General features: G+C 39.5%; 6 protein-coding genes and 1 pseudogene across 6 annotated transcripts; 2 read left to right on the top strand and 5 right to left on the bottom strand.

The window, feature by feature from the left end:
* Window positions 1–57,780: 57,780 nt before the first annotated feature.
* On the bottom strand, window positions 57,781–65,748 carry LOC137262146 (metal cation symporter ZIP14-like). Its single transcript, XM_067799928.1, has 7 exons — window positions 65,389–65,748; window positions 61,100–61,283; window positions 60,514–60,683; window positions 60,251–60,379; window positions 59,667–60,069; window positions 58,950–59,137; window positions 57,781–58,793 (listed from the first exon to the last, which is right to left on the bottom strand). Exons 1-7 carry the CDS (start codon window positions 65,668–65,670, stop codon window positions 58,647–58,649), a joined length of 1,503 nt encoding a protein of 500 aa, XP_067656029.1. The 5' UTR covers window positions 65,671–65,748; the 3' UTR covers window positions 57,781–58,646.
* Window positions 65,749–76,822: 11,074 nt separating this feature from the next.
* Window positions 76,823–82,899, bottom strand: LOC137261224 (glutamine amidotransferase-like class 1 domain-containing protein 1). Its single transcript, XM_067798936.1, has 7 exons — window positions 82,820–82,899; window positions 81,920–81,996; window positions 81,325–81,430; window positions 80,838–80,945; window positions 80,445–80,542; window positions 79,894–79,987; window positions 76,823–77,087 (listed from the first exon to the last, which is right to left on the bottom strand). The coding sequence occupies exons 1-7, from the start codon at window positions 82,872–82,874 to the stop codon at window positions 76,972–76,974; spliced, it is 654 nt and encodes a 217-aa protein (XP_067655037.1). The 5' UTR covers window positions 82,875–82,899; the 3' UTR covers window positions 76,823–76,971.
* On the top strand, window positions 82,893–98,124 carry LOC137261223 (actin-like protein 6A). Its single transcript, XM_067798935.1, has 14 exons — window positions 82,893–83,032; window positions 84,080–84,156; window positions 86,356–86,527; window positions 87,247–87,347; window positions 87,775–87,872; window positions 89,720–89,814; window positions 93,521–93,627; window positions 94,725–94,811; window positions 95,405–95,466; window positions 95,580–95,694; window positions 96,436–96,516; window positions 96,990–97,085; window positions 97,559–97,645; window positions 97,936–98,124. Exons 1-14 carry the CDS (start codon window positions 83,008–83,010, stop codon window positions 98,014–98,016), a joined length of 1,284 nt encoding a protein of 427 aa, XP_067655036.1. The 5' UTR covers window positions 82,893–83,007; the 3' UTR covers window positions 98,017–98,124.
* Window positions 98,125–103,779: 5,655 nt separating this feature from the next.
* On the bottom strand, window positions 103,780–116,598 carry LOC137262212 (metal cation symporter ZIP14-like). Its single transcript, XM_067800008.1, has 7 exons — window positions 116,320–116,598; window positions 109,062–109,239; window positions 108,603–108,772; window positions 107,640–107,762; window positions 106,938–107,262; window positions 104,577–104,764; window positions 103,780–103,926 (listed from the first exon to the last, which is right to left on the bottom strand). The coding sequence occupies exons 1-7, from the start codon at window positions 116,596–116,598 to the stop codon at window positions 103,780–103,782; spliced, it is 1,410 nt and encodes a 469-aa protein (XP_067656109.1).
* LOC137261959 (uncharacterized) lies at window positions 111,462–116,003 on the bottom strand (annotated as a pseudogene).
* A 1,868-nt stretch (window positions 116,599–118,466) lies between the features above and the next one.
* LOC137261318 (syndetin-like) lies at window positions 118,467–176,163 on the bottom strand. The gene is made up of 27 exons (XM_067799051.1): window positions 176,047–176,163; window positions 158,017–158,094; window positions 153,992–154,096; window positions 153,731–153,802; window positions 153,487–153,611; window positions 152,917–153,034; window positions 152,675–152,710; window positions 152,356–152,438; window positions 149,966–150,107; window positions 149,400–149,540; window positions 149,036–149,168; window positions 146,468–146,651; window positions 144,378–144,476; window positions 144,119–144,209; window positions 143,816–144,022; window positions 142,648–142,754; window positions 138,071–138,159; window positions 137,865–137,956; window positions 137,582–137,608; window positions 132,021–132,143; window positions 131,577–131,674; window positions 129,512–129,608; window positions 129,146–129,304; window positions 128,478–128,599; window positions 127,605–127,703; window positions 122,320–122,410; window positions 118,467–121,935 (listed from the first exon to the last, which is right to left on the bottom strand). The coding sequence occupies exons 1-27, from the start codon at window positions 176,086–176,088 to the stop codon at window positions 121,822–121,824; spliced, it is 2,874 nt and encodes a 957-aa protein (XP_067655152.1). The 5' UTR covers window positions 176,089–176,163; the 3' UTR covers window positions 118,467–121,821.
* Window positions 176,164–176,327: 164 nt separating this feature from the next.
* LOC137261752 (chromodomain-helicase-DNA-binding protein 1-like) lies at window positions 176,328–220,070 on the top strand. The gene is made up of 25 exons (XM_067799537.1): window positions 176,328–176,499; window positions 183,807–183,919; window positions 184,508–184,617; window positions 185,717–185,849; window positions 188,271–188,384; window positions 189,219–189,375; window positions 189,536–189,694; window positions 189,919–190,017; window positions 191,901–192,071; window positions 198,695–198,808; window positions 198,924–199,038; window positions 201,124–201,280; window positions 201,973–202,128; window positions 202,336–202,444; window positions 202,644–202,792; window positions 203,039–203,118; window positions 209,238–209,434; window positions 210,303–210,401; window positions 211,196–211,254; window positions 212,681–212,795; window positions 213,626–213,734; window positions 214,994–215,130; window positions 215,518–215,653; window positions 216,273–216,348; window positions 217,325–220,070. Exons 1-25 carry the CDS (start codon window positions 176,433–176,435, stop codon window positions 217,445–217,447), a joined length of 3,054 nt encoding a protein of 1,017 aa, XP_067655638.1. The 5' UTR covers window positions 176,328–176,432; the 3' UTR covers window positions 217,448–220,070.
* The last annotated feature ends 24,537 nt before the right edge of the window (window positions 220,071–244,607 follow it).

Genomic DNA, 244,607 nt, shown 5'->3' with positions numbered 1-244,607 from the left:
AAATGTCTTCATCTTCAAATCAACATGTCTGCTGAGAGCGTCATTAGGCCATAACCTCACTGTGCGGACAATAAGAATGGAAATCTTTGTGACAATGTTGATAAAAAAATAAGTGTATATAGTTCCTCGCCAACTGTCTTTGGACATGTGAATCAATGCTACTGGCAGTGTGCTTGTAAAATGCAGTAGAACTGGTTTTCCCGTCAGTTAAGAGTCACTAAATTTCAGTTAGACTGATTGTCATGTAAGCTCCTTGTTCAATCAGGACTCTGTAAATCATTCTACCATCCTTGCGTTCTGGTGTAAATGTTATATATGTAAATATACATATGTAAATATACATATGCCGAGTAACAGAGTAAGTGAGGGAGTATGCTGAACAACTTCGTTAGATTTCGCAAAGTTTGGTTTTGGTTCTTGTTGTTGACCCGTGACGCACTGAACGTGTCGATTATTTTCATCAATGTTTGTCACCTGTTCCATAGAGTGCTGATCACAGAAAGTGACTGTATTGGAATCCACAAACTGACATCTGTCACTTGGAAACAGATGAAATCAAATACATCACAACTGTGTGATGTGACGAATGAGCACCATTTACGGAATTTGTGGGATTAATCGACCTTCCATTAACAGTTCAGTATCCCCTATAATTCATATATGTGTCATTACAACTATGCACATGTAAATGTTAGTTCAACTATGCACACGTATATGTTAGTTCAACTATGCACACGTATATGTTAGTTCAACTATGTACATGTATATGTTAGTTCAACTGTGTATATTTATTTGTCGGTTGAACTCTATGTATTTATGTGTCAGTTCAGCACTATACATCTGTGTGCTGATTCTCCCTCCCCCCCCTCTCTCTGTGTGCATAAACAAAGTTGGATCCTCCCATCTCTCTCTCTCTCTCTCTCTCTCTCTCTCTCTCTCTCTCACACACACGCACACACACACAACCAACAATGTGTTCATAGGGAGGGAGGTTTCCAACTTTGTGTTAGGGGTATGGGTGGATCCAACTTTGTGTTAGGGGTATATGTGGATCCAACTTTGTGTTAGGGGTATGGGTGGATCCAACTTTGTGTTAGGAGTATGGGTGGCGTAATTGTGTGCGATTTTGTGTGGTTACAACTGTATACTTGGATACGCTTTGAGAAGCCTCTTGTAGAGAAGACCATCCCGACATGACCTGTGTCTACTGCCATAGTTCAGCAACAGGGTGAAGTTGTTTTAAATCTATCAATGGTTGATATTTATGCATGCTTACTCCAAGCTTATGACATGTTTACAAGTAGTAGTTGACATCAATATGAGAATTCGAGCCCAGCGTCAGTTTAGAATCTCTCCAATAAACATATATCGACAATGGCCAATTTGAATTAGGATAATAAATTCCCCCATCTGTCACATTTGATCGAGTCTTTTCAACTGCTCAACTTGTGGATTCATGCACTTGGTGACAAAAGTAACAGTGCATCATATGGAATGGTGGAAATGTTATGCTGCTGAAACAGCATCACAGTGTTTGCTCACTCTCCTGATTAATGGTGTATCAAAACAATTTCATTGGCAAAACACAAACACGGTATCAAAAATGTGAATGAGTTAACGCCGCCTTTAGCAATATTCCAGTAATATCACGGCTGCGGACACCAGAAATAGGCTTCACACATTATACCCATGTGGGGAATCGAACCCGGCCTTCGGCGTGAGGAGCGAACGCTTTAATCACAAAGCTACCCCACGGTCTCTGTAATAGGATAAAGCGGCAGTCCCCGAAAGAGGGACACCACTGATGCTTTATTAAGACCCTGTCAGTGACAGTATACACCTTCATGTCATTTTTAAAACCCCGTCAGTGTGTTCCCTAATGCCAGTGTTAAGATCAAGTCAAGGACAGTATATACCTTCATGCCATTGTTAAAACCCCGTAAGTGTGTACCCTGATGCCAGTGTTAAGATCAAGTCAAGGACAGTATATACCTTCATGACATTGTTAAAACCCCGTCAGTGACATTATCTACTTTGATGCCATTGTTAAGACCCCGTCAGTGACAGTTTATACTTTGATGCCATTGTTAAGACCCCGTCAGTGACAGTTTATACCTTAATGCCATTGTTAACACCCCGTCAGTGACAGTTTATACTTTGATACCCCGTCAGTGACATTATCTACTTTGATGCCATTGTTAAAACCCCGTCAGTGACAGTTTATACTTTGATACCAGTGTTAAGCAGTGTTAATAAATATGCAAATTCTACTTATGAAGTTGAAAAACAACGCGATGAAAAAAAAATCCCGCGAAAACGGAGTTCAAACGATTCACTAAGTTCATCCCAGCTGGGGTAAAAAGTGGTTTCGACAGCTGTGCGGCTCTGCGCACATAGCGCATTAGCAGTGAATAGGCACGCGAGATGAACGGATTATAAGGTCGTATATCAGGCTGGACGCCATAAACAAAGAACCCCGAGAGTATCAGCAAATGAGCCAGCCAATGAAAGTCGTTACTCCTCGTTCATCCGCTCTGACTGGGTTTGGTATCCAGGCTAATCAGCAATGTATATTACATGCTATGAATCAATGATACTTGTCTTTCAATTACGTTTACTATTACTGTTGCATCTAAGCTTAAAGAAAACCAAGTACATACTAGATCCACAGCGAGTCTGTTGGGAAGTGGGCAATGGGGTGGCCAAGTGTTTAAAACGTTCGCTCGTCACGCCGAAGACCCGAGTGCGATACCCCGCATGGGTGCAATGTATGAAAACAATTTTGGTGTTCCCCGCCCTGATACTGCTTGAATATCGCTAAAAAATCGTAAAACCTAACTTACTCACTCACTGTTGGTAAATGTAAAGCTCTTGCTATGTACATACTGGTCTCTGCTGACTGCTTGTCTGTGACCACCTAACACACATTTACAAAGGGCACCTTGTTACATTTTTAAAGAACGCCTGCATTCGAATTTAATATCTCCTCTCACCGTCGACATATACTCTTGACATTAATAAGTGCTCTCAACAGTTTAAACGTTAATATTTTACCGATGTTTTGCCAAACATCACACTCAAAATACATGTTATGCACATATTAAATTTGCACACAACAATAAGTGGTTTACTGAACCAAATTCATTTCAACTACTTTGTGTCCCTTTAACCTCTGGAATAAGAGACACATACGTCTCAGCTTGTCATGCTGATATATCCATCCCGGACTGTTACAGTGTGTTAATGTCTGCTGTAACATTCTGCTTACAACCATCAAACTGTCAGGAAAAGTTGGATTTATATATGTCGCGACGTTATACCAACACTGTCGGCCTGGTGAAGATCTTTCACATAAATATACCCTGGTATACATCACATTAATATGTGTACATGTTGACACAATGGCCGGATTCACTAATTTGATATTAAGAATGATAGAAACTACTCAAAAAAGAAACGCATAGGTGATATAACTTTTCGAATTTGAATCACTGGCGTCTCTAATCAGCATATCTATGGTGAACGCTGTCTGCAAACATTTCCGAGTTTGAATCCATTGTCATTGAGGACAACTCGGCAAAACGCACCAAAATTTGTTTTCGTCAACCAATGCAATACATTGTGAACGGGAAGAAATTCATGCGTTTCCATTTGCACGCACACCCCATGCATCATTTCCCAAAAAAATGTCAGGGGGTTTTGATGTTCTTGCGACAGTTGACAACCTCAGTGCAACAATGCGATTGGTCATTTGGAGGCTGGGGAGTCTCAGTCTGCGATTGCAAGGCAACTGAATGTGTCACAGAGTACCATAGTAAGACTTTGGCATCGCTGCCAGCAGCAAGCGTCAAAACGTGATCGCCCCGGGTCAGGTCGACCCCGTGTGACCACGCCTGCTCAGGGCAGGTTTATTCGGCTTCGACATTCGCGGAACAGGTTCACCACAGCACCCTCCACATCATCGGTAGTGGCAGTACAATTTTTGAACAGACTGCGAGGAACCGCATACGTGAGGCTGGTATTCGTTCCAGAAGACCTTTTTCGAGGACATGTCCTTAAACGTCAACATCGGCAAGAACGCAGACAGTGGCATCGCCAACATCTATCTCCCATACCCATTGCAAAGATGGAGAACTGTTATCTTCAGTGATGAGTCACATCACAAGCTGCGACGTCCCGACGAAAGAGCACGTGTATATCGACGCCGTAACGAACGCTACTCTACTAATTGTGTACAGGAAGTGGACAGATTTGGTGGTGAAAGATTCGTGGTTTTGACTGGCATCTCACACAGTGGCAGGACAGATCTCATTCAGGTCCAAGACAATTTGACAGCTGTCTATCGAACATTTGTGGGACGAATTGGATCGTCGTGTACGGCAGCGTGACCCCACCTTACGTGCTCTGTTTGTGGTCTTGATTGAAGAGTACCAACTCATTCCCAGGCACTTCATCCGGAATCTGGTTCAGTCTATGGGACTCCGATGCCAAGCAACCCTTGATGCTAAGGGTGGCCACACAAGATCGTGACTGCTCTGCGACCTTGAGCTAAGAACATTTGTCATTTGTGACGTACAGTGTCTTGCAGCATTGGACCGTTAATGTTCATGCAGGTTTTCTTCATGACTGCTCGGTACTACTGAATCTTATGTGTATAAATTTTCAGCTATGCGTTCCTATTTTTGAGTAGTATATTCCAATACTGCTACTATTGATACCATGATGTCAAAAGAGGTCTGATATATTCAATACAAGAAAAGGTGTCAGAACTATCGATATTTTATATCTGTAATGAGATAAATAGTTTAAGAGCCTAACGTGTACATCCGACTGAAATTTGCATTACTTAGTAGTTGAACGTGAGATGGCAATAGATTGTGTAAGATGATTGGTCTAAGAGTTTTCCTTTTCCTTCCATCCTTAAAAGTCAAGCTGATTGATATTGTCCCACACTATTGTCAGGACAGTCCCGGACACACGAAATCGTCAAAATGTCAGCTTGGTTCAGTCCACTCCATGCTTCCTACAACGCCAAGTTCGAGTAGAATGGTCTGTGGTCGTTGACGGTGACAGTACCTTCGGTAGGACTCTAGACTAAGTGCTGACCATGGGAGAATGGTTACGTTCTCCCGCGTGCTCCTTCATTGTCATCCAGAAATCAAAACACTCGGCGTCCATGCCATCCCGTAAATGGCGCTACATGTACCTTGAGGATGTTGTCACGGTAGCAAGGTAACATGTAAAGATGTTTCGCAAGTTACACTGATTTTGCACCATTACTGTCATATCTCAGAAACGACCATTCTGTCCCTCACAATCTGTTTCACTGTCTAGGAAGCCCAAAGTAAACCTTCATTCAGCTGAAAACATAACGTTTGCCCATCGAAGATTGACACAACGCCACCGCTTCAGACACCTACAAGGTCATGCAGTAACGTGACGTGCATCAGTCGTAGATAGTAACGTGGACGTCGGGCATGACAGGTTCAGTCTATGTAACCAATCGTCTGCCCCTTGCTGTACCGTGTGTACATAGCGCAGTGAAGCCAATCTCAATGTGAGAAGCGCATAGACCACGGTCTCATAACACAGTCAATCTTCGTCGATGTCTTCAATAATGTTATTTTAAGTGTTGATATTGGAATGTGCAGATTACTGATAGTGAAACAGTTCGCTCCACAATTCTCTGTTTTGTTCCAACACGTCTGTTGCGCGTAACCGCTATTCACATGGCAGTCACAAAACGTTTGACTGAGATCAAAACGATATCAGTGAATGAGTGAGTTAGTTTTACGCCGCACTCAGCAATATTCCAGTGATATGGCGGCGGTCAAAATGATATCAGAACAGCTCTCAGTATGGTGTGGACACTGACGCGTTTCATGGTTTTTAATATCGCATTTGAGAGAGACCATAAGGAATAACGCTTGCACAAAAATTTGCGTCTTTATAAATTCTGAAAGACAGACAGATCTTATTGGAATATATGGCCCGGAGGCCAACAGCACAATGTAAATATATTGCTATGAACATAGTGACATCGCTACCATGCAATACGACGTAAATAGCATACCACAGACAGGAAATGTGAAGTGAAATATACATATTGTTGATTTAATCTTTTGCGATTTATATGGTATAGTGATAAGGCTAACCTGTACAGTTGCTGCACGTCATTCGCTGTTCAAACAGCAATAAATATTTCTCTAGATGTTGTCTACATAAATATAAAGGTAAGCATTAATATCTTAAACATGAATATTGATGACATTCTAAAAGTATATGGCATTCATAATCTGTGAGACTACAATGATCAGAAGCGGTAATTTCATCATACGGGTGTTTAGGAAACCCTGCAGCTTTTATCTTAAACTCATGTCAGTTACATCTGAACATAGCTACAATTCTGAGACGATGGGTATGTTAGAGATATAATTTAGGTGTGTTAACAGATTTAAACTCAGCATAATAACTAATACTACTTGAAGAGCGGACGTTATGGAACCAGTCCTGCTGGTATACAGCTTTACACGGTCGTTTGAACATTTTAAAAAAAGAAAACCTGTCGCTAACATCTTGTGCGATCCATACATGGCCAAATCCACATTGAAACAATATTCAAGTACATTTGAGACCCAATTTATATCTCCCGTACCATCTAATTTCTTCAGAAGTTATTAACTGTTTCTGGGTATTTTGTTAAGAGGCTGTCTGATCAGTCTTATCCAAAGCGATAGCACTCAGCAACGAGCGTTGATTACTAGAGGGAAGCGTCCACTAATTGGCTATCACCAATATGCCATTTGTCACAATTAGCATTGTTACCTCCGTTTTTGAATACTATTGGGAGACCCCACTTCAAATAGTATTCCTCTAAAACGTCAATCTTTCTCTGTAAGAGAATATTGACACAGCGCGGATTGTTTCATTAACGAATATGCCCTCATTATGTAATATTTCTTATATATCTGGCAAGAATAGTATTGGTGACAAGACGCAGCCTTGTCGATCAAATATATCTATCATGACACATTTAGTAGTTCTGACAGAAGCTTTTATATACATATCTCTTAATAAACGTTGAAGTTTCCCGTGTATACCAAATTCCATCATAACATAATTAATGTACGGTATGGGTTTAAGTGCTACTTAACTTCGAGGTAAGATGCTCCGGTAGTTGACATCCACCCTTGCTCTAGCTCCGGATATCGTCTGTTTGAGCGATTGTTTGAGTGGTGGAGGTGTTGGGGGTGAGGGATCGGGGATGGTGGTGGGGGCTGAAGGTGGGGATGGGAACTACTCGCCGCCGGGTAGCGTCATTTCCCAACTTTCCCATTATAGTGGAGCGGCTATGATAGTTTTCATAAGAATTGTGCATTTGGTGATTAAAGCATCAAAACTGGTCATCATACTTCGACGAATACAGGAATTCTGAAAAGGGTATGTTTGTTCTTAAAGCTGGAACCCCCTGAACCCCCTTTGGCTTTGACGAATACAGGAATTCTGAAAAGGGTATGTGTGTGTTCTTAAAGCTGGAACCCTCTGAACCCCCTTTGGCTTTGACAATGCAACCAGAAAAAGCTCGTGGTCACAGGTGATTGTCAAGGGGTATGGTGGTGTGGTGTGGTGTGGTGTGGTGTGTTTGTTTTGGTGTGTGTGTGTGTGTGTGTGTGTGTGTGTGTGTGTGTGTGTGTGTGTGTGTGTGTGTGTGTGTGTATGTGTGAGTGTTTTTGGTGTGTGTGTATGTGTGTGTGTGTGTGTGTGTGTGTATGTGTTTGGGGGGGGTGTGTGTGTGTGTGTGTGTGTGTGTGTGTGTGTGCGCGCGCGTGTGTGTGGATCCGCCCATACCATGTAAAAGGACATGTCTGATGTACTTTCATATAGGGAGGCACCTAAATTTTTTTATCTTGTGCGCATGCGCATTACATAAACTTTGACACACTATTTCCAGCGTTTTCCCTTCAATCTTAAAATTGCCATTCATTACAAACCTATTATTTTCATAAACAGTGATTCACAGGTCCATGAAAAGACAAGGAATAGATAACTTTGGAATAGTGCAAAAGATTATGAAACATTGAAAGCTCCTTTTGGACTATTGAAGGTTTGGAGAAGATGTGTGCATGCTTGGGATTTATCGTATTAAAACTGGCTGAAAATGAAAAAAATAAGTAGCAAAACAAACGCAACGCTAAAATAAATCATGAATATTTGATTATTCCCCAACTTTATGGCTCAAAGGCAAGCAAGGTGGGATACATCAGGGAGCAGTCATTTTACCCAATACAAATCATACTTAACTGGTTTTATTGCTTAATGGTAAATATCAATTAATTTAGCGACATGCAAATTATACCTCACCCTGACTCATACAAATTGTTTATCTCGTATCGTTTCTGAAAAGTCGTGGAAATCAAGTGCTTGTGTTCCCCTTCAATAAACAGAAAAAAAATAAAATAAAACATCATTCCAAGTTGGGCATGTGCGCCGGATGCACGTTGCCAAGCCTGTGTTACTATTCCCTCTCTCATATTAGTGCCAACAGGGTTAGACTCGTATCATTAAGGGCCTCAGTCAATCAATCTACTGCTAACTTGGATTGTAGAGAGAGTACACATAACCTGCCCATCCTCCTTCACCTTACCGCCAATTGGAGCAACTTGTCAAGTCATCAAGAACCAAGCTAGCACAATGCAGGGTCTTCCCGGCTTGTTCAGCTTGATACTAGTAACAGACGAATCTTCCTGGGCTTCACCATGTCCAGATCCACCACCATATCACACCTCAAAGATCCAACAAAGGATTATGAATGTCCATGGTCAACCAACAGAAGTACCAGCAGTCTATCTCCGACCAGATCTGCTCAGCACCATCACATCATCTTGCTACGTAGTCACACTGGGGCCTTCTGGAAGACTCATTCTTCACAAACATCTTAAGGAATAGATTTAGCATTCTGGCGAACACATCATCGCACCACTCTACATTCCGTAGATACATTAAGCAGAATCCCTACAATCCCTACAAGGTCACAAATGCGATAGAGTCACCTCTGTTCAAAGAAGCAATAGAAGTTACACATGAAGAGACTGTCGACCCGGCGTTCTGTTCCCACTTTTCTTGGCTCCCAAGAACAATGTATCAGAAAGGTTCAGACTAGTATGAAGAAGTTCAACACTGACTATTTATTGAAGACACAGAAATTTTGAATTCTCAACCTTCTACAGCTGAAGCAGATGATAAGACAGAACAACTGTTTGTCAAGCATAGATTTATGGGATCTGCCTGCATATGTCAATCCACCCCGGGTTCAGGAAGTATTCCTGTTCAACCAAACAAATCCCAGTGGAGGGTTCTACAGTTTGGCATTTTATGACCCGTGGTTTTTCACACTTGCAGCCAAGCCTAGGTAATTAGATACCCCTTCTACCTAGACAGTGATATTCAATCACTTCAACAAGCTGTCATACTAAAACATCAGTTGAATTTCACCCTACGATTGCAGGACTTCAGACCACAACTACCATATCACCAACAGCTTGTTCAGCTTGACCAAGTGACTACTAATTACATCTGGTAGAGTCTATTATTGTGAAGGAGTGCACTTTTGTCAGTTGATTATCAACACGTCCGAACAGACAAAACATGGACTCCGTTTGACATCTCTAGCTACAGGTGCTTTAATATTCCCCGCTTTAGTGTTTAATATTACCTGCTCCCCTATTTAATTAAGTTAACTCGATCGACCGTTTATATCATTTGACCTCCTGGATCATGCATATGTACAGTAGCCCAGGTCAAGCTGAACAAGCTGAACTACAGTATCACCAATGGTGGACGATTAAGTCAAAGGTCTATCGAGTCAACTCACCCACCTAGCAGGCAATCTAGTTCTAAAACTTCCAGACTGATGAAACCATAAAACTTGTCCTCTCATGACACAGAACCATCGAGTGTCTGCATGCATACAGCACATCAAGAAGAACCTGACCAGCTCTTCTATGACAGATCTACCAGGGGCCTCCGTGAAGATAAAGGAAAGAGTCTTGAAGAATTGGCGCAACATGAAAAATTTATTCCAGTAGATATGCAACCTCAAAACCTGAAAAAACCTCAAGACTGGGCTCATTCTTAGAACCCATCAGCTCTGTCATCAATGGTGATACTTCGGCGGATATTCAGGCTTGGAGCCTCCCATAGCTTGCAGATGACACGAAGTGAAAACACTATAACGCATTTGCTCCTTCCCTACCACCATGGAATGATGCTTTAGGAGTATTTTTCGTTTTTGGTTCAATCATTTTTATGTGATATCATTTGCGAAGAACAACTCAATTCATGCATCAATATATGCAGCTGTTGTTCAGTATGTCTGATGCATAGCTTAACGGGCCGGTCATATATGGGGTCAATCATTCTTCCACAGCATGAACTCCCATCTCCAAATGAGTGGGACCGGATACAGAAGGAAAGTGGACAGTATGTTCCCTACTGAACGACAGATCACCAAACATCAGACTCCTGTCAGGAGTTGATATCTTGTCAGTACAAAGGGATGCAACAAACGATGCAAAAGCAACCAGTCCCCATTTACATGCACTGGAGTGAAAGCCAGTGTTCATAACATTTACTCAGCAATGTTTTATAGCTATTTAACCAGTATTTTGTGTCAGAATTCTACAAACATTTTGTCCAAGTATTGATGGCAGGCCCTATGCAACAACTGTAATTAGAAGAGGCAAAATATTGTTTTTCTATTGCGCACGCGCAAAATTAAAATATTTTTAGTACTTCCATACCCTAAAATATTTGTTCAGTATGCACTAGTCTATAAATATGGAAAGCTTCATGCTTTTATCATTAGATGAACATTTTATCTGTTTAGCCGCTCCACTATTAGTTTATCCTTATCGCTTCACATCTCTAACAGCTTAGGTACACAATATTTGCGTGTTGAAACGAAATTCATAACACGATGTGAATGGAGTAATCACTTTCTAGCACTATGTACAATAGTATACAGTATATTTGACTCACAGCACAGATTGATCAGTCAAGAGAAAAGAAGAATATAACTGTCCTGGTTCCACAAATGTCAAGGTTATGATGAAAACTGTGGCATTTACGGTATATTTATCCCTGGTCAACCACCGCTCTCTTCAAGGCATATATGCAGGTAAGATGCTAGTGGTTGGTATAAATAATGATGCTTTGGTCTATAATGATGATTAATGCAAACAATATTGAATGTAATTTGGATTAAAATCAATGACATGGATTTCAAACGTAAGTCCAGCTATACGGCGAACATATATTTTGAACAGATATGTTTGATGATATGGGACGTAACTCTCTGATTCAGTATGTATTACACACTGCGCAGATACAACTATATTAAATAACCATGTATTACACACTGCACAGATACAACTATATTAAATAACCATGTATTACACACTGCACAGATACAACTATATTAAATAACCATGTATTACACACTGCACAGATACAACTATATTAAATAACCATGTATTACACACTGCACAGATACAACTATATTAAATAACCATGTATTACACACTGCACAGATACAACTATATTAAATAACCATGTATTACACACTGCACAGATACAACTATATTAAATAACCATGTATTACACACTGCACAGATACAACTATATTAAATAACCATGTATTACACACTGCACAGATACAACTATGTATTACACACTGCACAGATACAACTATATTAAATAACCATGTATTACACACTGCACAGATACAACTATATTAAATAACCATGTATTACACACTGCACAGATACAACTATATTAAATAACCATGTATTACACACTGCACAGATACAACTATATTAAATAACCATGTATTACACACTGCACAGATACAACTATGTATTACACACTGCACAGATACAACTATATTAAATAACTTTGTATTACACACTGCACAGATACAACTATATTAAATAACCATGTATTACACACTGCACAGATACAACTATATTAAATAACCATGTATTACACACTGCACAGATACAACTATATTAAATAACCATGTATTACACACTGCACAGATACAACTATGTATTACACACTGCACAGATACAACTATATTAAATAACTTTGTATTACACACTGCACAGATACAACTATATTAAATAACCATGTATTACACACTGCACAGATACAACTATGTATTACACACTGCACAGATACAACTATATTAAATAACCATGTATTACACACTGCACAGATACAACTATATTAAATAACCATGTATTACACACTGCACAGATACAACTATGTATTACACACTGCACAGATACAACTATATTAAATAACCATGTATTACACACTGCACAGATACAACTATATTAAATAACCATGTATTACACACTGCACAGATACAACTATATTAAATAACCATGTATTACACACTGCACAGATACAACTATATTAAATAACCATGTATTACACACTGCACAGATACAACTATGTATTACACACTGCACAGATACAACTATATTAAATAACCATGTATTACACACTGCACAGATACAACTATATTAAATAACCATGTATTACACACTGCACAGATACAACTATATTAAATAACCATGTATTACACACTGCACAGATACAACTATATTAAATAACCATGTATTACACACTGCACAGATACAACTATGTATTACACACTGCACAGATACAACTATATTAAATAACTTTGTATTACACACTGCACAGATACAACTATATTAAATAACCATGTATTACACACTGCACAGATACAACTATATTAAATAACCATGTATTACACACTGCACAGATACAACTATATTAAATAACCATGTATTACACACTGCACAGATACAACTATGTATTACACACTGCACAGATACAACTATATTAAATAACTTTGTATTACACACTGCACAGATACAACTATATTAAATAACCATGTATTACACACTGCACAGATACAACTATGTATTACACACTGCACAGATACAACTATATTAAATAACCATGTATTACACACTGCACAGATACAACTATATTAAATAACCATGTATTACACACTGCACAGATACAACTATGTATTACACACTGCACAGATACAACTATATTAAATAACCATGTATTACACACTGCACAGATACAACTATATTAAATAACCATGTATTACACACTGCACAGATACAACTATATTAAATAACCATGTATTACACACTGCACAGATACAACTATATTAAATAACCATGTATTACACACTGCACAGATACAACTATGTATTACACACTGCACAGATACAACTATATTAAATAACCATGTATTACACACTGCACAGATACAACTATATTAAATAACCATGTATTACACACTGCACAGATACAACTATATTAAATAACCATGTATTACACACTGCACAGATACAACTATATTAAATAACCATGTATTACACACTGCACAGATACAACTATGTATTACACACTGCACAGATACAACTATATTAAATAACTTTGTATTACACACTGCACAGATACAACTATATTAAATAACCATGTATTACACACTGCACAGATACAACTATATTAAATAACCATGTATTACACACTGCACAGATACAACTATATTAAATAACCATGTATTACACACTGCACAGATACAACTATGTATTACACACTGCACAGATACAACTATATTAAATAACTTTGTATTACACACTGCACAGATACAACTATATTAAATAACCATGTATTACACACTGCACAGATACAACTATGTATTACACACTGCACAGATACAACTATATTAAATAACCATGTATTACACACTGCACAGATACAACTATATTAAATAACCATGTATTACACACTGCACAGATACAACTATGTATTACACACTGCACAGATACAACTATATTAAATAACCATGTATTACACACTGCACAGATACAACTATATTAAATAACCATGTATTACACACTGCACAGATACAACTATATTAAATAACCATGTATTACACACTGCACAGATACAACTATATTAAATAACCATGTATTACACACTGCACAGATACAACTATGTATTACACACTGCACAGATACAACTATATTAAATAACCATGTATTACACACTGCACAGATACAACTATATTAAATAACCATGTATTACACACTGCACAGATACAACTATATTAAATAACCATGTATTACACACTGCACAGATACAACTATATTAAATAACCATGTATTACACACTGCACAGATACAACTATGTATTACACACTGCACAGATACAACTATATTAAATAACTTTGTATTACACACTGCACAGATACAACTATATTAAATAACCATGTATTACACACTGCACAGATACAACTATATTAAATAACCATGTATTACACACTGCACAGATACAACTATATTAAATAACCATGTATTACACACTGCACAGATACAACTATGTATTACACACTGCACAGATACAACTATATTAAATAACTTTGTATTACACACTGCACAGATACAACTATATTAAATAACCATGTATTACACACTGCACAGATACAACTATGTATTACACACTGCACAGATACAACTATATTAAATAACCATGTATTACACACTGCACAGATACAACTATATTAAATAACCATGTATTACACACTGCACAGATACAACTATGTATTACACACTGCACAGATACAACTATATTAAATAACCATGTATTACACACTGCACAGATACAACTATATTAAATAACCATGTATTACACACTGCACAGATACAACTATATTAAATAACCATGTATTACACACTGCACAGATACAACTATATTAAATAACCATGTATTACACACTGCACAGATACAACTATGTATTACACACTGCACAGATACAACTATATTAAATAACCATGTATTACACACTGCACAGATACAACTATATTAAATAACCATGTATTACACACTGCACAGATACAACTATATTAAATAACCATGTATTACACACTGCACAGATACAACTATATTAAATAACCATGTATTACACACTGCACAGATACAACTATGTATTACACACTGCACAGATACAACTATATTAAAAAACTTTGTATTACACACTGCACAGATACAACTATATTAAATAACCATGTATTACACACTGCACAGATACAACTATATTAAATAACCATGTATTACACACTGCACAGATACAACTATATTAAATAACCATGTATTACACACTGCACAGATACAACTATGTATTACACACTGCACAGATACAACTATATTAAATAACCATGTATTACACACTGCACAGATACAACTATATTAAATAACCATGTATTACACACTGCACAGATACAACTATGTATTACACACTGCACAGATACAACTATATTAAATAACCATGTATTACACACTGCACAGATACAACTATATTAAATAACCATGTATTACACACTGCACAGATACAACTATATTAAATAACCATGTATTACACACTGCACAGATACAACTATATTAAATAACCATGTATTACACACTGCACAGATACAACTATGTATTACACACTGCACAGATACAACTAGATTAAATAACTTTGTATTACACACTGCACAGATACAACTATATTAAATAACCATGTATTACACACTGCACAGATACAACTATATTAAATAACCATGTATTACACACTGCACAGATACAACTATATTAAATAACCATGTATTACACACTGCACAGATACAACTATGTATTACACACTGCACAGATACAACTATATTAAATAACTTTGTATTACACACTGCACAGATACAACTATATTAAATAACCATGTATTACACACTGCACAGATACAACTATATTAAATAACCATGTATTACACACTGCACAGATACAACTATATTAAATAACCATGTATTACACACTGCACAGATACAACTATATTAAATAACCATGTATTACACACTGCACAGATACAACTATGTATTACACACTGCACAGATACAACTATATTAAATAACTTTGTATTACACACTGCACAGATAGAACTATATTAAATAACCATGTATTACACACTGCACAGATACAACTATATTAAATAACCATGTATTACACACTGCACAGATACAACTATATTAAATAACCATGTATTACACACTGCACAGATACAACTATGTATTACACACTGCACAGATACAACTATATTAAATAACTTTGTATTACACACTGCACAGATACAACTATATTAAATAACCATGTATTACACACTGCACAGATACAACTATATTAAATAACCATGTATTACACACTGCACAGATACAACTATATTAAATAACCATGTATTACACACTGCACAGATACAACTATGTATTACACACTGCACAGATACAACTATATTAAATAACCATGTACTACACACTGCACAGACACAACTATATTAAATAACCATGTATTACACACTGCACAGATACAACTATATTAAATAACCATGTATTACACACTGCACAGATACAACTATATTAAATAACCATGTATTACACACTGCACAGATACAACTTTGTATTACACACTGCACAGATACAACTATATTAAATAACCATGTACTACACACTGCACAGACACAACTATATTAAATAACCATGTATTACACACTGCACAGATACAACTATATTAAATAACCATGTATTACACACTGCACAGATACAACTATAGTCTGGTTCATAATTATTGAGAATTTTTCTTCTTACTTTGAGCTATCCTAACACCTCAACTGATTCACTGATACTTAAAACTAAGTAATGGTATAAGGGAGGTAACTCATCTTGGCCTACTGAGTATAGTACAATTAGAGTTACCTCCCCTGAATTTGTAGCAGACGTCATTTTCCTCAGCACTGTCAACAATGTCTGCTGAAGATAAAACAAGGTTGATTTTTGAGTTGTGCAATCAAGGAATTGATGATGTAAATACATTGGCAGAGAGAACAGGAACTCCTCTTTCTACTGTGTATAGGATTAGGAAGAATTTTAAAGAGGGAAAGGATTTGGGGCACCAGAAAGTAGCAGGGAGACCCAGAAAATTGGACTTCTCAGATCGCGTCCGGCTGGGAATTTTAGCGTCTAAAAAGCAAAGGGCAAGCATCTCCAACATCAGGTATGAAATGATAGAAAGGGGATTAACAGTTGTATCAAAATCTACAGCTAGAAGAAACTTGATTGATCTTGGATGGGAGAAAAAGACTGGAATTCCTTCTCCTCTCATGAAACAAGAACATAAAGACAGGCGTGTTGAGTGGTGTTTGGCACATGAAAACTTTGACTGGGAAAATGTGATTTTTACTGATGAAAGCTCAATATGGGTATATCCCAATAATGTGAAAATATGGACAAAGTCTGCGTCAGCACCGTTGTATCGACGACCTAAATACAGCCCAAAGTTTCATGTATGGGGAGGGATATCCTTATTAGGAACGACCCCGCTGTGTGTGTTTGAGGGAAATCTGACAAGTCAACGCTACACTAACATATTAAATAATTTTCTCCTTCCAAGTGCACATGTGTTTTATGGAAATGACTGGATTTTGCAGCAAGATAATGATCTTAAACACACCGCAAAACATGCCAAGCAGTGGTTTCAGGAGAAAAATGTGACTGCATTACCATTTTCTGCATATAGTCCTGACTTAAATCCCATTGAGAATATTTGGGGGATGATGAAGGAATGTGTGAATCAATAGGGGTTGACAAAAATTGAAGACATGAAGAGAGAAGTGGTCCGATACTGGGACAGCATAACTCACGAGACACTAACCTCTCTGATAGGAAGTATGCCTACCCGTCTTAGACTGTGCCGTGAAGCTCAAGGAGACTTGATAAAATATTAAATTGTTACCTACACAACATGAAAAGGTCTGTTCACTTTCACAATACATTCAATTTTATCTGATTTGTTCTAGTTTAATAACATGAAATGCTTTAGCTATTCTCAATAATTTTGAACCATACTGTATATTAAATAACCATGTATTACACACTGCACAGATACAACTATATTAAATAACCATGTATTACACACTGCACAGATACAACTATGTATTACACACTGCACAGATACAACTATATTAAATAACCATGTACTACACACTGCACAGACACAACTATATTAAATAACCATGTATTACACACTGCACAGATACAACTATATTAAATAACCATGTATTACACACTGCATAGAAACAACTATATTAAATAACCATGTATTACACACTGCACAGATACAACTATATTAAATAACCATGTATTACACACTGCACAGATACAACTATGTATTACACACTGCACAGACACAACTATATTAAGTAACCATGTACTACACACTGCACAGATACAACTATATTAAATAACCATGTATTACACACTGCACAGATACAACTATATTAAATAACTATGTATTACACACTGCACAGATAGAACTATATTAGATAACCATGTACTACACACTGCACAGATACAACTATATTAAATAACTATGTATTACACACTGCACAGATACAACTATGTATTACACACTGCACAGATACAACTATGTATTACACACTGCACAGATACAACTATATTAAATAACCATGTACTACACACTGCACAGATACAACTATATTAAATAACTATGTATTACACACTGCACAGATACAACTATGTATTACACACTGCACAGACACAACTATATTAAATAACCATGTATTACACACTGCACAGATACAACTATATTAAATAACCATGTACTACACACTGCACAGACACAACTATATTAAATAACCATGTACTACACACTGCACAGATACAACTATATTAAATAACTATGTATTACACACTGCACAGATACAACTATGTATTACACACTGCACAGACACAACTATATTAAATAACCATGTATTACACACTGCACAGATACAACTATATTAAACAACCATGTACTACACACTGCACAGACACAACTATATTAAATAACCATGTATTACACACTGCACAGATACAACTATATTAAATAACCATGTATTACACACTGCACAGATACAACTATATTAAATAATCATGTATTACACACTGCACAGATACAACTATGTATTACACACTGCACAGATACAACTATATTAAATAACCATGTACTACACACTGCACAGACACAACTATATTAAATAACCATGTATTACACACTGCACAGATACAACTATATTAAATAACCATGTATTACACACTGCACAGATACAACTATATTAAATAACCATGTATTACACACTGCACAGATACAACTTTGTATTACACACTGCACAGATACAACTATATTAAATAACCATGTACTACACACTGCACAGACACAACTATATTAAATAACCATGTACTACACACTGCACAGATACAACTATATTAAATAACTATGTATTACACACTGCACAGATACAACTATGTATTACACACTGCACAGACACAACTATATTAAATAACCATGTATTACACACTGCACAGATACAACTATATTAAACAACCATGTACTACACACTGCACAGACACAACTATATTAAATAACCATGTATTACACACTGCACAGATACAACTATATTAAATAACCATGTATTACACACTGCACAGATACAACTATATTAAATAATCATGTATTACACACTGCACAGATACAACTATGTATTACACACTGCACAGATACAACTATATTAAATAACCATGTACTACACACTGCACAGACACAACTATATTAAATAACCATGTATTACACACTGCACAGATACAACTATATTAAATAACCATGTATTACACACTGCACAGATACAACTATATTAAATAACCATGTATTACACACTGCACAGATACAACTTTGTATTACACACTGCACAGATACAACTATATTAAATAACCATGTACTACACACTGCACAGACACAACTATATTAAATAACCATGTATTACACACTGCACAGATACAACTATATTAAATAACCATGTATTACACACTGCACAGATACAACTATATTAAATAACCATGTATTACACACTGCACAGATACAACTATATTAAATAACCATGTATTACACACTGCACAGATACAACTATGTATTACACACTGCACAGATACAACTATATTAAATAACCATGTACTACACACTGCACAGACACAACTATATTAAATAACCATGTATTACACACTGCACAGATACAACTATATTAAATAACCATGTATTACACACTGCATAGATACAACTATATTAAATAACCATGTATTACACACTGCACAGATACAACTATATTAAATAACCATGTATTACACACTGCACAGATACAACTATGTATTACACACTGCACAGACACAACTATATTAAATAACCATGTATTACACACTGCACAGATGCAACTATATTAAATAACCATGTATTACACACTGCACAGATACAACTATATTAAATAACTATGTATTACACACTGCACAGATACAACTATATTAAATAACCATGTACTACACACTGCACAGATACAACTATATTAAATAACTATGTATTACACACTGCACAGATACAACTATGTATTACACACTGCACAGATACAACTATGTATTACACACTGCACAGATACAACTATATTAAATAACCATGTACTACACACTGCACAGATACAACTATATTAAATAACTATGTATTACACACTGCACAGATACAACTATGTATTACACACTGCACAGACACAACTATATTAAATAACCATGTATTACACACTGCACAGATACAACTATATTAAATAACCATGTACTACACACTGCACAGACACAACTATATTAAATAACCATGTATTACACACTGCACAGATACAACTATATTAAATAACCATGTATTACACACTGCACAGATACAACTATATTAAATAACCATGTATTACACACTGCACAGATACAACTATATTAAATAACCATGTACTACACACTGCACAGATACAACTATATTAAATAACCATGTATTACACACTGCACAGATACAACTATATTAAATAACCATGTATTACACACTGCGCAGATACAACTATATTAAATAACCATGTATTACACACTGCACAGATACAACTATATTAAATAACCATGTACTACACACTGCACAGATACAACTATATTAAATAACCATGTATTACACACTGCACAGATACAACTATATTAAATAACCATGTATTACACACTGCACAGATACAACTATATTAAATAACCATGTATTACACACTGCACAGATACAACTATAATAAATAACCATGTATTACACACTGCACAGATACAACTATATTAAATAACCATGTATTACACACTGCACAGATACAACTATATTATATAACCATGTATTACACACTGCGCAGACGCAACTATATAAAATAACCATGTATTACACACTGCGCAGACGCAACTATATAAAATAACCATGTATTACACACTGCGCAGATACAACTATGTTATATAACCATGTATTACACACTGCACAGATACAACTATATTAGACAACCATGTATTACACACTGCACAGATACAACTATATTAAATAACCATGTATTACACACTGCACAGATACAACTATGTATTACACACTGCACAGATACAACTATATTAAATAACCATGTATTACACACTGCACAGATACAACTATATTAAATAACCATGTATTACACACTGCACAGATACAACTATGTATTACACACTGCACAGATACAACTATGTATTACACACTGCACAGATACAACTATGTATTACACACTGCACAGATACAACTATGTATTACACACTGCACAGACACAACTATGTATTACACACTGCACAGATACAACTATGTATTACACACTGCACAGATACAACTATATTAAATAACCATGTATTACACACTGCACAGATACAACTATATTAAATAACCATGTATTACACACTGCACAGATACAACTATATTAAATAACCATGTATTACACACTACACAGATACAACTATATTAAATAACCATGTATTACACACTGCACAGATACAACTATGTATTACACACTGCACAGATACAACTATGTATTACACACTGCACAGATACAACTATGTATTACACACTGCACAGATAGAACTATATTAAAAAACCATGTATTACACACTGCACAGATACAACTATATTAAATAACCATGTATTACACACTGCACAGATACAACTATATTAAATAACCATGTATTACACACTGCACAGATACAACTATATTAAATAACCATGTATTACACACTGCACAGATACAAATATGTATTACACACTGCACAGATACAACTATGTATTACACACTGCACAGATACAACTATGTATTACACACTGCACAGATACAACTATATTAAATAACCATGTATTACACACTGCACAGATACAACTATATTAAATAACCATGTATTACACACTGCACAGATACAACTATATTAAGTTTCCATGTACTACACACTGCACAGATACAACTATATTAAATAACCATGTATTACACACTGCACAGATACAACTATGTATTACACACTGCACAGATACAACTATGTATTACACACTGCACAGATACAACTATGTATTACACACTGCACAGATACAACTATATTAAATAACCATGTATTACACACTGCACAGATACAACTATATCAAATAACCATGTATTACACACTGCACAGATACAACTATATTAAATAACCATGTATTACACACTGCACAGATACAACTATGTATTACACACTGCACAGATACAACTATATTAAATAACCATGTATTACACACTGCACAGATACAACTATATTAAATAACCATGTATTACACACTGCACAGATACAACTATATTAAACAACCATGTATTACACACTGCACAGATACAACTATGTATTACACACTGCACAGATACAACTATATTAAATAACCATGTATTACACACTGCACAGATACAACTATGTATTACACACTGCACAGATACAACTATGTTAGATAACCATGTATTACACACTGCACAGATACAACTATATTAAATAACCATGCATTACACACTGCACAGATACAACTATATTAGATAACCATGTATTACACACTGCACAGATACAACTATGTATTACACACTGCACAGATACAACTATATTAAACAACCATGTATTACACACTGCACAGATACAACTATGTATTACACACTGCACAGATACAACTATATTAAATAACCATGTATTACACACTGCACAGATACAACTATATTAAATAACCATGCATTACACACTGCACAGATACAACTATATTAGATAACCATGTATTACACACTGCACAGATACAACTATGTATTACACACTGCGCAGATACAACTATATTAAATAAACATGTATTACACACTGCACAGATACAACCATGTATTACACACTGCGCAGATACAACTATATTAAATAACAATGTATTACACACTGCACAGATACAACTACATTATATAACCATGTATTACACACTGCACAGATACAACTATATTAAACAACCATGTATTACACACTGCACAGATATAACTATGTTAGATAACCATGTATTACACACTGCACAGATACAACTATATTAAACAACCATGTATTACACACTGCACAGATACAACTATGTATTACACACTGCGCAGATACAACTATATTATATAACCATGTATTACACACTGCACAGATACAACTATGTATTACACACTGCACAGATACAACTATATTAAATAACCATGTATTACACACTGCGCAGATACAACTATATTAGATAACCATGTATTACACACTGCACAGATACAACTATATTAAATAACCATGTATTACACACTGCACAGATACAACTATATTATATAACCATGTATTACACACTGCACAGATACAACTATATTAAACAACCATGTATTACACACTGCACAGATACAACTATATTAAATAACCATGTATTACACACTGCACAGATACAACTATATTAGATAACCATGTATTACACACTGCACAGATACAACTATATTAAATAACCATGTATTACACACTGCACAGATACAACTATGTATTACACACTGCGCAGATACAACTATATTATATAACCATGTATTACACACTGCACAGATACAACTGTGTATTACACAATGCACAGATACAACTATGTATTACACACTGCACAGATACAACTATGTAGTACACACTGCACAGATACAACTATGTATTACACACTGCACAGATACAACTATATTAGATAACCATGTATTACACACTGCACAGATACAACTATATTAAAGAACCATGTATTACACACTGCACAGATACAACTATATTAGATAACCATGTATTACACACTGCACAGATACAACTATATTAAATAACCATGTATTACACACTGCACAGATACAACTATATTAAATAACCATGTATTACACACTGCACAGATACAACTATGTATTACACACTGCACAGATACAACTATATTAGATAACCATGTATTATAACACTGCACAGATACAACTATGTATTACACACTGCACAGATACAACTATATTAGATAACCATGTATTGCACACTGCACAGATACAACTATATTAAACAACCATGTATTACACACTGCACAGATACAACTATATTAGATAACCATGTATTACACACTGCACAGATACAACTATATTAGATAACCATGTATTACACACTGCACAGATACAACTATATTAGATAACCATGTATTACACACTGCACAGATACAACTATGTATTACACACTGCACAGATACAACTATATTAGATAACCATGTATTACACACTGCACAGATACAACTATATTAGATAACCATGTATTACACACTGCACAGATACAACTATGTATTACACACTGCACAGATACAACTATATTAGATAACCGTGAATTACACACTGCACAGATACAACTATGTATTACACACTGCACAGATACAACTATATTAGACAACCATGTATTACACACTGCACAGATACAACTATATTAGATAACCATGTATTACACACTGCACAGATACAACTATATTAGATAACCATGTATTACACACTGCGCAGATACAACTATATTAGATAACCATGTATTACACACTGCACAGATACAACTATGTATTACACACTGCACAGATACAACTATATTAGATAACCATGTATTACACACTGCACAGATACAACTATGTTAGATAACCATGTATTACACACTGCACAGATACAACTATATTAGATAACCATGTATTACACACTGCACAGATACAACTATATTCAATAACCATGTATTACACACTGCACAGATACAACTATATTAAATAACCATGTATTACACACTGCACAGATACAACTATATTAGATAACCATGCATTACACACTGCACAGATACAACTATATTCAATAACCATGTATTACACACTGCACAGATACAACTATATTAGATAACCATGTATTACACACTGCACAGATACAACTATATTAGATAACCATGTATTACACACTGCACAGATACAACTATATTAAATAACCATGTATTACACACTGCACAGATACAACTATATTAGATAACCATGTATTACACACTGCACAGATACAACTATATTCAATAACCATGTATTACACACTGCACAGATAGAACTATATTAGATGAGCATGTATTACACACTGCACAGATACAACTATATTAGATAACCATGTATTACACACTGCACAGATACAACTATATTAAATAACCATGTATTACACACTGCACAGATACAACTATATTAGATAACCATGTATTACACACTGCACAGATACAACTATATTAAATAACCATGTATTACACACTGCACAGATACAACTATATTAAATAACCATGTATTACACACTGCACAGATACAACTATATTAAATAACCATGTATTACACACTGCACAGATACAACTATATTAAATAACCATGTATTACACACTGCACAGATACAACTATATTAAATAACCATGTGTTACACACTGCACAGATACAACTATATTAAATAACCATGTATTACACACTGCACAGATACAACTATATTAAATAACCATGTATTACACACTGCACAGATACAACTATTTTAAATAACCATGTATTACACACTGCACAGATACAACTATATTAAATAACCATGTATTACACACTGCACAGATACAACTATGTATTACACACTGCACAGATACAACTATATTAAATAACCATGTATTACACACTGCACAGATACAACTATATTAAATAACCATGCATTACACACTGCACAGATACAACTATATTAGATAACCATGTATTACACACTGCACAGATACAACTATGTATTACACACTGCGCAGATACAACTATATTAAATAACCATGTATTACACACTGCACAGATACAACCATGTATTACACACTGCGCAGATACAACTATATTAAATAACTATGTATTACACACTGCACAGATACAACTATATTATATAACCATGTATTACACACTGCACAGATACAACTATATTAAACAACCATGTATTACACACTGCACAGATACAACTATATTAGATAACCATGTATTACACACTGCACAGACACAACTATATTAAACAACCATGTATTACACACTGCACAGATACAACTATGTATTACACACTGCGCAGACACAACTATGTTATATAACCATGTATTACACACTGCACAGATACAACTATGTATTACACACTGCGCAGATACAACTATATTAAATAACCATGTATTACACACTGCGCAGATACAACTATATTAGATAACCATGTATTACACACTGCACAGATACAACTATATTAAATAACCATGTATTACACACTGCACAGATACAACTATATTATAGAACCATGTATTACACACTGCACAGATACAACTATATTAAACAACCATGTATTACACACTGCACAGATACAACTATATTATATAACCATGTATTACACACTGCACAGATACAACTATATTAAACAACCATGTATTACACACTGCACAGATACAACTATGTATTACACACTGCGCAGATACAACTATGTATTACACACTGCACAGATACAACTATGTATTACACACTGCACAGATACAACTATGTATTACACACTGCACAGATACAACTATATTAGATAACCATGTATTACACACTGCACAGATACAACTATATTAAATAACCATGTATTACACACTGCACAGATACAACTATATTAGATAACCATGTATTACACACTGCACAGATACAACTATATTAAATAACCATGTATTACACACTGCACAGATACAACTATATTAAATAACCATGTATTACACACTGCACAGATACAACTATATTAAATAACCATGTATTACACACTGTACAGATACAACTATGTATTACACACTGTACAGATACAACTATATTAAATAACCATGTATTACACACTGCACAGATACAACTATATTAAATAACCATGCATTACACACTGCACAGATACAACTATATTAGATAACCATGTATTACACACTGCACAGATACAACTATGTATTACACACTGCGCAGATACAACTATATTAAATAACCATGTATTACACACTGCAGAGACACAACCATGTATTACACACTGCGCAGATACAACTATATTAAATAACCATGTATTACACACTGCACATATACAACTATATTATATAACCATGTATTACACACTGCACAGATACAACTATATTAAACAACCATGTATTACACACTGTACAGATACAACTATATTAGATAACCATGTATTACACACTGCACAGACACAACTATATTAAACAACCATGTATTACACACTGCACAGATACAACTATGTATTACACACTGCGCAGATACAACTATGTTATATAACCATGTATTACACACTGCACAGATACAACTATGTATTACACACTGCGCAGATACAACTATATTAAATAACCATGTATTACACACTGCGCAGATACAACTATATTAGATAACCATGTATTACACACTGCACAGATACAACTATATTAAATAACCATGTATTACACACTGCACAGATACAACTATATTCAATAACCATGTATTACACACTGCACAGATACAACTATATTAAATAACCATGTATTACACACTGCACAGATACAACTATATTATATAACCATGTATTACACACTGCACAGATACAACTATATTAAACAACCATGTATTACACACTGCACAGATACAACTATATTAGATAACCATGTATTACACACTGCACAGATACAACTATATTAAACAACCATGTATTACACACTGCACAGATACAACTATGTATTACACACTGCGCAGATACAACTATGTATTACACACTGCACAGATACAACTATGTATTACACACTGCACAGATACAACTATGTATTACACACTGCACAGATACAACTATATTAGATAACCATGTATTACACACAGCACAGATACAACTATATTAAATAACCATGTATTACACACTGCACAGATACAACTATATTAGATAACCATGTATTACACACTGCACAGATACAACTATATTAAAAAACCATGTATTACACACTGCACAGATACAACTATATTAAATAACCATGTATTACACACTGCACAGATACAACTATGTATTACACACTGCACAGATACAACTATATTAGATAACCATGCATTACACACTGCACAGATACAACTATGAATTACACACTGCACAGATACAACTATATTAGATAACCATGTATTACACACTGCACAGATACAACTATATTAAATAACCATGTATTACACACTGCACAGATACAACTATATTAGATAACCATGTATTACACACTGCACAGATACAACTATATTAGATAACCATGTATTACACACTGCACAGATACAACTATGTATTACACACTGCACAGATACAACTATATTAGATAACCATGTATTACACACTGCACAGATACAACTATATTAGATAACCATGTATTACACACTGCACAGATACAACTATGTATTACACACTGCACAGATACAACTATATTAGATAACCATGTATTACACACTGCACAGATACAACTATGTATTACACACTGCACAGATACAACTATATTAGATAACCATGAATTACACACTGCACAGATACAACTATATTAAATAACCATGTATTACACACTGCACAGATACAACTATATTAAATAACCATGTATTACACACTGCACAGATACAACTATATTAAATAACCATGTATTACACACTGCACAGATACAACTATATTAAATAACCATGTATTACACACTGCACAGATACAACTATATTAAATAACCATGTATTACACACTGCACAGATACAACTATATTAAATAACCATGTATTACACACTGCACAGATACAACTATATTAAATAACCATGTATTACACACTGCACAGATACAACTATGTATTACACACTGCACAGATACAACTATATTAAATAACTATGTATTACACACTGCACAGATACAACTATATTAAATAACCATGCATTACACACTGCACAGATACAACTATATTAGACAACCATGTATTACACACTGCACAGATACAACTATGTATTACACACTGCGCAGATACAACTATATTAAATAACCATGTATTACACACTGCACAGATACAACCATGTATTACACACTGCGCAGATACAACTATATTAAATAACCATGTATTACACACTGCACAGATACAACTATATTATATAACCATGTATTACACACTGTACAGATACAACTATGTATTACACACTGTACAGATACAACTATATTAAATAACCATGTATTACACACTGCACAGATACAACTATATTAAATAACCATGCATTACACACTGCACAGATACAACTATATTAAATAACCATGTATTACACACTGCACAGATACAACTATATTATATAACCATGTATTACACACTGTACAGATACAACTATGTATTACACACTGTACAGATACAACTATATTAAATAACCATGTATTACACACTGCACAGATACAACTATATTAAATAACCATGCATTACACACTGCACAGATACAACTATATTAGATAACCATGTATTACACACTGCACAGATACAACTATGTATTACACACTGCGCAGATACAACTATATTAAATAACCATGTATTACACACTGCACAGATACAACCATGTATTACACACTGCGCAGATACAACTATATTAAATAACCATGTATTACACACTGCACAGATACAACTATATTATATAACCATGTATTACACACTGCACAGATACAACTATATTAAACAACCATGTATTACACACTGCACAGATACAACTATATTAGATAACCATGTATTACACACTGCACAGACACAACTATATTAAACAACCATGTATTACACACTGCACAGATACAACTATGTATTACACACTGCGCAGATACAACTATGTTATATAACCATGTATTACACACTGCACAGATACAACTATGTATTACACACTGCGCAGATACAACTATTTTAAATAACCATGTATTACACACTGCGCAGATACAACTATATTAGATAACCATGTATTACACACTGCACAGATACAACTATATTAAATAACCATGTATTACACACTGCGCAGATACAACTATATTAAATAACCATGTATTACACACTGCACAGATACAACTATATTAAATAACCATGTATTACACACTGCACAGATACAACTATATTATATAACCATGTATTACACACTGCACAGATACAACTATATTAAACAACCATGTATTACACACTGCACAGATACAACTATGTATTACACACTGCGCAGATACAACTATGTATTACACACTGCACAGATACAACTATGTATTACACACTGCACAGATACAACTATGTATTACACACTGCACAGATACAACTATATTATATAACCATGTATTACACACTGCACAGATACAACTATATTAAACAACCATGTATTACACACTGCACAGATACAACTATGTATTACACACTGCACAGATACAACTATGTATTACACACTGCACAGATACAACTATGTATTACACACTGCACAGATACAATTTTGTATTACACACTGCACAGATACAACTATATTAGATAACCATGTATTACACACTGCACAGATACAACTATATTAAATAACCATGTATTACACACTGCACAGATACAACTATATTAGATAACCATGTATTACACACTGCACAGATACAACTATATTAAATAACCATGTATTACACACTGCACAGATACAACTATATTAAATAACCATGTATTACACACTGCACAGATACAACTATGTATTACACACTGCACAGATACAACTATATTAGATAACTATGCATTACACACTGCACAGATACAACTATGAATTACACACTGCACAGATACAACTATATTAGATAACCATGTATTACATACTGCACAGATACAACTATATTAGATAACCATGTATTACACACTGCACAGATACAACTATATTAGATAACCATGTATTACACACTGCACAGATACAACTATATTAGATAACCATGTATTACACACTGCACAGATACAACTATGTATTACACACTGCACAGATACAACTATATTAGATAACCATGTATTACACACTGCACACATACAACTATATTAGATAACCATGTATTACACACTGCACAGATACAACTATGTATTACACACTGCACAGATACAACTATATTAGATAACCATGTATTACACACTGCACAGATACAACTATGTATTACACACTGCACAGATACAACTATATTAGATAACCATGTATTACACACTGCACAGATACAACTATATTAAATAACCATGTATTACACACTGCACAGATACAACTATATTAAATAACCATGTATTACACACTGCACAGATACAACTATATTAAATAACCATGTATTACACACTGCACAGATACAACTATATTAAATAACCATGTATTACACACTGCACAGATACAACTATATTAAATAACCATGTATTACACACTGCACAGATACAACTATATTAAATAACCATGTATTACACACTGCACAGATACAACTATATTAAATAACCATGTATTACACACTGCACAGATACAACTATGTATTACACACTGCACAGATACAACTATATTAAATAACCATGTATTACACACTGCACAGATACAACTATATTAAATAACCATGCATTACACACTGCACAGATACAACTATATTAGACAACCATGTATTACACACTGCACAGATACAACTATGTATTACACACTGCGCAGATACAACTATATTAAATAACCATGTATTACACACTGCACAGATACAACCATGTATTACACACTGCGCAGATACAACTATATTAAATAACCATGTATTACACACTGCACAGATACAACTATATTATATAACCATGTATTACACACTGCACAGATACAACTATATTAAACAACCATGTATTACACACTGCACAGATACAACTATATTAAATAACCATGTATTACACACTGCACAGATACAACTATATTAAATAACCATGTATTACACACTGCACAGATACAACTATATTAAATAACCATGTATTACACACTGCACAGATACAACTATATTAAATAACCATGTATTACACACTGCACAGATACAACTATATTAAATAACCATGTATTACACACTGCACAGATACAACCATGTATTACACACTGCACAGATACAACTATATTAAATAACCATGTATTACACACTGCACAGATACAACTATATTAAATAACCATGCATTACACACTGCACAGATACAACTATATTAGACAACCATGTATTACACACTGCACAGATACAACTATATTAGATAACCATGTATTACACACTGCACAGATACAACTATATTAGATAACCATGTATTACACACTGCACAGATACAACTATATTAAATAACCATGTATTACACACTGGACAGATACAACTATATTAAATAACCATGTATTACACACTGCACAGATACAACTATATTAGATAACCATGTATTACACACTGCACAGATACAACTATATTCAATAACCATGTATTACACACTGCACAGATACAACTATATTAAAAAAGCATGTATTACACACTGCACAGATACAACTATATTAGATAACCATGTATTACACACTGCACAGATACAACTATATTAAATAACCATGTATTACACACTGCACAGATACAACTATATTAGATAACCATGTATTACACACTGCACAGATACAACTATATTAAATAACCATGTATTACACACTGCACAGATACAACTATATTAAATAACCATGTATTACACACTGCACAGATACAACTATGTATTACACACTGCACAGATACAACTATATTAGATAACCATGCATTACACACTGCACAGATACAACTATGAATTACACACTGCACAGATACAACTGTATTAGATAACCATGTATTACACACTGCACAGATACAACTATATTAAATAACCATGTATTACACACTGCACAGATACAACTATATTAGATAACCATGTATTACACACTGCACAGATACAACTATATTAGATAACCATGTATTACACACTGCACAGATACAACTATGTATTACACACTGCACAGATACAACTATATTAAATAACCATGTATTACACACTGCACAGATACAACTATATTAAATAACCATGTATTACACACTGCACAGATACAACTATATTAAATAACCATGTATTACACACTGCACAGATACAACTATATTGAATAACCATGTATTACACACTGCACAGATACAACTATATTAAATAACCATGTATTACACACTGCACAGATACAACTATATTAAATAACCATGTATTACACACTGCACAGATACAACTATATTATATAACCATGTATTACACACTGCACAGATACAACTATATTAAACAACCATGTATTACACACTGCACAGATACAACTATATTAGATAACCATGTATTACACACTGCACAGATACAACTATATTAAACAACCATGTATTACACACTGCACAGATACAACTATGTATTACACACTGCGCAGATACAACTATGTATTACACACTGCACAGATACAACTATGTATTACACACTGCACAGATACAACTATGTATTACACACTGCACAGATACAACTATATTAGATAACCATGTATTACACACTGCACAGATACAACTATATTAAATAACCATGTATTACACACTGCACAGATACAACTATATTAGATAACCATGTATTACACACTGCACAGATACAACTATATTAAATAACCATGTATTACACACTGCACAGATACAACTATATTAAATAACCATGTATTACACACTGCACAGATACAACTATGTATTACACACTGCACAGATACAACTATATTAGATAACCATGCATTACACACTGCACAGATACAACTATGTATTACACACTGCACAGATACAACTATATTAAACAACCATGTATTACACACTGCACAGATACAACTATATTATATAACCATGTATTACACACTGCACAGATACAACTATATTAAACAACCATGTATTACACACTGCACAGATACAACTATGTATTACACACTGCGCAGATACAACTATGTATTACACACTGCACAGATACAACTATGTATTACACACTGCACAGATACAACTATGTATTACACACTGCACAGATACAACTATATTAGATAACCATGTATTACACACTGCACAGATACAACTATATTAAATAACCATGTATTACACACTGCACAGATACAACTATATTAGATAACCATGTATTACATACTGCACAGATACAACTATATTAAATAACCATGTATTACACACTGCACAGATACAACTATATTAAATAACCATGTATTACACACTGCACAGATACAACTATGTATTACACACTGCACAGATACAACTATATTAGATAACCATGCATTACACACTGCACAGATACAACTATGTATTACACACTGCACAGATACAACTATATTAGATAACCATGTATTACACACTGCACAGATACAACTATATTAAATAACCATGTATTACACACTGCACAGATACAACTATATTAGATAACCATGTATTACACACTGCACAGATACAACTATATTAGATAACCATGTATTACACACTGCACAGATACAACTATGTATTACACACTGCACAGATACAACTATATTAGATAACCATGTATTACACACTGCACAGATACAACTATATTAGATAACCATGTATTACACACTGCACAGATACAACTATGTATTACACACTGCACAGATACAACTATATTAGATAACCATGTATTACACACTGCACAGACACAACTATGTATTACACACTGCACAGATACAACTATATTAGATAACCATGTATTACACACTGCACAGATACAACTATATTAGATAACCATGTATTACACACTGCACAGATACAACTATATTAGATAACCATGTATTACACACTGCGCAGATACAACTATATTAGATAACCATGTATTACACACTGCACAGATACAACTATGTATTGCACACTGCACAGATACAACTATATTAGATAACCATGTATTACACACTGCACAGATACAACTATATTAGATAACCATGTATTACACACTGCACAGATACAACTATATTAGATAACCATGTATTACACACTGCACAGATACAACTATATTAAATAACCATGTATTACACACTGGACAGATACAACTATATTAAATAACCATGTATTACACACTGCACAGATACAACTATATTAGATAACCATGTATTACACACTGCACAGATACAACTATATTCAATAACCATGTATTACACACTGCACAGATACAACTATATTAAAAAACCATGTATTACACACTGCACAGATACAACTATATTAGATAACCATGTATTACACACTGCACAGATACAACTATATTAAATAACCATGTATTACACACTGCACAGATACAACTATATTAGATAACCATGTATTACACACTGCACAGATACAACTATATTCAATAACCATGTATTACACACTGCACAGATAGAACTATATTAAATAACCATGTATTACACACTGCACAGATACAACTATATTAGATAACCATGTATTACACACTGCACAGATACAACTATGTATTACACACTGCACAGATACAACTATATTAGATAACCATGCATTACACACTGCACAGATACAACTATGTATTACACACTGCACAGATACAACTATATTAGATAACCATGTATTACACACTGCACAGATACAACTATATTAAATAACCATGTATTACACACTGCACAGATACAACTATATTAGATAACCATGTATTACACACTGCACAGATACAACTATATTAGATAACCATGTATTACACACTGCACAGATACAACTATGTATTACACACTGCACAGATACAACTATATTAGATAACCATGTATTACACACTGCACAGATACAACTATATTAGATAACCATGTATTACACACTGCACAGATACAACTATGTATTACACACTGCACAGATACAACTATATTAGATAACCATGTATTACACACTGCACAGACACAACTATGTATTACACACTGCACAGATACAACTATATTAGATAACCATGTATTACACACTGCACAGATACAACTATATTAGATAACCATGTATTACACACTGCACAGATACAACTATATTAGATAACCATGTATTACACACTGCGCAGATACAACTATATTAGATAACCATGTATTACACACTGCACAGATACAACTATGTATTACACACTGCACAGATACAACTATATTAGATAACCATGTATTACACACTGCACAGATACAACTATATTAGATAACCATGTATTACACACTGCACAGATACAACTATATTAGATAACCATGTATTACACACTGCACAGATACAACTATATTAAATAACCATGTATTACACACTGGACAGATACAACTATATTAAATAACCATGTATTACACACTGCACAGATACAACTATATTAGATAACCATGTATTACACACTGCACAGATACAACTATATTCAATAACCATGTATTACACACTGCACAGATACAACTATATTAAAAAACCATGTATTACACACTGCACAGATACAACTATATTCAATAACCATGTATTACACACTGCACAGATAGAACTATATTAAATAACCATGTATTACACACTGCACAGATACAACTATATTAGATAACCATGTATTACACACTGCACAGATACAACTATATTAGATAACCATGTATTACACACTGCACAGATACAACTATATTAGATAACCATGTATTACACACTGCACAGATACAACTATATTCAATAACCATGTATTACACACTGCACAGATACAACTATATTAAATAACCACGTATTACACACTGCACAGATACAACTATATTAGATAACCATGTATTACACACTGCACAGATACAACTATATTAAATAACCATGTATTACACACTGCACAGATACAACTATATTAAATAACCATGTATTACACACTGCACAGATACAACTATATTAAATAACTATGTATTACACACTGCACAGATACAACTATATTAAATAACCATGTATTACACACTGCACAGATACAACTATATTAAATAACCATGTATTACACACTGCACAGATACAACTATATTAGATAACCATGCATTACACACTGCACAGATACAACTATATTAAATAACCATGTATTACACACTGCACAGATACAACTATATTAAATAACCATGTATTACACACTGCACAGATACAACTATGTATTACACACTGCACAGATACAACTATATTAGATAACCATGTATTACACACTGCACAGATACAACTATATTAGATAACCATGTATTACACACTGCACAGATACAACTATATTAGATAACCATGTATTACACACTGCACAGATACAACTATATTAAATAACCATGTATTACACACTGGACAGATACAACTATATTAAATAACCATGTATTACACACTGCACAGATACAACTATATTAGATAACCATGTATTACACACTGCACAGATACAACTATATTCAATAACCATGTATTACACACTGCACAGATACAACTATATTAAAAAACCATGTATTACACACTGCACAGATACAACTATATTCAATAACCATGTATTACACACTGCACAGATAGAACTATATTAAATAACCATGTATTACACACTGCACAGATACAACTATATTAGATAACCATGTATTACACACTGCACAGATACAACTATATTAGATAACCATGTATTACACACTGCACAGATACAACTATATTAGATAACCATGTATTACACACTGCACAGATACAACTATATTCAATAACCATGTATTACACACTGCACAGATACAACTATATTAAATAACCACGTATTACACACTGCACAGATACAACTATATTAGATAACCATGTATTACACACTGCACAGATACAACTATATTAAATAACCATGTATTACACACTGCACAGATACAACTATATTAAATAACCATGTATTACACACTGCACAGATACAACTATATTAAATAACTATGTATTACACACTGCACAGATACAACTATATTAAATAACCATGTATTACACACTGCACAGATACAACTATATTAAATAACCATGTATTACACACTGCACAGATACAACTATATTAGATAACCATGCATTACACACTGCACAGATACAACTATATTAAATAACCATGTATTACACACTGCACAGATACAACTATATTAAATAACCATGTATTACACACTGCACAGATACAACCATGTATTACACACTGCACAGATACAACTATATTAAATAACCATGTATTACACACTGCACAGATACAACTATGTATTACACACTGCACAGATACAACTATATTAGATAACCATGTATTACACACTGCACAGATACAACTATATTAGATAACCATGTATTACACACTGCACAGATACAACTATATTAGATAACCATGTATTACACACTGCACAGATACAACTATATTAAATAACCATGTATTACACACTGGACAGATACAACTATATTAAATAACCATGTATTACACACTGCACAGATACAACTATATTAGATAACCATGTATTACACACTGCACAGATACAACTATATTCAATAACCATGTATTACACACTGCACAGATACAACTATATTAAAAAACCATGTATTACACACTGCACAGATACAACTATATTCAATAACCATGTATTACACACTGCACAGATAGAACTATATTAAATAACCATGTATTACACACTGCACAGATACAACTATATTAGATAACCATGTATTACACACTGCACAGATACAACTATATTAGATAACCATGTATTACACACTGCACAGATACAACTATATTAGATAACCATGTATTACACACTGCACAGATACAACTATATTCAATAACCATGTATTACACACTGCACAGATACAACTATATTAAATAACCACGTATTACACACTGCACAGATACAACTATATTAGATAACCATGTATTACACACTGCACAGATACAACTATATTAAATAACCATGTATTACACACTGCACAGATACAACTATATTAAATAACCATGTATTACACACTGCACAGATACAACTATATTAAATAACTATGTATTACACACTGCACAGATACAACTATATTAAATAACCATGTATTACACACTGCACAGATACAACTATATTAAATAACCATGTATTACACACTGCACAGATACAACTATATTAGATAACCATGCACTACACACTGCACAGATACAACTATATTAAATAACCATGTATTACACACTGCACAGATACAACTATATTAAATAACCATGTATTACACACTGCACAGATACAACTATGTATTACACACTGCACAGATACAACTATATTAGATAACCATGTATTACACACTGCACAGATACAACTATATTAGATAACCATGTATTACACACTGCACAGATACAACTATATTAGATAACCATGTATTACACACTGCACAGATACAACTATATTAAATAACCATGTATTACACACTGGACAGATACAACTATATTAAATAACCATGTATTACACACTGCACAGATACAACTATATTAGATAACCATGTATTACACACTGCACAGATACAACTATATTCAATAACCATGTATTACACACTGCACAGATACAACTATATTAAAAAACCATGTATTACACACTGCACAGATACAACTATATTCAATAACCATGTATTACACACTGCACAGATAGAACTATATTAAATAACCATGTATTACACACTGCACAGATACAACTATATTAGATAACCATGTATTACACACTGCACAGATACAACTATATTAGATAACCATGTATTACACACTGCACAGATACAACTATATTAGATAACCATGTATTACACACTGCACAGATACAACTATATTCAATAACCATGTATTACACACTGCACAGATACAACTATATTAAATAACCACGTATTACACACTGCACAGATACAACTATATTAGATAACCATGTATTACACACTGCACAGATACAACTATATTAAATAACCATGTATTACACACTGCACAGATACAACTATATTAAATAACCATGTATTACACACTGCACAGATACAACTATATTAAATAACTATGTATTACACACTGCACAGATACAACTATATTAAATAACCATGTATTACACACTGCACAGATACAACTATATTAAATAACCATGTATTACACACTGCACAGATACAACTATATTAGATAACCATGCATTACACACTGCACAGATACAACTATATTAAATAACCATGTATTACACACTGCACAGATACAACTATATTAAATAACCATGTATTACACACTGCACAGATACAACTATATTAAATAACCATGTATTACACACTGCACAGATACAACTATATTAAATAACCATGTATTACACACTGCACAGATACAACTATATTAAATAACCATGTATTACACACTGCACAGATACAACTATATTAAATAACCATGTATTACACACTGCACAGATACAACTATATTAAATAACCATGTATTACACACTGCACAGATACAACTATGTATTACACACTGCATAGATACAACTATATTAAATAACCATGTATTACACACTGCACAGATACAACTATATTAAATAACCATGCATTACACACTGCACAGATACAACTATATTAGATAACCATGTATTACACACTGCACAGATACAACTATGTATTACACACTGCGCAGATACAACTACATTAAATAACCATGTATTACACACTGCACAGATACAACCATGTATTACACACTGCGCAGATACAACTATATTAAATAACCATGTATTACACACTGCACAGATACAACTATATTACATAACCATGGATTACACACTGCACAGATACAACTATATTAAACAACCATGTATTACACACTGCACAGATACAACTATATTAGATAACCATGTGTTACACACTGCACAGACACAACTATATTAAACAACCATGTATTACACACTGCACAGATACAACTATGTATTACACACTGCGCAGATACAACTATTTTATATAACCATGTATTACACACTGCACAGATACAACTATGTATTACACACTGCGCAGATACAACTATATTAAATAACCATGTATTACACACTGCGCAGATACAACTATAGTAGATAACCATGTATTACACACTGCACAGATACAACTATATTAAATAACCATGTATTACACACTGCACAGATACAACTATATTATATAACCATGTATTACACACTGCACAGATACAACTATATTAAACAACCATGTATTACACACTGCACAGATACAACTATATTAGATAACCATGTATTACACACTGCACAGATACAACTATATTAAACAACCATGTATTACACACTGCACAGATACAACTATGTATTACACACTGCGCAGATACAACAATGTATTACACACTGCACAGATACAACTATGTATTACACACTGCACAGATACAACTATGTATTACACACTGCACAGATACAACTATATTAGATAACCATGTATTACACACTGCACAGATACAACTATATTAAATAACCATGTATTACACACTGCACAGATACAACTATATTAGATAACCATGTATTACACACTGCACAGATACAACTATATTAAATAACCATGTATTACACACTGCACAGATACAACTATATTAAATAACCATGTATTACACACTGCACAGATACAACTATGTATTACACACTGCACAGATACAACTGTATTAGATAACCATGCATTACACACTGCACAGATACAACTATGTATTACACACTGCACAGATACAACTATATTAGATAACCATGTATTACACACTGCACAGATACAACTATATTAAACAACTATGTATTACACACTGCACAGATACAACTATATTAAATAACCATGTATTACACACTGCACAGATACAACTATATTGAATAACCATGTATTACACACTGCACAGATACAACTATATTAAATAACCATGTATTACACACTGCACAGATACAACTATATTAAATAACCATGTATTACACACTGCACAGATACAACTATATTAAATAACCATGTATTACACACTGCACAGATACAACTATGTATTACACACTGCACAGATACAACTATATTAAATAACCATGTATTACACACTGCACAGATACAACTATATTAAATAACCATGTATTACACACTGCACAGATACAACTATATTAAAAAACCATGTATTACACACTGCACAGATACAACTATATTGAATAACCATGTATTACACACTGCACAGATACAACTATTTTAAATAACCATGTATTACACACTGCACAGATACAACTATATTAAATAACCATGTATTACACACTGCACAGATACAACTATATTAAATAACCATGTATTACACACTGCACAGATACAACTATATTAAATAACCATGTATTACACACTGCACAGATACAACTATATTAAATAACCATGTATTACACACTGCACAGATGCAACTATATTAAATAACCATGTATTACACACTGCAAGATACAACTATATTAAATAACCATGTATTACACACTGCAAAATACAACTATATTAAATAACCATGTATTACACACTGCACAGATACAACTATATTAAATAACCATGTATTGCACACTGCGCAGATACAACTATATTAAATAACCATGTGTTACACACTGCACAGATACAACTATATTAAATAACCATGTATTACACACTGCACAGATAGAACTATATTAAATGACCATGCATTACACACTGCACAGATACAACTATATTAAATAACCATGTATTACACACTGCACAGATAGAACTATGTTAAATAACCATGTATTACACACTGCACAGATACACACTGCACAGATACAACTATATTAAATAACCATGTATTACACACTGCACAGACACAACTATATTAAATAACCATGTATTACACACTGCACAGATACAACTATATTAAATAACCATGTATTACACACTGCAAGATACAACTATATTAAATAACCATGTATTACACACTGCACAGATACAACTATATTAAATAACCATGTATTACACACTGCACAGACACAACTATATTAAATAACCATGTATTACACACTGCACAGATACAACTATATTAAATAACCATGTATTACACACTGCACAGATACAACTATATTAAATAACCATGTATTACACACTGCACAGATACAACTATATTAAATAACCATGTATTACACACTGCGCAGATACAACTATATTAAATAACCATGTATTACACACTGCGCAGATACAACTATATTAAATAACCATGTATTACACACTGCGCAGATACAACTATATTAAATAACCATGTATTACACACTTCACAGATAGAACTATATTAAATAACCAGGTATTACACACTGCACAGATAGAACTATATTAAATAACCATGTATTACACACTGCACAGATACACACTGCACAGATACAACTATATTAAATAACCATGTATTACACACTGCACAGACACAACTATATTAAATAACCATGTATTACACACTGCACAGATACAACTATATTAAATAACCATGTATTACACACTGCAAGATACAACTATATTAAATAACCATGTATTACACACTGCACAGATACAACTATATTAAATAACCATGTATTACACACTGCACAGATAGAACTATATTAAATAACCATGTATTACACACTGCACAGATACAACTATATTAAATAACCATGTATTACACACTGCACAGATACAACTATATTAAATAACCATGTATTACACACTGCACAGATACAACTATATTAAATAACCATGTATTACACACTGCGCAGATACAACTATATTAAATAACCATGTATTACACACTGCGCAGATACAACTATATTAAATAACCATGTATTACACACTGCGCAGATACAACTATATTAAATAACCATGTATTACACACTTCACAGATAGAACTATATTAAATAACCATGTATTACACACTGCACAGATAGAACTATATTAAATAACCATGTATTACACACTGCACAGATACAACTATATTAAATAACCATGTATTACACACTGCACAGATACAACTATATTAAATAACCATGTATTACACACTGCACAGATACAACTATATTAAATAACCATGTATTACACACTGCACAGATACAACTATATTAAATAACCATGTATTACACACTGCACAGATACAACTATATTAAATAACCATGTATTACACACTGCACAGATACAACTATATTAAATAACCATGTATTACACACTGCACAGATACAACTATATTAAATAACCATGTATTACACACTGCACAGATAGAACTATATTCAATAACCATGTATTACACACTGCACAGATAGAACTATATTAAATAACCATGTATTACACACTGCACAGATACAACTATATTAGATAACCATGTATTACACACTGCACAGATACACCTATATTAGATAACCATGTATTACACACTGCACAGATACAACTATATTAAATAACCATGTATTACACACTGCGCAGATACAACTATATTAAATAACCATGTATTACACACTGCGCAGATACAACTATATTAAATAACCATGTATTACACACTGCGCAGATACAACTATATTAAATAACCATGTATTACACACTTCACAGATAGAACTATATTAAATAACCATGTATTACACACTGCACAGATAGAACTATATTAAATAACCATGTATTACACACTGCACAGATACAACTATATTAAATAACCATGTATTACACACTGCACAGATACAACTATATTAAATAACCATGTATTACACACTGCACAGATACAACTATATTAAATAACCATGTATTACACACTGCACAGATACAACTATATTAAATAACCATGTATTACACACTGCACAGATACAACTATATTAAATAACCATGTATTACACACTGCACAGATACAACTATATTAAATAACCATGTATTACACACTGCACAGATACAACTATATTAAATAACCATGTATTACACACTGCACAGATAGAACTATATTCAATAACCATGTATTACACACTGCACAGATAGAACTATATTAAATAACCATGTATTACACACTGCACAGATACAACTATATTAGATAACCATGTATTACACACTGCACAGATACACCTATATTAGATAACCATGTATTACACACTGCACAGATACAACTATATTAGATAACCATGTATTACACACTGCACAGATACAACTATATTCAATAACCATGTATTACACACTGCACAGATACAACTATATTAAATAACCATGTATTACACACTGCACAGATACAACTATATTAGATAACCATGTATTACACACTGCACAGATACAACTATATTAAATAACCATGTATTACACACTGCACAGATACAACTATATTAAATAACCATGTATTACACACTGCACAGATACAACTATATTAAATAACCATGTATTACACACTGCACAGATACAACTATATTAAATAACCATGTATTACACACTGCACAGATACAACTATATTAAATAACCATGTATTACACACTGCGCAGATACAACTATATTAAACAACCATGTGTTACACACTGCGCAGATACAACTATATTAAATAACCATGTATTACACACTGCACAGATACAACTATATTAAATAACCATGTATTACACACTGCGCAGATACAACTATATTAAATAACCATGTATTACACACTGTACAGATACAACTATATTAGATAACCATGTATTACACACTGCACAGATACAACTATATTAAATAACCATGTATTACACACTGCACAGATACAACTATATTAAATAACCATGCATTACACACTGCACAGATACAACTATATTAAATAACCATGCATTACACACTGCACAGATACAACTATATTAAATAACCATGTATTACACACTGCACAGATACAACTATGTTCAATGACCATGCATTACACACTGCACAGATACAACTATATTAAATAACCATGTATTACACACTGCACAGATACAACTATATTCAATAACCATGCATTACACACTGCACAGATACAACTATATTAAATAACCATGTATTACACACTGCACAGATACAACTATATTCAATGACCATGCATTACACACTGCACAGATACAACTACATTAAATAACCATGCATTACACACTGCGCAGATACAACTGTAATATATAACCATGTATTACACACTGCGCAGATACAACTATATTAAATAACCATGTATTACACACTGCACAGATACAACTATATTAAATAACCATGTATTACACACTGCACAGATACAACTATGTATTACACACTGCACAGACACAACTATATTAAATAACCATGTATTACACACTGCACAGATACAACTATATTAAATAACCATGTATTACACACTGCACAGATACAACTACATTAAATAACCATGCATTACACACTGCGCAGACACAACTATATTCAATGACCATGCATTACACACTGCGCAGATACAACTATATTAAATGACCATGCATTACACACTGCGCAGATACAACTATATTCAATGACCATGCATTACACACTGCGCAGATACAACTATATTCAATGACCATGCATTACACACTGCGCAGACACAACTATATTAAATGACCATGCATTACACACTGCACAGACACAACTATATTTAATGACCATGGATTACATACTGCGCAGATACAACTATATTAAATGACCATGCATTACACACTGCGCAGATACAACTATATTAAATAACCATGTATTACACACTGCACAGATACAACTATATTCAATAACCATGTATTACACACTGCGCAGATACAACTATTTTATATAACCATGTATTACACACTGCGCAGATACAACTATATTAAATAACCATGTATTACACACTGCGCAGATACAACTATATTAAATAACCATGCATTACACACTGCACAGATACAACTATATTAAATAACCATGCATTACACACTGCACAGATGCAACTATATTCAATAACCATGCATTACACACTGCACAGATACAACTATATTAAATAACCATGCATTAGACACTGCACAGATACAACTATATTATATAACCATGCATTACACACTGCACAGATACAACTATATTAAATAACCATGCATTAGACACTGCACAGATGCAACTGTTAAGTAACCATACAAAAGTATTACAAACGTTTCATCGTGATAAGCTGTAACTGTTGTATTTGCAGTGCAAGAAGTTTATTCAATGAAAAATGATTGTATGAAAGGTATGACCCCGTCATCAATTTGATGAAGCGGTGACAACACCAAGGGGTGGTCCGTCACATATGAAGTGTGGTCACGGTAGTTCGTGTTGGGTCGTCCGTTGAAGCTCTCTGCTTACTGTTCCCATATGTCAAACGTTATCCCTGTAAACTTCAAATTACCACGAACTACATTTACGAATGCACGGATCCATTTGTCCCGTGGAACACTGCAGTGCAAAGTTGTAGAATCAAATGTTTCCACATAAATGAACTGGACTGAAGGAACAGACATTCAGTCATTAAATCATTTGAGATTCTGCCACTGTTCATGACATTGACTTGTCTCCCCTTTTCGTTCGACCAACACAATTAGATAATCTTTCCTGTTGACAGGTCTTTTGTTAACACATTATCTTGACCCAGCAAAATATCTACACAATTCACATAAGACATTGTCCTAAGCACGCATTTGCTGTATCGAAAATGACAATGATTGTAAACAAAGAAGAACGGAATGTTTAGAAAGACTGCGTAGCATCTGTGTAATTATGTCATCATGTTATGTTATGTTAACATGACACATGTGTTGTCAGGTGATTACCTTGCTTGATTGCGTACCATCGTTGCTCACGTTTTCGGTGAATAGTTTAGCCTGGCCAGTCGGTTGTGTACGGGTCACCCACATACGACACAATGTACATGAACTCGGCCTTATAATCAGCAAGGCTAGCTTGTAGCTATATTACCATAAAACTAGTTTGTTAACAATTTACAGCTGTAGTATCATCAAGCGTCTCGTCGTAGCATGTTACAGCTGTATTATCAGCAAGGCTAGCTTGTTAGCATGCGGCAGCTGTATCTTCAACAATGCTAGTTTGTTACTATGTTACAGCTGTGTTATCAACAAGGGTAATCAAGGGGGACAGACAGATATCAAGACCTACTCGTATTATCACGGCCTAAACACATACTCAAACGGCCTAAACACATACTTAAGGGGGACAGACAGATATCACGGCCTAAACACATACTCAAGGGGGACAGACAGATATCACGGCCTAAACACATACTCAAGGGGGACAGACAGATATCACGGCCTAAACACATACTCAATGGGGACAGACAGATATCACGGCCTAAACACATACTCAAGGGGGACAGACAGATATCACGGCCTAAACACATACTCAAGGGGGACAGACAGATATCACGGCCTAAACACATACTCAATGGGGACAGACAGATATCACGGCCTAAACACATACTCAAGGGGGACAGACAGATATCACGGCCTACTCATCTATTCAAGGAGGAGACCTAGTTACCGTGGCTTACTCACATAATCAAGAAAGACAGATTGTTCATAAGGCATATCTTTATGCTCAAGTAACATTATCAAATCGTTGAATTAGTAGGAAACATCATAGATTATGAAGAGCTATGGCAAACCACTGTCCAATCCAAGTGTGTACATGGAAGTTAGTTGAAGTGGATATGAATCCCACGCAGTGTTGATAGATGCACTGGAGCAATGTTTCTCTGTGTGTAGCCACCCTCTCACAGGAGATAAGTCCTTGCAAGCATTAGTCGGCATCACAACAAAATCAGAAATTTTGTTATACTTTTCAATCTACAATGTGTTTCTTTCCTCTGGCAATAAGACATTGAATTATTTGAAGTTCACTCAACAATGCTCTTGTGTTTTTGATTTGTTAAAATAACAAATAACCTCTCACAGCGGGGTGATGTGGGGTCATTTTTCGCATTTCACACAGATTTCAAGGCGAGCATTCTCTCTGTTTCTTCGCCTCCCGATCTGAAGCTGTCACAGTGCCAACACGAGGTATGAAAGCACGGGTATTTATATCTGTTCGTTGAAAAATGAGTTATTACATCTATCTTGATCTCGATTCCCTGACTGCAATGTTCTTCACTTTGCGAGTGTTATCCGGGTTATCACGGGTCAGCGAGGATGTCGCCTTCAAGGACTCGGTCTCATATATCTGCCGGAACAGATTCCATGCTGCGTCAGATGCCGGATCTATGAATGGATCTCGGAAGTCAGAGGTGACATCATCCGTAGCGGAAAGTATTCGCACTCACACTTCCATGAAGAGTAAGTAATTTCAGTATTGACCAGACTACTGGCTTTGATGAAGCTGAAAGTTGTATTAATTGCGGATTGTGCATAATTTCGGCGTAAAAGACCCTGGTCTTTGCTACCTACAAACTTAAACATCTATATAACAGGTAAAACTATAACAGCTGTAGAGCATGTATTGGAACGGGCGAGTGAGAATGTAACTTTACTTAGCCACACTTACAATTAGGACTGTAGAGCTGATGGTACTGAATCCTTCACACCTTTAACTCATCATACAATAATATCAATGATTTACATCACCTACACGGGCAGAGGGGAATGAGGGTGACACAATGGACATCAGTATATCATGTACACGGGGAACAGAGAGATGAGAGTGACACACTGGACTGTATATCATGTACACGGGGAGCAGAGAGATGAGTGTGACACAATGGACATCAATCTATCATGTACACAGGGAACAGCGGGATGGCGGTGACACACTGGACTGTATACCATGTACACATGGAACAGAGTGATGAGTGTGACACACTGGACAGCAATATACCATGTGCACATTGAAGAGAGGGATGAGGGTGACACACTGGACTGTATATCATGTACAAAGGGAACAGCGTGATCAGGGTGACACAGTGGACATCAGTATATCATGTATACATTGAAGAAAGGGATGAGGGTGACACAGTGGACATCAGTATATCATGTATACATTGAAGAAAGGGATGAGGGTGACACAGTGGACATCGATATATCATATACACAAGGAACAGCGGGGTGAGACTGACACAATGGATATCAGTATATCATGTACACAGGGAACAGAGTGATGAGGGTGACAGACTGAACTGTATACCATGTACACAGGGAACAGCGGGATCAGGGTGACACAGTGGATATCAGTATATCATGTACACATTGAAGAAAGGGATGAGGGTGACACACTGGACTGTATATCATGTACACATTGAAGAGGGGAATGAGGTTGACATACTGAACATCAGTATATCATGTACACAGGGAACAGAAAGGTAAGGGTGGCACACTGGACATCGATATATCATGTACATAGACACAGAGGGATGAGGGTGAGACACTGGACATCAGTATATCATGTACACGGACACAGAGGAATGAGGCTGACACACTCGACATCAGTATATCATGTACACAGGGAATCGAGGGATGAGGGTGAGACACTGGACATCAGTATATCCTGTACACGGACACAGGGGAATGAGGTTGACACACTCGACATCAGTATATCATGTACACAGGGAACAGAGGGATGAGGATGGGACACTGGACATCGATATATCATGTACACAGGGAATCGAGGGATGAGGGTGAGACACTGGACATTAGTATATCATGTACACGGACACAGGGGAATGAGGCTGACACACTCGACATCAGTATATCATGTACACAGGGAATCGAGGGATGAGGGTGAGACACTGGACATCAGTATATCATGTACATGGACACGGAGGGATGAGGGTGAGACACTGGATTGTATGTCATGTACACAGGGAACAGAGGGATGAGGGTGACACACTGGTCCTCTCTTGGTGCTAAGATAGTCGTAAAGGCCATTCATTAACATGATCTTACGACTATCTTAGTGCTGAGAGAGCTTCGACAATCTAGGCCCTGGACATCATGTACACGGGGAACAGAGGAATGAGGGCGACACAGAGGACTTAAACACATCATGAATTAAATTCCATACGGTATCGGATTTATTTCGACTTTATGTCACTGTGTTAATCAGCAGTGTTGTTTGTTGGGTGTTCCTAAAAATTCAAATTTCAATGCTGACATGATTTACTCTTGCACTTTTGAATATAGATGCCATGCAATCATGAAACAATGGTGATAAAGCTTTTTGCAAGTTATTGTGCAAGTTTCCAGTAAATACATTTGAGTTGAGGAATGTCCTAGAGACTATTACTTACATTAGCCTCCCTATCACTGGATAAGACGTGACCTGGGAAAAATGTATTACCGGTTTAACTCTTGAAATATGAAGACTACATAAAAGTTTGCATTCCACAGATATTCATAAGTCTGGGTGTGTCTGATTTTGAATGTCTGAATTGTGTTGGTAGATAACAGTACGAGTTATGTGGAAGTCTGTTTGGGGTGTTGTTTTTTTGTTTTTTGTTTGTTTTGTTTTTTGTTTCTCTTGCTGTGATTATGGTGATTGTGTACTCCTGGAGGACAAAAGGTCAATCAAGGAAGCAGGACATAGGTTCTTAGTAGTTTTATATAGGGGTACTTACTTGCCTGTTGCTGAAACAGTGGCGTTGCTATGTAGTGATATAGTAAGTTAATGTGACGCCAGCAATCTCAGTCATTTTAGTGATTATAATTATAAGAGGCTTATGAGAGATACCACAAATGTGCCGTCGTGGGACTAAATACACGGTATTAATGTGTCGTCCTGGGATAGTGTTGTGTGTGATGTGTTATCTGCCACTTCACATGACTGTTTACTAGCTGATCTTGATTCCAACTTACATCTCTCTCCTCGGCTGGTCTACCGCCCCGGGCAGCTTCAGTACAGAGGGTCAACGTTTGCTTGTGACCTTAATTGTCTGTGTCTGGAATATCGTGTCTGTGAAAGAAATGCTTTGCACCAAATAAATTTGAAGTTGGCGCTCAATGTTCCCATCTGGTAGAAGAATTTACTATCAGTTTACTATCAGACACACCTTGTCACATGCCCTATGACAACATATCAGACAAATGACAAACAGAAATTACATGACACTTATCTCAAGATCACTTTAATGCACCTCATTAGAATTTAATTGTTTAGAGAGACTGTGTCTGTCTGTGAATGTTTAAAACACTGAGATTACTGCTAATTTCCTTAGATTTGTAACCTATTGTTATGTATGTCAAGTAGCATCCCAAGTATTCAAGTCCAGCTGCCATTTCAGTTGAAGATTCTCAGTTGTTTCCAGCGCTGATCCGTCTCCAGGTCTGAGTCTCTTTTTTTTGCTAAATACCTGAGATCAGCATACATCTGCTTTTGGAAGAACGAAGGTCTCACAAAGTCAGCAACACTTGCATATCATAAATGTAACTGGGATACGTCAATGTTCTTAAGGTAACCTGTACTTTCACTCTCACAATACCTGCTTTGTTGGCTTTATATCACCTATGACAAACTGGGAATATATAGTAGCTGGCTGCTCATCTTCACCAGAAGGAACAAAGAAGCGAAAAATCAGTAGAAGAAGTAGAAAAGTCAGGGAATGTCTGTAGATGGGGTACTTACATGATACTACTGCCCTATATTACAAACCATCACAGTAATATTTCAGTGTACGACCAACACATCCCATTTACCCCACATGCCATGACCCACGTAAATCCTACCCTACAGAAAGGAGTAGGAGCAATATTTCAGAAGTTATCATGTGGTGACATTAACATAGGTCAGGACCCACAAGTATGGGTAACAAGGCTTACCGACTAGACATATGAGGTGCATCAACACATAGGTGACTCGACCCTTCAGTTACCTTTCCTCAACAACGTTACATAGTTACAGCCCAGGGTTCTGTAATGTTCCGGCCACCGGCATAGCTCTCCTGACCTCGAGGTGCCTGAGACAAGTTGCTAATGTAGAACAAAAGACGACAGACAGTTCTGTGATTTGTTTCCGTGATATAACTCTATTCCTAGGCGCATGGCGCATGGCAGAAACACTTGTATTGTAAATTGTAGAAGAGCACGGCGACCATCAGATATGGCAGAAACACTTGTATTGTAAATTGTAGAAGAGCACGGTGACCATCCGATATGGCAGAGACACTTGTATTACTTGTATTGTAAATTGTAGAAGAGCACGTCGACTATCAGATATGGCCTAAACACTTGTATTGTAAATTGTACAAGAGCTCTGTGACCATCAGATATGGCCTAAACACTTGTATTGTAAATTGTAGGGGCACATGGTCACCATCAGATATGGCAGAAACAATTGTATTATAAATTATAGAGGCGCAAGGTGACCGACAGATATTTACAGTTAATTATGATGAACTACGGGCATCCACATCAATGTTCAAGCCACTTACTACCAGACATGTACCAAGGCGCTACCTTTAAACATCTGTAAATCAGTTTTGTGATGCGCGGTCTTCATAGTGTACATCCATGTGTGAATTGTGTAATGTTAAAGTTATCAGATCCAATGTCTGTCTGTTTTCTTTTCTTGACAAGAAACGACTAAGCATGAATAATGTTCAGCTAAATTTGAACTTTCCAAATCTGAGTGAACCTTCACGTGATCACATTTAGTTTTTAATTATGTATGTTAATGCGTTCATTATTTTACATAATACATGTGACAGGTGTCGGAGCTGACGTCGTATGGTAATTCTGCAGGAAATGACTCGCGGTGTCAAGACGTATGCACTTTGTTTAGCTTCGAGGCTGATACTGAATAAACATACAAGGGAACTTTGGTACACATGCATATCTACGAAACATTATTTATGCTGCAGTAAAATATCGTTTTAAGTGATATGTTTCAATGACCAGATTTATGGCACTTGAGACTTTCGTGCGTATGCGCAAATTTTAGCTTCATCACACAACATGTAGCTGTAAATATATAGGCTACCGAACAGGTTTGCTTTGTTACCATTTTTAAGAAATATATACAGTATGCTCCAGCAAATTAAAATCTTTGACAATATTCTCAGAAGCCATGAGAGCGACAGTTTCTAGATGCTGAAGTGTATAGGGTTAATACTTTTTTATGTAGTCTATTTTCACTTATATAAACATGTGTATACTTATATATAGACATATTTCTTAAATCAACGAAATGTATGCTGAAGACATTTCTTTATGAAAGGAGACATTATGTGGGGCTTATGTAATAAATAGAAGTAAACGGGACCATGATCAGGTGTTTTGACGCTTTATCCTCAACCCAGTATGTTCCCTAAGAACCAGGATGGTAATTACAATGGCATTATTCCATTTACTGCCGTTCATCGACTCTCATCTGGGTGGCCTGCGTGTGATTGGTAGTGGTTGTAAATACCGCTTTAAACGAAATTATTTTTACTTCAATCAATGTGCTCAGCTGTCCAATACAAGGCCTGATAAATGTTATTGCACTAGGTTAAAAGAATGTTCCTCCATAAACGTCAGTTCAGACTGATTGTGGCTGTTGTCTGTTCACAAGTCAACATCAGGTGTGACCAACATAAGCAATGGCACAAGACTTTCAGAGGAACCACACTGACCATCATAGGACAAGGAAGGGTTTGTGGGATGACGTTTCTGACCATGGCCTGTGGAGATGGACGGATATATCTGGTTGGTTGACGTGTACTCGACATGGATGGAGGCATTGTGCTGCTGTAAAGTGATTTGGCGTCCGTGGGTGTGACGGAAGGTCGCTGAGACGGTCAGCGCGTAAGTGACTTGTCAAACTGCAATGACCACGAAAGGGACCATGCCACGGGCAGTGATGCCTCGTGACCCCATCATCAGTGTGTGAAGAGCACACCTTCAATCCTGTGACTTCAGATGTTGTCTTGACCATGCCAAGTGTACAGATGGTGGGACAATTTAACTGGACGAAGAGCTGAAAGGTCATGGTCGAATGTTGTGCTCCTGTGTTTGATTTTTCTCTCACTAGTCGTACGTAGATCTGGATGATGCGGGGTGGGTCGGCTGTAAAAGTTACGATGTTTGAGAGTCAAAACATTGCTTTTAACACTTTTAACGAAGTCCTCCTTTTTTCACTAATTTTGTAACTCGTGAGATTTTCTATACGCAATGGCCGTTATGTACGTTTCAGGGCTATCATCTTTGAAAAAAAAAAAACATCCCGGGTTCTAAACAAAAAAGTGTGATGATACAATATTTAGTTTATTCTTTAATTCTAATTATAAAATAATTCAAGCTGAATTATTCCCGATGCGACACGACACATGGCGACTGTAGACTCTGGCGCCTTGCACCAAGTTGATTGTGGTCTATGACGATTGTGGTCTTCATGTATGGCGATTGTGGTCTATGGACTATGACGACAAAGGCGATTGTGGTCTAACTACACGGTCATACAAATCTAAACTACATATAGGAACAATGCATGTTAGACAACATGCACATAAAGATATGCATACAATATAGCATATTATGAGCAAGCAAGGTTGAATCCCCTGTGTGACGGTTCACTAATGATCAACTATACGTTTTACAAATAAAATCAGTGGGCCTTGTTGTCAAGTTTTCACGAATTGGAAAAATAGAAATATGCAATATTACCTTCTGTTAAATGACCGTGGGTGTACAAAGGTCAGAGGAGGAGTTCAATGTTTTCGTCAGACAGAGAGTTATATATTTGGCTGATTGTTTCAGTATGGTAGGTATTTTTTATGCACTGAGATTGGGCTTGCTATAAGTACACGTGACAGAACAAGATACATGCCGTGACTTCATGAACAGCTATGAGGTTTACACAGTTTAACAACAAGCGTCTGTCACGGTCTGTATCCGGTTGTAGCTCGGCAGATGAGGCAGATGACAGTTTAACAGCTGTCACAGAGGCCGTCTCAAACAGACCTTTCTCCTCATGTGGATAGAATATACTGAACAAGAGACTCATCTTCTGTATTGCTATACAACTGTATACACCATCAGCATGTACTCCTGTGATTAGTGCGGTGGGTAGCCTAATGGTTAAAGCGTTCGTCCGTCACGCCGAAGACACGCATTCGATTCCCCACATGGATACAATGTGTAAAGCGTATTTTTGTCCCCCGAAAATTGCTATAAAGAGAAGTGAAACTGAAGTCAGTCACTGACTCCCTCTGGGCCAGTATGTGGTAACGTTTCAGGACACTGAGAGTGTGTGAAGCCTATTTTCGGTGTCCCCACTGGAATATTGCTAAAAGCGGCGTAAAACTAACTCACCCCTGTGAATTCTGGGCCAATACGCGGGAAGTCGTCTCGGAGCACAAAGATTGTCCATTGTGTAAGCCTTGGAAAACGGAGGAGACAACAGTAAGGTCCGGGGTTACACGGTTTCCCCGAGATTTGCCATGAAGGGTCAGCTCTGTCATAAGCTACTCGATTAAATATAAAAAAAAGTTGCATTGTACTGCCAACTATGTCCTTACTTAGCAACCAATCGACGAAGCTTGATACACAAAGTGATATTTGGTCATGGAATGAAAATAGAAATAAGTTCTTTGAATAAAGGTAATTCATTCAAGTTTGTATTAGAACGACAATGTGATTTGAATACTGCAACACGATTCAGTTAATAAGTCGCGGGGTAAGGTATTGGACGTGTCAGCAGTCGAGGCAGGGTGGTGAATAACTCCACTGCTGTCGCATTTACCAAGAAGTACATGTTATACTAACTGATGCCAAACATTTCAGCTTGTCCAAGAGTCACGTTCGTACAACATGTATCACTATATACGATGGTACCGGACGGCTACGAGGATTTCACTATTCTTCATACTGATCTTGTGTTGAGGTTAGTGGAACTAGGGGCAGGGATGCAGGTATCTTTTATTGGTTGTACTGCCACAGATTACATGGTTAAAGTTTATTCACCGGTTACGAAGTCAACGTTACAGAACACCTGGATTGACCGATTCTGCTGATATTAAGGCAAGTGTTGCAGGGCATTTTGATTGATTCTGGTGGTCTGAGGGTCGGTGTTGCAGAGATGGTTTCTGGTATTCGTCTTGTTTGTATTCTTGTCATGGTTACAGGTAAGTAAGGTATCTCACAGAGACGACGAATTTGTCAATATTTATAACTGATCAATGAAAAGTTTCACATTTCTTGCTGGCGGAGACATTGCAGCTTGAAGGTTATCAGCATCAACATCAACATCAACAACGTCAAGACGATCTGACTGAAAGGACTTCTGAGACGAACGCGTATATAAGACAGTTTATTGTTTTCACACAATACATACAAGATACTAGTAACCATTATCACAGAGCAAAAGACAAACAGCCTGTAAATTTGCATCACGGTGTGCATTGTCTCAATTGTCTCAGAAGGAGAAAGATCAGATTTGACCGTAGTCCACAGTTCATATATCGGTTTACGGGTGCACAGTTATCTGTAGGGTAAGCTTTAAGAAATATCCGGGAATATCCACGAAACACCTACGAAAGGAAGAATGTTGGCGGGGACCCATTTGCAACACTTCAAAGACGCATCTAACATAGTCAGATCAGAGGAGACCCATGCAAGTAACATGTGACCCTTGTCGAGCGTTGGCCGTGTGGATGGCAGTCGTCCACTCATGCCACTGGCTTCCCCGCATGACGTATAGAAACCAACGTCAGCGTCGTTTGTGTACATTCACAAGGAGTAGTGTCAGAACAGCTAAGCCCAATTACCCAATACTTCTAGCGTCTGAAAGCACACTCCTGTACCTCCTGTGATTTTGTTTGCCACACGATCCCCTATACTGTTCTTTACATGTATTTATTTGATAGTGTGTGAGTGAGGTAATGTGGCCTAACGCCGCTTTTTGCAATATTTCAGCAATGTCACGGCGGGGAACACCAGAACTGGGTGTTTTATAATGACGTACACACAGGCAGATACTGTACATAAAGTAATCACTGTTCACGTTACTTTGCTTCGTATGTGAAACATGGTGGAGGGGTTTAACTGACTGGTCGTAACTACACTGTCTCTGAATAAGACGAATGGCATACAGTTTGTATTCAGACCAATGTCCAACTCCACAAGACAACCGCAGGTAGACAGTTTGTAGTCAACGCAAGATCACAGTTCGATTTCTCCTGCATATGCTGCCACAAGGATGATTATACCAAATCCTATACACAAACCAAGAAGCTGCAGAATCGATAGAAAGATGGCACCTGTCTCCTCTTTCAATGCCTTGTCAACAGCGTGTCCCATTTCTGGAATCTGTGAAGAAAAAAAAAGAATATCATCACTATTCGTGGAACACGTTTCACTACGCGTGATTTGATTGGCTTGCTACGATTCTTGGGAATAATAGGTTCGAGTGTTCTTTTAAAAATACGTTACTGATATAAATACACAGGTTGCACACGCTCGTACCATGTCAGCGAGGGGAACATAAATAAATATGCCTCCTGCTATTGCAAATATCCACTGGTTTGCAGACGTCGTCTCGCCTAAAAAGATGCCAGCTAGGACCCCTGGAATGCCCATGGCGGCTGACAATGTGTTGTAGGTTAAAGCTTGCTTCATCGTCATCCCCGAGTGTAGCAGGATGGACACATCACCTGCCGCCGGTATAAAGTGCATGTTAGATCGGCAGTAGACGTAGACAGTCACATGGGTAGATATTTGTTGAAATTAGAGGATATGAAGACTGGAGGAATGACTAGCTTTCAATCTGAAATAATGAGAGACTCTTTGATTGCACAAACTAGGTTAGGAAACCTCAACTTCAAACGGTTGAGTGGCAAGTCATAAGATCAAGGATAGTTGCAGCCGGTTTTGAACAATATCTTCTACACAAATGATGAATGTATACAGTCTCGTCGATGTATATATTTTGATGCAGCACCGGCGTCTACAGGCTGAACACCACCAGCCACAACAGTAAATGTCCTGTGATGGTGTGCGTAAGTCGAGTGACGGAAGTCCATTTATAGGTAATCTCAGTCCTATGACGATGTGTTACCTTCATCCAAAACCAATGTAAACCGGGGATCCATTCAGTGGTTAAAGCTTACATGCTCGCCTTGGGCTGTGCACAACTGAGCACCACTTACTGATAAATGTCACACAGAACATTTAAGGACTTACCTAGCTCATGGGGTAGTTCTTCACAGAGTATGGAGATGGCTAGACTTAGACCTGTCGTGATGTTTTCTGTAAAGGCAGCGCCGACAGATAAACCATCCACCAATTTGTGTATCGCATCCCCTAGAAGGACCATCCAAGCCACGGTAGCTATCTGCTGCTTGACCTTCCCGCCGTCATCTGCTTCAACATCGCTGGCCTTCCTGCTGTCTGTCCCGTTAATGCTGGTGTGTGTGTGCGTGCCGCCATTGCTGGTCCCGTTCCCAATCACGGTAGTGGTAACAGCAACAGGTAGGTCATTGCTATTGTTAGATTCTGTGTCATCGCTTACCGACGAAGTCGTGCTCATCGTGACAGTGCTCCCAACCTCAACTGAGATCTCCGCCACGGTCCTCTCTTTCGCTGACTGATGAATGCAATGTGAATCCATCAGAGTAAGTCAGTGTTTTATGTTACAATAAATATTGTTCAGGTATTCGGCAGGATCAATGACTGAAATGTTTGGATTCACGTTTTTTTTGTTGACATTTTAAGAATTTTAACCTTTATGTTGTACGCCACGCATCGTCTGTTGTTGGTCGCCTTACCTTCATTTGGTGAAATGCAATCTTCAGGATTCGCTCAAGAGTTAGCACAAAGACGATCCCTCCAAGAACAGAACAGGCTTTCCACAGGTACGTGTCCTTGGTCTCCTCAATGTACATCAGGTGCATGGACTGTAACATACCACGCAACCTCATTATCTTATAGTCTCTAGGTATATTCACCCTAGACGAATGGCATTTATCACATTTTCTTTACTTGATGGTTAAAAATATTTAGTGGTGATATACACCTCGGTAACACCTACCTCCGGTATAAGTACAACTATGCCGGCTCCAGCCTGTGTGCCTATCGCAATTGCCACAAGGAACATGAGCAGTTTCTGGAAGAAGGATGAGTTCATCAAGGGCGTGAGGAAAGCCCCGAGGTTGGAGATGAGACACACGGTCAGCACTACGCCGAGGCTGTAACCCCATGCTGAGAGGAAGCAAATAGCATCATCAGAGATGGGTAAAAAAAGTAGGCACAACAATCCAGATAGTCATCCCCACATTCGTGGACACAAATAGCATGTGAGACGAGACATAGAGTAGGCACAGTAACCACAAGGTGGCGACCCCTCCTTTTCCTGGACAGACACAAATAACATGAGAGATGTGACACAAAGTAGGCCTGAGAGATGAGACAGAGAAAATGACATCAGAGATGCAACACGGAGTAGGCACAACAAACATCCGGTATGAGAAATAGAGTAAGCTCAACAACCCTAAGATAGTTATCCCCTCATTCGTGGACACAAATAACATGAGAGATGAGACACAGAGCAGGCCTGAGAGATGAGACACAGAGTACAGCCTTTAAGAAGAAATATTTAACATCTTTCCATTCAGTACCTTCTGCGTCTGTAGGTTTCCGAGGTCCTTCTTCTAGTTCGGTGTCGGCGAGCTGTTGGGCCCGGCAGTGGTCCTCTTCTAAGGCAACGACAATAGCAGGAAGCGCATGTAACAGGGAGGACGAGTTGATCCTGGCATTCACAGCGTATGCGTTGAATACGTCTTCACTGCGAGTGCACTCCGCCTGCATTTCAGAACATATGACGTCAGTGTTACTTCATGAACATCACAGATGAGTAGGACCTCAAGGAGATCCTCCTTATACATTCTACATTCCAACATCTAAAATCCTTATTGTCTACATATGTTGTTAGCATAATTATTATTAGATATTTTCACTTGGTGCTCTTATTTCGGAATCCAAATGACACGATATGGCACTCAGCAGGTTTTCAGACATAATGGATGTCAAACTCTCTGTTATGATATACAAAATCAGATGTTCCGCTAAATAAATAATTTGACACGAAATATAGTCTACCTTAACCGTATACCTTATAAGTGTGATTCAAAGACTCAATGACTCTTACAAACGATGGACAGCAGAACAAACATTCAACACGTTTTGTTTCATTTTAAAAGCTAAGGTTAGTAACAATCAAATTGCTAATTCCCTTCCACTGAAAAATACCAACTGGTATGAGTTTGTCTCTGTTACAATAGAAGCGAATTGGCTGACTGCTATGCGGAGATTGATAACCTCTCCGTATATCACATTCGCCATGTTTAACTTCCTGCCGTAACGTATTGTGTTGTTTATTAATCAACTATTTGCCATGTTACTGTTTTCGAATAGATTATGGGTGAGACTTGGAACCAACACAAGTGGGTAATAAACTTGGTGTCAGGAAGTGTGTGAATTCCCTGGCAGGGCCTAACACCTCTTTGAACAGTATTTCATTTCCATTTGCTTAATGCTGGAGCAAATCCTGAAGCACGGTTATAGATCATCCAGTGCTCTAGAACAGAACGAAGCCGGGGGATCTACCACACGAAAGACGCATATTTACACGTTGAGTCGTTGTGTTTTATACCTGCTCATACGCATGATAACTTCCATTTAAGCAGGAGAAAGTAATCACGAATGTAATGATTATAATTACGATGCTTTCACAATTACCGGCATATCCATTGTGAAGTCTACGTTTGACCGAGGGAACCTGGAAACTCGTCAAGTCAACAAGAAGCCAGGAACAGCTCTGGGATGTAACATCAACGAGCATCGTCAAAAAATTAGATTTTAAATCGTTAGATCAAGTATCTTGTACAGTCTGAAATTTAATAAATTAAAAGAAACTTGAAATCACGACAAAGTAATCGAGATGACGAAATATAATAACTGAAAAAAGAATAAGATAACAAAATAATATCTATAAGTTTGAGCAATATATAAAGCGACGAGAAAATTTATATTGAGTTTTTGCTACAAGCTAGAAGGGATGATGAGAATGTGTATTGGTTGTCTTAACACGGACTAGCCCACTATGTCTCAGTAAAACATACGGTGGGCATTATACTGCTCGTGTAAATATTTTATACCGGTTCTGTTTCTCATTTGTTACACTATGCATCATTTACAAAACAATGTAAGAACCATATCGCACTGGTCCAATACACTTCCACTTAATGTTTATGCATGAGATATTCATTTTATTTCATTGCAAGTTAGCGATCATTACCGTCAGGCAGTAGCAACTATAACACTAAATGAAGAGAATGATGAATAAGGTTTAGGCAGAGAAATGTGGTACACCATATTTATTAGCTGAGCTAATGTATGCAAAAAATGTTAGGACTCTTTAATGTACAATTTGAAGAGTATATTCTTCTCTCTGGACATAAATGGTAAAGACTGGGTTATTGTGAAATAATGCCAAGCTAGACGGCTATGTGAGGCGTCCTTCCTGCTCGGGATGACATTAATCTGTGTTTTATTGCGTTACGGTAATACCCATCTATTAAATAACAGTAGCTATGACGTCACATGTGCCCTCGTTGTGCACGTGTCTGTTACTCATGTCTGGCAGGTGAGATGGGCACCGAACGTTCACGTTTTCGTACTTGTCAAACTCCTGACATGACGAGTTTACACTTTGTTAGAAGCAGGGAACCAGGGTCTCAAACTTCTATCTGCAACAACTACATGTCCACCAAGAGAAAAAAAATATACAAAATATGAATGAAAACCATGTGTATTTGAATCTAATGTGTGTGTGTGTATATATATATACATATACATATACATATACATATACATATACATACACACACACACACCCTCTCTCTCTCTCTCTCTCTATATATATATATATATATATGTGTGTGTGTGTGTGTATATATATATATATATATATATATATATATATATATATATATATATATATATATATATATATATATATATATATATATATATATATATATATTAATGTGTGGAGAATATGGGAGAGGTATTTTGACTAGTCTGCTTATTGTTTCACGCCACCATCAGCAGTTATCAAGCTATAGGACACAGGACAGTAATGGGCGAGTCTGGAGCAGAAAATGCAGTGATTGACATCATGAACATTGATCTCCGCAACCAGGATACGATAGCATGCATCTGTCAGTCAGCAAGTCTGACCGACCGACCCGTTAGTCGCTTCTGACTAAATGCATGTGTTGCTGAAAATCATTTCTAACTTGAACCTTCAAGGGTAATATTTTTTAGGTGTAAAATATTTTAGTATATCCGACCTACATTCATTAGTGTGTTGGAGTGTTCGAGATCCATTGTAATTTTCATTAGAATATATTGGTTATATGTTAATATATATTAGAAACTAAGAGCTACGCTTTAATATGTACTGGATTCGAATACAGACAGTTTTAATGTGTGTTTGAATCAAAGACACAAGAAGCTGAAGTATATGTTTAAGTATATATGACTTTGGTTGACTGCAACAGCATCCAGCCTATTTCCACATGACAGAAAACACGCTTTCACCATTTTAAATATATATTAATAATTTAAAAAGGGAAAGACATTTACGGATGAGGAATCATTTGAACGTTGTCTCCATGTATACAAGTAGGTTATACGGGCATTGCTTCAGGTATGACACAGGTTGATTGCACGTGCGCACATCTATTGTCCTGAATATTCAAAACCCCAAACATGAGTGAACTAAGATAGTTAGGTCATATTGGAGGTCATACCACAATGCAACATAACAAATGCCACTCGTAGGACGCGTCTCCAGCTCATGACACCGTGAGCGCTCAAAGGTCATGGTCAACGCGAGTATGGAATTGATATATCTGTTTGGAAAGTTTACGAGTATTCGCTTCACACGAACAGCCAAAGAAAAAGCAACACGGGCTTTTGTGAAGTTTTTAAATAGAAGACATCAACATGAACGCTTACTTATATGAGATGTCATTTTTCGAAACTTGCGTTTCATTTGCTGTTTAGTATCTATGATAATACTTTTGTATGCCATGATGTTACACAGACATACCGACATGCCAGTCCTGTCTACTGTACTGTATGGCAGTCGGAGAAAATACAACACAAATGAGCATTGTTCATAGTGCTGTTTTCGGGCAAAGAGCCTTAGAATTATATTTCGTCTTGCTCCCCAGTAAAAATATTACTACTTTACAATTTTAATAGTGTTTATATTATTATTATAATGATGTTAGCAAGTATACAACAGTTTTAGATTATATGAACCAGTTTGTCTGAAATATGAAACAGAAGCTAATAAATGCTTGAGTTATTAGCAATTATAACGTATAGCGCATGTGGCACATGAACCATTGAGGTCATTCTAAAATAAGATATCTGAGCAAAACAATAAATGTATACAAGTAGATTTTTTACCATTAACATCGGTTCTAACAATATTTCAGTTATTTTAGTTCAGTGTGGGGAGATACGGAGTGGTACTCGTCTTAAACGTATACAATATTTGATGCAATATCAAAAATCGGATCGGAATAAAAACACAAAACAGGATCGTTGCAAGTCAAGGGGACGCAGATCTACACAAAGAACTGCGATACCTTACATGCCGTATTATCACTTTCATACGAACTGTGATATAAGCGTATGTTATGTAGAACACATAGACGCGCGCGCGCATACTGCTTTATAAACAAAGACGTTTGATTACTTCGTGTGTTATGTTTTGAATGCTTCAGAGAACCTCGAGGTGAATGGTATTAATCTACAGTATATATATTGTCAATTGTCACGTCTTCCCAATATTGCCAGTCAGTACAAACGAAGACGTTGTTTGACTTACCTGGCCGCAGGTGGTGTTTGCAGTGTTGTTCAGAATTGTTTGGCACCAAGCATCATCATCCACAGCTTCAGCCTCTGATCCCAAGATGCCCTCCTGTCCGAAATTCTGCTTCACGTGTAGCTTGAGACTACTGAATAAAGCGTGGAACTCGTCCTGAGTTAAGGAGCTGCTGGACGAGTACTTGGAGATGAGCGTGTCTGCGTTCGTCAGGGGGGAGAAACCACCAACGACCGCCGTCGACGATGCCGCAGGGAGAACGAGGAGGAGCAGCAACAGCGACATCCTACGTTTGACTGGAGGGCAGAAGGTGGCACAGAGTTTGGGATGTGCGACTGCTCACTGCGATGACAACGCGCTAACCACGTATGGCCCGGTGTGACAGCTACTTTAATACCAGCAACTTCTTTATTATGAGACATGACGTTTGCGACTGCAGTACAGATTTCAAGCCAGCGCATGGGTTGTCCAATCACCTGCTTGCTACATGGTATCTCCCCGCTCTCAGATACCAAGTGGTCACGGGGATAATTTATTCACCTCTTCTAACATGACTTACTATGACAGCGATATACCAAAACCCCTTCCCTACTCTGACACACTCATGTAGTTTCTGGTCACAAGGAATCACTCTTCAAAGTCACTATCCGCACTGATGTACAAACTCACTACTGAATCTGCAATATAGGGGAAATGAAAACTCAAAGCATTTACTTCTTTATGCAGTCTCAGAAAAGAACTGAATTCAATTCTATCTAAATATCTTGGTTCTTGTTCTACCGTTTTAACACCATTTTCCAGTTAACAAAGTTAAGGAAAAGCTCCACCCCTTGATCCATGTAGCCATTGTATATCTGAACGACTTAATAATTGACATGTATACATGTACTTTAATTCTGAGCTTCAAGCAATTTGTCACAATGACGACAATATGATCTGAAGTTTGAGAAAACAATATGTGAAATACTTGACCTCCTCAGGTACAACATCAGTCCGACATGTGTGGCTAAGACATGAGCCAAGAAGAAGGCTTCCTCACCAGTATACATCTTGCTCCAAGCATATGAATTAAAAATCTCTATTCGGATTGGACTGGCAAAAGTCATAACCGGGTAATTTGGGCAAATGAGATTAGGTTCACGTTATAGCGATGATCTGAGAACGGTCTATTTCCATTTCACTGTAACAGATTTACCCTGCTGAAGCAGAAAGAACAAAGCGCTTACTCATTTTGATACTAGATTCAAAAGTAACAAAACACTGAAGACTGGGACAATGTAACGCCTTGATTCAGAATAGTTAATGAAACGCTTTCTCCATCGGTGTGTTATTTTAATGAAGGAAAGCTAAGTTCTGTGGATATAACTGGCTTGACAACGGTCGCAATCATTGCAATAAAGAACTTGACTATTCATAGAACATGGTTTTCCTTCACTTTCAGAACTTCTAAAATGCCACCAAAGACGTTATTTTAATGAAATATAAACATGTTTGCAGGTAAAGGCGGAGAGAAAAAACTGTTTAAAGTAGTATTAACATAGTGGGGTTTAATAATTTGATTTTAACAAAAATATGATTGTTTTCATAGGCGGAACCAGAGGGTGTGTGTGTGTGTGTGTGTGTGTGTGTGTGTGTGTGTGTGTGTGTGTGTGTGTGTGTGTGTGTGTGTGTGTGTGTGTGTGTGTGTGTGTGTGTGTGTGTGTGTGTGTGTGTGTGTGTGTGTGTGTGTGTGTGTGTGTGTGTGTGTGTGCAGGGGTGCGCATCCTCCTTTTTGTCCTAAAATGTTGTTAAATGACCATTGAAACACGTACACGTGTGACAATGAAGTGTGCAGCCCCTTTCTCAAAAAGCTGTATCTGTCCCTGGTGTTATTGTAAGGTGAAACTGTACAGGAATATGTCAGAGACTTACGGGTTGTAGAAGTCTCCGCAACACTGGCTGATTGTCGCGCCATAGTCACCAGTGTTCCAGCAATGACGGTAGACCAAACACACCGGTGATCAGTAGGAGGAGCACAATGTCAGTCAGTTAGGTAACAAAGTCACCCACTTGATCGTCGTGTAGGACAATCATGTATATGACTACACACAAAACCAAAACATTGACAGACAGTTTCAAGTGTGGGAGGTAATGTTTCGAGAGTGACGATTGTAAATTAGGCTGTCTTGAAGCGGCAGTTTGTGTTTACCTTTATTTTATTACTCACCTGTTGAAAATACCACTGGTACATTACCTGTTGGTACAGAGTAGTAATGCCAAAACATGTGTTCATGTATTGCCGCAACTACTTTCGTTACCAAATACAGTACTAGTAAACTACAGTTACCATGAACCGACACTGTTTTAAAGCGACCGCGAAGCTAAATTCGCTATATACGGTTGTTTGTTTATGCATTTGGACTAAAGCGTTTTGTATATGGATATATTATTCTGTAAAAACCATTTGATTTATGACGTAGATCGCGACCACATCTGTATTTTACACACGACAGTGAATTATTGTACCTAAGAATCCACATGGAGGAGAAAAGGTGAAAGTCACACTTCAAGTGTTCAAGAAAATCATGTTGCCACAAGGCTCCCTTGTCTATATATTAAAACAATGAACATGTTATATAAGTTGCACCGACCACTACAGACTTATCTGGCGGGGAGCTGACTAGTATTTCGGCTACTGTACGGCAAGAGTGATCATTGTCGGAGGAAAGCGAAACAAGCAAGATATCTACTTCGTTGAAAACCATGTGCACAGGCATCCTGCCATGAAATAAAGACTTACAATCAAAATATCACAGTCGTACAAGGAACAAGGAATATTGGATAATGTCGGCGAGAAACTTCTTGGTCGACTGAGCATTCGCGTCCCGTCCACAGCGAAAGGGAGAGTGTGCAATGTAAATTACACACATATTTCCATAATCTATGTAGGTATTAAATGCGAAAGTAAGCGGACATGTTGTTAAACATAAGTCTCCATTTCAGTTCGTGGCTATAAATGTATTAGTTTGTTTTGAAAATATTAATTTAAAGAAAGACTTTGCTTTTAATTCAGTTGGTCTGGTTCCCTGTAATATAAATCATCTGGGGCTGTATTACGACGTATACTAGTAACTAATGGCATGATTATCTGCATTCATAAACCTACACTTATAACAAGTTGACCCTCTCTAGGTCGCAGGATCTACCTCCGTGCAGCAGGCCTCAACTGTATACACCCTTATGACCGCCGTATATGCCTCCATGTTACATTAACGACAGATATTAAACGGCTTGTAACGTGAGGCTGATTAGGTTAACAAGTGACATTATTTATGTGTATGTAATATGATATACTGACAGAGAATTAATGCATCAGTAATATTGAGAGTTCAGACCCTGCATGAGTAGGGTGTAGTGGGAAGTGTTAAGACTGTAGTGATCACCAGTTACTTCTAAACAAGTCACATTTTCAATAAGAATACAATGCAGACCGTTAATAGAAATCCACAATAAACTCTGGGCGCCTAAAGGCAGCAAGAGATGTACACTCCCGATGGAGTTAAGATTGATAATAATATGTGCCATAGAGACTGACATTCACTTATCGAGGGAAAAATACCAACGCCTTGAGCAAGCACTAGTTGCGAGAATATGTGCGCTATATAAGTATCCTATAATAATAACTAATAATTATAGAATGAAATTATTCAGAACTTATGACAATGGCATCTGCCCTGTTGGTCACACATGTTAACTTATTTCCAAAACGTTTCTAAATAAGCCACGCCCACTGACGAACTACTGAAATTGACCAAAATAGTGTTGTGTGGTGTTTGTTGTTGTTGTCATTGGTGTGTGTGTGTGTGTGTGCGTGTGCGTGTGCGTGTGTGTTCGTGTGTGCGTGCGTGCGTGCGTGTGTGTGTGTGTAGTATATCGTATAGTAGGTTGTTGTTGTGTGTGGTGTCTTTTTAGGAAGTTGTTATTTAGCAGTGTTTTAATAAAAGGACTTCACTTTCTTCTGATTATGCTTCATGGGCACCATTTGGCCTTCGCCACGCCTGACCTCTCTGACAATGTTCAGCTACTCTGAATGGATTACCAGGACTGACGGCTCTTGTGTCAGACGTAAATCGCTATCAGAATAACAGATGCGTTATGCAACTAGCCTAACGACAATAGTTGATAATTCATTGTGAGACAGAGATGGAACTCTGCCCGACACCAGCGTCGTCCTATGAGTACAAAGGCACTTATCCGCAGCCTGAACTTGCGAGAGTCGCTCACACATTCACATGTAGAGCATGAGGTCAGTGTGGAGGGTCATGACACAGCGTCATTGCGTCATTATGACCTGTCGACTCTGCCGTATGTCACGTCTTTCATATCCTCAGATATGTCATACACTCTTCCCTTCTTGCATCCCGACGTCACTACCACTCAGTAGTACCATCTCCTGTACAATTCTACCAGCGTTACTATATACTGCTTACAACCGTGTGCATCTAACAGAATAACGTGCATCTCCGCACCCACTATAACTAACTATTAGCACCAATTATCATTATAAAACATTCTGCCCTGCATACACAGACTACACCAGAGTAGGCCATGCTTTGTACAGCCCTGGGTCCTGCATACACGGACTACACCAGAGTAGGCCATGCTTTGTACAGCCCTGGGTCCTGCATACACGGACTACACCAGAGCACGTCCTACAATGTACAACCGTGGCCCCTGCACAAACACTATACCAGAGTACGCCATGAATTGTACAACCCTGGTCCCTGCACACACGGACTACACCAGATCACACCCGACATTGTATAACCCTGGGCCCTCCATACACAGACTACATCAGAGCACGTCCTACATTGTACAAGCCTGGTCCCTGCACTCACGGACTACACCATTGCACACCCGACAATGTACAACCCTGGGCCCTGCACGCAAGGACAACACCAGAGCACGTCCTACGATGTACAAGCCTGGTCCCTGCACTCACGGAGTACACCAGAGCACACCCGACATTGTACAAGACGGGTCCCTGCAAGCAAGGACTACACCAGAGGACGTCCTACATTGTACAACCCTGGTCCCCGCACTCACGGACTACACCAGAGCACGTCCTACAATGTACAACCCTGGTCCCTGCACAAAATCTATACCAGAGTACGCCATGCATTGTACAACCCTGGTCCCTGCACATATGGACTACACCAGAGCACGCCCTACAATGCACAAGCGTGACCCCTGCACAAACACTATACCAGAGTACGCCATGCATTGTACAACCCTGGTCCCTGCACATATGGACTACACCAGAGTACGCCCTACATTGTACAAGCCTGGACCCTGCATATACAGACAACACCAGAGGACGCCCTACAATGTACAACCCTGGTCCCTGCACTCACGGACTACACCAGAGCACACCCGACATTGTACAACCCTGGTGCCTGAACAAACACTATACCAGAGTGCGCCATGCATTGTACAACCCTGGTCCCTGCACATATGGACTACACCAGAGTACGCCCTACATTGTACTACCCTGGCTCCTGCACACACGGACTACACCAAAGTACGCCCTACATTGTAAATCCCTGGGCCCTGCACACACGGACTACACCACAGTACGTCCTACATTGCAGAACCCTGGACCCTGTACTAACACTATACCAGAGTATGCACACACGGACTACACTAGAGTACGCCCTACGTTGTACAAGCCTGGACCCTGCACACACGGACTACACCAGAGCACGCCCTACGTTGGACAAGCCTGGGCCCTGCACAAACACTATACGAAACGAAGCCCATCCCTCCATTTCCAGACTAAGTCCAGACTAAACGTTGCCATGGAAACCAAGAAAATAATATATTATGAAAACCTGTAAATAGCAAAAGGCACCACTTTGGGTTCTGACTGATACATTTGCCAAGATTTGCAGAAAAATGTTGAACGGTTTTTGAGTTCTGCTCCAGAAACGAAGCCCACCCCACCATCAGACTAACACCAAAATGTTCCATTTAAAAACAAACAAGCAAAAAAATAAAATAAAAAATAAAATAAAATAAAAATGCCAAAACTCTGTAAATAGCAAAAGCCACAACTATAGGTTGAGATTATTATATCTGTCAAGTTTGGTCTAAAAATATTGAACAGTTTCTGAGTTATGCTCCGGAAACAAAATGATTACGGATGGACGGACAGACGAGGCTTCGACTATATCCCCCCGCATTACATGCCGGGGGGGGGGGGGGGGGGGGGGGGGGTATAATAATACGGTTTGTAAAATAATAGTGTTCATGGAATATTACATCCTCGATATCTCCAGGGTCTACGTTCCGAAAAGTCTCCACTATACGCTGGATGCATCCACGGCTCTGCCCGATAAATTTATTACCTCCCTTGACTGGCTTTTTATCCAATCAGGTGTCTACGCTGGGAAGTTGAGCGAACCAATCACAACTCACTCTTGCTTTTTAAATTATCTAACCGATTAAACTTGGCAAACAAACCACGCAGAGGTTCTCTGAAAGAGGTAGATGGGGTTCTTGCATATATATTTAAAAAGTTTCGGACCTATAAATTTGTCTGTATGATTTCCCCGGCGAGCAAACCTTCGCAGCTGCGACTGCTACCTTTGTTGACACTGGCAAGCTAGGTTATAACAGCGGCCTAACTGACTGTCTACTGTGAGAATGCGGAACCAGCAAAGGGAGGTAATAAAATTATCGGGCCAACCCGTAGATGCCTCCAGGGTATAGTGGAGACTTATCGGAATGTATACCCTGGAGATATCGAGGATGGGAATCGGGGAATAATAGGGTTCGGGGAATCATAACGGCCATTTCATAAAATGGATAAGGGAATAAGGTTCAGGAAATAATAAGGTTGGTGCAACAATAAAGGTTACTGAATAGTAAGGTTTAGGGAATAATAAGATTCAGGGACTAATTAGAGTCATCGAAAAATAGGTATGAGGTAATAATATGGATGAGGGAATAATGAGGTTCAGGGAATAATGAGGTTCAGGTAATAATAAGGTTCAGGGAATAATGAGGTTCAGGGAATAATGAGGTTCAGGGAATAATAAGGTTCGGGAAATAATAAGGTTTAGTGAAAAACAAGGTTAAATGAATAATAAAGTTTATAAGGGTATTATAAGGGTTTATAAGGGTCAGGGAATACTAAGGCTCGGCGATAATAAGGACCAGGGCATAAAAAGGAAATAATAAGGATCAAGGAATAGTAACGTTCCGAGAATATTTAGGCTCAGGGAATAACAAGATTTGGGAAATGATTAGGTTCAGTGAATAATAAGGATCAGGGAATAATAAGGTTTAGGCAATATTAAGGTTCAGCGAATGATACAGTTTAGGGAATAATAGGGTTCAGGGAATAACAAGGTTCAGGAAATGATTGGGTTCTGGGAATAATAAGGTTCAGTGATTAATAGCTAGGGTTCAGGAAAAAAATAAGGATCAGAAAGTAATAAGGTTCAGGGAATAGTACGGATCAGGGTATAATAATGCTCTGGAAATGATAAGGACCATGGAATAATTAGGTTCCGGGAATAATAAAGTTCGGGGAATAATAAGGTTCAGAGAATAATAAGATTTAGGAAATCATTAGGTTCGTGGAGAATAATGTTTAGTGAATAATAATGATCAGGGAATAATAAGGTTGATCAATATTGAGGTTCAGAGAATAACAACGTTTAGAGAATAACGTGTTAGTCTTAAGTTCTGGCATTGTTGACATTCAAGCTTCTTTTGGGACGGCGGTGGGCTGTGTCTTGAAACACACGCGGGTCCTTATTCGGCCACGAATTCAAGCACGTGTACCACCTGTTCCAAACTGGGAAGCACCTTTGCACCAATACTGGCGACAGAGGATATATTCGGCCTTTATTCATACACGTGGATACATGTATTTCATATTGAATTAAACTTTCCCAAGTTACAAATTGCTGATGTGGTTTGCAATATTACCTATCAGCTCTCTGGCTTCATACTATTTCCATCTAAATTCTATCATTTGTGTACAGTGTCATATTCATCATTAGGGAAACTGTCCCTTTGTTGTTATTTCGTGTAGGTAAGACATCACCTTCCAGCCTAACACCTAACAACTTAACACCTATCAAACTAATATGTCACTGAATGGCGTTCAAGTCAAGGTCTGTTGCACAAGTTAGATTTTTATATATTTTTGAAGACATGCCTTTTCGATAATCAAGGAAAGGATAAAAATGAAAGGTGTCTGTAACCGATTCTCAGCGGTCGTGACAACCAGTGGTAGATACATTTCCGTGCTGTATTGTAAGGAGATGCTGGGGGTTTTATTTGATAGATCGGTGGAGCAGTTCTTGGATCATCACGTGCATTCTAAAAAATGATGAATCACCATTATAGTGAAGATATATTCTTTATATATATCTGTCATGCTCTCAGAAAAATTAGAAAAGAAAATTTCAGAATATTACCATGGAAACGCACCAAAATGACATATTGCCGGACAATTTCAAGCCTGGCAACATTGGGAGTCTGGCAACATTGGTGCTGGAAATCCAGAGATTCCAAGTTTTCCATATGGTACCAAATACATCTTGCTATACATCCGGTAGTGGTGTCTCAGTTTTTGACACCAAATGCCCCTGCACTACCGGGTCACATTCTGCCGCTGCTGTCGGCATCCAGAGAGTATTTGAGTGTGCTAGAGACAGTTTAACAAAAATACTCATTTCAAATGAACAAGAAATAAGGTATTAAACAGGAAAGTCGGACAGTGCTAGCATTTCGCAGCATATGTGTCACATACTCTGAGACTGTATTGCAACAGTTGTCTGTGGTTGTTGGTAAAGGGCTAGACAAGTTAAGCTGTGGAGGTTTAAAACTCGACCTATTGACATTGTTTGCAATAACGCATATCATGCTGCGCAAAATTATAACCGGTCGCAGCACGCACCATTGTGTTACTGCCTCCATGACACCACAGTGTTCATGAAATACCACTCAAATGTTTGAAGGAAACGGTTACTGGGAACATAGGACATTAAAGGTGAAGGAAGAAGTTTTATGGATGATCAACTTCTTTATTTTCACAATGATCATCCATAAAACTTGTTCCTTCACCTTTAGCTCAGCAACTTCTAAAATGCCTCTAAAACAGTTTAAGATAGGAGATTGTTCTGCTTTCAAACTGTCATGATTTGGGTACTGAGAATTTGATATTGCAACCGAAGAAATACCACCTATGTTTCATGAAAAATAGTGAAATGCGAATAAATACGTTAATAATGTTGAACCTGACGTAATGATTATGAACGTCGCATAAGGTCAAGGTCAAAGGTCAAGGCCACAGTAACCCCATTTGCTGTTATTCTTGCTTCAAATTCTATGTTTAACCTCACATATTTCGTAACTGCTAAATATGGAATGCACAGATGTCTTTGGTATTATAAGACACATCAAAAACTCAGCTTTCTGACTAAATACATTTTATACCAGTAGCTGGCACGTGCAATTCCGGCCGCATCCATGGTTACCATGCATATTTACGTGTATCACAAAATGCATTATGTCATGCCTTTATGTAACTAAATGTTGATTTTCCAGAATGTTTACTGGTGCTAATGACATCCTGCTCCATGTTTGATAAGTACGTGTACATAAACACCTTTAAGGTCAAAGGTCATTGTCTCATATATATATGTATATATGTATATATATGTGTGTGTGTGTGTATATATATGTATATGTATATATGTGTATGTATGTATGTATGTATGTATGTATGTATGTATGTATGTATGTATGTATGTGTATATACATATACATACTTATACTATATATAGAGAGAGATAGATAGATAGATAGATATAGATATTTATATAGATATTTATATATAATCAGTTACTTTCCATAAAGGTATAAGTACTCTTTACAGATAGAATAATCCTTTTTAAAATGTTGATATAAATGTATGGTTGGTGCCAGGTTCTTTATTGGTTTGTTGTAACACTGCACTCAGTATTATTCCACCTATATCGATGGCAGTGTATTAATAATCGTGTCTTGACAAGACAGTCGAGTGATCAACATCATGAGCATCGATCTATGTAATGGGGATACGAGGACACGTGAATTGAAATATCAAATTGAATTGTATTGTCAACCATCTTGACCACCTGTTCCTGTAAGTCACCTCTTAGGAAAAGCATGGGTTGATGAAGACAACTGCTAACTCAGATCTGCATGGGTAGACGTCAGAATGTCCAGGCATATAATCCAAATAATAACCTAAATGATGTAAAATAAACATCAGAAAATATGAAAACTAAACAAGAATGAATGAATTTGCAGTTCATGCTGACAACATTTTAACCTATCACATTTCCTGCTGACTTATTGACCTCAGACTGACCAGGCTCATGCTGTTGTTCCACAGTTCCTGATGACTTACTGACCACATGACTGACCTCATAACTTGATGATAGTCAATAGTTTCTGCTGACATGCTGACCTTATCATTTGATTGGACGAGGCTCATGCTGATGTTCCACAGTTCTGGATGACTTACTGACCTCATGATTGGACAGGGCTCATGCTGTTGGTCCACAGTTCCTGCTGACTTACTGACCTCAGGATTTGACGAGGCTCGTGCTGATGGTCCACATTTCCTGCTGACTTAATGACCTCAGGATTGGACCATTCTCAAGCCGTTGGTCTACAGTTCTGGATAACTGACTCCTGGACTGGACTGGACCGGGCTCATGATGCTGGTAAACAGTTTCTGCTGACTTAATGACCTCATGAAAGGACCAGGCCTATGCTGTTGATCCACAGATCTTCCTGACTTACTCACCTCAGCAGTGGACCTGGCTCAAGCTGTTGTTCCACAGTTCTGGATGACTTACTGACCTCATGGTTGGAGCAGACTCATGAAATATTGACAGAGTTCACTATTTGTTATGAGGGAGGAGTGCAAAGAGAGGAACAGCCAGGTGTTTCATTGTTCTGCCTCTGAGTCAAATGGACTGTAGTTGATCTTAATGCACAGGTCATTTCTGTATTTAAGGTGCTGCAGTTTTGCTTGTATTTGCTAACTGACTGTAGTGATGGTTGGGCACTGACAGAGCATCAGTTGTAGTCTGAGTTCATTGGTCATGTCAACCTCGCCACACAGTATTAAACTTTCCATGGTAACTTTACTGATACATTGTGCTCAGTCTGACACTTACCTCATAAGGATGTTTGGCCCTCAATGAATGACAGATCTAAAGATTGCTGTATAGTGACAACACATCAAAAATTTGGATCTACCCAACTATAGTCTTATATCAGGGATTCAGGTATCAACATGTGTTCAGTCAGCCTGAGCATGAATACTCTCACCTCACACAGCGCAGAGAGATGTTTAGGATCATGAATAAATGACACACAAACTATATGCAGTATATTTTTACTTAATAACAAAACAACATGAGACTTCTTGTGAAGTGCATACAATCTTGATTGTATAATGCTGAACCCCCATCCTTGAGCCCAGTCCCCTTCTCCTCAACCCGACACTGGTGCTGCGACACTGTTTCCGAGATACTACTTTTGGGAACACATGAGAATGAGGTTCTGTACTGCTGTGAGTGTTGATTGTACATTCTGACCTGTTATTACATGCCGGTCTATCACAACATGAATTGCATCAGCCCTGCTACCTGAAACAGCCAATATAGTCGTACATATATATTTGAAGTACTTTAGTATCAAGGAACACAGTCTGTGCTGTACCTATATAACACAATGTTCACATCACACCAAACTGACAGATATTTCCTGATATCACAGATGACAGATTTCATTTATAGGATGATTTTCTTTGTAAAGAACAAGTCATGGCTTACAGAAATCTGTTCATTATAAAAAGGATAAAACACATGACGGGAAAGTAACAGACTTCTCGAACAACCATTATCCCATGGTAGTCTCCCTAGGTTGTTTACAGGAAGTAGAGCACTTCTTGAACAACAATTAATTAATACAAATAAACTGAATCAAAATTAACAAAACAAATACCAGACTTCATCTCACACTGATAGGTGTTAATTGCATGTGGTCAAAGATTGAAGTTGTGCACTGCATGCTGTCATTAGCAGACAGACGGGCAGACATGCAAGTGTCAATAAACCAGACATTGAGTTTCCTCTGTGACAGAGTCTGCTTATCACAATCAGCATGGGTTTTTTCATGTAACAAGTAGAATATTTACTTGTTTGTGTACACAACCAAGATTCATACTCCAGGCAGGCATACTCTTTCATGCTCTGCGAACCTATTCACTGCGCATGTGTTATGAGCGCAGCACACCATAGCTGTTGAAACCACTTTTCCCCCCAGCACTGGGGGAAAATAATTGAATTGTTTGAACTCTAATTTTGCAGGCTTTTTTCACCACATTGTTTTTTCAACTTTATAGTTTGACGTGGCATTTTTTTAAGATTTGTTTTTGTAAGTGCATACCGAAAGGTATCAGAAACCACAAACGTCTCAAAAAAGCATTCCAGGTCCTTAAATACCCTGTGCGCTACATGCAGCTTACACCCATTGGCCCGCAATGGAGTTGGCCAGCCAATCATGCAAACATACTGCACTCGGAATGCCAACAGAAAACACATCGGGCCACGGCAATCCGAGCATGGCATGGCAGGAAAATTCCAACAGAATTTTACTAAATAAAGGCAAAAGGTGGAATCTTATTCACTAAAAGCAACCTCAAAAGAAATCACTTACTTTCTGGAATTGCTACGTAATTCTTCCCATTAAATTTTCATTACAAACCAAATACATTATAATGTGAAAATTAACATTAACTCCTAAAGAAAAACCCACTGTCCTACACAACCATGACCACATGGTAACCTCCCTTGGGTGGTTACAGGAAGTACGCGACTTTTCAAACAACCATGACCACATGGTAACCTCCCTTGGGTGGTTACAGGAAGTACGTGACTTCTCAAACAACCATGACCACATGGTAACCTCCCCTGGGTGGTTACAGGAAGTACACGACTTCTCAAACAACCATGACCACATGGTAACCTCCCTTGGGTGGTTACAGGAAGTACACGACTTCTCAAACAACCATGACCACATGGTAACCTCCCTTGGGTGGTTACAGGAAGTACGTGACTTCTCAAACAACCATGACCACATGGTAACCTCCCCTGGGTGGTTACAGGAAGTACGTGACTTCTCAAACAACCATGACCACATGGTAACCTCCCCTGGGTGGTTACACGAAGTACGTGACTTCTCAAACAACCATGACCACATGGTAACCTCCCCTGGGTGGTTACAGGAAGTACACGACTTCTCAAACAACCATGACCACATGGTAACCTCCCTTGGGTGGTTACAGGAAGTACGTGACTTCTCAAACAACCATGACCACATGGTAACCTCCCCTGGGTGGTTACACGAAGTACACGACTTCTCAAATAACCATGACCACATGGTAACCTCCCTTGGGTGGTTACAGGAAGTACGTGACTTCTCAAACAACCATGACCACATGGTAACCTCCCCTGGGTGGTTACAGGAAGTACACGACTTCTCAAACAACCATGACCACATGGTAACCTCCCTTGGGTGGTTACAGGAAGTACGTGACTTCTCAAACAACCATGACCACATGGTAACCTCCCTTGGGTGGTTACAGGAAGTACGTGACTTCTCAAACAACCATGACCACATGGTAACCTCCCCTGGGTGGTTACAGGAAGTACACGACTTCTCAAACAACCATGACCACATGGTAACCTCCCTTGGGTGGTTACAGGAAGTACGTGACTTCTCAAACAACCATGACCACATGGTAACCTCCCTTGGGTGGTTACAGGAAGTACGTGACTTCTCAAACAACCATGACCACATGGTAACCTCCCCTGGGTGGTTACACGAAGTACACGACTTCTCAAACAACCATGACCACATGGTAACCTCCCCTGGGTGGTTACACGAAGTACACGACTTCTCAAACAACCATGACCACATGGTAACCTCCCTTGGGTGGTTACAGGAAGTACGTGACTTCTCAAACAACCATGACCACATGGTAACCTCCCCTGGGTGGTTACAGGAAGTACACGACTTCTCAAACAACCATGACCACATGGTAACCTCCCTTGGGTGGTTACAGGAAGTACACGACTTCTCAAACAACCATGACCACATGGTAACCTCCCTTGGGTGGTTACAGGAAGTACACGACTTCTCAAACAACCATGACCACATGGTAACCTCCCTTGGGTGGTTACAGGAAGTACACGACTTCTCAAACAACCATGGGTTGTTATGGGCTGCTATGCCGCATCTCAATTCTAATCTGTATCATAAATTACACGGCCCACCCAGAGCATGTGACATCAGATTGAAGTGGATGATTCCTTTAGAATCTGCCTCAGTCTTGTACCAATAATAAACTTGATGTTCCATCAGTTGGAGGGCAAGAGGAAAACGGCTTACGATTATAATTGCCTCCATGGTCTTTGATAAAATCCTCTAAAAGAACGGGCAGGGAGGTGAAAAGTGACTCCCTTGCAGCCTCGTTAAGTGACGTCTGAAAGAAACAAGAAATCCCATCAAATATTGACATAAAGTTCACAACTGCCATCATAGTCTCAAAGTTATTACAATGATCTCTGACTTCCTTGGCTTGCAATAAAATGTAAACATTATCAAACCACATCTAAACAGGTCAAAAATATCTCCACCAAAACTCTCTATAACTATGTAATTAAACTCATGTGACTTTTTCACAATACTAATATTTCCTAAGTTAGCTAACCTATACATTAATGCTTTTACGTATGTCTTGGTTGATTGTCTTGACTGACTATGACACAAATACTGAACTTTCATTGGGGACTACTTATATGTTGGGGACCACAAACGTTCTATTTCGATTACTTTGTATTTTTTCAAAACAACTCTAATCCAACAGTAGAGGCACTGAAAAACTGCAGTATTGTCTGCCATGCTGAGTGACTTAAATAAAGGAATTGGAATCCACTCACTGCTGTGAGGCTGTAGTCATGGAAGCACCATTCCTTGTTGTCTTGGAGCCTGGCACCACACAGACCAGCCACTCCGTCCCCAACAGCACAGATAGCTTCTACAACACAACAGGTAGAGGTAGAGCACCTTCCACTGTCCACTGTGGGCAGTGCTTTGACCCCTAGTGATGCAATAATAACTGAATACTGATGTATACTAAGTTCTTCACAGTCTGTAAACATGTACAGGACAATTTCAACAGACACTTCCTCCTTTCAGTATCAAGATACATACCTTACACAATCTACATATTCAAAATCCGATATAAGGTACCAAAACCATTTTTCCAACATAAGTGTATTAGTGGCTATTTCAGTATTTGATACTCAGCACACTATGTACATATCACTTACTTTTTTCTTTGACAAAATGCGTGACGATCTGAGCTAGGTCTTTACTAGAGAACAAGTCATGGAGAGCACCTGGGGCTGCTGGGATCAACATGGCTGAATATCTGTTGGCTACAAGGACATGAGTGAGTGAGTGAGCAAGGACCCTCTGAAGACATTACTGCTGGCAGCTTCTAATCAGTAGCTTGATGTGAATGATGCGGGCAAAGTCAGTTGCAGAAAGAGAGAGGCTCACTATAGCCTTCAGACGTTTCATGTCACACTTGTACTGCAGTTACTTGGAAGAGATTTGAATGGAGCATACATGCATATGAATGCACCACAGACCTTCAAAAAGTCAAAGGCTGGTGTCAAGATTAAACAAAAATTTACCAAAGAATTTCATTGCTGATCTATTTCACCACAAGGATGTGATAATTGGCTCCTGGTTTGACAACAACTTCATCCTGTACTTACGCTTTATTACATTTTGATACTATTTAGATCTTACCATCAACTGATTCAAGAGGAATGGGCATAGAGTTAGCTTTGGATCTGAATTCATTAAACCAGCGCCTGTTCGAATCATCTTGATGGACATATTCAATCTGACGACCCTGAAACATAGAGGAGTATTTGTGATTATTTAAGTTATTGACTATATTTGGTTTATGCTGATGGCAGTCATAATGAGTAATGTGCGAGTAATGGTTGAGTGTGATGTTGTGATGGGGATGTGTGTGGTTGAATGTGATGTTGTGATGGGGATGTGTGTGCTTGAATGTAATGTGGTGATGGGGATGCGTGTGTGGTTGAAGGTGATGTAGTGAGGGGGATGTGTGTGGTTGAATGTGATGTTGTGATGGGGATGTGTGTGTGGTTGAAGGTGATGTAGTGATGGGGATGTGTGTGTATACATGAAAAACTTGTTTTATGACATGATAGTACTGCCTTGTCAGATAACATCAGAACTCTTCATTGTGACAGCACATGTATGTTATAACACATTACAAGTTCAGGGAAATATGTGTATATATACATATTTTCTGTCACTTGCTTAAATGATAAACACATACAGAAAAATCATGAGTTTTTCATCAACTTACATTTGGAGAAGCCAGTTGTATGGTGAATGTAGGAAACGCCAAATTGTAAGCTTGGACAAACGACTGGGCTGAAACACCTGAAAGAAAGGAAAAAACAGATCTTTACGTGGAATTGTTTGGTCAGATTCTGTACATAATCAGAGATATTCAAGGTCATCTATAAATATCTGAAAACAGTAACTGATGTCATTTTGCCCTTACTTTGACATCACATAATCTTTACACTTGACAGGGTACTTTTTGCACATAAGACTCTTGTAGAACATATTTGTACGACACACCTCTGCTCAGTGAAATGTCGTTAATGATTGCACTCAATTGTTGGGTTTAATGATAATTTTAATCAGTGTGAAATGATGGAAAATGGTCACAAAGTAATTGTATCCACGTAAAATGAAAGTGTTGACGTCTGACAAGATCTTGACAACACTTAAGTAGCCTACCTTTTATTTAAACGGGTATATAATTCCGAATTACAACTACACCATCAGAAAGGATATTGAAAAGTATCTGCTGAATTAATTGTGTGGGGTGATAAATTGCTGCAATCGCAATCCCAACTTTCACATTTCAGATCTGCTGAAAATTACAGAAAATGAACAACAAGTCAACCAGTTGGCCATACGATGTAATAAGTCTTGATAACCACCTCCTAGTCTCCCAGGTCGTTTAGTGATAGGAAACAAACTCAGATACTGACCTGATAACCCAACCATGTGCTACATTGTTTATGGTTTGCCACGCCCCTTTTCATTTTCACTGTGTCCGTGTCCGGTTTGCTGTCATTACACACGATGGTGAGCATTGCCAGATACACTGTTCATTTCGAATACCCCACTGGTAAAATTGAAAAGAAGCACTTCGTTCTACCAATTAAACCAAACCAAATACACAGATTACCTTCAACTGCCGAGCTGACAATCATCAACAAGTTCGGCCGAGTGGGCGCTGACATGTTTAAGGGCTATTTTGCACAGTCCAAGGGGGACAACTCGCACTTAGCCTACCGGAAGTTTATTATTCAAAGCCCAACACGCGAACACAGTTTGTTATTATTTACCTCAAAGAAGTAGAAGCGAATCTTTGATATGAGTGGCGGAGTGTACGGGGGAGGTACGTATGTTTTCATTGCTTTCATTACCAGTTGATGTGTAGAAAATGGAATCCACTCTAATCCCACTATATTAGCCATTGCCGGAGACCGATAACAGCCTGTTTCCTCTGACGAAACAATGGTATCTGTATGGTACTCAATAGTCTGTCAGTTATTATATTTCAGTTTGCTTAAAAAGAAACAATATCACCTCTAAATCACTGCCGAACTATTTCAGTTTAAATCCTGCAAATCTCAATCTAGCCTTTTATATATATATTTTTTTTTAAAAATCCCGCCAAATGGGTTCAGTTGGGAATTTTGTAGTGTTTCACAAGGTTGATTTAGCTTGTGAGTTCTTTGACGTTTTGCGTATAATGTTCTATGTGTATCGCACTCGAAATTTGGAACACATTCCAAGGATAGACTTCCACCAAGAAAAGCATGAAGTATTCTTTAATTCTTTAATTTGTACATGTACATAAGTTCTCATTTCCAATCTGAAAAATACTGATGAAGAGGACACTGGTAGTAGTGCACTTTACCATGTTTACTAGTGGTAGAGAACCCACATCTCACCTCATACCTAATGATGTGAAGGAATGTTTGATCCAAACCCAAATGATTGCAGTGGGTGCTTGATCAGAATAACTTGTGAGTTGTGAGTTGCAGTTTTAGTTACTAAGTGCTATATAGTAATCTTGGTTGAATTTCCTGCACACTTGCCAAAACATTTCCTGTGCATTCTGTATATCGGTACACATATATACCCAGACTTAGCAGTATGCACCAATGGAGATGGGACAGGTACTTCATATACACTGGACAAGAGAAGTTCTCCTGATTTGTTTACAGACTGGAATGGATGTGCCTTTTCATGCCAAACATAACTTAGCATTACTGCTTGGTACTTGCCCAAGTAGATTGATGGTTTAGCATGTTTAGTCATATTTAGTACCATGGTCCATGTTGACTGATGGAATAATAAGTTACATCTGACATGACTCATGGACACCATTTGCATTAAATACCAAGGATGACCTTGATGATTGTATGTTTTGTTTCAGATGAGGTGGGAGCGTTGGTGTTTGATGTGGGATCCTTTTCTATACGTGCTGGCTTTGCTGGGGAAGACACTCCAAAGGTAAATCATGTGTGAAACATAGGCCTTACCCACAACCCTTTTTAACTGATCATGTTATTGCTGAAGAATTGTTAAAAGTAGAGCAAAACCAAGCTCATTCACTCACTGTTTCATCACAAATAGGTTACAGACGACTGCATCTCAATTCTCTGACACATTAGCTGTTAAATATTTGGGTATTTTCTATTTCCTTCAGACATAAACACACATATGCATACACATCATGCACACCTACACTCTCTCACACCTCATTTTCAAAATGTGGGATTTGCCTCTGCTATGAGATGTGTGTGATGTGTGACAATTTTGTTTGTCAGTGTTGAGCATCATGTTAGCTTTCCATGTTTACATCACCTGCATGTCTTTACTTGTTTGTCCAGTAATTATACATGGTGTATGGACATGAAGGCCCAAGTTAAGATTTAGCCTATGCATTGCTGATCCTTATTTTGACTACTGGCATTAAAGTGCAATGATGCCACGTAAGTCAATATGAAAGAAATCCTACATCACCATTAATGTCTGAAATAGAGGCAGGTACTGGATATGGGTAATAACTTCAGCAGTAGAGCAACAGAGCACATATCTGTTTTTTGTGGATGATGACAGGTCGATGTTCTGTCCCAGTAGAGTTGAGAAATGGCCCTTCATGTTGCATGATAAGTAGAGTGTCTAAAGTACAGTTGATTGATCATCTTTTTTCTTAGAAATATGATCAATTACAATTGCAGAGGTACTGATAAGCTGCGTGTCTGTGTAAATTACGCAAATACTTGTGATATTTAAAATGTTAAAAATAAGTCTGTTGTTGACAAATACTCACTAAATTTGATAGGACACACATACAACCAAAAATGTCAAATCTTAGGTAGCGTATTAGTGAATCAGTTCCTGTACTTTATATTAAAAGTCAGTCTTTGCATGGTTTCACAAGCTGTGCGATTGTTGCTACCACCCTTTGTTTGGTGGCTGAATGGCACATGATCCTACACAGGATACCTGTTTGAGATGAAAATGAGCAAGTACATAACTCAATGAGCCAAAAAATTGTCTGTAACTCTAAAGCCCCTGCAAATCTTGTGTATGTAATGAGGGATTATTTTAACCTACCTAGTTCCTGATATTTGATGGTCTAAAGCAACTTTAAAACTTTAGAAATAAGCATGATGACTTAATATATGTTGTTTGCACTTTGCAGAGGCGACACAGAGACATTTCACCTACAGTAGGACCAGTAAACATGTACAGGCTTTTCTGTTCAGTTTTACATTTTTGCATTGATTCAAAATACCCCTGAACAAAATAACATCTTCCGGTGGCAAGGGGGGTAAACATATTAAATGACAATAAGCATGATAAGTGTCCAGTTCCACCTGTTGTGGCCCGGGAAGGGATGTCAGCGTAAGTTCAATAATAATCACTTTATAAACTGGTTGTTCTTCATTTTCCTGCTTATTATGCTTATCTCCATCTATACGAAGGATAGTGGAACACTTCAATCCCTTGACGTGCCCTTGAAACTGACATTAAAGTTCACACACACACACACACACACGAGTTGTCTCCCTTGAACCCGTTTCCTGCCAAAACATGTAACTTGCCAAGCTTGTCACTCTCCTTCATCGCCCAAGTGGACGGTTGGACAAGCACTGGAGTCCTGCATACTTCTCCTTTTTCAAATTAAGCTATGTATGTTTTTTGGTCTATAATTAGCTTTCACTGCATGTAAAAATTTTGAAAAATTATCCCTATTCTGTGACATATATTCAAAAAATGTAGTTTGTTTACGTTTGATGAAATCTTGCAGTAACTGCAGGTACTGGTTATCAGCAGCTGATACTCACCCACTAGTGCCTGTCATTCATTAATAAATGTTCTTCCAGCTTGTGTTGCAGATGCTGTATTCATTTATCAGAGTATAGAATGCAGTATAGTTTAGAAATGGTAGAACTTGAGTGTTATAGTCACTGATATGTCAGTTTCCATTTTGCCTCAAAAGGTGAGAAATCAGTAATCCTTTCAGAAAAATCCCAATTTTTGACTATGTTATTTTTTCAGCATTTTTCCTCCAAGGACACCTTGTTTGGAATCCTTAATCTATGATGATGTGTTGTAATGCATGATAAGAGTTAGTCATATGTATGATCCATTTGTAGCTAAATGAGAACAGAATTTAAGTTAATGATTTTGTTTCATCAGGCCGAGATTCCTAGTCATGTCGGTCTAGTGGAGGAAGTGGAGGGTGTGGCTGCAATGGAGACAGAAGACTCTAAGCCCAGCGTTGCAGACAAAAAACACTACATAGACACAGTAAACCTCAAGGTAGCCCGCAAGAGCATGGACATTGTCAGCTTCCTCAAAGATGGAATGAGTAAGTATCCCATAAATTTTCATGAGAAACCTGTTTCATCAGTGAGAAAAAAATGTCTAAACTAAGTGTTAAATCTCAGGCCATAACTTTATGTTGTAACCTCATTTTACATTGCTTCAACAATAACCGTGGGTATTGATTATGCCCTTGTACTGTAGAAATTGCGATGTAACTTTTTTTAACTAAACAAACTGAAAATAGACTGCATGACAGACACTTTCACTCTATGAAGTCTTCCAAATGGAATGTAAAAAGCTGGAAAATGAACTCATGTTTGTGAAGCAGTGTGTGCTAGTTTTAGGTTCTTCACATGGTAATGTAGGGAGTAAGATAAGTTGGCGTCAGATAACATTCGATCTCACAGAAATAAAACAATTAGATGTAGTGGTGAAAGCACAGTTACTGCCGTGTTTAAGATCATGTTGGTACTGTATGAAGAGTTGATGGTAACACAACAGGTAGGATCATTGCTTCACTCCCCAGCTGGTGAAAGATGTTCTGTTGTAATCACTGTTGTGTCCTTCGTAACTTGAATGGAAACAGCTTTGACATCTTGGAAACCACTTGTCAAGAACTGAAACTGTGGCATTGATGTTTCTGTGAGATGTGTCTTGTGCTGGTATGAGGTTTTAGTCTTAGTTTCAAATTATTTAACTATTTACATGAAAATTTTATGTTTTTCAGAAACTTCAGGTTTGATGTGTTTGTATTTTTTTCAGTTGATAATTGGGACGTTTTTGAGAAAGTTGTTGACTACGCATATACAAAACACATAAAGACTGAGTCACACTACCATCCAGTGATGATGTCTGAGCCAGCGGTAAGCAGTTTACATCAGTAGCCAGGGTATACAGCAGGTAACATGAGTAGCCCGGGTGTACAGCAGGTAACATCAATAGCCAGGGTGTATAGCGGGTAACATCAGTAGCCAGGGTGTACAGCAGGTAACATCAGTAGCCAGGGTGTACAGCGGGTAACATCTGCATCTCTTGTTCTGGCAAACTGTCACTAGCATTATATTTGTTAACTCAAACTCAGCCATCTTTGGAAACCATTTATCATTGTTTTGTCTGTTATGCCAATGATCTTTCCTCAAATCTGCATCTTGACACAAAATACCAATCCAAGTTTCTGGGCTTTGTGATCTTCAGTTGGCAGTTGATCATATTGATACCCATTGAAGTAATGAGAAAACCTGCTGGGTTATTTGGTACTACATGTTATCATGTTGTCATGTTATATTTCAGTGGAACAGCAAGGCAAAGCGAGAAAAATTGACAGAACTGATGTTTGAGAAGTACAACCTCCCAGCATTTTTCTTGTGTAAAAATTCAGTGTTGTCAGCGTATCCTTTCAGAGCTACACTTATGAAATAGACTTTATGCCACTTTGGTTAAAGCTGCATGTCTTGCACACTGTTGTTGTTAGCGCCACATCTGTCTTATCTTGTTTATAGGACAATAACTTTCAATGTTTCAAGGAATACATTCTGATCTTCAGTCCATCATTTAAGCAGCTGTGGTTAATGTTAGCACAGTGAGTTGGAGAGTGTTTTACCTAACGAATGAGTGATTGCATTTAGGTCTAGATTGCTATTAATCAATGTCAGTGAATGCTACGGCTGCAGCGGTTCAATTCATTGAAAATTGAATCTGACACGTTAGTTTTGATTTTTGATAATCATTGTCACTATTTTGAATTAATATTTGAGTACTTGTTTAAATTTTTTCTACACAACCAGAACATAATGTGGACTCCAACTGCAGCTGTTTTGATTGCCGGAATAAGGCAAAATATCATTCTCAGATGCAGCGCTAATTATCCAATGGAAATTGTTCTTAGGAAACATCTCCAAGTTGAAGATGAAAAATGCCAACTCTGTTGCAAATGAAATCTGAAGTATGAAGAATTGAGTCAAAAATGATCTATTTCCAGTCTAAGTAAATTTATCCTCAGTACTTTCCGTTACACTCCACTACTGAGTCTAACAAAACCTTATGGGAAGTTGCATCAGGTAACCTTTGAGATTGACCAATCAGAACACAGCTTACCAAATCGCTAAAGTGGACATTGGCACATACCTTTTGAACTTTGTACCTCGAAAAGGTTCGTTCCCGAACAATTCCGAATGCTATTTAGTGTCCGCTTGCTTCTGGGTGATGCACACTGCGCACGTTAAAACCATTACAATGTTGAGTAAACAGTTGCTGAAAATACTGTTTTTGGCAATATTCAAGGATGTCATCTTGCGGAAATATTTGCTAATGGTAACCATGTCAACAGAAATCCGAAAGTGTATATACTGCCTGACAAATAACTGTTATATGTGGATTTTTGTTTGTGGAGAGATCTGTGTCAGTGACCTGAATATTTTGAAAGTCCCTCTGATCCCTAAATAGTAGCTGTTGTCTGATGGGTTAAATCTATTTAACCCTCTCGCATTTGATTGGACGGTCATAGGTTGCTCAAAGGTCACCTGACATGACCTTCTAGGTTTTATTAGACTCAGTGGTGGAGTGTAACGAAATACGCTGAGACTAAGTTTACTTAGACTGATCTAATTGAGGACTCAGTACTGAAAATCGAAACAAATCGAGGTCTGGGTGAATCATTACACCCCTAGTGACTGTTTGACAGTAACTTGTCAAAAGATCTCTCAAAATGTGAATTATGCAAAATAGCTATGTCTGAATTTAATTAACTACAGAGGGAATGCCAGTTCTTCCAGAATTGTGAAATAAGAAAATCTTAAATGGTCCATCAATAACTGTAGCCAATTTGATCACACCAGAAACCTATCTTAATTTTAACTGTGCTCAAAAGTCAACTTCATCTGCCCTTCTGTTCTTATGTTGCAATGGAATGTTTAATTTTTTATCATTCAAAAATATCCCCATCATTGTTTTGTTTCGTTTGTTGTTTACGACCAGTTGTAGAAATGTCCAGGCAGTGTAAAGATGACCTGTTGATAATTGTGTCAGACCAGAATGGTGTCCTGAGCATCATCAACTGGGGTACAGTGACTTTAATCACGAGTCCTGGAGCTACAGTACTGAACCTGAACACGAGATCACAGTGGTCACCTTGCTGAAATCTAGATGTCATCTCATAGAATATAATAGCAGAATATGGTTTAGTTATTTATCTTTCATTCAGTGATGTATGAGTATAGTGATCCTTATCTGCTGTCAGTTTTGCCAATGGTCGTTCAACAGCGTTAATCCTGGATAGTGGAGCCACACACACGTCAGCTGTTCCAGTGTATGATGGATATGTTCTACAGCACGGTGAGTGGGGATCAGTATCATCCACCCATATCTCTGTACCAGCTATTTGCCTGAGATGCTGCATTCCTTTATTGGCTTTAAGGAGAGATGTATCTCATGGTGAGTGGGGATCAGTAGCATCCACCCATATCTCTGTACCAGCTATTTGCCTGAGATGCTGCATTCCTTTATTGGCTTTAGGGAGAGATGTATCTCATGGTGAGTGGGGATCAGTAGCATCCACCCATATCTCTGTACCAGCTATTTGCCTGAGATGCTGCATTCCTTTATTGGCTTTAAGGAGAGATGTATCTCATGGTGAGTGGGGATCAGTAGCATCCACCCATATCTCTCTAGCGACCAGTTGTCTCAGATGCTGCTTTCGTTTAGGGAGAGATGTATCTCTGATACATCCCAGGATAGTGTGATGGATGGAATGAATATACCACAGGCTTGCCTAGGTCATCATCCAGGACCACCATTAACACTGACAAGTTAAGTGTTTTATGTCCCAGACAAACATTACACCTTGTCGTAAGAACTACGTCCATGATCTAGTTGAAAGGATGTAAAGTCATGTCTACAACTTCATGCTATTATCCACTGGATGATGCTGTTTTGGAGAAGGTAGTTACTTGTCATCTATCAGATTTTGATGTGCAGTGAAGGAATAAAATTCTGCAGGGAGATTTGACAGCCACAATTTTTTTCAAGTCTTACACAAAATGTCAATGCCATTTGCTGTTACATTAAAGATGTTGATAAAAGGTTCAAACTTTAACAGTCTTTTCCCATAAATGACTCCCTGAATACAGCCTACAAACAGTGGGATAAATCTGTTATTTGGGAATCAAGACATTTTGACAGCACAGCATTTCAAGGAACATATTAGTTGGAATCATATACATCATTCATCAAGTAAAGGATAGCCAGTGTATTTGATTAACCCCCTGGATGCAGAGTTTTTATTCAGGCGCACATTTTCGTAAGGTTTGAAAAGTGAATGTTGTGCGAGAATTGCGCTCACGTGGTCCTGGATCTGCATACGGCCATAAAATTGCACAGAAATGTAGAATATTTACTTTCCTATCCGTTGGTATAAATATAAGTGCGACTACCTCAGGGGTTTGAGAAATAGACGCTGCTTAAAGTTGTCGAAAACTTTTGTGTGTGTTGAAAAACAGTAAATTTCTCCATTTCTTATCGTGCACCAATAATTGCACTCTGCTACGACTTTTTTAATTTGGCATCTTTACAGAAAGTGGGAGCGAAGAACATACAGGTTGATATCTGAATGACATAAGTGTGTATGAAATGGGTGTATGTGCCAATGCATAACGTCACACTCACAAAATCAAAAATGACCTACAATGAATGGCAAAAATCGATTTTCTTCTTTGGCGTCAAACTTCGACAGAGAGGTCATGCACATATAAAGATAAGGGGGCATAACTCCGCTATGGTTTACCTTAGGTCAGTGTAACTCAGATCACATGGAGAGAATTTGCTGTGGATACAGACAGTATATTTTCGTTATGTTTTGTTCACAGTGGACCAAACAATTCCAATACAAAGTTCCCCAATGTGAGAGGATACCTTTAGGTAGTTTCACAATTTGTAAGAAAAGATGCCAGTGTACTACATCAAAAAGCAGGTAATAGTGATTTGGATGTCCCTATCCGATACATAATTTAGTTCTTAGATTCCCATATTCTCCTGTTTGTGTAGATGTATTTTGATTAATTTTGCATCATTATTAACGGAGTAACAGCCACATTTTCAAATGCAATGAAATTACTGAAAATAATGAGACATTTTAGTTGATGTCACAGCATGTTTTGTGCATTTGGTGACGTCGGAAAAAAGACGACTCTGGTTACTGATTGGTATATATGTAACCTTATTTCCACTCAATGTGTAAAAGATCTCGGCTTCTGTGTCAGAATTCAACACTTTTTAGCCAAAATATGAAATGAGTGGTTTTACCACTGAAATAGTGTTCTGAATATATCAACAATTACTACGTATCTTATTGTGAGCAACACGCACAGCTGTCTGGAATTAATTTAGTGTAAATGAAAATTTCACAACACCTGACTATTCATTGAAAATTCATTTAGGAAATAGACTTTTCTTCTTATGATTATGAAATTATTTCACTTCATATGTATGCAATGAAAGGTACAAAGAGTTCGCTTTTTCAGTACAGAAGTATTAGAATATGGACGTAAGGCTTGTCCAAAGTAAGACACGACCTGGTTTATAAATTTTTAACAATTTTCTTATAAATATTGTTTGAGTTAGATATTCTGCCATCAGATATATTTTAATTCAGTTTGAATTGACTTTTTAATATAGAAAAAAAACGATAATGAATCACGAAACGTTTTTGACAAACTGGCAACTGGTCAATTAATATTCATAATTGTTTTGTCTATAAAAACGATACAAACCAATACAATGAACAAGACAATTCCTTTAAATAGTAGTATGTGTGCCCCTACATTTCATAAAATGTACAAATCATTTTCATTAATATTATCACTTTTACTTATAAGTTGGAATTAAATCGCTGTTTATTGACCTGTTTATATGAAACTGCAATATGTGTCACAACGTACTGAATATTGTACATCATGGGAACTAAAGCACATGTTGCAGTAATGGCTACGTGTGATCTTCCAACACTTGTGTAGAGGCTTAAAATGTGTTATAGTACACTTACTGAGTCAATTTCCCATGTAAATATTATTCAAACAATCAAAAGATTTCAAAGAATAAAAACGCATACCTTATATCCACACGTGATATGGTGTTGAACATGGATATACGTAGATACTGAAATCAATTTCATGAAAAAATATCTGAACGATGCGCAAAATATACATCACAATACTAAAAGTGCAATCGGAATGGTGTGGGCATTGTGTTTACTCTTGTTCAACCGACCTTCACCTCAAAACAATTGCCTAATATGTGCAACAATGTGACATCACTACCGATGACAGATTTCTTTCAAAATGGCGGCTTCGCTGAGAAGGGTACACAGGATTTGCGAGGACATTTTGCTTGATTCAGGGATCTTTTGTATATAAATGTGAGATGTAAGTAATCAGAATTATTCTGACTATCCGTGTGTTTTTATATGTTCTTATCGTTTACATTGTAAATGACGGAAGAAGCCAGAAATGCCAATAAGTACCGTTGTCGTTCTGTGTAAGCAATGATTAGACTGCTGGATGTTGGAAAATTTCCGAAAATGCTACGCAGTGTAAAATTGGAATTTTTCTATGTTTACATTTCAGTCAAGCACTGTCTTTCGAGCACAGCTTTCGTTTTCATACAAAGTATATTTCGTTTAGTTTTGTCTAGACAGTTGGTATTGGTGACAAAGACCATTTGTAATTTGATTCTAAGATGCTTGGGCAATCTCGATTTTGAATCTCGATTTTGTACAGTTTGAAAAATGGTGACATGTACGATGAAGCCTATTTTGAAAGGCGATTTTATGCACTGTAGCTTGGTCTGAGATAATAGTGGATGGTATCAAGAAACAGGGAATTTTCTGCAGAATTCAAAACTGTGAAGTGTTTAAATATGTGTGATATATTTAGAATTTTAATGGACTTCCAAGTGAGGTATGTAGAGGAAAGACATATATGTCCCTGTGGCATCCAGGGGGTTAATACAACTTTGTCTTATCTGCTTATGCTTGAATTTGTTCCAGGTATAGTAAAGTCCCCCTTAGCAGGAGACTTCATCACAATAGAATGTAAGAAACTAATGGAAGAACTAGACATTGAAGTTGTGCCACCATATATGATCAAATCCAAGGTGAGAACACAGCTTGTTGTACTCCATATGCTTCATTCAGTTGTCCACTGGTTTCTGTTTCATTGTCTGATATGAACTTAGCAAGTCTTCAACCTTTTTCCAAAGTGATTGGAATATTTCTGAGGACAACATGACTATATAGTGGGGGATATAGTTTTAGGCTCCGTCCCCCTGTATGGCGCACAACACTTTGAAGATTTCAGCATGTTATCCTGCATTGTTAACCTTGTTATCAAGCTACCTCAAGAACCACTCAATGGATTGAAAAAAGGTTTCATCCACAGGAGCCACAGTCAGTATAATAATAATAATAATAAATGCATACTTATTATGCGCCTGTTCCACACCCTAAGGCATGCTCAAAGCGCTACAGAATATTTACAATGGAGTATTTACTGCTGAAATAATTACTAGTATGCTGTGAAAAAGTGAGTTATAACTCTGGACTAAAAAATGTCAGTTGTGTCAGAACATTTAATGGCTCAAGGGAGAGAGTTCTGAAGCACAGGTGCAGAGTACGAGAATGACTGGTAGCCGAAGGAGTTCAGTTTGTAGGATGGGATGACCAGTAGATCATGTTTGTTTGAGCGCAAGTTGCGTGCGGGGACATACGGATGTAGGAATTCAGACAGGTAGGAGGGAGCCAATCCATGGAGGCACTTGTATGTCAAACAACAGCTCGAACAAGGGCTTCAGTTGCAGCAGTTATGTGTCTGAGTGCAGTTATGTGCCACATGTGTCTGAGTGGGGTATTCACACTTAATTGAGGCGTGGTATCTTAGTGAGCAAGCACTCTAACAGAAGTCTTGGCTAGTACAAGCAGTCATACACTCACATGCACATCATCATATAATCAAAATATTATCAAGTATGATATTAAACCCCGTTTCACCTCACCTCACCAACTTCTCAATTTGAGTTCACATTTAAATCCAGAATTCGAGTTGTCCATGCTACTCAACAAACCCTGTATTTCAAAGTCACAGTTTATTTCAGAGTGGAAACCAGTCGTGAGTTTCAGCACATGTACCTTAGGTGGAATCAGTGACACTAGCATAACTCTGTCTTGTGAACTTGTTTTGGTGTGGACTTTTCAGGAAGAAGTGAAAGAGATGAGCAAGGCTAACTGGCAGAAGAGGGAAGTGCCCAGTGTCACCAAGTCTTTTCACAACTACATGGTCAAGGTGAGAGGACCCAGTTGGGGAGTGCCGGAACAGACACACCACTAGGGTATCTTTGCCATCATACCAGCAGTCACAGGCTTAACACCACCAGAACACAGGGGAACACTACCAGAATGCAGGGTTAACACCACCAGAACACAGGGTTAACACCACCAGTGACAGGGTAACACCACCAGTCACAGAGGTAACACCACCAGAACACAGGGGTAACACCACCAGAACACAGGGGTAACACCACCAGAACACAGGGGTAACACCACCAGAACACAGGGGTAACACCACCAGTGACAGGGTAACACCACCAGTCACAGAGGTAACATCACCAGAACATAGGGGTAACACCACACCACCAAACACACAGGGGGAACATTACCAGGCACAGGATAACATCACAAGAACCAAGGGGGACCACCACCAGAACACACGGGGAACATTATCAGAACACACGGGTAACATCACGAGAACGGTGGGGGGGAACACCACCAGAACTCAGGGCTAACACCACCAAACATGTCCCATGTGTAGGCTTTGACTCTGATTCTTCCATTACACTGTAGCGTCTGTATAAGACTCTTTGTTCTGCTGTATTTCAGGATGTATTCCAGGACTTTGCTGCGTCTGTAATACAAGTGTCCGATACACCCTATGACAGCAGGTAATGGGTCCTAAAGTTCTCTAACCCCCATGGAACAGGGGCAAAATATATGAACATTGAATCATAGTCGCACATGAATACAATGTCATTATTCTTCTGCTTTGTTGTTCTAGTACTGCCGAGAGCATGCCAACCATGCACTACGAGTTTCCAAACGGCTACAACCAAGATTTTGGAGCAGAGAGATTCCGAGTGTGTGAAGGACTGTTCGACCCTTCTGTTATAAAGGTAACCATGTAACATTGACAGTCAACTACACACCACGATAAACCATTCTGTGACTTACCTCAGGTGCACATAGCCCAGACACGTGCTGCAAGACAGCCAGAATCCCAGATTATCATTCTTAATGTGTTAGCACCATTCCCATGCTTGTGGAGATTGACACGCTATAATTGCCTTAGACATCACTGTGGCCTTTCCTCCCACTTTAAACTAACACATGTTGATGTTGACTCCACTGTGGAAAATAGATAACATGGCAAGGCATCATTGCTAGAAAATTGTAGACTCTCCCAGTCCCAGTGCCATTGCCATCATGGTACAGCTGGAGGTAAGGTATGGTCAGATTGTTTGTAACTACAGTCAAGTCTCGTTAATCCCACCTCCATTTATCTGACAATATCAGCTTTATCCAACGCTTTTGTTGGTAACAAATTTAATAAACATTATTTAGTCTCATTTATTTAATCTAACATCCTCGTTAATCGGACAATTTGCTGTGCAACAGATGATGTTGGATTACCGAGACTTGACTGTGCCTCATTACAACAGTTTCTATGTCCATCCGCTTTTGATGATACGAAACACGAAAGTGATTTTTAACACTTAATCATTTTAATTTGCAATGAATTATTGAAATATATATTGAAACTCCTAAAAGAAACTGATGAATTAAATCCTTAACATTAACTTGTTTTGTTTTCACTATGACAGACAAGAAAGGGTTGTTATTTGCTTTTGTTTCAGGATGTTCCAGGGAACACTATGCTTGGTGTTGGTCACGTGGTCACCACCAGCGTGGGCATGTGTGACATTGACATCAGGCCGGTATGTTTTTCTCGGTCATCTCAAACTCGACTACAGGTTACATCACAATGGGTGATTTTATCAAAGTAGATGAACTGAAACAACAGATTCACGCTGTAAGGGTTAGAAAATCCTGTGAAAAGCTCATCATCTTGAGTTCAGAACTTAATGTTGCTGACAGTTTAGTCTTGAATACCTTGCAGTGTGTCGTTCAATGACAACATATTCTTTGGTGTAGGTCATGAATAATTGAAATGCCAGTCTCAGTAGAATGGTTGCTTGTTATACTTTCAATTAAAGAATGCAATTACTGTGGTAGGATAAAATACCATTTATAACCCATTATGCTTTTAGTTAGGCACACATTCTTACAATTATATTGGCAACTTTTCAGTTATATGAATTCACCACTTTGCACAGAAACATTGCATGATTGATTCCAGTGTTTGAATGTGTATTGTAGCTGTGTAATGACCCTGTGTTTGTGTTGGCAGAGTCTGTACAGCAGTGTCATAGTGGTGGGAGGCAACACTCTGGTGGGAGGTTTCACAGACAGACTCAACAGGGACCTCAGCTCAAAGACACCACCAGTAAGACAATCATAGTGTTCACCTTGCACATTGTGAATGAAGGGGTACTCGTGTGCAAGTAGAGTACCCAGCTGTGTGACTGATGGATGCTGACGTTTCACACTTGTTCTACAGTGATTTTCTGTATATGTTGTTATGAATAATGCAATTAATAAGTACAGCTGTGTAGCAGGGTGCATGTAATATATGGTGATGAGGGTGTTCAAGCCCCAAGGCCAAGCCATCATTATTAGCATGTGACACAAATAATTAATCTGTTGTGACAATACATCTTCAGTTCAAGTTTCGATGTGTGTTTCTGAAGTAAACTTATCCAAGTGCGAATGGGAAATACTACCATATTACAAAAATGTTTACCTGTTAATATGTTCACAAAACTGGATGAATTAAGTATGTGACAAAGATCTTTGTGATTGTGTGTGTGAACCAGATTATCCATAATCTTTTGTTAGTGGAAAACATTTCTCTTGCAGAGTATGCGTCTAAAGATCATTGCTGCATCCAGTTCATCCGAGAGGAGATTTAGCAGTTGGATTGGAGGTTCAATATTGGCATCACTGGTATGGCAGGTTCATAGTCATAGGCAAAATAGCCTTTTGCCAAATGTGAATTTTTCACTTGCTCAAGGTGTTATACATTCAAACAAAATCCAGAAGTCATGCTTGATTCTGACTTTAACCCTCATGAACATTTTTGCCAGTTGTACATCTTTCTAGGCTGGAAGTTTTGGAAGGCACCTATAGATCAAACTTAGGTTAACCTATATCATATCCTATAGATCCTGTCTCCACAACTTAATGTTGTTCCACTGTGTCTTGATGAATATCTAAGCATCTGTCTGTCACTGCAGGGGTCCTTCCAGCAGATGTGGATCTCCAAGCAGGAGTATGACGAAGGGGGCAAAGGCTGCGTGGAACGGAAATGTCCCTAACTGCAGCCATGCGAAACTGAAGAAACTCAATCATGACTCATCATGTCGCAGCCAGACACTGTCATCAAGAATTGTATCATTACCCATCAAATAAACACAGTAGCTCAATTTAGTTGTCTGTTGATAATTTCCAGAGCAGTCATACTGCAGAGAATGAAAAAATGTTAAGTTTTCTAGACTCTAGTGTGAATCTGACACATATCTGTGAAAAATGATGGGTTTAAATTGAATTAGATCATAAAATTATAGTAGACAAGTGAAATTTCAATCAGTCTTGCTTAGACATCTATAGTCTAGTTCCCCTGCTGCAATATTTGTCTCAGTCCTCTGTACATAGCGGTTTTATGTATTGAAGAACACACATAGCTGCTTATATGTGTGTAGATATATATATTATAAATTTATCTTAACTGCATTTTTGTGACACAAACTGTCATCAACAATGGGGTCAATGTTTCCTTATCCTGACCCATGCTTAATTGCTTATCTCCCCCTCCCTTCGAAGATAGTGGCACACCTGGAATCTCTTGAAGTTCCCTTCTAAAAGAAGTGGACATAAAATACACTCACCCACTGGAAGTCTCCATTTCCCGCCAAAGAGGTCACATGACCTGCCATGCTTGTCACTCTCATCACCCGACGAGGTCAGCAGGAGGCATCCTAGGGTCCCGATACGGCGATACGTTTTTGATTTTTTTCAGTGTATGGGTCATCTATCTGCGCAGACTTTGCCAGCAGTCTCGATCATCGCATCAGATATCTCCATGAGTCAGACATCTCTACACACAACTCAGTCTTTTGACGCCGGGGTCTCACAAGATGAACTGGATGGAGTGTTGACGTGAAGAGAAGCAGAGACTCAAATCTTCAACTACGTCGACTGCCACTCCATGTGAGCACTGCACTAGATCTGTACTCCCCCAGAGGATGAAGAAGCATCATATGCAGTCACCTCCTCAAGGAGGTCAAATTCGTCAAATGCGTCTCACACTAAGGACATCGATCCTGCATCTCACAGTCGCTCATGGAAGGATGAAGACAGATACATGTATTATCAATCGTCATCTCTGGAGACTGTGAAGTTAGCAATTTATGTCCGAACACGTCGCCTCAACTACTGCGGGATTGAATTTACTACGTCGACAAGGTCTCTTTTCCACCTGATCACGGAGTGAAAAGGCCCTTATATCGAGCTCCTTGGTCAGCGCCTACAGTTTTTAATGGGAAAACTGAAGAGATCAAGTCCAATGACACCTGGACAACGGTGCTCAAGCAAACAACTCATCGTTACACTAACAAGTTCTTCAGTGTCCAGAGAGCAAGAGATAAGAAGTTTAATTCTTGGAGATTCAAGTCTTCTTTTCGTCGTTGCTATGGAGGAAATAGGCGCTCTCAGACGTCAGGCTGTTCGTCCAAGGAGGACGTTCGTTAAAGGAGGTAAACATTGAAGATCAGGTTCAAAACGACTGGAGTCTTCCACCCCCAGCCATTCCTGTCCAACCGTCTCAAGTGGGTGGACGTCTTCAACTCTTCGAGACGGCAACAATATTCCACTGGAAACTACACCTCCAGTCACAGAGCTACCAGCTCTCATCATTTATGCAAAAGATCAACTAGACAAATTGACTGATGCTATAAGAAAGTTGTTAATGAAGGGAGCAGTAGAAGTATTACAGCCATAGAGTCTGACGCCAGGATTTTACTCCCCAATTTTTCTTGTACCCAAGAAGAATTCCATAGAAAAATTTCGTCTTAAATACAACATGAAGGAATTCAACAAGAAATTTCTACGGAGACCAGAGCGCTTCAGAATGATACATATTCTGCAACTAAGGCTCCTCATCCGACCAATGGACTATCTCGCCAGCATCGATCTACAGGATGCATGTCTACACATCCTGATACAGCGAGAATCCAAGAAATATCTACGCTTTCTTTTCAACGGTCAGCATTAACAATGGACGGTTCAACCGTTTGGAATATTTTCGGCCCTGTGGCTATTCACTCAGGTAACCAAACCGATTGTCAGTTATCTACACCTGAGAGGGCTACGCAGTGCTTTTTACGTGGACAATGGAATACAAGCTCATCAAGTCAACTCAGACTGCAGTTAGATTTCACCATCAGGCCACTGAAACAATTGGGATGGTTAGTAAATCACATGAAGTCGGAATTGGAACCTAAAGTTCCTAGGGATTCGTTTCATCACCACATTGAACCGTATTGTTGTCCCAGAGGACCAGTTGGTCAAGGATAAATCCGTTCACACAACGTCAGTGGCAGTGTCTCCTATATCTTCTTATGTCAGCTCAGGACATGACCAGAAGAGGAAGATTGTTTCTACGCACATTACAACGCTTCTTGAATCTTCAACTTAAAACAGAGGCCAAATTCTGCTCGCAGGCAATCTGAGGCCATTTCTACTTTGGTGGACTCGCCGATCGAAGGTATGCGCAAGGATTGATATGTTAGAGCCGGCATTCAACAACCATCTCTACATGGTGATGAAAGCGGTGATCATGTTTTCCATCACTGGTCAACAGACAGGCTACTGCTGATTTTCACAGACGACTCCACAGTGGCCTTTTACATAAACAAATAAGGGTCAATGAGATCTCCATCTCTACTAAACTGACATTTCTACTCTTCGACATGGTTGACAATCTGAATCCCCACATAAAATAGATGATACTCTACAAGGGTAGCGACGGCAGTCACTTTAGCTTTACGGAAATCCACTCGTGCATTATATGATGACAAGTGGAAACGGTTTGAGACATACGCCAGAAAGAAAGGATTTACAGCTATGAAAGCTACCCATCCTCAAATAGCGCATTATCTAAGTTATTTTCGACATTCCAGAAAAAGGTTCTGAAAGTCTGAAAGGTTCTACATTATCTACATACTTGCTGTCCCTCAACTCGTTCATCACCATGAAAACAGGGATCAAGTTGACTAAAGTACCTGAGCTACTTGTCCTATTACGTTCTTTCAAGTTGGAAGACCAACAACGCAGGTTTAGAACTCCAGCCTGGGATTTTAACATTGTACTCAAACATCTCACAAGTGATATGCTCGAGCCGCTAGCCCGGACCTCATTTGATCTGCTGACTCAGAAGACGCTGTTTCTGCTTGCCTTGGCTACAGCGGCACGAATGTCAGACATTCATGCTCTAGACTTCAATCACACGAGATTTGATTCAAGTCGTCAAGAGACGGTACATCTTGGTCTAAGATGGGATTTTATTGCAAAGAACCAACTGCAAGGCCATCTGGAAAGGCAATTCCACATACCGGCATTATCCTCAGTCGTGGGGCCTCCTGATACTCATATCATTATGCCCAGCCAGAGCGTTGGAGATATATCTCACACGTACAAAGTCTAGAAGACAACGTTTCAAGCGCCTATTTATCCCTATATCTACCGAGACACCTATGGAAGTATCCCGCAACAGATCAGAGCTGTTATACTGAGGGCCTATAAAGCAGCAGTACTGAAGCCTCCACTAGCCTCCAACCCACATGAAGTCAGAGTCTTGGCCTGTATACTAGCTCTGCATTGACATTTCTCGCTATCAACTATAATAGAGGTTTGCTTCTGGAGATAAAACGCCGTGGTAGCCAATCATTATTTACGAGACATAGCCACGGAGGACGTCACTGGCATTCATCAGTTTGGGCCTCTGGTCGTTCCTGAGACTCATGACATACGCTCTCCCAGCCGTCCCTCTCAGGCACGCTGAATTCTAGTATTCTCGTGTCGGGCGATTTTGTTAGGAGACTGACAAGCATGGCAGGTCATGTGACCTTTTTTTGCCGGAAAGGGAAGCTTCCGGTGGGTGTGTGTATTTTACGTCCGGTTATTTTAGAAGGGAACTTCAAGGGGTTCCAGGTGTTCCACTACCTTCGCAGGGAGGAGGAGATAAGCAATTAGGCCGGAGTTAGGATAAGTATAAAATATCGATTTTATTCAGAAAACTACATTTTTTAAAAGGACCAAAACAAATCTACATTTCAGTTCAGTCTCAAGTTAGAAGAAACAATATACACTGGATTAACTTTCACTAGTTTTAAATTCATTCATTTGTGCTTCGAAATTCAGACTAATGTGTCCTGTCGAGAACTGATGTCACATTATTACTTATTGCAGAAGTCGCGTGTGTCTAAATTATCATTCTGTTTATGCTGAAATTCAAAATCATTTCTGAAAGTGTTATGTATTAAGAATAAATATTGCAAAATAAACCCGTGTGACATCTAAGGATTGAGGCTTCATAAGGCCGTATGGCTGTTTCAAGATATGACCTGTGCATAAAGTTTTGTCATCACACCAGAACTGATGTTATTGCCCATGCAATCAATCCCTTATTGACCCATTGACTTGATTCAGCTGGAGTATTGTTGATAGGCATCAAACAACATTCACATGTTAGGTGTAAACTTTCTAGGTAGTCAGGAAAATGTTGACCACAGACAAAGCCAATGTCCGACCATCCACGAAACCATACCAAGAAAGGAAGCAGCATAGGTTCGGGTGTATTTTGTACATTGATGCCTTGTACAATAATTGAGGTCTGAGAAACAAAACCAAACGGTGCACTTCACTGATCAAGACTACTTTTCCAAATAGGTAACTTGCGTCCTGGTCCTCGATGCTGAAATATGTGATACAGAGCTGTGCCCCCGTGCGTAACAGAATCTAATAACTATCCTTGTTCAAATCCCAAATTCCTATAAATCTTGAATATTTGTTGGTCAGCACCATGTTTGCATCCATCATGAACAACAGACTAGGTGAACTCAAGTATTGGTGACAGTCATGGAAACATTGTGAACAAGGCCAGTAAATGAAACAGTTCTGTTTATTGTACATATTCTGTTGTAAAAGCTTGTTAAACATATAATATGTATGGTTTAAAAGGCTCAGCAGTATCAATGAAGTAATGCAGGAGTATGACGTGTGTTTGTCATATTTGTTTTGGTGAAACAATGCCAATGCGACTTTAAATTCTGACTGATTGACTCATTGCCATATTAATAATAGGCTTTGTTGTTTACACTGATTCAAAAGCCTTAATGTTGTATTGTAGTGTGCGTGTATTGTAGTGATTCAGTAAGTGAAACATTTCAAAATTTCATGTGTTTTTCATATGTTGTTTTAAGGCACTCTTTAAAAGTAAGTAGATGAGAATCTATGTTTCCAAACCACGTGCGCAAAATATTTTTTGCATGTTTTTATTAATTTGTTTTGCGTGAAGATGCAGGTTACCGTGTTAATGCAAGCACTGTATTGCTTTCCAAGTCAGTATAATGAAACAATCACAAAGAGGTGTGTGATGCAGAATGTAATATCTTGATTAGTGTTAGCTCATTTATGATATTAGACTTGATACAAAATGGAGCAACAGTGAGTGATGTAAGAATGAAATGGAAATGGAATTTAATCTGTGGACCATTACATATCATGCAAAGTCTTTTGAGCGGGCCAGTCACATAATTCTTCTTAACATCCAGCAAGCTCTAGGACTGACCTAGTTTGTTGTGCCAAGGATTTATCAGGCCAGATTGGTTTTCCAGAAAACGCAAAGCCATTTCTCCAAATTATCAAATAAGGGCCTTCAACATTCTTGGTATAACCACAAGCATGGCAAAACACATGTCAGTGACTAAACCTTATCAATCAGTGTTAGGTTCCATGAAGTAACTTTCTTAGATAGAGGCGGTAATTTGTCTTTTTGACTAGTGTATGTATTTGTGGTCTAATTAAACCTGTATATCTCCAGTATAAAGGGCCACAACCAGGATAATGGCAAATCCACAGCACAAACCAAGCAGTTGGATCAATGTGACACCGAAAGCCCCTGACCCATTCTTGATTGCTTTGTCGGCTGCCTCACTCATTTCGGGGAGCTGAAACATACCGGAAGGAACATGTAAAGATCATCTCATTTGTCTCTCTACGCACTGAGGGACCTGTGGTTATAGTGGCAACAGCTGCCTCAGGACATACCAGAAACTAATGCTGGTGGGTTCGAATCCCAATTCGTTCAGGTATTTCACCATACCCATGCTTATTGGCTTCGACAATGTTGTCGTCAAACACTGCATGACTGCAGTTGTGTTACTACAGGACAATGTTGAACAAAACTCACTTTCAAGTTTCAACACACTGTGTAAGTGTCCGTTCTGGACTTGAGAGTGATCAACTTCATTTACAAAATGTGCTTGAATAAATCGATGTGTTACTATATGTGTTTCGCAGATGTTTCCGGAGGTTTGTGTGTTTTTGGATCACAGTAAGAATTTCGGATTTTGTTTTACATCTATCGCTATGGAAGAGCATTGGATAATATGTGCGATCAAACTACTGCTGACTGACATGTTGTATTCTTATATGCCAACGGACATTAACGTATTGATTCTTTCACTGACAACGTGTGTAGTTTTTTTCCAAATAATTGTGTTTCTAGATAATGTGGCTTGGCTTTTGTCTACAAACTAATCCGCGTAAATGCCAGGACTGACATGTTCACCTGCCACGGGTTAATAACCTGACTCACCATATCGACAAGTGGTACGTAGAGAAATATACCAGCTGCAACAGCAAAGATCCACTGGTTAGCTGCCGGGTCCTCTCCCAGGGAAATGCCACCAACAAGACCAACGATTCCACAGACTGCAGACAGTGTGTTGCAAAACAGGGCTTTCTTCATGGTCATTCCCGAGTGTAAAAGGATGGCGACATCGCCTGTTGACAGATAATTGTAGTAGTCGCATCTTACAACAGGGACGGATAAGAGCTGCATTTGTCGTCTTCGCTTGGAACTCGCAGAGCGAATTCATTGTGGAAGGAAAGCGACAGCGGGGCTTTGGGCTTCGGGGTGAGGGTAACTGGTCCAGCTAACCCCAACGGAAGAGACAACAGAAGCTGATATGTATCTTCCCTCTTCATCACATTCGCTATTACTCAAACACATCAGTACTAGTTCTTATTCTCGCTGCCTGACAGCGAGAGTGAGGTGGTAAGTATGGTTTTACGCCGCTTTTAGCAAAATTCCAGCAGTATAACGGCGGGGGACACCAGAAACGGGCTTGTACACATGTAGGGAATCGTACCAGTATTTTTGGCGTGACAAGCCAACGCTTTAACCACAAGGCTACCCCACCGCCCCCAGTGAGAGCAAGAACTAGTGTAAGCAGTGTTTCACAGAATGTTCGTCTGAACAGTTAATGAGCAGCGTACACTTCAATTTGGATTAGAGAACCGAAATGTAACGTAAGTGTTCTGTGCAGTCTTGCCTTGATATCATGTACACTCTTCCAAAAAGGAAAGAACCCGTGAAGGTCCCGGGGTAGAATAGGCCTTCAGCAACCCATGCTTGCCATAAAAGGCGACTATGCTTGTCGTAAGAGGCGACTGACGGGATCGGGTGGTCAGGGTTGCTAACTTGGTTGGGACATGTCATCGGCTCCCAATTGCGCAGATCGATGCTCATGTTGTTGGTCACTGGCCATGGATTGTCTGGTCCAGACTCGATTATTTACAGACCGCCGCCATATAGTTGGAATATTGCTAAACTCACACACTCAATCCAAAAGGAAAAGAAACGCAAAATGAAATTTAAAAATGATACTTACAATTTTATACACATAGGTAAACTCAAACATATTTTAAGGGTTGCACATTGTTTCTGGAATATTTTAGAAGATCATTCTTGACCAAACGCAACCAAAAATGATTTTTAATGGTTTTATCAATCAGGATTGTCATGATGTGCGTGGATGTTGCGCAGCACGAACATCAGGCACAATGATTGTTTCTCACGTGCATAACATGAGTACAACATGTGACTATAAAAGATCCAATTGAATCTCACAATTGCATCAGGATCTTTGCAAGTACTGTACACGAAAATGGGACGCGAAATCAGGCAACTAGACGATTGCAAGCTGGCGAATCAAAGAGTGAGGTGGCAAGGATCTTAAGCTTCAACGTTCATTCCAGCACAATAACTCGATTGAGGGGTCGATTTCGTCAAACAAATTCAACAAATGACCGTCCAAGATTAGGAAGACCTAGAGTCACCACACCTGCCGAAGATCGGAACATCCAGGCAACCCACCAACTTGACCGCCATCAGGACACAGCACAAGAACAGTTTGGAGCCCGAAGTCCGATCAGACGATCAGGAACCGTCTCCGAGAAGCAGGAATACGTGCCAAACGTCCGACACAACTACATCGACGTCGACGTCGACGTCGACGTCGACGAGTGAGATGGTGTAACCCGGTGCTGCCATGGAACCTGATTTGAACCAGATTCTTCACCTTGTTGACCGTCAAAGACAGCTGTTCCAACAGGACAACTCCAGGCCCCACACAGCAGGTACCACCATGGACTGCCTAGCCAATAACAGGAGGTGTCGGGCAACGGTAGCAGCTGGAGCTGGTCATACAAGGTACTGACTTTAACACCTCCTGGTAGCAGTAATGACTGTGATGACTGTTGTTCTCATGAAATATGGACAAGATAGCAATGCATTACTCCACAAAATTTCATTGATGTATCCTTGTTTTCCGCTGATGTACACGTCCTTGAATGACACCATATTTTCATTAATAGTTGGGTTTTGCGATTCTTTTTTGGAAGAGTGAACGTACCTCAGCTTTGCGAGTGACAGACTCAGTAACCAGTTCGTTGCATAAAAGTGATCGTTTATGCATCTTTTGGTGCATACACCTAACAGTTCAACCGATATGATATCCCTTTATGGAAAGGATTCCAGAAGGCCCAGTTACCATCAAAACCATCTAGAACAGGCATTACCGTCCAGCTGATGATACACACACAGCAGTCCAGCAAGTTGGAAACTCTAGTCTCACAACTGATATAATGTTTACATAATGACTAATTGTCCTACCTAGTTCGTGGGGTATCTCCTCACACAAGATAGCAATGGAAAGACTCAGTCCTGTTTTAATGCTTTTAGAGTAGGCAGCACCAACGGCCAGTCCATCTACAGCCTTGTGCATTGCATCTCCCAGCAACATTATCCATGCTACTGTCTGAACCTCCTTTTTCTCTTTTTTGATAGGATTCTGTTCATTACTATGGAGAGACGGAGACTGTTTGTCTTCAATGTCACTTGTTCCGTTAACAGCAGGTTGTAGAGCGGTCATTTCACCGGTAACTTCACCCTCCTCCACCACCAGGTCAGTAGAACCATGTTTCTCTTCTTTGTCAGACTGAAACAGTTGTATGTCACTTAATTGGCTGAGATATGGAATGGACAAGAAGATCGGACTATACTGAAGTTGAGTTGTAAGTGTAAACATTGGACTTTCATATACCCTGAAAACAATGTACAAATACAGACACATGCAGTCACTCATGAATCCCAGGAATCATTCAAAGAGACCCTCACAAACCTGTAAGCACTTACTTTCACCCAAACAGAATCCTAGACACAGGGACTCATGCACAGTTTGTACAAGCATTCAAGCTGACACAGGGCACATCAATGTTATCAGCCCAAACGTATTATTTCAGCATTACAGAAATCACAATGTAATACAATAGGTAGGACACACACAATAGGCTGTAGGAATGGAATACTTACTACTCCTTTAAATACACTTTTCAAAACTCTCTCTGACATGTAGAAGAAGAAAATACCGCCCAACACTGTAGATGTTTTCCATATGTAGTCATCGGCCGTCTCTTCTATTGACATCAAATCCAGAGCCTGTAAACAGCCCATATCATGAGCAGATGGGATTGTCTCAAAATTGACAATGAAAACGTCTAATGTACAACACATATACTGTGGCAAATCGGGTTGCTCGTTGGACAGCGATGCTGAGTTCTGTAATTCCCACAGTAACATTTTACTGTCTAAATTGTCAGTAACCTTTCATCCAACGGGCTCATTTATAGGTTCAAGCTTTAATAATGATGTCCTGTATTTACCAGATCATTCAGATCATACATTTCACAGTTGCCTACTCATGGGGGATAAAGTTATTCTAACACGTAAATGTTTTACGTCTGACAGACTTATCTCTGTAACGCACAATTTGGTGTATCTAGGGTGGACCATGTGATACTTCTGACAGACCTAACTCTGGGATGGACATGGTGGTACTTCTGACGGACCTTCCACTTGGATGGTCAAGGTGGGACTTCTGAGAGACTTGCCACTGGGATGGTCAAGGTCGTACTTCTGACGGACTGACTTCTGGGATGGACAAGGTGGTACCTCTGTCAGACTTACTTCTAGTACGGACAATTAAAGTTGTGCTTCCACCAGACTAACTAGTGGGATGGTCAAGGTGGTGTTTCTGACAGACCTACCTCTGGGATGGTCAAGGTGATATTTCTGACAGACTAACCTCTCGGATGGTCAAGGTGGGACTTCTGAGAGACTTGCCCCTGGGATGGTCAATGTGTTGCTTCTGTTAGACTTACCTCTGTGGTGGACAATTAAAGTGGTGTTTCTAACAGACGATCCTCTGGGATGGTCAAGGTGGTGCTTCTGATAGACTAACCTGTGGGGTGGTCAAGGTGGTGCTCCTTACAGACTTACCTCTGGGACAAGAACTAGAAGTCCCGTTGCTGCTAACGTGCCGACTGCTGTGGACACGAGGAACATGAGCAACATCTTGAAGAACGAGGAGGTCATCAGTGGGGCAAGGCAGGCACCCAGGTTGGACACAATGCAGATGAGGACCACAAAGCCAACACCATATGCCCAAACTGAAAAAAAAGATTTGTTTTCTATATGCTGAGATTTGATACAAATGGTAAATATAACTGTCAAGTGAGATATATGACGAGAAGTCTGAATGGCTCACAATGATGTATCTCAATACCATTGCAAATAATGATAATGAATATTTCTCTGTCTATGTAAAGATTAAACCATTCTCCTTTCCCTTGCTACAAAAATATACTTTGATGATGCATAAAACGTCTTCCAAATGGGATCTCAGTTACTTCAGACAGCTTCATCCAAGCGCCATTATAACCTGACGCCACCTCTCACCTTCTGTCCGCGATGGCATCTTGCGATGTCTGGCTTCCTCAAGACTATGGCTTCCCCTGTGTCTACAGTGGTCCGCCTCCAGGGACATGAGCACTGTCGGCAGGGCTTCATGCAGCAGCGAGGCGTTCAGGTGATCATCCACTGCGTACATCGTGAATACATCTTCACCAGTACCACACTGTAGGGGACAATGGACTCTTGTCAGTGAAACTCTTCAGTTACAGTATGCAAGTATTAAGCAAAGAGGAATGTAGAAATTAAACACTACAACAGCTGAAACAGGACAGATGTGATATCACACAAGACATCCGAACCAGGACAGATGTAATAACATAGAGGATATCTCAACAAGGAGCGGTGTAATGACGCACACGACATCTGCACCGGGACAGATGTAATGACAAACAAAATGTGTACCAGGACAGATGTAATAACACGCAGGACATCTATACCAGGACAAATGTAATAACACACACCACATCTGTACCAGGAGAGATGTAATGACGCACACGACATCGACACCTGGACAAATGTAATAACACACATGACATCTGTATTAGGACTGTCACTGTGCCCCCTACCGTCAAGGCAGTCTGGACGGAAACGGATCCAGTAAACGTACCAAGAACAAAAGCCGGACTGTGAATTTAAAACATTTACTGAATGCAGGGAACCACACCAGCATAACAACAAGCCGCTAGAAACCAAACATAGAATTAACTGACCAAGACAGCTCGCCTTAACCGACAAGGTCAGCGGTCGGCCCATAGATTGCTTGGTGCTCCCTACTGAGTGAGGAAGAGACTGCATCTTCTACCAGGGCTCGCAATGGTCCTAAAAACAGTTAATAATAGTATCTTGGTGACCAATAAACCGAACAGACAAATACAGATAGAAATACCATCACAGGATCCTGTCTCTGCACCTGTACAGATGTGATAACACACATGACATCTGTACCAGGACAGATGTAATGACGTACACGACATCTGAACAGGGACAGATGTAATGACGAACAACATCTGTATCAGGATAGACGTAATAACACACAGGACATCTGTACCAGGACAGATGTAATGACACACAGGATAGCTGTAACAGGACAGATGTAATAACACACACGACATCTGTACCTAGTCAGATGTAATAACACACAAGACATCTGTACCAAGACAGATTTAATAACACACAGGATATCTGTCCCAGGACAGATGTAATGACACAAGACATCTGCACCAAGACAGATGTATTAACACATAGGATATCTGTACCAGAACAGATGCAATGACACACACGACATATGCACCTGGACAGATGAAATAACACACAGGACATCTGTACTAGGACAGATGTAATTCTATCAATGTACCCATCTATTACAGATGTAATGATGCACGCGTTTGAACCAGGACACATATAATAACACGCTAGGACAGCACAATGGTGTCTAACATATATCATGTCTGTGACCTGACAGTTTTGAGCCACATGAGTGTGACTGTGTTTGACGTTACGTCTACATCTAAAGTAACTACAGGCGAGCATCGTTGTCTCGATATTCATGTGACCATAAAAATCGAGTTATCCGAACTTCGAGACATCCGACCAGGAATATCAACACTTGTCATTTAGAAACAACTCAACAATCACATGATAACTCTCACTGGATCCTCAGCAGTTTTGATTCGAAAGTATAATCCGTCATCAGTGAATGAGTTTAGTTTTACGCAGCACTCAGCAATATCCCAGCTATATGGCGGTCCGTCATCTGTAGTGCTTAGTCGTAAAAGTGGGCACTTCCTAATTAATTCGTTCCTAATTAATCTTAATCAGATAACAAACAAGTGACAGCTTCAACCCTGTACGTTAGCACTACGCCGTTTACACTACCGCATCCCTTTGGTTAATGCCGCTCTGTGTGTAAACGTGTGGAAATAACCACAGTCCAGATTGATACATGCCCATGAAAGGTAGGTGAATGTAGAGTTCCTTTGCAAATACCGAGTTAATATGGTAATTGCTTGTTGGGACCATGACATTTAATCGAGATATCGAGCTTGAAAAGTGGTTAATTGTGAACGATTTTGCTGGAACGAGATGTTACATCGAGACAAGTGAGATAACGAGCAGAGTTCGACACAACGGTCCTCGACTGTTGATACAGTCTGAATCCCCATTACAGATCACTATAAGTGACATATCACGTCCGGCGATGAGAAGTAGGTCAGTTTATGTGGTACGTGACTTGCATCATGATAAGTGAGCACCTGATCTACGAGTGGAGCGGTTCACACAGAATTTGATCAGTTGATCAGATGCGCGATTCCACACTAAGACACACGGAAGCTGTACAGACTTGTCATTTAACTCTCTCAAGTCTAAAGTCTGAGGAATCACGTTTCACCTGCTGTAGGAAACTCCATGGAGTCTTATAGGCAACCCTTCTACTTGTCGGTCAGGAACTGCATGGCCTAAAGCACCACAAGGCTGTGCGCCAAGACCAACGCCATCATGAGAAACAGTCTTAGGTGTATCAGCACCCCAGGTCATGCACGGACCCACCTTTTTCCTGAATTATACACTTAGTATGTCAGCTCCATTACTAAGCTTGTGGATTTTACAAAAGTAGTTACTTCTATGATCTGCACCAGCGGGAGCTTTCCTCCCACATTAATCTCAAGCACTGTGGTATTGTTATAGTGTCTACTTCAGGACAGCCATGTCCAAATATTTCTACTGACCAAAAACTATGTGGCCAGGCTATATGATATTTAGTTATTATTATTCAATCTGCAATCTTGATCTTTATCACTACCGCAGAGTACATTGTTTTGTCAGCTACCTTGTTCCTCTTTGTCACTTCCATTCATTACTGTATATGACATTTGTGGCCTTTATTGGTCATCCCCCTTGGCTGTGTCTGTCATCACATCAGCTGTAGAAGGAAGTGCTATTAGCTTCTCTATCTGTCCATTGTTGAATGTTTGCCTGTCTATTGTTGCTAAAAACTATATATATGTACGCTCACATCTATACTGGACGTGAGAGATGAGAAGTGAGATGTGAGTGTGGAGGCCGGCATTCCGATTGTCTTTGTGGGGACGACCGCGAGCAGGATTATGCCGCTCGCAGGAAAGGCCCTGGGGTTGAGCTGGAAGTCCGCTCACCTCTTTCATGTATACTTGTTTGTCATGTCTTGTGAAACCAACTAAAGAAGTTTGAACAACTAAACCATGCCTTCGTCTCACCAACGTATTCATCATTTGTCTTCGTCAAAGTATTGCATGTATGTAATTCTCCAGTCATCCTATCCATGAGCCGATCCGAAGTCGACGCACCAACCATATATGAACCCGTTGACAGTATAAATGAAATACTGCACCGTAGAACCAAACTCACTCACTTTTATGAAACGTACATCGAAGGGTCTTTAGCAGATCAATACTTCCAGTACAGGCGTGCAGGACGTGGAACTCAAAAGGCGCCACACTGATATGCATAACCGTTTCGGCTCTTTCCATGTGCCAATGCACAACTGTTGAGAAGGGGTATGATGTCACGTTAAGGAATCACTCAACTTCAAACCCTTGGCAAATATGACCATGAATATTAAGATTAGATGACGAGTTGACGCTATTTAAAACTACATCTCGTAAATATACTCATCAACGACTGTTTGTTACTGAGAAATTACAGAACTGATTGTAGGAACCCTTTTATGGCATCTTGACGTTGCTTTTCTTGGCTGGGCGGTGGTGTAGCCTAGTGCTTAAAGGGTTTGCTCGTCACGCCCAACACCCGGGTTCAATGTCTGAAACCCATTTTCTTGTGTCCCCCGCCGTGATATTGCTGGAATATTGCTAAAAGCAGCGTAAAACTAAACTCACTCACTCACTCACTCACTCACTCACTTTTCTTGGCAGATAGTCTGCGACCTCGTTGTATCGCGGTACTTGACATATCCGTAATCGTCAACAGAATCTGGAGCTTATAGGGCCTATTTCATCATGAAATCCAATTAACATGACATTTAATCAGCACATTTGTGAAGAAAATAATATTTTAACTTTGATAGTGTTTCAGCGAGAGCCATTAGATGAACGAAGCCGGTTGATATTTCCAAAGGAGATGACTCCATCGTATCGCGGTAAACACTAAAACTCGGATTGCAAGGTAAAATAGTGGGGGAAATGATATTTCTTCACCTCAATGTGAAAACGTTGCTATCCAAGTTGCACAAAACTGTGTCCATAACGAAACATTGAAATGGGAAATCACCTGACATCCAAAACGGCGGAATGCTCGCTAATGCCTGTGACGATGACGGCGGAATGCTCGCTAATGCCTGTGACGATGACGGCGGAATGCTCGCTGATGCCAGTGACGATGACGGCGGAATGCTCGCTGATGCCTGTGGCGATGATGGAATGCTCGCTGATGCCCGTGAAGATGATGGTGGAATGCTCGCTGATGCCTGCAGTTCATTTTCTTTATTCTGATTCTGATTCTGATCTGGTACAGCAGTAAAGATAGTAGCCGGTGAGACCAACATCCCAGGATATGCATGATTGCAGAGACTTAAGATGCCAGATTTTCTGAATGCTGAAGTTAGGTTTTCTGGAGAGAGGGCTTTCAAGTATGGTTTAGCTGTGAGCTTGGCAACTTCATACTTTGTGGTCTTCATTCCTGGATTCTGTTGAAGAAAGAGCTGGCATTCTCTGTTCTACATACATGTAAAGGGTCCAAATACAGCAACATCCAGTGGTTGTGTGATGTGGCTTGTGTGAGGTGGCAGCACGAATAAAGCCAGTGAATGTGTGATGTGGCTTGTGTGAGGTGGCAGCACGAATAAAATTATGTTGTGCATTTTCGCCCATTCCACAAGCGTCAAGGAAACATGTGATCTATGACCGTCAATGAGAAGAAGAGTCTTGGGTCCTGACGGATCTGCCGAAATGCCAGCATACTTAATGGAGTGTTTGGTCAGATGGTCCTGAAATATATTTGTGTTGGACCAGCCACTCACTGACATGGAACCAGAGGAACCTGATGGAGCACCTGTTAGTAATCCATCATTCCATCTCTTCCCAGGAAATACATAATAGGGGGAGGGGGGGGGGGGGGGATGTAATTTCTTACAGCATTACCTCCTCCATTGATGGTTACTGTAGAGGACCTTGGTGACGTTACAGCCTGTGGTTGACATATAGCATCACATACGACCTTGGGTGGTGCGTTTTCAGTTGACACACCGGTTTAATCCAAGTTAAAAACACGTTCAGGCTTGCCATGTAAACCATGAAGCGTCATGAGGGTGGGCAGCTCTCTGAAGTATGCAGAGAGGACTTCTTTAGATGCATATTGAGCTCGCAACATTGTGAGTTTTTGGGGTTTCGACAATTTCAAGTCAGGCCAGCGTCTCAGGAAACCATGAAACCAGTTATCACTGAAAGGTTTGTCAGTTGGTGTTTTTAACCTTGAGTGACTGCGAAGTCTGTAGCAAGATATTGTACATTACGTTTGATATACCTTAGCCTATAGAAGACATGTATTTAACATGTTCAACTAACTGTTTCTCCTCTTCATGGGAGAGAAGGGTATGTCCACCCGTGTGTGCACCAACTGCAACATTACCCCTTGTCCTGTCCCGGAGAGTTGACTCCGGAACACCATACTGGCGCGCAGCACGATAAACTGACATCCTAGTCTGGGTGGCAGCAAATGCTTGTTGCAAACTAACAGGATCATACTGTCGTCTTGTCTTAGCAGGAAGATTGAGTTTTCTCTTAGCTTTGTTAAAAAAATATTTTCTTTAAAATTGAAATTATTATTTCAAAAATTATTTCTTTTTTAAAATACTTGAATAAAAAAGAGAAAAGAATATTTCACAGAATTTAATATCTTAAAAGTATTTCATTTTCATTGTAATGTTCTTTATATTTTATATATTGTTTGATTTTATACTTTAGGCATGATGAGAGGTATGAGAGAATATGAATAAATAATTATATGTACAAGAGTACAATAAAATTCTTTCTTAATTTCTATTTTGTTTGAGTGTGCAAATTCGTTTTCATCGATCAGGGATAGTTTTACTGTTTCTTTCCTTATTTGAATTACACGTTTTGGCATCCACCTGTAGATTAATATGACTTCTAACGTCACATCCGTTACCTTATATGGCATCAACACGATGCAAGCGACCTAGTACAGATCAAGTGGGAAGGGTCATAAACGACACGTAGATATTATTGCAGGTAATTCATGGATGGGATTGAAACAGATTCCAAAAGATTCCAGAATTTAATGTTAATATTTCTCCTGGATAATCCATACGAAGATTTGATACATCGTGCTACACTTGTAGCAATAAGCTAAAGTACACCATTTCTCCTCATCTTGTACCTTGTAAATGTTAAACATCACGAACAAAAACAACAAATTTCAAGAGACCATTGCACGGTGGCAAATGTAAGTTTTTGAGGTCTTTGATCATGATGATACTAGATTACAGCGACATTCTGGCGTACCCTGCTCACTCAACAGCTACAAACACATGCAAACCAAGGTCAGGTGTTCACCAGAGAAAACGATATATGAGGAAGCAAGTTCAAGTCAAAGAAGATAATTGTTGTATTTTTTCATGTGCTCCCGGTAGAGCAGGACACGCCTACCCTTTTCCCGAACACCCAGTGATCCATTCATACAATCCTTATTACCATCGGATATTTTACTGGAAATGTTATCGAGACTGATATGGCCATTTATACTCTGGTGCTGCCATTGTTCACAGATATGTCGAACTTATAACCATGTCATACAAAACGTTTTGAAAACTTTGCATCAGATGCTGTAACCGTGATCAAACAGAGCTTGGTACACTTTGAAGTCTTCGTAGAGACACCATGATCGATTGTGCCAGAAGTTCTGTAGTGTCGACATCATAGGTTGTGGCTGCTTGAATATGCTTGTTTAAATATAAATGGAAGTTACCAACTGGAACGCCGAAGTCATCCCTTAAGTCGAACAGTATTTTGGATATTATTTTGTTCACTTCAAATATTGTGCATATACCCAACTAATCAGGCAGTTTCACGGGTCTAAACGTCTTGATCAAGTCCTATTTCCATAATCTGTAGAAAACGTTAATCATGGAATAGACACTGGGCCTATTGATCATCGATAGGCTTGAGGACTAAATTGGGGTTGAAACAAATTTATCTGTGAGAACACAGTTCAACTTTGTACATGATCCTACCTTGTTTGTGCATGAAGTGTTAAGAAACATCTGGTTACACCACTGAACCTCATCGCTGCCACGTTCATCAGAATCTGGTGACAGGTCCTTCACTTGGAGGCTAGCATACATGGCCAGGAACTCGTCTCGCGAGAGAGCAGCGGCAGAGCTGTATTTGGAGATAAGGTTCTCCAAGTGCATGACAGACTTTGTTTCCCCATCGTTCTGATGCAGGTCTTCACCCTTGCAAACAGCACATAACAGATACAGAGTACAGACAGCTAGTTGTTCCTTCCACATGATGCTTTTAGGTATCAGCACTCACACTGCTGCTGCTAGTCCCCACCACTTTCTCAAGTAAGTACTTTATTCAAATCAGGTTCAGGCTTTTTAGGAAGTGTCAAACATATCGCCACGGTAAATTAAAGACATACATTAAAGATCACGCGCAATGAATGAATCCCACGATGTTCAGTTAGAGTATATAAATTACTAGTCATTTGTCGGATCATGACACAGAGCCACATAGGACGGAATTAGACCTGTACTTAGTGAATGCGTCATTGTAGTATGACTATCAGAGTGTATGTGGCAAGAGGACAATAGAATTGTCTGCTCTAGGAAAAATACTGTGAGCTATTAAATCGTACACTCACATGGTATTTAAATGTAAAACTCTACCACAAATGGAGAAGAATGTTTTTATCTATAGTGAAGACTTCCTGTTGCTATAGCGCAGGGTCTGCATCTGCGGTAAAGTGTAAAAAATTGCCAAAAAATATGAATAGCAGTATATTGCACCATTGATTATCATGAAACATAAACCTGTGTATGTTGTCAGACATTACTTAAATCAAACTGGATCAAGCGAAAAAAGACCTATTCACCTTGTCATTCGTTTCACTTTTGTTTGTTGAGAGTGTGCTGTGCTTTTTGCTAAAGACGGGGTAAAGCCATACTTATTCGCAAACTCTATGCACAGTAACCGCATGCGTTCATGTAAAGATGGAGATATTCGACTTTCCGATAATAATATACTTTACTGGGTGAGTGAGTGAGTGAGTGAGTGAGTGAGTGAGTGAGTTTAATTTAACGCCAAACTCAACAGCAAGAGCATCGTTCAACGCAACCAACCGAGTCAGCAAGCCTGACCACCCGGTCCCGTCAATATTGCGATATGTTATAATAATTGATATGTGTCATTATAAGTGTATGATGTTGCGTCTGGTGAGACTACAAACAGGCAAGTTGTTTGCTAGTTATTATTAGTTGTGTGTGTTTGTGTTTGTGTTTGTTTGTTTACCGGAGTACTGAAGACAGTACAGTAAAATACTTTCTCACGAAGAAGGTGTATCTGTTAATGGATACCGTGAATCGTAAGAAAATATGACAGATTATCAAACAATAATGAACAGGACTAGATGTTTTAGGTTGGGAAAGAATGTTTACCCAAGCATGAAAATCTGTGAAGGCAAAATACGGAATAGTTATGAAAGACAAATTCTAAGTTCGTGCGAAATGTTGGACATGATATCATCTGTTGTCAGGTTCCTAAACAAGTCCGGGTATTTTAACTAATGCCAAGGTCACATATTCACTTTCGCTATGAAAGATTAGTTCACGATGCTCGGCCTGGCTGAGAATCGGCAAATTTGAGAGATACTACAGACACCTTGCCAGCAATCTGTTCGTGACAGGAAGGGTATTTTTCCGATCATCTATGGTTTTAAGACTACTGCACCAAAGTGACACAGATGTAGGCAAAAATCTGTCCCACGCCCTAACATCTGTGAAATGCTGGGTGGAACCCACCAGTGCCCCCTATCATCGACCAGGGACCTTTGAAATATTAGCTACATGTGACCATGCCATAAACGTAAGTAGGGTCAGCACATGTAGTTCTTCTGAATAGATATGAAACTTGGACATGCTTGAAAATATGTTTTGTGTGATGACAGGCATATTACATTTATATCATGATACCAGATACGGGGTAGCTAAAGGTATTCCATGACGTCCTCCTTGTTTGTGGGCTTTTCTTGTGGAGTGAGATGTGATGAAATCTAGTGTGAATTTCTTCAAATGTGTTTGCTGCAGACTGAGGTGGCACCGGGAATCTATGACCATAATTGTCTGCTCCATACCGTTCACAAAACAAACAAACGTCAGTAGTTCCTGTATTTATTTGTATATACATTTTGTATAAATAAAAACTTAATACAATATAACAATTATATCTTAATGTACATTTGATAAGATATGTTTGGACAGTGATTCTGTGTAACAATGAAGTTACTTTGACTACCTTTACACTTTCCATTTTGTGAGTCAATACATTTAATTCAATTAAATCACTTCACTAAAGTAAATGCCACACATGTTTTGAAGAGTCCTCATCTACTACCACCAGACTAAGCCGAGAATCTTGGTCTCAAAGGAACAAGAGAAACTGCACAAATGTATTGGCATACTACTTACATTACACTACTGATTGTATTAAATGTTGTGTTTGTCAACATTAGAAATGAGAATACTGCAAACCTGGGAATCATTACTTCTTGCTAGTTTTTACCACAGTCCATCACAAGGGGTGGTTGAACCCATCTATGAAATACAAACTTAGTACACACATACCAGAGTATGCAGTTCAAAACTTATACCAACAGACAGCACATTTCTGCAGGATAGAGACTAGGTACAAGCTGTTTAGACTGTTTTGTAACATGGAAGAGTCTTGTTTTCACTTGTACCAGCCAGACATTGATCATCCCTGAAGGTAAAGCATGTTCCACCATGTTCCAATGTAATGTATGTCTGCAGTCTTACACATTTCCCATATCTGCCAGATCTGGCACAATTGAGAGATGATACCCCTACACTTGTTACAAACGTAGAGAAAAAGAAAAGACTCAGAACTTTTCAGCCACCCCTTGTAGCAAGTAAAGTTGGATTAACTGCATAGCTAACACCGAAATTGATCTCGTTGCAGCCTAAAGCCAGTCAAAATATCTATGAACTTCAATGTGAAAGAGTATGAGATTTTGTTTGGTCCCTGTGTATCCTCATATCCAGCTCCAGTGCTTAACCTCTGTAACAGTCTGTATACTGGTGACATACAATCTGTATACTGGTGACATACAGTCTGTATACTGGTGACATACAGTCTGTATACTGGTGACATACAGTCTGTATACTGGTGACATACAGTCTGTATACTGGTGATATACAGTCTGTATACTGGTGATATACAGCTTCTTACAGCTACTAGAGGTTTGTCTTACGTACACAATACTCAATGTACCAGCAGAATCTTACTACAATGTCACACATACCTAGAGTGAATATTACCATGGTTACTAACACATGCCTAAAGGCAATCTTCCACTCAAATAATGTCTCTAACAATAATCTGTCATACCATATTCAGTAAAACTTTCACAACACTTCTCAGCCATACATTGGGAAATGACTCTTGGAACATAAGTTCCAAAAGGTCACTGGAAATAGTAATGGTTCCTCCAATCATATAAAAGTAATTGTTCTAAAGAGTTTTATTTCAGAGATAATAGATACATGATTCATCTTATGCCGACAGTAAAGTTAGATTAATTATGTAAGATGTTCCAAGCACAAATCCAGTCAAACCCATGCTTCCTGAAGCCATAGTCACAGAAAGATTTGAAACAGCATTGCACATTAACACTCACCTCCCTCACATCCACACTGTACATCTGGACATCAACATGTTCTCACTATATTTAGAATCTGTCACATGTCACTTCACACTAACATATATATGTATATAAGAATATGAACGTTTTGATTACACATTCAGACAATGATTTAAATAGAATTCCATATACAGCCTAACACGGAGTTACATTTTTCATTATCAAATCTAATACATACATGAGCACTGTATATTATATGTATCAATTATTGGGGTGCATTAATGATTTCTTTGAGGACAGCTGTGATCATCTGTCATGTATGTGGCTTTACTCACAAACTGAGAATCTCCATGCCAGTCAACTCATTCCAGAACAGCAATACTTCTAAAAACATATTCTTGTGTATTTGAACTTAGAACAGAGGTTTGAAAGTTCTTGCCTTATTGGTCAAATGAATTACAATATACTTTTAATGAATTCCAAAAAGCTTCAACAGCACTATCATCTACACTGTAACAGCACCTGAACTTTCTCCTTACATCATCCTCTCATTATCATCAGTTCATTATCCCTGGAATACCTTGACCTCAACAATTAACCCATCTTACAATGACTGTTCCAAAATGATCCCTGTCTGTCTCTCACTACACATGAATTGTGAGATGCATGTCCTCTTATGTTTCTAAGTATGTTACATTTCAGGAATGTTTGGATACAGAGAGTACACTTCTTTGTCCTTCATGATGGGATGGTTTACAGGATTGCATAATTCAGATCATCCGTTAGTGGATCACAAAGTGGGAGAATGATTGTGAATGATTCCCTGATTAAATGTCTGCATCATGAAACTGAATTATACATCTCTTGCAGTGAACATGTTTCAATCATAACATTTCATATTTTCCATGTTGACATAAACGTCCAGATAATACTTGTCAGTATCTCCTTAATGTTCCAGTTTCCATTCAGCAGACAGCAACACAATAACTGCATGTACCTGTATGGATGACTGTGTACAACACAACAAACACAATAATAGTTGTACACAACACAAGTAACTGAATGGATGGCTGTATACAACACACAGATTCACATACTTAACAGCTACATATCATGAAGATGATTTGTAATTTCTAACCTGAAGATAGTTTCTACTGAACATACAGTGTCATGTTTGAAAGGCTATGACTGCTGCGTCTAAGGTGTGAAACTGAACACTGAATGTTATCTACTGCCACACAGACCAGGATTGCCAGCTTTAACTTTCATGCCTTCCCCTCCCCGACCTCTGAAGACCCATAACTGTCACTATCAATAACGACCAGGGTTACACAAGGATCTGGAATATGCCTAAAAGAAACATTTGGAGATATTTCCTTACATAATCGCACAATATGTGAAAGTATGAAAACACACAGTTCTTCATATTACAGCTCAATGCTGAAAGACCGAAAACAAAAACATACTTTGAATGGCTCATCAACAAGGTAAAGCTGTGAATGTCAGAGTACTGGGATGTCCCTTCATGAACGGAGCTAAGCGCATCTGTATCCATGATGAGGCACCTCACTGATTATACTGGATTTAACTCCAGTAATAGACTGCCTGTTTCAGCCATTTACACACAACACTTCACTTGATGACTAATACTCAGCAAACTATAAAGACATACAATGTCTGGTGTCTTTGGTACACATCTGTCGCCTGGTAAACATCATCCATGAACTATGTGTTTGTGACACTGTCTGACTATGGAATGGTGCACTTTCTGCTGCTATGAGCTCATCAAGGGACAGGCATGGGAATGGTGGTTGGTCAGTCTGACCTGTGCTGCTAGGAATGGAGGTCAGTGCTACCTTCGGACTCGGTCCATATCTTCCACCACAGTGGTCAGTCTCTGTCTGGCCTTCTTACTGATGTGGTCCACGGAGCTGATGAGAGCCAGGAGCTGCTTGTTGGAGTATTCCTGGACAGACATAAACAATATATCAGATCACGGGACACAGAAGTACCGTCATGAACATAGAACCCAGTCAAAACAACAAGAAGATCAAATGAGGCTTCCCCTTGTACCTTGTTTCCAAGTGACTCACATTCAAAGTACAAACACCTTCGTAAGTAGTCCTACAGTACCTTGTTTCCAAGTGACTCGCATTCAAGTACAGACAGATGCACATACATGAAGAAACATATTTATTTCACTTATTCAATACTGCCCTGAAGACACAGAACAAAGTGAATATTGTTTATCACAAGAGTCAGCAGTTTCATCTTATCATAGTACTGGCAAGTACTGAACACGATAAACTAAACAAGCAACAGTTGTGCAGTAAACAAGAGTCACTGATACCTTATGATCCTGTAGCCATGATTCAAGTTGACTCTCAGGGAGGTAGTACGCCTTGATGTATGTCTCCACAAACTCCCTCTCTGGTATTGGCCTGGAACCAGTAGTTACAAGTCTTACAGGAGTATCAGTTAATGCTGATATAGAAATATGTAATTTTTATGACAACATTGATATTTTATACTTATCCTGACTCATGCTGTATTGCTTCTCTCCCCTTCCTTCTGAATGGTCAGTGGAAACTTGAATCCCTTCAAATTCCCTAGAAGCGAAAGTACAATCACTCATCTTCAGCCACCTCCCTTTTCCCACCAAAAGTTCCCATGTTACTGCGTCAAACCTCACACTCTTTGACAATATGCCTCCAAACAGGCCTACAGGGAAGCCCCAGTGGTGAGATGGTTGTGAGGGCTTCACCTCATGAGTCAGGATAAGTATAAAATATAAATTTTATCATATAAATTACACATTTTTCCGTATCCTGACTCATACTAATTATGAAGAAGTCATCTTTATAGACTATGCAGATTTAGATATACAAGATGCCTCATTGTCTAGATATCTGGAATGACCCATATGTTAAGGAGGGACTTTACCAAAACTGAGTCTTAGGTCACTCATGCGCTGACTTATCTTGTAAGATACTTATCTTGTCGGCAATGGATCAGTTGCCTGGCATCAACGAGTCTGCATGACAAAGTGAGATTTTCTTTAACATTGATTTGCCACTGCCAGTTGCTGTGTTACCATTAGAAGCCCAAATTGACGTATACAGGATACATCTTCCATAGGTATATCTCATAGATAGTGGTTAGCACAACCTTCTATAATTGACAAGATCAAGCAGTTCCTATGGAGGATGCGTGCTGAGGCTAATGCTCTTACTTCATGAGGGTTCAAAACTCTTGGAGGCTCTAACCCGGCTGCTTTATATGCTCTTAGGGTCACTGCTCTTATCCAAAAGCAGACAGTCGCCCATGAGACTTCTACAGTCAATGCAGGAGAAAAAGGCATAAACCAGTGCTTGAACGTCATTCTTCTTGCAACACTTCTTTGTCAGTAGATCTTCAAAGCTCTTATCAGACATAAGGACAAATCCTGTGTGTCATTTGGAACTAGGATGTTCCACAGAGCCGGAACATAAAACTGACGATCTGGTTGTCCTGGTAACTGATTCTTAGCGACGAAGTCCCACATAAGTCATAGGTTGACTGCAGCGTGGTTGACAGCTTCAAATCCTGTAAGGCATGGATTTTGGACATTCTAGCTGCATTACTAAGGAAATATTGTTTTCTGTGTGAGCCACTCAAAAGATTGTCTGCAATAGAGGTTCATAATCTTCACTGATGAAGTGCTGCAATACAACATTAAGATCCCATGCAGGTGCTTGGCTCTCCTGCTGTTGATCCTGTAAGTTAAAGGATCTCAATAATGCAACTAATTTCGGACCCTTCATCAACTTCACTCCTGTCTTCATAGTGATGACTGAGCTGATTGCTGCTACATAAGTTGACAGTGTGGATCCTTTTAGGTGTCTGGTAGACCTCAAATATCATAAGTAGTCTGCCACTTGTGGGTGAGTCGATCTGGCTGTAAACTCCATATGAGTAGCGTATTGGTCGAAACTTCTCCACTAGTCATCACACAGGTTATGTGTAGATCGACGTAAGGGCAATTATTAGAGTTCTTGCTGTCCTGTTGGCGTACCCTCTTCTTTGTAAACAGGAAGTATTATGTTCCATACGTGTAAGCTTGCATACATGCTTTTGCCTGGTGTGAGGATGGATGAGGAGGTTCCGCCAATCTGGGAGGTTCAACACAGGTTTGCTGTGTTTCTCTATGAGGTCTGGAAACCAGGATCTTGCTGGCCAGTGAGGCGCGACCAAAATCAGTTGCAGGATCTCCATCGAGTTGATCTTGCGTGGTACTTCTGTTAAGAGGATTGCCAGAGGAAACACACAAGCGTTTAGACCCTCCCTAGATATGGTTAGGGCATCAACAGCCAATGCCAGTGGATAGGGCACCCGCGAGATGAATGTCGTCACCTGATTTGTTGAATCCGGTTGCAAACAGACTGATGAGATGATGGCCAACTGTTTCTGTTATGAACTGGAAGGCTTCTACATGAAGCTTAAACTTTGTGGGTGATGGACATACTAGTCTGGACGAGGCATCAACTAGAACGTTCTTTGCCCCTGGTATGTGGCAAGCCTTGATCCTCAAGTTGATCTGGTGGACCCTTCCAGGTTGATGTAAAAGGCCATCGTTGTGTTGTCTGATGGTATCATCAGGGCTTGATTCTCTAGTTTCACTTTCCAGTGTAGAGCTGCTCCTATTAATGCTTTCAGTTCTAACTGGTTGATGTGGAGGCTCCTCTTTCTGTAAAGCATGTGCTTGCAGCAACTTCATAGCTGAAACCCATCTCTATGTCTCCCCAACCTTCGGGAGATATAGAGATGGAGGATGTACAGTGGCTCTCTTGCGTAGTTCCACCGCAAACGCAGGTAATGCTTTAGATGTTGTTGCAGGCTGAACTTCTGCATATTGTTGAGATCTTTTATCAGGAAGCACTGTAAGGGTCTTAACTGCAGTCTTCCTCTGTATGTAAGATCCTGTGCCAATGTCACTAAGCCTAGTAGACACAGCCATACTCTGAGGTTTAGAGGCTTGCTGAGGGCTTCTGGTATTGGCGATAGTATGGTTTTCCATTTGTGGTCTGAAACCTGAATTCGATTCTCTGTAGTTATGAATCTGATGCCCAGGAACTTCAAAGTCTTGCGATGGTTCCAATTCTGACTTCAGATTTACCAACCAACCCAAATGTATCAACAGGTTGATCGTAAACTTCAGCTGTTGTTTGAGTAGATCTGCGTCTTGATCTGTATACGATCATCTAGATCAAAAGCATTGAGCAGACATTTCTGATGTAGTTATGTGATGATTGGTTTGATTATTCTCATAATAACCATGGAGCTGACAAAATTCCAAATGACAGTACCTTCCATTGGCAGTGTTTCCCGTTGAACAGGAACTGAAGATATTTCCTGGACCCTGCATACTTCAGGACAAGGTATGCATCCTGCGGATCCACACTCACCATAAAGTCGATGGGTCGGATGAGATGGCTCAGCTGAGGCAGACGCATCATCTTGAACTTCTGTGGTCTTGATGGGTATTATCTGTTGAAGTGTCTCATATTGTATATGAGGCGGAACTTTTCTTTGAAGTTCTTTTTCAGCACTTGGAAGATTGGAGAACAGGACCCGGGCATAAGTCTGTGTTAATCAAGCACTCCTCTAAACTTGTTTCTCTGTAAATCTGGATATGTGTGGACCAATGGTCTGCTGGTCAATGGAGGCTTGACTTCACCTGGATCTTGTAGTCTTCTCACAGCACTTCTACAAAGTAATCGTTTTGTAGTATTTTCCAGTTCTTTCAATACTGCACTAGATGTCCACCCACAGTTCCCTTTTGTACAGGAATGACTGGATGTGGGACAACCAGGTATAGTGCCTGTCAACATAGTTACCAAATTATCAGAGATAAATCCTTGATCTTCATGCTGTGTAACAAGCACAGACAGAACCATAAGCCCTTTTTCAGTTTAGGGATTCTGGAATATCCTTAAAAGCGCATCATTAATCACCCGCGATATCGCTAAGCTGAAGAATGCCCACTACGTTGTTGTTTCAAGCTGGGCTATCCTCTTATCTTCAACTTGGTAGCTTTGTGACTTCACTTCAGAGGCCAGGTAGAAATCTTTTGCGCCTCCATGAAACATTCCATGTTGTGATGTCTAAATCTTCTTGCGCTAAACACAGGAGTATGTTGACCCAAAGTCTTCAAAGCTTTACCAAAAGTTTCTTCCAAATTATCAGCAACATTGGAGATGGACTTCATCTGTGGGATTGTGATAGACTGGATATTGATATCTTTTGTACCACCTGATACATCCTACAGGTGATCATGTCTTAGGCATTGTAATCTTCAGCATTACGAGACAGCTTCTGCATGACAACTGCTGCAGTCTCACTATCTGATCTCGGTGATGGCATAGCATTTTCAAATGCTAGAGTTTCTCCACAGACATCTGCTTCTGCTGAATCAATGATGCCCCTGGCATACTGTCCCTCAATGAGACCAATGATCCTGAAGAAGACCTCGGCAATGATAGACCTCTCAACTGCATTACCATCTGAGCAGCATCAGACAATCTCTGCGATGACTCTCTGAAGACCAGTGGTTTCAGTACTAGAGGATTATCATAATTGGAGACGTCAGCTGCACCCTCAGGCATCAGCACACTACTCGGCGACAACTGTGCACAGACAAGACTCACCGAATGTGTAGGTTTTGCCGACTGCAACGATCTAGATGAATATCTAGAAGACAACGACTTTTTCGAGAATGATTTCGACCTGGTCTTAGAATATTTAGCTGTAGCCTTGACTGGAGAGGACTTCCTCTTACCTGAGGCATGGACTGTTACCTCTGCCATCGTTTGAGATAGCGCCGACTGAGATGACATCAGAACCATAATTAAAATAATCACAATGGAACCACAACAACTCACCAAGACACCCAGACTCGCTGAACCTGACAAAAGCAAATTTGTGTAAATTTAGTTTCAAACTTTTGAGTCACGTGTGAAAAATTTTTACAAGTCAAACATAAAATGTTATGAATAAATAACACAGGGGAACACCATGTCAGAGTACAAACATATGCATATAATGATAACAGTATATATACAACAACATCAATGCATAATCAACCAAAATACAGCAATAAAAGAATCCCAGGGTGTGAGTCAAGCGCTGTATGCTGTCGGCACTATCTACAATACACAGTCACCTGAAACAAGGTGAAAAGACACATATTAACTGACAAAATTTTGATAATATTTGTTCCAATTATGATGAATAATAAAGGCAATCACAGCAGAATTTGGGCTAAATACCCAAAAATAAACCAAAGATAAGCTGCAAAGGAACCCAGACCAACTGTCTGCTCAGGCGATCAAGGGGAATGAGGTTTGACATGTGTGCAGTCATGTGGGCACTTTAGGTGGGAAAAGGGAGGTGGCTCAAGGTGAGTGAATGCACATTTGCTTCTTGGGAATTTGAAGGGATTTAAGTTACCACTAACCGTTTGGAAGGAAGAGGAGATAAGACATATAGCATGAGTCAGGATATGGAAAAATTATCCATTTGTATTCTAACCTGAGAAACAACTACAGCTTTACATCACTAATCCGACAATATAACAAAGCATATTTGTGTACGTACTTGATGTCTGTGATTCTGTCAAGCCTGGTGACAAACTGCTGGAAGTCAAGCTGCATCAGAGCCCGGCCCTCGTTGCTGCACTTCCTGGCATTAGCATACCTACATGAACAGATGTCACACCACGGGCTTAAGGTCTACCACAACAACTGCATCAACACAAAGAAGCTACATGTGCCATAGCAGCCTATGCCATTACTGTACAGTAAACTGGTGTCATGGGAGCATAACACCATGCATGTGCAGTAAATAATTGATACATACTTGAATGATAAGTTATCTATTTATCATACACACAATGTGACGTTGCCCCAAGGTTCTGGAGCTCACCTGAAGTGTTCTGGAATATCTACAAAATCACAAGTCATAAAATGTGTTCTAGAAACTGCTCTGGGAGACAGGGAGGGAATTGGTTAACATTGTAGCCCTAGTGTAAGCACCACTTTTAACATTATTCCAATTACGTCATAAGCATGTTTGTTGATGTGGGAGGAAAGCCCAATGTACTTCTGAGATGTTACAACTACAATACACAAACACATGTATGATGTTGGCAATACAGACACAACTGTAGTCGACTGAGACTCAAACTCATGATCCCAGGTTCCTAGGCCTGCCCAAGGGACTTATTTTTGCACAGCAAATGGCAGTGTTTGAGACAACTCGGCTGACCACTACCACAAATAACAAAAGCAACCACAGAAGTAATCATAGAAAGACATATATTACATTAAACATTTCTAATAAACTATCTCAGGATAGCTAACAGTGATACTTTCATAATGTTTGTGGGGTGTCACATATACAGATCTGTTATAAAGATCAGAACAGTCTAAGTTGAGTGAGACAGGCTGAAACTATGGCAGATATACTCACCCATCCACGAAAGTCCTGTTGCAGAGTCGGACACAGTGTTCCCACAGAAGGTCCATCACCACTTTAGGTATTGGGACCCGACGGTCAGCTTCAATCAGCTTCTTGTGGAATTCTACTAGACTCTGAAACCATAAATATTCATTGCAAGCTTGCTCTATGACTTCAACAAAGTAATTACAGGAAAAATGAGACTATTCAAATACATGCAATTAAGGATGATTTTCCTTGGGTGATTCTTTGCTAATAAATTCTGAATTCTCACCTTGTGACTGAGCAGTATCAGTGATGACATTAACAAAAATATACAAAAAACCCATAAACAGAGAAGTGTTGTTGTCAAATGTCCCTGTGGGCTTTGACCTACTTCCAATATTATTGTAGCTGCCAAGCTGTGTAAGCAGGCAGCACTCAAAAAAAGAACGATCCTTTCAAAGTAATTTGATCTTTTCTTGGCGACACTGCAAAATCCCCTTCTTCGCGGTGTTCATGGCTGTCTGAAGATAATACCACTATGCTGATGGTTTTGGTCATCTTTGTATCAATATCACAACTAATACAGGTCTGTCACAAGGAAACAATTTAAGAACTAAAATGTACGGTGTAACATGGTGAAGCATTCGACAGTGGATATGTCAGCAGGTATCTTCTGCAATACATGTGTATCTCACCGCAAGTAGATGATCAACATAGTTGTTGTGTTGTGACATGATCTCCTTCACATCCCACCGAACATTGCTCATTTGTTGCAGGACAAACTCGTAGTCTATGGCATGCACTGCCACAGCCTTGTAGATGGGCTTCCGTAATTCTGCTGCCATCTTTACAGTCTGTGGGAAACCATAACATGCACAATAAATTGTCTGATGAAGACAGTCAAAAACTGTTTAAAAGACAATTGATCAACTCTTTAGAGTCCTACAAAGGAAGGCCTTATTGGCCACTTAAAATGAACAATTTACCGGAAATACCTAACTGTAAAAACTATTATGAGGCACACTGATATGATAGGCGCCTATCCAGCCTAATATGGTTACCTGAGAATAAAACTGTTGTAAGAATGCTTTCTTGTTCGGTGGGATCATGTCTTCCAGGAATGGCTGCAGAAATTCCAGCTGTTCACCCAAGAACACTCTACAACAGACGACACCATCTGATCATGAATACATTTAACATCTTGGAAGGGACACACTACAACAGACGACACCATCTGATCATGAATACATTTAACATCTTGGAAGGAACACTCTACAACAGAAGACACCATCGGATCATGCCTACATTTAACATCTTGGAAGGGACACTCTACAACAGACGACACCATCTGATCATGCCTACATTTAACATCTTGGAAGGGACACTCTACAACAGATGACACCATCTGATCATTCCTACATTTAACATCTTGGAAGGGACACTCTACAACAGAAGACACCATCTGATCATGAATACATTTAACATCTTGGAAGGGACACTCTACAACAGAAGACACCATCTGATCATGAATACATTTAACATCTTGGAAGGGACACTCTACAACAGAAGACATTATCTGATCATGCCTACATTTAACATCTTGGAAGGGATGCTCTACAACAGAAGACACCATCGGATCATGCCTACATTTAACATCTTGGAAGGGACACTCTACAACAGATGACACCATCTGATCATTCCTACATTTAACATCTTGGAAGGGACGCTCTACAACAGAAGACACCATCTGATCATGAATACATTTAACATCTTGGAAGGGACACTCTACAACAGATGACACCATCTGATCATGAATACATTTAACATCTTGGAAGGGACACTCTACAACAGAAGACATTATCTGATCATGCCTACATTTAACATCTTGGAAGGGACACTCTACAACAGAAGACACCATCTGATCATGAATACATTTAACATCTTGGAAGGGACACTCTATAACAGACGACACCATCTGATCGTTCCTACATTTAACATCTTGGAAGGAACACTCTACAACAGAAGACATTATCTGATCATGCCTACATTTAACATCTTGGAAGGGACACTCTACAACAGAAGACACCATCTGATCATGAATACATTTAACATCTTGGAAGGGACACTCTACAACAGAAGACACCATCGGATCATGCCTACATTTAACATCTTGGAAGGGACACTCTACAACAGAAGACATTATCTGATCATGAATACATTTAACATCTTGGAAGGAACACTCTACAACAGAAGACACCATCTGATCGTTCCTACATTTAACATCTTGGAAGGAACACTCTACAACAGAAGACATTATCTGATCATGCCTACATTTAACATCTTGGAAGGGACACTCTACAACAGAAGACACCATCTGATCATGAATACATTTAACATCTTGGAAGGGACACTCTACAACAGAAGACACCATCGGATCATGCCTACATTTAACATCTTGGAAGGGACACTCTACAACAGAAGACATTATCTGATCATGAATACATTTAACATCTTGGAAGGAACACTCTACAACAGAAGACACCATCTGATCATGCCTACATTTAACATCTTGGAAGGGACACTCCACAACAGAAGACACCATCTGATCATGAATACATTTAACATCTTGGGAGGAGCACTCTACAACAGACGACACCATCTGATCATTCCTACATTTAACATCTTGGGAGGAACACTCTACAACAGAAGACACCATCTGATCATGAATACATTTAACATCTTGGGAGGAACACTCTACAACAGAAGACAACATCTGATCATTCCTACATTTAACATCCTCAAAGGGTTAGAAGCTTGAAGCATTTTAGAAGATACTATATGATGAACATAGAGATTTTTCTGGGCTACATCTTCTTTTTATTCTGGAGTCCTACATTCCAGGGCTTGTTCCAGCCCCATTATCAGGTAGAACTGAACAGTTACTGTTAACTCTGCTGTGACTATGAAAAATCTCATCCTGGAAGGAACTCTACAACAGGAAACAATATCTGATTATGACTGTGGTCAACAGCCTTGAACAGAATGAGTTACTGGAAGTCATGTATCAAACTATTTATGATTTATATATTTCATCCAAGTAGACACACTATAGTATGTTGTACTCACAAGGACTCCGCGGCCACCACTCTCTCTGCCAGTCCATACAATCGCTCCCTGGACCGCAGGTCAACTATTGTAGACATGGAGGCTGGTGGAATCTTGTCCTGAAACACACATAAGCTACTCACCTGACTCACTGTACCCTCCCTTAACTTTAGAGCAAATCTCCTGACTCACTATACCTTCCCTTAACTTTACACCAAATCTCCTGACTCACTGTATCCTCCTTAGCTTTCCACCAAATCTGACTCGCTATTCCCTCCCTTAACATTACACCTAGTCTCCAGACACACCATACCCTCCCTTAACATTACACCTAATCTCTGGACTCACCATATCCTCCCTTAACATAATGCATAATCTGACTAAATTTATCCTCCCTCAACTTTACACCAAATCTCATTACTGACTATATCCTCCCTTACCTTTACCCCTAATTTCCTGACTCACCATGTTATCCTCTGACTCGACTGCCATGTTGCCAGGCATGTTTGACCCTGCTATCATCCTCTCGTGTATTCGATGTAGGGTTGTTCTTAAACGGTTGTTGACTGTCCGGTCATGGGACACATTCTGCAAAAGAATTGTCTGCGGTCATGAAGGTGTCAAACAACCACACCACAAGTCAGCAAACATATTAACAGCAGACATGATGTATTTTTCTGAATAAAATTATTATCTTATACTTATCCTGACTCATGTTTATTTGCTTGTCTCTCTCTTCTATCCAAAGTTTTAGTGGAACACTTGAAATCCTTTGAAGTTCGCTTCTTTAAAAGAGGACATAAAATCACCCATGAGTACCCTCACTTTCCCTATTTCTATATTTGGTGCCAATATTGGTCACATTATCGGCCATATTTGTCACTCTCCATACTTTTCGCTGCCCAAACACAAAGATTTACAGAAAGTTCAAGTGACATGAATGGGAGGTTGGGAGGGTTGACGTCATGAGTCAGGATAAGTACAAAATATCAATTTTATTAAGAAAATAACACATTTTCCCTAATCCTGACTAATGCTTATTTGCTTACAGTATCCGATGGAAAAGGTGGTAGGTCATGCCACTTCATGGATACTTCCTGCAAACCTTTCTGAACACACATACACACCACACCACACCCCAGGGAACTGTGACAACACTGTAATTCTCATGTCTAGCGATCGCTGCAAAAAGATTTGCCTCGCATTATGATGAATAAATTTTGACAAAACGTTCAAAAGTAGTCCCTGTGAATATTTAGAAGGGGAATTACACCACAGCAACTTTACTAAGACAACAGCTACATGAAAAAAATGGCAACATGCAAAATTCAAATCCTTTGATTCACACACTGGCTGAAGTGTATGATCCAATACCCATGTTTCAAACAGTTCAAAATTAACAATGAGGTGTTTGGTAAAATAAATACGCTGTTCACTGGTCTCGTGACCGTGAAATCATTTGCCCCCATGAGTACCCTCCTTTTCCTACATATCTGGTTCTAATATACTAAACTACTAAACAACATCTACATTTTTCATCTTACCATCCGCATCATATAAAATGAGAAGCATTCCCAATAATCTAGCATGACGTATCTGCATGAATGTGTCTCAAATACCGACAAGGAATATATCACTAGCAGAATTAAAATCACATCTACAGTCCTCTGGATACCAAGTTCTACTTGTGGAAGATGGAAGAAAGAAAGCAATGAACACAGACAGAGAGACACTGTTAAAAGTTCATGATAAACAAATAAATAACACTGTCAATCTGGAATATATATCAATACACAATCCCAAGAATCCAGAACTTTTTCATATCATAAGACAAAATGTTCCAATATTAAATGTTGATATTAAAATGAATCGGATTATTGCTTATGTAACTATGATAAAATGTAAATGCCAAAGCCATAACTTAAAACACATATTGACTCATGCCAAATTCAACTCATGTATTAAACCTACAGAATTCAGTGTCTCAAAATGTGAATGGGGATATTGTGGACCTTGTGAGTACATACTTGAAAGTTCATGTATAAAGGTCAAAAAGAGGAAACAACTATTTCATGTATGCTCTAACATGGACTGTTCCACAAAACATATTAGTTGTGTTATTATATGCCAAGGGTGTCATGAAGAATACATTGGACAGATAGAGTGCTTGAGGGACAGAATGCATGCCCATAAACAGTATATTAATGACCCTAAAACCAGGTGCATCCCCTTAAGTGCTCACATTGACAAATGTGCAGCAGGAAACAAAAAAAAATCTAAAACAATATCTTTTTATAAGATGAATACTAATGATGCCATGCAGTATAAAGCTAAAGAAAACTATTTCATTAAAGAATTGTGTCCATTGTTAAATCAGTAACGCAATGTATTTGAATTATTCTTGTGCTTCTAGTACTCTCAATTAAAGCAGCCATTTGTATACAGTTGCATTGTGATGTCATGACAAAAGTGACGATCTGTTTAACTGTAATAACTTCTCCCTGAAGATAAAAATATTGCAAAATAATGTATTTTGTGTCAAATGTTCAAAGGATGTCCGATCTAATGGTTCGTATTCCTCACTAGCGAGGTGTTGCAAAACAACATTAAGATCCCAAGCTGGGACTTTGAATTTCTGTTGTTGATCCTCTAATTAGAATGAGTGCAGTAATGCCAGTAATTCAGGAACTTTGGTCAGTTGGATGCCTGATTTCATGGGTACAGCTGTACTAAGCACTGCTGGATAGGTGAACAGAGTTGATAAATTTAATCGCCTTGTTTGACGCAGATGACATAAGTAACCTTCTACTTGAGGATGAGATGCTTTCGATGCAGTAAATCCTCTGCACTTTACATCAGCTTCAAATCGCTTCCATCTGTCATAATACAAATTGCACATAGATCTGCTTAGTGCTTAAAGTAATCGCTTTTGCCGCCCTTGCAGACTATCCTCATTTTTCCAAACATATTTTGGTACAATCAATACATGAAACTGAAATATTCCTGGATTCTTGTGCCCTTGTTTGGTGTGTGGATGTACTAACAGGTTCGTCCAATATAGTAGCCTCATTGTTGGATTTCCGGGTTTTTGAATATGTATGGGGAAATCACATCCTTGCTGGCCAAAGTAAGTAGTAGCTTTGTTGCTTGTTTGATATTTACTAGTACTTGTGGTATTACTGGCGGTGGGAATGTGCTGAGGGTGTCTGTTGCCCATACCAGAACATCTGGAACCGGAGAAACAAGCATCCTTATCTGATTGTTGAATCGGGTTCCAAATATATCTGTGAGTGGAGATCCTGTTCCAAGAGTGATGTGCTAAAACACTTCTCAGTGCAGCATCCATTCTGTTGGAGATGGTTGAATTGGCTGAGGGAGAGCATCTGCGAAAATGTTCCTCACTCCTGGAATATGACATGCTTTGATTTACATGTTCAACTCATCAACTATGCTGAAAAGTCAGTTGGAGCAGATTTAACAATCTTGTTGATTCTTGTTTGTTTATGTAATAAGCCGCTTTGGAGTTGTCTGTGTGGACCATGAGTATTGCATTTCTTAATGCTTTGTATTGCATTGATTATTGTCCTTATTTCCATCTGGTTAATGTGCAATCCACAATCCTGATTGGACCATGTCCCTTCCACCACTTTGCTGCTGAAGTGAACACCCCATCCTTGATGGAACGTGCCCATATAAAGATGAGTGTTGCCGTCCGGCTCTGATAAATAAGTCCCTGCATAGACATTCGATTCCTGAGTCCACCAGAGGAGACATGGTTTCAGATTCTCTGGTAACTGTATCGGGATCATGTTTGGTCAAATGTAGATTTTCAAACCGCTGAAGCAGCCTTAAATGTAACCTTCACGTGAGTGTCATATCCTGGGCTGAGGTCAGCAGTCCTAGCAGGCACTGACAATCACAGAGTTTCAGTGGAGAGAGTAGCACTTGAGATATTCTGGCTTGAATCTTGCTCCACCAATAGTTCCAAATCAACATATGGTTGGGGTTGTGTAATAACCGTATCCCCAGAAACTGCAGATCCTGTTTCGGTTTTAGTTCCGATTTCAGTAGACTGAGTAACCTTTCTAAATGAGTTAGTGGTTTGATTCTGAAGTCAAGATGTAGTCTGAGTTGACTGACTTCTTCTTGCACCTGAATCCTGATAAAAGGCACTGCATAGCCCTCAATGATGTAGATAACTTATTATAGGCTTTGCTATCCGTGTAAACAACCAAGGGGCCAACGAAATTCCAATTGGTAGAACATTCCATTGAAAATGGAGACCCTTGAATAGGAACCTTAGGTATTTCCTTGCCTGTGGATGTACAGGAACATGCAGATACACATCCTGCAGGTCTATGCTGGCTATGTAATCATGTAGACGAACGAAGTGCCAGAGAAGTGTTAAAGGTGAATCATTTTGAAACATTCAAGTTTGAGTTGACAATCTCAATTGAATCTCCTCATGGTGTAAATGAGTATGAACATTCCCTTGGAGTTCTTCTTTGGAACGAGGAAGATTTGCTCGCTCACCTTCTAAACACATCTCCCTTTGCGCACTATTATTCCTGCACGAATCATCATGTCAATAATCTTTGAACGCATTTCGTGAAGGCTTCCTATGTCTGTGCAAAGATTGATCCCTTTGATTCCTTGTTAAGAAATAATCCTGCGGTGAAAGGTACCTGTGTGCAAGTGTGGATTTCTAAATAAGGTGAAGATGAACTGATGACAAAGAGATCTTCTGTGTGGAGAAATTTTTCTACTGTGATGTTGAAAGTTGTTAGAATCTCCTCCTTGGACAATTACTTTTGAGCTGACATTTGTAAATATATTTGGACTCTGAGGTTATCAATGGGGATGACCTAGGAGAATGTATACATTCGTGCATGTCATCTTCAACATTCAACTGGGTTTGAGAATAAGATGTGTCTTCATGCATGACGGCAGCCGCCTTCTTGGCAACTCTCTCTTCCGCGAAGCATTGATCCATTAAGGACATCATGCCTTGCGTGAATTGTTCCATGAAGAGTCCAGGATCAAAATCCTGCACTGAACGCACAGACCTTCATGAAGGTGTATATTCTTGTGAGAATACTGATGCCTCTTCTGACCTACAATGTAGGTGCGCTGTATTGGGAGAGCTGCCATCCTTCCTTGAAGATGTCTGCGCTGAAGGTAAATTATCAGTTGATTAATACTGTGTAACAGTTTCAGTAGCAGTCCTTGCCTTCGCGGCAGGCTGTGAACTGTTGATGATACTTCTAGCAGAAGTACAGGAGGTTCATTAAACGTTTCCGCTTCACCAGGAGGATATCCTGCAGGAAGGAATGAGCCTTCACAGTAGATGATGATGATACAGATGATTCATTTGATGTATATCTCCTTGTAGCCAGTGCAGCATCTGTTACCAAATCAGTCATGCTCCTGAGATATGCCTGACATCTCACTAGAATTAGAAACATCAGATAAAGGGGAAGGAAGATATATTGATTAAATTCTTCAGATGATAAATGTTGACAAAGATCACAGCAGATGGTAAAAGCACATGCCATAGTGCAAGATGGACATAATCAGCAAGGATCAAACGCTGAAAAACAGTATCTACAATTCAAACAAGTTTTCATTAAAATGTAAACAAAGTATGAATCATGATTACAAGTTGCCAACACATATATAATACATAAATTATACAATTTTTGGGGGATACATCATACAATTAAATATACAGATCGAAAACCATATCCAGGAAAAAAATGGATAAAAATCCGAAATAAACAAGAGAAAAGTATCGTATAGGGATCCCAAGTTGACCACACAACCTTCCACTTGGGCGAAGGAGAGAGGGACAAATATGGCCAGTCATGTGACTAATATTGGTGCCAAATATGGAGCAAAGGGAGCGTACTGTTGGGTGAGTATGATTTTACTCTTTTTAAGAAAGGAGCTTCAAGGGATTTCTTGTGTTCCACTAAAACTTTTGATAGAAGAGGGAGACAACGGTAAGGAAAAATAGATATACTCACTGCGTCTGATCCAAAGAATGTATATACCTGAAAGAGAAAACGGATGCAAGGAATTTTGTAAATGTACCACTGGTGATGAAATAAAAGCAAATTTTAACAAAATGAAATTTGAAGCACAACTACCGCCTTACAGCTTTTTTAATTCAATGTCATGATGAATGCAGCATGACTACAATGAACGGTAACTAGTCACAAAGTTATCAATAGAAAGGCTTTTACATCTGAAGCATCATGGCAGACAATGTTTTTGATATGTTAACCTCAATAAGTATGCTATACTTACAGTATAGAGTATGTAATCAAAGAGTTGAGCTGTACAACTTATCACATCATAAGCGATGGGTTTCAAGACTGCCATCATCTGGAGATATTTACCTACAACAGAGATTAACTAAGTTGACGACACATAAAAAAAAAATTAGATAATTAGGACAAGAAACAATTCATGGGACCTGACATGTCAACACTTATAGTGATAAGCTGTCGTACCAATAACCCGCAGAACGTTGAGCGTTGTGTTGCTGATGATAGGTGTGTGTTTCTGCTTCCTCCCATGACTTGACCGCTGACGTGTATATCTGACAAAATACAATCATGGCATGCAATTACAATCATGCTTTCATCCAGACACAATATGAATACCTCTTTAGAGTTCAAGGTATATTCAATAACACAGTGTTTAATTGCTTACAGACAATGTCCAGTTGGAACCTTAACAATAATGTAACCTGGCAGTGTAATTTATGGACTAACATTATTTTAATGGTAAGACATTTTGCTCTTTAAGATTTAGTACAAGATTAAAATACGGTCACAAAAAAATAATTTTCTGAATAAAATTGATATTTTATGTGTATCTTGATTCATACTTATTTGCTTATCTCCTCCCTCTATGTGAAGATAATGGAACACTAAAAATCCCTTGAAGTTCCCTTCTTTTGAAGCGGACATACAATTACCGTCATCCACAGGAAGCCTCCCCGTTTCCTGCCACATCAGGCACATGACCTGTGCCTTTGTGGAACAGTTACTTGTTGTGGTACAACAAGTGGCCCAAACTGGTGAATGCCAGCGACGTCCTCAGTGGTGATAATACAAGACACTATTATGGATGACAACTTCTTTAATTCTTTTAACACGACGTTTCAAGGCTAATTCTTGCCCCTTATCTCCTCAGGTGGATCCTGACGAAGGGGCAAGAATTAGCCTTGAAACGTCGTGTTAAAAGCATTAAAGAAGTTGTCATCCACAATAGTGTCTTGTATTACCTCACCAACTTCTAAATGCCTTTGAAGAATTTCTCAGTGGTGATGTCTCGTAGGTAGTGGTTGGCGAACACTGTGGATGATCTCCAAAAGCAGCCCTCCATTATTATTTTAAGTGAGCTGTTTCCATGTAGAGCGGGTGTTGATGCCATGGCTCTTAATTCATGTGGATTGGAGGCTCATGGAGGTTCTAGTCCTGATGCTTCATAGGCCGTCAGGATGAATAGATGCTTGAGCTCTTGTCTCCTCGACTTAGTTCACTGAAGATATATTTTCAATGCTCTAACTGGGCATAATGATAAACCCTGGGTATCATGTAACCCAAGGACTGTCAATAATGTACTGTCAACAAGGCAGTCACTTTTTGGTGATAAAATCCCATTGCAGTCCTTGGTGTGCAATCTCACGATGATCGGTGTCGAATCGTGTGCGACTGAAGTCCAGAGCATTTATTTCTGACATCTGTGCTACTTTAGCTATGGCGAGTAGAAACAGTGTTGTCTGTGTCAACAGTTCGAAGGATGTCCGGTCTAGAGGCTCATAAGTGTCACTGGTGAGATGATGAAGTACAAGATTCAAGTTCCAAGCTGGAGAAAAATCTGCATTGTTGGTCTCCAAGTTTGAACGAGCATAGTAGGGCGAAAGTGGTATTTTCGTCAGCTTGACCCCAGATCTCCTGGTGACGACAGCTGTGTGCCGCTAATTAGGTCGATTGTGCAGAACCTTTAAGTCCTCTAGAATTGTGTAGGTGACATAAGTAGTCCGCTACTTGAGGATGTGTGGCTTTTTGTTGCAGTGAAGCCCTTCTGCTTGGTATGCCTTAAATCGAGTCCATTTATCGTTGCATGGGAGCAAGTTACTAGGTCTACGTAGAGCTAAGGTGACTGCCCTTGATGCTCTGGCAAAATATCCTCGATGTATCAAGCAGTCTTTGATATGATCCATACATGTAGTTGGAATGATGTCCAAGAGCTTATTTGGTGTGCAGATGAACGAGTAAGTTCTTTCATTTTGGGAATCTCAATGATGGTTGTTCCTCAGTGAGTACTGGAAACCATTCTCTCCCTGGGCATTAAATTGTGACATAAGTCAGTTGCAGCATTGTTGTCTGTTTATCTTACCAATGACCCTCGGAGGCGGGAATGTGTAAGCATTCATTGCTTCCCATGAGATGCTGAGAGCGACTGTTGCCCCTTCAAACAGAACCAGTACTGGAGATAAGGATGTTGGTATCTGTTGAACCCAGTGGTACATAGGTCTATTTGCGGTGATACAATTGTCTGACTGATGAATCAAAATGCCTCCTGATGTAGAGATTCAAGTCGTCGACAATATCGAAGAGTTGAAAACTTAGCCGTAGCAGATTGAGAGATCATGTTGACTATTTATGTAGAACGCTACAGTGGAGTTGTCAGTGTGGACCATCAGTAGTCTGTTCCTCAATGTGGTTGACATAGAGATGACTGTTACAGTTAAGCTCTGTCAACTACATGTATGTCTCTGCAGTGTTGTAATGGGTGAAGCTGTAGTCTTTCCCTTCGGGCCAGGTGCTGAAGTGAGTAGAAGCAGACGACACTGCCATTGTTGTCGTGGTAACAGAGAGAGTAGAACTGACTTAAATATTGTATCAACACTTTTTCGTTGCGAAGATTTTCCTTCCCATGCTAAAAGGGTTGTTTACAGCTGTAGATGATTTCCTGACTCGAAGTCAATAGCCACATTCTGTGCAGGGCGTTGTCTTTCGAAGGTCAATCAGACTGCTGATGTGACATCACTGGTGTTACCGTCATTATCTTATACAGATTTTGCAAGGCGAATTCCCACACTTCCTCATGGTGGTACAAGTTAACTGTAGTTACCGGGTTCCATGAAATGTCAAATTAATCTTGTTGAATTTCTCGCTGCTGATGCACATCCTGATGTTAGTGCTAGATGCTTGAAAATGAATAGTTGATCCGTCTTTGAAGCAAGCAAAGTAGATACATCATCTTATCTTCTTCGCAGTTGGAAAATTATATATAGGTTTAAATGGTGAATGTTGGTATGCTGATTTGTAGATAAGTTGTCCGGTACCATAAAGGAAGGGCGAGATGTCAACTCGGCATAGATCATCTTGTAGGTGAGGACTTCATAGGACTCCTTGAAGCAGTGAGGTCTAGCCCAATCGTAATCCAAGATGTAAGCTGTCAACTCTCCGATGAGTCATCTCTATTCTTCCACAAATGTATTCATGAGTGGTCCGAAAGGGTTAGTTTAATGTTGTCCCTGTACCGAACGTTGGAGTGACCATAAAGTCTACATGCATCCCTGGAGTGGTCGTCATTCTGTGAATGCTTCCACGTAGGTCTGTGTGTGGAGACCACATCTGATGAAAATGATGACGTCTGTGACGATTGTGGGATGCAGTCGGTGTAACCTTACGGCTGTTGCAGTAAACATGCATGCATGCACTCACTGAATTGATGAAGAGGGCATCCTCTACAGTGATATCTCTTATCAAGATGATAAAGCCGATGGTGAATGATACAGCTGATGGTTGAGATCTTCGTCTAAAGTGCATCGAGATGTTGCAGCTGATGGTGAAGACCGTCTTCATCCGATGGACCTGTTGCGGCTATTGAATCATCACAAAGGTGACTGTAATAGTTGTTCAAATGCTGCGGTGGCTGTAGATTTGCAGAGGCATCCGGTGTGTTGAGTGTGGATGTTGTCGATGTTTGTTGCTTTGAAGGCTTCAGCGTTGTTGTAGATGCAGTAGATGAAGGTCTAGCAGATGCTGCATGTTGTGTTGATTGCCTGAAGCTCTGTACCTCAGGTAGTAGGAGTCAAGAATTGTCATAGATGTCTCGTTCGTCGGGAGGGATGATATCATTGCTGAAGGCTCTCATAGAAGAGCTGGTTCATTGTTTCAGTATTAAGTAGTTAAAGACTAGTCTTGGAAGATGTGGATCACTTCCACTCTTTGGTTGAGATAACTCTTTGGTTTGAGATGAAATCGATTCTGACGATGACCTCTTCTGGGACTAGGGCCTAGACTCCAAATTATCCCGATAGCAACCCCAGGGTATGTCTGGTGATTCATCGTAATCCTGAATATTAGCAGTAGTTAGCACATGGCTACCAGACGCAATTAGAATTGAATTGTCAGATATGACATTAGAGAGCCGATGGAAAATATTTTTAGCACCTATTTGAACAGTAAAAAATTACAAACAAAATACTTACCAAGTTCACATTGAACACTGGAAGAATATATAATCGTGCCAGTAGGACATAATAACATATGTGTAAATTTATCCACAATTTCATATCGTAATGATAATTAATACAGACCAAAGCTGTATACAGCTAAATTTTGTGTAAAGGACCAACATATAAAAGGGTATTAAATGCTGAATAGGGACTCAAGTTGACTCCAACCGTCTAATCAGGCAATGGAGGAGAGAGAGGCCAATGTAGGGGAAATGGGGAGGCTTCCTGTGGGTGAGTGTATTGTACATCCACTTCAAAAGAAGGGAACTTCAAGGGATTTCAAGTGGTCCACCATCTTTGCATTGAGGGAGGAGATAAGCAAATAAGCATGAGTTAGGATAATTATTTGTTGTCACGAATATATTACTATCTAATGTAAGCAATGGTGTTGAAGATATGTTACAGTGATGCTTCTGGAGTCAGCGAAGGCTAAGTTTGGAGGTGAATATTTGTATCACACAATCTGACTATGTCAGACCTACACCCGCAGCAGAGACATGCAGATCATTCTGTGATCCACAGTGGATATATTTGGTCACCAGCACTGACCTGTGGGACCTTGTCTCTCCTGTCAGCTCATCGATGTAATCCTGTTTCAGTTCTTCAGCTACATCAGAGTCACTGTCTGAATCTCTGTAGCCGTCGTCATCCTTCTCCTGCCAGACACAGAAAATGTAGCTAAAATCCCTTATCTTTCTTTGTAAATCAAATCACACAACCTGCTTCATCCACAAGATATCACATAGCCTTCATCACACTTCTTCCTACTACTCCACCCCAATTGGACAAAACATCTCTCAACCATACCACCCTTCTAGATAACACACCTGCATGTATAAAGTGCCATCTTATGCCTGAAAACACTTCTTGGAACACCCTTAGAATACAGCAGCACAACTAACTTGTGAGGATGTTCTTTGCCATAGGTCACGACTGTGACATAACAGAAATGAATGGAAAGAGTCAAATAGGTCATGGATAATTACGAAAGTTACGGGTAGACTTGGTGTTGTGTGATTTTAATCTACAGATTTTAATCTACTCATCCTATTACATATTCTACAAGATACCATGTGGTGTCAAGTGAGCCCATATGGCTTAACTAAAAACAGTTGTTGATGTCAGGTGGCAGACCCAACACCCACCATAGATAAAATATCTCTATGTTGTACAACACACCCTGGATAACACATCTCTCTACTACACTGCCCATACTGGATAACATATGTCTATATTATACATCATACCCTGGATAACACATCTCTATACTGTACCACCCATCCTGCATAACACATCTCTATACTGTATAACACACCCCGGATAACACATCTCTATATTGTACCACCCACTGTGGATAACATATCACTATACTGTACCATCAACCCTTGATAGAACATCTCTGTATTGTACAACACATCCTTGATAACACAGCTATCTAATGTTCCAAATATACAAGCGAGTTTACCTGTCTACAGTTCTACGATTCCTAGAGAACACATCTCTTTACTGGGTCACTTACACAAGCTAGTTCACCTGTCTACAGTCCTACCTCTTGTAAGTCACATGTCTCTGTACTGTGGCACTACCCTGTCCACAAAGTGAACTTATTGCTTAGCATGACTATGATCACTACATGAAACCGGCTCCTGGATAACACATATCTCCACCAGGCTAACAACCATCTCTCATATGTACATGACTTGACTGTGCCACCTACCCCAACACTTGAGAAGACATCTTCCTGCTCATCCTCATCCTGCTGTATGTCAAAAGGACTTCCTTCTTCCAAGAAACGTGAGAAGTAGCCACTGCTCTGTAGTGACGTGTCATTGATCCTGTCTAATCCAGATATCTTGTCCACATCTACGGCAGGTGTCACCACAGACTTCATCTTAAGCTTCCAGTTCCGCAAGAACCTGAATTCCTGAAAAGAGACAATAAATGAAGGTAGTAATGCGGACAACAGACACCAATATTCGTCTACATCAAGAATATCACAGTTAAACAAGACCAAACATACCAGAAGCTGAAGAATGTTAAAATTGGACTTCACAGGACACAATTCCCAGCCTTCATTTTCGAGGAACATCCTCAGTTCATCGAGCCGTGCCCTGTTAAACAGATCATATAGCTGAGCAAATGTGAATTCAGGGACAAGAAGATAGATGTACTGAAGGGAAGAAAGACACAATTATAATCTGCATACTGATAATGAAATGATAATGAAAAAGCACTTCATGGCAGATAATGAACTTTGAACTTAATATCCCAATATTTACCGATGATGATTTCTGAAGTAGTTCAGACTCTGCTGTTTGAGAGAATCCTGCAGACCCTCAGACTTGCTGTCACAAAACTCCTCCCCTATCTCGATCATCCTGTGGAGAAAAAGACATTGATGATTGCAGCAGTTACTACAGTACCAAAACTTTATTATCCACAACATTCATTGTATATGAGTTCATAAGAACGTAAACAAAGGACAAATACAATTAGCAGAGAAACACACTTCTGAGTTTGGGCTACAAACCAACTGTAAGTAACTGTTAACTTCAGAAACTCTATCATGTTTACATTCTAATCTGCACACCTTACAATTCAAAACAGTCTGTCAACTCAGCAATATGCTGGGTGGGGAGATAGCCTAGTGATTGAGGTGTTCACTTGTCACGCTAAATATCTGGGTTCGATTCTCCATATGGGCACTATGCATGAAGCCCATTTATGGTGTTCCCTGTCGTGATTTTGCTGGAATAATCCTAAAAGCAGTGTAAAACTCACTCGCTTTAACATGCTAGGTGTGAATAATGTTTTGTATTTCTATCACCACTGAATTGGTGATATCACTCGCTGGAATATGTCAGCTGGACAGCCAAGGTTTATGGTGGGTATTAGTGATTCACAACAACTCAGTATACATTACACTAGAATTCTGTAGAGAATGTTCAGATTAAGAATGGAGATTTTATGGATATCAACTTCTTTATGAGAGAACACAACGTTTCGGAGTTAATGCTTACTCCTTCATCAGGTGATTGAGAAAGGGATACAGAGGTGTATTTATATGTACAGGTAAAACAATAACAAAGTAACAAGTGGAATGAGTTAACGAAAGCTAGTATAAACAAGCACTGATAGGAAGCCGATAGTTAAGATAACAATGATGGAAGCCAATGGTAATGCATTACAGTTGATTGGATATGTTTACATAACATGATTGGGGATAAGGGTGGAAGCCAATGGTGATACATTACGCATGATAGGATGATGTACATAACACACGATAGGGGGTGAGCATGTTTACATGAGGATTGGTGATGTACAAACACAAGTATGTACTCGGGTAGATAGGCTATACATGAATTACATAGATAGAATGTACACAGGTAGATGAGATTAATTTATCAATAAGTCCCAGGCACTTGGTAGGTACACTCCTTGGTCGCGGTTGATGGCTGGTTTCTGTCTCCGGATCTCGATGGCCTCTTGCAGTTTCCTTTGGCGCCAGTTGTTGTTGTTGGTAGATAGTATCCTAGTGTCCTCCCATCGAATTGAGTGTTCAGGGTTCTTGAGTATGTGTTCAGAGATGGCCGAATGATGGCCGAATGATGGCCGAACACCAGATTGAAGGAACATCAGACCTCAGTCAGGAAACTCGACCAGAAATCGGCCATCTCTGAGCACATACTCAAGAACCCTGAACACTCAATTCGATGGGAGGACACTAGGATACTATCTACCAACAACAACAACTGGCGCCAAAGGAAACTGCAAGAGGCCATCGAGATCCGGAGACAGAAACCAGCCATCAACCGCGACCAAGGAGTGTACCTACCAAGTGCCTGGGACTTATTGATAAATTAATCTCATCTACCTGTGTACATTCTATCTATGTAATTCATGTATAGCCTATCTACCCGAGTACATACTTGTGTTTGTACATCACCAATCCTCATGTAAACATGCTCACCCCCTATCGTGTGTTATGTACATCATCCTATCATGCGTAATGTATCACCATTGGCTTCCACCCTTATCCCCAATCATGTTATGTAAACATATCCAATCAACTGTAATGCATTACCATTGGCTTCCATCATTGTTATCTTAACTATCGGCTTCCTATCAGTGCTTGTTTATACTAGCTTTCGTTAACTCATTCCACTTGTTACTTTGTTATTGTTTTACCTGTACATATAAATACACCTCTGTATCCCTTTCTCAATCACCTGATGAAGGAGTAAGCATTAACTCCGAAACGTTGTGTTCTCTCATAAAGAAGTTGATATCCATAAAATCTTCATTCTTATGTATTTTCACTTCTAAATGACATTCAAAGACTTAATGTTCAGATTACTTATGTACACACCTATTTATGATATCAAGGACTTTGATGAACTCTTCTAGCTTGAAGACAGACAAGTCAGTACCAAGGATGAATGTCTTCACCTTCTGTTGAACATCTTGCCAGATACGGCCTCGACCGTACTCTAACTTTTGCATCACATAGCGACGGTTGAATGTAGCTTCCACGCTGCTGCCACCAGTCTCACCTGGAAAACACGCTACACAACTAAACACACTGTCCTGAAAATACAAAACTGACACTGTCAGGTACACCGCTTTGATGGTTTCAATCTGCTACATGTGGGTAATGGTGTCCGGTACATGAGCCTAATGGTGTCAGGTACATGTTGATGATGGGGTCTGTTACATGAGGGTGATGGTGTCTGGTACATGTTGATGATGGTGTCTGGTACATGTGGGTGATGGTGTCTGGTACGTGGGTAATGGTGTCTGTTACATGTGGGTGATGGTGTCTGTTACATGTGGGTGATGGTGTCTGGTACATGTGTGTAATGGTGTCTGGTACATGTGGGTAATGGTGTCTGGTACATGTGTGTAATGGTGTCTGGTACATGTGGGTAATGGTGTCTGGTACATGTGGGTGATGGTGTCTGTCACATGAGGGTGATGGTGTCTGGTACATGTTGATGATGGTGTTGATGATGGTGTCTGGTACATGTGGGTAATGGTGCCTGGTACATGTGTGTAATGGTGTCTGGTACGTGGGTAATGGTGTCTGTTACATGTGGGTGATGGTGTCTGTTACATGTGGGTGATGGTGTCTGGTACATGTGTGTAATGGTGTCTGGTACATGTGGGTGATGGTGTCTGGTACATGTTGATGATGGTGTTGATGATGGTGTCTGGTACATGTGGGTAATGGTGTCTGGTACATGTGGGTGATGGTGTCTGGTACATGTTGATGATGGTGTCTGGTACATGTGGGTGATGGTGTCTGGTACATGTTGATGATGGTGTCTGGTACGTGGGTAATGGTGTCTGTTACATGTGGGTGATGGTGTCTGGTACATGTTGATGATGGTGTCTGGTACATGTGGGTGATGGTGTCTGGTACGTGGGTAATGGTGTCTGTTACATGTGGGTGATGGTGTCTGGTACATGTTGATGATGGTGTCTGGTACATGTGGGTGATGGTGTCTGGTACGTGGGTAATGGTGTCTGTTACATGTGGGTGATGGTGTCTGTTACATGTGGGTGATGGTGTCTGGTACGTGGGTAATGGTGTCTGTTACATGTGGGTGATGGTGTCTGTTACATGAGGGTGATGGTGTCTGGTACATGTGTGTAATGGTGTCTGGTACATGTGGGTAATGGTGTCTGGTACATGTTGATGATGGGGTCTGTTACATGAGGGTGATGGTGTCTGGTACATGTTGATGATGGTGTCTGGTACATGTGGGTGATGGTGTCTGGTACGTGGGTAATGGTGTCTGTTACATGTGGGTGATGGTGTCTGTTACATGTGGGTGATGGTGTCTGGTACGTGGGTAATGGTGTCTGTTACATGTGGGTGATGGTGTCTGTTACATGAGGGTGATGGTGTCTGGTACGTGGGTAATGGTGTCTGTTACATGTGGGTGATGGTGTCTGTTACATGTGGGTGATGGTGTCTGGTACATGTGTGTAATGGTGTCTGGTACATGTGGGTAATGGTGTCTGGTACATGTGTGTAATGGTGTCTGGTACATGTGGGTGATGGTGTCTGGTACATGTGGGTGATGGTGTCTGTCACATGAGGGTGATGGTGTCTGGTACATGTTGATGATGGTGTTGATGATGGTGTCTGGTACATGTGGGTAATGGTGCCTGGTACATGTGTGTAATGGTGTCTGGTACGTGGGTAATGGTGTCTGTTACATGTGGGTGATGGTGTCTGTTACATGAGGGTGATGGTGTCTGGTACATGTGTGTAATGGTGTCTGGTACATGTGGGTAATGGTGTCTGGTACATGTTGATGATGGGGTCTGTTACATGAGGGTGATGGTGTCTGGTACATGTTGATGATGGTGTCTGGTACATGTGGGTGATGGTGTCTGGTACGTGGGTAATGGTGTCTGTTACATGTGGGTGATGGTGTCTGTTACATGTGGGTGATGGTGTCTGGTACGTGGGTAATGGTGTCTGTTACATGTGGGTGATGGTGTCTGTTACATGAGGGTGATGGTGTCTGGTACATGTGTGTAATGGTGTCTGGTACATGTGGGTAATGGTGTCTGGTACATGTGTGTAATGGTGTCTGGTACATGTGGGTAATGGTGTCTGGTACATGTGGGTGATGGTGTCTGGTACATGTGGGTAATGGTGTCTGGTACATGTGGGTGATGGTGTCTGGTACATGTGGGTAATGGTGTCTGGTACATGTGGGTAATGGTGTCAGGTACATGTTGATGATGGTGTCGATGATGGTGTCTGGTACATGTTGATGATGGTGTCTGGTACATGTGGGTTATGGTGCCTGGTACACATGAGTTATGGGTTTATTATCCTCCATATTACCAGAGATCTGTAGGGTTCAGCTTCAGTGATATGCTTACATACTTATGAAAGCTCTCAGGAAGTTTCCATTACCAGTGTGTTCAGTGGCCATGTCTTGGTCATGGCTCTCGTGCCACTGCATGGTCTTGTAGTAGCTCTTCATCACTCCCCACAATGACTTGCAAAGATCCACAAGACAAGGTGTGAAAGTCTCTGTTGTTATGTGCTGCAACAAAATTTGCAATAATTTGAAATCTGATGCTCACAAAGAAACTGATTTCAACATGTCTGCTACTACCAGGCAAAGCCTTGATCATGTTGTCTTCATGTCTGCATCTACCAGACCCATCTTATATGTTTTTGTCAAGATGCCCTACTCTTCTATAGAGTGAATTTTATTGTCTGTTTTTGGAACAAAATGATTAACCTAGGTGTGTCTGGAGATTAAGAGACTCACCTTGCACAGGTCTGAGTACTGCCTCTTCTGGAAGTTGGTTGTACCAGTGCCTGAGCAGAGCTCCACGTATCCCAGCACCATGGTGAATGCTGTGTTGTGGATGGCACTAGCAAAGTGCATGTGTAGTTGGTCCATGGCAGTCTGCATAATGATACCCTTGCATAGATACATATGGAAAAGCACCTCCAATCAAATGTTTGAATTTGAATAGGATTACCTCTTGATTTCCAGATTTCAACTGGGAACTTGTTGAGCAAAGTGTAGAGACAACTGAATACCTTCCTAACAACGTAAGTATTTTGGGGAACGCAGATCATGTTGTCAGACGTAACTCATACAATTTACTGTACATGAACTGTACCTGGACTTCTCAAATCTCTTCTACAAATCAGCTTAAGTAAATACATGTAAACATGAACATTAATGCAAGAATGACCTAAAGGTAAGTTATATGCCACACAAATCTAACAGTTGTGATAATACATGACATTTTTTCCATGACGCATAGTTCTGGTACTGAATGATTCAGGTTTATGAAAATCAATACTTCATGAAGTCATGTTTACCTGTGTCTTGCCCAGTAGTCTGTATGCCATCTGCACCTTCTCATAGTGGATGACATCAAAACTGGAGCAAGTCTTGGACAGCGCCACATCTAGCTGTTCCTCAATCATCTCCAGTGTATCTTGGAGTTTGGAACTCAATTCACTGCAAAAAGTTCACGTATGCAATGAACAAACACGTACATGTCAAAAGTGCAGTCTACAGTGTGCCTGATTGTACTGGCTGGATGTTCTACAACTGTGGACTACAGTGTACCTGATACAGCGATATTGCCTGAATGTACTGGCTGGATGTTCTACAACTGTGGACTACAGTGTACCTGATACAGCGGTAGTGTCTGAATGTACCGTCTTAATGTTCTGTAACAGTGGACTAGAATGTACCTGATACTGTGGTAGTGCCTGAATGTACTAGCTGGATGTTCTACACCTGTGGACTACAGTGTACCTGATACAGCAGTAGTACCTGAATGTGCTGGCTTGACGGTCTACAACTGTGGACTACAGTGTACCTGATACAATGGTAGTGCCTGAATGTACATGCTGCATGTTCTACATCTGTGGACTACAGTGTCCTTGATACAGCGGTAGTGCCTGAATGTACTGGCTGGATGTTCTACAACTGTGGACTACAGTGTACCTGATACAGCGGTAGTACCTGAATGTACTGGCTGGACGTTCTACAACCATGGACTACAGTGAACCTGATACAGCGATATTGCCTGAATGTACTGGCTGGATGTTCTACAACTGTGGACTACAGTGTACCTGATACAATGGTAGTGCCTGAATGTACATGCTGCATGTTCTACAACTGTGGACTACAGTGTACCTGATACAATGGTAGTGCCTGAATGTACTGGCTGGATGTTCTACAACTGTGGACTACAGTGTCCTTGATAGAGCGGTAGTGCCTGAATGTACTGGCTGGACGTTCTACAGCTGTGGACTACAGTGTCCTTGATACAGCAGTAGTGCCTGAATGTACTGGCTGGACGTTCTACAACCAAGGACTACAGTGTACCTGATACAGCAGTAGTGCCTGAATGTACTGCAACTGTGGACTACAGTGTACCTGATACAGTGATATTGCCTGAATGTACTGGCTGGATGTTCTACAACTGTGGACTACAGTGAACCTGATACAGCGATATTGCCTGAATGTACCGTCTTAATGTTCTGTAACAGTGGACTAGAATGTACCTGATACTGTGGTAGTGCCTGAATGTACTAGCTGGATGTTCTACACCTGTGGACTACAGTGTACCTGATACAGCAGTAGTACCTGAATGTGCTGGCTTGACGGTCTACAACTGTGGACTACAGTGTACCTGATACAATGGTAGTGCCTGAATGTACATGCTGCATGTTCTACATCTGTGGACTACAGTGTCCTTGATACAGCGGTAGTGCCTGAATGTACTGGCTGGATGTTCTACAACTGTGGACTACAGTGTACCTGATACAGCGGTAGTACCTGAATGTACTGGCTGGATGTTCTACAACCATGGACTACAGTGAACCTGATACAGCGATATTGCCTGAATGTACTGGCTGGATGTTCTACAACTGTGGACTACAGTGTACCTGATACAATGGTAGTGCCTGAATGTACATGCTGCATGTTCTACAACTGTGGACTACAGTGTACCTGATACAATGGTAGTGCCTGAATGTACTGGCTGGATGTTCTACAACTGTGGACTACAGTGTCCTTGATAGAGCGGTAGTGCCTGAATGTACTGGCTGGACGTTCTACAGCTGTGGACTACAGTGTCCTTGATACAGCAGTAGTGCCTGAATGTACTGGCTGGACGTTCTACAACCAAGGACTACAGTGTACCTGATACAGCAGTAGTGCCTGAATGTACTGCAACTGTGGACTACAGTGTACCTGATACAGTGATATTGCCTGAATGTACTGGCTGGATGTTCTACAACTGTGGACTACAGTGAACCTGATACAGCGATATTGCCTGAATGTACTGGCTGGATGTTCTACAACTGTGGACTACAGTGTACCTGATACAATGGTAGTGCCTGAATGTACTGGCTGGATGTTCTACAACTGTGGACTACAGTGTCCTTGATAGAGCGGTAGTGCCTGAATGTACTGGCTGGACGTTCTACAGCTGTGGACTACAGTGTCCTTGATACAGCAGTAGTGCCTGAATGTACTGGCTGGACGTTCTACAACCAAGGACTACAGTGTACCTGATACAGCAGTAGTGCCTGAATGTACTGCAACTGTGGACTACAGTGTACCTGATACAGTGATATTGCCTGAATGTACTGGCTGGATGTTCTACAACTGTGGACTACAGTGTCCTTGATACAGCGGTAGTGCCTGAATGTACTGGCTGGATGTTCTACAACTGTGGACTACAGTGTACCTGATACAATGGTAGTGCCTGAATGTACTGGCAGCCTTTTGACACTCCAGACAGAGTTGTATGGCCCCACTGTAATCCTCTTCCTGAAACACAATGACACATCATGATGGCTGCCTGGTAACAGGAGTCTCGTATCATTATTACATTGAATCAGTGTTTTTATTCTGTGGGATCCAAACTTAATTGTGCCTGTACTGATGGCTATAGTGTTACACATCTTAACTTATACAAAAAATGAAGTTCTATTTCTGTAAAACCCTGAGAACAATTACTTTGAATTTGTCATCACTTGCTAAAACATCTACTACTTTACACTTACCTCCATCATTTCTCTTAATCTCAAATCTGTTCTTTGCTGAAAATGACAATAAAAATCCACAATGATGCAAAGGAAAGACAACACAGAGAATTTCACAGATTCCTTTTGGTGGTAATTACAAATTCTTGAATTCTGAAATCTGACTGGAAGTGCCCTTGGACTTATATGAGCAGTTGATAAATTCAAACTTAGGTTGATATACTAGCTGAAAGCAAGGGACACATAGTTAACTGTCACCATACCAGTGTTTTTATTGTGTGTAGGGACTTGAGTAATCCTAAGAGTTGCTGTCGCTTTCTGTAGTTAGCAAGCAGCCCAAGACTGGCAGTGGTGAAACTCTCACTGGCATGGAACAGTTGTCTGGAAGGGAAATAACCCATCACTGCCTATGTACCAAGCACAATCTCTGGGAATAACACCAAGTAGTTCTTCTTGTACCTGTTGCCACATACTTTTCATTGTTCACATTAATTTCATGTTAAACAAGCAAGAATACTTAGCCGTACCTGTAGGGGTTTTCCACTCATTGAAAGGAATCTCCTATGAGATGTAAATATGCATTTTCTGTTGCTGAAAATGTCCTGTGACAATTGTAACAATGTTTCAATAAGATACACAGGTATCTGGTATTCTGTAACTGTACCTTGTTTATTATCTCCATACTCCACTGAATTGTTAGGATATTATGATTTGTACAAGCTGTTATCACTTATACCAGCATCAATGATACTGCTGAACACGTTCTTTCCACTTCCAGTTCAAGCAAGCAGGTATTGATGGAACAGCTAAAGTGTCAAGAACGGTGTACCTACTTGCGCCCAGTGCTGCAGATGACCCCTGCTAGCTGCAATGTCTTCTGCAACTCCATCACCCGCTGTAACTCTGCCGCATATGCTGGCTGTTTCTGGAGGATCAACTCTGACACTTTCTTGGAAACCTGCAACAATTCAGAACATTTATTTCTTGTTTGGTCAGCATTCATTACCAAAGTAATTAATATACCAGCTGTATCACAGTGGCCTTTGTCGTCATGAAGCTACAAACATGTCAACTTACTGCTTGAAGTTGTTTTCTCAGACGAATTCGGTCCTCATCAACCTTAGACAGATCAATAACTTCTGGGAGTTTCTGAAATTGTAAATCACAGATGACTGAGAATTACTCTAAAGAGCAAAAACTTTGCGACCACAAATAGACTTTTCCTTGGATGTGAAATAAAAAATACTCTATTTATACCTGAAAACAAAACGTTTTCATGCAGTTCCTTGCAGACAGTATTCTTAATTCCTTAGTATTATCTTAAACTGTTGGTATTACCTGCAATTCAAAGTCACTGGTGTCAAATGTCTCATCCTTGTAGTAAGCCTGTTCTATCGCTGCCACAAGCTCCTGATCTTCATGAGGGTTGCTTCTGTACTCTGGCTGATGATACAAGTAAATCATCCAGTAAAAACATCCTATGACAAATCATTTTCATTAAAAATACATAATTAGCAAAATTTCAAATATTTACCATGTATATTCGTATATATTTATAGTTCTTACCCTATCTCATGTAATGTTCTCTGTCTTTCTTATGTCGACCATTAAATGGAAATATGCTGCTAAGCAAAGCTGAATGAAGTTTCTGGCCTCCCCAAGACCCTTGCCCTTTCCCAAGAAGGCTTTAAGAGAACTGTCTCCTGATAGGGTGTCGAACTTGGACTTGTCCTGGGTTGCTTCTTTCAAACCTCTTTGCTTACACAACACAAAAACTCACAGGGAGTGGACACTCCCAAGTTAATTTGCTTGTCAGTCACAAAGGGACAGAGATATGCCTTAGATGCTCTAGAAAGGGCAGGAACCTCTCCTCGGGTTGCTGCTTGAATGGAGGCCTACCCCGAATGGGGTCACGGAGATCGGGTTCATGGGAGAGTAGTGAGCTGCTTGTCTCTGTTGCAAGAATCTTTTAGAGACAGAATCTTTTAAAGTCTGAGGAGCTCTTCAGAAACCTTAAACTGTGTTTCTAGTTTAGATGCAAACCTCTCTGATAGTGCCAATAAAGAGTGAGGAGCTGAACCAAGTTGTCGAAATAAGTCAATCTTGAAGTGATTCTCCCAGGTTGAGAGCTTCAGTCAAACACATCTTCTAACTGCCATCAAGTTACAAAAGAAGTGAGTGAGTGAGTGAGTTTAGTTTTACATCGCACTCAGCAATATTCCAGCTACATGGCGGCGGTCTGTAAATAATCGAGTCAAGACCAGACAATCCAGTGATCAACAACATGAGCATCGATCTGCACAATTGGGAATCGATGACGTGCCAACCAAGTCAGCAACCCTGACCCTCCAATCCTGTTAGTCGCCTCTTACAACAAGCATATTCACCTTTTATGGCATGCATGGGTTGCTGAAGGCCTATTCTACCCCGAGACCTTCATGGCCAATCACGGGTCCCAAAAAAAGTGAGCAAGTAGATCAAGCACCATGTGGAACTGACAGAGGATCTCCATCATAACATCCCAAATATGAGCTTGTTCCTGAGTGGATGCATGTCCTGTATGGCAACAGCTTTTGTGGTTATCAGGTTTCATGATGAAAGGACATCATCTGGTTACATGCTTTTAGGAAGCTGCAGATGATCCACCATCCATGCTAGTACATGGGGAGTATCAAACAGCTCGACGCTTCCTCCTGGGGTAGACATCTCGTTGGAGTAGGAGGGTTGATGATTGCCGAATGTCGGTAGGTGTGGGTGGCACTGTAGATGGGATTATCTGCTTAGAAGTCACTGGTTCTGGGTAAAACAACTGTAAAAGAACTGCAGATTCAGTCTGTATCATAGCCTCAAAGTTAAAATTCTAAATAACTTGTGTATTACAAGCTCATTCCTATATTACCAGTAGAATTGGCTCCTAATAGGAAGCTATTAGAGAGCATTGAAAGAAAAAGTAATTGCTGAATCTGAAGAAAGTGCCAATGCAGAAGAAACCATAGAAGAGAAACACTGTGTCGGTGCAGACCAAATGTACAAAGACACTCAGTGACACTCTTATGCCCACTCATAACTGGAGGGCCACCTATGCTGGTAGGCACCATGGATGATGAAGCTGTGACAATGTGAGACGGCTGATCAAAAAATGATGAGGAAACCAAAAGGACAGTAGATCCAAGAATAAGAGACTATGTTGAGATTGCCAATCTTAATGGAAAGAAGACACGAAAGCAGTATAAGAACTCAGCAAGTTGGTCGCATATGGATTGCAGGCTGTGTAGAATGCAGATCCTGGGAAGAACACCAAACACAAATTGTAAGCCAAAGGGGGAGGGATTGCCTATACAGGTAGACTCACTGTATGCATGCCAAAAGTGGTCAAGGGGAATTCACCAATCCAAGGTGACAATGGTGGAAGGCAAATCACCAAGGCTCTTGTGATATGCGCCGCAGTTGAGGAACGGGGAAATTAAGTGTCCAAGGGGTTGTCATGATCGACTGAAATAGATGTTATATGCTCCTTTGTAAATGATCTATCATGTCAAGACTTTTTAGGGGATGACAGAGCATGTTTGTCCATTCTCTTTCGATTCTCTATCTGCAAGTCGCTGTGAGCCAACACCACTATATGCTGCAAAATCATCGTTGTTCTGTTGGGTGCAAAACTCGTACAAACCTGTACAGGTTAAAGATTCTTTAAAGAAAATCCTCCATGTCTATTCTAAATCCTACAACAGTTGTAACTATATTTTTCAACAAAATATTTACTACACAGAATCCCAAATACCAAAGTCTCTCGAAGAGGAATAAAATGATAGCATGCGAAAAACCCATGAATAGCAAAAGGTGTAGCGAAATGTGTTGGCTCACTATCATACTTCCCTGGTCACATGACATGCAGCTCAATGAGAGGCATATGAACCATACTGACACTGAACACACAACTGGTAAAAATTACCAGTTACTCACTTGGTCTGGGTGGCAGGATACTCTCTAATGGGGAGAACCGAAAGACTGAACCAAGCACGATTGTTAAAATGCGTGTCAAGTTGGTAATGGTGATGAAGATGTTTGGCCAGCTCCAAAAGGCAACATAACCAATCTCCTCCTTGAGCAGTATCACTGTGTACTGCCAATGAAGCGGCATTTGCTCTGCCTTCAAAACATGTCCAAAACACAAGAAAATTGATAAACTTTACATAAAGATGATAGTAATTACAATCAAGAAACCAAATATGACATAATTTAGATTATAGGACCAAAATTAATGCAAAAAGTTATCACCGCATCAGGACCCAAACTGCCTCCAACCGTCCTTGGCAAGGAGAAGGAGATGAAGGAGAAAGGCACAAGCATAGCTAGTCATGTGATCATATTGGCAGGAAAGAGTTCCCAATGGGGGAGTGTATTGTAGGTCTGCTTCAATTAGAAGGGAAATTCAAAGGAATTCAAGTGTTTCACTATCTTCGCATAGATGGAGGAGATAAGCATAATAAGCATGAATCAAGATAAGGAAAAATTATCAAAATATGAAGTCCATCTAACGCCCGTGCATAAAAAAAAGGAACCATATATACATATCAAGACTCTACTACCATAATATCAGTAGGAGAGCAAACTCAAATGAACACCACACACGTCTGTTTAACAGAATGACAGCATGAAAAGTGAGGTACAAGGCAGACAGAGAGCGTTACCTGCTCTTGGCTATCGGGCACCTGGTGGGGCCCTGTAGGGGTGGTCTCACAAGACAAATATTAGTTTTTTTGTCTTGTAAATATTTCATTGACAAATATAGTTTCAACTGTTGCAGGATTTAAAATGGACATTTCAATGCTTATATGTACACCAAGAAGAACTGCTTCTCAAGAAAAATGACGAAAGTTCATAAGCCTGTGCAGTTAGGCTTGTGTGTGGATTGACTTTTACGACACTTACCATAAACATTATGTTTCTTGGAGGGATTGTCCTTGCCCATGGTGACAAAACAAAAACTACAGTCGAAGAGGGATGGCCAAGCAACATGTCAGTAAAACAACATGACAAGAATGAAAAAGACAAGACATGGAAGTCACATTCTCCAGCGTAGGGCTTGTTGAATGCTTTTAGTAACAAACCAAACTGTTCGAAAATGTAGCAGCGGGGAGTGTTCAGGCGAGGGTCTCAGAAACTTTATTCGACTTTGCCTAGCAGCATGTTTCCACTTCATGGTCAACATAAGAGAGAGAGTACAACATGTAAGATAGGATAAGTTTTATAGTTGAGTTTTCTGTGCCTTTTGTTCAAGATAATTTAACCCGTATTCTTTTTTCAGAAGTAGACACAACAATAGCAATATAAAAAGTAAAACTTCAAACAATTTTGATTACCTTAAACTTTGCAACAGCAGGTTCTTGCTTGAATGATTCTGAGCTGATGTTCTCTTCTGTTGGAGAAGTAACAATCTCCTGGAAGTTACAATTATGTCGCATAACATTATAGATTTTCTTGTCAGGCTTACCCACAACATGTTTACTGTGTATATACCTCGTTAATCTGTATGATGTTAAACATTCTAACATCTCACTTCACTCACCTTCATTATCAAGTTAACACTTAGCAATAATGGTAATACAAACTAAACATAGAATAAAATACTTCCCTACTCCCCTGGGTGGAATCAGTTCTCAGCAATCTACATGCAAGTTTATGAGGTGGCATAATGGATTGAACGATCAGCCTCAGTGACATGGTTGACAGTGTCATGGTTGACAGTGTCTTGATGTGCAATAATGCCATCAATCTGCATATGTTGTTTCACTTCCGTCAAAACTTAGCTTCAAGTATGTTGAAATATAGGTACCTATCACAATACAGCTTCTTTACCAATACACAACCCTGTCAACGTCTGAAGCCTTAGTGATGTCAACTGTAGCCACATTACTTTAAGTCTAATGTTTTGTCAGTTTTTTTCATAGTTTCACAGTGTATCCATGGACTGGTCAGTTCACCTGTCAGTCTAAGATTCAAACAGATTTTAGTTTGTTTCAGTCAGATGTCACAGAAACTGGTTCATGTATTAATGACCTATGGCAGAAATCAGGACGTTGCATATTATCTAGTAAAGGAAAAGGTCAACATATGATTTTCACCACCGGCATACATACATACATACATACATACATACATACATACATACATACATACATACATACATACATGTACATACATACATACATACATACATACATACATACATACATACATACATACATACATACATACATACATACATACATACATACATACATACATACATACATACATACATACATACATACATACAATTTTGATAGCAGCCATTATACTATTTATACTGACTAGGAGCCCAAGCAAGTTGGGAGATTCAGGGACTAATAACATATGCATTGGGGATACATGTGCTGGGGTCATTATCAGTTAGAAGTCATGTAGTGGAACCATCAGACAATATTTCAGATGACAGACATATTGATTGGCCCTTGTGTTAAGCATGTTCCCATCTGACCTGTCTGACCTGAGTGCTGCTTTCATCACCATGAATACCTTATGTGACCAAGTCAAGCCCCAAGTGCCTACATGATTTGAAAATTCAACCCACAATTTTACTTGAAGGTTAGATGACCAATGTGCAAGATTTGTCTGGAACACAAACAGTAGTATAGGGAATAGCGGTTTTGGCTCACGCCAAATGTAAGCCACATAATTATCAATAACATGACTCTAGACCCTCTTCTTCACAAACTCCGAAAAGCAGACACTACGCGTCTGCTTCACACATACGGTGGGTTAGTTAACATAAGGTCTAAAAATCCTTTCAATATATGGTGGTGACCAAAATGTTTAAATGTGAACTAGCCTCACACAATCTATAAAGTCTGAGCTGAGCACAATGCACGCAATCGTTACAGTCTGCAACCGGGTGAGCACAATGACGTACAATTAGAAAAATGTTTCACATATAGTATGACCACACTGTAACATGACTGCAGTGCATGAGTTGAAAAAGCAAGCATGTGAACATGGAATGCGAGGGTATTCCCGTATGAGGAAGTCTGAGCTTATTGAATTACTAAAAGAACAAAAAAACATAGAACTACAATTCACACCTACTGAGCTATAGGAAACTATTTGAGAGGTTGGAAGATGGAAGTTCAAAGAAATATAAACTTTGGAGATATAAAACAATTGGTATTTCATAAAGTGACCTAAGAACTGAAAGACTTAAGAGGTATTAAATTTCAACTCACGTTAAAGATGACACTAGAGAAACCACAGGCGAGTGGGGCTACTGAATACACCAATGTTTACTTCAGAGGTAATCAGGAAGTTACAACGCAACCGGATACTATCAACTCTTCTATCAACAGACCATTTGAAAAAATTCCGGAAACACTAGAATGTTACACTAATAGGGGGTCTGGTTGGGTTGTTGATAAGATTAACATGGTTTACCTGGATATAGCAAACTATAAACCGTCAAGCGGTGGAACGTACTTACCCCTGCCTGAGTATTTTAAGAACAAACACTCTATGGTTAACCCTAAAAACCGTGGTAATAATTGTAAGAGGATAGCGATAAGATCTGCTAAGTTTCCTGCTGAAAAAAAATCTGACAGACTTTCCAGTTATCCGGAAGATGATGGGATAAATTGGGAAGGTATAGATGAACCCACCCCTATCTCTTAGATCAATAAAATAGAAAAACAGAATCCAGCCTTGGCTATAAACGTATTCGGACATGAAGGTAAAAATGTAACAGTGCACAGGATAAGTCCTTTAACGTATAAGGACGGGCGTAAAACAATCAAAATATTTATGATACAACAAAGTGAAAAATATCACTACACATGGATCAAGCATTTTAGTCGACTGTTGTATGATCAGTCAAAATATGAGGGAAAGAACACTTTTGTGAAAGGTGCCTTCACGGGTTTTCCACAGCCGATCTACTCCATTCGCACAGGGATGATTGCCAAGGTGTAGGGGAGACAGCCATATGGATAGACATGCTGACCGAAAAACAACATTTTGAAATTTATTAACCACAAAAATGTCAGTACCATACATTATCTACGCTGACTTCAAAGCTATCATTAAACCAATCGATACAGGAGCTCAATCCCCTAATAAAAGTTTCACGCAGAAAGTTCAACAACATGAGGCGTGTGGGTTTGGGTATGTGGTCGTTCATTGTGATGGTCAAACTAACCCTCCCGTTATTTATAGAGGCCCAGACACGGCTGGGAAATTTCTAAAGTGTTTACAACATGAAGAGGAAGAGATTACAAAAAAATTGTGCAACAAAATACCAATGCGTATGATGCAAGCAGATCGGAAAGCCCACAACAAAAGCACACATTATCATGTATGCTGTAAACTTCTGAATGGTGATTCAGTTAGAGACCACTGTCACTTTACTGGTAAATATAGAGGTGCTGACGATGAATGTAATTTGAAGTTAAGGATAAACACTAAACTTATTCATATCCCGGTGGTGTTTCACAATCTACGTGGGTATGATTCACACTTGATTATGCAAGCTCTTTCAAAGGTCAAAGGCCACATATTCTGTATCCCAAACAATATGGAAAGATATATATCCTTTTTGTTAAACAGGTAGCAATTCATAGACAGTGTTCAGTTCCTGTTGTCTTCTCTAGACAGTTTGGTAAAGGCTAATAACCCAGATGACTTAGCTATAACTAATCATTACACAGAAGAGAAAACGTACGTAAGGGTATTTACCCATATGAATATATGGATCACTGGTCTAAGTTTAATGAGACAGGGCAAGCTGACTGACGACGCGCCCGTCTCGCAAGATTATTATGAATACGCAAAAAATGTATGGGAAAAACTAGGTTGTAAGAATCTAGGTGATTACCACGATTTATATTTGAAAACAGATGTGTTGTTGCTGGCCGATGTTTTCAAGATATTCAGAAAAACGTGTTCGAAACAATACAGGTTGGACCCCGCATGGTATTATTCAAGTCCTGGGCTCTCGTGGATTGCTAACAACCTATATGACTGGGCTATGAGTCAATATCTACCGACAGGGGGAATGCATGATTTAGAATTGGGCCCCCACAAATTGGGGGCATGGGGGCATCCCCAACACAGAAATACTGAATGGGTAGTACCACTTCCTTGGGTGGTTGATTTTATGAATCACGAAGTAACAAGACTACTTGTGGGTGTGGTGGAAACCTCCATGAGACCAGTTGACGCAATCCATATGAAATCTGTTGTATCAGAGGCAGCAGCACGCTGTCTTAAAAAAGAAAAAACAATTCCAGATCTAGACACCCGTAAATGTAGTACAGATCCTATCTGGTCTATGAAAACGTACAATATCGATTGAGTGGATATCAAAGACGGGGAACCTAACCTGTACTTCTTGGAAAATGGACCGCGTTGAGGGTTCGTCAACGAGGAATTACAAATTATACCTTTATCTTTAACAAGCGTTTTAACTTCGCTGATGTAGTCTTTTTCCCTCTTGTAAATAAGCTGAAATCCTTTTTTATCCGTGCCATGGGCTTTACATAATCGGTAATGACTTTTTACCCCTACTCCACACACCAAGCTCGTGTAGTTAGTATAGCCTGTACAGTGAAAGCAGCAATAACCCTTGACGCGGCTTTTATTACCACAAATTTTTGTTTTCCCCATAAGTACCCATTGACAAATATATGGTGCTGTGCTCATTTCTGAGGTATAATAATTTGTGTAATTAGTCTAATTGTTTAATGATTAACACTGTCGCTGCTAAACCAAGTGCCACGAAGGTCAACTCACCATCTTTCTGACCCTCTGAAGGAGTGTAATACTGAGGTATCGTCGGTTCATTACGTTATGGTTCTAGTTGTTCACTCATTAACACATAGTATTTCTTTCATAGTTTCATCGACCTCCTTGAAAGTTCAAACAGCATGACCTTCGTGCCGGAGTTGATAACTGATGAAATCTAGTCTCTTCATTCGTCTCACTGTGTATTCTGCCTGTGCAGCCTGTAGTTTTTCTACAGCTATATTGTGTCATTTTTGTTCCGCTTCTACCTCAGCCGCGTTTGATCCTCCTAATTGAGAAAATAGAAAATTACTCCCGAAAAATGCTAGGGCATTCACAAGACCCCACCAACCATCACTGCTACCGTGGCCATATTATATAGTCTGGTTCATAATTATTGAGAATTTTTCTTCTTACTTTGAGCTATCCTAACACCTCAACTGATTCACTGATACTTAAAACTAAGTAATGGTATAAGGGAGGTAACTCATCTTGGCCTACTGAGTATAGTACAATTAGAGTTACCTCCCCTGAATTTGTAGCAGACGTCATTTTCCTCAGCACTGTCAACAATGTCTGCTGAAGATAAAAGAAGGTTGATTTTTGAGTTGTGTAATCAAGGAATTGATGATGTAAATACATTGGCAGAGAGATCAGGAACTCCTCTTTCTACTGTGTATAGGATTAGGAAGAATTTTAAAGAGGGAAAGGATTTTGGGCACCAGAAAGGAGCAGGGAGACCCAGAAAATTGGACTTCTCAGATCGCGTCCGGCTGGGAATTTTAGCGTCTAAAAAGCAAAGGGCAAGCATCTCCAACATCAGGTATGAAACGATAGAAAGGGGATCAACAGTCGTATCAAAATCTACAGTTAGAAGAAATTTGATTGATCTTGGATGGGAGAAAAAGACTGGAATTCCTTCTCCTCTCATGAAACAAGAACATAAAGACAGGCGTGTTGAGTGGTGTTTGGCACATGAAAACTTTGACTGGGAAAATGTGATTTTTACTGATGAAAGCTCAATATGGGTATATCCCAATAATGTGAAAATATGGACAAAGTCTGCGTCAGCACCGTTGTATCGACGACCTAAATACAGCCCAATGTTTCATGTATGGGGAGGGATATCCTTATTAGGAACGACCCCGCTGTGTGTGTTTGAGGGAAATCTGACAAGTCAACGCTACATTAACATATTAGATAATTTTCTCCTTCCAAGTGCACATGTGTTTTATGGAAATGACTGGATTTTGCAGCAAGATAATGATCCTAAACACACCGCAAAACATGCCAAGCAGTGGTTTCAGGAGAAAAATGTGACTGCATTACCATTTCCTGCATATAGTCCTGACTTAAATCCCATTGAGAACATTTGGGGGATGATGAAGGAATGTGTGAATCAAAAGGGGTTGACAAAAATTGAAGACATGAAGAGAGAAGTGGTCCGATACTGGGACAGCATAACTCACGAGACACTAACCTCTCTGATAGGAAGTATGCCTACCCGTCTTAGACTGTGCCGTGAAGCTCAAGGAGACTTGATAAAATATTAAATTGTTACCTACACAACATGAAAAGGTCAGTTCACTTTCACAATACATTCAATTTTATCTGATTTGTTCTCGTTTAATAATATGAAATGCATTAGCTATTCTCAATAATTTTGAACCATACTGTAATTTATATACATTACTTTAAAAGCTATAATATCTTACTTTACTAGAACGTCCTTGATGGCCATTGCCATACCAATGTTCATAGTATGCATAAAAATATCTTGCAGGTCGAAGTCGAGTTTTATAGTCGGTTGTTTTAAAATCATTTTTGTCAACCGAGCGTACCCTACTGCTAATCTGGAAACGACAAATGCGTGGTATGCATCGTTAACAAATGATTTTCCCTCAGACGCAATATATATTAATGGAAATATATAACTTTAGTTATAGCATAATATGAGGGTCAATCTCCACTTGGGGTGTGGGGTATGAGGTTGACCGCACTGGTTGGGGGTATGGGGTGTGGGATATGCCCCCTAAGCATGTTGGTGGTTTGGGGTGTGGGTGTATTGCTCGCAATAACATATATAATGAAACAGCAGCAGTGGCTACTACACTACCTACAGCTACACATATACTGGGGTGGTGAGGGTACCCCCATATGTAATTATTTTTTTTGTGCCTGTCTAAGGCATTTTTTCTACCAGCTTCAACTCTTTTTTGGTTCTTCTCCTTGGTGACTTGCATCACTGGCTCCTGTTGGCTGTCTGCAGGACTGTCCACATTGGGGGTATCCCCACGGGTCTGTCCGCTGGGCTGTGCGGTCCCCCCACCTTTGCTATCTCTTCCTGGGCAGCATCCATCTTGTATAATAGTATTATTATTACTTGTTTTATTAAATTTACAATGCTTTGCTGTGATGATCGCTGCTGTCACAGGGGCTAGATACATGCCGTATTTGTGATACAAAGCACAACAGATGTAGCTCAAGGTGCTATTGATAAACAGGTCCTTCTCTAAGTCCTCCCACAAACAGAGTTGACGTTCTGGTGGGATTGGGAAAAAGTGTAAATCTGGGTAATAGTAGAACCTATAACTTTTGTCATCTCAGCCCCTAGTTCTGCCTCTGACATTTTCTGAATTTTGTCAGCAGTTATGTTGTCTCCTAAATATTGTTTTCCCTTACCACCCACAACTAGTGTTACCAGTCTGTCTTGCTGCTTGTTGTCCTTTTGTTCCTCTGAAACTAACATCTGCTCTAGTAATTCTTCACACTCCATTTTATAATACAGTACTATAGTGAAAAATAATATCCAACATATGCTAAATACATAGAGATAAAGGTTAGGTTACACATAACTAGAACTTCAAAAACCAGCATTTTACTAAAAATTACTAAAAATTACTAAGACAAGACTAAAACTTATTAAAAATTACTAAAACATTATTAAAGTTACTAAACTATAACTTGGTAATCCACTGGCTGGTCGGTTTTCAACACGAGCTTGGCATGTTTAGTTTCAGCGAGCTGTTTTTTCACCCATTCCCGGTCTGGTTTACTCATCACATCGTTCTCTCTCAAACACTCCCTGTCCTTGCAGTGAAATAATGCTACCCAACACGGCTTCTCCGTCAAATCTTTCAACACCGAGCTGAATTTTTGTGTTAACATCCAGATGCTGTGATTTGTGTGCCGACCTGAAAACTCTAAATACGATAGCATGTCTCTCTTTTTTGTTATCTCTCTATTAGTGCTGCAGTCATCCAGGATGAGCAATGTCGATTTTCCTTTAAATTGGTTGTGAAACAATGTTAAATACTAGAGTTGTGACGATACGCCCATGCCACAATACGATATGCATCACAATACTGGTAGTCTGATACATACGATACGATACGTGTCACAATATTTTGTCCTTGTATACAGAAAAATAAAAGTACTGGAAATAATGTGGTGTTATGTTATCATTTCAGGGAAGGTATTCTTCTCCCAAGAACATTAAAACACGTCATCATGAAATACATTTTATTAAAAATGTTTAGCATGTGTCAGTAAAGTAGTGTTTTCCCAAAAAATTGAACAGCAGGGGTCAACATTGGCACAACTGGCTTTTTTGCACAGATAACAAAATAAATTTGTGAAAATTATCTCAGTCGGAACATGTCCATGGCAATATTTTCCACGAAAATCTAAATAGATGGGGAGACAGTGTTTTCATAGACTGCTAAGTATGTATCGTGATGAATTAATACATGACAATCGTATCGATGTATCGTATCGTGCAGCTCTTGAATCGCGATAACTTGCGTATCGATTAATCGTCACAACTCTATTAAATACTCTTTTAGGTGTGTACCCGGGGCGCCATAACGCGGGCCTAGGGGTCCATGGATGACCCCCTGCATTATAGTACCTATTACATAATGTGGAACAAAGGCCAAGTAAAATCGTATTTTCCAAGGACATAAAAAAACTGCTATTCATGAATTGTGCCCAGTCAAAAATAATTCGTATTGTTGAAAGTGAAAATAAACAATCGTTGAAAATGACAACATATATATGTACAGGAAACTTGCAATCAAAATTCACTAGACATGATAATTTAATTGTTGTTTCTGTTATGCTACCTGTTATCAAACATATATATTCACGTGAATATATGTCTTTGCTGTTATTCAACTAAGCCAGAAATAGTGATCAGCTGTGCTCAGATGTTTTGGTCTAATGTACTGGTGATTCAGGTAAAAACGATCCGATAATATTAGATCAAAGAGATTCTATTCCATTATCAGAATATTTTAATACTAAGCAGCAGCAGGAGTCCATGGATTACAAGACTGTAATCTGTTCCTGATTGCTATGAATAATGTGAAATTGGTGCTATAGTGGTAGGCGCAAAAGAGGGACCCTCGGTAAGCGGAAGTTGTATGCATATGGAATGAGGTAATGCCATTCTCACACTGTGTTTCCGTCGTTTCTGTCAACAGTTTTAATAAAAAAAAATTAATCAAATAAATGTGGTTTCTGACACCATACGTTCTGGGATGACTGTGTTTTACCGTGCTAGAGCGCAGTGTGTTGCATCACAGCAAACATTGTAAGTACATGTCGTTAACTCAGCATGTCTTGTCTTTCATAAGTTACCACTACGATGTTGTTGTGATTATTATTGGGAAAACCCTGCATGTTTTAAGCATCTGAAACAATGGATATATACGATAAACACTGTTAGTTGCCACCCGCACTGAATTTCACTAGTTTACGTAATTTATATGAGTGCAACAGCAGATTTGTTGACGAGTTATTTTCGATTTCGTGAAGGGGTGTGATCGCAGTTCAACTTTTTTTATGGGAGCAACGGACTACCCCCTGGTTTAACCGAATCTGCGGTATCGCGAAGCGCGTTATTGCGAGGGATGACTGTACATATAAATATAATTTCAATTACCAGATGATTGAGCCTTCTTCGTTATTTGAATAGTTATCCCCTCGCTTCCGTTGTCGATACGACGCTCACTACTGAGTAGAGTGTTATCATATGTCGATCTCATATCCAACCAAAACGCGTACTTTGTGGTTATGAACGCAGTATAGATCCAGGTCACTGGCCACGTTGTTGAGTTTTGTTTGATCGCTGGTAGCTTCATTATTTCATCCCACTGCTAGTGCGCTCTCATTCCATGGCTAAATAACTGATTAGGTACTCCCTCTATGGTCACTTCTACTTTGGTGATTTCTGGGTTGAAAAATTTCTCGCTGTCTCTTTCGAATGGATCGTATTCCTTCACAGGTATGATACGAGGGGATGTCAATAAGTTTTGAGTCTTGAGCATTTTTCATACCCAGGTGTCACAGCCTATGGGGTGTAGCTGATGTGATATATAAGTTTTGGTATCCTACTCTCAGAAGTTATTGAACAGCTCACATTGACAGAAAGAGACCCCCCTCACGGCAGTGAAGATGAATAAAATGGTGTATAGAGCAGGAACTAAGGTTTTAGTTCTTGAAGGAAACTCGGCGAAGAACATTGAAAAAAGGCTTTCAGCAGTTTATGGGAAGTCTTCCCCTTCATCTGCTACCATCAAACAATGGGTCAATGAATTTAAGCATGGTAGAGAGAGTCTTGAAGATGACCCCCCTCCAGGTCGCCCAACAACAAGCACTAGTCAGGAAAACATTGACCGAGTGCATAGACTTGTGCTGGAAAATCGTCGAATCACACTCCACGAGTTAGAGGAGACCACAGACATTTCACACGGATCCATTGAGACAACTCTTCATGAACATCTTGTCATGTCTGAGGTGTGAGCAAGATGGGTGCCAAGAATCCTTACAGATGAAATGAAGCAAACAAGGATCACCATAAGCAACTCCATGCTAACCAGTTACAACAAGAATCCAGAAGATTTTCACTTTAGGCTAGTAACCTGTGATGAAACCTGGATCCACCACTATGATCCTGAGAGCAAACAAGAATCCATGGAATGGAAACATGTCACTTCTCCCAGGACCAAAAAGTTCAAAGCCTCCAGATCAGTGAAGAAGGTAATGGCGACAGTCTTCTGGGATAGCAAAGGCGTCATCCACATTCCACAGATTACTTACCAAAAGGAAGAACAATGAATAACTTGTTGAGGCAAGTGCGACAGTCACTCAAGGAGAAGCGCCGGGGCAAGATCAGACGTGGTATTCTTCTACATCAAGACAATGCTCCAGTACACACTTCTCGCGTTGCAGCCGCTGCTGTCCAGGAATGCGAGTACAAAATCTTGCCGCATCCCTCCTACTCTCCAGACCTGGCACCAAGTGATTACCATCTGTTCCCAAATCTCAAGAAACACTTGCGTGGTCGTAGATTTCACGATGATAATGAGCTTATTGCTGCTACTGAGGCTTGGTTTGAGGACCAAAATGGCACCTTCTACACCTGGCACCTGGCAGAAAAGATGGAACAAGTGTCTTGACTCACAAGGGGACTATGTTGAAAAATAAATGTTCACGTTTGTCATTGTCCAAAGTCAACTTGATGTTAAACACCAATGTGCTGTCTCTGGCTCTATGACGTCGTTCTCACCCAAGTTTGGAAATCTAACAAACAGTACTTGGTTCTGGTCTATCTTGTTGGGGTTGTTCGTAATAGTAACTGACTGGTGCACGGCTATGACGCCTAGTGGTTCTCTTAATCCTCGAAAAGGATTTGGTTTTCTACCATATGACATTATGATTTATTAATATTTTTAATATAAATATGACTTCAAAACTAGGGACGATTTTGAGACGGATGATTTTGGGGCTCCTGATGTTATTACGATGAACGACCACCTTTTGAAAACAACAGTAGACGATTATTACAATGGATTAAAAGTGATAGAAACTACACCGAGCCACAGCGCCAAGGACTATTTGAAGTCTACCACAGATGATAAGGGCATTCTACGTCTTAAGGATAACCCAGAGGTTGACCTCATTAACAGGCGCACTAGAAAACCACCTGCCTTGTCAACTCTAGCCAGTCGCCATAGAACTGACTTTATCCATGAAAACCTAAACATGCATGATTACGGTGGTGCAAAATCTAAGATGGGGCTTACCCCACACCCCATACCTTCGAAGGTTGTTCAAGATCTGCAAAACACATGATCCAAACTGTGGGGGGCCCCCACACCCTCAGTGGTGACATTACACAGCGTGCTATAAAAGTGTCAGACAGCATCGAAAAACTGTTGTGATATTACTGGGACAAAGCTTTGCCTGGGTTTAAATTCCCAATGAGGAAAATGTACGGCCTAGACGAAGCCTTGAAACATGTACGCGGAAAACACGTGAACAATATGGGGAAATTGAACGAACTCGACGAGCACAAAGCTCGTGAAAAAAACAAAGTCAGAGAAACGGACGATGAGGATATGAAGCGTCGTATCACGGAAGGACTACACAATTGTTGGCTGACAGGATCCGAACATTGTTCCGAGAGCAAGGCATCGCCATTGCCAGTGTTCTGATGGCATTGGGCTTCATCATATCGACTATTGTAGTATCAGTTACTGGAGGGGGCTCCACCAGTGTGGTTCCCACACACCCCACGCCAAGTGGTGACACCAGAGACTGGATGAAAAAACATCTGAAATCGCTCGGGGAGGCCCTGGCTAAACTCGCTGGTAAGGACGCAGAAGCTCTGCCTGGGATTCTGAGTAGCATTGTATCATGGTTGCTCAGCACACTGGGTAAAACTGCCACGCGGCTTGGTCAAAATCTGTGGACATTCATTGTCACCGTGGCTGGGCTGGTGTACGTTGCGGCTAGGAGGGTTTTATCCAAATAATGCACAAGCCGACCGCGACACCTCCAACAATCAGCGATGATTTATAGTCAATATGCTGCTGATTTGACGCCTGCACTGTGGGGGCGACCTGCCGGTCAGGCAATTTCAATACCCTTGGCTCTGGTGGTGATGCCACAGTGGGGGTTAGCCCAGTGGATGGTAGTACATGGGAGACGTTTACATCAGCAATAACACCCAATTTTTGATCGGACGTGGCAATGATTATTTCATTGTTGTAGCCCGTTATTTTACTGATTCTCAGATGCATATCACTCGGAGCCATGTACAGTCCCACACTGAACACGTCGACTTTTGACCTGGCATATTGCAACATGTCCTGGTATCGTTTTATAGCACTAGGTTGATCTACTGGTGATGCGATAGCATCCTCAATGTTAGCCACGAACTGTTTCTGCGCATTGTAAGCGGTTCCACTACCCATGATACTGGAGCGTGTGTGTGATTGTGCACCCAGAATAGCCCTCACATACGTTCTAATCGAATCGAAACATACAACACCAGCACGAATGTATCCTTTCGATAAATATTTTCCAACCATCTTCCGAACTAGGAGGCTGCTCCACTTTTTGGATAGTGAAAGCAACACCACCTTTAAAAATCATACGATCATCTCTCCATTCATTACTCGACAAAGCAAAGTCCTGCCTAAGTAGACCTCGTTTCATGAAATCATCACTGAGCTCTTTTACTGTTCTCACACCAGAAAAGACATTAATAGCCCCTTCAATGGCAAAATGTTAGGTGTATTAATTCCTGAGTACGGAATTGTTAAACCATGACTTAAACCATTGTCTTAGGATCAATTCCGAATTCATTACAAATCCTTTTGTAAGCCAGTCTATCATATGGGTTGTTCGTTACATTCAACGCCATGTCCGGTGGAAGCAGGGCGCTGATCTCTTTGTGGATACCCCTATCTGGTAGCATATGTGATATGTGAAAACGGATTTACTCAAGGCATCGCGTCTAGTGTCTGTCAACGTCAGTTCGCACCCAGTCGTAGCACAATATATAGTGAAATTGAGTTGGTTCTTCAGGGCTCTACACTGCGAGTGAAACAGTTGCATATGCGAGTGAATTTTCAAAGTGGCGACTAAAAATAATAAAACAGTTATGAAATGGCGACTGCTACATTTGGTGTCATTAACTTCCATCCTTAAACAATTTACCTCAGATAATAACAACACATTATTCTTAAAACGATTGCAGTTTTCATTCATCATGATATTCAGTTCACTTACGCGTTTCCAAAAATAGACATCTAGGTCACACAAAGGGAGGTAAGCGAATGCAAATGAGATCCCAAGATCTCGCACCAGAAAAGACATCAAAAGCCCCTTCAATAGCAAAATGTTAGGTGTATTAATTCCTGAGTACCGAATTCCTAAACAGTGACTTACACGGGGCACACGCCAGTCCGTCTTAGGGTCAATTCCGAATTCATTACAAATCCTTTTGTAAGCCCGTCTATCATATGGGTTGTTCGTTACATTCCACACTTTATCTGTGGAAGCAGTAATCTTCCAAAACTACATCAAGGTATTGAACCACACGTGAACAGATTTCACATCCGTGACCAATAGCTTGTACTTTCCTAACACATCTATAAACTGGGTTTTGAAATATGAACCATCTGCACCAACCAAGATTTTCATGCGCGTGAAATCGGAGGCATTTATGTTGTCGATTTTTGGATAACATACTTTGGGTTTATACATATTATTATTATATATAATGTACATGTACATTACGCTTCCAGATATAAAGAACGGTGAGATCGTTGAACTTATACACACTATTGATAACACGTCTGACCAACTTGAAATAGCATATGGAGGCTATCACCTACTACCCGTGATGGACAAACATCAACAACAACAAAAATAATGAGTTATACATCAATGGAATCAGATACATTAATACACCTAACATTTAGCCGATGGATACTACAGCGTGTGTTCTCTCAATGATGAAGTTTTTAAAGACTTTGGAGTTGGACTTAAAATAAATGACTCAACGGAACAGTGTTGTTAGACAACAATACTATGAAAAACATACTGAGTTTCAATCAACCGTTGTTGGAGATGCTAGGGCTGACACCAGATCTAATTCCATGCTATGAGATATACGTCCATCTCAATCAGCTTAGCACAATGGATAATATACAAAACTAACGCCCTTCCAAATTGTTGAGGGCTGTCCCGGTTAAAACATAAAAATACAGTGAGGGTCGCACCGAGTCATTTTCGTGGCATCAGTATAAAAAATGAACAAATGGTAATATTTCTGAAGTAAAAATATCAATTTTAGATACAAAAAATAATGCTGTAAATATAGGATACCTAAGCGTTACACTGCATTTATAATAATGGCTAGTAATCAAAGGCCAGGAATGTGAATTAAAAGATGCATTAATACAACTTTATCAGATCTAGGCGATACTAGAGGGTTTGATGACACAGGAATAGATGGTAAAATATACGCTTTTAAGCTTATAAACAACATTTACAGACGTGTTGAAGTCCCTGTCACAGGTGAATCTGGTAATACTTTTAACCTAGATACATCAAGATCTACCAGCAACACACGACACGATATAGTTTGCAATGGCGCAGACGAATGGAGAATATAATTATTATATACCCATCATTCGGTGGTAAATTGCTCGACTTAGATGAGTTTGACAGAACAATAAACATTGATCAAAACAAACCGTACTATCTAATACTCACTGACGACAACAGGTGGATGATGTTACCATCTCAAATCAACTGGCTTCTCAACGTAACGCTAATTACCCCATACATTCTCATGGAAAATAAAGTCCAATACCAAAATAAAGTCGTAAACAACGGAATCCTGCTTGTGGCTTACGTCCCATCACAGAGACACAGTGTAACCATCACAACAGTCTCAAGTAGAGCAGTCCACATGCTGTCGTGTAAACATGGAGAGAACGCAGCATTGCAGTTGGTTACTGAATTCAATGGTATGGCAGCCATCCTGGAAAGCCTCCAAGAGAATTCCATGCTGGTCATGCAAGTCTACCTAGGTGAACCATCGCAGAGTGATATTAGAATCATGAAAGGAATCAAAACTCTAGTGGGTTAAAAAACACCAGGGCCGCGTTTGCTCAATTTACGTGCGGTTTCGGGTTGATTCACATATCAGTCTGCAAGGTCTCACAGTGATAGTAGAAGACACTATATATCTAACCAAGATTTTTCTAACCGAGCACATTATTTTATTAGTTTGAAGTTCAGGAAAACAATTGGAAACTATTTACTAACAGTTTTATAAACAATGGAACGCTCCAATGTAACACTTGGTGATCTAGGACACACAGAGATTCCATTTACCTGGTGAGGAAGACACCCCGTACCTCTTATACTTTAAAAATAATGTATACAAACGAATGCCACTAGCAGATTTTACAGAACTTGAATGGTTAATTAAAATAACACTAACCAACCCGTACATCGTTTCTACTCAAAATGATTTCGTTTCCAAAAATACTAACAATGGCATCCTTCTCATGTCCTTTAATCCCTTAAAAGATAATTCTATACAAGTGTTACGAATACCAGGTCACAGTGGCAACATGCTCATGCCAGTTGACTCGAATGCCAGTTTATTGATTCACAGGATATACGATAACCAATGTGATTTTTTTTCAGGTTCAAATTATGGTATAAAACCAGATACTACACTAATTATAGACGTATATCTCACAGAAATTTCCGAGCCAAGAATACTTTTAGATGGTCTTAGAATATTTTGGTTTAAAAGGCATGAGAATAAATGTTGTTGAATCATAAAAAGACAAGGCTATAAGCCATCAATAAGCCTTGATGGGATTCGTATTATGGATGAAAATACACCTATTAATATCTCACCCATTTACCTATACGATAATGTAAACCTTATAGGCTTAAAATATTTCAATCAAAATATAAATGACAGATAATTAAAAAAAAAAAGATTTATAAACTATATTATAGACAAATAAAAAGGGGCTGTATCCAGTCATAGATGAAGAAGGAAATATAAAGGGAAGTGTAGATGGTATTTGGCTAAAACAGATATGTGAAATAAAACGCCAGCTAGAACAAAAGCCTGATATCCAGGCAGCACTACATAAAAAATACAATAGAGCTTTAAACTACATAGACAGTGCTGATACGACCCTAATGGCAACTAGCATGGGATTAGGAGCAGTAGGAGTTGGGTTGTTGACAACCGTCGTAGCTGCTCCAGTGGTGTTAGGACTTGGATTACCAGCTGTAGTGACTGGAACAGTTGGGTCTGTGTTTAAATTTGTATCCCGCAAATTGAATCGTAAAGCAAAGAAACATGATGAAATTAGAATTCTTGCTGGCGCAAAGTTAAACACGATAGAAGATCATGTTTCCACTGCCCTCAATGATAACAAAATCTTAGAAGAGGAGTTTCGTTTGATCCTTGGCGAACTAGAAAAATACCACAAAATAAAAGAAGAGATTCGATCAAAGGTTCATAAAACATCTTCTATAAGCGAGGACGAGAAAAAATAATATATAAAACAAGGGATACAACAACCCCAACAGGCATTTATTACGAAAACCAACGGGATAATAGAAGATACACATTAAACTGTTTTGCTGAAGTCAATATCGTAGATTGATATGGGGCTTGCCCCACACCTCTACATTTAAATCGTAATTATTTTATATGTATATCATAACAACCCACACAGACCGCTTGTGAAAAAGCAATCGAGAATAAATCTTAGTACTTGCTTTTTCAACTCATACACTGTAGTCATGTTACAGTGTATGTTGTTGTGCTCAGCTGGCGCAGACTTTATCGAACGTGTTAGGCTAGTTCACATTTAAACATTTGGGTCCCCACCATATGCTGAAAGGATTTTTAAACCTTATGTGAACAAACCTGTCTTATGTGTGATGCATTGAGTTTGTGAAGAAGAGGGTCTAGATTCATGTTATTCATGTTATGGCATGAGCCAAAACTGCTATTCCCTACACTGCTCAAACAAAATTATCTAGGAACTTGAACTTGTCTCTAAATTCAAAAGTTTGCCTTTACATACTATGAGGAGAGGATAAAGACAAACCAACAAACTTATCAAGGAATTTCAACTTGTCTCTATACTTTCGTTTTGTAAAACATGAGGAGAGGATAAAGATCGACAAATCCCTTCACAGAAGAAAACTGTTCAGTGGAAGTGAAAAGACTAGTGTGAAAATGTTCTGGGTATTTCTATTCTTAAGAGGCATACACACCAGAAACACTGCACAAGACCTCTGCTATAGCTTTGTGTCAACCAGTGTGTTTGTTAATTAACAGATAGATGTAAATTTGAGCCAAGATTGCAGACTACTAGTGAGTATGAGAGAGAGAGAGAAGAGAGAGAGAGAGAGAGAGAGAGAGAGAGAGAGAGAGAGAGAGAGAGAGAGAGAGAGAGAGAGAGAGAGAGAGTACTAGTATCCTAAACTTGATCACCTGCAGTCTCTTGCTTTCCTTGGTATGTATGATATATGCCAAGGGCAATACTGAGAGTCGCCTTAAACCGTCAACACCCCAGTTTACTGTTCATTAACGGTATACCTCATTATTAATCATAATCCCCAGAGGTCTTCAGGCTCTTCGGTTTGACAGAAATTAAGAGATTGCTGGGATACGTTTGCAGGGAATGTTCATACATGAATCTATGATACACTTATGGCGCAAAACATGTGATAATTACCTGTCTCGAAATAAGAGACTTCAGTCTTTGCTTTAAGTCCATTTCTACAATAATAATCGGTTAACTTCTATCAAAATATTGATATTTTCTTTTGGCAGACATCTTGGACGGCCAACGTTTATGCCATCTGTCGGTCGATAATTTGTCAAAGTTATCTTCCCTTACAAACACGTACAAGCTCCTAACCAGTGTATGACACTTTCACGTGATGTTTTATAGAAACAACGGCGAATGTCGCGGTGAGGAGCTGAATGAGCTACAAGCCCCATGCAGCGACGAATGTAATCGTCAGACACTGTTTAACAGTGAAAATGATGCATGGAGTTCACAAATGATTCTGAAGAGTTTGTTGTAATTGACAACTAAAGGAAAGGTGCCTGAAAGTTATGTCCTTAATGGATATACCTGACGCAATAGATTCAGTAGAAGCACTTCAGGAACTAGGATGGGGTGGTCAGTATGGAAGTCTGTTATTTATACTTCTTGAAGTATATAGGCTGTTGTCCTAAACCGGGGTGTATAGTGTACGTGCAGTTACTATTTGAGTTTGTGCTGGTTATCGCTCACAGTCACAGTTCGCAGATCAGTAATTGGAGGTCGGTAATCGATCTAAAGTCGATTGTAATTTTAAACCTACTACAAATCTAATGTGGACAATAAAGGAACATTGTGCTAACGAAACGGTGTAAATCCTGTTGAACATTCATTCTCAAAATTAGTGTACAGACTGAAACTTTTACCAAAATACTTTTCAACATTAAGGGTTATAAATGACATGTGTGTATCGTCAGTAATTAGGGCTCTGACGGGTAGCAAAAATCGGACTCGAGTACCCGAGGGATAAAACCCGACACGGACTCGAGTACCCGGAAATTATAGCACCACTTTTAGTGAGAGCTATGTGCGTGTGTCGTAAGTAGCTGAAACAAGAATGACTCATTTATGTTAAAACGTCTGTACTTACATGAAATCTTTCCTTAAAACGCGTGGTTATCAAATTTGACGAAACACAAACCTAATATCGTTTTACTTATTTGACTAGCATGGGTCTGTGCAGAGCCACATTATTCAGCTGACTCAGTGGCACAAATAGCCCATAGCAGAAATCAGTTTATGTGAAGCATACAGTCACATTTCGCAACACGTTGTTATTACCACACACAATCGAGAGTTTGAAAAACTGGGATAACAATGAGTTTCAACCAACCATACAGAGAACAAAACAAAAACAAGCCATTGTCAAAAACATTTATTAAAGCACATTTCGTTTAAACCAAACGAATATTTTTGAAAAGATAGTGCATTGTAACAAAATGAATTTTCCACACCAGCAGTTGACAAAATTTAACACATTTGTATGTGTTGATGAAAGCACGTAATTTGAAAACTAGAAATTCAGTAAACTGAAGATAACACATTGTATCAATCATGAATCATCATAGTCAAATTTGGTTAAATTGTCGAAGAATGAAACGATTTAAATGAAAAAGTCATATCCCTGAAGTAACAAATAATTAGGTAGAAAAATAAAAATAATATATGCACTTCGTATTTCAGGAGTACAATCTCTCTTACTTTTTGTATGTTATGTCCCGAAAATGTGTCATTATACTTGACAACTGAGTATGTTAGACATTTCAATATGCGTCAACGCTGATTGAATCAGAACTTAATTTAAGTAAATTTATCTCCCTATGGCAATTGGTATACAAATATTAATACAAATTATATTTCTGTTATTTAACTTGAACACAACGAACTGGAAAACAACTTGGAAATCCACGCATCACAAATGAGTCATCTTTAATTGTTAAGCATATCTTCTGGCAGATCGGGAAGAGACGGGTTCTGTTGTTTTTGTTCTGGCTCACTTTTCACAGGGGGAAAGTCCTGTAATGTTCTTGTGACTGTAGGAGCGCGTTCAGTTTCAGAAGCTGTAGAATCCGGCATTGCAGCAATTGTGGATTCTGGCTTTGCGGAAGAAGTACGCAGGTTTTTGTTCAGAAATACTATAGCATCAGCCGTGTCGGGGTGGAGTGAAGCTCTTTGTTGTGTGATTGTAAGGCTGGCTGCAGAAAATGCCCGCTCTGATGTACCCTAGTGCCTGGAATAGAGAGGAAACTTTGTGCAAGGGTTGCAATTCTCGGGAAACAGTGTTTGTTTTCTTTCCACCAGCTTAAACTGAATGATTTGCCTGTTTGCAAGTTAGAAACCTTTGAAGCAGAAGTAAGGAAATCCTCGTATTCTTGTTGTGCATTTCTTGAAGACAAGTCAGGGTTTTGGTCATCGGCAATCTCAGTTGTCTTCAAAGAGGAAATTCATAGCCTTTTCCATTTCACAGTACTTGGGTTTTTTCATTGGTGATACTGGTTCCAGCTACTGGTGTAGTGGAAAGTGTGGGTTCTTGACCCTCTCCAGATGTTTCCCTTAACAATGTCACAACATGTTCTTGTGTTCCTCTCCGCTGTTCTTCATCAAGAAAACGAAGATTTTTGAAACCCGGATCCAGTGCTGTGGCTGTCATGGTTGGGGATAGCCAGAACTTAGCTGTCATAAGGCGGGATTTTAGTCCATCTGCTAAAGTTGTTTTCATGTCAGCCACAATGCGAGTGTCCAAATCGGAGGGAACGAGGGGTTTTGTGACTAAGGCAAACACCAGTGGGTACACTCCAGCAGCAGTGGGGAACTCCTCGCTGCACAACACCTCTGTTGCAGAAACAAGTGATTTGAGGGCAACTATCAACTGTTCCACAAGAAGCCATTGGTTGTCTTTGAGGTTGAGATGTTTTTGTTTCTTGAATTTGTAATCATGGAGAACTGCTACAATGGACGTGTGCAACTCATTTAGCCTCTCAAACATGAAATATACAGAATTCCATCTCGTTGGAACATCAGTGACTACGTGCTTCACCGTTTTGCCAAGACGCTTCTGTACATCTTCAAGCTCCTGCATAGCTAGGACAGATTTCGAAAAATAACTCACCAGTTTTCGTGCGTGAATAATCATGTTGTCCATGGCATTCAATTTCAGTGCATCATGGACAGAAGAGTATGTGCGAAACATCTGACGTGTGGGAGGTCAGTTGCCCTCGCTGCCACAGTCATATTGCTTGTGTTGTCTGTTGTGAGACCACAGACATACTCAATTTCAAACTCCATTTTGATGGATACCAAGGCATCAGCGATGTTCTCGCCTGTATGGCGATCCTCCACGCGTCTAGTGGCAAGAATGCATGATTTTAAATTCTACTCGTCTGTGATGTAGTGCCCTGTCACGGTGATGTAGCCATGGGTAGCACAACTGGTCCACATATCTGTTGTCAAAGATATGCCAGAGGACTGCTTTAGAATATCCTTAAGCTGGGTTTTTGTGTCGGCATATTCTTTCATAAGGTAATTATGGAGGGTCTTTGGACATGGCACGATATAACTAGGATTCAGTGAGTGACAAAAATCACGAAAACCATTACCTTTAACAAGGTCCAGAGGTCTGAGGTCTCTAACGCAACTCAGCATGGCCTTGCATGTGAAAGTTTTGTATGTTTTTGAGTCGAGCTTTTTTCGGTTGTAACCGCCAAAATATCCTTGTGTCAGCATGGCATGCTTTTTGATCGGAGTTTGGGAAGAAACGTCCACACTGACGGACTTGTGTTTCATGTTAAGGTGTTTTCTCATTGAACTGGTTGAGCTCCCTGCATAGCTCAACATAATGCCACAAAGGCGACACTTGGTTGTTCGTTTGGAACTGTCAAGATCAAAATGCGCCCACACGTTCGATCTTTTTTCATCCATGACTGCGCAAATAGTCACGTTTAGTTTAGAGTTATCTCCCTTTATCGGGTACTCGAGTCCTGGAAATCGGACTCGAGTCCTGCCGTACCCGACCCGTTGCCGGGTACTCGAGTACCCGTCAGAGCCCTATCGGTAATGGTGTCTCGTGAATTTTAAATTTCAGCATTACGCCATTAACCGTCATTGTAATATTTTTGGTGAAAGATTCCATGTTACAAACTCAAAGTAATTAACATTTTATCAACTGAATTTGAAAATAGAAATAAAAGAAATGTTCATGACTATTGCAGCCATTAACAAAATGCAGTCAAAGCATTAATGTTTTGCAGCACTAAAAATTTCATGTAAATCCATACATCCGTGGTAAAAGAACTTAAAACAACGCCCACAGAATATAACATATTATACTAATTTCAATTACATAACGTACAACTGTGTATTGTGTAGCAAAACACCCTTCATTTTCCCTTATCGTGACTCATGCTTATTTGCTTATCTCCCCTTCCTTCCGAATGGTCAGTGGAAACTAGAATCCCCTCAGATTTCCTAGAAGCGAAAGTACAATCACTCACCTTTAGCCATCTCTCTACTCCTGCAAAAACCAACTAGGGAATTTGGAGGGATTCTTGGAGCGTCTACATTGACAGGTATTACACTCCTGCATCATCAGCAAATAAGCATGAGTCAGGGTAAGGAAAAATGTGTAACTTTTATGATAAAATTGATATTTTATGCTTTTCCTGACTCATGAGATGAAGCCCTCCCAACCTTCCCCTCTCAACAGTGAGAGTGATATTTAGCATGTGGGTGGTCACGTAGTCGGTTTTCGTGGGAGTAGAGAGATGGCTAAAGGTGAGTGATTGTACTTTCGCTTGTAGGGAATCTGATGGGATTCCAGTTTCTGCTGACTGTTTGGAAAGGAACGGGAGATGAGCAAATAAGCATGAGTCACGATAAGTTTAAAATATCAATTTTATCATAATAATTACATTTTTATGATATTTCACACTGATGTAATGACTATTGCACAGTGACATCAGCGTTTTGATTTGGTTACGTCATACCATTACATATTGTGTGCAGTAAGTTTGCTTGAACCACGATTTATGCATCCTCTTGCGTAATAGATGAATACAATAGGACCTTCAATGTGAAAAGCCTTCAGCAACCCACTCTTGCCCTAAAAGGCGACTATGCTTATCATAAGAGGCGACTAATGGGATTGGGTGGTCAGGCACGTCATCGGTTCCCATTTGCACAGATCAATGCTCATGTTGTTGATCACTGGATTGTCTGGTCCAGACGTGATTATTTACAGACCACCACCATGTTACTGGAATATTGGTGAGTGCGGCGTAAAACTAAACTCACTCACTCCATAGTGAAAAATGCTGATATTTCATTCAATTTTCATTTTTCCCATGTCTCTGACATTGACTTGTAGGAACTGTGCACCAAGTTTGAGAGTAAGTGTGAAACACACACACAAATATGTTTTTTCACATTGCTGTTTTATCATTGGACCAGTATAAGTAAACTTAGTCTCAATATTATCCATTACACTCTTCTGCTGAGTCTAACAAACCTTAGAAGGTGGTTGCATCAGGTAACAATCATGAGACAGCCTAACAAATTTAACCAATGAGACAACAGCTACTGTTTAGGGTTTGGCAGTTTATAAATTTAAATATATTTGGTATAAAAATAATTTTTAATTTACCTTACCATAGGTCTATGCATATTAGATAGATAGATGGGATATTTATATAGCGCACATATCCACGCACAAGTACATGCTCCAGGCGCTGGTATTTTTTCCGTCGATCACTGGATGTCAATCTCAACAGCACATCATATTTCAATCTCAACTCCCTGGGGAGTATACAACTCTTGCTGCCACTAGGCGCGCCGAGTTTATTGTGGCTCTCTCATCCTAACGAGGTACCCAACTGACAGCTGGGTGGACTGGGACACATAGTCACAGTACTTTGTCCAAGTTTACTGCACGTTGCTGTACCCGCAACTAGGTGTATGCACGTGTTCTTGTGGCCACCATCTGGTCATATACCAACGGATTCGTGAGTTCTTTTAAGTGCACAGGGTTGTGTACTGTACACTAGGGGTTGTGACAACAAGGAAAGAGTCTGCACACAAAGTTGACTCCAAGGTTTTTATACCCGGTCACATGTGGGCTCGATCCCGAAACCTCAACCTCGCTGGATCACTAGCCTGGCGCCTTAGCCAGCTCGCCCACCACAAGCTTCGCTCAAAAGAGGTCAGACAGTCGTTGATCCGCCATTCCCTTGAATGGCTACCTCATGTATCGATGAATGTATAGTCATGGAAGTGGCGTGATCTCCTGAACCTCGAAAGTGCGAAATCACTTTTACTTCAAGCGTCCTTGTGGACGGACGTCTGTTGTTCATTGTTGTTTCTACCTACTACTTCATTTCTAGGTTTGTTAATCTTGGTAGATAGGTGCTCCAGATCCCCTGCTCATGGAAGGCACTATTACAAGTCAAGATTGTATTCCCAAATATAAATGAAACAACACTTTTGGTGAAAGATAGAGAGCCTTTCCCCCCCAAATACCTCCATCAGAAGGAAGCTACCAACTTGACCAACTTGACTCTTTCTGCTACAGAAGCAATTGCCATTACTGTGCTTTTAACCAGGGTAGCCATCACCTTGATACAGTCAAGTCTTGTTAATCTGACATCGTCCATTGCACATCAAATTGTTGGATTAACAAGGATGTCGGACTAAATAAATGAGACTATTTATCGATATTTTCACCCTCGTAGGTAATAAAAATGCTTAAGTTCTAAGATTATGCTGGTAAACTGGTAAGATTGTTAGTATTGGTTATCCGATGCTGATTGGGAAATATGTACAGAAATGTGTTCAGAAACACAGATTTTTTAGCTGTTCTGTACTGTAGTCAAATTAACTGTCACCATGAACTCCTGTTGTGTTCTATAGGCTTGATAGCTGTAGCCATGGCACCCTGTTGTCATACTAGTTGTAACCATGTTGTTCCAGAGTCTACTTGTAGCCATGACACCCTGTTGTCATACTACTACTAGTTGTAGCCATGGCACCCTGTTGTCATACTAGTTGTAACCATGGTGTTCCAGAGTCTACTTGTAGCTATGGCACCCTGTTGTCATACTAGTTGTAACCATGGTGTTCCAGAGTCTACTTGTAGCCATGGCACCCTGTTGTCATACTAGTTGTAGCCATGGTGTTCCAGAGTCTACTTGTAGCTATGGCACCCTGTTGTCATACTAGTTGTAACCATGGCGTTCCAGAGTCTACTTGTAGCCATGGCACCCTGTTATCATACTGGTACTAGTTGTAGCCATGGCACCCTGTTGTCATACTAGTTGTAGCCATGGTGTTCCAGAGTCTACTTGTAGCCATGGCACCCTGTTGCCATACTAGTACTATTTGTAGCCATGGTTTTCCACTGTCTACTTGTAACCATGGCACCCTGTTGTCATACTAGTACTAGTTGTAGCCATGGTTTTCCACTGTCTACTTGTAACCATGGCACCCTGTTGTCATACTAGTTGTAGCCATGGTGTTCTGTTGTCTTGTTGTAGCCTTGGCAACAATTTGTCATAGAGTTGTATCCATAGTATTTTGTGGGCAGGAAAAATATAGAAATGACCCCTTTACTCATAGATGTTTTACTGTAGTGTTCTGTAGGCTGGTTGGTTGTAACCATGGCATCCTCTAGTCATACAAGTTTTATCAGTATTCTGTAGTCACAGTAGTTGCAGCTACATTGTTTTGTAAACATGCTGTCGGTAGCTAAGAAAATTTAGGATGGTAATATTTATGGCTTCTTTTGTTTATATTTCTGTGCCTTAGAAATATTTCATTGTTTAAAAATCTGCTTGCTTTCTGTATGAAAGATAATATTTTGTCACCTATTTCTTGTCAGTGTAATTATTTACACACAGACCTTCCTCTGCGCCCATACCAGCTGGAGGGAGTGAACTGGCTCATTAACTGCTGCCAGCAGGGGCATGGCTGTATCCTTGGTGATGAAATGGGCCTTGGAAAGACATGTCAGGTAAAGTTCATGCGTATTTGATGCACGAATTTGTCTAAAACATGCAGTGAATTTACAAGCTTGCATTAGTGTTGATGCAATGCTACTTGGCCTTAAGTTCAGATAATCTAAGCTTGTCATTATCTCAGTTCTAATAAAAAACCTGACCTGCTTTACCTTGTTTTTATCATTATTAAACAATCACAGCTGATGCCTTGATGAAAGTTCCATCGTGAAGTTGACTCACAAAAACATGCCCATGACTCCCTCTCATGACACCACTCAGTCATGATGACTCCTAAGTTTTCATATTTAGGGCAAACACTGGATATGCACCATACAATTGGGGTCAAGACTTTAAATATATTTTGATTTCACAAAAGCTGATACTGACTTGTCGTAAGTGCTCCCACGTGATATGATGTTGGCTTGTTATGTTGGTGAAAGAGTGATTTTGATACATGAAGATTTATGTGATGAGTGATGGTTTGAGGTGATGAATGATGGTTTCAGGTGATTAGTGACATTGTTATGTTGTGAGTAGTAGTGTTATTTGTGATCCATGATGTTGGTATGGATGAGTGATATTGATGTTGTCGTGTGTTTCAGACTATTGCCCTGCTGACATATCTGAGTGGCAGCCAAACTGGCCAACGCCGCCCTCACTTGGTGGTTTGTCCTCGCTCAGTCCTGGAGAATTGGGACCTGGAGTTCAACAGGTAGTGTCACCTTTGTCTACTCACAACACAGTGATCACCTTCCTCTACTTACAACAGTCATCACCTTACTCTTCTCGCAACTCAGTCATCACCTTCCTCTACTCACGAGAGTCATTACCTTCCTCTACTGACAACACAGTCATCAGCTTCCTCTTCTCACAACACAGTCATTACCTTCCTGTTCTCACATCTCAGTCATCACCTTCCTCTTCTCACAACACAGTCATTACCTTCCTCTACTCACAACATAGTCATCACCTTCCTCTGCTTACAACAGTCATCACCTTCCTCTACTCACAACACAGTCATTACCTTTCTCTGCTTACAACAGTCATCAACTTCCTCTACTCACAACACAGTCATTACCTTTCTCTGCTTACAACAGTCATCACCTTCCTCTACTCACAACACAGTCATCACCTTCCTCTTCTCACAACACCGTCATTACCTTCCTCTACTCAAAACACAGTCATCACCTTCCTCTGCTTATGACAGTCATCACCTTCCTCTACTCACAAGAGTCATCAGCTTCCTCTACTCACAACACTGTGATCACCTTCCTCTACTCACAACGCAGTCATCACCTACTTCTGCTTACAACAGTCATCACCTTCCTCTACTCACAACAAAGTTATTACCTTCCTCTTCTGACAACACAGTCATCACCTTTGTCTACTCACTACACAGTCATCACCTTCCCCTGCTTACAACACGGTCATCACCTTCCTATTCCTACAACACAGTCATCACCTTCCTCTGCTTACAACAGTCATCACCTTCCACTGCTTACAACAGTCATCACATTCCTCTTCTCACAACACAGTCATTACCTTCCTCTGCTTACAACAGTCATCACCTTCCTCTACTCACAACACAGTCATCACCTTCCTCTTCTCACAACACCGTCATTACCTTCCTCTACTCACAACACCGTCGTTACTTTCCTCTTCTCACAACACAGTCATCACCTTCCTCAAGTCACAACAACCCAGCAAAAACCCTGCATTTAAAAGTATGACCTTGATTTCAAACCCACACCTTTCAAAACACAATACTGTGAAAATGGTCTATGAAATGGTGTTTGTTGTTGTTGTTGCAGATTTTCACCCCAAACCAAAACTCTGTGTTTTGTTGGTGACAAAGATGTGAGAAATGATCTGTCCAAGAAAATAAAGGCTACCAAAAAGGAAAATGGGACATATGGATTTGATGCTCTCATAACAACATATGAGGTAATATTTCTCCAAGGCCATTAGTGTGCTGTTGTATTTCTATCACTGCTTTGGCATGAATGTCCCCAACTTGTGCTAAATACTGGCATGCATTTGTCAAGGTACTGGTCATTAGTTGCAGTGTCTCCTTATAGCAACACTCTTGTGTGTCTCCATATAGCAACACTGTTGTAGTGTCTCCATGTAACAACACTGTTGTAGTGTCTCCATGTAACAACACTGTTGTAGTGTATCCATGTAACAACACTCGTAGTGTATCCATGAAACAACACTTTTGTAGTGTCTCCATGTAACAACACTCTTGCAGTGTCTCCATATTGTTACGGTTAATAATTTACTGTGACAACAATTTAAGAAATCCCCTGAGAACCAGCAAAAACAGAACAAAGACAAGACGTTTACATTCAAATTCTGTTATTATGCAATGAGAGCAAGGTATACAAAGTCACAAGTCAATATAACAATGCAGATTTCAGGTACAATTCAAGAGAGACAAAATCTAAGACAAAATCTATGTCACAAAATACAATATAGCAAACTCACCAAAGTCTTGGTGTGAGAGAGAATCAACTATGGCAGAATGTCAACACAGCGATTGGTGCGACAGCAGATAATGTAGGTCAGGCGTTGACAGGTTAAGAATTTCCAGTGACAATACAGCAACATATAACAACACTGTTGCAGTGTCTCCATATAGGAACACTGTTGCAGTATATCCATGTAACAACACTGTTGCAGTGTATCCATGTAACAACACTGTTGCAGTGTATCCATATAGCAACAGTGTTGTAGTGTCTCCCTATAGCAACAGTGTTGCAGTGTCTCCATATAGCAACAGTGTTGTAGTGTCTCCCTATAGCAACACTGTTGCAGTGTCTACATATAGCAACACTGTTACAGTGTCTCCATATAGCAACACTGTTGTGTATCCATGTATCCACTGTTGTAGTGTATCATAAATGTCCCCAACTTGTGCTAAATACTGGCATTCCTTTGTCAAGGTGAAGGTCATTAGTTGCAGTGTCTCCACACAGCAGCACTGTTACAGTGTCTCCATATATAAACACTGTTGCTGTGTATCCATGTAACAACACTCTTGCAGTGTCTCCATATAGCAACACTGTTGCAATGTCTCCATATAGCAACACTGTTACAGAATCTCCATATAGCAATACTGTTACAGTGTCTCCATATAGCAACACGGTTGCAGTGTCTTCATATAACAACACTGTTGCAGTGTCTCCATATAACAACACTGTTATATAGTGTATCCATGTAACAATATTGTAGTGTATCCACGTACCAACACTGTTGTAGTGTATCCATGTAACAAAATTTTGCAGTGTCTCCATATAGCAGCGCTGTTACAGTGTCTCCATATAACAACACTGTTGCAGTGTATCGATGTTGCAGAGTCTCCATGTACCAGCACTCTTGTAGTGTATCGATGTAGCAATACTGTTGAAGTGTATAAATGTAACAACACTGTTGTAGTGCTTACATGTAACGTGTAGCAACACTGTTGTAGTGTTTCCGTGTAACTACAGTGTTGTATTGTCTCTATGTAACTATAACTGTAGTGTATCCATGTAGCAGCAGTGTCACCATCTAGCCATACTGTCTTGTTGTATCCTCCTGCTGCAGTGTATGTGTCTTGTTGTATCCTCCTGCTGCAGTGTATGTGTCTTGTTGTATCCTCCTGCTGCTGTGTACCCATGAAGGTCCAGGGTAGAATAGGCTTTCAACAACCCATGCTTGCTACAGAAGGCTACTAATGGGATCTGGTGGTCAGGGTCTCTGACTTGGTTGACACGTCATTGGTTCCCAGTTGCGCAGATTGATGCTCATGTTGTTGATCACTATACTGTCTGGTCCAGACTCGATTATTTACAGACCAACGCCATATAGCTGGAATATTACCGAGTGTGGCATAAAACTAAACTCACCCACTCACTCACTCCTGCTGCAGTGTATGTGTCATGTTGTATCCTCCTGCTGCAGTGGATGTCAGTTGTCATTTCATCCTGCTGCAGTGTATGGGTGTTGTTGTATCCTCCTGCTGCAGTGGATGTCAGTTGTCATTTCATCCTGCTGCAGTGAATGTCAGTTGTCATATCCTCCTGCTGCAGTGTATGTGTCTTGTTGTATCCTCCTGCTGCAGTGTATGGGTCTTGTTGTATCCTCCTGCTGCACTGTATGTGTCTTGGTATATGCTGCCACACTGTCTTTTTGTATTCTCCTCCTGCAGTGTAAGCGTCTTGTATCCTCCTGCTGCAGTGTATGTGTCTTGTTGTATCCTCCTGCTGCAGTGTATGTGTCTTGTTGTATCCTTCTGCTGCAGTGGATGTCAGTTGTCATATCCTCCTCCTGCAGTGTAAGCATCTTGTATCCTCCTGATGCAGTGTATCTGTCTTGTTGCAGCTGTGTATGAAGGACCACCTGTTTCTGAAGACCATCCCCTGGAACGTGCTGGTGGTGGATGAGGCTCACCGACTCAAGAACCAGGAATCTCTGCTTTACAAGACTCTGGAGGAGGTAAACTTATGCCAGCTGCCTCCTCTCACTTACTAACTGTTGATGTAGTCAGCTAACACTAGTACATTACTGGCAAACAAGGATAAGTTGGACTGGTGCAGAGAACGCGTTTGCGAGAAGTAGCTAGTGCACTGCAATAAGGAAACACATTTGGTTTGTGAAAGGTAAAACAGATGTAGGCTAGTACATGTGCATTACACGTGCAGTAGGCTAGTACACATGTATTTCATGACAATGAAATCGATTCCACATGTACCTGCACATGCCTTGCTCATTAGAGTCGCATCAGTGTAGCAGTGATCACAGACAACCTGGGGTGCCTTTGCCAACAATGGCAACATGCCAGTGGGCAGCAGTGCTCATTCATGCTAATACAGGTAAGTTGTCAAGTCGATGCTCAGCTTACGCTAGTTTTCTAGTAGAATACCTGAGACTATTGTTTGGGGCAGTTTCTCTCTGATAAGATTGACTTAACTAACTTAGCAGTTATGATTATCACCCTGAGTAATGATACAGAAGAGAGAACAGTATCGATTGTTGTCCTGAGTAAAGATATAGAATCCTTGATCAGTTGCAATTGTTGTTGTGAGTATTGATAAAGAAGACAGAACAGTTATTGTGGTCCTAAGTAATGATACAGAAAACTAACAGTTTTGATTGCAATCCGGAGTAATCATTTTGGACACTCATTGTTCTATTTTAATTTGTGTAGCTATTGCAGTTTTATAGTTAAGCTATGAAATAAAAGTTTGAGAGATGTTATCTATGTTTCCTTTGATCAGAATGTTTGAAGTAGGTAAACTGTGATTTGATTGTCAGTTGATGTTGTTGTAGTGGGACATCTCCTGCAGTGTCCTGCTCACTGGAACTCCTGTTCAGAACAATCTGAGAGAGCTGTATGCCTTGCTCAGTTTCATAGCTCCCAGGAAGTTCCGTCTTTCTAAAGTGGACAAGTTTGTGGAAACATACAGCAACACAGAGAAGGAAGAAGGTACAGTGGACTGAAAGGAGTTTACTTGCAGTAGCTCTTATCCCAAAATTTTCTTATTTTTCATTTCATAAACCAAAACAGTATTTTAATAATATCCGTTGTTGATGTATGATGCCAAGTAATGTTTTGTGTGTTTGAACAGTGACATGTTCTGTTGCAGGTCTTGAGGAGCTGCATGACCTTCTTAAACCTTTTCTGCTTCGGCGTACAAAGAACAATGTTCTGTCTGACCTGCCTAACAAGATGGAGGTGGTTCTGTACCATGGAGTGTCCAAGTTACAGAAGAAGCTATATAAGGGCATCCTCACCAGAGATCCAGGTACCCATGTACACCACAGTACAGCACAATAAAGTGGAACTAGTAGAGGGTGAAATTATCACTCTTCATTATATAGTCCAGTAAACATTAACATCACGCGTTGTGCCATAAAAGCAGTTTAAGTGGAAAATTAGTCAGGACAAGTTACTTTTTTTTCAAAATATATTTTCTTCTTACTGCCCTCAGTGGTAGGGAGTACTGACATACCTGCTTATGTATTGCAGAAGCCTTCCAGAACACAGGGATGCAGACTGCCCAGCCCCGCCTCATGAACATCCTGATGCAGCTGAGGAAGTGTGTCAACCATCCATATCTCTTTGATGGTAAGGGGAAAGAACTGTGCTGCTGAATACATTGCAGCTAATTCAGCATTACCAAAGAAGTCAAAGGTCTTTTGTTTAGGGACCTAGGACATAAATTAGTAGCAGATATATGTGAATAATGTCGAAAGTGTAAGTATGTGGTATATGTAAGCTGATGAGTTGCAGGATGGAGTTTTTGAGCAGAGGTATTGATGTATGATGTTGGTTGGCAGTATAAAGTTTGTGAGTCAAGAATAACGCATACTTAGTGCGACTTTATGGATACAACTTCAAGTGTTGTGGCAAATGCAGTTTGTACTATACTTCTCATGTAGTCACTTGCAGCTTGATTTACTGGGTTTATATACACTACTCAAAAAAGAAAGGCATAGCTGAAAATTGTTATCAATTTATACACTTAAGGTTCAGTAATACAGGGAAGTCATGAAGAAAACCTGAATGAACATTAACGGCCCAATGCTGCAAGAAACTGTACGTCACAAATGACAAGTGTTCCAAGGTCAAGGTCGCAGAGCAGTCAGTATCTTGTGTGGCCAGCATTAGCATCAAGGGTTGCTTGGCATCGGCGTCCCATAGACAGGACCAGATTCCGGATGAAATGCCTGGGAATGAGTTGGTACACTTCCCTCAATACCACAAACAGAGCACATAACGTCTGTGGCTGAGGGTCACTCTGCCGCACACGACGATCCAATTCATCCCACAAATGTCCAATAGCGTTAAGATCTGGTGATTGTGAGGGCCAATCAAGAACCTGAACGTTGTTTTGGGCAAGTAGATCCCTGGTTATTCTTGCTGTATGCGGCCAAATGTTGTCATGCTGAAAAATGATGTTCTGGCAGTTCATGAAAAGGACATGAGGCCTGATGATTTCATCGCCATAACAGGACTGTTGCTGTCAACTTGCCTTGGACCTGAATGAGATCTGTCCTGCCACTGTATGAGATGTCGGTCCAAAACATGACACTGTCATCACCAAATCTGTCCACTTCCTGTACACAATTTGCAGTGTAGCGTTCATTATTATGTTGATATATACATGCTCTTCTGGGGGGACGTCATAGCATGTAACATGACTCATCACAGAAGATATCAATTCTCCATCTTTGCAATGGCCATCAGAAATGTTGGCAACACCACTGCCTGCATTATTGCCAATAATGACGTGTAAGGACAGGTCCTCGCAAAGGTTTTCTGGAACAAATACCACCCTCACATAAGAGGTTCCTCACAATCTGATCAGAAATTGTTCTGGCACTACCGATGTTGTGGAGGATGCTGTGGTGAACCACAAATATCGAAGCAGAATAAACCTGTCCTGAGTGGGCCTGGTCACGTGGGGTCGACCTGACCTGGGGCGATCATGTGTTTACCTTTGCTGCTGGTAGCGATGCCATAGGCTTGCTATGGTACCCTTTGTACCCTGTTGCCTTGCAATTGCAGACTGAGACGTCCCAGCCTCCAAATTTCCAATCGCATTGTTGCGCTGAGCCTCAGTAAGTCTAGGCATGACTTTTACACCAAATTTAAGGTTGTCAGCTGTCGCAAGAATATTGAACCCCCCCCCCCCCCCCCCCCGAACTTTTACCGGAAATGATGCATGGAATGTGTGTGTAAAAGAAAACGCAGTTTATTGCATTTATTGAGGAAAACAGATTTCAGTGCATTTTGGCAAGTTGTCCTCAATGACAGTGGATTCAAACTTGGAAATGTTAGCAGACAGTGTTCACCATAGATATGCTGATTACGTAGACACCAATGATTCATATTCTGAAAGTTACATGGAAAAATACTACCTATGCGTTGCTTTCTTAGAGTAGTTTAGATAAAGATTCATGTGCATGATGTTTGATTCACTTGGTGTATGGGTGTATATCTGACAGGTGTGGAGTCAGAGCCGTTTGAGCTAGGGGAGCACCTGGTGGAGGCCAGTGGGAAGCTGGCTCTCATCGACAAGCTGCTGTGCCACCTGAAACAGACAAGACACAAGGTGCTCATGTTCTCCCAGATGACACATATGCTGGACATTCTTCAGGATTACCTGGGTTATCGAGGTCAGTAGGGGAAGTGACTACAGTCAGGGATATCCCTAATCTACAGAGCTTTACATATACAGTAAAATACCTTTATAACCAGTTCCAAGGGACCACTGAAATTAGTTTGTTATATCCATAGTTCACTATTCACGAAATTACAATAAAGACATATTCGTTTCACTACAGAGTCTGTGATATTACTTTGTTCTCATTTGGCCAACTGCATATGTTCAAAATTGGTAGGTTAATCGAATGAAAACACATCAGTTGTCTTCTGTGAAACTAGAAATTTTTCCTTATCCTGACTCATGCTTATCTCCTCCCTCTATGCAAAGATAGTGGAACACTTGAAATCCCTTGAAGTTCCCTTCTAACTGAAGTGGATGTACAATACACTCCCCCACAGGAAGTCTCCCTTTCCTGCCAATATGGTCACATGACCTGCTATGCCTGTCACTCTCTCCTTCATCACTTGACAATGACGGTTGGAGGCACCTTGGGTCCTGAAACGGTGATATGTTTTTGCTTATATTTCAATTCTTTAAACTAAATTGTGTCATATTCGTTTTTTGGATTGTATTGTTGTCATGATAAAGCAAAGTATGTGACTACACTGTGCTGATTGGCTGAAGTGTATCTTTGTTACATGTTTCATACAAAGTGTACTCATCAGACGTAGATACTGGAGACATACATGCCTTTTTATAGAGAAAATCTCGGTGGCGGTGTTATTTGTGACATCACAGGATTGTCCTCATGCTGTGATGTCATGGCATGGATTGGCCGTATTTTGTTGGTTGATTAGGCTTTTTTAATCTACCCTTGTTCGGGGATGTGATTCCGATTTGGATTGTTGTGAGAACAGAGTGGATTTTGTGGCTGTGTTGTCAGAAAGATAATCTGATAACTGTTTTAAAATAAGGTATTTGTTATTGGGATTAATTTACAAGTAAATGGGTAAAACAACATGTGTGTTTGTTGTGTGGAATGGCTGCTCTCTGGGTTAGAGAGTCGGGGTCCCAGGTGATCGGCTTGATAACTAGGGAGGATAAAAACAACACTACTAGTGAGTGAGTTGTTCTCTTTAGAGTTTAGTGATCGGGTTGTTTAGAGTACAGTCAGGCTGCGTTAATCCGAACACTTCTGTTTTTCATCAAAAACGTTCGGATAGTGAAACGTACAGACTACTGAAGCAAACACCACTTCAGGTGAGTTACTTCCCTTTGACATACTGAGACCAGAACATACGAACGTATGCATGTATAAAATGACTTTATTACAGTTTGTAGACATAACAACTTGAATATTAACATAACAATCAATCAATGCAATGTCTGAATAGATTATTTATAGTATTACACATACCAATCACTCACTTGTGTTGAAAGAAATCTCCAATAACAGTCTGTTTGGCTCAAAAGACGCATGCTGACCATTGTCTCCAAGTTTTTGTCGTCTCCAACACACTCAAAATAATTTATCATAGAGTCCATATAGGCTCTCATTTGGCATTAGGATTTTTCTCTTTGTATCTACAAATTTCTCTTTTTTGTGCGGCAGTAATTTCCCATCGTTTTACGCTTAGGGGCAGGACTTGCCATTGTGACTGACATGTGTCAAGTGCAGCTGATCTCATTTTGACTCAATCGGTATTTTATACAGCAGGGAAACATGACAGGTATTACTCAAACTAAACAAAAGTGAAACCTATTAACTGATTAAAATCACAAACTAATGACATGCTCAACTCAGAAGTGTCACCTCAGTTAACAGTTACAATTGAAGTCAGCCTATGAAGACCAGCGCTAATCACAGGTGCTCATGAGGTAAGGCGATTATCCGAACCTCTTTGATGTACCACCGGATTAACAAAGCAAAACCATGTGTAACTAGCTAATCTGTTACCGCTAATTAAAGTCCAGATACGGAAACTGAAGCATCGGAATAATGAATCAATAAGTAATGAGTTTATATAGTAAACAAGATTGGTTACAGCCAGCTACTGTTCGGATATCACAGGAATCAGATTGCCGGGGTCCGGACTAACGCGGCCTGACTGTATACAGAAAGTTTTGTATAAATAAGTATATTGCATTAGCGTGCCACAACAACTAACTGGTTGCCCAACTTTATATTGCTAACTCTGTAAGAGTTAGTAACATTGAAGTTTTTATAATGTCCTCATGGGTAGTCCCAGGTTTGATCTCCTGTTACTCTTTAAGGATGTTATCCAGGTGCGTGGAATGCGGTTAAGTGTAACCAGCTTTGCCGGGATGGATTCTATTGGTCACATTGTCCGGGTTTTGCTGATGGTACACCGCCCATTGCTTGGTAATGAGCTCATTTTCATCGATGGTATGCAACCAGTAATGAAACGGCAGGACGGGCGTGAATCCCACATATGTGGCCTGCTCTGTTGCTGGGTGTTTCCAGACGTTTTTACTGGTGGCTTGACTGGGTCCTGGTTTAGACATCTTGGTGGGGCTGATCTTCTGCCAGTAGTCTGGGGCGTCAAGCTGGAAGCCGTGGATGCGGCAGATATGTTCCAGTTTGTGTTTACGAATGTAGTTTTTGGCGTGTGAGGGCATCCTTCTGTGAGAATTTTGTAGGACAAACCATGCTAGTGTATGGCGTTTTCTCCATGTAGGGTGATTATGTCGTCAGCCGTTTGTGACATCACATTGTGACGTCAAGGTTTGTTCTGTATTTGTTATCGGGGGCGTTGGTGGTTTACCGATATCATCGTTTGGGTAACGTTGCATAGTGAGTGAGTGTCTGCTGTGTTTAGGACTGGGTGCCGTGTTTGTCCATAAGGATTGTGACTGTTAGTATCAGAAATAAACAGTAGATAAGGCAAAAGGGATATGTCAGGCTACAATCCTGTCATTGAGTCCTTGCGTTTGGAACGTATGGAGCTCAAATATCCACTTTAGTTGAAGAGATCTTCATTTTTTCATGGTTGTCTCAGAGTCCAGACTGTCTTTGAGTTGGGTTATGATTTGGAATTGTAGATCATTTTTGCCATGATGTTCTGAATTGAAGTGATTTGCAACCGGTTTGTCGCGCTTGTGCATGATATCAGCATAGTGTTCTGTTAATCAGATTCTGAAACATCTTTTGGTTTCACCTACATATTGTTTCTTGCAGCGTTTGTAAGTGAGGAGGTATACTACATTACGGGATTGGTTGATGTAGCTTTTCGTTTTGAAGGCCTTTTTGATGACGGAACTGGTGAAAGTGTCACTGTTGCTTAATATTTTGCAGATTTTGCAATTCGCTTTGTCGCACAAATCGTCGACGAAATTGACTGTCTGTCCACTGATTTGTGGTAGTTGTCTGGGATAGGTCAAAGTGACTTTGACTAAGTGATCCTTAAGAGTTTTATTTTTGCGGTAAGCAGCAATATGTGGTGAGGGGAAAGTGTCAAGGCAGATGTCTGAGCCACTTAATAGGTGACAATGGTATTGAGTTCCATGTTCATGGGATTATGGTTGCTAACTAGAACCATTCTGTTGTTTTTACGCGGTTCTTTTAGTAAGATAAGAGAGACTTCCTATCCTTTAAGTCGGACCTGGTTTTGTTTTGTTGTATATATTTCTTTGGGTACCCTCGTTTTCCTGAAAAAGACTTTCAGGTCTGTGTAACTAAGACTTTTGTTACCGTGTGTCGGTGTTGGGCAGAAAGATAAGCCTTTGTTGAGTAGGCATTATGTACAGTCAGTGGGCCACATGGTGAGCAGTCTTTATCATTATGCCCAGACAGAGCCATGAAAGTATATCTCCAACGAATAAAAACAAGGCGACAACATTTCAAGCGCCTATTCATCCCATTATCTAACACTGCCTCAGTATGAATGAGAGCTGTTATACTGAGGGACTACAAAGCAGCAGGACTTGAACCTCCATGACCTTCCAATCCACACAGATTGAGAGCCTTGGTGTCGACATTTGCTCCATGTGGAAACTGCTCACTAACAACTGTAATGGAGGGCTGCTTTTGGGAATTAAATCCAGTGTTTGCCAACAACTACCCACTGGACAGCACCAAGGGAGACATCACTGGCATTCGCCAATATGGACCACTTGTTGTCACACAACTAAGGGTTCCACAAAGACGTTGAGTTTCACTCACCCTTTAATCATGTGACGTGTTGAGACCAAGACACTCTGCAGAGTATACTTATGTGGCAGTCAACAGAATCCAGCATGGCCTGATCCACCGCCGTTTCTGTCAGATTCTGTAAGCATAATAAGAATGAATCAGGTGAAGGGAAAATATGTAATTTCTGAATAAAACTGATATTTTATACTTATGGCATCAAGCCCTCCTAACCGCCCCTTTCAGGAATTTGGAGAGAGTGACAAACAAGGCTGGTCATGTGACCATATTGGCAGGAAAGGGATTTTTCCGGTGCGTGAGTGTATTGTACATCTGCTTCTGTTAGAAGGGAACTTCAAGAGATTTCAAGTGTTCCACTATCTTCACGTAGAGGGAGTATATAAGCATAATAAGCCGTATTCAGGATAAGTATATGATATCAATTTTATTCTGAAAATTACATAGTTCTTCAATGTTAGAAATGCCATATTGGCATCAGAATATGAAGGAGGGTCTGTCATCATCATCATCACATACAGAGTCAGCTCTGGACATTCTGTCACGCTGACCTGAAACAAATGAGTTCGCTATACACTGATTTCAAAGTGAGCACTGCTAATTGGCAGTGACTGATTGATTTTTGTTCAGTTCACTATTCACACCTTTAATTAGTGTTAACAAGGACTCCCAGGGATTGCAGATCAGTTTGCTGTGTTCATTAAGTTCCCTATAGACAATTCGTTATATACAGGGGTTTATTCGGGATTAATAAACAGTTTTGCTATAGCTGTCAGTTTGTTATATTTGTGTTCGCTATAAAAGTATTCTGCTGTAATGAGATGCATATATAGTATTCCCAGAAATTATTGAGAATCATGTTGCGTCATGTAACTCATTACGTTTATGAACTTCTGGCGTTTTACTTACATAAACATGTTGAAACATCATCCTTTTACAGTCTCAGTCTTGTTTTAGTACTTTGTTAGACCTCCTCGCTCAGCAATGCATGCCTGAATACACCTAGGCACACTACCCATCAAAGTTTGTAGGTAATCGTGTGACAGGGTATCCCAATATTGGACCACCTCGGCCTTCATATCTTCAATATTTCTCAGTCCCTTTTGGTTTATTCTGTCCTTCATGACTCCCCACACATTCTCAATTGGGTTTAGGTCTGGGCTGTAACTGGGCCAGTCTAAAACTTGAACATTTTCGCCCGACAACCACTGTTTTGTGAAGCGCGCAGTGGGTTTTGGGTCATTATCATGCTGGAAAATCCAATCATCTTCATACAATGTTTATGCTATCGGAAGAAGGTGACCATTTAGAATGTCAACGTATCTTTCTTTTGTCAAGTTTCCTGTGAAAACACACAATGGCGTCACTCCGCGAGCCGATATGCCACCCCACATGTGAAACTTCGGGCTAAGTTTTGGTCGCTGGTAGATAGGTTTGACAGTATCTTTGGTCCAAATTTTCACACAATCAGGGAAAAGCCAAACAGAACTTTCATCCGAAAAGAAAACGTTATCCCAATCTTGATTTTCATGAGCCCGACACCAGTTTAAACGTTTTTCCTTTTGTGCATCTTTCATCAACGGCGAGGGAATTCCACGTTTTTTCACCCAATTAAGTCTCTGTAATTCCTGCCTAACTGTTTCATTGCATACCTGAGGACTTCCTCTGCTAATCATTTCATTTCTGATGTTCTCAACACTTTTCAATTTGCCCCTACTCACAATCTGCCCAAGTCTTCGGCGATCCACAACACTGAATTTCCTAGGCCGACCTGCCCCTGCTTTGTGCTCTATCCCGGTTCCTGTTTGAATATTCTTCAAAGTTCTGTATACTGTAGACAGAGGAATACCACGTCTACAAGCTAACACTTTAGCATCAGCCTCACCCCTTTCAAAATCATCTAGAATGAGCTTTCTTTTCTCTCTTGCTGTAAATTCTGCCATGTCATCACAGGAAGCTGTGTGCTCAGACAAGGGAGATAACTCTTGACGTAATGAGCTGCCTTCTAAGCCTTCAAGAGTTGTCTCCTTTATTTAGTATGCTTAGTGCATAGTGAAAGCCCTTTTTCCAATCTTAGCATCATTACAAAAAAAACAACGATTTTCTCAATAATTTCTGGGAACACTGTAATGTTTTTAGACAGGGCATGACTGCAATGCTCGGCTGTGGCTGTGAATCACTGAACATCCAACGTTCAACACGTTTGGCACATTGGATTTCCACTTCTTACCTTTTGTACCTTCCGCAGCAGCTGTGTGGCCTTTCTACATCAACAGGAGGAAGACTTCTTTAACACAAGCATGCAGGCGCTGTAGATTTTGACCGCAGACTTTTGAGTGGATTCTGCTGAAATGTGCAATCATTTCCACCCAAGAAGTTCATCTTTAGTGGACTCAGTACATTCCACATCCACTTGTAGTCTACATTGTAAGACATCTTAATACAGGTCATTTGGTGCGTAATCCATAATGTGACAACTGTTTTGTGAAATACATTTCAATGTTCTGTGTTTCTGTTTGTTGCAGATTTTACATATGAACGTCTGGATGGGTCTGTCAGAGGGGAAGAAAGGTTTCTCTCTGTCCGGAATTTCAATGAGAATGATGAAACCTTTGTCTTTCTTCTCAGCACAAAAGCAGGTCAGCTATTTTTTCTATTTTGTAAAGTTGTAATCTGTTAAGTTCATACAAACTGCAGGATGCATGCTGTTATGTCTTGCAAACCTCAGCTACCTCATCACTACGTGTTGTTCAGGTGGTCAAGGGATTAACCTGACAGCTGCTGATACCGTTATCTTCGTGGACAGTGATTTCAACCCACAAAATGACCTTCAAGCTGCTGCTAGAGCTCACAGGATTGGACAAACAAGGTGTGTTGTGTCAGACTTCTTCATCATCTGAAGCATCAATATATGTATGTCTCTTCCAAGATCTTTGGAATCAAAGCCTCTAGTCCTCTTTACAGATGATGGCCCTACTGGCACATGGTGTATTTCTATTTCTAAGTTTGCAACATGTTTTCCATTAAACAAGGACTTTTATAGTAGTTGGTCATGTGCGCTGACAACCTGTCTATGACAAAGCAATCAGAGCACCCTTTAGGGGAACATTTGTGCTAAGGACCTTCACTCCAAAAAATCCAAAGGAAGGAAGAGTTCTTCAACAGCAGTAGAGGTTGAGGGTATGCAGGCCAGGGCATTGGAAAAAAAACCCTTCTTCCCCTACTCCCTCTTCTTCTGCACAATTGTCCAAAAAATTTGCACCAATAGCAAGTCTGATTTTTTTTTGTCAGTTGTATCGGGCCTGGTCCTTCAGGTTTCATACAGTTGCCGACCAGTGCACCAGGTCCTTGAGTGCTGGCACCACTAGTTACTACCATGCCTACTAGCTTACAGGGTAATTCTGTCGCAGCAGGTGATTCCCTTGGCCTCAGTTACAAGGTTTGGCCTTGTGCCTAGGGTCAGTCGAGCTGGGCAACTTAGTGCTCCTCGATCCTTTATCTTTGTCCTTGGTTCTTTCCTGCATGATTTGGGAGGTCTTGATGCAGGAGGTCTCTCCCTACTGGAGGAGCATGAGAAGGAAGCCATGGATGAGGATAGGTGTCAGGAGCAGTCAGGGGAAGTTAACTTCTTGCTCTTTTCATCCCTATGTCAAGTGCTCAGTTGGATTGCTACTGGAAACAACAGTTGACGTGTTCATGAGCTAAACATTCACAAGACACTTGAAGCATATATTAAGTGGACAGCATCTATCTGTAAAGATAAACCCTTGCGGTAGCAAAGCTGGTCATCCAGCAAACACAAACCTTATTGAGATGGCTTGTTTCAACCATATGTATGGGGTATATGAACCTAACACTTTGATTATCAGAGGAAAAACTATTGGTGGTATAAGGTAAACATGGTTGTAAAATATCTGCATAATTAAGTGGTGAATGTATTCTATAATCGCACCAAGGAATCATTATTATTATTTTTATTATTATAGGATATTTATATAACACACATATCCATGCTCAACGCACTGGTATTTGTTTCCCTTGATCATTGGATGCCTGTATTAGTGCCACAACTCTTGCTGCCACTAGGTGCACCAAGTTTCTTGTGGCTCTCTCAGCCTAACGAGGGACCCAATTCACAGTTAGATGGACTGGGACACATTGTTGTCCAAGTTTACTGCACATTGCTGTACCTGCAGCTAGGTGTATGCACGTATTCATGTGGCCACCATCTGGTCATATACCATATTCGTGGGTTCTTTAAGTGCTCAGGGTTGTGTACTGTACACTAGGGGTTGTGACAACACTGAAAGAGTCTGCACACAAAGCTGACTCCAAGGTTTTTGCAACCGGTAACAGGTGGGCTCGATCCCGACACCTCAACCTCGCTGGATCACTAGCCTGGCGCTTTAGCCAGCTCGCACACCATGCCCCTTCATCAGTCATACAAACCTGCAGAGGTTCTTGATTCTTTGGAGAAAGTCCTCCTTGAGGTACAGCAACGTGCCTGCCCTCATTCTGTCTGACTAGTTCAGCATGAAAAGTGAGGCGTGAGGTTGAAGGCCATAGTTAAATGCTCTTGGCTGTAGGGGGGCCCTGAGGTGCACTGTAGGGGTGGTCTCAGAAGACAAAAACATATGTTTAGTTTTGTAAATATTTTCTTATAATACAGTTACAAGTGTTGTAGGTTTTAAAATGGACATTTTAATGCTTAAGGAGGACTTTTTTCAAAGAATAATGAACGTCTACAAGTTTGATTTTTGGCACATCCACAGATTTCAGGGATTTTGGTTTAATTTATAACGTTTTTGAGGTAAATGTAAATCAGCAATAAAAGACACACCCCTACACAAGCCCCTTGGCTAGCTTTTCAGCATTTTTTGTGATCTGCTGTTCTCACGTCTGTATGCTACTTTATGTAGTGTTACACCATGTACAATGATGCTTACCACTGCAGGCCTGTGAAGGTGATCAGACTGATTGGTCAGAACACGGTGGAGGAGATTATTCTAGCAAAAGCAGAGCAGAAGTTGAAACTGACTGACAAAGTGATAGAGAGTGGTCAGTTCACAGCTGGTGGGAAGCACTTACTGTTTGCAGACAACAAACAACAGGTAGCAAATACTGGGACATCTTAGTTTTTGTCTGTTTGAACTTAAAAGTTCACCATAGTTAGTTACTCCTTTATCTGATTTTTCAAGCAATGACAGAAGTGTTGAAGTTCTAGGTCAAGATTGATGGTGGTTTTGACGTGATTGAATTCAGAAATATATTTGAACCACAGCCTACTCACAATCAGAAATATATTTGAACCACACCCTGCTCACAATCAGAAATATATACAAATCAACTGCCTACTCACATATAAAAATGTATTGAAAACAGCTGGCAACTCACATTCAGAAATATATTCAGAACAGCTGCCTACTCATATTCAGAACAGCTGCCTACTCATATTCAGAACAGCTGCCTACTCATATTCAGAACAGCTGCCTACTCATATTCAGAAAATTATTCAGAACAGCTGTCTACTCACTTTGAAAATAGCTTTGTGCTGCTTTATGCTGACAATCAGAAATGTGTGACCAATTTACCAACATTTTCTCAACTATATCCTTGTTATTTGAAGGTAGTGTGCCACCCAAAATGCAATGTTTTTGTCCAGGACTGAGTCCTGACTGTGGATTAAACAGAGGTCAGAATGATATGACAGGTTTGATTTGACCTGTGGTGTGTTGTCTTGTGGTCAAGTAATCTGTGACCTGTGCACTTTGGTCTGTGATCTGTGATCTCTCATCTGTATCAGCTTCAAGATGTACTGAGGTTCGGTGTAGACAAGCTGCTGAATGCCGATGAGGAGGACAGCAGTGATGTAGACCTGGAAAAGTACCTGGGAGCTACCGTTGATGGGGTATGGCAGCTGGAAGAAAAGGTGGAGGATGAAGAGGACCAGACAGGGGAGGTAATTCTGAACACAAGCTCTGGTGATAAATGATTGCAGTGCCTAGTGTCCTTTAGTAACTATTATCCCAGTGCATAGATCACTGCTCAGGATCAACTACTGGATTGCAAACCGTCATCTTACAAATGGGATGTTGCTGAGTGTGGAGTTACACAACAAGCAAAGGAACATTTAGTGTTTAAGGTATGGTCTTGCTATGTTATACAGGACATGATGGGTGATGATGCTCCCCAGAGCATGTATGTGTTTGAAGGCACAGACTACTCGAGGGATACCACAGCAGCTGACAGGAAGGCTGTTGAAGACCTTCTTGAAGGTTAGTTGGTTAGGTTTACTTTTACACCTTGTATTTACATTGAGCAGACTCTCATTTGATGTAACAAGCCTTGATGTTTGTAACTTGAGTGTGAGAGAATGCAACGTAAATTCTGATATCAGCTTCCTAATACGTATTAGTGGAAGAATACTGCGCAGTGTATCAGGAAATCTTAAAGCTGCCTATGTTTTCTTCTTAGCGGAGCTCATTGTACAGTCTGACATTGCATCTGGGGAGAGAACTTTACGCATCAAGAAGGAGAAAAGTCTCCTTGGTCCATTGCCTGTGCTCCAGCGCAAGGCCCGAAAACAGCTGACCCCCCAAGAGCTTGAGGAGCGCAAGAGGAGGGTAGGGACCATTTGTTGTGTGTACAGACCGTGTATATGTCTAGATCAGGTTGGATGTTATTTTGTTATTATTATTATGATTTATTATGCTATTAGTTGTGTTAATAATGCTAGAAATAATCCCATGAACATTTATCTCAGTATGATAAATGTACAAATGTATAGTCTTCCCTGTAAATAAACTTCATTTTCAAGTTGGGTGTCAGGAATTGTTGGTATTGTTCCTATGAATAGATATTTCTTACAGAGGAAGGAAGCTGCAGAGAAGCGTGCAAAACTGGCAGAGGAACAAGAGATACGACGAGCTCAGGAGCAGCGCAAGAAGAGGTAAGATGACTTAACCCACTGGATGCCACAAGGACATATATATCCTTCCTCTTTAATTCTTTCTTTGAAGTCCAATAGAATACTAAATATATCACGCACACAAATACACTTCACATATTCGAATTTTGATGGAAATTTCCTGTTTCTTGATACCATCCACTATTATCTCAGGCAAAGCTATAGTTCCTCAGATAACTTTTCAAAATACACTTGAGGAACACCAAAATGCACTTGCTGCCATACTGGATACATCCTCGATATCTCCAGGTATACGTTCCGACAAGTCTCTACTATACCCTTGATGCATCTATGGCTCTGCCCGATAAATTTATTACCCACCTTGGCTGGCGTTTTATCCAATCAGGTGTATACGCTGAATAGTTGAGCGAACCAATCACAACTCACGTTCGCTTTTTAAATTATCTAACCGATTAAGCTTGGCAACGCAAACCACGCAGAGGTTCTCTGAAAGAGGTAAAAGGAGTCCTTGCTTATATGTTTTTAAAGTTTCGGACCTATAAATTTGTCTGTATGATTTTAAAAAAAATCCTTCGCAAACCTTCGCAGTTGCAACCGCTACCTTTGTTGACACTGGCAAGCTCAACCATAACGACGACCTAGCTGATTGGCTACTGAGAGAATGTGAAGCCATGAAAGGGAGGTAATAAAATTCTCGGGCTGACCCGTAGATGCGTTCAGGGTATAGTAGAGACTTGTCGGAATGTATACCCTGGAGATATCGAGGATGTACTGGATAGTGTTTACAAAATATCAATTCTCAAAGGCTGGTATTGAGACAACTATTACATCACATATATATTTCATATTCAGCTGCAACAAATGCATCATTGGATTCCTCATACATCTTGGAAACAACTTACAAATGGTCTTTGTCACCAATACCAGATGTCTAGATAAAACGAAACAAAAGGTATTGGGTGTGAAAAGGAACGCTTTGCTCAAATGACTGCGCTTGTTTGAAACAGAAAAATTTCGATTTTTCACTACATAGTATTTTCAGGAATTTTCCGACATCCAGCAGTCTAATTATTGCTTTCAATAGCTCAATACGTTTAGAATACAGAGGAGGAGAGTATCATAGCAAGAAATAGCAAATTAAAAATAGATACATGTCAATGATCTGATAATTCATAAGAAACTGTCAAAGTTTCCATGGAGCATGACACAATGACTGATGCAAAATCATGTGGAATGACAACGATACTTATCAGCATTGCTGGCTTCGTCTGTTATTTACAATGTAAATTATAAAAACATATAACAATACACAGATAGTCAGAATCATTCGGATTACTTACATCTCTATTTATGTACAAACAATCCCTGAATCAAGGGAAGAGTCCTCACAAAATCCAGTGAAGCCTTGTCAGCGAAGTTGCCATTTTTACAGAAATCAGTCCTCAGTAGTGATGTTACACGCCAACATTGTTTGCACATAGTAGGCAATTTCTTTCAGGTGAAGGTCAGTTGAACAAGAGTAAGCACAATTATCCTATCATTCCGATTACACTTACGGTATTATGATGTATATTTTGCGTTTGGTTCCAATATGTTTTCATTAACTAATTTCAGTACCTACATTTAGCCTTGTTCAGCATCATGTCATACGTGCATAGGGTATGTGTTTTTATTCTTTGAAGTTTTTGATTGTTTGAATAATATTTACATACGAAATTGACACATTTACTAATTTAGTGTAGTATACCACATTGTAAGCCTTTACACAAATGTTAGATGATCACATGTAGCCATTACTGCAACATGTGCTTTAGTTCCTGTGATGTACAATATTCAATACATTGGGAGTAGCATTGCAGTCTCATATGAACAGGTTAATAAACAGCGACTTACTTCAAGCATATAAGTAAAACCGATAATATCAATTGAAAATGATTTGTACATTTAATGAAATTTATACGCAAGTATATTTATAGGAATTGTCTTGTTCATTGAATTTGTTGAAGTCGTTTTATAGACAAAACAATTATGAATATTGATTGACCAGGTGCGAGTTTGTCAAAAGGGTTTTATGAGTCATTATCAGTGTTTTCAATAATATGATAAATTCAAATTTGACTGAAACATATTGTAATGGCAGGATATCTAACTCAAACAATATTTATACGAAAATTGTTTAAAAATATATAAGCCAGGTCATGTCTTAATCTGGACTAACTTAAGTCCATATTCTAATAGTTGCATACTTAAAAAGGCGACCTTTTTGTACCTTATTCACTCAATATTCAGGTGCTCTGAAATAATATTTTTCATTTTTGTTAAATTGATGTCAAACAGGTATGCATGATACTCACAATAAGACATGCAGTTAAACCATTTAATTGTTGATATATTCAGTACACTATTTCAATGGTAAAACCATTAAATTTATGTTTAGTCAAAAGAGTGTTGAATTCTGCCATAACAGCGTAGACCTTTTAAAGAGTTAATGGAAATTAGGTGAGATATATGCTAATCAGCAAACCAATGTCATATTTTTCCGACATAAAAAAATGCACAAAACATGCCATGACATCAACTGAAATGTCATATTATTATCAGTCATTTCATTACATTTGAAGATGTGACTGTTACTCTTTTAATAATGATGCAAAATTTGTCAAAATACATCTACACAAACAGGAGAAATGGGAATCTGAGAACTAGCTTATGTATTGGATAGGGCCATCAAACTCCATGCTTTCTCATGTAGTACACTGGCATCTTTTCTTATAAAATGTGAAACTACCAAATGATAACTGCTCACACCGGGCACCTTTGTATGCATGTTTGGTTCACCATGAACAAAATATAGTGTCCGTATCCACAGCAAATTCTTTCCATGTGATCTGAGTTACATTGGCCTAGTGCTAAGCATAGCGGAGTTATGCCCCCTTATCTTTATATGTGCATGACCTCTCTGTCAATGTTTGACGTCATAGAAGCTAATCCATTTTTGACATTTATTGCAGTCATTTTTAATGTTGTGCATATAACGTAATGCACTAGCACAAATCCATTTTACATATACAGTCGAACCCCATTGTCTCGAACTCGGTTGAGACGAATTCTCGGATGTGTCGAACTGACATCTCGGTCCCTGTCGATTTCCTTATATTTATCATTATTTTTACCCTGATGTGTCGAACTAGATGTGTCGAATTCCCGGTTGTGTCGAACTCATTTTAGGGTCCCCAAAAGCTCTAACAAGTACAAATTTACCCTTTTGTCTCGAACTGTCAAAGCTGGTTGTTGCAACTGAAAACTTCAGTCGCGCAAACGGAATTCATCCTCATAAACGTGCTACCTAAAGATCAAAAGTAACGATTAACGGACTCAACAATCAAGTGACATGTTTAACTACGCATCTATACACACATTGTCAGCACACTTACCAACTGAACTTTATTCAAACAATTAACCATAATTAAGTTGTTACCAGTGACACGTTGATCACGGACTAGGATATCTCTGAACAAACAATGGCGCATGTTGTTGTCATGTGACAGTCTATGTTAGCGGTCATGTGATTTCCTTGAAAATACAAAATGAGAAGTAGGGAAAACGGAGTTGGATTATCTAAATTGATGTTTTGTTTTGGGTTTAGTATTTAAGGTGTAGGATCATTTTTTTAACCAGTACGGTTAGTAACATGGCAGAGCAATTCAGCGAAGGACCCGGGGGGATGTGATGCCATGCCCGAACACCAAACAGACTGTAATTTCGGATTTTTTTAAGAGATAAATTCCCCACATGTACATGTATGTACATTATTATTTCGTTTTTTGAACTATACAGCTTTTATACCGACTGAAAATGAATTAGTGCTGTCAACTAAATGGGATCGCTTGTGAGTTTGTTAAATTATTCTTGTTCTTGAATTGATTTACATTTGTATATGTTGTAATTTAAAGATCAATACTGCCGTAAACGTTTATTGCAAAGATATATTGTTCGTATGTGTATCCTACTGCAAAATAACGATGTGTTAAGCACCGGGGTCGTGTTGGTTCTTGGTCTTTTCAGTGCTGACGGATGTGTCGAACACTCGGATAAGTCGAACTTTCCCCTTGGACCCGACGAGTTCGACACAACGGGGTTTGACTGTACATAAGTCGTACAGATATCAAGCTGTATTTCCTTCACTCACACTTTACATAAAGACAGTCCAGCTTATAATGTGTAGTCAGTGACAGTACACCTGATGTGTACACAGTGACAGTACACATGATATGTACACAGTGACAGTACACTGCAAATGTGTACACAGTGACAGTACATTGGAAGTGTACACAGTGACAGTACACTGGAAATGTGTACACAGCGACAGTACATTGGAAGTGTACACAGTGACAGTACACTGGAAATGTACACAGTCACAGTACACCTGATGTGTACACAGTGACAGTACACTGGAAGTGCACACAGTCACAGTGCACCTGATGTGTACACAGTGACTGTACATTGGAAGTGCACACAGTCACAGTACACTGGAGGTGTACACAGTGACAGTACATTGGAAGTGTACACAGTGACAGTACACCTGATGTGTACACAGCTACAGTACACCTAATGTGTACGCTGTGGCAGTACACTGGAAGTGTACACAGTGACAGTACACTGGAAGTGTACACAGCGACAGTGCATTGGAAGTGTACACAGTGACAGTACACTGGAAATGTACACAGTCACAGTACACCTGATGTGTACACAGTGACAGTACACTGGAAGTGCACACAGTCACAGTACACCTGATGTGTACACAGTGACAGTACATTGGAAGTGCACACAGTCACAGTACACTGGAGGTGTACACAGTGACAGTACATTGGAAGTGTACACAGTGACAGTACACCTGATGTGTACACAGCTACAGTACACCTGATGTGTACGCTGTGGCAGTACACTGGAAGTGTACACAGTGACAGTACACTGGAAGTGTACACAGTGACAGTACATTGGAAGTGTACACAGTGACAGTACACTGAGGTGTACACAGTGACAGTACACTGGAAGTGCACACAGTCACAGTACACTGGAGGTGTACATGGTGACAGTACACCTGATGTGTACACAGTGACACTACATTGGAAGTGTACACAGTGACAGTACACTGGAAATGTGTACACAGTGACAGTACATTGGAAGTGTACACAGTGACAGTACATTGGAAGTGTACACAGTGACAGTACACTGGAAATGTACACAGTCACAGTACACTGGAGGTGTACACAGTGACAGTACATTGGAAGTGTACACAGTGACAGTACACCTGATGTGTACACAGCTACAGTACACCTGATGTGTACGCTGTGGCAGTACACTGGAAGTGTACACAGTGACAGTACACTGGAAGTGTACACAGTGACAGTACATTGGAAGTGTACACAGTGACAGTACACTGGAAATGTACACAGTGACAGTACACCTGGTGTGTACACAGTGACAGTACACCTGATGTGTACACAGTGACAGTACACTGGAAGTGCACACAGTCACAGTACACCTGATGTGTACACAGTGACAGTACACTGGAAGTGTACACAGTCACAGTATACCTGATGTGTACACAGTCACAGTACACCTGATGTGTGCACAGTAACAGTACACTGGAAGTGTACACAGTGATAAGTAAACTGGAAGTGTACACAGTGACAGTACACCTGATGTGTACACAGTCACAGTACACCTGATGTGTACACAGTAACAGTACACTGCAGGTGTACACAGTGATAAGTAAACTGGAAGTGTACACAGTGACAGTACACCTGATGTGTACACAGTGACAGTACACCTGATGTGTACATAGTATCAGTACACTGGAGGTGTACACAGTGGCAGTACACCAGATGTGTACACAGTGATAAGTAAACTGGAAGTGTACACAGTGACAGTACACCTGATGTGTACACAGTGACAGTACACCTAATGTGTACATAGTCAATAACAGTACAATACAGTCATGTGTTCAAAGACAACAACGATGCTATACAGTCATGTGTACAAAGACAAAAACAATGCAATACAGTCATGTGTACAAAGACAACAGTGGTGCAACTGTAGTCTTTGTCATGTCCACATGTTTGTGTTTTCTGCCACAGGGAAGAGCTGTGGAGGGCCAACAACTATACATCATGCAATGTAGTCTTGAGCAGCGAGGAAGAAGACTCCCAAGAAGAGGATGGTGATGAAGAGGAGGAGGAGACTGGGAGACGACATGCCATACAGTATGTGAGTGGTGATGTCACTCACCCTAGTGATGCCGGCACCCTTAACAACATCATTGTCCACTGTGCAGGTGAGTTACATTGTCCAAACATATGGTTCTATTTGCAGATAAACCAAGACAGTTCATTAGTTACTACTCCAGGTATGGCTTCAACAGGCACAAGGTTGAGCTTGGTGTTGTCTACTGATGTCGCATGTAGTCACCTGTGTTGTACATGTTGCAGGTAATACTGGGCAGTAGGTACAGGGAGGTCTGTTCTCACAAGACTGAGCTTGGTGTTGTCAACTGGTGTCCCATGTAGTCACCTGTGTTGTATATGCTGCAGACGATGCTGGGCAGTGGGGAAGGGGAGGTCTGTTTTCACAAGACTGAACTAGGTGTTGTCTACTGATGTCCCATGTAGTCACCTGTGTTGTATATGTTGCAGACGATGTTGGGCAGTGGGGACGGTTAAGTCTGTTTTCACAAGACTGAACTAGGTGTTGTCTACTGATGTCCCATGTAGTCACCTGTGTTGTATATGTTGCAGACGATGTTGGGCAGTGGGGACGGTTAAGTCTGTTTTCACAAGACTGAACTAGGTGTTGTCTACTGATGTCCCATGTAGTCACCTGTGTTGTATATGTTGCAGACGATGTTGGGCAGTGGGGACGGGGAGGTCTGTTTTCACAAGACTGAACTAGGTGTTGTCAACTGATGTCCCATGTAGTCACCTGTGTTGTATATGTTGCAGACTATGTTGGGCAGTGGGGACGGTTAAGTCTGTTTTCACAAGACTGAACTAGGTGTTGTCAACTGGTGTCCCATGTAGTCACCTGTGTTGTATATGTTGCAGACGATGCTGGGCAGTGGGGACGGTTAAGTCTGTTTTCACAAGACTGAACTAGGTGTTGTCAACTGGTGTCCCATGTAGTCACCTGTGTTGTATATGTTGCAGACGATGCTGGGCAGTGGGGACGGGGAGGTCTGTTCTCAGCCCTGTCTGCCAGGTCACCCACTCCACAGACACAGTACGAGCTGGCAGGCAAGATGAAAGGTGGGAGGCACTTATGGGGATGGTATCAGATTGACAGTAATGGAGAAAACATATATATATTCCTATGTATTCAAATAAGTTTATCAAATATGTACTCTTATCTGAATACAATTTTATGGCATTGAAAAGCATTTGACTGTAGAGACTAGGGATGGGCGATAATACCGGATAAGCAGTATATTGCAATTCAAACTTCACAATACGATATATATATTTTGGTACACTTTTCATAAACCAGTTCATCTGATACAATCAGTAATTTCTGTGACCATGATCGGTAATTTTCGTGATGTAGTCAAAAATAATAAAAACATTTGTATCTTCTCTGTATTATTATACATTAATTTTTGAGATTCTTTAATGGATATATAATTGCATTTACTTTAAAACCATATAAATAAAACAATATATATTGTTACTGGCATTCATTGTAGGGACAAACAAACCAAAATGGCGGACACAGCTACAGACAACTTTTCTCAAGTTCCAGACTTTGACGCAAAGTTTTAAACTTGGGAACAGTTTCAATTGATCTCTTGTATAATCACATCTGAGTCCTAACAGTGGCCAGTGCCATTGCTTCAAGTGAAAGGAAACAGTAATTTCAGTACCTTAAACCACGTGTTACACATTCACAATATATATTGCAATGCAAATCACAGTATGTCGCAGTACGAAAATGTTGGCAATACCCGACCCTGCTAGATAGAAGATTGTAGGTGACACTGTGTGATGGATGGACAATGCCATTTGTGAAGTGACTGTGTTCCATGTTTAGCCATGGTGTGTTGTAGATCTGGCCCTCGGGGACTGTCACCTGGTGTGCCTGGATGCTGAGGACTGCCATGAGTGGGTGTGTAACACATACACTGGAACAACTCACACTGCATACAACAGTACATTCCACAATTTACAATTACCAAATATATATACTATTGACAAAAAATAAGGGAACCAAGAAAACATTGAGCAAACATTGAGGTGAAAGGGTGCATTACCATAGCATTGCACCAAACGCAACAGCCAATGACAATGAAATTCCACATGATGCATTACCATGACGTGTCATCATGCAGCTGCACACAAAGGTTAACCTCTGTAAATGTATTGGAGAACTCACAATCACTAATGCAGCAGAGTTGAACACATGCTGAAGGCAGTATCTCAATGAGCAAACAAAATGGAGAAGTGTGGTGATAATAGAGGTGGGGACATCATTGTGTCAAGTTGCCTGAATGTTGAGTAAATCAAAAAGTGTAATTTCAGGCCTGTGGGACGAGGAGAGGGTTAGGAAGATTGCAATGAGACCTTGGTGTGGTAGACCAAAATCAATGACACCAATTCAGCCCCTGCCATCAATAGGGAATTCCGTTTGCTCATTGGGCGACAAATTTCACACTCAACTTTTGAAAACCAGCTTTATCAGGGGTGGTAGTATCATGGTGTGGAGTGGGCATACACGCTGACGAAATTTCGCATCCTGACCTGGTTCCACTGGCTAGAATCATGGCAGTAATATTGAATACCAAGATGATGATGCCAGACCACATCGGGCCCAAATTGTCACAGCTCATCTCCGACAAGAGGGCATAGGGACATTGAACTGACCACTCCCCAGACATGTCTCCAACTGAACATCTGTGAGACAAGCTTGGTCAAAGAGTGTATGCCATGTACCCCCCACCCATCAACCTGGCCCAGCTTGGTGCAGCTCTTCAGGAGGAATGGCAGACAATACCATAGACAACCATTGGGAAATTAATCAACAGCATGCCATCAAGGTGTCTTGAATGTGTTGCCCAACAGGGTGGACACACCAACAATTTCACATTCACTGTCATTTCATCAGTTCCCTTATTTTATGTCAGTATATATCTTCAGTTTAGAGTATTCTTGTTTACTTTGAAACATTCTTTTGAACATATATGATTTCAGTATCTGTATTTGTGTTGGAATAGTCCAGTTACTCCTACACAACACAGTACAAGATGATATGGTCATTATCCATGACAACTTCCTACCAGTGTAGCCAAGCCAGAAGCATAGTGAAGTTATGCACCTTTACTTAGTGAATTTGTATACTTCTCTGTTGCCTTCCTATTGGAAAATCTATTTTCTTCTTTATGTTTTTCTGTTGAAAGAAATTGCAGATAAAATTTCAAACCCTGTTGATGCCCAATACAACCACATTCCTCACACAAAGTTACAAGAATGAGAGGAGAACAATAAGTCTGCCTCCTTTGGATGTAACTGACTGACATGAAGCCTGCTTGTTTCAGCTGGCTCTGCTCATAGCCCAGCACAGAGACAAGAGAAACAACCTCTCGGGCATCAAATTGTCAGCACTTCGAGTTGGACTGGAGAAGATTCACTCAGTTGCCAAGAAGTATAAAGGTATGATTGACAGCAAATGTCCTTGTTATTTCATCCAAGCAGATGAAAACACTGGCATCTTTCCAGGTAGCCAACTGGATCAAGGAAGAGGGCGACCAGGAAATGTTTTCTACAAAAAAAGATGTCTGTGTGTATATGTGTGCAGTGTCCTCTGTTGTGATTATGTTGTACAGCCTGTGTTGACTGTTCATGCTGTGCAGCCAGTGGTCACTGTCGTGTTTGTGTTGTGCAACCAGTGTTCACTGTTGTATTCGTGTTGTGCAACCAGTGTTCACTGTTGTGTTTGTGTTGTGCAGCCAGTGGTCAATGTTGTATGTGTGTTGTGCAGCCAGTGTTCACTGTTGTGTTTGTGTTGTGCAACCAGTGTTCACTGTTGTGTTTGTGTTGTGCAACCAGTGGTCACTAATGTGTTCATATTGTGCAGTTTGTTTCCTGCTGTTTTTATGTTGTGCAACCAATACTCACTGTTAAGTTCATATTGTGCAGTTTGTTTCCTGCTGTTTTTATGTTGTGCAACCAATACTCACTGTTAAGTTCATATTGTGCAGTCTGTGTTCACTGTTGTGTTTTGTTGTGCAGCCAGTGTTCACTGTTGTGTTTATGTTGTTCAGGGAATGTTCACTGCTGTGTTTTGTTGTACAGTCAGTGTGCTCTGTTGTGTTTATGTTGTTCAAAGAATGTTCACTGCCATGTTTTGTTGTGCAGCCAGTGTGCACTGTTGTGTTTATGCTGTTCAGCTTGTGTTAACTCCTGTATTTATTTTATTCAGCCTGTCTTCATGCTGTTTATGTTGCTCAGCCTGTGTTCACCGCTGTGTTTGTGTTGTGCAGCCAGTGTCCACCTTCCTCGTATTGGTCACAACACTCCTGGCTTCAACTGGTATGGTACGGAGCGACTCATTCAGAAACACCTGGCGTCTGCTGGAATACCCACCTTCATGTATCCTTCACTAATAGACACACAAGCCCAGGGGCAGGTAATGGGTTTAGACTGGTTTTGTTTATATGTCATGTTACAGATGACAGGATGCCTGCATCAGGAGAATTGTTTCACTGACATCCCTAAAAGTTTGTTTTAATTAGAAAGACATCACCAACACACTCCATGCAGAGTTTTGACTTTCTGGGCAAAACATGACTATCATATCTGTTTTCCAGCCCAGATAATTTATGCTCCAGTCACGTCAGAGATCACATTTCATCCATGTTTTTTTAAAATGCATTTGTCTTCTTACTACAGTGGTAGTATGAACTAAATAATTGTGTGTGGGAAGGGACAACAATCAGTTGGATATACCTTCTATTCATTGTTGCATTGATTTCCATCATATTGCATTGATGTGCCCAATAACCCTTGGTCTGAATACACAGTTTCCCTCACTTTCATGCATTGTATGGAACAGGCAGAATAACAGCAGGTGTTTTTCAGTACCCAGACCATATAATAGTCCTAAGAAGCTGGTTCCAGATGTATTTTATTTATAAACAATTTTTACATTCCAAAATGTATTCAATGTTCCCTTTGTTGGATTAACAGGAAAAGCAGAACGCGTTTCGCAGCTAAGGATCACAAGATTGATCAACCAATGAAAACCTTTGTTATGCCAACTGGTTTTAAAGCGGATTACTGAGCATCTAAGCAAAGTCTACGAAAGTTATGGTTTTCTCTCACTGACAAAATGTGTCCAAGAAAACTGGTATTTGCAACCAAATTGTGATACTTGTTTTCTGTTTTACATCCCATTGAAGTGGCTGTCTTTATTAACATTGTATGTTGTTGAAATCCATGTGAGCCAGTGGGCTGTGGCACTATTTACTGACAAAAGCCCTCCCATACCCTCAACAGAACACAGACCCTTATGTATTAGGGAGGACATGCCTTCATAAACATACATCTTCAGTAAACCACAGGTCTAACAAACATGCTTATAACAACTGATGGATATACCAACTGTTTATTTTTGTCCTGTCGTCTGGTATATTTTAGTCTAAATGTATATATAATGAACTATGGTATAATTAACTAAGACAATATTCCCCTTTGCATTTATCATAATGGTAGTGTACTATGCATGTATACAAAAATGCATTTAAAATTTTGTTCTTTTTAGATTGAGCTTATGTACTTATGTTATCATGTCCTTTTTGGCTGAGTGATTATATAACAGTAGCTAGTGTCATTTCCTCAACTCTGTGGAGTTATTACTTTCCCCGGAGACAGAAGCGGAAAGCTCCACCCCCTGCCAGTCCACCATCCTCGCCCTCAGTCAGCCCATCAACATCATCATCAGCAGCAGCAGCATCAACATCAGCAGCAGCAGAAAGACCCATCAAATGTAAGACACATTTATAGATATGACTTGAGAAATGCATGTGACATTTTGTTTTGATTATTTCATCTGTTTAAACAATTTGTTGAAGCAAATACAGTATTTATTCAAGGTGTTGATTCACACATTAACACTAACACATTCTTACTCCAAAATAACATCTGAGTTATTCTATGACTCTATTCAAAACAGTTTCTTCTTTGTTGAGATGTCGCCCCATTATACAGTCTATAAACAACTTTGGAGAATGATGTCCGTCACATTAAAAGACTGTATTCTTTGTAGTTCAATAATAATGTCATATAACGTGATAGTGTTGAATATCTTGCTTTTGTACACTATACATCATGACTTCCTAGATGTAGGCATGACAATGTGATGTACCTTTCACAGTTCTGAAGCGACTGAGTAGTGGGGCTTCATCCAGACGGAGCTCCTCACCATTGCCCACGTACTTCACTGGCTGTTCCATCTACCTCCATGACATCCCAGACGATGACTGCAAGTACTACAGAAGATATATTGTTGCATATCCTTGACCAAATCAGTCTCACTTCTGTTCTATCTGTGACATACCCAGTATCATAACGTATCTCCAGAAACTCATGCTTGTTGTGAGAGGAAGCTAATAGGATCAGGTGGTCTGGTCCACCAACTTGGCTGCATGTGATCACATACAAGTTTTACATTGATCGATGCCCACAACACAAGTGCCTGGTTCAGACTTGATGATGTTCCAGCATAGTTGGATATTTTTGATTTCTGTGGTAAACACCACACACAGGCAAGAGAAACAAGCATGTCAGGAGAGGGGATCATGAATTGAGTGGTCAAATGTAGTGAAATGTTTGATTGCATGGCATCATCTGCCCCTGCCAGCATGGGACATGGTATGATATTACAAGAGGGCTGTATCTTTGTTGAATGCACAATATTTCCTCTACTAAGCACAGGGACTGTAATAACTGCCACTAACAATTACTGTAATTGAACTCAAAGCACAAAAATTGCAAAGCCTCCAAAAAGTGCAATATGTGCCAGGGTGCTTATTAGAGGAAATACGGCACATCAGAATAATGCATGAGTTTGTTCCCGGCCCCCATCTGTCCACATCTGTTGTACCTGTATTTGTACCTTAACGATGCTACCTATGATGGAGACATCCACCACAGTGTCTCCCTGTCCACAACACATGTGGTGATCCTGGAGGGAGCAGACAGAGAGGTTTGTAAACACAACATAATCAATAGCACAGCATTCTCTTCCCACAGAAGCAGAAGTTACCCCTGTCATATCTTCCTACGTGAACTCTGTTCTGATACAGACATATTTCCCATTTCTCGTAAAATCCCCTAGCGGCCAAAACCTGCTACATGAATGATCTATCGTCTTTCTATCTAATCCAGTGACATGTTACATCCAATATGGAGTTAGTTGATCAACATGCCAAGGATAGATTCAGCATTTCATGTTTAGCTGAAAAGCAGAAACAATATGAAGTGCAGGAATCAATCAACAAGATGTTTTTGTTGATGTGACACTTAAGACGTTTAATTGATAGCTTGTCATTTGTCAGAGAGTGGGAGGGAGACGCACATCATGCTGGTAAAGAGTTTCTAGTTTTCCCGAAGCCCACAGAAATTACCAAGACTTAGTGAATGATCACTATTGAAACATTGCTGATTGCACAACAAAATCTGATTGCAGCCAATCACGAGTCCAGAACTCTCACACCATGAAAAGGCTGTATTAGAACACAGGTTACATCAGAAGATACGACAGGAGTAACCTCTGTGGGAATAGAATGATAGCACAGTTGAATAACTTTGTTTCACAGTGGAATATGCATATGTGTCAGCCATCTTTTTCATCCTTTCATCTACCCTTTCTGCTTTTGGCACTTTGGGTAGATTTCATTCCTGGAGCTTAACACCAAATCCCCTCAACATATATCAACAAAACTTGGAAGATATATCAAACAGACCCTAGTGTTTTGCCTTTTTCTATAAATGAAGTTTTGGCATTTTTATTTTTCTCGGTTTCCTTGGAAATGATTTGGATTTGTCTGAAAAATCATGTTGGACTTTGAGTGACTGTCAGATGATTTGTTCTTTCAAATTTGTGAGGGAATTTGCCATATCCTGATGACTCTTGTTTAAGTCATATTTCAGGAATTATGTCGTGTTTTTGTTACTTTCAGATATTGAAGGAAGTTGTATGTGAGAACCCAGATGTAGTGATAGTTACTACTCAGTGGATGGTGGACTGCCTCAACATGGGCAGACTCCTGGAGACAGATACATACCAGATACTACTGGAATAACATCTATCTCCTGTTGTCAGGGATGTTGATGGATTGTAGGAGTAGTGAGTATTATGAAGAGTGTTAGTGGGTAGCACTGTTGCAATGATATAGATTTAAATTCTGAACTCAGGTACAACTTTGTTTGCATAACCAGAATGAAGATACAGTTTTTTGGTTCCCCTGCTTGTAAGTTCAATACTTCTTGTACCATTTTGATGCAAATGACAATGAACACCCTGAAAGTACTTTGGGCGTGACTGCTGCAGGGATACAGTCAGTCTGTGCAAATGATGACTTGAGGTGGTTTAGAGATGATGTAATGATCACCATTCATACATTACACTACACACATGAAGTCATTGACATTGTTAAGTAATAAACCCAGCATAATGTACTTATTGTCATGGGTTATTGTGTGAGGTTACACCCAGTCAGTGGGGTTTGTTCCTCATCTAAAAAACCAAACTGCCTTGCATAGATTCCAGATAAACCCATTGTATGAGGTGAGATAGATGATACACTTGTACATCGATCTGATGCCTGTGAATGATCTAGTGTATTCAAGGTTTCATCAGTCGGCCATTGGTTTGTTAAGTCCAGGTATGTGCACATTCAAGTGCTAAACTGAACTTGTCTGCATGTCCTTTGGACTGGCCAAAATATGTCCCACTTGTTACTTTTGTTACTTCACCGCTGTGTGTACATACGACCCTGCATTTCATAACTTGACCAGCTGATGACTGCCACCCAGAACAAATGTGATATCTCACAGACTAGGGTTGGAGTCACTTCCCTTTGATCAGGCCAGCTGCACCAGCAGGCAGATATAAACCAGTGTACATGGGGTCATTTTCAACTATATTGACTTCTGCCACTGTCCGACTGATGCCTTTCTGGATTATATGTCAATGCCCACATTCCAGTAAAATATCAGATAATGTTTGTGAGAGATTAGAACCAAAGTGAACAATGACATTTTAAACAGGTTATAAGTATTACATGTATGAGAGAGTAATTCACTTGAACAAATTACAACATATGAGGCCATTGTTGAAGCAACACTTACAACATGCGTTACTGTGATAGAAACATGAGTGTTTTGTTATGAAGAGGTTAATGATCAACTACATATATATGTATTTAGAGTTGTTTGTTAGTTGGAACTCTTCTATTTAGTTTTTGTGTGTTTAGTATTCGCATTCAAATCATTTGGTACACCACCCCTGGTGAGATAGCCTTTCACATGCCAATCATCCAAATGCCCAGATATTAGGTTGTCATGGTCAAATCAAGTGAACAATGTCACTGATGTACATGTATTCATATCAACACACTTGACAACCATTTCTGAAGGACAACTAAAGGTATTTGATCATTTTTAATTGATAATGTAGTGCCAGTGGCCCAAAGGGCTCATATCCTATCTTGTCTTTTACTTATTTTTTTAATGAATGAAGATTTAAATAGACAATCACAAACAAGAAGTTGTATCCTCTTGTTTCAACAATACGTCTGACTGGGGCTGTATTTTTTTTCTGACATTGTTTAAAGAAGGCAAGTGTAATTCATCTTAACAAATGAATAACAGTGTTTATTCAGTCATTTCTTTGTCTCATCTAATGTAAAAAATGTTACGCATTTTAAGTGATCACATTGCGTGGTGGGAAATACAGGGTTTTATCAGTCCCATGTAAGGGTGCATTTCCCGAGTAAGGTTGTATTCCTCTGGCTTGGGGAACACAACCTTACTTGGGACTGATAAGACCTGTATGCATGATAACACATTTATCTAGCCGAATGTTTTTACTGAATCGAAAGAAAACAATATGCATTGAATAGAATTGTTGTGGCAAAATGTTTCCTTGCTGCTATGTTGACACCAGCTGATTGAAGGACCTTAATGCAGCGCATGTTATACTTACAGCTTTTCTTCCTTCGCATAGTCACCGAGGCATGTATTCCCTGCTCGTGGATTGTGACGGGTGTACATGATATTTTAGGAAGTGAACCAATCAAAACTCAACATTCTTACATGAGGCTGGATAATATGAGATATGGGAGTCTGAATGTTTGTCAGTAGTTTTGTTAAAAACAATATGGAAATTCAGTATGTCATTGGATCAGATGGACAACCCTCTTTCCAGAAAGGGAGGGGATGGGTATATTTGGCAATGAAATATTCACCATTTGTCTCATTTTATCCAAATAAGAATTAGAGAACATACATCACTTTTTTAATGTAATTCTGAACAATTTCATTTGTTTGTCTTGAGGCAGAGTTTGAGGGGTTTTTGTTTTCATAGAAATTCATCTCCCTCATGTCTGCAACAAATGTCAGTAACATTTTCCCAAACCAGAATTTGAAATATCTTTGGCAACATGTGATTTTTCATCAGAAATAACATATAAAAGCACCAGTGCACTTAAAACAGTAATCCCTGCTGATTTCACTTTTTCCCCAGTTTGTCTGCCAAGGGCATCTTGTTTGGAATACAAGATAATTTTTTGTAATACTTATGCTGAAATATCAGCCAAAATCAATAGATATTTTTTTTAATTCTGCGATTCTATTCTTTTGTGCATAATTATGTGTTAGTAAACAACATGTTTCAAATGCTAGGCAGATTCTGCAGCATTTCTGTCCATTACATCCTTCGTACGTTGTTGTTTGATGAATACTTTTTATATATAAAACAATTTATACATAGTACTTCTTTTGTTGAATGTTGTTACTCCATTGTTTTCAACTTTCCTATGTTGTCATCCATACACTTGTCATCCAGAAGAAGGGTGGATATTCCACATACTGATTCAGTGTATGAAATAAACCACAAACTAAGCCAGACATCATCCAAAAGGATTTAACCAGACCAGATCTGGTAAATTTTCTCAGATGTATGGAACATCTGAAATTTAGGCTGTCCATCAGAAATCTAGGGCATCATGGGTGGTTGGATGGGCCTTATTTCAGACAGTGACTGATATTTGCAGGACAGGACAGGACATTACATTTATAAAGTGCAGATATCCACACAACAAGTGCTTGTTCAAGGTGCTGCTATTTATTTCACTTGATCATTAGATGTTAATCTCAGCATCAAATCACATTATTAATCTCAACTTCTTGGGGAGTATACAACTCTTGCTGCCACAAGGCATACTGAGTTTATTGTGGCTCTCTCATCCTAATAAGGTACCCGATTCACAGCTGGGTGGACTGGGACACATAGTCATAGTCACAGTACTTACTGCAGTTGCCATCCCCACAACTACGTGTATGTATTCATCTGACCACCATCTGATCATACACAAACTGATTTGTGGTTTCTTTTAAGAGCACAGGGTTGTGTACTGTACACTTGGGATTGTGGCAACACAGAAAGAGTCGGCACACAATGATGACACCAAGGCTTTAACACCCAGTCGCAGGTGGGCTCCTCAAGCTTACTGGATCACTAGCCTGGCGTCTTGACCAGCCCACCCCCTGCACCCCGAGATATCAGGGGTTGACAGCAGTTCTTGGATGATAATGTCTGTCAGTCTATCTGCACAAAACCTTGGTGTCTACCACATGCCCAGAGAAACTGTCCACACAAACACTGGGTGTCAACCACATACAAAGAGAAACTGTCCACACAAACACTGGGTGTCTACCACACACCCAGAGAAACTGTCCACACAAACAATGGGTGTCGTGTTGTAGTAGATCCTGCAAGTATAAAGCTTTCATTTTTCAAAACAATTGTCACGACTGCAAGTGTAGACAAACCTATAAATAAGACAAACCTATGAATAAGACAATCCGCACCCTGAAATGTAGATGAATACTACAGCAACCCACACATGTACACGACCGGTGAAGGCCCGGGTTAGAATAGGCCTTCAGCAACCCATGCTTGCCTCAAAAGGCGACTATGCTTGTCGGTTCCCAATTGTGCAGATCGATGCTCATGCTGTTGATGACTGGATTGTCTGGTCCAGATTCGATTATTTACAGACCGCCGCCACATGGCTGGAATATTGCCGAGTGTGGCGTAAAACTAAACTCACTCACTCACTCACACAGGTGTACCTCATATTACGTCTCGGAGGCGCGGCCCTGTGACTGGTTGAAATTTCGTTCGCGGGAGAGAATGGTGCATTGTTGTCCCAAAGGTAATAGATGGCGGTAATTAAATGTCGGAATGAGTAGTTTTAATGACGGGGTTTCATTTACAAATATGTCAGTAAATGATTTATGTATTTGTACCCCTCTAGAGTACATGTGACCTTTAAAAAAAATGTAACTTTCATTTTGTTAAATATTTTAAATGCCCTCATGTAAACCAGTGTGTTTTGTATGACTGGTATTGTGCATCAGCAGAGAAGTTTGGACAAGAATTTTACAACTTTAAATCAAAATGGCATTACCACAATGACAGCAAAAATGCTGGCTTTGCAAAATCTTGCCATACATTTTGGTTAGAAACAACTATAAAATGGAAAGCGTTGCCAAGCGTCATATATTTGACTATTCATAAGTGTATCTGTGCATTGAATGGTCAATCTTCCAAATTGTTTTGATGCATCTACGCTTTTTTAGGCAACAATTCTCTGATCAACTATCTCAAACAGTTATCAGAAAAAGATTAAATGATGAATGCCTTTGACCCTCCCCAAAGTTAAAGGGCTTCAAAGAAATAACTCGTTGTGTAATCATAAATAATTCCTGATGTAGATACTTTGGGCGATGGATATGACTTTCATGTGTAGGCAATTTGGAAAAATATATGTGTAGCGGCCACAAAATTTCGGAGTCCCGTCCTGGGATTCGGCCGACTAGGGAGCCTAAATAGAGAGGGAGAAGAAACTCCCCGAAAAGCCCCTGAACGTGCGCCTCGGGTCGTTACGTAACCAGTGTAGCCAATATGGCGGCAGCGTAGTATTTAAGTTTGAGCCCGGTATATTTTCAACAGCTAATTAAATTCGTCGGGTGTTGTAACAACTGAAATCCTACATGTAGAAGATACGTTGACTACTTTAGCACTTCAGTTTAAGTCAAATATTTGGTATTATTAGTGTCCGTATTAGGACAGTTGATTTGGAGAAAAGTTTCAAGTCGGTATGTTATAACTCACTGCCTTCTATTCTCGATTCACCGCAAAGATAGACTAAATTATGCCCATAAAAACTGCTTTCACACATTCGTTTATTTGGCGGTGTAGTAGTTAAAGATACTAGTTGTGCGTAGTTGATGTCTGATTTAAATACGGTCGGGCTTGAAGCGATATGGATACAGATTAAATATAAAACAAGAAACTGCCCAGTTGGAACTGTTTTTCGCGCGGACTCAGCCATTCTCAGTAAAAATGTACAATTGCCAGTGGAACTCGAGCGAAAAAAAATGTTTAATGATCGGTAAATTGCCTTACTTTTCATACAGTGCAAGCATTAGAAAATCTTTTACCAAATATAACAACAGATGAAACTCTTGAATACCTTTATTTAGAACTTTTTCATCCAAGTTGACAACTAATTAATGAAACCAACAGCGTACGGTTAACATGAACATTACAAACAGCGGCCCTGATCAAAATACCTCTGTGGCGAGAATTGCCTTCCAACAACTAGAATGGACAACTAGAATGATGCCAAAATAAGCAAGGAGCACACAGAACAAAGTACAACTCTCGAAGAACGTTTGACGTATGAACTTATAAAACTTTGAAACTGAACATGAACTTTAGCATTAGCCTCGGCAACACTTTCGTCAAGATCTTGAACTGACCCAGGCATCATCTGGACATTTTTGGTCACTGCCGTCCCATTAGATCCTAAATCAGACTCTCCGTTTGATTCTTGTGTAGATCTCAGCATCTTCTGTGTCTTGTAGAGAGGATAAACATGCCATCGACAAGGTGCGATGACCATAAATACCATCTCCTCAAAACATTCCCAACACATTCACATCATTTCTCGTGTCATCAGGTTACCTGGACTATTAGGAACACTTGATACAGTGTGAAGCATTATTGTCCTTTTGACTGGATTTACATCTTTATGTCGGGATTGACCAAGCGTAGTTGCCAGCTCTAATTCATCTCTTTCTTTGCAGACATATGAAATCTTACTTTTAGTTGATTTTGAACACTGGTAGAAGTCACTCTGAATGCTAGGCTTTTTGTGTCTTGACATCATTGTCTGCCATTCGTTTGAACGCACCTCCACTCCCATCACAAGCACCTTAATTTGCCATGGCCGGAGTCAAAATACTGCCATGATCCTCTTCATCCAAAGAAAGTCTGATGACGAGCTATTACATCAAATGCACTTTTGTTTCTGTACTGGGACGTAGGCGAATCAGTCCAGTAATGCACATGAGTGATATTTGGGCAAATACTTTTTACATCATCAATTAGTGTTTGGAGGATAGCAAATACCATTGAAAAGTTGTGTTGTAAGATTGAAATGAAGCCATAATAAGCCATAATTGTTGACCACAATTCAAGCAACAATATATAAGTTCCATCTTTTAACACAATGTCACTTTCCAAACTCTGTGGAATCTCTCATAAATCCCAAATATAGTACTGTAACTTAGGTTGTAATTTACTATACTATTTACAGTAACTATAAGTCTTCACAATTTCGTTATTATTAATCGCATTCAATGACATCACCACTTTGCACAGTTTCCCAATAGCCATTTGTTTAGAATAAAGCAGGCATGTTTTAAGTATTATCATCATACCAGGTGTGCACTTTAACAAGTATTATATAAATACCTGTATCAACAAATGATCAAACACTGAACACGTTTCTTTTTACATATTTGAATTAAATACGCTCCGATCCAGTCACAGGTTTACTGCTTTGTAGCTTCATAGGAAACCATATATTTTGATATTGCGCTTACTGTACGTACCCGTGATTTATATAGAAACGGTTAAAATAGAGGCACTGACAAGTGATTTACGTCACAATTCTCGTAAGCTACGTCACTGGGCCATGAGAATGGTTTTCGTGAAATATATCTGAATTATGGAAATGTTTAACTTCATTCATCAATATATTATCAAAATGTTACAAAAACGTAACTCAGAAACAGTACAGTCACCCTTACTATTGAAAACACTTATTCCACTCCAGAAAGCACCGGTTCGTCAATGTTCTCATTCCAGTGACCCATGCTTCCAACACGTGATTGCACAGGGTATTTGGGGTGCACATTTTCACTTACAAGGAATTTCTGAACATCTACTAAACGTAAATTACATCCTTATATTACATGTCCAGGATGAGGGCTACACTACTCCGTTTTGGTGATTTAATGTTTGGAAACATACACGGTTATGTTATCCATGTAACTGGATTAGGGCCAGCCTCCATTTTTATGAGACTTATCCTATTGTGGCATCCGTTTGTATGAGACTTCTCTTATTGTGGCATCTGTTTGTATGAGACTTATCCTATTGTGGCATCCGTTTGTAAGAGACTTTTCTTATTGTGGCATCCGTTTGTATGAGACTTATCCTATTGTGGCATCCGTTTGTGTGAGATTTATCATATTGTGGCATCCGTTTGTGTGAGACTTATCCTATCGTGGCATCCGTTTGTATGAGACTTATCCTATTGTGGCATCCGTTTGTATGAGGCTTATCATATTGTGGCATCCGTTTGTCTGAGACTTATCCTATTGTGGCATCCGTTTGTATGAGACTTATCCTATTGTGGCATCCGTTTGTCTGAGACTTATCCTATTGTGGCATCCGTTTGTATGAGACTTATCCTATTGTGGCATCCGTTTGTATGAGACTTATCCTATTGTGGCATCCGCTTGTATGAGACTTATCCTATTGTGGCATCCGTTTGTATGAGACTTATCCTATTGTGGCATCCGTTTGTATGAGACTTATCCTATTGTGGCATCCGTTTGTATGAGACTTATCCTATTGTGGCATCCGTTTGTATGAGACTTATCCTATTGTGGCATCCGCTTGTATGAGACTTATCCTATTGTGGCATCCGTTTGTATGAGACTTATCCTATTGTGGCATCCGTTTGTGTGAGACTTATCCTATTGTGGCATCCGTTTGTGTGAGACTTATCCTATTGTGGCATCTGTTTGTGTGAGACTTATCCTATTGTGGCATCCGTTTGTATGAGACTTATCCTATTGTGGCATCCGTTTGTATGAGGCTTATCCTATTGTGGCATCCGTTTGTGTGAGACTTATCCTATTGTGGCATCCGTTTGTATGAGACTTATCCTATTGTGGCATCTGTTTGTATGAGACTTATCCTATTGTGGCATCCGTTTGTCTGAGACTTATCCTATTGTGGCATCCGTTTGTATGAGACTTATCATATTGTGGCATCCGTTTGTATGAGACTTATCATATTGTGGCATCCGTTTGTATGAGACTTATCCTATTGTGGCATCTGTTTGTATGAGACTTATCCTATTGTGGCATCCGTTTGTATGAGACTTATCCTATTGTGGCATCCGTTTGTATGAGACTTATCCTATTGTGGCATCCGTTTGTATGAGACTTATCCTATTGTGGCATCCGTTTGTATGAGACTTATCCTATTGTGGCATCCGTTTGTGTGAGACTTATCATATTGTGGCATCCGTTTGTGTGAGACTTATCCTATTGTGGCATCTGTTTGTGTGAGACTTATCCTATTGTGGCATCCGTTTGTATGAGACTTATCCTATTGTGGCATCCGTTTGTATGAGGCTTATCCTATTGTGGCATCCGTTTGTGTGAGACTTATCCTATTGTGGCATCCGTTTGTATGAGACTTATCCTATTGTGGCATCTGTTTGTATGAGACTTATCCTATTGTGGCATCCGTTTGTCTGAGACTTATCATATTGTGGCATCCGTTTGTATGAGACTTATCATATTGTGGCATCCGTTTGTATGAGACTTATCATATTGTGGCATCCGTTTGTATGAGACTTATAGTATTGTGGCCGTAGCCTATGATTAAGCCTTATAAATCGTTCTGATGACTAAAGATAAAACTGGTTAGCTCGTTCTGTCGATTCTCCTTGTAATCATTTGACTTTGTTTGAAGACAATGTTGTTCTCTGTATACCATACAACTAATTATACTTGTTTAACTTGTTTGTAAATACTAAATGTTGTGTACATCAGTTACCATAACGTAAATTATGCTAGTTCTGCCGACAAAATTGAAACACAAATTGTCTTTGTTTTTTTTCTCATCCATGTTTTTTATGATGTTAAATATAAAAAATCACTTTGAAATTTTATTTTGCTGGTTTACAAGGTGGACTTATCTTTGAAAATTATCTAGCAGAGAATCATTGACGGCAATGTATTTCACCGACAGCACGAAAAGCATAACCAGACGTAAAGGAACAGTCAGTTTCAAATATTTTCTCTAATGTTTGTGACTGTTGGAGTTTACCATATATTTCTATTACATTTGACTATTGAATACTGTCGATTTCATATGAAAATTAGTTTCACTTTTAGAATAGCAGGGGTTGTAATCAGTCCGACAGAATTTTTACAACTTAACTGAGAATGACTGCGACAAGAGCTAAGAATACTAGAATTTCATGGATGAATCAATAGGTAACGCAGTTGATCTCAGCATGCAGACAATTAGAGTGGTGATTTTAATATTGACAATAATCAGAAGATAGACTATATACAAAGTTACTACGGCCTTCCACAAATAATCACGGATGCTACTAGAATAACCGCAAGAAGCTAAACTTTGATTGATTTCATATTTGTTTCTCGCGTTGACGTTGTTAAAGATTCTGGTGTATTAAATCCTATATGCAGTTATCTCTGCCCCGTATTTGATAACATTGCAGAACTTGCGCAGAGTAGTGATTCATTTAAAAGGAAAACATAAGATTATTCTTCAATGGATGTCAATGGTATGAATGAGACTTTCAAAGAGATATATACAGATATATCTTTCTCTTCGGGGAACGTAGATGATATCACTCAAAACCTTACATCCATGATATTGAATATCACGAATGAATATATTCCACATAAAACCGTAACAGTTAGAACCAAATATCCGGCATGGACGACATCCGATCATTAATAAGGAAGCGAAATTGTGTACATAAGATTGCAAAACCTAGAAACCTTCCCAATGATTGGAGTAAGTCTAGAACTCCTCGGAACAAAGTAATAGCGACAGTTAGAAATGCAAAACGGGCCTTTCATGCACGAGTTGATGAATCTGTAAACAACACTCACGGTACTAAACTCAGGTGGCGATTAGTTAAAAATTATGTGAAAACAAATTCGAAAAAGAAATCATCGTTTCCATCAATTGTCAACAATAGCATAGTGTATGACAGTCAACAAGATATTGCTGACGTACTCAACGCGTTTTTCTCTGAACAATCCCAAGCCGCTGATCCTCACGCCGATCTGCCCGATTTTGAACCGTGTGAAATCGACCATCCAATGTCACCCATCACAATAACTGATGGAGATGTTTGCGTATATTCTTCTCAGTCTTGATACATTGAAAGCAACAGGGCCTGATGGCATTGGAAACGTCATACTGAAACAAACTGCGTCTCTAACCGGTCTGCTAACTAGCTTCGGTGATTCCGCTTCGCAAGAAATGATGAACACACGATTGTTCAAACTTTAGACCTGTAGCGTTAACAAACTGCGTCGCTATAAAGTTTTTTTAAAAATGCATTTTTGAAATATGCCTTCAACTTTTGTTTAAGGGATAACAATATTTTATCAAACTTGCGATCTGGATTTATGCATGGTGATTCTACAGTAAATCAACTAACTTATCTTTATAATTTTATCGCAAGTGCAGTAGACCAAGGAAAGGAAATCAGAGCCGTATTCTGTGATGTAAGTAAAGCCTCTGACAAAGTTTGGCACAAAGTGACAAACTTGCTTATGGCATACGAGGAGAACTTTTGGAGCGGTGTGTAAGTTATTTAGATAGTAGAGTGCAGAAGATGGTAACAAATGACTATAGCACAAGAATGTTGAGGCACACAATCTTTACTTCAGCGGGGTTCGGGTCAAATCTGTTGATAATCATAAACATCTGGGAGTAACATTTTCAAAAGATTGTATATGGTCTGGCCACACTGATAATATTGTAAAAACAACTTCAAAAATGATATATTCTCTACGTAAACTCAGATTTTTATTACCGCGCTGTGTATTGAATAGAATTTATGTAATCTTCATAAGACCCCATTTCGAATATTCGTGTGAAGTATGGGATGGGTGTGCTCAGTACCAAGCAAATAAATTAGAACTGCAATTAGAAGCGGCAAGAATTATACCAGGTTTACCCAAATACATGTATACTCATCATGAACATCTGTATTGTGAAACTGGTTAAGAATCTTTACCAGAGCGTATGAGAACGTCTTTTTCACAAAATACAGCATAATGATCTTGTTCTCGGGAAGGTAGCGTCAAAACGTAACTATAATCTTCGTAACACTGACGATGTCTCGCTTCCCTTCTCACGATTGAGGTTTTCGTATAATTCGTATTTTCCGTCCACAAATAGAATGTGGAATGAATTTCCAGTTGAAGTTAGAAGAAGCGTGTCACTGAATTCTTTTCAATTCAATATTGCCGTAACACAACACACAGCTCCCTAATACTTTGATTTTGAACTGAGAATTACTAATATCACCCTTACAAAACTACTTTACATGTGTAGTCAACTGAAATACGATCTATTCCATGCTGGTATACTAGATAATCCAAAATGTTCTTGTGGATATGTTTGTGAAAGTTCTCATCATTACCTATTTGACGGTCAACTATATACTAAACAGAGATCTACCATGATGGCTAATTCACGCAGTGTTACCAATGTTAATATAAACTCAGAGTTACTGCTACGTGACAATGCAGATCAGACTGATCATGCCAATCAAAACATATTTATAAAATTGTTCAAACATGTATTCGTCAATCAAAACGATTTTTTCAATTATTGCAATTGCCCCAATCTTTATCATCTTTCTGTTCTTGTCTGTCCTTGTTGTATAATGAATGTAAATAATATTATGTAAATACTACGGAGAAGGTGTTCTAAGTTGTATAACTTGTACCCAATCCTTCTCTCATGAATAAAATATGTTTAAAGCAAAACAAAAACAATGGCTATAGTTCAGTATCAAATCCGTGGAAGCTGGTGTACCTCAGGGTTCCATTTTAGGACCGTTTGTGTTCGTCATTTATACATGTATTAATGACATTGTAGATGGTATAAACAGTGACATTCGCCTTTCTGCTGATGATACATCAATATATGTTATTATGGATGATCATATTACAGCAGCCGCAATAACAAACAGTGATTTGGCAAAAAATTCAGATTGGGCTGGAAAGTGGCATTTAATTTTTAATCCTAGTAAGACTGAGAATATAACATTCACTCGTAAAACGAAAACTTATACCAGGCCGAGGAATGGTGAAACTATTAAAGAAATTGATTACCATAAACGTTTATGATCAATTGTCTGAGAAGTCTGAAATATATCGAAAACACTAAATACTTTATATAGCACCATCTTAACACTGTTTGATCACTGCTGTCACATATGGGATAATTGTACGATTGAAGAGGCGACTTTTCTGGAAAACTAACATTTTGAGTCGAATTTGACGCATTAAGAACTATATGCGGTGCGGTTCGTGGCACCAGTCATGATAAAATGTACAAGGATACCAATTATAGCACGCTGAAACAAAGACGATATTGCTTTAAACTCAAAGCTTCCTATAAAATGTATAATCGTCTGGCTCCTGATTATCTGAACGATCTATACCAGTTCTTTGAATGTCATTTAGAAGTGAAAATACATAAGAATGAAGATTTTATGGATATCAACTTCTTTATGTGAGAACACAACGTTTCGGAGTTGATGCTTACTCCTTCATCAGATGAGAACACAACGTTTCGGAGTTAATGCTTACTCCTTCATCAGGAGTAAGCATTAACTCCGAAACGTTGTGTTCTCACATAAAGAAGTTGATATCCATAAAATCTTCATTCTGATCTATACCAGGTAGAGAATTTCAACAAAGCAACTATAATCTCTGAGATAGCAATTCCATTCAGTCTATTAACTGTAGAACGCAAAGATACTCAGTCGCAATCATTTTTAGAGAGAGCGATTCTGTCGTGGTATTCCTTTCCCAGTGAAGCTGTTAGCGCTACATCTCTGAACCAGTTTCTTTTACGTATATTTCGGGACTAGATTTTGTCAAATCATCCATAGTCGCCTCAAGCTCGGCTGTAGTGATACGCTGACAGATACACAATCGACAGGAACAGCTAAGTGTTCATGTGGTCATTACAATGAAGACGTCATTCACTACCTGTTTGCATGTCGGAACTATCAAAATTTAAGAACAACGGGATGTTTGTATATTCAAAGATACGATGTGAAAACTACTTTGTGCGGTAACGGTGCATTGAATATTCCAACAAACAGTGACATTCTCGGTTCATTTCTAAAAGTAAGTGCTTCGAGTGGCCAACACCTCTGCACATAATCAATGTAATGCAGGTTTTTAATGACTTGAATTTCTGCGGCAGCTTATTTCCTTGCTGGGCATAACCAACACCATAAGCATATGTATGTTTCAGTCATTTATCGGAGTATTCTTTTGTCTTAGTATTTTTCTTGTCTCGTCAGATTATTCCAGGTATGTATCCAGCAATATTGCAACATTGTACTGGACCGACTCTTACACAAGCCACTTGGGGCATTCGCCTATCCAGGTTCATGCTTTGGCGGAATAAAAATATGTTTAAATAAAAAATTCCGGTAGTGACATGTCGTGGTGGTAATGACATGGGCATAAACAAATTTAAAACTAAAGTAAACCAAAGTTAAGGAATACGCTTCTCCAAGTAACTGACTGTTATTAAACATTAGATTTATGTACATAAGACACTGAGGCTTAATAACGTAATCTTTGAAACAAAAAGTTAGCTAATTTTTACTGTGACACGCCGCAGACCCACAGCAAATGTTTTGGTGGGCATATTCTTTAAAAGCAATCCAAAGATACAGAATGATCTTCAATTTTGAAATTTCGACGCCAAAAAAAATGCAAAACATGTTGGAGCCTGGGACATGCCTCAATAACTTGAATGGCCAAATTCATCTGTAATTTTCCAAAACTTAGCCGAGAAAGGAGTATCTTCTGTTCAGGGATTAGTTTGCTTAAGTGCCAAACATCTATAAATAAAAGTAATTTTCATTAATGTATTTTCATGCAATAAAAAATATGTACCAGTGAGGACAGCAAATTGCCATTTTCTGTGGAATGACCCATTTAACAAAGTTTCAGGACAAAAGAAGCAGTGCGCATCCCTGCAACCCCCTGGATCCGCCTGTGTCTTGTCCTATATATCCGTCAAGGTCGGTTATGTCTTATATTTCTTTGTTATCTTTGTTCATTAATCCTATCTAACGTGGTTTCCAGTGGTAACCACTCCAAAAGCAGAAAATCTAATCCCAAGGGTGTTGTCTACAAAACTGACTAACTGTGGAAAATCGTATATTGGCGAAACATCTGGGCAATCAACACCAGAGTAAAAGAGCATCAGGCATCAACAAAGAAATCCGACAACAAATCAGCTATATCAGAACATATTCAAGTCTTTGAAGGGCATTTCATATTCAGTCCAACCCCAGTCACCAAATCAACTGGACAGAATGCACACTACTGTCCACCAACCAGCCCGACTTCACCAAACGGAAATTAACAGAGGCCATCCAAATCAAACGACACCGACACCGAATCAACAGAGATCAAGGTTACTTCATCCTGTCATCGTATGACGAACTCATCAACGAACGCTAAGTGCTGGTAACATGTCCCACTCTAAAGCCCTGTACCACCCACAGGCCTCAGTCTGCCACCTATTGTCACTGGCCTTTACATGTACTCCCTTGTCATCACATTGCTCCTGTACTTCCATACTACCTATGATCCACCATAAGAACTTGTATAAACGTGTCCATAATCTCCTGCCTTGTACATCCCTATTGGCTTCTGTATGCAGTCTATTGTTACAGCTTCCACATGCTAATACTGTGCTGTCCAGTTAGTTACTGTTCTTTTTGTTAATTATTTACTGTATATACGAGGGTTGGCTGAAAAGTTCTAATCCTCACTGTGAAAAAAAGTTACAAAGTCCACGTTTGTAATTTATTTTTCTACATAGTCCCCTTCCAAGTGCACACAATTTTGCCAGCAATGCTGCAAGGCCCGAATCCTGGTCAGGAAGAAATCTTCTTCAGCTACCCTAAAATAATCAGTCACAGCAGAAATGACGTCATCATTACTTGCAAAATGGCAACCGGCGAGTTCCTTTTTCATTTTGGGGAACATTTGGAAGTCAGAAGGAGCCAAATCAGGTGAATAAGGAGGATGGTCAATGAGTTCAAAGCCACAATCGCTGATTGTTGACATGGCCACCACCGATTTGTGAACAGGCGCATTGTCTTGGTGGAAGAGGGCACCTTTAGCGATCATCCCTCGTCGATTAGCTTTGATTGCTTCTCGCAACTGGTTCAGTAGGTCAGCATAGTATCTGCCGTTGATAGTTTGACCTTTTTCAAGATAATCAATGAGCAGAATACCCCTGGAGTCCCAAAAGACTGATGCCATCACCTTTCCAGCTGAAGGAACAGACTTGGCTTTCTTCGGAGCTGGTGAATCAGGATGCTTCCACTGTTTTGACTAGTTTTGTTTCTAGTTGAAAGTGATGTATCCAGGTCTCATCCATGGTTACAAATCGTGCCACAAAATCATCGGGATCTGCTTCAAAACGACGCAAATTGTCAAGGGACGTCTGGAACCTGACACGTTTCTGTTCTGCTGTCAAGAGCTTTGGCACCTATCTTGCAGAAACTTTAGTCATTCCTAATTCGTTGGTGATAATATGCTCAACCTTCTCATGAGAGATGCCCACTACACTAGCAATATGTCGAGTAGTCAATCGTCGATCATCCATCAACATATCGAGCACTCGCGTGATGTTTTCTGGAGTGGTTGCTGTTGAAGGCCTTCCTGAGCGTGGGTCATCATCAAGGCTTTGTCTGCCACGCTTAAATTCTGCAGCCCACTTCTTTACTGTGGAAAATGAAGGAGCATCATCCCCTAGAGTGGAGACCATGTCAGCATGTATCTGTGTTGGGGACATCCCTTTCTTTTGCAAGTACTTGATGACTGCCCTGTATTCAGTTTTGTCCATTTCTGATGATTTCAGAGGGTAGGTTTACCAAAAGAGCTGTAGTTGAGATAAAACTATTAGTACGTTTGTAGTTCTTGTGTCTATGATTCACTAAATGATTGTCCTCATTGGTGGCAAACACCTGTCTCTACCTGGTGGGGAAAAACCACTCAGACTGAGAACTTTTCAGCCAACCCTCGTATATGTATGTACCATCCTGTCTTATCTGCCTCTTACTTGCTTGACAACGATACAAGAAGCTGTATCAAAACGTCGTTCCACCTGAATAAAGAAGTTGCTCATCCATAAAGTTTTGTCCTTATCTATTGATATAGATATTTTTATTTTCCCTCATTAATAAGCAGCATTGACCACAAGCCCTAATAATATGAATCAACACAAACTCATAACAAAACTCATCACAATCTGGTGTTGTGGCCACTGCCAGACAGACAGTTTGGAATGTCAATCTTTCCTTCTTTTCGGTGAATCCACATTTACATCTGGAGGGCTTAGCTGTCTTGTAGACACTCTGGTAAGAACTCATCCTGTTCCCCAATCCCAAATTATATTTATAAATTGATATAACATTATTTGACATCCACATTGATAATCCGTGGGCAGACTTGGCTTTGTCTCTTTTTATATCACAAGTTGAAGAAATGCATGGAAAACTGGGAACCTATGGAAATCTATTAGGGCCATGAGACGTTATCATTCAGCATCATCTTATCTTGAAAAATCACAGTGACTTGGCTCGTTCCCAGCGCAACTTCGGTTGTGTTTAACAGAACTTCAGCCAGTTTATTGTATCAGTTGGAGTGAGTGAGTGAGTTTACTTTTATGCCGCACTCACCAATATTCTAGCTATATGGAGGCGGTCTGTAAATAATCGAGTCTGGACCAGACAATCCAGTGATCAACAACATGAGCATCGATCTGCGCAGTTGGGAACCGATGACATGTGTCAAACAAGTCAGCGAGCCTGACCACCCGATCCCGTTAGTCGCCTCTTACGATAAGCATAGTCACCTTTTATGGTAAGCATGGGTTGCTGAAGGCATATTCTACCCTGGGACCTTCACTGGTCGTATCAGTTGGAATTTTACAATGAGTGAATTATAGTATGAATCAAGAGCAAGATTCATGTGAATGAATGAAAGAAATAAAGAAAAAGAATAAAAGAAAGAATTACATATGTGAATGAATGAAAGAATAAAGGATACACCACAGCCTAGCCTCCCAAAACATTAAAGAACGCAACAACACTTTGAACATGTTATACTGGTGAATCTGTGTTGGCCAAGGCATGACCCAAGTTAACATTAGTTAGCTGATGATAGCTCATTTACATAATACTGTGATTAATCTTGTTTGCCCATGTAACGGCTGAACACTAGGGGTGTTATACCTTGGTTAGCTGCCTCCATGTGACATCATCAGTAAAGAAAATTTGTTTACATTCTAAATTCAATGATGCACAAAATGACTCATGAAAACTGGTTGCAGAACAGAGTACAACAAGGACTGGTCGGCTTGGAGTATAATGTGTATTCATGCTTAACTGCAGCATGGCAAGTATGGACTAGTACAAGCTGCCATGCAACACGTCATTAGAGCAAAATATTCTTAAGTGTGATGTTAAACCCCATTTGAGCTCACACCTGGACCTCATGGAATCATCTTCCTCAATAAACCTTTAGAGACGTTTTTTCAGTTTGTTGATCTCTGCAAAAATTCAGTAATTGGAATTGGGAGTATTTTTTTTCCATGGGTTATTAGACATTTAGAAAATGATACTTGCTAGAGACATAAAGTTTCGAAGGGAATGACAGAGGGAACAATGAAGTAATTATTATGATATGCTGATATATTGCAGGCACATAAAATGTTAAATATGTAATAAACATAGTAGAAATGATTTTGTCTACAAATATTCTTTGAAATAATTAGTAAAGAGGTGTGACTAAAATTACACATTCATGGAAAAAACCCATGATATTTACTTATTTTCACTTATCTCATGAGAATATTAGAAACACTTGCACAATAAACTTAAGCTACTACCTTAATATTTAGGTAAAATAGATGGGACAATATAGTTCATATAAATACATGTGGTATAAAAATTGGCAAATGAGAACATTATTGTTTTTAGAAATGACATTCAGACATAACAGATGCTATCCACACAGTAATGTTCAACTTGAAGAGATGATGACTTCTAATTTGTTCATGCTAATAAACTAAGAAACTTTTGGTAATAAATATACTGATGGAACCATAAAAGCATCCTATTATATAGTCTGACATTTTCATCCATAAAGCAAAGAACCTTGAAAAGGATATCAGGGCACTTGTACTTTAATATGTTCCTTTATTTGTTTCCATCAGTATATGTTATGCAACACAGATACATGACCAGAAATGATTTTGGTCACCAAACACTATTTTAATGAAACAAATCACAGATTGATTCATTATTGAAATTATAATATTACCACACATGGGGACATCACCTGCAAAAAAGTACAAAGAAACCACAAAGCATCTCATTCTTTGGCATATAACTAGACCTAATAACATACAGCCACAGGCCTCTTACGTTCACTTATGTTGTGGAATGTACAGGGCCAAAAGGAATGCACACTAAGTTGCATACTGATGGTGTCAAAATATAGGACTTACTGAAGGAGGGGAGTTTGGTTTAATGCTGCTTGGAAATGTTATTCTGTAATACAAAACAATTATACAAAGTGAACTGTCACTAGCTAAGGAATTAGGTTCCTAAAGTACAACATACTTACCTCAGATTCAATGACTGATGTAGGAGCAGGCTCATGTTGATAAGACTGACGCTGTTGTTGCTGGTCAAGAATTTGCTGATGCTCTTGTTTTTGGCATGCTGACTTAGAAGCCTTCTGCGCACTAGAGGAATTGAACAAGAAAAGAGACACCAATGCTTACACAGAAAGATGGACATTGTGAAGTGACATACTTCCAAAATAAAGGTTTGATGGCCAATGGGAACAGATTATTTTTTTGCAAGGAATGGCAATATAACACATTAGAATGAAGAAAGGGGATGACGCCCACCATAAACTAGCAACTGAATAGTGGGAGAGTGATCCAGTGATTATGTACACATGTGGGGAATAAAACCTGGGTGTTTGGTGTAATGAGCAAATGCTTTAACCACTTGACTACCACACTGTCTCTAGCTACTGTATAATTATGATAACTGACATGACAACTGTAATAGCTGCTGAATGTGTACTAAATAATTAATAATGATAATACATGAAATGAGTATTATTATATCAACCCAGTATCACCCTTCCTTAAATTTCGTCTCTTTCTTGTAGTTTGACATGGAACAACGACATTGTCAAAGTCTTCATTCAGCTGTAACATATCTGGGTTTATGGCTACAACAACAACAAAAAGAATATGTCATAATTACGCCCTGACACACTGAGTAGTATATACAATGGGGGTTTTAAAACACTTTCAAGAAAAGTCTCTACAAAGCCTTATTTAGTAAATAAGGCTTTGGTTGGGTCCTTAGTTCTTGCTACTATTACCCCTACTACTTAACGTGTGTTGGAGGTAACACTGTGCCGTACGGTACGATCAATAATTCTTCTCTTACAAACCCCCTACCCGGCCCATCCCTCAAGTAGTATAAGTTAGGTTCGTCGGCTTTCATATCCACTTTATCTATGTTGTAAGTTTTGACTGACCATATAGGATCGGTGGCCCGCTTACGGCTATCACCCTTATAGGGAATGGGGGTTTTAAAACACTTTCAAGAAAAGTCTCTACAAAGCCTTATTTACTAAATAAGGCTTTGGTTGGGCCCTTAGCTCTTGCTACTATTACCCCTACTACTTAACGTGTGTTGGAGGTAACACTGTGCCTATGTCACGTTTATATCGATGAAACAGTTTAACGTGAACCGCCTACGATCACTTTGGTGTTCGTAATAAAGGCTTGCTGGGCTTTTTGTATCCCCTGTTCTATGTACTTTTTTTTCTCGTCCTCGCTGATAGCAGACTTACGAGACTTGGACCGAATATCTTGTTTCATTCCGTTATATTTTGTGAGTTCAGAGAGGATTGAACGAAACTCCTCTTCTGAGATCTTACTATCAGAGAGTGCCGTGGAAATACGCTCACTCACTGTGTTCAGCTTTGCTTCGGCCAGAACCCTGATCTCGTCGTGTTTCAATGCCTTACGATGAAGTCTGCGTGATACTAACTTAAGCGCCAACCCTGCCAACCCTGCCACCCCTGCCGTTATTTCAATACCTAGCACTATAGGTGCAGCCACGATGGTAGCTAACAATCCAACACCTGCCGCCCCTAGTCCCATGCTGGTTGCCATAAGGGTAGTGTCAGCCCCGTCCACGATATTGAAAGCTCTATTGTACTTCTTACATAGTGCTTTCCGCGTGTCACGGTCTTGTTCTAGTTGGCGTTTCACATCACATAACTGCCTCAAGCGGAACCCATCTACGGTTTCCAGCGTCTTCGCTACTTCCTCTACGACTGGGTACAGACCCATCCTATAATATATATTTTGAAAGATATTTTAATTGGGTTTCAGTTAAAAGTCTATCAATGAATTTGAAGTCTACAAGTTCTAGACTACTAGTCAGGGCAATAGGTGAGAGGTTAATAGAATTTCCTGTTGTAATAAAAACCCCACTGAGGCTTATTAAGTGGTTTATAGGACCCGTGGTATCCCGTTGTATAACAATACGACAATATTGGTCTATGTGTATGCCATACCAGCGTATTGACACCCCGGGTAAAATTTGGTGTACTATTGGGGGGGTTCCATCGAATAAAGCCGTAAAGAAGACTTCTATGATGAGGGTGAAAGGGGAGGATATTCTATCAAGATTACTGCTAAATTTTAATTTATTGTTTGGATAAGCACTTAACCCCTTTTTTTCGTGGCCAATAGATTCTATGTGTACTAATGCATTCTCCGGAATGAAATCCCCGGCCCAGATACCGTTGTTCTTAATCTTAGAGACAAACCCATTATTTAATGTGATATAAGGTGAGGTGAATGTTAAGTTGATCAGCCATTTGGGCTCTTTTAAATCTGGTAACGGCACCCGTCTGTACAAGTTGTCTTTGAAGTGCAGGATGTATAATTCACCTTCCTCACCAGGCTGATCGAATCCCTCCGTATCTCCTAGGTCGTTAAGCGTAGTGTTGGGATGACTGGTCATTATTATACTATTACGATATAATTTCCAACTGGTTTTCTGATAATAATTCAGGGGTGAACTTCATACCCATGAAGTGTATGTTGTCAGGCAGGAAGATCTTGGTTAGTGATATCTTGTTTTCCACGATCACGTTGACCCCCTCCAGACTGGTGTTGGAGCCGACATTCACCCGCACGTAAACGTTGCAAACTTGATACTGGTGTCGTTTCACCCACCCGAGTTTGATCCCCTTCACGATCTCGACATCATTCCCCGATGGTTCCCCTAGGTAGACTTTGATGATCAGTGTTGAGTTTGCCGGTAGACTCTCTAGTATACTGACCACGCCTTCGAATTCAGACACCAACTGTAATGTCACGTTTTGTATGGCCAGTTTACTCGATAGCATGTGGGCTGCCATAGTGTTGAGTGGGCTGACGACTACGCTACGTCTCTGAGTTGGGACGTAAGCCACGAGCAGGGTTCCATTGTTCACGACTTTGTTTAGGTGGTTGTCTTTGTTATCCGTGAACACGTAGGGGGAGCCGAGCCTAATATTGAGAAACCAGTCGTTATCGGGTAACAACACCCACTTGTCATCTTCGGTGAAGACGAGCATATATGGCTTGTTTCGGGCGACGGTAGTGCTCTCAACATCGTCTAAGTCGAACAGTTTACCCCCGAACGATGGGTATATTATCCAGTTATTACCGGTGTTGACAAGGGCGTACTTAGTGTTGATTTTTGCTCTTGTGGTATCTACTATATCACTTAGGGTTCCACCGGAGGGGACTTCAACGCGTTTGTAAATGTTGTTTTTCAGTTGCAAGGCGTACGATTTACCATCTACTCCGGGAGTGTCGAAACCGCGCGTGTCTCCGAGGTCGGAGATCCCGATATTGACGCATTTTTTCACTCCGGGTCCTTGTGCGCTGGTCATTTTACATGAAGCGTTAAGCTGAGGTATCCTATATTTACAGGATTATGATTTATATCTAACACCGATATTATCAGCTCAGGTATGTTGCCCTGGGTTAATCTCTTATACTGCCGTGGTGAAAACGACTCGGTTCTACCGTCGTTGTATTTCTCAGTTTTCACCGGCACTGCTCTCAGTATAGTGGAAGGGTGACCTCCTTGAATGTTGTACGTTGTGCTCACCTGACCGAGATGAATGTACAGCTCTCGGTACGGTACTAGATCGGGTAACTTCGTGCCTGTGACGGTTGTTGTTGGTTTTATCTCGTCAGGAGACATACCGAGTATCCTCGCTAATGGTCGGCCGAGCCTCAATGAGGTTCTTCCGTTGTTGATTAACACCACTGTACCGTTTGAGTCATTCATCTTGAGTTCGGCTCCCAGGGGTTTGAAGACCTCGTCGTTGGGAGAGCACACGCTGTAGTAGCCGTCAGTTATTTGGCTGCGAGTTCCACTGACGAACAGCTTATTGTTGCTGGCGTTGATGTTAGTCCATTGCGGTAGGTAGGTGATATCGCAGAGTGCGACTTCGAGTTGACCTGACGTGTTATCGATCGCGTGCGTCAGCTGAACGGCCTCACCGCTCGTTATTCCTGGAAGTGTTATGTACATATTATACTATATAATTTATATATTATAATATGGACTTAGCACACTTGAAAATCGTGGTGGTAGGTAGTACGGGGTTTAAAACAACCTTTATTAATATCTTTGAAAACTATATCGTGTCCGTTAATAACGCGCAGGCGGTGGTAAACTGGAATCAAAACCCAATGCAGTTTTGGCAGAACCAACTCAACTTTGCTGTGTGGTGTGCGACGACAGGGTCGGGTGTGACACCAGACTACGGTATAGACGAACTGAGTAAGGCGGTTATTTTGTTTCATATTTATTATCAAACGAGACGAATATTGAAGGAAATAAGTGCTCCTCTTTCCCAAGATAAAGCGTGGAGTATGACGAATAACCCCTATGATAAACGCGCTTATGAACGTGTTTGTGGGGAGTTTGAGATTCCAACGAATAAAGACTTTCGCCTTCCTGGTGTGAACCATGGTCTCGGTATAGTTCTCGTGTACTTCTACAGGTCCGGAACATATCAGGCCGGTTCTAAAGATGGTTCATACAACCCAAACCGTCATACATTTACAGGCCCCACAACGAATGAAAAGATCCATGTCAGCTGTATAAAGCAAACCAATCCTGATGCAGCCACAGCCTGGACTAAAATGATCTCAAAAACATCGAAAGAATTCACTCGTGCTGGTACAATACGCTTGAACGACTCGATTCGAACGTACGTGTGGGCGCTGTTGGGTGCGCAGTCGATGACGCGTTCCAACATCCTCGGTAAGGGAACTGCTTACGACGCTCAGAAACAGTTCGTTTCCAACGTTGAGGATGCTATCAATTCTCCAGTTGATCTCCCGCGGGCCATCGACCGTTACCAAAACGTGTTAGAATACGCCAGATCGAAAGTCAATTACGTGTTCGGCGTGGGGCTGTACATGGCTCCGAGTGATATGCAACTGAGAGTAAAAAAAGTGGTGGGTTATAACAACAAAATAGTCATAGCCACGGCGGATCAAAAGTTGGGTATCAACCCCGATATTAACACCCCCTATATCCCACCACGTGAAACGGGTATAGTGGCGCCACCCCCGGAGTCTAAAGTTCATGTGGGGATACCCCCCACACACCCCAATATTCAGGCCTCCAATCACATTGATAGTAAAACGGCCCTGGTGGTTGTTGGGGTAGCTTTGGGACTTATTTGGTTAAAAATTTCTTAGCCGCTACGTACACCAGACCCGCCACGGCGACGATGGCTGCCCACAGGTTTTGACTGAGCCACGTGGCAGTTTTAGCCAGAGCGCCCAACAACCACGAGACGATGCTACCCAGGATGCCGGGAAGGGCTTCGGTGGCTTTACCAGCCAGTTTAGCTAGGCCTTCCCCGAGTTTTTTTATCCAGTCTTTAACACCACCGGCAGGTGTGGGGGGAACTCCGCCGCCGGCAGGCCCCACAGTACCCCCTGTCAGTGACACCACCAGGGTTGATATGATGAAACCCAATGCAGTCAGAATGCTGGCGATGGTGATCCCTTGCTCCCGGAACAATATCCAAATCCTGTCTGCTAACGTGGTGTCTCGGTAGAGGACTTGATTGATGGTTTCCCGTATACGGCTGACCTGGGATCTAAGCTTTTCTTTGAAGGAGGATGCTGTCTCCAGCCAGGTCTGCCTTTCCTCTTCCAAATTACGTATTCGTTCCTCGATGGTGGCTTTCATAGACTCGTCCTCAGTTTCACCGAGTTTTTCCTTTTCATAGGTCGTCTATCACGCTAATTTTGGCCGTGCTTTTCGCGAGATGTCCGCGAATGGTTTGCATCGTCAGATCCAACCCCCGCAGTTCCCGAACGGTAAATTCGAGCCCCGGGAAGGGCTTGTTCTCGTAGTCGGCCAACACCTTTTTAATATCATAAGTCATGTTTTGATCTGATGTGGCGTCCCTGATGTCTTGCAGACTTTGAACTAACTTCGGAGGATACTGCTTAGGTCGCGCGCCACCGTAATCTATGAAGCCTAGTTCATCGCGGATAAAGTCATTCCCATGTTTACTGCCCAATGTTGATAAGGCAAGCGGTTCTCTAGTGCGTTTATTCATGAGATCGATCTCCGGGCGAGACTTCAAACGCAGCGTGCCATTACTATCGAGGGTAAACCTGGAATAGTTCCTTCCCAACGGCTTGAGTTTGGATTTATTTTCAACTGCGTTGTAATAATCGTCGACAGCCGACTGTAGAAGGCCAGTACTGAATGAGGTCTCCTGGTCATCATCGAATGCCTGGGCACTATCGCCCCGCATATCATCCATAGGTATGTCTTCATCCATTAGTATTAAAAATATATTTCCTTTATATAACAATGTACGGCAGAAAATTAGATCCTTTCAGAAGATTGAGAGAGCCATTAGGCGCCAGAGCCGTGCGCCAGTCGGTGACCATCACCAACAATCCCAGCAAGATAGACCAGAATCAAACTCTGCTGGTTAGATTTCCAAACCTTGGTGAGAATGACCTCATTGTACCAGGCACTGTTCGACTGGCGTTCAATATCACGTTGACCTCCGACAACGACAAACGCGAGCTAGTGCGGAACGTGGGTCGAGCTATAATCAAGAAAACGACCGTCAAGATCAGCGGTAACGAGGTGCTGAGCATCGACGACAGCGACGTGTTTCACTGCTACGGGGATCTCTGGAAAAGCGAGGGAGAACGAGTCAATGATGTGTACCAGGGTATCAGCAAATCAACCCGGTCGCGTATAGGGTATGCCTTCACGCCAGACCAGCTAGACAAGCTATCGGACGGTGAAAAGGCCATCGCTCGAGCATACGGGAATCGATTCTGCGTGCCGCTCGACTTCGAGTTGCTCACGGGACACGCGCCGTTTTACCAGGCCGCGCTGGGTGATAGGCTCGAATACGAGCTCACGTTTAACGACTATAGCAAAGTAGTGCGTACGCCGAACGGTGATGAGGCCAGTTATGCCATAGACAACATCTCTCTGGAGTTCGACATGGTCACTAGCCCGGAGCTGGCCAGGCAGGTTCGAAGCCAGTACTCTGGGAAGATGGCTATCCTGTACGATCGCGTACTGAGGCATAGATCAATCGTGCGAGATAAGAGCGACACTGTGTGGAATATCAACCTGAACGTGCCGGCGCGATCGATGAAAGGTATCCTGGTCGTCCCCGTGGAGGATTACGAGCCATTCCGGAGGGACAGCGAGAAGTTTTTCAACCCCGAGATTGAAAAGGTGGAAGTGACCATCGAGGGCGTGCCCAATCAGCTGTTCAGTCATGGTATGAGACCACACCAGCAGTGGGATGAGATAAAAAAGCTACCAGTGGGGGATTACATAACAAAGGACCTGGACCTCGGCTCCGTGCAGATCGGTGAATACCTGACCACCAAGTACGCCCTATGGTTGGACATGCGATCCACGGATGATGATAAACTGCACGGTAGCGGGCGCCGTATAGATAACGGCAGCGAAGGGATAACCATCCAGATTACTAAGAAGGCTCAACCCGCTGGTAAGTTGAAATTATATCTGTACGTTATTATGGACGCGCAACTTAATATAGACAATGGGAGATTCGTGCAAGCCATCTACTGATGGGGGGTACCCCCCACTACCCCAACTACCCACTGACCCACACTGCGCCATAGTGTGCGGGCTGTGGGAAGACCGTTTTCGTGTTGGATATGTTGGAGGGTTACTACAAGGATGTGTTCGATAACATCGTTATCATGTGCCCTACTCTGAGCATGAATAAAACGTACGCGCGACCTTGGGTGATGACGTCGACCCTGGAACACGCCTGCAGGACTGGTTGAAAGCTCTTCACAAGAAATTTAAAGGGGAACCGACGCTGTTTATACTGGACGACTGCAGCGCTAATCGCGAGATAACAAAAAAGAGAGACATGCTATCGTACCTGGCCTTCTCCGGCCGGCATGCAAATCACAGCGTCTGGGTGCTAACGCAGAAGTTCAACTCGGTGTTGAAAGACCTCAGGGAGCAGACGCGATGGGTGGCCTTATTTCACTGCAAGGACAAGGATTCGTTCGAGGAGTGTTTGAGAGAGAACGATGTGATGAGCAAATTAGAACGGGAACGGGTGAAGAAACAGCTCGCTGAAACTAAACACGCTAAGCTCGTGCTC

Source organism: Haliotis asinina, chromosome 14, assembly GCF_037392515.1.
Source record: "Haliotis asinina isolate JCU_RB_2024 chromosome 14, JCU_Hal_asi_v2, whole genome shotgun sequence".
Taxonomy (NCBI): domain Eukaryota; kingdom Metazoa; phylum Mollusca; class Gastropoda; order Lepetellida; family Haliotidae; genus Haliotis; species Haliotis asinina.
This window is presented reverse-complemented; position numbering and strand designations above follow the sequence as displayed.

Coding starts and splice junctions, on each gene's coding strand:
- LOC137261318 (XM_067799051.1), bottom strand. CDS start 176,088: ATGGACTTAAAGCAAAGACTGAAGTCTCTTATTTCGAGACAG. Junction 153,803..153,991: donor CCAGTGACTTTGAATTGCAG/GTAATACCAACA, acceptor TTACAATTTCAG/AAACTCCCAGAAGTTATTGA. Junction 150,108..152,355: donor AGGCACTACCATTGTATCAG/GTACACTGTAGT, acceptor AACTTTTTGCAG/TGAATTGAGTTCCAAACTCC.
- LOC137262146 (XM_067799928.1), bottom strand. CDS start 65,670: ATGTCGCTGTTGCTGCTCCTCCTCGTTCTCCCTGCGGCATCGTCGACG. Junction 60,684..61,099: donor GAAACCTACAGACGCAGAAG/GTACTGAATGGA, acceptor GCTTCCTCTCAG/CATGGGGTTACAGCCTCGGC. Junction 60,380..60,513: donor TAGTTGTACTTATACCGGAG/GTAGGTGTTACC, acceptor GGTATGTTACAG/TCCATGCACCTGATGTACAT.
- LOC137262212 (XM_067800008.1), bottom strand. CDS start 116,598: ATGTGGAAGGAACAACTAGCTGTCTGTACTCTGTATCTGTTATGTGCT. Junction 109,240..116,319: donor ACACTTCATGCACAAACAAG/GTAGGATCATGT, acceptor TGTCCCCTACAG/TGTGGTACTGGTGAAGATGT. Junction 107,263..107,639: donor TGAAAAGTGTATTTAAAGGA/GTAGTAAGTATT, acceptor CAACTGTTTCAG/TCTGACAAAGAAGAGAAACA.
- LOC137261224 (XM_067798936.1), bottom strand. CDS start 82,874: ATGTCAGCGCCCACTCGGCCGAACTTGTTGATGATTGTCAGCTCGGCA. Junction 81,431..81,919: donor TACAACTGGCTTCTCCAAAT/GTAAGTTGATGA, acceptor TCTATGTTTCAG/GGTCGTCAGATTGAATATGT. Junction 80,946..81,324: donor TCCTCTTGAATCAGTTGATG/GTAAGATCTAAA, acceptor ATGTCCTTGTAG/CCAACAGATATTCAGCCATG.
- LOC137261752 (XM_067799537.1), top strand. CDS start 176,433: ATGTCCTTAATGGATATACCTGACGCAATAGATTCAGTAGAAGCACTT. Junction 210,402..211,195: donor GCTGGCAGGCAAGATGAAAG/GTGGGAGGCACT, acceptor GGTGTGTTGTAG/ATCTGGCCCTCGGGGACTGT. Junction 213,735..214,993: donor GCTGGAATACCCACCTTCAT/GTATCCTTCACT, acceptor AACTCTGTGGAG/TTATTACTTTCCCCGGAGAC.
- LOC137261223 (XM_067798935.1), top strand. CDS start 83,008: ATGAGTGGCGGAGTGTACGGGGGAG. Junction 86,528..87,246: donor CTTCCTCAAAGATGGAATGA/GTAAGTATCCCA, acceptor TATTTTTTTCAG/TTGATAATTGGGACGTTTTT. Junction 97,086..97,558: donor TCAGCTCAAAGACACCACCA/GTAAGACAATCA, acceptor TTTCTCTTGCAG/AGTATGCGTCTAAAGATCAT.